This window comes from Pseudochaenichthys georgianus, chromosome 7 (genome assembly GCF_902827115.2).
Source record: "Pseudochaenichthys georgianus chromosome 7, fPseGeo1.2, whole genome shotgun sequence".
Lineage (NCBI taxonomy): Eukaryota > Metazoa > Chordata > Actinopteri > Perciformes > Channichthyidae > Pseudochaenichthys > Pseudochaenichthys georgianus.
Genome location: NC_047509.1, coordinates 7,808,187 through 8,043,186, shown reverse-complemented (window position 1 = coordinate 8,043,186; position 235,000 = coordinate 7,808,187). Strand labels below are relative to the sequence as shown.

The 235,000-nt window shown below is 41.1% G+C and overlaps 3 protein-coding genes and 1 long non-coding RNA gene across 7 annotated transcripts; all 4 read left to right on the top strand.

The window, feature by feature from the left end:
• Positions 1-54,421: 54,421 nt before the first annotated feature.
• LOC117449729 (uncharacterized) lies at positions 54,422-78,808 on the top strand. Its single transcript, XM_034087583.2, has 14 exons — positions 54,422-54,519; positions 54,928-54,992; positions 55,098-55,162; positions 56,020-56,128; positions 56,492-56,638; positions 57,288-57,427; positions 58,256-58,392; positions 58,575-58,668; positions 59,567-59,902; positions 60,069-60,255; positions 60,532-60,659; positions 60,829-60,958; positions 76,702-76,775; positions 78,740-78,808. Exons 4-14 carry the CDS (start codon positions 56,047-56,049, stop codon positions 78,806-78,808), a joined length of 1,524 nt encoding a protein of 507 aa, XP_033943474.2. The 5' UTR covers positions 54,422-54,519; positions 54,928-54,992; positions 55,098-55,162; positions 56,020-56,046.
• Positions 78,552-173,673, top strand: oprl1 (opiate receptor-like 1). The gene is made up of 6 exons (XM_034087727.2): positions 78,552-79,004; positions 85,956-86,181; positions 143,497-143,584; positions 145,714-145,896; positions 147,492-147,582; positions 168,087-173,673. Exons 2-6 carry the CDS (start codon positions 85,982-85,984, stop codon positions 168,629-168,631), a joined length of 1,107 nt encoding a protein of 368 aa, XP_033943618.1. The 5' UTR covers positions 78,552-79,004; positions 85,956-85,981; the 3' UTR covers positions 168,632-173,673.
• A 32,479-nt stretch (positions 173,674-206,152) lies between these two features.
• Positions 206,153-211,252, top strand: LOC117449930 (Ig-like V-type domain-containing protein FAM187A). The gene is made up of 5 exons (XM_034087867.1): positions 206,153-206,441; positions 207,598-207,875; positions 208,313-208,672; positions 209,421-209,659; positions 211,026-211,252. The coding sequence occupies exons 1-5, from the start codon at positions 206,244-206,246 to the stop codon at positions 211,250-211,252; spliced, it is 1,302 nt and encodes a 433-aa protein (XP_033943758.1). The 5' UTR covers positions 206,153-206,243.
• Positions 211,253-220,930: 9,678 nt separating this feature from the next.
• Positions 220,931-222,707, top strand: LOC139434083 (uncharacterized). Of its 4 annotated transcripts, none has more exons than XR_011643500.1 (4): positions 220,931-221,293; positions 221,953-222,031; positions 222,129-222,237; positions 222,522-222,707. It is a non-coding gene; the product is annotated as an uncharacterized lncRNA (long non-coding RNA). The 4 variants fall into 4 exon arrangements; XR_011643499.1 differs by having other exon boundaries at positions 222,126-222,237; XR_011643498.1 differs by lacking the exon at positions 220,931-221,293 and having other exon boundaries at positions 221,487-222,031.
• Positions 222,708-235,000: the final 12,293 nt, after the last annotated feature.

Genomic DNA, 235,000 nt, shown 5'->3' with positions numbered 1-235,000 from the left:
GTGTTTTGCATTAAATCCACATTTTGTTATTGTGTTTGTTGCGTGGTAAAGAAAATCTTCATGGGATGAGTTTGTGTGAAATGGTAATGTGTGTCATGAGAGACAGGTGGTCGCTCACAACGGGTCAAAAATGGAAAGGGTCAATCATCTGGGGAGTATTCACATGATGATTGAAATATACAGAGGTCGACCCATTATTTTCCAAGCATTTACATAAAACAGGCAATGGACCCACCCTAAAACTGAATGTCAAACAATGACCAATGTGGTGTAATTTGAAACCATTAGTTAGATGGCTTACTGTAAAGCTTACTGTAATTTCAATTTGTATGTTGTTTGTTTTAAAGTAACTCTACTATAACAATAAAGATAACAGGGTAAACTGTAAGAATGTCACTAAAACTATCAACATAGTTTACACCCAAACACCCTGATTTAATCTTGAACATTAGAAGATGAATAAAACCAATTCAAAATCAGAATTGAACATATTTATTATGGTATATCTGTGAATCCTGGAGCTAAATGTTGAAGTGCACTTACCCTTAAAACAAAACAGAGGAAGATGTAGGGGTCTAGGTAATTCAGTGTCGAATCCTCTCGAGAATTGAGAAGAATCACGTGTCTTACGGTTGAGTAATGGTGCGTTCCTCTCCAAAGTTGCTTGGAAACTATTCAACCCGCGTATGTCCTTCAGCCTATTTTGGAAATCTCTCAGTCAACATGTGGAACCAAAGTGTGTTTACTCTTATTAATGGAAGAGAGGGACGGAGAGAGCAGGGATGTGTACGACCTTGAGCTGACAAGGCTGGACACACACACACACACACACACACACACACACACACACACACACACACACACACACACACACACACACACACACACACACACACACACACACACACACACACACACACACACACACACACACACACACACACACACACACACACACACACACACATACACACACAGCCCACCATGTCAACAAGGTGTGACAGATCAAAACGGATCTTGTTTTTCTTTCTGCACGCCATCCCATCCTCTCTTTCTCCCCCCTTTTCCTTTCCTAACTCTCTCTTACACCAGTGCTTTGACCCTCCTCTCCTTGTACTGCCTACCCATCTCTTCTATACATTTGTCCTTTCCCCCCTTCCTCCGGATCAGTTTACATGCACAGAATGTAAAAATGCATTTAAAGTGCCAATCTTGTTCTACTCAAGGTTGTCTGAGGTTGTTTGATTTGAACCTGACGTTTTTTTCTTCTTCCTCATTCCCTCTTTCTGTTTCTCCTTCCATCTATGTACCTATTTTCTTACCCCCATCCTTGTATATCTTACCAGGCAGTATCTGGTGTGCCCACCATTTGCCTCATGCAGTGCAACACATCTCCTTCGCATAGAGTTGATCAGGTTGTTGATTGTGGCCTGTGGAATGTGGGTCCACTCCTCTTCAATGGCTGTGCCAAGTTGCTGGATATTGGCAGGAACTGGAACACGCTGTCGCATACGCCGATCCAGAGCATCCCAAACATGCTCAATGGGTGACATGTCCGGTGAGTATGCTGGCCATGCAAGAACTGGGATGTTTTCAGCCTCCAGGAATTGTGTACAGATCCTTGCAACATGGGGCCGTGCACGATCATGCTGCAACATGAGGTGATGGTCGTGGATGAATGGCACAACAATGGGCCTCCGGATCTCGTCACGGTATCTCTGTGCATTCACAATGCCATCAATAAAATGCACCTGTGTTCGTCGTCCATAACATACGCCTGCCCATACCATAACCCCACCACCACCATGGGCCACTCGATTCACAACATTGACATCAGAAAACCGCTCACCCACACGACGCCACACACGCTGTCTGCCATCTGCCCTGAACAGTGAAAACCGGGATTCATCCGTGAAGAGAACACCTCTCCAACGTGCCAGACGCCATCGAATGTGAGCATTTGCCCACTCAAGTCGGTTACGACGACGAACCGGAGTCAGGTCGAGACCCCGATGAGGACGACGAGCATGCAGATGAGCTTCCCTGAGACGGTTTCTGACAGTTTGTGCAGAAATTCTTTGGTTATGCAAACCGATTGTTGCAGCAGCTGTCCGAGTGGCTGGTCTCAGACGATCTTGGAGGTGAACATGCTGGATGTGGAGGTCCTGGGCTGGTGTGGTTACACGTGGTCTGCGGTTGTGAGGCCGGTTGGATGTACTGCCAAATCCTCTGAAACGCCTTTGGAGACGGCTTATGGTAGAGAAATGAACATTCAATTCACGGGCAACAGCTCTGGTGGACATTCCTGCTGTCAGCATGCCAATTGCACGCTCCCTCAAAACTTGCGACATCTGTGGCATTGTGCTGTGTGACAAAACTGCACGCTTCAGAGTGGCCTTTTATTGTGGCCAGCCTAAGGCACACCTGTGCAATAATCATGCTGTCTAATCAGCATCTTGATATGCCACACCTGTGAGGTGGGATGGATCATCTCGGCAAAGGAGAAGTTCTCACTATCACAGATTTTTTCAGATTTGTGAACAATATTTGAGAGAAATGGTTATTTTGTGTATATAGAAAATGTTTTAGATCTTTGAGTTCATCTCATGAAAAATGGGAGCAAAAACAAAAGTGTTGCGTTTATATTTGTGTTCAGTGTATATTTTTACCATTGCACCAAAAGCCGATTGGTCTGATGCGTTTGTCTTATTGTTGATTAGACCCACCAATTTGGGCACTTCTACCATTTTGAAAATATGGACAGTGTTTTTCTTCCCAATGATAAGATTGTTGTTGGAGAAAAATATGGAGAGACACCATGCCACACTCGTCCTGACTCCCCCCCTTTCTATCCTCTATCTTATCTCTCCCACCCTGATCTTTGTCACCAGTTGTTGCCATAGTGACACACGAATCCTACGAGACGGTGCCAGTTAGCAGTAAATCGACTCTCCACACAAGCACACGCACACACACACACACACACACACACACACACACACACACACACACACACACACACACACACACACACACACACACACACACACACACACACACACACACACACACACACACACACACACACACACACTGTTTCACACACAGACACTTCAGAGCCTCCACACAGTGAAGCACCAGCTTACTCATATGACCACAAAAACACATCTGTTGCGGGTTTGGATCCCGGAAAGTCAAACATTTGTTCTAAAATATTTGTTTCCATCTTGGATACAGAGTGCTTGTTTAGCAGTACTTTTGAAGTGCATCACAGCTGTCTTCTTCATATTTACTTAGCGGATATTATAGTGGTGTTGATCTTACAATTTAATTTTTGGACGAAAAGCCTCTGAGCATATTCTCCAAATGGGTAAGCCATTATCTAAACTAGTATCTAAACTAAATTAATCTGTGGCGTTTGGGGAACAGTATGCTAACATGTATACTTCTCTAGACCTAGAAATAATTTGTCTGTATCCGCTTCCACATGAATCAGAGGTACATTTAGAATTTCCTAACCTAGCAAAAACTGATCTGGCAAAATGTACTCAAAGTTGTGCATATCTTTTACAAATGTTTACTGTCAACCATTACACAGCTTAGTTAAACACGTTATTCTGATGGGTCAATTTGGACATTTCAGAGGTTGTTTATTCTCACCGCTGCTAAAGAGAACAGACCATTTCTAAGGAGGATTAAGGGACTATGTGGTGCAATCATATCATTTCTTCCAGAAAACAAAGTGGAATACTTTCTGAATATTCACTTGACATTTTTGTGGAGAGCATGAAACGTTGGATCCATGGTGGCTAAACTGTCTCTAGTAAAGAAAAAGAACGAGTGCAAGAGATGGAAAGAGGTTAAAAGACAGAGCACTGGATGTCAGAGAAATGAACAGAAGAAGACAGACAGGAAGAAAAGGAACACGGTATGGGTTTAGGCATTGTTTAAAGACCGGTTAGAGACCAGCAATCTTACATGTGCATTTCGAAGACTCTTATACAGGTAGACATATTGCATGGATTTATTTGTTTGCAAGTTCTACATCTCCAACATGCACATAGGCGATCATATCCGATTTGGGGTCTTAATCCAGGTATTAATCTGCTATGCACAACAATCACACAAGAACGGATGTGAGGGGTCTAATGGTAACTGGACAGGTCTTCTCCTCTGTTCCCTGTTTCCTGGCAACACACTATTCCTGAGTGAGTGTGTGTCTTCAGACAAACTGACCTGCTTTGAGACTGAAACATATGTTATGTCACGGTTCTTGGGTACGTGTTTTTAAGTCACAGCTACAAGGAGTGTTTTAATGTACATCTACGATAGCAGATCTAAAATCGCAACAATAGCAATCCCTTTTGATTCTTTGTTTATTACTTTTACTTGATAAGAGCATTGCTGGCTGACCATGAAACATTGTTAAAGGTATTGTATCTTTACAGTGTATCTATATAGGAAGGTATGAGAAGTGAGGATATTAATCTGTATGTGTGTGTGTGTGTGTGTGTGTGTGTGTGTGTGTGTGTGTGTGTGTGTGTGTGTGTGTGTGTGTGTGTGTGTGTGTGTGTGTGTGTGTGTGTGTGTGTGTGTGTGTGTGTGTGTGTGTGTGTGTGTTTAAATTAAATGTGACCCTTTGTGCAGTTTGATTATATTTTGTGTGGGTGTGTTTGCATTTTAATTAGCTCTGTGTCTTACAGTGATTATCAAAGGTGGCGGTGGTTCCTGAGGTATTAAGACTATGCTAACAGACTGCTTGGCTTTGTATCCCACCAGAGGGACACAAGCTCATTGGCTTGGACCAGAAAGCTTTCACTTATGTTACCTTTACATACTGTATGTGACTCCAATAACAGAACACTCCTTGTTTGTGTGTTTTGTGAAATCTCCGGGGGCTGCTTTGCACAGTTGCAGTGATCAGGGAATCATCTTCTTCTCTGTGATATGTAGGTGTGGGCTGAGACGACAGTGAGTGGCTGCCTGTGGTGAGCAGGAAATCATTTCAGTTTAATGAGATCCGTGATCTGAAATGAGCTGAGCAATCTGATTTAGAAACATAGGATGTGTTTATGTAAGTAATTAAAGTGTGTGTGTGTGTGTGTGTGTGTGTGTGTGTGTGTGTGTGTGTGTGTGTGTGTGTGTGTGTGTGTGTGTGTGTGTGTTTGTTTACTCTGCATTCTTGAATCTTCCCCTCCCCCGGATCTTTACAATAACTTCCGACCAGGCCCAGACTGGCCATCGGGAGGACCGGGAGGTTTCCCGATGGCCTGGCCTGTTAAGTGGCCTGCTGGCCTGAGGATTCTTTTTTTTTTTATGTATGTATTGTGCACGCAACGCTGCGCAAATGTGGGTCTGACTTGTTGCGAGGTAGGGGTGTTTACAACCCAACTCCTCACCGCGTGTTGTTTTGACGAGTCCTGCTTGAAATCATAACAGGGAAGGAATTAGAAGACACCAGGATACCAGTTAAACAATAATCCGTTTTAATTAAACAAAGTAGTAATAATAATGCAATACGATATAATATAATACATTACTTATACAATTCAAAGAGTCATATAAGCAATGTGTGGAGTACTCCCGCCCTTATTCACGCCCTGCGGACATCCTATCGTCTTGTGCATGAAGAGAGGGCCAACCACCATAAAAACATTTCCCTAATACAAAAGAAGGGGTGGCGTTTCATTGGGGAGATACCAAAACGCTATCTCACAGGGAAATCAGTGCCTGGCAGCTTTGAAAGCCACAGGTGTTGGGAAGGCACCTCATTAAAACTCAAGGAAAATGTCCCTCCCATTTGTAAAACATATCGATGGTTTAACCCAGAAAACATTATCAGGGATAATCTTTACACTCCAAACAGAAATCACCCTTAATTCTGCATCTTCCTTCTTCACAAATAGCTTAAAACACTCTTTTGATAAACAGGTAAACAGTCAAAGAAAAAACTATTGTGCTCATCTATTTCTAACAAAAAAGGGAACATTGTTTCAGAAATCTATAAAAAACCTCTCTATATTGGAGAGGAAAAATGTACCTTTTGTTCCTTCAACTATTAACACACAGGAATGTATAAACTCACACATATACTTATTCAAGATACATAGATTTCCTTAAAACCTGGCCTGCCAGAGATCTCAAACAGAATTTCCTCTCCCCTGGCCCACTCACCCTGTGCTGCATACCTCGACCTCCCCCACTGCAATAAAACTTATTTTTTACAGCCCTTTGTCTCTCGCCATTTTAGTCCTCACATTTATGAAAGGATCAAAACAGAGAAATCACTATAAAACACAAACACAGGTATTGCTTGAACAGTATTCACTTAACTGCTACTATTTGATAATTACCAGGGAAACTCAACAGACCTCTTTTAGTGTCTGGAAATTGCAACAAGACTTTCTGCCCTTTTACATGTTCTTTGGTACAATATCTCACATCAATTTCCACAGACTCTGCCTCACAGAGGGTGACTGGCTGTCTAGACTCTACAATGTACATGATGTGGCCTGCCGACATGGCCACTTTCATACAGATAATTCACGGCCCTGTCTGACAATCCGGTCCATCCAGCTGATGCTCCCGCTGCACTGACCCGTCCAGATGATCCGGTCCATCCAGCTGAAGCTCCCGCGGCACTGACCAGTCCAGATCTGCACCCTGCCGACACTGCAACTTCGGCGCCAGCAGCCAACAGTGTTTGTGCTTCTTCCCAGACCACTGTGAAATCAACTCGGCATCCCTCATCCCGTCCGGCGACCTCTTCACGTCGTAGACTCCTCAAAGAGGCCGTGCTGAGACATTCGGGAAGTTTTCCGGGCCCTGAGCCGGCGGGGAAATCCTCTCCCAGCCCAGCTGTTGCTGTCTCACCACAACACTCTCCTGCTCAGTCTCCACGTCCTCGATCGCCGGCACCACTTCGTCCCCTTTTCGCCCCAACAACATTGATAATCGGGGATTCCATAATTAGAAACATCAGATTCTTCAACGCGGCCACGCGCTGCTTCCCTGGAGCCTCAGTCCCGGATATCCTGGAGAAACTCCCGGGGCTGCTGCACTCACTCCCGTCCTCTGTCAATCGACTAATTGTCCACGTTGGGTCTAATGACACAGCCCGCCAGCAGTCGGAGCTGACAAAAAAAGATTTTAAGAATCTTTTTATTCTTTTACGGGGCTGTGAAAAGTCAGTTTTTATCTCAGGTCCGATCCCAACACTGGCCCGCGGAGCAGGGCGGATCAGTAAGATCCTCAGCCTCCACACTTGGTTCCAATCCGCCTGCAGAGCTCACAATTTAGGTTTTATTGACCATTTTAATCTATTCTGGGACCGACCCGCACTCTTCGGCACTGATGGAATCCACCCCAGCAGGCTGGGTGGCCGCATGCTAGGGGCTAACATGCAGCACGCTGTTTAGACGTCTCCCTGACTTTTCGCGCTCCACGTTCACACACCCCCCTTTCCGGCGGTGTCATCTCAAGCCCCTGTTTCCCCTACAAATCACACTAGCTCCCCCTTGTGGCTTGGTGGGTCCCCTACAACTATACCCCAACCTGTGCGTATTTCAGCTCCCACTTTAATGCCGAGCGACATCCCAGTCAGAATCACTGACCGGTGGTCATGCCCTTGCTCTAATAACAACTGTCGTGGTGCGAGAGTGATCAGTCCATTTGTACAAATAGTCAAAGCACCGTGTGCTGATGGTGATACAGTGGCTTCCTCAGCTAAAAATAGAGAGAATACAATTAATTTGGCCTTACTTAATGTTATTCATTTTTAAATCAATGATCTTATAATAGAACAGCAAGTTATGTTTCTTACTGAAACTTGGCTAGATACAAACAATAGTGCTGCAGTTCTTATTGAAACAGCACCACCTAATTACAGCTTTATGAGTGAGGTCAGAGCTGATAAGAAAGGTGGTGGAGTGGCTTCCTTGTACAAGGATGTTCTAAATTGCAAGCAAATATCATTTGGAACATTCACCACTTTCGAATATCTTGCAATAATACTGAAATCTTCATCACGTGTTTTATTAATAACCATATATAGGCCCCCCCGATACTCAGCAAACTTTCTAGATGAGTTCACACAGCTGCTTTCTGTCATATGTATTGATTTTAACTCATTAATTATTGCTGGAGATTTTAACATGCATGTGGATAACACCAATGATACAAATGCTAGAGAATTGCTCCATACTGTGGAGAATTTTGATCTGACTCATCATGTCTCAGGGCCCACTCATTCTAAAGGCCATACACTGGATTTACTTACGTCCAAAGGTCTCGATATCTGTAAAGTGTTTGTTTCTGATGTCGCTCTCTCTGACCATTACTGTATCTCCTTTGAGATGTCTGTCACTGATGTGATCCACACTAGGTCAGATGTAACTTTAGGAAGGTATATAAATGAAAATACCTGTACATCTAGGGTGACCAGATCCCAACAAACCAAATGTGGGACAAGGAGTATGGTTGTGTGGCACAATGTGGGACACCCTCTCAACAGCAACCCCCGGAAAATATATATATAATATATAACAACAGAGCAGAAAGTGAAGTCAAAATGCAGTTTTTTAATAAAGAAAAGTAAACTAAGGCTAACCAAGGCAGCAGGCATTATTCACTTCAAGTGTTTAGAAATGCATCTTCTTAATTCAACTAGTGTATTACCTGTACAAGTAGGCACAACATAAATTAATAGATAAAATAAAACCAACACTGGCCAGGAGGGAACAGAAACATAATAATACATCAAATAAAATAGCTTTCAGTTTTGTCCATCACAGCAACAGAAGGTGGGCCCCCACACACAGTGTGTGGGCTATTTTGTCACCTAGAACCACTGGTGTCTTTGACTCTGTCAAACAACTCTCCACAGAGGCAGGGGCAAGCACATCTGTTCTTATGGACGCTGCTTTTGTACGACCACATGACATTTTCTTTACTATCTCACAGTCTGGAAAAATGGTCGGCGCTAGCTTGTTACCAGTCATTTGACCGGTATGAATGGGAGTGTTGCACTGTATGGTAAACACTGGTTATTTCTGCTGCTGTTACCTTGTCTGAGTGACCATCATTTTTTGGTTTGAGTAGGAATGTCTCCATAGAGTGGGATGTCTCTTTTTAAGCGACACGTTTCTTGTGAGAATCGCATTCTCTGTGTCTTTTGACGTCGTATTCACCGCCATGTGAAATTTAAAAATTACTCTTGCAAAGATTGCAAAAAACTCTCTGAGAGTCGCCCTGCACTGGCTTCACCCACGGGTAAGTGTCTCCCCAGTCTTTGTTGTATGTGCATCTTCTTTTCTTCTTAGCTGTAGTTTCAGTTTCCTCCATTTTCCATAACCTGCTGCGTCGCCTGCGTTCGTTGTTGTTGTTTGGCGGGTGGGGGGGGGGGTGTGAGTGAGTTACTCTCATTGGTTAACACTTGACCAGCACCCGCCGTGTGTTACAGTTTGATTGACAGCAAACACAGCCCCCTGATGATAGCCTTCCCTGCTTTCTCAACAGCCATTGGATGAATCTTGATTTTAAAGAAAAGCGTTTTAGCCAATCAAAATGAAATATGCGGGACATCGTCTCAATTTGCGGGACGCACCAAAAGTCGTGAAAATGCTGTGCAGTCCCACGCAAAGCGGGACATCTGGTCACCCTATGTACATCATTTATCCAAGCCTTTTTAGCCGCGCCGGCTCTCACACCAAACCCTGTTAGTAATCTGGTGGATACATTTAACGCAAAACTGACGAATATCATTGACGCCATTGCGCCCGTGAAAGTTAAACAAATCTTTGGAAAAGAGAAAGCACCATGGAGAAATTCACCATCAGTGAAACGCAAATGGAGGAAAACAAAACTCAAGATACAACATGATATTTACAAAGAAGAACTATTCACCTACGGTCTTGAACTGAAGAATGCTAGACAATCATTTTTCTCTGATCTTATCAACAAAAATATTAATAACTCGTTTATTATTATTTTCCACTATTGATAGGTTAACTAACCCCAGAATGGAAATAGCCCCTGAACTAATCTCCACTCAGAAATGCAATGAGTTTGCTTTATTCTTCACAGAAAAGATCTTAAAGATCAGGCAAGATATCAATTCCTCAATTCCGAGTCTTGACCCGTTCCCATTGCAAGGACAAATAATTAATAAAGCAACATGTCAGAATTTGTTCCAGTCAGCCATAAAACACTTGAAGACGTTATATTCCATCAAAAACAACTACATGTAGTCTTGATAGTGTAACATCCCGTCATGTCTGCTAAATTGTTCATGTCATGTTAATCAGGTTCATGTTATTGTTTCACGTTTAGTTCATAGCCCAGGTTAGATTTATGTTTAGTCAAGTCTTTTTGTTCACCTGTCTAGTCCTGTCATTGCACTTCCTGTTTTATTTTGTACTTACCTCTGGTCTCATTTCAGGTCCCTTTACTTCCTCCCTTTGTGTGTTTTCCCGCCATCGTCAGTGTCTGCCCCGCCCCTGATTGTTTCCACCTGTTCCCCCTTACCTCATGTATAAATAGTCCTGTCTCCCTTTGTCCTGTGCCAGTTCGTCTTGTGCCTTGTGCCATTTAGAGAGCCAGCTTGTCTCGCCCAGAGATTATTGTATTTTGTGACCATAGTCAAGTTTATTTAGTTTGTAATTTGCTTTGCTATGTTTTGCCTCTTAGGAGTGATGTTTTGTTTGAACTTTATACTTTTACAAAGTAAAGACTATTTTTGAACAAACTTTCTTTTGAGTCGTGCGTTTGAGTCCAAGTGTCTGTAAGGTCCTTAACAGAACGAACTGGCCATAAATGGACTCAGCCGACTCCGGTTCCTTCAAGGCCGATGTGTTAGTGCAGGATGCTAAGCTAACCCTCCATGCTGAACAGCTGTCTTCCATCAACCAAGGAATGATTGGTCTCACGGCTCGTCAGGATGAATTCCAATCAGCTGTAACCAACCAAGTAAATCACCTGGCACTTCATATGCAGCAAGTTCTCTCACTCCTCAAAGACGGTTCCTCTGCACCTACTCCAGCAATGCCAGGTCCACCGTCTGTTGCTTCGGATCACACCACCCCACCTGGATCGACGCTTCGCCTGGCTCCTCCGGAGAGGTTTTCCGGGGACTCTGGTAACTGTCGATCCTTTCTGGTACAGTGTGAACTACAATTTGCTCATAACCCTGCTGCTTTTGTTTCGGACCAAGCTAAGGTAGCTTTTATGTTGTCCCACATGTCTGGTAGAGCCGCTGCTTGGGCTACAGCCGAGTGGTCAAGAAACTCGCCCATATGTCAGTCACTGAACATGTTTACCCAGACCCTAAGCCGTGTGTTTGATCACTCATCACCTTCCAGAGAAGCCTCACGAGTCATTATGCAGATCAAACAGGGACAACAGAGAGTGACAGACTATGCAATAGATTTCCGTACTCTAGCAGCAGACAGTGGGTGGAACACCCCTGCTTTAATTGATGCCTTCATGAATGGTCTACAAGACTCTATAAAGGACCAGTTGGCACCCCATGAACTACCCACAGATCTTGATTCCATCATTGCCATGTCAATTCGCATTGATAACAGGCTTCATGAAAGGCAGAAGGAGAGAATTAGAACCAGTGCACGACCTCCGAGCCACATGGGGTACTCACCTGCCTTTCGACACCCATGGAGCTCCAGTCCACCTTCCTCAGCCTCGCCCAAGGAACCAGCGCCCTCGGCTGCACCGGAGGAACCCATGCAGCTGGTGAGCCAATTCTCTGCAACTGATTTCCCTCCACGTTCATTGACCATGGTACATATTCAAGTCCGTGACCAAGACATTACTGTGGGGACATTAGTCGATTCAGGTGCCGACGAAAGTCTGATGGACTGGAGTTTGGCAAAGAGACTATGCATCAAGACTGTTCTGTTGACTTCTCCTGTTACTGCCAGTGCCTTAGATGGCAAGTTATTATTTAAAATAACCCATGTATCTGAACCTGTCCAAATAACCATTGACAATACACACATAGAGGAAATGAAATTCCAGTTATTTGACTCTGCACTACACCCCTTGATTTTGGGTTATCCATGGCTGATCAAACATAATCCGATCATTGACTGGCGATCAGGGAGGGTTAAGGAATGCGGCCCAGGCTGTAGGCTGACCTGTTCAGACCTTCCTAGGTTCTCCACAGAACCTGAAAAGGAACAAGACAAACACACGCATAAGCCTGACTCCATTTCGGATTATCCCGACCTGACTAAAGTGCCCTTGTGTTACCAGGACTTAAAGGAAGCATTTAACAAAACTAGGGCCATGTCCCTACCTCCCCACCGACATTATGACTGTCCCATTAACCTGTTGGCTGGTTCTCAGATCCCTAAAAGGAGACTTTACTCTCTCTCTGCACCGGAAAGGGAGGCTATGAAGTCCTATATTGACTCCTCTCTAAAAACTGGACTCATCAGACCATCCTCCTCCCCAGCGGCCGCTGGGTTTTTCTTCATCGATAAGAAAGATGGTACCCTCCGTCCATGCATTGACTATAGTCCCCTTAATGAAATAACAGTTAAAAATAGATAGCCACTCCCTCTCATGTCTTCGGCCTTTGAACTTTTGCAGGATGCAAAACTATTCACCAAACTGGACTTGAGAAACGCTTACCATCTCATTAGGATACGAGAGGGGGATGAGTGGAAGACCGGTTTTAACACTCCCAGTGGTCACTACGAGTACCTAGTCATGCCATTTGGATTATGCAATGCTCCGGCAGTTTTTCAGTCATTTGTCAACGATGTGCTGAGGGATTATCTCAACAAGTTTGTATTCGTTTATCTCGATGACATCTTAATCTTCTCACCCGATGAGGAGACCCACACCCATCATGTCCGCCAGGTACTGCAAAGCCTGATGGAGAATCAACTCTACTGCAAGGCTGAAAAGTGTGAGTTTCACGTCAAGACCATCTCCTTCCTGGGGTACATCATCTCGGCCAATCAAATCCAGATGGATCCAGAGAAGGTCAGTGCAGTGGCCAATTGGCCATCTCCCACCAACAGGAAAAAGGTGCAACAATGTTTAGGCTTTGCAAACTTCTACAGGAGGTTTATAAGAAACTTTAGTGGCATTGCAGCACCTTTACATGCTTTAACCTCTCCCCATGTCATGTTCAAGTGGAATATACAGGCGGATGAAGCTTTCCAGAAGCTCAAGAAACTGTTCACGACTGCCCCAATCCTCACAGTGGCCGACCCACGGAGACAATTTATCGTGGAGGTGGATGCCTCCAACGATGGCATTGGGGCGGTGCTGTCCCAAAGATCTGTCCAGGACAACAAGCTACACCCATGTGCGTTCCTTTCACGTAAGTTGACAACTGCAGAAAGGAACTATGATGTGGGGAATAAGGAGCTTTTAGCAGTTAAAACAGCTTTGGAGGAATGGCGTCATTGGTTGGAGGGGGCTGAGCAACCATTTCTAGTTTGGACTGACTATAAAAACCTGGAATACATTAAGAACTCCAAAAGACTGAACTCACGCCAGGCTAGATGGTCATTGTGTTTTAATCGGTTTCATTTTGTATTGTCATACAGACCAGGCACACAGAATGTTAAACCTGATGTATTGTCACGTTTGTACGATCCTGAACCTGTTGCCAAAGAGCCCGAGAGCATCCTTCCACCTAACCGTGTGGTTGGAGCAGTTTCATGGCCAATAGAATCGGTGGTGAAGCAAGCACATGGTGAGACCCCGGCACCTAGGGGTTGCCCACGAAATAGGTTGTTTGTCCCTGTTTCCGTTCGATCACAGGTAATACACTGGGCTCACACGTCTATGCTCACCTGTCATCCTGGAGTGAAACGCACAACCTTCATGATCAAGCAACGTTTCTGGTGGCAGGCTATGAGGAAGCAGGTGGCAGAATATGTTGCGGCCTGCACTGTCTGTGCCAGGAACAAGACCTCCACTGAAGCACAGATGGGGTTGCTGCAGCCACTTCCTGTTCCGCATCGGCCATGGTCCCACATCTCGATGGACTTTGTCACCGGACTACCGATATCAGAAGGTAACACCACCGTCTTGACGGTGGTGGACAGATTTAGTAAAATGGCACATTTTATTGCACTATCCAAGCTTCCCTCTGCCAAGGAAACGGCAGAGGTCATGTTACGTCATGTCTTTCGCATTCATGGTTTTCCCAGGGACATTGTGTCAGACCGGGGCCCACAGTTCATTTCCCGTTTCTGGAAGGAGTTCTGCCATCTCCTTGGAGCCACCGTGAGTCTTTCCTCAGGATATCACCCCCAGTCGAATGGCCAGTCAGAGCGCATTAACCAGGAGCTAGAGACCTGTTTGCGCTGCCTGGTCTCCCAGAACCAGGCATCCTGGAGCAAGCACCTGATGTGGGTGGAGTACGCCCACAACACGCTGCCCACTTCCGCAACAGGACTCACACGTTTCAGTGTGTGCACGGCTACCAACCACCTCTGTTCCCTGCCAATGAGGCCGAGGTCACGGTCCCATCAGCTCACGTTATGGTCCGTCGGTTCCGCCGGATCTGGGCCGGTGCTCGTCGGGCTCTCTTGCGCAGTGCCAGCCGGATAAAGGAGGTGGTGGATCGACGCCGGAGACCTGCTCCACCGTATCGGCCTGGACAAAGAGTTTGGTTAGGTACCAAGAACTTACCCCTCCACGTCATGTCGAGAAAGCTAGCGCCAAGGTTTGTTGGTCCATTCCCGATATCGAAGATCATAAACCCGGTGTCTGTGCAGTTACGTCTACCCAGGTCATTAAAGGTCCATCCAACGTTTCATGTCGGCAAGATCAAGCCGGTCAGGGAGAGCTCATTGGTACCCGCCTCTAAACCCCCTCCACTCCCCCAGATGGTAGAAGGAGGTCCCGTCTACGCTGTAAAGAGACTGCTGGCAGTTCATAAGCGAGGGCGAGGAAGACAGTTCCTTGTGGACTGGGATGGGTACGGTCTAGAAGAGAGAACATGGATCCCAGCGAGTTTCATTGTTGATCCGGCCATGATTAAAGATTTTGATCGGGATCACCCAGAAGTTCCTGGGACGTCAGGAGCCGTCCCTAGAGGGGGGGGGGGGGTACTGTAACATCCCGTCATGTCTGCTAAATTGTTCATGTCATGTTAATCAGGTTCATGTTATTGTTTCACGTTTAGTTCATAGCCCAGGTTAGATTTATGTTTAGTCAAGTCTTTTTGTTCACCTGTCTAGTCCTGTCATTGCACTTCCTGTTTTATGTTGTACTTACCTCTGGTCTCATTTCAGGTCCCTTTACTTCCTCCCTTTGTGTGTTTTCCCGCCATCGTCAGTGTCTGCCCCGCCCCTGATTGTTTCCACCTGTTCCCCCTTACCTCATGTATAAATAGTCCTGTCTCCCTTTGTCCTGTGCCAGTTCGCCTTGTGCCATTTAGAGAGCCAGCTTGTCTCGCCCAGAGATTATTGTATTTTGTGACCATAGTCAAGTTTATTTAGTTTGTAATTTGCTTTGCTATGTTTTGCCTCTTAGGAGTGATGTTTTGTTTGAACTTTATACTTTTACAAAGTAAAGACTATTTTTGAACAAACTTTCTTTTGAGTCGTGCGTTTGAGTCCAAGTGTCTGTAAGGTCCTTAACAGATAGTCTTCCGACAAACTTCTTTAAAAATGTCTATTGCTATATTGCCTCAGATGTACTGCAGATTGTGAACATGTCGCTCCATTCAGGTGACTTCCCTAAGGGCTTGAAAACTGCAGTTATTAAGCCACTGCTAAAAAAGAACACCCTCGATACACTGACAATCAGTAATTACAGGCCAATTTCAAATTTACCATTTTTAAGCAATAATTGAAATGGTTGTCTACCTTCAACTTAACAGTTTTTTTTACCTCCAATAACATTTTAGACACTTTCCAATCTGGTTGTAGGTCTCGTCATAGCACAGAGACGGTTTTATTAAAGATTTTAAATGACATTCTTTGTAATACCGATGGTGGGAAATCCACAGTTTTAGTTCTTTTAGACCTCAGTGCGGCGTTTGACACCGTAGATCACAACATTTTAATAGAAAGACTAGAGAAATGGGTGGGTCTGTCTGGCACTGTCCTAAAATGGTTTACATCCTATGTTGAAAACCGAGAGTATTTTGTTTCAATTGGTAGCTGTACATCGGACAGAACCAAAATGACATGTGGAGTTCCCCAGGGGTCGATCCTCGGGCCCCTTCTATTCAATTTGTACATGCTGCCACTTGCTCAAATAATTAGAAATAACATTTCCTATCATAATTACGCGGATGACACCCAAATCTACATATCACTTTCCATAGATGAATACAGTCCTACTGATTTATTGATCACATGTCTAAAACAAATACATGACTGGATGTGCCGTAATTTCCAACCTGATCTCACCAGAATGCGTGACTCCACCACGACTCCTTAACACCACAATGCGTGGTGGAGTCACGAACTTTGTTACATTTGCGTGTCGGCACCACGCAAACAACCCCAATGTAAAGTGAATGAGGCTCCTTTGTCGTGGTGCACACACGCATTTCTACAACGTGCATTGTGGGTAATGCAACTGTTAATTTTATTAAATTAGTTTGTTTTTAAGGAAGGCCAGAGCTTCAGCTGTGTCAAATAGATTGTTCCCTTTAGTTAACGTTATTTAAAAGATAATGATCATGTCTTGTATTACGAGCGTCCATTCCCATTGGATAACGGAGAATTTTACACCCGGAAGTAAGTAGCCTATTCTCCTTACTGTCGATTGATTTTACAGTGATATCTGCACTACTCATCGACTAAAAAACACCAAATTGTCCTTTTTAATTACACAACATTGATTGGTTTGAATTGTGTGCAATGCTTTTGTATTTTCCCCCTTCGATTCGGAGAAACAAATATTTTTTCGGAGTTTTTGGACGGCAGAAGACACTACACTACCCAGAATCCTCAGCTATCGTTTGGGACTACACCATGAACCCCGTGATCAGTCCTCAAGTTCTTTGATTGGTTGACCTCCAACTGCATTCCATATGAAAAAAAACGTTTCGTAAAAGAGAAAATCATACTTTATTCAGCAGTGCTTGCTTTACTCTTTGATAGTCATCACATGAATGCATTGTAATAAATGGTTTGGCTGCATTAAATATTACACATCTGTCTTAGTTCTTTATTTATCTACAGAGATCGGGCATCAGAATACACCGGAAACTATTCTTTTACCGTTCTGTTTTAATTTCACAATAAAGTTAGTAGTAATATTTTGTTTTGATATTATTGTTTTTTATTAACTACTAGACGACTGGGTCATGTTAAGACCATATTTTTTTGGTTGCTATGGGTTTTTTCCATCGCTTTTGTGTTACAAATATCAAAACAATAACAAAATAATATTCGTCGTAAACTAAACCGGAAACAGCAGTATATTTTATTTTGTTAACACTGTAAACTTGACAGCCTTTTAACCCAAACCACCTACTGGTTAAAGCACGTTATTACACGTTTAGAGTAATTGCAATGCAGGAAGATTGTGTTGCTTTTTAATGACTGTTTAAAATGCCTTTTTCTTAATGTCTTTCATTTTTGTAACGCACTTTTGAATGTGTTATATTTTATGAAAACATTCAAATATTAAGAGTACATACAAAATAGTGGGAAAGTAGAAGGTCAATTATATAAATATAGAATAGAAAATATCAAGAAGATACTCAAATGATATCTAGAGTAAAACAGTTTAGTGCCTGATAGGAGGATGTGCTAACTAATAAGGCTTTAATTAAGAAATGTGCAGAATACGACAGTGTAATGGTGGAAGTATACACACATTGATAGATGTCTTGTAATGCACTGTTGATGAACCTGTGACCCAAGTTGTTCATTCATTGCATAACTACACTGTTGTGTATATGATATGTCAATAAACCTTAGAAAATCTTGAAATCTTGAAAGGGATGTGCAAAATAGCAATTATATACAGTCTTTAATGAACTATTAGAGAATAACGAGTAATGAATATGCTTTAAACGGATCTGCAGATAAATATTTAGTCTTCTCAAGCAACCAACTATCAAATATCTCGCCTGATTGTTGGCACTTGACAATCACCTTCACTGAATTTCATTCAGGTGTAACTAAAGTCTGATTTAAGGGTTGTTTATATTTCACATCATTAATCCAAATCTGTAAAGTAACTAAAATAAATGTAGTGGATTAAAAATACCAGGTTAACCTTAAAGAAAGCCCTCAGGATTATAAAAGACCACCATCACCCCAGCCACAAACGGTTCTGTCTGCTGCAGTCTGGCAGGCGGTACCACAGCATTCGGACTAAAACCACCAGACACAGAGACAGCTTCATCCCACAGGCCAGAAGACTATTAAACACCTGAATTTAGAAATAACATTCATCTGGCTGCTACTTAGAAATTATTTATCTAATATATCATATTCCAATCACTTGTAGACTCTTATTGCATTATTTCACTATTTTTTCTGTGCATCTGTTTTATTGCGTAGCACTGTTGGAGGAGCCTGTGACCTAAGGGGGGGAGGGGGGTAGGACACGTTCGATTCCTGTTTTGAATAGTGTGCCGTAGATGGGTTTCATTCCATTTCAAAGTCCTTTTGGACGCTCTGTGTAAACGTCGCGCATCCAATCACAGAGGTTGAGGACTGATCACGGGGTTTGTCAAGCTAAGCACATGGTGTAGTCCCAAACGATAGCTGAGGATTCTGGGTAGTGTAGTGTCTTCTGCCGTCCAAAAACTCCGAAAATATATTTGTTTCTCCGAATCGAAGGGGGAAAATACAAAAGCATTGTACACAATTCAAACCAATCAATGTTGTGTAATTAACAAGGACAATTTGGTGTTTTTTAGTCGATGAGTAGTGCAGATATCACTGTAAAATCAATCGACAGTAAGGGGAATAGGCTACTTACTTCCGGGTGTAAAATTCTCCGTTATCCAATGGGAATGGACGCTCGTAATACAATACAGGGGACATGATCATTATCTTTTAAATAACGTTAACTGAAGGGAACAATCTATTTGACACAGCTGAAGCTCTGGCCTTCCTTAAAAACTAACTAATTTAATAAAAATAACAGTTGCATTACACACAATGCACGTTGTAGAAATGCGTGTGTGCACCACGACAAAGGAGCCTCATTCACTTTACATTGGGGTTGTTTGCGTGGTGCCGACACGCAAATGTAACAAAGTTCGTGACTCCACCACGCATTGTGGTGTTAAGGAGTCGTGGTGGAGTCACGCATTCTGGTGAGATCAGGTTGGTAATTTCTTACAGCTCAACACAAAAAAAAACGAAGTCATTGTTTTTGGAACCAAAGAAGAAAGAATTAAAGTCTCTGCACACCTGGAATCACTATTACTCGAACCGAAAAGTCAAGCAAGAAACTTAGGTATAATTTTAGACTCACCTCAATTTTAACAGCCTCATCAGGGCAATCAACAGATCAGCCTACTACCATCTAAAAAATATCTCACGTATTAAAGACTTTATGTTGAAGCAAGACCTTGAAAAACTTGTCCATGCATTTGTTTTTAGCAAGCTTGACTACTGCAAGAGCATCTTCACAGGCCTCACAAAAAAATCCCTCCGTAAACTCCAACTAATTCAAAATGCTGCTGCCAGAATCTTAACCCGGACAAAGAAAACAGACCACATCACTCCAGTGCTGAGATCACTGCATTGGCTTCCAGTTAGTGAGAGAATTGACTTTAAAGGAATGGTATGCTCATGACACTCATTTTTAAATAATTATCATCCGATAAAACAGACCAGTCTCTGCCAGTCTTTCTTTTTTTTTTTTAATCCGATGACATTATCAGTGATTTTAAACTGATTATATACCGAAATAACATCAACACTGTGGGCGCCGCCATTTTCCGGACGTGACGTAAACCATGCGTTTGGTTTTCGAGGACACGTTGATCTCCATGTTATTTACTGTAGTTTCTCTCTTCAAATATGCCTCACTGTATCGCGAAATATTGCCACAATTCTGATAGGAACAATCCACGGAATGCTTAGTTCCATCTGTTGCCAAAAGGTAAGCGTAAGAAGTACATTCAGAGGCAGTGGCTAGCGAAATGTGGCCGGCCCGAACCGAAAGATTCACAGGCTCATGTATGCAGCGAACATTTCAAATTTCCGGACGACTACTCTGAGAGTATGATAAAACATAACATGGGATTTATGGAACAACCATTACTTAATGGAGATGCAGTACCATCGGTCTTTCTGGTGTCATCACCGACCAGGACACCAGTTCGGCCAGTTGAGAAATCGCCCTCTGCAAGTGTGAAGGGACAGAGGAGCAGAAGTAGTGCTCGGAGTAAGAATAAGGTATGTTATAGCGCATTTCCATTGCAGCGGCTAGTCCCGTTTTAACGTCCTTTAGCGTCCAGGCCAGGACAGTTTTTGGTGGCCTTTCCATATAGCGTAGTACCGACTAGTGTGTATTTTCCCCCAGTTTTTTCCGGCCCCATAAAATCGTGATTCTATGGCCAGGGACAACGAAGCTGAGTATGCTAAACTAGAGAGGGAATCGCTAGCAAGGGTGGTACTACATGCATACATATAGTATCTTATATCATCTTCCCATTATACACACATGCATTTCCAAACATCTGGACTACCTATGTTGCAAATGTATTATCTCTTCAATTTACACACGGCATCTATTGCACGTCTGTCCGTCCTGGGAGAGGGATCCCTCCTCTGTTGCTCTCCCTGAGGTTTCTCCCAAGTTCCCTTTAAACTGGGGGTTTTCTTCGGAAGTTTTTCCTTGTACGATGTGAGGGTCTACGGACAGAGGGTGTCGTATTGTCATACTGATAAAACATCAAAACTTCTTCCTCTGCTGACGAGTCCGAACTCAAATATTCAGCCATGTTTCCGTGTGTTGACAAAGTGAACGCATGGATGACGTCACGACCATCACGTGACTAATGAAAATGGCAAAAATGGCGGCGGCCAGACGGAATATAAAGGTTTTGATAAAAAAGAGCTATAAAATCATTATTTACCGGGGAATATCGCTGATTTCTTCAGGGTATGGTTTAAACATAATGTTTCACTAAATACTGAAGTTTTGATTAATTATCTAATGAGTGGACCATTCCTTTAAGATTTTAATGCACACATATAAAGCACTAAACGGGCTAGGACCCAAATATATCGAGGACCTCCTTCAGTGGTACGAACCCAGCAGACCCCTTACTGTAGGTCTTCAGGCGCAGGCCAGCTCACTGTTCCATTTGTGAGATCAAAGCGTGGGAAAGCAGCCTTCTGCGTCTATGCTCCTGATGCATGGAACAAACTCCTAGAACATCTGAGAATGTAGCCATTCTCAGATGTTCTGGGAGTTTGTTCCATGCATCAGGAGCACTTTAGAAACATTTAAATCAGGTCTAAAAACATTTCTTTTTTATATGGCTTTTCGAATTTACATGTTAATTATTTTGTGTGTTTTGTATTTCTTCTCAATGGATTGTGTTTTCTCTGTTTGATCCTGTAAAGCACTTTGAATTGCATTACTGTATGAATTGTGCTATACAAATAAATTGCCTTGCCTTGCCTTGCCTAAAGCCCTCGATTGGTCTCTCATTCAAGCTCGGGAGGGTGTGTGTATGTGTGGCGGGCGCGAGCGTGCGAGAGAGAAAGCGTGCACCGGTTACGTGTATTGTTGTTGTTAGTATCTGGTGCTAGCTAGCGGCGCTAATGGATATAATGAGCTGTCAACAAGGTGGAGGAGAGTCCTCTCCTGTCAGACTGAGAGACTGATAACTACAGCTCAGGTGAGGTAAAGGACTCTCTGAGTGTTTAGATAGTTAACTTAGTCTAAGTTATCTCTGTGGGTCTCAAACGGTTTGGTCACCATTTATGTAAACACATATTTGCCATTTGATGGGGGAGTGATTAGTAAAACATGCATGAATAATAATTAAAAAAAATTAACTAGGTGAAAAAAGGTAAAATAAACTTTAAAAACTTGTTTAGAGTCCACCGCCACTTAAAATATGTTCACATGGATAGGTTCCTAAATAGATTTTTTTAAATAGTAACCCATGTCCATATGTTTATTCTGGGGTAGTAGATTTAAAGTTGAAGGCTATCACTATGGGCAGCAACAATAATTCCCGGCCTGACTTATTGTCCCAGTCCGGCCCTGCTTCCGACCCACCGAATATCACTGTTTTGTTATCTATCATGTGTTTCTGTGTCAATACGAGCCTCCCGCCCATTGTTCCTTGTTGTCCTCTTCGATGAAACTGATTTGACTACCCTGATTTCCTTAAATGTCAGCTGTATTCTGAAATGTAAGAACGCCTGCTGCTTCTCGACTTGACTGACATTTATTGTACAAAGAATGTTTTGATTCTGAACATTTCCTGCTGGGGATGTAATTTAAGGAGTTGTGATGTGATTTCAGATCAAAGCATCATGTTACGGTTTGTGACAAATTCAGATAACCCAAATCTAGAGCTGCCTCTGTGGGATGTTGATGACTGGAATCGAAGGAATGATTTCTAACATCTTTTTGAGAGTCAATCATATTCTTTATAGTTGGGTCATTGCACACACAGCAACGCAAGATAACAGCAAGGTAATTAATAATAATAATTCCTTATATTTATTATAGCGCTTTTCCAGATGCTCAAAGCGCTTTACAGATACACATTACACATATTTTGTATACATGCAATGGTCACTGTGGACAATACCCACAGGAGCAAGTTCAGGTGAAGTGTCTTGCCCAAGGACACACCGGCTTTACAGACGCAGCAGCGGCGGGTTTCACCCCTTGATCTGATGATCATTGCACAGCGCACTGCGCCACACCATCCATCTTCACGCCTCGAGGTCATCGAGGCGCTTTTACAAGTATACATTAGTATTATACATGTACTGTGGACAATACCCACAGGAGCAAATCCGGGTGAAGTGTCTTGCCCAAGGACACAACGGCCTGACGCAGTGGCGGCAGGAGCGGGTTTCGAACTGGAGTTCCCCAGCACTCCCCCTTGATCTGATGATCGGATGCACAGACCACTGCGCCACCCGTCCCTATAAGGACGGGTGACCCTATAAGGTAGGCTTACTAACCTTCAAATAGAGATGTTCCTTCCTTTGACTTGGAAACAGTGCATACATTATCTTAAACCACATGCTGTGTTTTCTTAGTTCATATAGAAGGGGATAATAAACACTTGTTTTACATTGATCTCAGATGGTTAGATGATGCACTTCTAATTTCTCTGAATTTAACCTTGTTCTGTAGACTTTAATGTGATGGCATTTGACACTTGAGTGGTGTTGGAAATACAACTAGGTCTAACCCAGCCAGATTGCTTCTGCAATTTTAATGGATATTAACTCTTGGGACTTATTCAAACATGCAACCAACATTAAAAAATACGTCACATTTATGTATGTCTGCGTCTGACTTGTCTTTATTTTCAACACAGCGTTAACGCTCGCAGGGCTACAAATAAAATATGAAGGATTTCATCCATAACTGACACAGAAGTAGTTTGTTATTCTAACATTGTGGTGTGTGTTCATGAACGGAGCCTCTGGATATTCTGAACATGGAACATTACTCGTAACATACATTAGGGATAAGGATGAAATGGTCATGCTTCTGGCCATAGTGTAAGTTATTAAATACATCGAGGTGGTGGAATTATATAGTGTACTCTTTCAGAGAGAGAGAGAGAGAGGCTGTTGGAAAGATGTAATTGCATGATAAAAATAAATAATCTAGATTAATTTAAAGTTAGCTACTCAATATTTTAACAAAGTAATAATGCTGCAGGGCTGTTGCCATCATACATTGTATTTGTATTTTATAAAATATTGAAAGCCATAATTATACCATCAAATATTTAATATATAATATAAAATATTTTATCACATTTCAAAGACTATCACTCCACAGGGCTTGACAGGCTCAATACGGTTGATGAAGCTTTGTTCAGTTATTATAAATAGTGTATTCAAGGGGTAAGAGGACAGGGTATGAATATACACCTCACAGTACGTGTAATTTAGTTCATATGCAGGAGTGCGGATGGAGGTCTCATTATCATAGTCAATGGGACCAGCAGGCCTGTGACAAACTGACTATTATAATAATCATGTTCCATTATCCTGCTGAATCACTGCATTAATCATTATACTTTTAATAGTTATACAACATTAGTTGATGAAATTAATCTATGTATGGAACAGTACAGATTTTTCAGGAGCAGCTTGAACGTGAGTCAGTGTAACAAACTTCCTTACTTACCAATATTACAGCAAATCCATTACAAAAAGAAAGGCCATCCATTAAAATGTCTTGCTATGACCAATGATGGCCAAGGAGTGTATTCACATTATAACCTTGATATTCCACTGAAATATCCAATCCCCAAAAATGTCCTGGTGCTTTCTGGATTGTGATTGTCTGATTGGATTAAGATCCAAAAATAGATGTAGTTCTACCTAGAGCTAATGTAAGGCCAAAAGTCACGTTTGTAATTCTTAAGGAAATTATTTGAATCCAAAAAATTGTCTTTTCCAAAACCCAACCAAGATATTTTGCAACTTTACCAAGTACAGTAGTAAAGCATGTAACATACAAGTGTGTAACATGCTATTGACCGTTTCTATCAGAAAACCCTGCCTGTTGAAAAATGAAGCTAAAGTGGTACCAATAGTTTGAATTAAAAAGTGAGGCCAAGTGGACCTAGCTTCGGGATGTGACCATTTGGGAATGAGAAAGTGTTGTCCAAGAAGACTAAAAGATGACATGATGTTTGATTTTAACACATGGATAGCCTGTCACAATCTGCAAAGCCTTTTGTTGGATATTGACTGGCATGTTTATGGTATGTGGTTTAATACATGGAACCTTTGCCTAATTATTCCTCCAGGCGGACTCTTCCACTTTGTCTTTCATTTGTTTTAATATAACCCATTATTGTTCATCATATTTCAATTATGGTCTCAAAAGGGCCTATACTAGAATAACAGCAGATCATGTTGACTGGGCCCTTAATTGAATCTATCCGAGCTGTAATAGTGGACTGAATCTGATTAAGCTAATACGTTCTGTTTTCAAATAAAAAAGCCTCAGGGTTAATTAGAGAGACTCACTCCAGATCAGTTTTCTCTAAAACTGTTTTGTTTGTTTTCTTATCATCATATTTGTTGCCCAGCTAGCTAGCTACCTAGCTGTTTCATCACTTATATTTAGAAGCAATCAATATACAGGAGCTTCTTTTGTGTCGTCATTGAATCAAGATGCAAGTTGTAGCCTTTTCTCAGAGCTTTACAATTTTATGGAGCAGCGCGCCAAGCTTTAGTTGACATTGTCAGAGTTTTAAGAAAGTTGCTTTGATGAGGGGCCCCCTGCGGTCTTTTCTCTCAGATAAAAACTCCATGTGTGGACACCTGCCTCCTCGAATTGTAACCTCTATGTTGCTTGGGCCATGACGGCAACATTTCCACAATCCATCAAAACATTGCTTTGAAGGGACAACCTGTTCCTGGTGTGAATATAAGAAGCATAAACAGATGGTGTTTTGCTTTGTTTAATCCCTTGGTTTATTCAATCTTTTATTTATGCTACCATAAACAATCTAAAGACCTTTACAACGTCTTTCAGTCAAACACTGCACATGTCATGCCTAAAAATAACTGTTCATTTGGCGCTTGGTTGCAGTTCAAGTTTCTGCTTTTTTTTGGTGGTTATTGTTTTAAAAGCAGATTTGTATATATCCAAATAAAGAAGAGGTTGTATTGAGACAACAATGTGACCCTAAATATAGCCAGTCTCCTGCAGTAAATTAATTTGCTGTCATCAGTTCTCACCTTAGAGCAACATCAGCCAACTTTGTGACCAAGTGCTGTGAAGTTTAATAAACACCAGAACCATCCACTTCCAGAAACATCCACAAGCTCTGTCATGTGCTACCAAAAGCTCAGATACACATGCACTTAGTGACTTACACAATAAATAAATCAATCCACTGAAAAGTTAGCAATGCCTAAAATGCTGCATATCTGTATTACAATGAGCTTATTTCCCCATATAGTTTATCATGCAAATGTTTCATGAGGAAATGATCAGGCAGTATTGTTTGTATCCCAATGTAAGATTCTATGTGTGCATACTCAGCAAGCTACGATGATGAACATCATATAGTTTACTCTTCGTGCAAACCTGACATTTTGACCTTAGAGTAGGGGAACAATTGTCCACATTTAAAAAGTTTCCTGGTCAGACACTACAATATGTAATGTAGTTTATAATCTTTGTATCTTGGGTAAAGGGACGTGTTATCTGATTGAGACTCTGCTTCAGTCTCTTCTCTAGTATTCCCTTATCTTCAAGCCCGCCTTACCCTGGGGCTGATAGGTTTTGTAGGCCCCCTATTTAAACAACAAATCAAAGTCATGTATACAGTAGCCTCGGCAGGCTCTGTGATCGCACTTCTCCACTCTGCTCTACGCGCGCCTGGTCCTCTCCTCCAAATGAGTGACGTATCGGGCCTCCCTCATGTATTTGTCCGGTTGCCGTTAGCTCCCCTCCACGCAGCAAGTCCTCGTCGTCCTCTCCATCTCCTCCAACAGATAACGTCCCTCCTGTCTGTTTTTCCTCTCCCGCTACTCGATCGCTATCAGAACCAGACGGCCTACTTGGCTCCGAGGCCCCGCGGCCGCCACCGCTACCGCTCGGTACAGAACTCATCTGTCCTTCCTCCTCATCCTGGCCTACAGGTTTAAAATAACTTGTAAGCTTCTGCATTTTTTGTAATAGCTGCTTGTCTCGAAACTCCTTTTCCCTCAACAATTTCCTTTTCCGAGCGCAACTCTCAAACTTTTTCTTCTCCGACATTTTCTCCTAAACAACCTTCATCTGTCACTCAATCACTTGCAATTTGAATAAGTCACATGTGAAACATATTCTCATTCTGATGTTAAGTGGTGCCCACTGACTGTTTCGGAGTCGTCATGTTTGAGAAAAATCTCTGGAATCCATCGATCTGATTGATTAGCGGAGCAAATGATCAAAATACTACGGAGGGAAGATATTTTTGTTTTTTGTTTGGATTACTGGTCTGGGGGAAGCTCGTGTGTGTGTGTGTGTGTGTGTGTGTGTGTGTGTGTGTGTGTGTGTGTGTGTGTGTGTGTGTGTGTGTGTGTGTGTGTGTGTGTGTGTGTGTGCGTGCGTGTGCGTGTGCGTGTTTGTGTACGTGTGTGTGTTTGTGTATTTTTGCGTTTGTGTGTATTGTGTTTGTTTCCCGGGGAAAACAGTCACGAGAAACACCGGCTGTTGTTATGCTGTGACGTCAAGTTACTCCGTTCTCCGCTTGTAATTATGCCGAAGCTTCAAAGTTATATTTATCATCTGAATTTGCCGAAACAAGTTTAATATCCTGAAAGCCAAGACTTTGTTTATTTGAAACCAGATGAAAACAAACTGTAACGGACCCTGCCGTGTTATCTATGATTACTATACGCCTTACATTCATAATGTCAGCGGAGGGAGGGGAACAGCAGAACAGCAGAGTGGCAAGGGAGAGCTGTCTTCTTCCCTTTACAAGCTTCAAAAATGTATTTATCATGTGATTTTGGAAATAAAAGTTTCATATTCTGAAAGCCAAGACTTTGTTTATTTAAAAAAAATGTAAAACATCCGGAAAAAAAAAAAATTGTATTTGATTTTTTTGTTGTTGTATTGGCTCATGATAGGCCCCCGATCTCCGTAGGCCCCTGGGCTTCAGAAAATATTAAGAACTTAAACTTTAAACATCCATGACTTAAACACTTTATCCAGGATCAAAGCCACATAGCTGCAGCTGCAAGGTGAATAGAGCTGGCAAAAGAAAAAGTGTTTGAATGCGTACATTAACAGGTTTATGATATCACTGCCCCGTCTAAAACACGATCTGACTTTAATTACATTTGTCTTGAGTGTTTCGTCAACTTAATGTGTTGCTTAAAATAATACTTCTGCATACAGTATGTGACACTGTAAGTGTTGCACGGCCAGATACGGCTCAGCTGACTCAGATAAGGAGATATTATGATGTGATATGAATGATAATGGGACACATCGACGTCTGCACTCAGTGTACTTATGTTGTGGCAGATATTTAAGTAAGCTTTCCTAACGCTAATGTTATAATAGTCAGATTGCTCTGAAGATGGGAGGTGATATTCTATTAATTTTCACGTTCACACAGTCGGTGATTTTTGCCGGCCGTCTTTTCGAGCAACCCAGTCTCACGGCATTTCGTGTTCACCAACACGATTTTTAATCTATTGATTCGTGTTCACCATCACGATTTGCCCCTTTTTTTCGTGTTGCACAGCACGATTTTAAAAGCAATGTATTTCTACTGGTAACGTGTTTCGTGCCTGCAGCACGTCTTTTTCTCCGGTCGGGTCATGGAAGACCGGAAGCTGTGTGGTTCATGAAAACATGTTCTTACTCAATATCAAGCCACAATTATTGCTTTTATTTTAAATCGTATAATTTCTGACTTTTATTGCCGTCTGTGAGGAAAATAAATGGGGCTCAGAGCCTCAGGATACTGAAATCTGTATTTTTAAATATTTTTTTGTTATTCTTTGTTATTCTTTTCAAAATAACACACTGTTATTTACTCACCAATAACACACAATTATCCTTGCTTTTATTTATTGGTTTAATTCCATAATCTCGGGCTTTTTTGGTGTCCGTCAGGAACTGAATTTCAAAATAAAAATAACCGGAAACAGACGTAGGCCTATAAGGGACATTTCGAGCATCATTGCGATTGTCAACATTTCTGAGTTTAGGATGGCCGAAGACACTACACTACCCATAATCCCCAGCTATCGTTTAGGACTACAGTTCCCGTAAGGTTACGCAGAGCGTCAAACAGCTGTGTGAAATGGAACGAAACCACGCCAGACTATCCAAAACTGGAATCGAACACCCCTCCAGAACTACACATGCTGGCTATTGTGTTTCGCAAAATGTTCTATGGGACGTCTCTACTGAACGTTTTCGTTTTTCCCACCATTAGAAGTTGCCATTATTAAACACATTGGTGTTATCAAATGTAATTAATAAATGGGTGAAAATCACTTGTGTCCATAATGCGCAGCATTATATTAATGCCGTATACCCACATGACAGCTCATTGCTACTTTGTAATTCTACTCCACTACAATTCAGAGGTTAACCTGGTATTTTTACTCCACTGCATTTATTTTAGTTACTTTGCAGATTCTGATTAATTATGTGAAATATAAACAACCCTTAAATCAGACTTTAGTTACACCTGAGTACAATTCAGGTAAGGTGATTGTCAAGTGCCAACAATCAGGAGAGATATTTGATAGTTGGTGCTTGAGAAGACTAAACATGTATCTGCAATTGACATGAATGGAAACAAGTAATAAAGTATATTCATTACTCGTTATTCTCTACTAATAGTTAATTAAAGACTGTATATTATGGCTATTTTGCACATCCCTTTCAAGATTTTCAAAGGTGTATTGATATATCATACACAACTACGGTGTAGTTATGCAATGAATGAAAAACTTGGGTCAGAGGTTCCTCAACAGTGCATTACAAGACATCTATCAATATGTGTGTACCTCCACCATTAACACTAGAACCGCCAACGGGTAAATTTTACCCACAGCTGTTTTTTTATTGTATGTAACTTTTTTTCAATAAAATATTAACGTCTCCCAGTCCGTGACTTTTCCTGAAAGTGTGTTATGTAACACCCTGTGTTGTTAAAAATGGTCAATATGAAGTCAGATTGAAAAAATCGCCAAAAAAATTGATATTTATACCTATTTCCGCCAGCGGGTAATATTTACCTCATAGAAATGCAGCGCTCCTCGCGCTATTGATTTTGCGATCAAAATGATCAAAATACTACGGAGGGAAGATATTTTCATTTGGAGGGGAAGCTCGCGAGTGTGTGTGTGTGTATACGTGTGTGTATTTGTGTATTTTTGCGTTTGTGTGTATTGTGTGTGTTTCCCAGAGAAAACCCTCACGAGAAACACCAGCTGTTGTTGTGCCTGCTGCTGCCTGCTGTCAAGTTACTCCGTTCTCCGCTTGTAATTATGCCGAAGCTTCAAAGTTATATTTATCATCTGAATTTGCCGAAACAAGTTTAATATTCTGAAAGCCAAGACTTTGTTTAATTTAAATCAGATGAAAACAAACTGTAACGGACCCTGCCGTGTTATCTATGATTACTTTACTCTTACGTTCATAATTTCAGCCGGAGGGAGGGGGGGCGGCGCTGCTGGAAGAGCATATTGCGAGTGAGAGGTGCCTGTCTTCGTCCCTTTACAAGCTTCAAAAATGTATTTATCGTGTGATTTGGGAAATAAAAGTTTCATATTCTGAAAGCCAAGACTTTGTTTGTTTAAAATCAAACAAAACACCCGAACCCTGAAAAAAATAGTTGTTTACGTAAATCCACGTTTACTCTGAAATGAGCCGTTGCGACTTCCGACTGATTTTGATAGAGCGGGTCACATAATATGAAAAGCCGAGAGTCCACAGATTATATTGGTATACATGTCATCACTGTGCGATCAAAACTCACCGTTCTGTATGGTACATTGTACCTTGGAAATCAATAGCGGGTAAACTTTACCCGTTGGCGGATATAGGTATACAGCGACCTCTGGCGGTTCTAGTGTTAAACTGTCATATTCTGCACATTTCTTATTCTATCTACATACATAAGAGTATAATTAATGTGTATAATATCAGTTAAAATAAGTGCTTCAACATAGTTAACATTGCAGGAAAGCAATATAGTAGACGTTAATTACGTTGTCAGGCTTAATATTTCATATTTAATGTTTAAATAAAGGTTAATCCGTTTTTATGTTTTGCACCTCCTCCTATTAATATCTGTGTACATCCTGCACTACACTGTTTTATTGTAGAGATCACTTATAGTATCTTCTTGATTTTTTACATTCTATATTTCTATATTTATACTTTCCCCCTATGAAAGTATGTACTCTTAATATTTTTTTAATCAAATATAACACATAAAAACAATAATTCAATAACGTGCTTTAACCACTAGGAGGTGCACACAAGGTGCACACAGCCATAATAACTTTGTATTATTAGTGTGTATGTACAACATCTGAAGATGTATAGTTGTATGCATGCTTTCACATCATTTTACAGCATATTGCTATACTATTTCAGACTCAGTATTTACATTCTTACATTCAAAGAAAATCAGTAATATCTTTAAAAACTACAGTCCTTTTCTATCAGCTGTGCACCGTTATGGTGTAAATATAACCTATCTATGAATTAGATCAAATGTAAAAGTCAGCCGAATTAGTGTTGATACTGCAAGGAGACGTATTGTGTGAAGAGAAATTGAAGATGTTGATATATTTATGATCCACGTCAAGTATTCAGTTTCGGCGCCATTTCTTCCAGTTTTTCCAAAGGTCTTCTCATCAGGGCTCTCTAAATAAAGAACTACGGCAGATCTGTAATATGTAATGCAGCCGAACCGTGTATTACAATGCTGTTATGTGATGACTTTCAAAGAGAAAAGCAAGAGCACTCGGAATTAAGTATTATTTTATACTTTTAAAATGTTTTCCGGATTTCATATAATATAAACACCAAATCCCAGCATGCATTGCGGCTAACACATCCAATCAGCGAGCTTAAAACCATAGCTGAGGATCTTGGGTAATGCCTACGTCTGTTTCCGGTTATATTTATTTTGAAATTCAGTTCCTGACGGACACCGAAAAAGCCCGAGATTATGGAATTAAACCAATAAATAAAAGCAAGGATAATTGTGTGTTATTGGTGAGTAAATAACAGTGTGTTATTTTGAAAAGAATAACAAATTAGAAGGAAAAAAAGATTTAAAAAATACAGATTTCAGTATGCTGAGGCTCTGAGCCCCATTTATTTTCCTCACAGACGACAACAAAAGTCCGAAATTATACGATTTAAAATAAAAGCAATAACTGTGGCTTGATATTGAGTAAGAACATGTTTTTATGAACCACACAGCTTCCGGTCTTCCACGACCCGACCGGAGAAAAAGACGTGCTGCAGCCTGCAGGCACGTAACACATTACCAGTAGAAATACATTGCTTTTAAAATCGTGCTGTGCAACACGAAAAAAAGGGGCAAATCGTGTTGGTGAACACGAATCAATAGATTAAAAATCGTGTTGGTGAACACGAAATGCCGTAAGACTGGGTTGTTTCGAGAGGGGTCTGCCTGCAGACCTCCGCTCTCAGGACAGTTCCGGTGCAGACCTCCACTCTCAGGACACCTCCACTGTCAGTACAGGAAGTGCACGCTAAGAATTCCAAAATAAAATCACCACTATCAGTACAGTGCCACTTTCCAAACAGGAAATGCGCGCAAATACAAAATAAAATCGGATCGTGACACTTATTATATACATATGTACAGTGGCGGCTGGTGGAACATATTTTTGGTGGGGCTATTGATAGAGTGAGTAAAAAAAATGTTTGGGGAGAAATGAGCCCTTAAATTAGGACTTCTGGTGATGTAATGGCGCGTTTCCAGTGCAGCGCGGAGCTCGCTTTAATGCTGCGTTCACACCGGACGCGATGCGAATATTCGCTCCGCTCTCAACGCTCCTATCTAGTCGCTCGAGTTTCACCGCAGCTGTCAGCTGTGTTTACTCGCATTATTCAATGAAGACGCGCTGGCTCGGGAGCTACAGCTACAACAACATGAACATATTTTACCGTGATTAAATTGTAATACACGTTTCTAAATGATGCCGACGTAACAACATACTGATACCGGTTAGTAAGAACCATGAATTAATGCTTTGACAAGTCTGCAAACAGACGGCAGAGAAACACCTTTTAGAATGCTTGTTCCCTGAATGGAGCTTGGCTAAGCTAACGCTATATATGCTCCGACCGTCCACACTCACAACAATGGCCTACAGACATAAATAAACCAGCGACTGTATTCTCCATGACACAGACAGTCTGTGGTTTGTACTTGTTTAACTTTTGTCTAGTTTCTGAACAGATCGTATCTGTCCCCGGCTGTTTGAAGAGCAAGCATGTGAAACAAAAGATAGCATTTACCTGTTTGCATCCAGCTAGCCATGTGAGAAGCCTTGTTGATACGTTTTGTCTTTTTCACGAGCTTGCTGTATATACAAATCGGGTTGGTCCGGTCCAAGGTCTTTAAGTATCAATTTATCTCCCAAACTTCTCTTTTCAAAAGGATTGGAGAGTAGCTCTTGGGCGGACCGAGGTTCCGGCGACTCCACCTGCACACCATTCTCATCCAAATACTGCGTCACCTTGGTCACTCACGAGTCTAAAAAACAACTCCTCACGTCAACGCACGTAAGCAACATGGGCGCCAACGTGAGCGCCCACGTGACCAAAATATTTGACGGCGCTGATTGGCTGAAATTATGTTTTGGCGGCACAGTTTACTATTGAGACTTTTGCAACGTGCTGGTTGCTGCTGTTTGGCTCGGGGGCTCTGCCCCGTAATGATAAACTAATGCCATGGGCAAGGCCAGGCAGGAAACAGGTGACTTATCAGTAACTTTAGACATCGTAACACAATTTTAAACAAGATTGTATTGTAGATTATACATTTTTGTGATACTAATTGTATGATATTTACCTTGTTCATTAAACATTAAAATATATATTTTTTTTAAATATATATTTTTTAAATATAGGCTATATTTTTTTATTTAATATTTTTTATTTTTTTTTATTTTGTATCTGGCAAGAGGTGGGGCTGCGCCCCTAGCGCCCCTATGGGCCGGCCGCCACTGCATATGTATATATATATATATATATAGATATATACGGACACCTTGTATTGTAGTTACTATCAGTACAGCCGCACCGCCACTTTCCGAACAGGAAATGCACTCTAATACAACATAAAATAGCACTGACACTTATTATCTATATATTATATATCTATATAGATAGATATATTTATTTATATAAATACGACATCCTGTATTTTAGTTACACCCGCTAGACAACAGTGGAAGGTTCGAGAAACAACCGTGTTTGCCGGGTGCACCGCGGCGGAGGTGGGGAGGTTCCAGCTGGGAACCTCCACCCCGCTGCGGGACCCGTGGGACCCCTGGACGGTGCGTCTAAGTCACGCTTCATATCGGCCGGCGCGGAGGCCCTCCGACAGTGGGTCGCGTTTGCCATTCGATCAGTGAGAGGAGAGGAGAAAAATGCAACAAAAATGGTCAAAATCCGTTAATATATGGATGAGTGTGTGGGGGGGGGGCTGGACACAGGCCGTGGGGGGACACCCGAGACCGGGCAATGTCCCCGGTAGAAACCGGGTGAAATAGCCAAAAAAATAATAAAACCGGGGAAAAGTGAAAAAAAGTGTCCGAAAATAGGCACTCGTGAGGCGGGCAGAGTCCCCTGTCAACTCCCGTTACATTCCTCCATGGTGTCATTTGAGCGAAACACTTTTACGAGAACCAGGTTGGGGGGGTCAAAAGGGCTTGGCCCTGCTTATCTTGTGATGACTTTTCTAACCCTGCGCTAATCATTTATAGTTTTGTCTATGTCTATCCTATTGTGGCAGAGTAAATACAGTCCAGTGGCTCGTCTTTATATATGTAGTTGTCAAGGTGTTGAGGGACTTGTTAGCCTTCCTGGTTAACAAGGAGGAGTGGATACTGTCTTTGTTTACATAACAAAGCTGCCGCACTTGGCTAGCTTGTTAGCTACGCTGAGAGAGGTTCCTGTGTCAGGTTGGCCCAGGAAACCTCAGGAGTCTGACTCTGGAGGAAGGAAATATAATATTTAACAACACAATGCACACGTTTATTCGATAGTTAGGTCTGTATGACCAATAAAGGCATCCTTAGGGTTTACTTTTACCACAAATAGTTTGACAACAATACACCTAGGCATTACTTTCACGACATGACTCCGGCACTTATAGTTGGACTGGCCATTTGGAGCAAGTTTTCCCTATGGGCTGCTTGACTAATCGGGCAATTGCATTTCAAGATATACCTTTTTTTAAATATGCGTAGCCTCTAGCTTGGATTAAGATTAAAATGTCATAAAATAATAATTGAATGCCATATTCCTAAGGCAACAAACATGTTATCATGTTAATGATGCATGTTTTAAATACCTTTAATACTCATGCCTATTTCTTGACAAATTTAAATTTTTTATATTTTATACATTTTTGTAGGGTGTCTAAGTATTACCCGTGGGATTGTAAATGTTTCCTTCAACAAGTACTTTCCATTTCACTTTGCTGTGTTAGTGCTTACTTTATGAGAAATTATGGCCAGCTGAACATTATCAATTTAGTCACGTACATAATGTATTAACGGTATGATACAACCTTTCATCCATATAATAAAAGATGTTACAGGAATGCGATGATATGACAAACACAAAAGGAAAAAATATTCCTTGGTACACATTAACACTGGTAATATAAAACAAATGGAACACCATATAAGAGTACAAGGACACGGTACATAAAGAAAAACGATAGTACACAATGCCACAATGCCATTTTTGTCCTGCCTCTGATTGAGTTGCCTCCAGTGTCTGCATGAACACCATCATTTACACCAACTATTCAATATTAAGATGCTCAAATAATTGAAGTTACTTTTAAGACCTTATTTGTTTAGTTTCATATTTTTAGGTTGGTTGAAAATGTGTAATAATGGAAACATATCAGTGTGTGCTGTGTAAATGGGATTTTCCAGACGAAGCAGAAGCAGATTACACAGTAATAATAATGCAGTCTTGACTGAAATCACATTGTTTGCTTATTAGTTTTATTATGGTTTAGGTCCTATCTATCTGAACGCTCTCAGTTTGGACGTGTCAACGATGAATCTTCCCCGCAAACCAAAGTTAGCCATGGAGTGCCACAGGGCTCAGTGCTTGAATTTATTTTGTTCACACTATATATGCTTCCGCTAGGCAATATTATAAGGAATCATTCTGTAAATGTCCACTGTTATGCGGATGATACTCAACTATATTTATCCATCAAGCCTGATGAAACCAATCTCCTAAATAAAATTCAAGACTGCCTCAAGGACTTAAAAACGTGGATGACCTTAAACTTTTTGATGTTAAACACGACCAAAACTGAAGTTATTGTACTCGGCCCAAATAATCTACGAAACAAACTATCTAAAGATATACTAGTTATGGATGGCATTACTTTGGCCTCCAGTGAGTCCTGATTGTGAAGAGGCACAACTATCTACGTCAATGCACTTTAGTTCTTACACTTTCACTTAAATCCTAAAAACTTAGATCTTATATTTAAAACTTTATCCAAAACCATTCCCCTCTCTGACCTCTCGAGGTTCTAATATAGGGTAACAGGTTGCAGAGAAGGCCTAGCCCGGCCTGGGAGTGTGGAACGTAGCCACAGACCTACTCCTTACCTCTAACCAATTCAGGTTCCAGTGGGGACCTCTCTCCCTGCGTGTGCCTCTCCACCTCTGTTTCCTACTTCTTACTTGCTACCCTTTTCCCTCAACCTATCCTAAGGGAGTGCATGTATGTAGACACGTTAGTTTAGCTGCTATAGGCTTGGACTGTTGGGGGGGGGGGCACCTTACTGCGTCTTTCTGGCTGTTTATACCTGTTATACCCAGCTTTCCCCAAATCTCTTTTTTGTGTCCATATATACGCCCGGATCCTGAGTCGAGGCTAATCCTGTTGCTGTGGTCGTGTGTCCTGGATCCTCTATCCTGAGTTCTGGATCTGAGTCCTGGACTTCGAGTCGTGGCTGAACCTGTCTCTGCGGTCCTGCCAGACTCTCACCATACTACTTCCCTGATGGCTCCCACAAGATTGCTGACATCCTCGTGGATTCATCTTCTTATTATAGACACATGCATTTCCAAACATTTGGACCTATGTTGTAAATGTATTATCTTTTCAATTTACACACGGCATCTATTGCACGTCTGTCCGTCCTGGGAGAGGGATCCCTCCTCTGTTGCTCTCCCTGAGGTTTCTCCCATTTTTCCCTTTAAACTGTGGGTTTTTTCTGGAAGTATTTCCTTGTACGATGTGAGGGTCTAAGGACAGAGGGTGTCGTATTGTCATACTGATATTCTGTACAAACTGTGAAGACCACTGAGACAAATATAACATTTGTGATATTGGGCTATATAAATAAACATTGATTGATTGATTGATTGATTGATTGATTGATTGATTGATTGATTGATTGATTGATTGATTGATTGATTATGTGATTGTTGGTTAAAGCCAATCATCCTTACTGGGAAGAGACATATAGACACAATGTAACACATTGGGACTGTGTGTGTACTTTGTCAAACCGGTTCAATTGATTTCCTTTTCACCACGCAGGAACAAAGCTGATTGCCAAAGTGTTCAGGAAAACAGGAAACAGAGCACTCCACAAATCAATATGTAGAGATGCTCCTTAAAATCCAAGGGGTCTGTCTGGATAGGACTTCAATTATTGGAGCGGCAGCAAGTGTGTAGTTCACACGATGAATGAAATCACATTACCTCCCTGATGGGGGGAAAGAGATCGCTTCAGTCAAATCTTCTTTGGAACAGTGCTATGGTGATCACTGGAGGTCATTAATTTAACTAATGTGTTCACATCAATATTTATTGAATTATGAATGGACACATTTTGTTTTTTAATAATTGTCATACATGAAATCAAAGCTTTCAGTTTCTATTGTTGCTTGGAGGTAAGCAATGGCTGTTATCCTTATTCACCCTTTCCTAATTCATCTTGCTTTTCTCTCCCTTCATTAATTCTGTATCTGCCTCATTATCTCTTTCAATTTCACTTTACTGGCTCACTATGAAACCAGATCAACCTTTGAGGGCTCAGGAGAGCTCAGTGATCTTATCATGTGACTGCTAAGTGAGTTTGGCACAGTAGTGTGTCTCCTGTCACAGTGACGAGGAATGTAAGAGCACAGTTTCCTGGAAACAAAGCAGGCTTGAAATGTTCTCTGCGATGTTCGAATGTTTTTTATTTCAAAGGCATTTGAAATAGATAGACAGAACATTGAAGGAGCTTAAAGAGGCCCAGTTATGCTTTTGTGGGTTTTCCTTTTCCTGCAGTGTGTTCTATAGGTTATTGTGCACGTAAATGATCTGCAAAGGCTAAAATCCCTATGTTCCCTCCAGAGGGATCAGTAAATCCCCAAGAAGTGGATCTGTAAATGGAGAATTGCAAAGTAAATCCAAATGTGCATCAAGTTTTTCTTTGGTAACCATTTGCAAACCTCAACATCTGACCTTTAAATAAATGATGAGCTGAGGATTCAAAAACACACACACACATCACACAAGCTTTGTCAGTCCATCCTGTGTTATATAACCCAATGACAGAAAACTTGCTTTGAATTGTTGACGAATTGTGGTGTCTCCAAGGATATAGGAACCAAGTTCATGTGACGTTCTAAGCGTTAGAAATATTAAAACATATGTTCACATTTGGTGTATTGGAAGCTTTGAGATATGTTATTCCTAATGGGCGAATGAAACATGTTACACATATTTTGTCCAAATCACAAATTCAGTGGCAGGTGCTTCTCTCTGCGATATGCTGTATTCCCCCCTTCAAGGTCTCATTTGTCACGGCCTGGCTATTTTTGATTAAAAAAACCTTCTTGTATCTTGTCTGGTCTTACTTCCTGTGTCTGCCCTCCTGTGTCTGATTGTCTCATTGTGTTCACCTGTTGTGTTTCTGCCTCCCCTCCCCAGCTGTGTCTTGTCCTGTGATTACCCTGCTGTGTATTTAATCTTGTCTTCCCTTTTGCTCCATGTTCGGTCATCGTCTTTCTCGTCCATGTTACCTGCCTGTTCCTGTCTTTAAGTTTGTTCCTGTTTCTCGTGCTCCCCAGTTTGCTGATGTGAAGTTGTTTTTTCTTTGTCATCGGCTTTTTTTTATTAAAGCTCACTTTTTGTTACTAGACCTTTTGTTATGATTCTGTTTAGTTGTATTTTTGTTGTGTGCTTTTGTGTGCTATTTCCTGTCTCACCCCTCTCTTCTCTGTTTTCCTCTGCAGGGCTGGTGTGTGACAGGGAGTTGGCTGGCTCCTCCCAGTAGCAGACGAGGCACACCTGTTTCCACTCACCTCTTCACCTGTAGAGATAAAAGCCCGGTCCTCATGCCACTTCCCTGCCAGATAATTCCTCTGTGTTTCGACCCTCCGGTGTGTCTCGCTGCTCTCCTCGTTGTTTGGATTATTGTTTTGATTTTTGCCAGCCAACTTCCTGACTCCACTGCCGTATTTTTTGTTCTCTGCTTGAATAAAGCTTTTTGTTTATCGACCATCTCTCTCGTCTTTTGCTTTGGGGTCCAAAATCCTATAGGCCGTAACACCTTTGATCTATTTTAATGCATTTGGATCCCATTTCCCCCAATCCTGACATCATTTTATGGCAATCGCAGAATTCTTCAACTTAAAAACACAGGACTCTTTTTAATTATTTAATAAAATAGTCAGTTTTAATAATGTATTGTTACAACCATAGTAAATCATATTTCTGTCCGTTTTTTATGATGGAGGGCTATTTAACATTGTGACATCACCAATGGTACCATGGCAACAACACCAGAGTACTCTTAGAAGGATTTAATGTTCACCTACGTGCCTAAAGATCTTTTAAAATAGCAAAATACAGCTAATTGATGTTTCTAAATATAGTCATCGAGGTAAAAGCTTGTTTCCCTCTGGTGGGATACAAAGCCAAGCAGTCTGTTAGCATAGTCTTAATACCACAGGAACCACCGCCACCTTTGATAATCACCGTAAGACACAAAGCTAATTAAAATGCAAACACACCCGCATAAAATATAATCAAACTGCACAAAGGTTCACATTTAATTAAGGTTCACATGCAGGAAAGCCAACACACAACGCACGCACACGCACGCACGCACACACACACACACACACACACACACACACACACACACACACACACACACACACACACACACTCTCAGTTAAATACTTCCTGCAGGAAATCAGCCTGAATGACCACCACCTACACCTACAGATTAAACATTCATGAAAAGCCACTGCATTTTTGTGTGTCTCCTCTATGCTTCAAAACCTTCACATACCTTTGTTATACAAATGGTGTCATCTGTTCTGCTTTCATATATTCTTGAATTTATCTTATTGTTCTTCTTCTCATCTTACCTCTCACCTCTCTTCTTGTATTCCTCGACTCATTTCAAAATGTCTTCCTTTATTCTCCTCTCTTCCTCTTTCACCCTCCAATTTTCTCTCCACCTCCTCATTTGGAAAAACTGTGACCGTATAGACAAATTAGTGTTGGTGTGTTTACATCTCCCCCACCATACATGATGTGTGTGTGGCTGTCGTTATGCAAATGAAAAGTGTGTGCGTGTGTGCGTGCGTGCGTGTGTGTGTGTGTGTGCAGGGGCTTTCTTGCGTTGGCAGGCATGCGTATTTAATTGCAGCATGTTTTGGTCTCAAGGGATTCATGCTGCTTCCGCTGGCATCCATCGATACAATAACAACAACAAGGGCTCCTTGAACTTTAGCATAATGTTCTCACGCCAGGCAGCTTTCTAGTAAGCTATGTGTGTGTAGTCAACTCAGAAATCACACATTGTCAACAGTGACCTGGCAGTTAGTCAATCTAACTGCCAAAAGACTGACACTCATATTAGATTATGTATTTAGGTGCTGCTGCAGCCTTGTAACATGCCGTTGCGTACTGTAGGTTGTGAGTCTCTGTGAACACATTACGCTCAGATTGTTCACATTTGGTGTATTGGAAGCTTTGAGATATGTTATTCCTAATGGGCGAATGAAACATGTTACACATATTTTGTCCAAATCACAAATTCTCTCTGCAATATGCTGTATTTCCCTCCATCCAAATTCCACTTTCAAGGTCTCATTTCTCACAGATTGCTCATGTGCTTTCGAGAGAATACCTTAGAGCCTTCACACCCTCTTAGCACATTTAAAAAATGTGGCAGAGAAGAGTACATCAACAACTGTAGGAGGTGGTGCCTCTTTGCTTCTAAGTAAGTGCCACCGCTCTACTGGTAGTCAGAGCTAACCGGCCATGAGGAGTTACTGTGGGAGACAGGGAGTCTCCTGGAGGGTTGACAGTCCCCAGAAGTTTGGTCCCTTTCAGGATATCAATGTGTGTGTACCTATGTTGCAGCGGAGCAAGGCTCTAAGTGAGGGTGTTGGGTGCATCCATGCCATTTATCCTGGATAATTTGACCGTTAGTGCTAAACACCTTGTTACAGCATATCTGCGGTCCCTTGTGTTGCAATTACCGTGACTGAAGAAGAATGAATGTCCTATCCATGTGCATTAACTCGTTGCCATTGTTAAGACAAACTAGTTAGCAGAAAAGGCAGCTTGTTAAACACAGCTACAAAACCAAACATAATTGTACTCTTTGATTTACAAAAGAAACTTGAAGAAACAGTTGTTCTATTTCCAACCCAGTCTCACGGCATTTCGTGTTCACCAACACAATTTTTAATCTATTGATTCGTGTTCACCAACACGATTTGCCCCTTTTTTTCGTGTTGCACAGCACGATTTTAAAAGCAATGTATTTCTACTGCCTGCAGCACGTCTTTTTCTCCGGTCGGGTCGAGGAAGACCGGAAGCTGTGTGGTTCATAAAAACATGTTCTTACTCAATATCAAGCCACAATTATTGCTTTTATTTTAAATCGTATAATTTCTGACTTTTGCTGCCGTCTGTGAGGAAAATAAATGGGGCTCAGAGCCTCAGGATACTGAAATCTGTATTTTTAAATATTTGTTCCTTCTAATTTGTTATTCTTTTCAAAATAACACACTGTTATTTACTCACCAATAACACACAATTATCCTTGCTTTTATTTATTGGTTTAATTCCATAATCTCGGGCTTTTTTGGCGTCCGTCAGGAACTGAATTTCAAAATAAAAATAACCGGAAACAGACGTAGGCCTATAAGGAACATTTCAAGCATCATTGCGATTGTCAACATTTCTGAGTTTAGGATGGCCGAAGACACTACACTACCCATAATCCTCAGCTATCGTTTAGGACTACAGTCCCCGTAAGGTTACGCAGAGCGTCAAACAGCTGTGTGAAATGGAACGAAACCACGCCAGACTATCCAAAACTGGAATCGAACACCCCCCCCAGAACTACACATGCTGGCTATTGTGTTTCGCAAAATGTTCTATGGGACGTCTCTACTGAACGTTTTAGTTTTTCCCACAATTAGAAGTTGCCAGTATTAAACACATTGGTGTTATCAAATGTAAAACATATAATTAATAAATGGGTGAAAATCGCTTGTGTCCATAATGCGCAGAATTAATATATACCCACATGACAGCTCATTGCTACTTTGTAATTCTACTCCACTACAATTCAGAGGTTAACCTGGTATTTTTACTCCACTGCATTTATTTGAGTTACTTTGCAGATTCTGATTAATTATGTGAAATATAAACAACCCTTAAATCAGACTTTAGTTACCCCAAAGACCTTAATCTGTTATTTAATGTTTAAATAAAGGTTAATCCGTTTTTCTGTTTTACACCTCCTCCTATTAATATCTTTGTACATCCTGCACTAAACTGTTTTATTGTAGAGATCACTTATAGTATCTTCTTGATTTTTATATTCTATATTTCTATATTTATACTTTCCCCCTATGAAAGTATGTACTCTTAATATTTTTTTAATCAAATATAACACATAAAAACAATAATTCAATAACGTGCTTTAACCACTAGGAGGTGCACACAAGATACACACAGCCATAATAACTTTGTATTATTAGTGTGTATGTACAACATCTGAAGATGTATAGTTTTATGCATGCTTTCACATCATTTTACAGCATATTGCTATACTATTTCAGACTCAGTATTTACATTCTTACATTCAAAGAAAATCAGTAATATCTTTAAAAACGACAGTCCTTTTCTATCAGCTGTGCACCGTTGTGGTGTAAATATAACCTATCTATGAATTAGATCAAATGTAAAAGTTAGCCGAATTAGTGTTGATACTGCAAGGAGACGTATTGTGTGAAGAGAAATTGAAGATGTTGTTTAATTGTTGATACATTTATGATCCACGTCAAGTATTCAGTTTCGGCGGCATTTCTTCCAGTTTTTCCAAAGGTCTTCTCATCAGGGCTCTCTAAATAAAGAACTACGGCAGATCTGTAATGCAGCCGAACCGTGTATTACAATGCCGTTATGTGATGACTTTCAAAGAGAAAAGCAAGAGCACTCGGAATTAAGTATTATTTTATTCTTTTAAAATGTTTTCCGGATTTCATATAATATAAACACCAAATCCCAGCATGCATTGCGGCTAAAACATCCAATCAGCGAGCTTAATACCATAGCTGAGGATCTTGGGTAATCGCTCGAAATGCCTACGTCTGTTTCCGGTTATATTTATTTTGAAATTCAGTTCCTGACGGACGCCAAAAAAGCCCGAGATTATGGAATTAAACCAATAAATAAAAGCAAGGATAAGTGTGTGTTATTGGTGAGTAAATAACAGTGTGTTATTTTGAAAAGAATAACAAATTAGAAGGAAAAAAAGATTTAAAAAAAATACAGATTTCAGTATCCTGAGGCTCTGAGCCCCATTTATTTTCCTCACAGACGGAAACAAAAGGCCGAAATTATACGATTTAAAATAAAAGCAATAACTGTGGCTTGATATTGAGTAAGAACATGTTTTTATGAATCACACAGCTTCCGGTCTTCCTCGACCCGACCGGAGAAAAAGACGTGCTGCAGCCTGCAGGCACGAAACACATTACCAGTAGAAATACATTGCTTTTAAAATCGTGCTGTGCAACACGGAAAAAAGGGGCAAATCGTGTTGGTGAACACGAATCAATAGATTAAAAATCGTGTTGGTGAACACGAATCAATAGATTAAAAATCGTGTTGGTGAATACGAAATGCCGTGAGACTGGGTTGTCTATTTCATCCCTACTGACCGCCAGAGGCGGTGCTTTTAGCACTGGATATGTCCATCGCACGCATGCGCAGTTCGAGTACCTAATAACAACAAAGTCACCTGTGACCCACGTGACTACGGCTACATAGGCCGGCGTCACTAGTGGATCGGTTCCTTTTCATCTTCTCGATTCGCGAGAGCACCGCGGCTACATTCTTGTAGCCTACAGCGTTCAGGTTTGAACGTTTGATCTGAGGGATTTCTCTGCAAGCAGCTGGCCGCGTGCAGCTTCACGACTGACAGTCGGAGCTACGGGTTGTTAACGCGTCCTCCAGGAGCTGTGACCGGCTGTGCGCTGTGCAGAGCCTCGACGGACAGGTTTGTGTCAACTTGTTGCTGGCGATGGCTGTGTACCCGCACCCTCTCCCAGCTAATTTGTCCTGATTGCTATCTTATTCATTGTTTGGCTTAGACATTTTTTGGTGACAACAGTGTTCCCGCTTCCTCTCCCATAAAGTTGGCCTTATTATGCTCTTTTGAAAGTTCTGCTTGTGGCGTTGTGCCCGAGCTATCATTAGCATTTGAGTCCCAGCTTTAGCTGCGTCTCTCATTTAATTTAGTATGGAAAGCCCAGTGTGCCATATTTTGCCCGTTTTTGGTTTAGATGCAGAGAGTAAGGTAAGTACTGGCCATAGTTACTACTTTAACCACGGTTCTAGGCCATGTAGGCACTGGCCAGGGTTAATACTGTGACCATGGCCTATGGTTTTATGCGGGCTGTTCTATTGTATGGTTTTGATTGCAGTAGCGCTATATCGTGGTATTTACTGCTCCTAGTACTAGACTCTAGTCTACTACTACTGTACTAGGATGATATGTAGAGAACAATCTTCACTGTGTGTGCTGTCTGCATGTGTGGCCATTAAAGAGGATTTCATCCTCCCAATATTATATTATCTAGGGTGCAGCCGTTGGCTGACACTTTTAGGCACTGGCCACAGTTACTACTGTAACTACGGTTCTATGCCGTGTAAGCACTGGCCATGGTTACTGCTGTAACTACGGCTCTGTGCTGTTCTCTTCTTTAGAAGCTAGTTATCTGGTCTTAAACATTTGTGTTTGACTTGATCTCGCTTGATTGTTAGCAGCAGCCGCTTGGCTAACGTCTTGCGTGTACTGTTAAGCTTAATTATTAACTCAGCTGGTGAAGGCAGTGCTCTCGCTCCTGCTCCCGGTAAACGTATTGTTTTGATTGTTAGCACCAGCCGCTTGGCTAACGTCTTGCGTGTACTGTTAAGCTTCATTATTAACTCAGCTGGTGAAGGCAGTGCTCTCGCTCCTGCTCCCGGTAAACGTATTGTTTTGATTGTTAGCACCAGCCGCTTGGCTAACATATTGCATGTTTTGTTACAGCTTCTTTATTTAAACTCAACTGGTGAAGGCAGTGCTCTCGCTCCCGCTCCCTGTAACGTATTGCTCTGATTGTTAGCAGTGGCCGCTTGGCTAACATCTGGCGTATTCTGTTGAGTTCGTTGTTTAAATCATCCAGTGAAGGCAGTGTTTTTCGCCCCGCTCCTGGTAGACGTGCTGCTTGATTCTTAGCAGCAGCCGCCTGGCTAAGCTGCCCCGTTAAGCTTCTTTATTTAATCCAGCTAGGTGAAGGCAGTGCTCTCGCTCCCGCTCCCTCTGCCGGTAACTTGGGTGTAGTTACATCCCTCTCTGTGTTCGGCGAGTAGGAGCATCGCTCTACTCTTTCCGTTCAGCAGGTAGCCGGTGAAGGCTTTGTTCTCGCACCCGCTCCCGGGTACGCTGCACCTGGCATTCGTTATGAACTCAACCAGTGAAGGCAGTGTTCTCGCCCCTGCTCCTGGTAGACGTGTTGCTTGATTCTAGCAGCAGCCGCCCGGCTAAGCTGTCCTGTTAAACGTCTTTATTTAATCCAGCTAGGTGAAGGCAGTGCTCTCGCTCCCGCTCCCTCTCCCTCTGCCACATCCCTCTTTGTTTTCGGCGAGTAGGAGCATTGCTCTACTCTTTCCGTTCAGCAGGTAGCTGGGGAAGGCTGTGTTCTCGCGCCCACTCCCGGCTACGCTGCATCTGGCTACCTATAGACTGACTTATTCATGTAGCGCCTGTATGGCTTCTCTTGAGCCCGAGGACGGCCATGACCGCTGCCCCCCTCTGCCTTGGCCTCGAGCATTTGAGGGAGGGTCTCACGCAGAGCGCCTGCATGAGCTGTAGATTCATGCCTCGGGCGCTCAGAGTGGCTAGAGTCGCAGAGGTGGCACCTCTCCTCGTCACAACTTCCTCGAGCTCAGTCCGACCGTTCCCGGTGACTTGATGGAGGGATGGCTATGGGTTCACCCCCCAGGTAGAGGGCTAGAAACAGGCTGTCCTCTAAGATGGGTCGGTTAGCTGCCGTCATGGAGCAGACGAAGTCGCTCCTGTTGGCCCTTCAGCCAGGGGCCGGTGCGGGGGCTACTAGCTTGCCGCCTGGCCCTCCTTCGGTTGCCACACCTCTACTTGAGGATGCCATGTCGCTAGCGGCTCCGGACAAACCTCTTCTATGAAGGGGGGGCGGAGCCCCGCTCACCCCAGAGGAGGCTTCCCACTCCTCTGCTCAGAGCTCTCTGCAGGGCACGGAGGACGCCTTCATGGCGGCCATTATTCGTGCGGCCCTGGTACGCTTGCAGCTTCAGGTTCCGCAGGCCGACTCGGCTCAGACTAGCGCCTTTTTCAGGCATAACTCTGCCCCTTTTCACTCCCACTGTTCCTCCTTCAAATGAGTACCTGAGGGAGCACCATGCAGGCTGGAGAGACACCAGGGCCCTCTCCCACTCTGCTGCCAGGCAGGATCCGGCGAGGGTGGGGCTGGGTCGCTTGCCATCCATTGAGCCTGCCATCGCCTCCCCGATTCGGGCTCCTGATGCCAGGTCACAAACGAGCTGTTCTGTAGGGCCTACGACACAGCGGCACGGGAACTCCCTCTCCCATCTGATACTGGCTTTCTCTACCTCTCGGCAGCAGGCTCCGGCTGAGCCTTCTTTGCTGGGCCTCAGTGATGCATCACTGTAAGCCTTTGCCCTAATGTCTAGGGAATGGGGACGAGTTATGTCCTTATTGGTGCAGACTCGTCGCCAGGTTTGGCCTACTCAGTCACCACTGTCGGAGACATGTCCTCCGTAGTGAGCCAGTCGAGCCAGGGGAGCTGTTTGGGGCAGCTGCCCTGTAGGCACTGGAGCGTGCTGCCTAAGCTAGGCAGACCAGGCAGCAGCTCTCAGGTCTTTATAGGCCTGTGCCCGCTCCCAGCAGGCCCAGGGGCCCCTCTAGCAGCCGCTCTCAGCCACCAGCTTACAGTGGTGGTCCGCGCAGGTCCCATCCACCTCCCAGGGGCTTTCGTTCTGCCGGCCTTCTAGGTGGCCTCGTGCCTCAGAACCTTACCGGCGCCCCGCAGGGGACTCCGGAGGCTGGGGGGTTAGGCCCAAGACTCTCGGGGACGGTCGTCGGCTGCTTTCCCAGCAGCAGCTCAGTTACTGGGCTGTCTGTACTTCCGGCCCTTGGGTGGTTTTCACCTCAACCCAGGGGTACGAACCGCAGTTCCGGCCCCTAGCCTTCGGCCGGGCGAAAATGACAGTCGTCAGCGATCCGGCAGAGGCCCTAGCTTCTGGCCCAAGAGTTGTCCATTCTTCTGTCCAAGGACGCAATCGAGCCAGTAGACCCTCTGCTTAGCCCAGGGGGTTCTACTCGGCGTACTTTCTCGTGAGCAAGAAAGTCGGCGGATTTCGCCTGATCTTGGACCTCAGAGGAATCAACAGATTCCTGAAGGTGCTGCCACTCTATATGCTGACCACAGCACATGCACAGCCGTGGACTTGAGGGATGCCTACTTCCACGTGGGCCGGGCAACATGGTGCCTTATATTCAGTTCCTTCGGCCCTTGGGCAGGCTGCCTCGGCCATTTGGCCCGCTGGCGTTGCGCCCCATGCAGATGTGGCTGAACAGCCTTCACTTGGATGCCAAGTGGCACAGGCGCTGGGAAGTCAGGGTGTCGCAGCGTTGCCTCCACTCTCGGTCACACTGGAGGGGCCTATCTCCTGATGGGCGTGCCCATGGGCGCCATCCCATCCCGCCAGGAGGCCGTCACCATAGGTGCAGGTCTCTCAGGGTGGGGTGCAGTACGGCAGGGCAGGACCGTTCAGGGTCAGTGGTCTGCCCAGGAGGTTGCACGCCATGCCAACGTGCTAGAGCTTCGGGCTGTGCAACTTGCTGTTCCTTGGGACAGCATGTACGCTGTTGCCCAGACAGCAGTCCCTTCTAAGACAGTGGGCGTTCTCACTCCACTCTGAATTTATGTGGCTGCTATTTGTGTCCAACATATTCGGGTCGACGGCGCCACGGCAGGGTGCCACAGGTCGGTGTCCCTCTTCCTGAGAGGGGCTTTACGGCAGCATCCCCCTAGCACCCAGAGGACTCCGGCTTGGGACCTGCCCCTGCTGCCGGATGCCCTATCATCTCCTCCCTTCGAGCCGCTGGCCCAGGTGGAGCTTAAGTGGCTGTCCTTAAAGGCAGAATTTCTGCTTTCCATGACCTCAGGGAAACGAGTTGGAGAGCTACATGCCCTCTCCGTGAGCGATACATGCCTGAGGTGGAACTCCGATGGCTCGGGTGTTGCCCTCTGGCCGAACGTGGCGTTCCTGCCCAAGGTGCTTCCACTAGCCCACTCCAATCGGCCTATCCAGCTGGCGCGCTTTAACATCCCACAGGAGAACGGCACGCCTGAGTTGCTGTGCCCTGTGCGTGCCCTAGAGGCGTATATTGGTGCTACGGCCCATATACGAGCGTCAGAGCAGCTCTTCATTTGCCATGGCGGCACGAGAAGGGGCTGTGCTCTCTCCAAGCAGCGGCTGTCCCACTGGGTTGTGGATACAATCTCACATGAGTATGGTGCCAATGGCCGCCCCCCGCCATCAGGGGTGAGATGTCACTCTACAAGGAGCATCTCAACATCTTGGGCTGCCCTGAGAGGGGTGTCCCTGGAGACCATCTGCGCTGCGGCGTCGTGGGCATCGTCTGGCACATTCTACCGGGTCAATGTCACCACTCCCCATCCTTTGGGCGTGGTCCTGTTGCCGAGCTCCGCTGCTTCCAGCTAGGTAAGCAAGTGTTCGAATCCTTCTTGACATGGTTGGTATAGTCATCCAGTGCTAAAAGCACCGCCTCTGGCAGTCAGTAGGGACGAAATAGAACGATAGTTACAGCCGTAACTATCGTTTTTATTACAGGCAGTTCTCCTGAATCTGAAATGTTTCTCGATGCTCAGAGCTTTGTAGTTTGATGGATGGCACCATGCAGTGAGCATACTCACATGGTAGCCTTGTGTGAAAGCAATTTTCATTATCACAGTTTTGGAACTTGTTTCAAATAATATCTGATGCCTATGATTGATGTTATTTAATCTTTCATTTATGCTCTTTATTTGGTCTTTAATCTAGTTTTCAAAGCATCAACATGTTTGCTCTGTAAAGTTGCACTTATCCAAAAGAAATGAAGATTCCACTTATATCATCACACCAGAACAAACTAAATGACGTGCTCTGACACATTTGTTTTTGCAAAAAGTTCAACAACTTTTTTTATTAGGGCCCCAGCATTATTCGTGCATTTTTTTATCCTCAGTGCATCACCATCCTTTTGGACAACTCAATTCCATGTTTTAGGTTAGAGATGGTTCAAACTAAAGTGCATTAAATGGTTGGCCCACACATCATAATGAGGCCTGCTGAACACATGTATACTGAGACCTCGCTGACAATTGACAGAGTGAAAATTAGATAAAAGAGAACCCACAGAGTAATCAGATGAAAACACACTTGTGTTTTAAAAAGTAACATGTCATTAAAGACCTTGTCCTTGCCTTTTGAATGAATTGTGTTGAGGTGGCTTACAGTGTGTCGGGTTGACTATTCATGAAGCTGTTGAGAGTGCTTACAATGCTGGAAATGATAGATGAGTGCTTCACACAACTAAAATACCCGCCGTTTCATCATTTGTTAATAGATAAACAATTGTGTGTAAATGTGAAGCACATTTCACAGAGCTTTAAAGTGACAGTAAAATGTCACATAGTCATTTACTTTAGGTCTGATATAGTGAAAAGAACACCACTATCTGAAAACGCTGTCTCATGGAAAGCTGTTTCTGGGCCGATGTTATACTGCAGCTTTAATGAAATGTTCAAACATATCATGGTTATCATTTTGACATAAAGAAGCAGGAAACGCTGTATGTCTGTTAAATATTACAATTAGATGTCCCACAAAAATGCCTTTTTACTTTCACATATAAACAGTTTTCCCTCTTTCTTCATATTTCTACAAAGACAACTAAAACACGGATGTGGGTGGTGATCTGTTGACCTGTATCTGTATGGATGCCATAGAAGAATGACGTTCTGAATGATGCTGAGCGTCTTTGTCATTTTCCGTCTGTTGTCCTATTTTCTACCATGACTCTTTTATCCCCATTATTACCGCACATGGTCCTTCTCTCTCAGTTTTGATTCTGTGAAAGTCGCTTTTCATTTATTGTTGAGTGCTTTTGTGTGTGTTCTTCATGTCTGCTCTCTTATCCTCAACACAATTGGAATCAGTTTCTTTGGAGGTAAAACTTTGACATTGACAACATTGAGATTGGAGTCGAGAACGCCATTTTCTTTCACACTCAATTCTCTTTGTATCATCATATAGTCGCTGTGCCTCCTCATCTTCATTGCCTCACTTCTCCCGTCATAAATGCCTTAATCCTGATAATTCAACAGTCACACATGCTATTAACCCCAGACCCTAACTCCAACCCTAATTCTAACCCAAACCCAGGGAGAACAGAAAATAAAATCATTTTAAAGGATCCTTTCTTTGTCTTGTCCTCACTTGACTCTTTTCTTTAGTATCTTCTGCAACGTAACCCCGCCCACAACACAAACAGATGAACAGCCGTTGGTGTTTATTGTCAGGAGGGTTATGGACAATCGGGAAACGTTGGGGTTTGGTTTTAATAACCCTGCTTGTCATCATCAATCCAAATCTCATCAGGCAGAATGAAAAGGGACGGGGAGACATGAAGAGCCAGGAGATTGTTTACAGCCGTCTGAGAGCTGTCCAAAACAATTCACTAAATTGTCTCCTTCTCTCTTTATGTCTCATACTGCTCATTGTCATATATTCCAATTTGGTTGTGGCACTTTTTTCAGCTTTTCTTCCCAGATCTGCTGGAGGCAACAGAAAATTGAGCGAGTACGACCGTAGACGACAGTGATACTGCTCTGTGGAAAACAGTAAACAACTGTAAGCTGTTATATTCTTGTTTCACTGTTTTACCTATACTACCCAGCTATGGAAAGCACAAAGGGTCAAACTTAAAACGCAAATAGATCAAGGTATATTGAAGGCCATGCATGAGCACTTGAGCAGCACAAGAATTCCTGGTTGATGAAGGCGCTGGTGAACAATGGATAACAATGGATAACAAGATGGGTTCAAATATAGGGAAATTAGGCTATGTTTGGACATGGTACAGTCCTTTTTTTCAGTCGGTCTAGTTTGCTTTGATTCCTCCAGGCCTGTCCACAGTGCATTTCAGCCACAACATATCCTAATTAGAGAGAAAGTGTGAAACATAGCAAATCTTTGAAGTTGAATCACTCCACCAAGGTATCCACACAGGCTCCCTATGTCAATTCGCCAAATATATGTGAGTGCCTTTACTGTCTGCTAATCAGTTTGGATATTGAGGCATCCCAGTCAAATGTAGCACCAACGCAGAAGTAACAAGCTGCAACTCCAGGCTTTAGGCCTTCTGACAATTACTGTGTCTTCTCTCCACCCTGCTCTCTTCTTTCTCTCTTCTTGTCTCCACCAGCCTCATCTTTTGCTCCTATTTCATCTATTTCAGTTATTTTTCCTGGAGGCGTGTTTACAACCAGCAGACATTATAATCTTTATTCTCTTTCTCTTTTTGTCTGTCTTAATGCCTGGTTTTATGACAGTCACCACAATCAAAGCAAACACAATCATTGTTCAAACCAGCAGCATTTCACAATATGACCTGCCAGTTGGATTTGTTATGGTTTATATGAGTAAATAGAAGTGCAATTAACTCAAATACATATTGTTATGTGATGGGATGGGATCTTCACATCATATACTGTCACTCAAGGAATAAATGCCTTTTAAATGTATAAAAGGCTGATTTCTTTGCCATTTGGCTCAGTAGTAGTCATCATGGACATGGTTTTAAGAATTACATTTTACTTTGTTTCTTTCCATTTATTAACTAAACTTTTTCCAGAGTTCAGTGTCAGCTATATTGTATACGCCATTATGTGATTGTCAATGATCTCCTAGTGCTTGTATACAGTAGCTGCCCTTAATTTCACCCTTTAGTAATACAGACAGCATGAAGAAATACATACAAAAGTCTGTTTAACACAAAGCTGTTGATAGCCTTGGTGGGCAATGTGTATCTTATGACTAATTGAAGATTTAACCTATAACTCTGAAGAGGTAGGGGGAGGTCTACAGACAGGGTAGATTATGTAAGAAAATGCAAGGCTAGTTGATTCATGTAGCACCTTTCATCTACAAGGTATTCAAATACAATGACTATCAGATAGCCATTCAGGTAAAGTTTCTGATACTAGTGACACTAGTAACGCAGTTAAGCTAATTGTTTTCCTCTGCATTAGATGAAAGTGTAAGAAAGCAGGTTTAAAACCAGCATTATATTTCTTTAATTGTTATGAAACCATTCACCCACACATCTCTCAACCTCTTGCTCCTTGGTTTGTGTTCTTCTTTGTTTTCTCTGCCCACCATAAATCATTTGCACATCGAAGCAAACTGCAAAACTGCGGTACAATACATTACAAATTAAGTCTTGACTACAGTGCTTAGTGTACTGGAAGCTTAAGGGCTAATATATTATTACCTTTGCTATCGAGGTTGATTGATATTAATCTGATCAGCAATTGCCAGTAAAATCAATCCATGCCTCACACTGCCTGCAGCTTACATTGTTTTGATGTTTGTAATGTACGTGTACCCTTGTTTTGTAAATGTGCTGCCAATTTAAGCTTTTCCATTTTGCAGGGGTAACAATAATTCATGAAACCCACTCCTGGTGTAATGCTTATGAAATGCAGGATTCGTGAAGTGCATCATCTTCACAATTTGCCTCTTGTCAACCTGTGGCAGAACATGTATTCTCTTCTGCTTTTGTCCCCTCGGTCCAGTTTCATTCCCAACACTTGTCACTCATGTTGATGAGCTGTCAGCCAGTCTAGCGCTGAGGTAAATTCCATCTTAAAAGCATCTACAGACGTTAAGGGAGCAGCCGATCTGTGAGATATGTCTGAATCAAAACAGATTTAATATGGCATCGGGCTGTGTTGTTGGGAGCTCGTACAGTAGGTATATTGTACGAGCAAGATGTGAAGGCTGCCATTTTCCCAAAGGGCTCAAGTCCGTTGGAGTGTGACCTCTGAGTATCAATAACTAGATCAGTTTTTCTTCAGGTTAGCATGAAATTGCTACAGTAGTTGAATTTCATTGCACTCTTCCCATTATACATATTTATTGTGTACAATTGGATACTTTTGCCTGATGGTGTAAGAGAAAAGTTCAACACATCTATCAGAGATTAGAATCCAAAAATTATACATGTCAGCGACAAATCTAAAGTACAGAAAATATTTTTTAGCTACATTCTCATGATCGAAAGCGTTGGAAGATCTGTCCTTACAAGAAAGGCCAGTCGGAAAGCTACATAATCCTCTGGGTAGTGCACAGCAAATTCGCCAGTGTGAAAATCCTGGTGTTAGAGCTTTTCGGGGTAAAGTGTTGTGGTTTTGGTGTTACATTTAACATGATTAACACCGCCTGTTGTTAACACACTATATAGTACAGGGTTGGATCATGGTGTTAAACATATTTAACGACGGATAGTGTGTTCTCTCAATCCGGGTACTTTTACGTGATGTGCGTGAAATTATTTAGATCTCCGCCATCATTTTGATGCAACCTTCAGTCTCGAGAGACCGCAGTCCGTGACGGTAAGTTATCGCTACGTTTCATAATTTGTTCCCCAGATAGCTTACATTAATTTAGCTTGAAAATACAGTTGTGTGTGGTAGGTAGCGTAATTGTAAATGTATTGTTTTCATTACTAGCTTGCTAACTATTACTATTTGACTGTCATGACCAGGTGCAGGTGCACAGACCATACAGTCAATGCTTGCTTGCTAAACTAACTGTCGAATTAGCAAGCTCTAGTGTCCGTAAAAATGTTGTTCGATAATTGCCGCCTTTTACTTTTCTAGCATCAGTCCGTCTTGCAGCAAGTGTGATCGCTTGGCCTCGCCCTCGACAGACTGCAGTCAGTGAGTGACGGTAAGTTATCTAGATAAATAACGTTACATTTAATTTGTTCCCCAGTTATCCAACATTACTTAATTTAAAAATAATGTTACAGTTGTGTGTGTGGTAGCTAATAATGTTTACTAGCTTGCTAAGAATATTTGTCTGTACTGGCCGTGCACCTGCTTGCTAAATGCTACCCAGTTAGCTAGCCAGTTAGCTAGCTGGCTAGCTGTCGAATTACACACAGATGTCAACTTAGATAACATTAGCTATGTTACATACTATTATGTCATTACAAACACCAACGTATTGCACATGTCTAACGTTAGTTCGACAGCTAGCTAGCTAAGAGGTTCTGGTGTTGGTCCTTATCGGTATAGTTAGCCGACTTCGCTAACAACTTTTATTTTTCCAATTTCCTTTCTATCACTATCTCAGTGTCACCTAAGCAGCCATCAGTCGCCGCGGGTTTCGACCGTGTGGTCTCGACAGACCGTGTGACTGTAAGTTATCTACGTTTCATTGAATTTGTTCCCCAAGTGAAATTATTTAAGTGTATGTAGTACAGTAATACAGTTGTTGGCTAATTGGCTCCTTTTCCTTTCTAGCACGTGTTCTTCTGCTCCGTGCGGAAGCAGCCATCTTGTGTGGCCTCGACAACAGACTGCATGCAGTGAGTTATCTAGATAACGTTACATTTAATTGAATTTGTTCCCCAGTTAGCTAACATTAGTTAATTTCCCTTGAAAATAATTGTAGTTGTTTGTGGTAGCTAATAATGTTAACTATATTTCTAAGAATATTTGCAACCCAGTCTCACGGCATACATTTAATCTATTGATTTGTGTTCACAAACACGATTTTCGCATTTGTTTTGTGGCACACAGAACGATTTTTCTTTTCTTGGAAAACCAGAAGCTGTGTGGTTCATAAAAACATGTTCTTACTCAATATCTTACCCTTAGCCTAACCCTTTTATTTTAAATGGTATAATGTCGGAGGAAAAGAAATGGCTCAGAATACTGAAATCTGTATTTGTTGTCATCTTTTTTTCCTTGTAATTTGGCGCAGGCACGAAACATATTACCAATACAAATGCATTGCTTCTAAATATTGTTCTGTGTCAGAATACTGAAATCTATATTTGTTTTTAAAATCTCTTTTTCCTTCTAATTTGTTATTATTTACATTGCTTTTAAAGTCGTTCTGTGTGACACGAAAAAAATGGGGAAATCGTGTCTTTTTTTACTATAACACGAAATGCCGTGAGACTGGGTTGCAACACACCAACACTGTGCTTAATTTGGTCCCGAAACGTTTGTCATGCACAGATAGAAGCCTCAGCTTAAAGATACAAAAATAAAAGAACGGAGCATAAAGTAGAATTTCTTTATCTAAAGACAGTTCCAATTTATATTATGCCACCCTTACACAATTGGAGTATTTTCTTGCTTAAGAAGGGGAAGTTGTGATACATCATAATAACTTGTGGAATAACAAATGTTGTGTTTCTCCATTTTACCCATATAGGGCTCTTGCTCTTCTCTTCAGCTGAAGATGATAGTCAAAGTGCAATACCAAAACCAAAAGAAGTACATCAAAATTCCAGAAGCTTGTTTTGACATCTTCATCACTGAAGGCAAGTAAACCACTTCAGAATCGGAATACCTTTATTAGTCCCACAGAGGGGAATTTTGCGATCCACCCTCATTAACCTACTGTTACATTAGATGGACATGATGCACTGTTGAGGCAGTCCCCCCCCCCTTGTGTGTGTGTGTGTGTGTGTGTGTGTGTGTGTGTGTGTGTGTGTGTGTGTGTGTGTGTGTGTGTGTGTGTGTGTGTGTGTGTGTGTGTGTGTGTGTGTATGTGTGTGTGTGTGTGTGTGTGTGTGTGTGTGTGTGTGTGTGTGTGTGTGTGTGTGTGTGTGTGTGTGTGTGTGTGTGTGTGTGTGTGTGTGTGTGTGTAGCTTCTGCTTATATTTGGTCTTCAATCCTTTTAGTGAAAGAGAGGTTTTCCATCCATGTGGACAGCATCTTATCAGTGGAGGATGAGACTGGCACAGAAGTGGACGACTACGCATTTCCAGATCTACTCACTACCAGTGGAATATGCTTTGTCATCAAAGATGAACTGAATGACAGTGGTGGTGAGTGACGACAATAAACCCTTTTCTCAGCAGCTATGTTGACGTCATAGCAGGGTAAACACAGGTGTAATAGATCAAATTAATTTTGGCCCGATCTATTTAGTGTGTCACAGCCATTCCAGTGAGACGGCATATTAGCAGGGCCCTGGCCTGCCTACATCCTAAATTACATCTCTGTTTACGCTGCATGTCAACATGGCTGCTGAGAAAAGGGTCGATTTTACATTTCTCAATTGTATTGTATGCTAATTATCCCCATGCAAGTGTCAAGCACACCACACATTTCATTGCTATAAACAATACTATCTTCAAAGGTAAAGTATTGTTTATAGGAATCAAATGTGCGTACTCCACTGATTTGGTGAAAATACATAATTTTGTACTTACTTGGGGTTCTTGTTGAAAGCCTTGTTCTTAAGCTTTTGCTAGACTAAAAAACACCATTGCTGTCTTAAGTATTGGTCCCAAGTAGAGTGCGCTCTTGTGGACAAGGACTTTGGGACTCATACTTGCAATGGAGGGTTTCAGTGGGTCTGTTGTATTTTTGAGAACACTTCACCAGTAGATTACATAAAGACATGACAAAGGAAGACCATATAATTTCAATATTCATATTTAATATCTCTTGTGTGATGACATTATTTTCCAGAGCCATCCTCATCCCCCGCTTCAGGCACAGATACTATTTCAGTCACTTCGAAAAGCAGCAGTGAAATCGATTTCTACAGTGGCACTCTGAAACGCTTCAGAAAAGAGGAGGAGGCTTTGCAGGGTCCACAAGCCAAAGATGTGAGTGCATATTCAATATGTCATGTACACCATTGTTTTACATTTTAGTGACGTCTGTCCATCCGTGTGTCTGTACCAGTAGATTGCTCATAAACCTATACTGCTTACTAGGGATGCTCCCATCGATCGGTCACCGATCGATATCGGCCGATACTCACTCTCTACCGATCGATCGGTGCTCTCTAAACATGCCGATCGTGAGAGCCGATCGCATGACGTAAAATACATGACACTTTTCTCTGTGTGCGGCAAAACAAGCTCGCCAAAATGGCTTCAACGGTCTGGCATTATTTTAAGGTGTCTGAAAAAGACAGGAAAATAGCGGAATGCAACGTGAAGCAGAAATCCTGCAGCTCCGAACACACTTAGCTATTTTATCTACTTCTGGAACAAGCTAAACTAGTTATTATAAATATATTTATTCTTCACTGTCGGGTCACTCATTACTAGATCAGTGAGCTGCATGAGATACTGACAGGCTGTCAGGAGGGAGAGAGAGAGAGAGGGAGAGAGAGAGGGAGAGAGAGGGAGAGAGAGAGAGAGAGGGAGAGAGAGAGAGAGAGGGAGAGAGAGAGAGAGGGAGAGTTTGAATGTAATAATTAAGTTTATTGTTGTTTGTGGAAGCTCCAGTGAATGAGCCCATTAACTGAGTTTTAAACATCACTTTAAATGGAAGATTTAAAGTGATGTTTAAATCTTCCATTTAGGCCCCGCCCACGCGATCGGTATCGGCCGATACTGATTCCGGCGATCGGCCCCGAAATTGGCGATCGGAGCATCCCTACTGCTTACTTAACGGGTGTCATTTTTGTTGCGTTTTGTTTTAAGCTGATAAAACAGGTTCTGCTGACCAAACCAGGAGGAAGTGATGTGATGAAGGAGTATGAGGAAAAAGGAACAATTAGTCCTGCCACAAGAAAAGTGATGGTGAACATTCTAGTTGCAGACATGGTGAAGAGTGAGGGGTAAGATTCTAATTTGTTATAGCTTTGCATGAAAGTGTCATGTATGTATAGGCTAAGTGTGGATGAAGTTGGTGCAATTGTATTTCTACATAAATTGAGTTCATTAGGTTTATATGTTCTTAAACTGAGTCTCTTAGACTTAAATGAATTAAATGTTGAAAATCACTGTTTTTTCTCTACAGGAGAATCCCTCAGCGACTGACCAAAGAGAAGTATGCACTGGGGATTGTTACCCTGTTTCCCTCGCTCCAAGATCCACATGGGAAGACAGGCTATGTGAGTTATTCTTGATTATGATCAAAGTAGACTGTTTTAGATGGCTTACATCAGGGGTATCAAACTCAAGGCTCGGGTGGCCAAATCCGGCCCGTGACTTCATTTTCTGTGGCCCCAGCAAAGAGCTTGCAAAGAATGATATGTTTATTATATGGTTACATGATGATTTACAGAAGCACGTTGCCCATAAACTACATGTCCCATAATGCATCTCAAATTTGACTTTTTTTTTCAGAGTTTGACTTTTTTTTTAAATGTTTCTTTTTTTATTTCACCTCCCTTTTTTTTAAATGTCACTTCTTTTTTTGATTTTGACTTTTTTTCCAGAATTTGGTTTTTCTTTTAAAATTATTTTGTGACATTCTCATTGAAGAGATTTGCAATTATTTGCCTTAACTTCTACATTCAGACGTAGTTAATTCTGAAGTTATTACCCTATCTGATAATAATCCAATGCAGAGGCAATAATGTAATATATAATACATCATTTTATATAGTCTTAAAGTTACAACCTGCCCTTTGAGTGCAACCATAATGCTGATGTGGCCCGCGATGAAATTGAGATTGACACCCCTGGCTTACATGGTTCCTTGAATGCTGTGGGATTTCTATAACATGCTACTGCATTTAAGAATTCCTGTAGTTGTATACATACTGTAGGGTAGTTTAATTCATTTGGGCGGCTGTGGCTCAGGAGGTAGCGCATAGTCCAATGACTGCAGGGTTGGTGGTTCAAATCCCGTCTCCTCCTGTCCACATGTCAAAGTGTCCTTAGGCAAGACACTGAACCCCAAATTGCTCCCATTGAGCAGGCCTGCACCTTGCATGGCAGCTGCCGCCATTGGTTATGTGAATGTTTGTCAATGGGTGAATTGTCAATTTTGTTTTTTTCGGTCAGGAGCATTTTTATGACGGGCAGAAAGGCGGTGGGTTTCTAGCGTGGCGACTGAAGTCCGTTCAGAGAGCAACGCGACTTCCTGTGAGGTCCAAGGATTCCAGAATAGAAGAGAATGGAGGCCCCATGCTAAGGAGAGAGATAGGCCACTGTGATGATCATCCAGATGAGCAGAGATTTCAAGAACTCATATCTGTGATGAATCATACAAACAACAGAGAAGTCATCATGAAGAAGATGAGAGACACACTGGAATATAGACGGCGCCTTGTCCACGATCCTGAGAGATCCTCCACTGTCCTTTCAGTATTCCCGCGCCTGCTGGACACTAAAGGATTGGTAATATTTTATTACTCCTACTTTTGCTTATTATGAATGTTATTTTGATAGATGTTTTAAGCAACCTTCAGTTAAATGGAGATGATCTAAATCTGTGAAATTGGCATTGGTAGTAAATTGAAAACCTGATGGTGGTTCTTGCGTTTGTGCTGTATATGTGTTTTAGATTCTCCAAGACTTCAGTCTCCTCTTTGGGTCAGAAACTCCATCCAAACTACTGGAAAAGTGGCCAACCTCCTTCAAAGCAAAGGTCATCCAACAGGCAGAAATGCTGACTTCCACACCCTTGCTGAAGCGCTTGTTGTTGTCTGCCAAGAACCAAAGGGCTGATGAACCATCACTGGAATCACCAGGTATGGTTTTAGGAACTGCATTGTCATATCATGTCATATTGCCTATTGTAAATGGTCTATGTGAGGCTGGAGGGAGTGTATGACCACACAGTTGGAGAATGCCAGGGTACAGTGGGTTTGGAAAGTATTCAGGCCACTTCACTTTTTCCATACTTTATTGTGTTGTGAGACTTCATGTCTTGTATTTTGCTTGTACATGCACTATGAACTGTTGGACATTATACAGATTGGTAAAAAAAAAAAAAAGAAGTTGATCATTGTTCTCTTTTCTTACAGAGTGGGACAGTGATATGGCATCCATCCTCCTCCTTCTGCACCTCCTGTCACCCCAGCCTGCGGGAAGGAAGAAAACCCAGAAGATCAGTGTAGCTCAGGCCATTGACCATCTGGTCGTATTTCACAAGGTATGTGGCAGGTTTAAGAATGTTAGATCTAGCCACCAGAACTACTACAGAGAGCTGTCACTATGATAAAGTAGGACTAGGCTAGTGCAAATATAAACTATTCCTAAAAACACACACATGCGCATAATTAGCCATGTAAAATTAAAATGTTGCTTGCCTTGTCCTTCAGTCCTGTAGGAGTCTGGATGAGCACCTTCAGAGCCATATGGACACGAGCCAGCCATATCTTCTTGCTTCAGGGACCAGCAAGGAGGCTGTCGGCAACTTCTTCATTCTGATTGACAAGAAGCTCATACCCTGTGAGGCTACCACTTCCTTAGCAGCAATTGATGAACTTTTTAAGCTTCACTTTGTCTTAGGCACTAGCTATGATCCAGCACTCAAAAGCATGTACACATTTCTGCAAACAACTGTCTATAACATAGACGTTGACACCACCAGTGAGAGCCCCAAGGTCAAGGAACTGAGAACTAAGTTTGTGAGTAATGTATAAGTGTTACATATGCAGATTATTGCTTGATACGCCTGGATGCTTAAGTCGGCACATTAAGCTTGTTCATGGCTTGTATCCAGGAAAACATTTTTATTTGATATGCGCTCAGGATGGCTGCTCATTGCAGTTCAAAAGTTTTTTAGGTTTTAAAAAACACTTGAAGAAATACCATGATAAGGATGGGGTCGTTTCAAGCAATAATCCTTAATCACCAGTCCAACAAGCTGTTATTCTCAGGGAAGACATTTTACATGTTGGTGATTCTGACATGGATCAAAAAGGTCATTTGTTGCCTGGCACGGCAGGCAACAAATGACCTTTTCGGACCTCCACGGACCTCCACTGCCATAGAGGGTTATTTTTTATTTTTGTACATATACATTTTTGCTGTTGAACAATATTGAATGTTGGTTGAATTGCATATTGTGAGAATTTGTCAGTCTTAAGAGACATGGAAAGTTTATTTGTTGAGCGTTTTCATGCCTTTAATGTTGTTAAGCAGGATAGTCTTTCAGTCATCAAACCTGATGCACTGCAATTTCATAAGCCTTTTTATCTGCAAATGTCTGCAAGTACCAATGACACCCTTTTTTATATTGTCTTAGACAGCTATGTGCTGTAATTTGTATTTATCCCCCCACCCCATGGGTGTGTGAGGTCCAAAAAGGTTGTTTGTTGCCTGGCACGGCAGGCAACAAACAACCTTTTCGGACATCCCCTGTCAAAGAGGGTTATTTTTTTATTTGTTGAATTGCATATTGTGAGAATTTGTGCATTGTGAACATTTGTCAGTCTTAAGAGACATGCCACCATTCAAATAAAGCACTTGGCATATATGTTATCTGGAATGATTTATTGGTCATTGTAACTTTTAACACCAGTTTGTTGTACATCATAATACCAATACCCAACATTGACACTAGATTAGTGTTCATTTTGAACTCCCAGAGGTGTTGAGGCTAATGCAAAATGCAACACCAGTATAATGTGCATTCAACACTAGCTCAGTGTACATGTTTAACTCTTAAAGGTGTTAAATGGGAGAAGATGTATCACTACTGTAGTGTTACTCTACACCAGGACAGTGTTGAATTGCAACACTATTAGTGTACATGTTTAACTCTTAAAGGTGTTAGATGGAAGAAGATGTATCACTACTGTAGTGTTACTCTACACCAAAACAGTGTTGAATTGAAGATGCAGCCAACACTGTTAATGTTGTTATTGGCGTTGGTGTTCAGTGTTGGTGTTCACATCTTACACTCTTAGTGTTGGTATAGTAACACTGTGATAGTGTTATATTGTCAACACTTTGGAAAGTGTTAATTTAACACTTTGCTGGTGGTTTCAATATAAACTCTTTCATAGTGTTAAAATTAACTACATGGGTGTTGAATTTTAGATTTCAAATTTGCTGTGTGTTTGCAGCACATTTAATCGCACACTGGCCAGTAGTTTGGTCTATATCCGACATCTGGATGTTATGGTGCCACAGCTACAAATGATTAAAAGATGTTCCAACACTTATAAATAATAAAGACCTTGACACGAGTAACATTTAATTCAATAGTCAAGATATTTTCACGCAGTAGTCCTCTTTAATAATAATAATAATAATAATGCATTTTATTTATATAGCGCTTTTCACAACTCAAAGACGCTTAATTCTTTAGCAATGTCAGAATCAGAATACCTGTATTAGTCCCACGGAGGGGGCATTTACATTGTTACAGCAGAAAAGAGCCAAAGACAGCTGTTACCTAAAGCATGCACACAAAAAATATATTACTGTGACGAAGGTAACTTCGTCACTGTGGACTGACGGCTTCGGGCCTTGTAATATTGCACATGTGGTTTAGTTTGAAAGTGTTCCCCCTCCTGTTTTGTCTGTGGCTGCTGATTGTGTTCACCTGGTGCCCTGTGTTGTCTCCCCCCCCCACCTGTGTCTTATTGGCCTGATTAGTGTGTGTGTATTTAGGCTCTGTTTTCCCTGGACAGGTAGTGTGTGTGAGATCCTCCTTGTGGCTGGTGACTGTGTTCACGGGTAACAGTCATATTGAGGCTGTGAATCATGTGCCCATGATTTAATAAATGCCCACACCAGGTTATATTTGAACTCTCTGCCTCTGCCTCCTTGCTTGGTCGGGCCGCTCAACGGTCAGCTTCACAATTACAGATACAACAAAATATTATAAAAAAAAAAAGTTACACAATTTACAAAATACACATCCTGTAACAGTTCTGAGGATTTAGCAGGTATATTTCACATATTAACGGCATATATATATATATATATATATATATATATATTGCACATATTGCACATAGTTGGTTGGTATTTAACAACAAGGGTTGTTATAGTCCAGACCAGAAGCAGTCAGAAAAAGCCTTTCCTTGGTCTTGTTGGGTGTCACGACAGCTTGTTGAGTCCAGAGGCTGACAGACTGACTGATTAAGTCCCTCTCCTGTGGCGGACGCTGCCAAACACTTACTGAGGCAAGGTAATGGAGTGAAAACAGATCAGACAGGCTGTGTTGTTCTGCCAACCATGATCCATTTAACACACAACATTCAGCCTTAGGACGATTTCCTTCTTAATAGGTCTTCTTAGTGGCCGAAACAATCCCTGTTCAATGAATGTATCGTTATTTTTGGATAAACTGGAATGCAATAAAAAGGCCTGTAGATCTTTGAATTGTATTTCAATTATTTCTCCTTGCACTGTGGGACTGCAATTACGCTATCTGCTTAGTGTTTTTTTGTCAACCTTTTACAATTTAAGTATTTACAATCACTTTTCAAACCATTTAATTTCAACCCAAAATATATTTTTGTCAATACTTATAATAACAAACAACGTGCAAGTTCCTTGGTGTGAATTCTAAAACCGTTAACACACGTATGACACATACACTATAACCAATGTATTTTTTTTTTTTTACTTTTATAGTGAGAGGTCAGAGCTGGAACTAATTTCGTTTTTACCAGGTCAAACCCTGGCGTTAACATAGTTGTTGCCCTTTGTGTTCCAGTTGCAGATCAGGTTTTGTTGTATTAAGTTTGTTTTCTGCTGTTTAAAAAAATGGAAAGCACCTTCCTAATCATCAGTAGATCATTTGTTTATACATAACTTAGAATCAGTAATATTGTTGTATATCAATTTGACACTGATTCATTTTGTATTGTATAATAATTGTCATGTAAAAAATGGGTATTATTGTTTTACACATTCGAAATAAATCAAATCAAACAATCTAATTTAAAAGTACATAGACACCTTTGTGATCAAAAACAGCAAATGGAAGTGGATTCTGAAGAAGTTGGAAACGTGTTGAACTATGAACAGGCTGCACTGATCAAACACTCATCTCCTGGTGAGAGTGGAAAACTAATGAACGGAAGGATGTTTAAAACAAATACAAATATTTATTAATTTCTCATGTATGCTGAAGGAAGGGCTGTTTACGCAGCTACAGCTGAATTATAAATGGTTTCTATGGCAACCACCATCATAAAGTGTGGGTTTATTGTCTGGTTGTTAAACTTTGGGAAAATGTCAAGACAATTATGGGTAATTTCTTTGTTTACCAGTTGTTGTTTAAATAAGGAGCAGGAAGATATTGAAGCTTTTACATTTACCAAATCTCTGCTCCTCTCTTTCCTCAACAAGAAAAGCATGAACTCTTTACTGCAGCTCAAGGCCTACCTGAATACTGGCAAGAAAAAGAGCTCATATGTCCTTGTCTTTTTAGACGTTTGCTTGTAAGGTATTCAAGATGTGCATTGGCTTGTAGATAAAGGAAAACATGCTTTGCACAAATAGCAGAGATGGGGACTCGAGTCTGCGACTCGGACTCGAGTCGCACTTAAGTCGCGCACACAGAGACTTGAGACTTGACTTGGACTCGTGACCAAAAGACTTCAGACTCGACTTGGACTCGTGTGTTGGGACTCGTGAACAATCATTGTGTTTTCTATTTTTGGCGTATTAAAGGTGGGGTAGGTACATTTGAGAGAAACCGGCTCGAGATCGCTAGAATTTGAAAATACACAACCGGAGATAATCTGCTAGAGGCTGCTACTTCCTTATAGAGCCCGCCTCCTCCAACACACACGAACGCGCACATGACCAATGAGGGCACGAGATCAGTTTGTGCCCAGATGGAAGGCTGACAGGCAGGTAGGCCATCCAGTTACTTTAGCCGGGCTCATTACACAGACGTGCGCGCCTCTGTTACTACCTCGTAGTAACACAATAGCGACCGGCGGCACACCTGCGGCTGTACCGCTTGTAATAATTAGGTTCAACTACAAAAACTTCGAACAAAACGCCGGCGGCACCAACAAAAGGAGCGCACACTGCAAAGTCTGCAATATCAAAATCAAGGATGCTGGCGCAACAACGTCGGATTTCATCAGGCACTTGAAAAGTCACCCGGAGAGGTCAGTCACATTAACGCATGGACGGTTAGCGAACATGTTTAGCTCAGCATCAGCTATGTAATGTTAACTTAGCTTGCTGCTAGCTTTGTAACTGAATATTTGAAAAGATGAGTGAATGTTTGCTTGTCACACTTGTTTGAGTTGAGTGGCGTTGACATCCAACTCTTGACATGACATAAAAAAGGTCGGTAACGTTAATCATTACGTTCCGCTGCGTTAAACGTAGAAAAATACATAGTTACATACATAAATACATCTGTGGATTTATAGGCAGGTTACAGGTTTATTGTTGACCACGTAACGTTAATGTTACAGGTTTATCAGGTTACCATGACACTGGCTTTGAGTGAGAGGATAGAGGAATATGTTTATTAATAGTAGACTTAAAAGATGTCATTAGAGGCCCAGTGTATAATAACACAGTAAATGCTTTGAATTGCTTAGATATAGCTGTGCAGTATTCTTAACAGACTGGATAGCAGCAGACAATAGAAGGCTTATTACAACCAGAAGAGACATGAGACTTTTATTTTTTTAGAGACTTGAGACTTGACTTGGACTCGTGACCAAAGACTTGAGACTTGATCAAGTCTCACCCCACAAAGACTTGAGACTTGACTTGGACTCGTGACCAAAGACTTGAGACTTGACTTGGACTTGCAAAAAAAGACTTGTGAACATCTCTGACAAATAGCTTTTATATAGTAAATGGTTATGTTATTATAATATTATATTTAGATAAATTATGCCAAATATAATTGTAATATTGTTTAACAGAGACTGATACGTTATTTATTTATTTGGCAGAGACATTGCACATTAATGAACACTTAAAATATGCCAAGTGTATATGCCGGATTTAGCTTTGAGCTACTTTCAATCCGCAGTCCCACAAATGAAGAAAATGAAAATTACAAACATAGCAGTACAAAAACATAAAATGCAAGAAAAGTGCAAGAGTAAGAGTAGAATACCCAAGTATTTAGGACAAATCTTAATAAGTTGCCTTCAGCATTTAACTGAGTTCATTTGCATTACGACCGATACTCTCTTGATTTCCAGACAAAGTTTAAGAACTATTTGGATTTAAATTGTCATGTATCTCAAGGGCACATAGGAGAAGGCGCTCTCTGTTAAAATCCATGAGGAAGAGTGGAGAGATATCTGAAGACATGATAAATCAATTCAGCCTGCAATTGAACCAAAATGATTTAAACATGTACATTACCATTTGGTTATTACAGTACATCAACATGAAAGCAGAAGCTCAATGCTGTGTATTTTATTTACGTTACATTGTGCTGGGTATTTTATTCATTAGTTGTTTCTTGTGTTAAATCTGCGACGTTCATGTTAACCGTGAATATATGATCCAGTAGAGCGCAGCCGAGAGAGCACCTCTTCACCTTTCCATGTACCAACCTGGAAAAGCTTAAGGCATGAAAAGCAGAAGCAAGAGGCCCTCATACTGTTGCTACAGAACAGATCAGGCATCAATTACATGATTGATTGCAGACGAGGATAAGTAGTATGAAGGCTAAAGCAGCCCTTTATGAAATGTACCATGATGCATAGAGGGAATCAGCTTTTCTATCGGCTGATGGAGCTGACCTTGACTCCTTGACCAACCTGAACTCATGCCTGAGTTTGGTTACTACAGCTTTTCAGAGAAGTAGGCACTAGGGCTGAACGATATACCGTGTCATGGCGATAACCGCGATATGCGCATGCGCGATATTCACACCGCAGGGACGTGCGGTTTTATTCATTTTTAAAAAAAAATGCTAACGCACTTTAGCACAGAATTCAAAATAAAGATACCCTTATTACTTATCGAAACTGCACATACAATATATCCGATTAAAGCTGAGACTCCACAGATTATTTAAGTATAGTATCGAAGCGATCCGATCTCGCAACAGGGGAAGCAAACACAGACATCACAACACGTACCTTTTACGGAGCTTTTACGGGAGATCGTCTCACCGTAGCTGTCAATCTGATCAAAAGACGTGTTCAATGGCATTAAAACGAGAAAAAACGCGGCTGAATCGGTTGATCCATAGGTTGATAATGTATCTGTGGCTTTGAAGCAATTTTTTATAATCCATAATTCCATTTTTATGTAAAATTCGGAGCACAACAATTAGCTGCTAATGGTAGCCACCAGAGTGTATGCAGCTTCCGGTTTTGGCTACGTGTCACTCTCACTCCTTATTTGGTAATGTGTGTGTGAGACTTCCGCATAGCCAAGACATTAGCAGCTAACTTTTGCTCTGCGATTTTTACATAAAAATGGAATTATGGATTATAAATGACATTTTTTATACAGAGACGTTAAAAACCTATGGATTAACCGATTCAGCCGCGTTTTTTATCGTTTTAATGCCATTGAACAAGTCTTTTGATCAGATTGACAGCTACGGTGATACATCTCCTCTAGAAGCTACGTAAAGGTACGTGTTGTGATGTCTGTGTTTGCTTCCCCTGTCCGCGTTCGGATCACTCAGTGATGATACTATATACCTAAATAATCTGTGGAACCTCAGCTTTAATCGGATATCTTGTATGTGCAGCTACGATAAGTAATAAGGGTATCTTTTATCTTGAGTTCTGTGCCAAAGCGCGTTAGCATTTTTCGCTCAGGGGTCATTTAGATGCTTCTTATGAGACTTGTGTTTTGTTTTGGTAAAAATGGTTTGTATCGTCAGTTAGCTGAGATTATTTCCGTTAATCTGGTATAACACATTAATAGGTTCTTAAATATTAAGATCCCCTGAGACACAGTGTCGTGAAAGAAAAGTAAAGTACCCGCCGAGACTTTGGGGTTTAACAGGTTAAAAAACCCGCAATATATACCGCAGAGGGGGGGAAAAAAATCGCGATGTCAGTTTTTTTCAATATCGTGCAGCCCTAGTAGGCACCTTTCTAATCAAGGTTAAAAACCTTTCTTTTTAATGCAGCCTATCCTGAGATCCTTTAACCGTGCCTTATCATTGCACTTTTAGTTGCAGCCAGTATTTTATCGCTTTTATGAATTGTCTTGTTTTGTGTGTGTTTGTTTTGTTTTTTGATTATTATGTGTTAAATGCCTGTGAAGCACTTTAAATTGTCTCTGTGTCTTAAAATGTGCTGTACAAATAAACTAACCTTGAACCTAAAGCAGGGCAGAGCTGTGCAACATTTGGGAGCAGAAGACAATCACACCTAAAATTGGTTTCCATTAAAGCAAAGAAAATCACAGCTCATGCCACCGCTGCAAGTCCCCTGAACCTGTTGTTAGCACGCTGGAGCCTGTAGAGTCCAGCCGAGTGACCTGAAGCGATGATGAGTTTCTCCTCTGAGAAGCCCTGGGGCGCACCCAGACAAACAGCTCTCTACCAGCGTAATGAAGCCGAAGCAGGAGGGACAGGAGCCTGCTTTTTGACCCACTGGGCCCCCTGTTGTCCTTCTGTCATGTTGTTCGTGTCAGAAGGCAAACTTTTCATATTTACCGGCCAAAAACCCATATAATGCTGTGTGTGTGGCAAAGAATGACATAGTGCAGTCAGTGTAATCTGGAGGAGAAGTTAAGCTGTAACAGAGGGGTGTCATATGCATTTTTGTATTATCTCAGTTGGATATGTCGAGTCCCATTTTATGTGCATTCTTTGTCACGGTTTAATCTCCTGTGGAGGTTACAGACAGGCATGTTATACCTTTGTGAAACATGCTGTCTCGAGCTGCTTCCTCTCACCTACTACCACAACCCAATCGTTAGTGATGAAGTTTTAATACAATCAATTCTACCTTAATGAATGTAAAACTTGATTTTGTAGCTTTACGTACAGATTTGGGGACGACCAGAAATACATTTGAAGGGTTGTTGTATATTAATAGCACCTGTTAGCAAATCTGTAACAAGTTAATTGGATAAGCCACGATGACTTATACAAATATTAACTTGCTCTGTTGGACACTCCACAAAAACTGTACTCACCTTTTTATTTATAATTTTTCGACCAAGCTCACTGTTTCTCTTTTTACTGACATGAATGCTTAATATCACAGGTAGCAAGAGAATACAAACTGAAAATGAACGGTTGCAATAATGTTTTTTCCACGATGGATCACTTTCTGCTTTTTAATTATGTCCACATAATATCCGTTCAAAATAGTCTTATAAAAGTAGCCTCATTAGCATTACTTACCACATTTAATATCAGCCATCAAAATGTAAAAGCAGCAGGTCGGGTTTACGTCTCTCTTCTCCTCACTTTGTTAGTTACCTTCATTTGAATTCTAAATCTTCTGCGTGTCCCTGCGGGCGTCACTTCATGCTGCCTTAACACAAGAGTACTAAGAAGCGAGAATTCATTCATACCCACTGCAATTAGTTTACTTAATTTGCCCGTGAAATTATGCAGCGTCCTTGTTCTTTGTGTTTAGCACTAAAGAGTGACATTTAGTTGCAATATGCTCTTTGTGAATAAAAAGCCTAGTTGCGCATTCTATGGTATGTGTGGATTACTACGTCTGAAAATGCATTGCATAGATACATTATAAATTAGCAATGTGCATCCTACCTGGAAAAAAGAGAACAAGCTTTACAAAATGCACTACGTCTGTGACAAACTAATTACACTTGTGTTTATTTAATGTGAATACTTGTGTCAGGAGAAATATAATATAACAGTCTATCCTGGCTTGAGAACATGTAAAGTATACCTATTATTATAGAACCACATGAGAAAATAGATTGCTAACGGTTGAACAGAAGTGAGCTCAGAAGAAGAGCATAATTCAACTCTCATAAATGATGTTGCCAGAAGCTAGTGGCCATTAGAGGAATTGCATCTTCAGGCTTCTGCCATGCAGCGTCATGTATGTTTTTTACCATTGTCTCAGACACTAATTTAATAATTTGAGAGGCGGGCCTTGTGTTGTGGCTGTTGCAGATTCCTTCTTAGAGATACATGATTCTAGGTAAGTAGTTTTTACTCGTTTAAATGTTGGTATCAACTTTACCACAGGTATCAGTTCATGGTTTATGTTAAGCTAAAGTTCAGTTCTCTTTTGTTAGTTGCCTAGCAACATAGACAAAAGCAAAGTGCATCAAGTCTGATGGGGGCGTTTTCAAAGGTCTGCTCTTTTCAATCTCCACTGTTCTCTGTTTCTGATCAGAGCCTTAGAAAGACCACCGTAGTAGCTTTTTGAACTGCACACATTTATGAATCTCATTTTTCATTATTAGTCTTTCATTTGGGCAGAAAATACGTTACGAAAATCATTGTATAAAGTATTCGTATCCTGACAGTTTCTGTAATTATCTCACATGACTGACAAACACTTAAAAACATAAGCAGCAGGGTCCAGCTCTTTCTCACTGCGTCTCTGACTTTGAAAACTTATTTTCATGTCTTGCTGTTAAGCCATCTGCCATTCAGCCTGTGAGGCATCTAAGGTTAGTTAGGCATACCTCAACCCCATCTCTTTTTGTGAGTTTTTCATCTTCCTTTTCCTATCCCTACCTCTCTGCTCTATTACTCTAAATAATACATCAAGGACACACAACACTTGTAAACATCAAACCACCCTACCTGCCCCACACATTCTTTACCTCACACTAGGGCTGAACGTTAGTGCCCCCTATGGCCGGTACAGAAACACACCAGCAAGCTCTGTGCACATCCTTCACCTCCTCTCTCTGTTCTTTTACTCATGAGTGCCTGTCAGAGTGTTCTTGCAGAAGACAGAAGCTCTGAGCTTCAGCCAGAAAGTCATTGCATGAATACCACATCAGCCATATAGGGGAAAAGTCCCTTTTTAAGCTGCACTAAATCACTTCCTGTCATCTTAAAACCCTGGCATTACTTGAGTTATCTCAAACACTTAATTTTCTCTGCAAATAAAGATCATCCTTATATTCTCAAATAATATCAGATATTTCATTGTATTAACATGCGTTTGCTAAATCAATTTTTTTTGAGTGTGTCTCTCAGAATACTTGCAAAAATGTCTGCACCCATAATGAAATTGTAGACTGCTAGATGCCTGATACATTACAACCTGTTCTGTAATAAGAAAAAAACAAAACAGATTGGGAATAAAAGGCTGAGTAAGACTGGAGCGAAACATTTTGAATGTTTTCTGTGTCCTTCACAACTAAAAAGGAAATTGTTCTATTCTGGCTTATTAAATGATTAGCTCCCACAAACATATAAAATGACGACAAATTCAAAGATATTGGCAACATTTTTCAGCATTATTTAAACGTATGTGTGTAACCATGGAGGCTGCATGCAACTTTAATGCAATCACATTCAACATAAACAACGGAAGCATTGACCAATGACATTATATTGAATTCCCTGCTACACCTTTGCTAGTTCCAAATACAAGTTATAGGTATAAAGGGATTCATTTTATTCATGGTTATTAAAAGTCCTCGGAGACCTCGGGGGTTCACAGTACTCTGAGGGCGAACACTGAAGTGTCAAGGAGAGTTTGTTTAGATATCATTCATGCGTTCCCACTAGAGGTATAAAGTATGTTTCCAGACACAATATTTTTAGAGATACCTATAAGCTTCCACCCAGATTCCCTTGGGTCCACCAAAAAACACAGACAATGTAAACAGACAAATCTAAATATGAAGGAAATGTGAAATGACTACAATAAAGTAATTGGTCTCATTTACTGATAATGAGTTGTCTGTCTTTGCCCTTTGTCCAAGGCCGGTTCTACACATGCTCATGTCACATGTACACCCTCCACAAACAGTATAGATTCATATAAATACATTATTCATATAGGTGGGGTGACAATATGAGAGAATCTCCAGGGAAAAGTTGAGACGAGATTTGAGCTCAGGTCAGCAGGGGACTTCAGAAGAAGTTTATTTAATGAGTCCTCTGTGGTTCCTTTGGAGCCTTTAGACAGCCCCAATAAATAAACAACACCTTAGCCGCACATAACCAATTCCCACTGCAACTCCGTTATTTATTTTGTCATCTCTATCTTGGGATTGTTCACTGAGTATATGTGCTCTTTTCCAGACAGTTACGCATGCTGTAGTCTTGTGTGTTTTACTAATAAGTTCAAATCTGTGCTTGGCAGTGTTGCCCATTCAGCTCCATGCCGCTCGAACCACACACAGCTCAGAGGAGTTAAATGAGTATTTTCTGCTCTTCATTTAATATGCCTTTTAAACAAATCAAAAGCGTTTAATATTGATCACATTTCAATGGATGTCTCTTTCTAATTCAGTATTTTCGAACAAGACGATTTATCTGGTGTGTTAATAGGAGACACACACACTAAGTGTTTGTGTCCACGTCTAGTGGTTCAATAATCTGAGGCCAATTACCTGTAATTAAGTATACTTACATTACACCTGTTGACACGTGTCCTGAGGAACTGAATGTGTTGTAATGTTACTTTTGAACACATTTTCACTGAACTTCTCTGCTATAATGGGTTTGATAAATACAATTTCATACTAAGCGCCATGGATTTTTTAAAATGCTTTTTGTTTGTTGCATTTTCAGTAATATCAATTTCAAGTTCAATTTGAAGCTTTTTCACCATCCTAAACAACTGAACACTGCAAAAGGACACTGTGTTGCAGAACATTATTCTCAGTTTGAACCAGATGAGCAGAAGGACTCAAATGACTTAATCTGATGCAAGAAAGTGAACCCAGCACATACTCTTGAAGAGTCCTTAGATTACTGCTTGACTAGGCATCACACAGACACAATACAGCCATAATGAACCTTGTGTAAGACTTTGACACACACACACACACACACACACACACACACACACACACACACACACACACACACACACACACACACACACACACACACACACACACACACACACACACACACACACACACACACACACACACACACCAAATAGTTCATTATCCGGGATTTAGCTCACTGTGTCCACTCAGTCTTTTTGGGGTTTTCCCTTTTCTGTAGTGAGTGATGGGTTTTAGCACGTAAATGGACTTCACTTTTTGAACATAAAAGCAGGTAAATATGTCACACTAGAGGCACAAAATACCGATATGAAATAGAAAATGAGCATTATATATTGTCTTTAAACTACTGGCCAATTGACACAAGCATTTCTCAAATGGTATCATCTTTGTATTCAATAAAAGGATTGCTGATCCACGGTGGCCGGCAGGTGCAAACGCGGAACAACGGCCCAAAAAGCATACATTAGCAGGAAACAGCTGCAAATCCTGAAATGAAAAACAAACAAATCCTGAGAACAAATCCAACAGAAAAACGTTGCATTTACAGAAATGATGCAAACTAAATACAACACATAAACCCCGAAAACAAACGCAACAAAAAAACGCTGCACGATATGCAAAGTCCAAAGCAGGTACAAATCCCAAAATACATACAAAAAAAAAACATTCCGGAAGTGCTCCAGGCCTCTAGGGGGCGCGCTACGTGGAACAGATTGATGTCTGACCAGACATAGAGAGAACGAACAAGAGTGCTGCAAATTCAAGCCGGAGGAAACAAAGTTGATCGAAGTGGAAAAAGTCGATATATAAGAAGGTACGTTTTGTTTTGATAGTTTTGTTTTGATACAAAGAGCGTCATATTTACCCATCTAGCGTTAGCTTGTTTGGTAAAAGAGTTTGCAAGTCAAGAGACAGCACTGTGCACCTAAGTCAAGAGTTACATTTAGGCTAAATGTAACTCTTGACATCATATAGATATATTATAGGTGCAGAGAGGAGTTGGTTGCCCCAATGTAAATCCTAATGTGAGAGTTAAAGGACGGTCAACAATATAATGTACCTTGGTCAGTTTGGATTTATCGTGGCATTTATTCTTAATTAAAGTGAATTAATTGTATTTCAGTCACTCATGTGTGTGTATGCAGGTGTGGGACATTCCAAATGTTCCAAAAGTGAGCACTCCACGAATGGACAACAGTTTGCCAGGGTAAAATAAAACATTGTCAACATATTATTTTGTGCCACAAGAAGCAGAATGTTTTAACAGCACAGTAGTTTGAATATATTTGTTGTTTACCTTTATCAGACTTCTCAGGCACCCACAACCAGCGTCTGATCGGGTAAGACTAATTAAAAATGTAATTATACCATGTAGGTTTGGATTTGTGAACATGAAATCAATAAATACCTTTGTGTGCTAATGACACTGTCATTAGATCAACTGCACTTATTTCCTGGATAAAATAGGATGGAGCACCAACCTCATTCCAGGAAGAGGTCCAGTCTGCCCCGGGTCAGAACAACTTCTATAGGTAAACGATGTTGACGGTTGCATCGTGACACAGTTGTGTGGTGTGTATCTTTATTTTTACATTTGTTTGTTTGTATAGCCTCCGCAGTGGGTAACATTGCCAGGAAGAAGAACAATTATACTTTCATACATTTCCAAATGACACCCACAACATCTTAGTGAAGACGATACAAAAAACACCCACACATATTTTTCAAAGATCAAATATTGTTTCTTGCATCCATTTAAAATGTTTACAAGGATTGTGCAGGAGTATGACAAAAGTACTGTTGTCAGTTTAGAACCCAATGTATTGAAAAAAAAACAGGAAGAGGATCGACATCCTTTTGTAAATATGACTGTCATGCATATATTATGTATTTGAAAATAAGTATTCAACTGTCTTCTCACAGCAACTACACAATGTGTATGCACTTATCATTATTGATAGCCAGTCTGAGCCAGAAGACAAAATGGAGCAAATGTATTAATTGTTACTATTACCACTTAATTTCTCTATTCTATACTGTAAATCTTATTACTAGCTTCCTCATTTAATATTACAATACATCACTTTGTCTTTCCCAGCACAGAATACCTAACCGCAGCAACAGACTCTCTCTCTCTCTCTCTCTCTCTCTCTCTCTCTCTCTCTCTCTCTCTCTCTCTCTCTCTCTCTCTCTCTCTCTCTCTCTCTCTCTCTCTCTCTCTTCACGTGAAGCTCTCCTCAGCTGGTGTAGTAGTTAGGCACGCTAACGCTACCTAAATATGACGCTCTATGTATAAAAACAAAACTTACCTTCCTATATCTATCTCCACTTAAATGAACTTTAGTTCCTCCCGATTTCCATCACTCTTGTTCGTTCTCTCTATGTCTGGTCGGACATCAATCTGTTCCATGTAGCGCGCCCCCTAGAGGCCTGGAGCACTTCCGGAATGTTTTTTTTGTACGTGCTTTGGACTTTGCATATCGTGCAGCGTTTTTGTTACGTTTGTTTTCGGGGTTTGTGTGTTGTATTTAGTTTGCATCATTTCTGTAAATTCAGTGTTTTTCTGTTGTATTTGTTTTCAGGGTTTGTTTGTTTTTCATTTCATTATTTGCAGGTGTTTCCTGCTAATGTATGCGTTTTGGGCCGTTGTTCCACGTTTGCACCTGCCGGCCACCATACTGATCACCTGTAGATATGTTTTTAAGTCTTACAGGGCCTTGGCATATGAGCGCATAGGTTACAAGCATTTGATTGAAGTTATAAAACATGTCAAAACAAATGTGGGAGGACATAATGCAGCACGTGAAAAGGTAACCTGACGCGCCAGATGCTTTGATTTCAAAGAACCATCTGTCATGGCGCCGTTTGAAAATGTTTGGACTTGGTAGGTGATTGGATGAACCATCTGTAAATCTTATCTTGTCTTCACGAAGCCAGTTGGGAAAAGAAGAAAAACCCTGGCGCATTTCCACTACAGCGCGGAGCTCGCTTTAAGCGTGCCGAGCCGTGCGAGGCCCGTTTTTGGTTGCGTTTCCACTTAGCGTAGTACCGGCTAGCGGGTACTATTTCACAGTTTTTCTGGGGTTCTCATTGAAGATGACGTCACGGCTCCGCCTACACTGCGTTACTATAGATACTACCCTACTACCCCAGTTCCTAAACTGTAATGTAAATGCGCCATAAAGTGAGCCAGTCCTAACAAGGCCTAACAAGGCCTAGCCATACCGAGCGAGGCCGTGTAGTGGAAATGCGCCAATCGAGAGCCGAGGTCCCTCCCTTTCCGGTGGAAATCCATTGGACCTTATTTCGGAAAAATAGCTAACAAGGTACACTCCTGTGTTTTGTTTTAGCAACTAGTTTTCTCGTTAAGAACTGTGTGATCGCTGTGTATGCTGTGGATAACGTTCGTGTTGGCAAGGACAAGGTACACAGAAAACTAGTTGCTAAAACAAAACACGGGAGTGTACCTTGTTAGCTAATGTTAGCTAGCTGACATTAACGTTACACATTACGCTTGTTTAACACTCACTGAAACATTGTACAGCCGGTCCCGCATGCTGGCTCTTACGGAACCGACTAACTCCCCTTCTGTGTAATAGCAGCTCTCAACATACCCAGACATACAATGATTTTCACCTCCTTTAATACTTTTCACCTCATTCTGGTGTTGGTGACATGTATTGTGCGAGACCAGAGATGTAGTTCATTGAGCGGTTTCACACACAAATAAGTGTTACTTCACAGTTTTACGACAAACTGACTTTTTTTAAAAGGATTTTTTAAGATTGACAAACATGTAATTCACGGCACAACTCAAACGGGATCAAAAGATAACTTTTCTCTCGCCATTGACTTCAATACATAATTTTTCAGAAATAAGGTCCCATGGAGTTCCACCGGAAAGGGAGGGACTTCGGCTCTCTATAGAGATGCAAACTACAACTTTAAGCCTAGACAAGACCAAACATACTTTCAACTGATTCTTTCACACACAGTGACGTCACGAGCTACCCACAATGTAACACGCGCCATATATATAAATATATAAATACATAAATACGCCATTTTCCTGGAGGTGCAAATATCCTGGAAGTGCAAATATAAACAGCTAGCTAACGTAGCCAGGCAGAGCGCACTAGTTTTTTTTTCTGAATTAACGACCGAAGAAATCGCTGCATGTCTTCGGATTACATCTCTGGACTTGAGGGGTGTGCTCTAGGTCGTTACCAGCGTAAACTAGAGCTGTGTGGGTTGTCGGATTGCCCTTACAGACTGCCTGCAGATGTATGGAAAAACGACCCTCGAAAGTGGCCTTCGTCGATTTTGGCTGCATCTACGTCTAATTTCTGGAAACACCAGGTGAATACCCCACTTGTCTCAATAATATTATCATGCCATTGCATATATGTGGTATTTTAGAGTTGACTAGATATTGATTAAGGCAATAGACTATGATATTCAGTACAGGAAGCTTAGCAACACCTAGACGGTGTACGGCTGTATGCTTGCACCTCGCGTAAAACGGCGGATACCGGAAGTACGGTGTCGCCCTCGGCCCAATACCCGTATGTGTGTGTGAAAGAATATGTGATCCTGCGCTTCATGCCTGAACGAAAGAAAACAGCTGCAAAAATTCTGTCCCTTAGACTAATTATTTTAGATTGAAAGTCCTTTCTTTATTTATTTGATCTTAAAAACCCACAAAAAAATTAAAACCTCCTGTTTTGTACCACATCATTGCATTGCATACTATATCATTGCATTGCATACTATATCATGCAAATATACATTCTGTCAGACATTTTCAAGCATGTGTCTCATGTTTGTGTCGCCAGCAAAAGATCTGAAGTTTTTTAATCAAGCAGTAGATCACAGGATCAGACTGCAAACCCTAACCCCCTCCCCATTGGAAGCATAACATCGTCTTTTTCTTTGGATATTAAGATAATGTAATATGGGAATACAGTAACATGTCGTAGCCGACTACTCCTCTAATCATGATGGCTTCCTCTTAAGGTGTTTAACAGCAGGCTATGCTCGTCCAGAAACACATTTCAAACGCACACGAGCACACATTTTAAAATGCCTGTCGGTGGTGTAAAATAATTTCGGGAGCGATGCACGTTTACAGAAAGAGCAGATCCAAATGTTCATACAAGAAGATGGGTTACAAGTGCGGAGATTGAGAAGCGAGAGACAGAAGGGGTAGTTGTTGAGCAAGCCCTCATCGATCTGTCGCGAGAGAGAGAGAGGTGGAGAAAGAGAGAGAGAGAGAGGAATGGAAGAAAGCGCAGCGCCAGGCTGCATCTTCATCCCAGCCGACCCCTCCTCTTCTCACCTCCTCCCCCCCCTCTCTTTCCCCCCTCTGTTTCTCTGTCTGCCTGCCAGCTGATGCTGACTGGAGCTAAAGGTTGTTTCTCCCCCCTCGTCATCTTGGGGAAAACCTGGAAGGACTGACGGAGATTTTGGAATTTTGACACCGGCTACTTCTTGGTGTTGATAGCAGGAAGAAACTACGAATTTAAAGAAAGCAAACCAACACCGAGAGAGGACGCGGACAGCAAGCAAGACGCAGGACGAAGCACAACAACTTCCAGCGGTTGTGTCCCCGGGGTGGTCTGCGGGAAGCTCTCGAGCTGTTGCTACCCGAAAGGTAGGAAATAGCACATGCTGCAACAACGCTGCAATTTGTACGTGCATGTATGTAGACAGACTTGTCTGTCCTGGACCACCAGTGTTGGCGCTGCGTGTGAAAACGCGACTCTGTCCGCCTGCAGTCCGTCACTGTGTTTATGTTGGGCTGCTTCAGCTGAAAGGTTGCCATAACACACTGTATAGATACTGATGGCGCGTGGCGCAGCGCGTGCATGACGTGCTTGTATTTCAAAGTGCTGTATCTGCGCATTCATGGTGCATATGTGTGTTTGTACTTGCTTCATGTTGTGGTACGTGTGCGTGACAGGTTGCATGGCCAAGATATGTGGAAGAAGTTCGGTGCTAAGTGTGCTTAGTTCAAACACCTGAACTGATCAGTGATTAGTGTGTGCGTGCACGTGTGGTGCATTTTGGGGTCTTATATGTTGTGTCAGGCTTGAAGAGGAGGCTTTGGTTAAGCACTTTTTTGTAACACTTTCAAATGTGTGTCTCTTCTACTGTAAGTGTCTGAGTAGGGAATTCTCGTGTTACTACTGACTTTGCAGCAGCTTTGTATTACTGTGTTTTATGACAACTGCAGAAAAAAAACTTGAGAACATAAGTAGCCTACAACAAATTCAATTGATTTGAGCAGGTGTTCAATTACACTTGCCTATGTCTAGGTTTTCATCAGTTTTGACATTATTTCACAGTAGCCTATACATGCACTCACTTTGTATGTTCAGAACTGACATAATTGAGAAGGTGGAGTCTTACGGAATGATTCATATCCAGGTCAAACCCAGTGGGGTTTTGGTTTCAGGTGAACTTTGAATGTGAGAAACCGAAGTTCTTCTAAAGCCTACTCGTGACTCTGTGTCAGGGCTTTATAAAGGGCATTTTAAACGTATTCCAAGTCCAATACCAGGATCAGTCGAGTCCAGACCAAGTCCAAAGGCAACCAAGACCAAGAAACTAACACTAACTAATCCCACAGAAAACAATATGTAACGAGTAAGCTGACGAAGATCTTAACAAAAGTGAAATGAACTGAGTAGCTAAGAGAGAGCAGCAAAGATACAAGTTGTTTACTGATCTGGTTTTAGCCACCTTGACAACAAGTTATCCCACTGCTACATGTGCAGACGCCAGAAAAACAGAATAACGACAATTTAAAACAGAGATTAGCAATGCTACAGAAGCCAGTAAAGCCATAAAATCCTAAATCAACTGTACAATAATTTAAGCAAAAGATGCCTATCTGAGAGGCTAGCTAGAAGACCTTAGCTATCTATCTAACTAGCTAGCTATCAGCATATGATGGCTTTCCTAATTTAAAATATACATATGATTCAATACGGTCAAACAAAAAATGCAGACCTGTGTCTACTCTTCTACCAATAAGTAGAAATATTAGAAAAACATTTTCAACATGCTTTTTGTTCTCTGACTGGTCACACTCACACAGCCAGCAGCTCTTCACAGCTCTGAAATTCCCAAATGTTATTTTGGATAAAACAATCACATATTGAGATTCTAAACAGTTGCTTTGCCTGAAAAAGTATAAAAACACGTAACAGTTTGTTGAAAAGTTTTATATATATATATATATATATATATATAAGGCCAACAATGCTGTGCAAACAAATAGCACTTCCACTATTTGTACATAGTGGAAGTTTGTACATGACATACTTGCCACAATACAAACAGAAGCAGTGCCATTTGTTATCAGTGAAGTCAAACAATTTGCTGCAACATAGACAAAAGAAGAGACAAAGATTGGCTCTTTTTATGTAACTATGAAGAAGCTGGAAGGTTGAAAATAAGCAGATACTATATCTTCCTCCATAGTTTACCTGAACTGTATGGGCTTATTAACAGCTGTTTGTGTTTCCTCTGAGGGGCTGGTTTGTGAGCTGCATGTATTCAACTCTAATAATTGTTCTTTTGGATGTATGGTGAATATATACTTATACGTTTATACTTAACAAGGATTCCATATACTCATGGCCCGTCTCTGTGAATTTTCACAAGATAATTAATACATTGGGAACACCCTCATTATGGATAGTCTTCCATACTGAGCCTTATATTTGGCTATATTCAGATCATTGGTTTAAAAAAAATGCAGCCTCTTAATTAACTTGAATCAATACATCTATCAGCTTTTGCCAATAACTCAAATAATCATAAAGATCCGTTTTCTCCAAAACATTTAGCACATTTTTTTTTTTTATGGTTTCCCAGAAAGAAAATATGTGTTCTACTGTATGGTGTGAGAAGTTATATACTTTTGACATAATCGACCTCCAGACCATACCAAAACCTGAAAACACAAACACATTGGCATCATCAACAACGTTTTAGAAAATGATCTGTGTCACTGCAGCCTTTCCGTATTGCCCAAAAACTGACATTGGTTTTAAATATTGATTTTCACGCTTTTCTGTGTCAACGTCATCAATTACTTTAACTAATTAGGGCCGGTCATTGTATCTTCCTCAAAATGTGCGGTGTGTGGCTCTTCAAATATGTGTTAAAGGATCATAGTCAATTGTTTAACTGAATAGACTTGGTTGTCGATGGTGTATTACTGTCTAAATTATCGGACCCAGACCCTTCCCCCCTGCTGTAGGGCTGTATCACTCCTTTTATTTTAATGCTCATGTATGTGACACTGAAATATACTCTGTAATGTCTCTTGTAGAAGTTGTAATTTATCACTAATATATACGGCTACTTCTCATGTACAGTAGGCTACGCTTTCCTTCTGTGTCACATGACTCCAGACTGAATAACAAGACCACAGACCTAAAATAGCCACAGTTTGAGTTCAGCCGATGACACTTGTTGCAGGTCATCCCATTTTCCATCACAAAATGAAAACACCACAAGGTATGCATCAGAGGGACTGATTCATTGATTAGGATAACACAAATGCCATTTGAGGTTGGAAAAAGTGATGAAATACCCCGGTGAATCAGAGTTATTTCTGCTTCATACTGTTGCATCCTCATGCATGAAATCACCTTTCCGTACCAGTTGCCATGACCTTACTTTATTTTCATATGCTATGCATGCTGTATCTGTAATAAAAACATCAGTCTCATTAGTGATATGTTGTCCTCTCACTGGTACAGAGGCCCACCCACAGTGCCGCTGCAGCCGTACATGGACACACACTTCACGTTCTAAATTTAACTGCTTATTCATCAAACCCTTAAGCAGCCAAATCACACACACTGCTGCTTCATCAGAGATTTAACTCATATACACTGAGTCTTAAATGTAGACAATTGATTAAAGAGTGGAAGTAGGAGTGGAAACAAGATCTCAACAGAGAGTAATGGAGAGAAGAAAGGGTTAAATTGATGAGCTAGGAACATTCTATTTTAGTGCACATACAGTGTAACCCACATATTCCCTGCTAGGGATATTCAGAAGCACAGCAGAGTTACTTTGCTGTTTTGATTTGATGAATATTCATGATCAGGCAGAGAGAGGGAGGGAGCCTTGTTCATGTCAGCATTTTGACGTGTTGCTGCTGCGGCTCGCATGAAGAGGTGTTGCTGAGAAAGAGAGTATTGCTTTTGTAGCCAATGGCTGATGCTAGATTATGTCTGATCCCAGTCTCCGTGCAAATAAAACCCATATCAGCTACTTGTATGCTTGAGCTTATTCTTCAGAGTCCATCCAAAGCTCATAATCGTGAATGCAGTTGAGTCAGTAGACTGAAGGGTACATCGAGAGATTCACCTTCAGGCTTAGCATCCTCTTCACCAAGGCAAAGTACAGCCTTTGTGTTTCATCTGACACCACGGCAATCCACTTGTTAATCTTACATATACTCGAGTATAAGAACTCAAAATACTCTTACTCCTTTATATCAGGGATCAACACACTATGAACCCATGCAGTGAAAACTGACTTGCATACTAATGTTCCAGACCTTGGAAATGCGGCCAACATCATAGATTTGTTTAGCAATTCAAATAGGTCTCGTTTTTTGTCCATCAGAGTCTGAAATTAATGAGGTTTCTCATCACTGTTGCAGCTCAATGAACATTAGTTCCCGTCCACTGTGTCTGCCTTTTCTGAAATCTATGTTAAACACTTTCAAATGGTGTCAGTGGTACCAGACAATAAGGAATATATCATGTAACCTCCAGTGTGCGAAAAAGTACACGTCCCACCGTCCGGGACGTGTTATTTACAATATCGGACAAGTAGATCTTTCAATTGACTTGTCCGGCGGACAAGTGACGCTTTTCGGCCTGATTTATTGACAAATTATTGATACATTCAGTTTACAAAAGGCAGAACTCATTCGCAAATTGTACGTGCCCGCCATTGTTCGTTTAGAAATGTTAGTTTCGGTTCTGCTTGTCGATTCCTAAGGAAATGCATCTCGCCGCTTTCTGTACAGTTAGACGGGGGTGGGGCGGAGCGGGGTGGGAACAAATAACAATTGTCCGGTACCGGGATTAATAAGAGTTGTGAGGACAGGAGGCGAGTCCGAGCCCGGCGGACCGCAGCTCTCTCTCTCTATGCTCCGTATCAGCTGATCGCTGCAGCTCAGCGTCTTTCTCTCTCTTTCTACACACACTCTTTCTGCCCGTTTAACAGCCTAATCTTTGTCAAACTTTCTTATGTTCTTTCTCTAACACATAATGAAGGTTATTAAGCGTTTTAACTCCTATGTTGTTAATATTGCCCGCCATTTCCTTTATGAAGTAGCCTCCCTGTCTGTGTCCTCGCCCTGTCCTCACATTCCCGGACCCCCAGACTCGGAGGAGCACAGGGATGTCAGTATTGTTTATGAAGCAGGGTATAGAAAATACATTATTGAAATGAAAATACTATTTATTTACTTTTACAAACAGTGAGCAGCTGCAGCATGTGTATTGCAGGCAGGGCCGCCCCTGGCCAACTTGGGGCCCCAAGTGACATTGTTATTGTATTCAATAACCGAAAGAAATTAAACAGTATGAAGTGATTTGTAAATAGGAATACAGATTTTACTTAATGTTTTCATAAATATATTTTTCTCCCAGTTTGTCATGGGACTTATTTTTACCCTCTCAAAGAACCGGAATCGAGAAACAAAAATAACCGGAATCGAAAAGCAGAACCGGAATCGTTAAAATCCAAACGATACCCAACCCTATGTGTGATGCATTAAAAGCTTACCGCTCACTTACGTTAGCGATGTCGTAAAAACCGTGGGAAAATGTAAAATACGATGGCGAAGAAGAAGATTCCAGTGGCCCCACATTTTTGTCCATTCTGGACAAGTGAAAAATGTATTCGGACAAGTAAATTGCCAAACTCACTTGTCCATGGACAAGTACTCTGTAAAAACTTTTTCTCACACTGACCTCAAATCCAGACTATTTAATCTACCTTTTTCTAAGCCAACATTAACCCTAACCGTAATAGTACCCCCTGCTTCCCATTGATGGATGTTCACTTGGTCAGAGAAGCACTCTGACAAGTGTAATGAGGTGGAATATCTTATTAAATCATATTTACAGTATGTGTATAATATGCGTCGGAGGCGGCAGGAAAAATGTACTTTTAGCCAAAAATGCAGAAACTCTTTTTGTTGGTGGTTAAAAATGTTTATATTTTTCTCGGCTTTAAAAGGATTGTTGATTGAAAGTAAAAGGCCACTGCATTTGCTCTCTTTTTCTTCTCACTGCATTAACTCACATAAATATTCATGTATTCTCTCTCCCTCTTATTCTTCCCCTTAGCCCCACACATCTTGGCATTAATATATCCCTCACGTGGCAGTGCATTAATAGTACATTTGATGTCAAATCCTTCCCTCTTTTATTCCTATAACACTAGTTTTTTTTTTCAGTTTCCTTCATCCCTCAAACCTTTTCTACCTTCCCTTCCTCAACATCTACTCGCCCTTTCTTTTTGCTTTGCCCATATTGCATTCCCTTTCAAGCTTCTTCATTCTTACTTTATTGTCCTTTGAACCTCCCCTCTCTGGGCTTTTCTTCATCTTCTATTTATGTCTTGTTCATATTTTTTCCTCTCCCTCTCTTCTTTTATTTGTCACCCTACCTCTTTATCTCACTTTTTCTCCGCCTAAAGCAATCTTTGTTTAAATTTGAAAAAGCAGGAAGCACTGTGACATGGTTTGTTTGGTGCAGGGTCGTGAAGCTTGAATTGCGCGTACAGAAAGGGACTCTCACATCAAAAATCAGGATAAGAACCATGTGTCCGACAGATATTGTTTGGTTTCTCTTAACCATGGAAATTGTCTGACCTCCACCAATTAGAATTAACCTTATTTTTCAAGAAAAACCTTGTTGTTGTGGTAACTCGCAGGGCTTCTGCATTTTACAAAGTGGCCACAAAATGTAGTTTCACCTTGATCAAAATATATTGCTTTACAACGAGAAAATGTTTTTATTATTGGCTCGACAAATGCTGCTTTGGTGTTTTAATGATGTGTTCAGCAATGCTCATTAGTTCCCTTTATTCTATATAATCAAAGAGACTAGTACCAATAACCTGGTGTATATACCAGTGATGATAGTGTTCAGGACAATAATCTTTACTTGAAATAAACACTATTAAACGTTTCACTTAGTACTAAGAGTATTCATTTTGCACGCATATTAAAAAAAGTGAAGTATAAATACAAGTTTCCCAAGTTCTTATGAATTCCCATCCTTAAGACGTTTTCCTTCGTGGTCAAGGAAAAAAGGTTTGGCAAAGTAAACAAAGATTATTCTTATGACTATGGGCCTTTTCAAAGCTGCGCAAGGTGGGACGTTGAACCACTTGAGATTACCCAAAACAACATTTGATGGCATGTTAAGTGGTTCTTTGAATTAAACTTACCTTCAAATGTTTGTTCAAATAAGTTACAGTGAGTATGGCATTATCGTTCACAGTAGCTTGATCATGACATTATGTGTGACACCCCACTTCTTCTTTCCGTCAGGTGAAGTAAAGCCCCTCGCTCTGGAGATGGAGTACCCGGACGACTACACCCTGTTGTCCCAGCTGGTTCACTTGCAATTCAACTACTCGGTCAACTTCAACGGTACCTACAACGAGACCGACACACTACTGCCAACCGGGTTCAGAGTTACCATCGTGGTGGTCTACATGATTGTCTGTCTCATCGGCCTTGTGGGAAACTTCCTGGTCATGTATGTCATCATCAGGTAAGAAAAACTCATGTTTCTTCAGGTAAATAATACACTAAGTGGAACCTTTTCTAAAATAAATAATTATTGTATTAGACTTAGACCAAGGCAGACTTCAAAACTGACACTAGCTTCTAGAGAGCTCTTGAAACAAGTTGACTTTATATTGTTACACAGAAGACTTATTACAATAGATTTTGCAATAAGCTTTGACTACAATTATATTCTGCTCTTGTATTACGTTACCATTGACTGTTAGCAGGCTCAATGTCGAGTCAAGGCAACATAATAAAGGAGACGGTAGCCGAAGTAGTCAAAAGAAGAATTTAATTAATAATTACCACCATGGTTGGACAAAGAAAATATAAAGTAATGACAGACAAGAACACGTACTGCACAGACAGGATCAGCCACAGACAAAGGGGAAAGCAGAATCCTTATACATGAGGTAATGACGAGACAAGACACACCTGGGTTAATTACAAATGGGTACACCTGGAGGAGAAACGATAAGGACTACAAAACCATAACAGGAAACTACAGCTAGACATGACACTAGGAGCGCCTGATCAGGGCACAAACACATAACATCTTGTAAAGTATTTATGTTTGATCCTTATGGTCTCAACAAACAGGTCTCTACGGCAAGGATGGGCAAATGGCGGCCCGGGGGCACGCTCTGACGTTAAGTTATCGCTTGTAATTATGCCGTTAGAAGCTTAAAAGTTGCATTATCATCTGAATTTGGCGAAACAAGTTTAATATTCTAAAAGCCAAGACTTTGTTTATTTGAAATCAGATGAAAACAAACTGTCACGGACCCTGCCGTGTTATCTATGATTACTATACGCTTTTCATTCATAATTTCAGCGGGAGGGAGGGGGAGCAGCTCTGAGGAACAGCAGAGTGCGGGTTGACAGGTGTCTGTGTTGACATTCCCCGTATTGTGCCTCAGCAGAGACGGGCTACAAGTGTCTTAGGTTCAAGTTAGACAACTAATGTCTGGGTTGGTGATCATGACTTCATGTTTATTTCATCTTAATGTTTAATCTTAATGGCTGCACACACATTTTCCGTGCTTTCCAATAGTTTAAAATAGTTGTATTCCACTGTTAAAGGTGGGTTAGGTAATTCACTTCAGATACACTTTTTGTTATATTCCATGGAATGCTCTTAACATCCCGATAGCAATGAATATATTAAATGCTTTGACAATAAATACATAAAAAAACGTCACCTGTGGAAGCCGTGGCGCTGTAAAAAGCACGACCAATCATCTGAGCCGGCCCGGCTAAAATAACTGGATGGCCTACCTGCCTGTCAGCCTTCCATCTGTGCACAAACTTATCTCGTGCCCTCATTGGTCATGTGCGTGCGTTCGTGTGTGTTGGAGGAGGGGCTCTGTAAGGAAGTCTGAAGGAAGAGGCAGATTTTTTCCAGTTGTGTACTTTCAAATTCTAGCGCACTCGAGCTGGTTTCTCCATTCTTACCTACCTGTTCAATACAAACATGCCACTTGTAAAAATTAAATAACATTTCTGTGAACTGATATTTGTTTAGTGAGCTTTGAGGTGGTTCGGGCACCTAGTTAGGATGCCACCTGGGCACCTCCCTATAGGGAGGTGTTCCAGGCACGTCCAGCTGGGAAGACACCAAGGGGTAGACCTAGGATCAGGTGGAGGGATTATATCTCTTCGCTGGCCTGGGAGCGCCTTGGGACCCCCCAGTCAGAGCTGCTTGATGTCGCCAGGGAAAGGAAAGTTTGGGGCTCTCTGCTGGAACTGCTACCCCTGTGACCCGACCACGGATAAGCGGGAGAAGATGGATGGATGGATGGAGCTTATTAGAGGATGTTCCTTGAAAGATTGAAACATGTCAATGAAGATGTCAGACTTAGTATATTTGTTAATAATTACATACAATACATGGAATTTGTGTGTGTTACAATTGAATCTGCGGCCCCCTGGTGGCCAGTACATACATTATGTGGCCCCCACCACCATCCAAGTTGCCCATCCCTGCTCTACGGTGTAGCGACTTCATATTTTCAGAGTCAGGAATGATGATATGACCGCTGTTGCTATAGCAATCCACACAGAAAGGACAACATTCCCAAAATAAAAGTCTGTCAGATTGATTCAGTTGTTTTAAGATGTTGTGAGAATGTTATTAAAGTAACAGCTGGATGTTGAAGCAGCTGCTCTGCCTCACTTCATCAGTCTGAGGTTCAGTCACTGTCACTGTGGCTACTTCTGAATTATTACCCCTCACCTGAGATGTGTTTAAGGGATCAAAGCAAAACACATTGATTCATACTGTCAATGTGTTTTCTTATATTGTCCAGTTCAAAGCATTACCTTCAAATAAGTTTGTGACAAATCAAGGTGATATTTCAGGGCACAACAGAAACCATCAGCGAGCGTCTACCTTTCTTTACAATACATACATTTTTGTTCTATCTTTGCTCTGTGTGGTGTGTTTGCATGTGTGGATGAGCACTTGGGTGTTGTGAGAGTTAGTGAGTGCGTGTGTGCAGTCATCGTTGGCTCAGTGGGCAGCTGCTGTCTGCTTTTTTTTTTTCACATGGTAAGTTGACCACATTTATATGCCGCTTTTCCATATATGAGTCACCTTTCACACACATTCACACTGCCATACGATACGTAACACTCACACATATCCAACCAAACGTTGGCCATGCCGTTGGGATCACCTTGCCCAAGAACACATCGGCATGTTGACTGGGGAACGTAATCACCTTGCAATTGGTCCAATCTACATCCAGCGTAACAGCAGCCCCACCTACTGTATGTATTTGTGTTTCCATGTTATTGTTGGTATACTTTTGCTCTTAATTTAGTTCGTATATTTTGTTTAGACAGACAGCTAAAGTAGCAGTGTTACACATGACTGACAGCTCTCTCCTTGCTTGTGGTTTACAATCTGGAGAATAGTGGCGGTCTAATGGAAATGTTGTCAAACTTCTCAATAAAAAGTTGATGGACGGATGTGCACATGTACGCACACACACTAAACACACTCACTGATGATTCACCGCCATAGGCAACTCATTTTCCTGCTTAACACTATCAGCTCTCAGCCATTGCCTCTCAGTACAGATGGCTGCTCTCGACACCACAACATTTACGGTGTCAGAAGGCAGCATGCTCCATTATTTAACTGTGACATGTTGGATGAAAGGGCTGATTACACAAGATGGCCAACCTTGACACTTGCCATTACCAAATGATGCAGACCAAAGAACAGGTCACAGCCCTCCTTAGCCTTTAATCCCCAGCAAATATCAGTCAATTCATGTCACTGTATCTGATGCCTTTGCTAACACAGCTCCAGACATTTTTAAGGTGAACAGCAAGTAAGTAGAAAACCCAAAGAGAACAAGGACACGTCTAGCTTTCTGAACAGCCACATTTAAATTGATATAGGGAGATTAATGGTTCAGGCAAAAACGACATCTCAAATATTCGCAAATGCTTGTCATACAAATAATTGAGGTGTGTGAGACGTGCATCAGTGGCGTCCTGGCGTCACTAGAGCGCTATTGAATCAACTGTGAGTAGATTAAGAACATCTTGGCGGTCAAGTTTATGAATGGGAAACACTGAAGTAGCTGTCAAGGAGCTTTGAAGCATTAAAGAATAATATCAGACTTGGTGAAGCTCAGGGCAAGATCTGAATGCTCTGAGTTTAAAGATATACAATCGTCACAAAAACATAAAGAACGGGACTCAATGTGGATCTGCAATACTCCGTTTAAGGTGATGGATTGTGGGTTATAACCTGAGATGGATTTGCATCTTATCCAGGAGGGATTTAGCAGGTTCATAACAGTGGGATACCTGTACAACTCTCCTATTCATGGCGAGAGACTGCAGAGAGAAAATGTTTTCATGTAAATGGAGTCGGTTTTCATCTAGATGCAGTACCTTTTAGAAATAATCACAGCTCTGAAAAGGCTGAGTCATTTTATTATAGCAGATGGGTAGAGGTAACATTTTACCTACACAAAAGCATGCCCACACACAGACACACTAATTTTACTACTAATGTGTTCAAATTAAGGGTTTTTCTTATAAAAATACCAAAGAAAAACTGTAAAAACTCCCACAGTTACTGCCTAACATTGAAAAATATAGCTGTATTATCTTTTTACATCATTGAAGGGTGACATTCATTTTTTTGGTATCATTGGTTGTTTTTCAATACAATCTGGGGGTGTGGATTTAAAAAGGATTTGGCTTCCTGGACCTTAGGCTGGAGCCACACGAGGACGATAACGCAAACGGACCGAAATCGATATCAAAAAAGTATTCCGTCCACACGCAATAGGCACCAGAAACGTGTCCGTTCACACGAGACCGCTCGAAAGCGCTGGATATGTAGTACATATAAGCCTGTAAGTGGCGTTTAAAATATTTTAATACTTAGCGTTATTCACTAAGGCCACGTTGACAGGTTGGATCCATCACAGGTAGCTGTCTGCTCTGCTGGTAGATTTGGAATAGCTTTCAGTGCCAAAAGACATATAAAAAGTGATCTCATGGAGAACATCCATATTTCAAACAGTCTATAGATGGACAATCAATGATATCACTGAGCCCACCACACTATAACTGGGGGCATCTTACCATTGGGGGTTATTAGGCACTGGAAATAATTTGCATTGATCAGAATGGTCAATTTCGTATTTAAATAACTTAGGTACTAAGGTTAGTCACATGTTGGTTTCTTACTGGAACACAGCACCAGCAGTAAACCTATCCAGGTACATTTATAAAGAATCATTAGCAGCTATTTTAGGTTTCTTTTCAAGTGTTTTGAGCTGTCCCTTGAAATCAGATGATCTTGTTTACTGTTTAATGAGTAGAACGTCATCTTCTGATGGCAACTTCTTGATGCTTTAGAACACAACATATTTGAAAACACAGTTAAAACCAGGTCTAAATAGAAGAAAAAAGTTGTTTTTACATTCAAGCTTTGATCTGTTCTGTAGGACATTCATGCTCACTTGCATATTAACACTTACACACACTAAATACAGAGCTATGATGTGGTAAACAAACTGCAGATATACAGTGGGGCAAAAAAGTATTTAGTCAGCCACCAATTGTGCAAGTTCTCCCACTTAAAAAGATGAGAGAGGCCTGTAATTTTCATCCTAGGTATACCTCAACTATGAGAGACAAAATGAGAAAAGAAATCCAGAAAATCACATTGTCTGATTTTTAAAGAATTTATTTGCAAATTATGGTGGAAAATAAGTATTTGGTCAATAACAAAAGTTCATCTCAATACTTTGTTATATACCCTTTGTTGGCAATGACAGAGGTCAAACGTTTTCTGTAAGTCTTCACATGGTTTTCACACACTGTTGCTGGTATTTTGGCCCATTCCTCCATGCAGATCTCCTCTAGAGCAGTGATGTTTTGGGGCTGTCGCTGGGCAACACGGACTTTCAACTCCCTCCAAAGATTTTCTATAGGGGTTGAGATCTGGAAACTGGCTAGGCCACTCCAGGACCTTGAAATGCTTCTTACGAAGCCACTCCTTCGTTGCCCGGGCGGTGTGTTTGGGATCATTGTCATGCTGAAAGACCCAGCCACGTTTCATCTTCAATGCCCTTGCTGATGGAAGGAGGTTGTCACTCAAAATCTCACGATACATGGCCCCATTCATTCTTTCCTTTACACGGATCAGTCGTCCTGGTCCCTTTGCAGAAAAACAGCCCCAAAGCATGATGTTTCCACCCCCATGTTTCACAGTAGGTATGGTGTTCTTTGGATGCAACTCAGCATTCTTTCTCCTCCAAACACGTCTAGTTGAGTTTTTACCAAAAAGTTCTATTTTGGTTTGATCTGACCATATGACATTCTCCCAATCCTCTTCTGGATCATCTAAATGCTCTCTAGCCAACTTCAGACGGGCCTGGACATGTACTGGCTTAAGCAGGGGGACACGTCTGGTACTGCAGGATTTGAGTCCCTGGCGGCGTAGTGTGTTACTGATGGTAGCCTTTGTTACTTTGGTCCCAGCTCTCTGCAGGTCATTGACTAGGTCCCCCCGTGTGGTTCTGGGACTTTTGCTCACCGTTCTTGTGATCATTTTGACCCCACGGGGTGAGATCTTGCGTGGAGCCCCAGATCGAGGGAGATTATCAGTGGTCTTGCATGTCTTCCATTTTCTAATAATTGCTCCCACAGTTGATTTCTTCACACCAAGCTGCTTACCTATTGCAGATTCAGTCTTCCCAGCCTGGTGCAGGTCTACAATTTTGTTTCTGGTGTCCTTTGACAGCTCTTTGGTCTTGGCCATAGTGGAGTTTGGAGTGTGACTGTTTGAGGTCGTGGACAGGTGTCTTTTATATTGATAACGAGTTCAAACAAGTGCCATTAATACAGTTAACAAGTGGAGGACAGAGGAGGCTCTTAAAGAAGAAGTTACAGGTCTGTGAGAGCCTGAAATCTTGTTTGTTTGTAGGTGACCAAATACTTATTTTACCGAGGAATTTACCAATTAAATCATTAAAAATCCTACAATGTGATTTCCTGGATTCTTTCCCACATTCTGTCTCTCATATTTGAAGTGTACCTAGGATGAAAATTACAGGCCTCTCTCATCTTTTTAAGTGGGAGAACTTGCACAATTGGTGGCTGACTAAATACTTTTTTGCCCCACTGTATGCAGGGTATTCCTCACCACAATACTCAAAGTTTAGTTTACTTTCTTTTTGTGAAGGAAATGCCCGCAAATATAACTTTTTGTACTACAACGCAGCTAATGTTCAAATTGCTGTTAATAACAGATGGAAGGCAAAAGCAGCCCGCAGCGGCTGTGCAATCCACCTATTCCATGTAAACAAAAACAAACAATAAAAGCCACAGAGGAAACAAGCCGCTTTAATTGGGGTTGCATGTCTGTCAGCAAACTCTTATTTCGTTATTATTTTATTTTTGCTTCAGCACTTTATCCTGAGAGTGCTGCGAGCTTGGCATTTTTTCTTTCTGATATCAAAGACAAAGAGCTTCAACAGCAGAGCTCTGCAGTGCAGGCGTTTTTTTGGCTCATAGCAACAACTTGAGCCAGGGATTTTTCTATGAGCATCTGTTGCGTGCTACAAGGTTGAAACAAAGAGAAGGTTATTCAGCATAAAGCATTCCCGTAACACAGGGAATAGAGTATGACCGGCTGAAACTTTTCTTGGGGGATGTTTTTGGAGGAACAAAGTGCTGACTGGATGGATCATTTTGTAAAGGAAAAGGGGTTCAGTTACCAGAATAACAGACCAATCCATGTTCTCAATTTAGGGACGTTGTTACGTGCCAGGCAGGCTGTACATGTGTGGTTTTCCTTCCCTCCTGTGTTTCTCTCTTCTCCCTGTCGTCTGCACAGCTAATCAGCAGCTGATCGGTATCTGCCTGTGCACCTGAGTCTGATGGCTGATTGGATCCTCTCACCCTCAGCTGGCCTATCAGCAACCAGGGCCGACCATAAAGGAGGCACCCAGGAAGTCTTCTCTCTCTCACTCTGGGCCTGTTGCTGAGGAAGGAACACGGCTGTGTTTAGCAACTAAAGCTATTTGAATAATCTGAACTTTGTTAATGTGTGTGTGTTGAGAGGTGGAGGAGTTAGGTAAGTCTGGGGTACCCTGTACATTTCTCACCACCGAGCTAACTATTGTTTAGACACACTAGGTAAGCGGATTGTTGCCACCCCTGTATATTGTTTTGTCAAATTCTTTGTAGTTAGTTAGTGAGGGTTTTTTGTTTGAGTTTGGTTTCAAAGGGTAGATGTAGAGATAGGCCTGGTTTTGTTATGCTTGTTTCTTTTGTTTGGCACAATCCTTTGACTCCTCCTCCTCCTCACAAACAGAGTGTTTCTGTTTAATTGTATTATATGATAGGTTACAAGGAATAAACCTTTTGTCAACCTTTACTCTGACTCTCTCATAATTATTGGTTGTACGTTATTGTCTCCAGGTCCCCTAGACCTTAGTGGGGACGTAACAAATGGGGGCTCGTCCGAGATATCTATTTTCCTGAAATAAAAACAACCAATAATTGAGAAGTCATTGTAGGTGTTGTACATTGGCTGAAAAATGGGTTTTGACTTACAGGACTTTATTGAAAGTCCAAGTGTTGATACGTTGTATTCCTGTCGCAAAGATGACATGTTATGTATCGCAGCTCACTTTAACATTTCAGTAGACAAGTATAAAGTAAAAAAAGAGATAAGCGAGAAAATCCTGCAAAAACTAGAGGAGTTAAAGATTCTTGTAATCCCAAGCATGTCAACTCAGCCTAGGGCTGAGGTGTCTATTGAAGATGATAGGGAAAGAGTATTAGCTACACCTAGAGTTGACAAGTTTAGTCCTCAAGCTCCTCCTGCAACGCTTCCTAGGTTTGAGGCTTTCTCTCCGGGTAGCTTAGGTGCAAGTAGTAATGCCAAACTAAAAGTTCGTCTTGTCCGTCTTCAGATGGAGGGCCAGGAAAAGGAGCGTAGAGCGGACTATGAACACAGGCTGCAGATTCGCAAGTTAGAGATAGAAGCTGAGAAAGAAATCACGTTAAAGCGGCTTGAAGTTGATGCCCTGAGAATCTCTTCAGAGCAGACATTTGAGAGGTCAAGACCTTCACATACAGTCTCTCATACAAAGAGTTTTGATGTTAGTAAAAATATTGCTTTAGTGCCAACTTTTAGAGAGTCAGAGGTTGACTCATATTTTTGTGCTTTTGAGAGAATTGCTACCGCACTGGTCTGGCCTAAAGACATGTGGCCAATCCTACTTCAGTGCAAATTAGTAGGTAAGGCTCAGGAAGTGGTATCTTCACCTTCTTTGGAAGAAAGCTTGCAGTACGAAGTGCTTAAAGAGTCGATATTGCGTGCTTATGAGCTTGTGCCGGAGGCCTACAGACAAAAGTTCAGAAACCATAAAAAGTCTGCTACGCAGACATTTGTTGAGTTTGCGCGAGAGAAGGGCATTCTCTTTGATAAATGGTGTGCGGCTAATGAAGTGAAGGATCATTTTGAGAGTCTTCGTCAGTTACTTCTCTTGGAAGATTTTAAGAATTCTTTGCCTGAAAGGATGGTGATATTCTTAAATGAACAGAAGGTTACTTCACTGGCTAAGGCAGCTGTTTTAGCAGATGAATTTATGCTCACTCATAAGACTGTTTTCTTCACCCTTGCGCCCAGATAGTGCTTCAATATCACTAACCGGAAGACCTGATCTTGGCCCAACAACTTTTGAAAGGTCTAGAGGACCACCATCACCTCCACGGGGGCCCGTGAGTGTAACTACTGCCATAAAACAGGACACCTTATTTCAGGGTGTCATTTCTTAAAGCGTAAACAACAATTTTCGCAACGCTTTCAAACGCCAAAAGGCATGGGACTCATTAAAGGAGTTTCCCTATCAAACATAGAAATGTCCCAGGAAGATGATGTACCTGATCCCTGTTTCAAACCCTTTATTTCCAAGGGCTTTGTTTCTTTAACAGGGGATCCTAAAGACCAGCTGCCAGTACAGGTACTTAGGGACACAGGAGGTTCTCAGTCCATTATTAGGGAAGGCATCTTACCTTTAACCTCCAGATCATCATGTGGATCAAGTGCTGTTGTTCAAGGGGTAGGCATGACACTAGTTGCGGCTCCTTTGCACAATGTTTATATTCACTCATCTCTTGTCAAAGGATTCTTTAAAGTAGCTGTCCTCCCTGCCTTGCCCATCAAAGGTGTTGATTTCATCCTCAGTAATGACTTGGCTGGGGGCAAAGTTAAGCCAGTACCTGAGGTCATTGATTCTCCTGATCTAAGTTTAGATGCAGAGAAATCAGCTGAAGTACCTCCCGAAATCTTTCCTGCTTGTGTTGTTACAAGGGCACAGTCAAAGAAATACGGAGAGGACTTGTCTGATTCTTTTCTTGCTACAGGGCAGTTTCTTGAAGACATGACAGTGTCGGACCGACTGCCAGAGGAGGCCCGGTCTGCTGGTGCTGGATCACCCAGTAACAGCTCAGAGCTTGTACAACTGCCTGCCACTCGGGAAGAATTCATGGCAGCCCAGTTAAGTGATGAAACACTTTCTAAATGTCTCTCTTCTGTTATCAGTCAGGAAGAGGCCAAGTCAAAGAAGATGGCCTACATTATGGAAGATCACCTATTAATGCGTCGCTGGATTAGTGATGCCTGTGAGGAGTCAGACTCCTTAGCAATTTATCAAGTTGTCGTGCCAACAGCCTATCGTTCTCAGGTGATGTCCTTGGCTCATGATCATCCATGGTCAGGTCACATGGGGGTAACAAAAACATATCAAAGAGTTTTAAAACACTTCTTTTGGCCAGGACTTAAGTCTGATGTAGTTCTTTATTGTCGAACATGTCATGTGTGCCAAGTTGTTGGTAAACCGAATCAGGTGATTCACCCTGCTCCTCTCATTCCTATTCCGGTAATGGGAGAGCCATTTGAAAGGGTGATTGTGGATTGTGTGGGACCCTTACCTAAAACTAAAACTGGAAACCAGTTTCTCTTAACTGTCATGTGTGCTTCCACTAGGTTCCCAGAAGCCATCCCACTACGGAAAATTACTGCCCCGGTCATCACCAAGGCACTTCTGAAGTTTTTCTCCATGTTTGGTCTACCGAAGGTAGTTCAAACAGACCAAGGTACCAACTTCATGTCTAAAGTGTTTGCCCGGGTACTTGACACCTTAGGTATCAAGCATGTGACATCCAGCCCATATCATCCTGAAAGTCAGGGGGCATTAGAGAGGTTTCACCAGACTATGAAATGCATGTTAAGAAAATATTGCCATGAGTCTCATAAAGATTGGGATGACGGTGTTCCTTTAGTGTTATTTGCTGCCCGTGAAGCTGTTCAGGAGTCTCTAGGTTTTAGTCCTGCTGAGCTAGTGTTTGGACATGAGGTCAGAGGCACTTTAAGGGTTCTTAAAGAGCATTTGATCATGCCTAGGAGGAGGAGGAGTGTTACACATGGTTTTCACACACTGTTGCTGGTATTTTGGCCCATTCCTCCATGCAGATCTCCTCTAGAGCAGTGATGTTTTGGGGCTGTCACTGGGCAACACGGACTTTCAACTCCCTCCAAAGATTTTCTATAGGGGTTGAGATCTGGAAACTGGCTAGGCCACTCCAGGACCTTGAAATGCTTCTTACGAAGCCACTCCTTCGTTGCCCGGGCGGTGTGTTTGGGATCATTGTCATGCTGAAAGACCCAGCCACGTTTCATCTTCAATGCCCTTGCTGATGGAAGGAGGTTGTCACTCAAAATCTCACGATACATGGCCCCATTCTTTCCTTTACACGGATCAGTCGTCCTGGTCCCTTTGCAGAAAAACAGCCCCAAAGCATGATGTTTCCACCCCCATGTTTCACAGTAGGTATGGTGTTCTTTGGATGCAACTCAGCATTCTTTCTCCTCCAAACACGTCTAGTTGAGTTTTTACCAAAAAGTTCTATTTTGGTTTGATCTGACCATATGACATTCTCCCAATCCTCTTCTGGATCATCTAAATGCTCTCTAGCCAACTTCAGACGGGCCTGGACATGTACTGGCTTAAGCAGGGGGACACGTCTGGTACTGCAGGATTTGAGTCCCTGGCGGCGTAGTGTGTTACTGATGGTAGCCTTTGTTACTTTGGTCCCAGCTCTCTGCAGGTCATTGACTAGGTCCCCCCGTGTGGTTCTGGGACTTTTGCTCACCGTTCTTGTGATCATTTTGACCCCACGGGGTGAGATCTTGCGTGGAGTCCCAGATCGAGGGAGATTATCAGTGGTCTTGCATGTCTTCCATTTTCTAATAATTGCTCCCACAGTTGATTTCTTCACACCAAGCTGCTTACCTATTGCAGATTCAGTCTTCCCAGCCTGGTGCAGGTCTACAATTTTGTTTCTGGTGTCCTTTGACAGCTCTTTGGTCTTGGCCATAGTGGAGTTTGGAGTGTGACTGTTTGAGGTCGTGGACAGGTGTCTTTTATATTGATATCGAGTTCAAACAAGTGCCATTAATACAGTTAACAAGTGGAGGACAGAGGAGGCTCTTAAAGAAGAAGTTACAGGTCTGTGAGAGCCTGAAATCTTGTTTGTTTGTAGGTGACCAAATACTTATTTTACCGAGGAATTTACCAATTAAATCATTAAAAATCCTACAATGTGATTTCCTGGATTCTTTCCCACATTCTGTCTCTCATATTTGAAGTGTACCTAGGATGAAAATTACAGGCCTCTCTCATCTTTTTAAGTGGGAGAACTTGCACAATTGGTGGCTGACTAAATACTTTTTTGCCCCACTGTATGCAGGGTATTCCTCACCACAATACTCAAAGTTTAGTTTACTTTCTTTTTGTGAAGGAAATGCCCGCAAATATAACTTTTTGTACTACAACGCAGCTAATGTTCAAATTGCTGTTAATAACAGATGGAAGGCAAAAGCAGCCCGCAGCGGCTGTGCAATCCACCTATTCCATGTAAACAAAAACAAACAATAAAAGCCACAGAGGAAACAAGCCGCTTTAATTGGTGTTGCATGTCTGTCAGCAAACTCTTATTTCGTTATTATTTTATTTTTATTTTTGCTTAAGCACTTTATCCTGAGAGTGCTGCGAGCTTGGCATTTTTTCTTTCTGATATCAAAGACAAAGAGCTTCAACAGCAGAGCTCTGCAGTGCAGGCGTTTTTTTGGCTCATAGCAACAACTTGAGCCAGGGATTTTTCTATGAGCATCTGTTGCGTGCTACAAGGTTGAAACAAAGAGAAGGTTATTCAGCATAAAGCATTCCCGTAACACAGGGAATAGAGTATGACCGGCTGAAACTTTTCTTGGGGGATGTTTTTGGAGGAACAAAGTGCTGACTGGATGGATCATTTTGTAAAGGAAAAGGGGTTCAGTTACCAGAATAACAGACCAATCCATGTTCTCAATTTAGGGACGTCATAATGCTTCAGCATCAGTTCTGAGATCTCAATATGTGATGATTCCTTGGAGCAACACTATATCTAAGGTGTCAGACGACTGCATCACCTTTGAACAATCTGACTCCGGTACTTCTCATTGTGTTTGTTAAGTGAAGGATAGTTGGAGAACTTTCAAGGGCTTGGATCAAAAACACTCCCTGTTGAATAGTCAGTTTAATCCATTAACAGCTGTGTTTGCAAATATCTGGTTCTTTAATTATAATTCAACTAAAACTCCCAAAGTCCATATAACTTATAGAACAAATATCTAGTTGTGCAATTCTAGTGTGTTTGTTGATTGTAGCATAGTTTTAACTGTATTTTATTTTGTTGCCACTAACAATAAGTGGATCAACAGGAAAGGACGTTCCTTGCCACAACTTTAATACATTAAATAAATATGAATTAATCATTTCAGTTAAGTTCAAGCTAAACCTGAGTTCCAGCTCAAATATAGGACTTATTTATGTACTATTGCATTGTAAAGAAAACATTTATTTAGGTGTTGGACTTTGAGTCAAACGAAACAAAGACATACTGTAAGACATCACCTTGAGCTGTGGAAATATTTGGTGTGTATATCTACTTTGCGCCGTTTCGTGGACTTTTGAAATGAATGATCAGTTACAGCCCTACTCGACCAACATGAATTCAGCAACCAATTAGCATTGTATTTATTACAGCTGTGATCTTCTGGCATGCTTCTTCTCCATAGAAACGGAAGAGATTAGAAACGTTAACCCCTTTTTATACCTATTGCCTTCTAGACATTATAAAGAGCCAACTATAATGATGTCCACATTTGATGATTTGAACCCTAACCCTAATGATATAAATCCTATGCCGATGTAAAGTGCTAGAGCAGGAGGTAGCATGGCAAGCAGTAAGGGTGGGTGAAAGTCAGTGTGGTGGATAGGGGTCACATGACCACAGTCTTACCTCAACCGTATATGGAATATATTTTAGAAAGCACCAATTTTCTATATATATATATATAGTTCATATTTAAATACCAAAAATGCACAATTGTTGAAACTCGTTTTTAAATTGCGTGATATTTAAAGCCTGCGGTATTTTACTTTTCAATCATGTCACTTTGTGATTTTGTGCCAGTCTTAAAGCATTGCCCTTTAAAGACCAGCTCTGGAGGAGTGTTTTGACATGAATCTTGTGATTATACACTTAAAAATGACAAGCAAAGTGTCTAGCTATGACATTCCCTTGAATGGCTGAGTTCTGTGAGTAGTCTTCTTCTGAGAGCTTACATTTTGTGGGTGTTACGACAAAATACACATTAATGTAACAGTAGTTGTCAAAATTGAGCTATTTCACATATTTTTTAAATGCCATTATTGATTAATGTAAAAGTATAAACCCAGCTGTTAGACATTTGATCGAGGCCTAAGATCCCAAAAACACGACCAGACTTTCAGTGACAAAGCGCGAGGTGAGTTTGTGTCAGTTATGACCATCTGCCGTAGAGCATATCTGGCATTTGAACTGAGCTTTTGGTACCAGAGGGTGTCATTAGGTTGTGTGTGTGTGCTCCGAGCTGCTCTGACTGGCCCAATTATCTGGCTCTCCGATGGTCAATCAATCAATGTTTATTTATATAGCGCAATATCACAAATGTTAACATTTTTAAAACAAATAATTAAAACCAAATTATTCAGGGTCATACTAGCTAACAGCTAATCCTTTGTGGTTAGCATTCATACTGTACATGTAAATGCAATGTATTTTGAGCGGATGTGACTGCTCCAATGCTTGTGTTTGTGCAATTGGCAACCACCATGTCTGAGAAGTGAAGCAATGCGTAAAGTCTCTTTACTCCACTGGTTGCAAAAATAAGTCTGATTGCACAGAAGTCTAAATGAGAAAATGACCCTACTTCTCAAATTATTTATTGAGTCATTAAAGCTACAACTTTAACCCATTAAAACATTACACGTTTAAACATTTTGCTTGGCTAACATTGTCATCTTAAGCAGTTAGGCTGTAATTGCTTCTCTTTGTTGTGTAGTATCTGATGGCAAAAAAACAAGATGGAAATGAAGATAACAAAAGCCAAGATGCTAAAAATGAGGCTTCAAAAGCCTCACTTACAAACCCAGTGTGCGGCGTCCAATTATTGGCACTCAAACCATTAATGCCGTGTTGACATGATAACATTCTCTCATTCCTTTCTGTTGTTTTTGTGGTGACATCGGCCTCTTCTGGCACGCCACAATTGTTTCTCTTTATAGATAGAAACACCACACATGTATACTTTGGCTCAGAGAATTGAAGCCGACTGAATAGCCAATGATGCACAGATGGTCTAAGTTTGTGTGTGTGTGTGTGTGTGTGTGTGTGTGTGTGTGTGTGTGTGTGTGTGTGTGTGTGTGTGTGTGTGTGGTGTGTGTGTGTGTGTGTGTGTGTGTGTGTGTGTGTGTGTGTGTGTGTGTGTGTGTGTGTGTGTGTGTTTGTGTGTGTGTGTGTGTGTGTGTGTGTGTGTGTGTGTGTGTGTGTGTGTGTGTGGTGTGTGTGTGTGTGTGTAAAAAAAAAAAAAAAACACTGAGGACAACCACAGTGTCGATGTTGCCCCTCATTACTCAGCTCTCCAGAGGACCTTACAAAGAAATTGCATTTATTTTATGTGAGTGTCCTTGCAGCAGTTCAAAAGTGTTTTCTCTGGACAAAATCTCCTTTCAGTGTGTGTGGAGGTCGAGCTTGAGGGTGTTATTCTGAGTTTTGGGGGTAAAATAGATTGAAGCAGATGGGAAAAGAAGCACAAATAGAGAGGGATAACTAAACAGAGGGAAGGAGAGACAAATAAAGGGCACGAGAAATAGATATGAAATGAAAAAGGGAGAGAGTATCCAATGTCGTATTATCCTCTACTTTTTGTATCTACTCTAGTTCCCTTTAATAATCAATAATCAGAGTGTGTGTGTGTCCGTTTGTGTGTATGTTATCTGCATTCACTGAGAGCCATTATAATGCTCCTTCTGATGAAATCTGTTCATTCATTCATTTGCTTCTTCTGCCTTCACACACCTATTCATGATTCTGACAACTATTTTTAAATCATAAATATCAGGGGTAGACAGTAAGGGTAAAATTGTATTATCACTGGCCCCACCACTGGCCCGGAGCATTCGTCCAAACAAAATCGACTTATAATGAAGAAAATTAACACATTTGTTGCAATAGTAATTTAAACACTAACTACATTACTACTTGTACTACAACATTTGAATCATCAGTTCTTCCTCATTTTCCTCAATTGTTCATATTTGGTTTATTAAAATAATGATATTGTCAAATCAAACTCCGCTTCTTCTATGCAACGGTAGAGTCTGTTCTCCTCTATGGCAGTGAATGCTGGACCCTGAAGCCAACCCTGCAAAAGTCTCTTGACGGATGCTACACCAGAATGTTGCGAGCAGTATTTAACATCAGCAAGAGTGTACATGTAACCAACAAGATCCTGTACGAGGGAATACCAAGGGTGAGCGAGAACATTGCAGCCAGGAGAATGAGACTAGCAGGACATTGCCAAAGGCATCAAGAGCTGCCAGCTGGCAAATTGGTGCTGTGGGAACCAACATACGGGCATCGGTCACGAGGACGTCCCGCACAAACATACGTGGACGTACTCAAGAACGACGTAGGAGCACAAAGTACCAATGAACTGGCGAGATGTATGGAGAACCGGGATGACTGGAAGCAACGATGGAGGGCTCGTCTGAGGACGACCTAGAGATATTGTGGTCATTGTTAAAAAATGTCTGCTATTATGAGTATTATTATTTGTATAATGCGCTTTCTGCCTTACTGTCATTATCAGGAGTTAGAAATGTAATGGCTATATGTAATAGATTAGATTAGAACCTTCATTATCCTAAACTGCTGGGACATTTCCCCAATACCTTTATATTGTCTACTCTTCACTTACTTGTCAGCATAGGTCGGCATTGATGTACAGAGCCGCCAGAAGACCTTGTTTATATTGGCATGATATTGAGAGGTGCAGCCAGTGACGCGTCCTAAAACCAGGAAGTACGCTGCTGGTTCCCTCGACAAAAAGCAATGGGATTTCTCCACAGACATTTTTTTTTATTTGCAATGTAATTACATACACGCTATATCGCCCCCCTTGACAGTAAAACGCCAAGCGTGAGGTTTAGATCATTTTCCTGTCTCAATCCAAATTGAACTGTATGAAATAAAAAGGCACATTTGTCTTGTAGTAAATAAAAAAGGCGACCTGGAGCCAATCCTGCAATTTCTCCACAGGTGAAAGAGTTGACATGCTGAAAACCCAACCCGTGCAGGGGGGTCTGGGGGGAGTCTCCCCCAGGAGATTTTTTTAAATACTAACATAAATTACACATTCTCTACTACACGACATATTTAAAACAATGAATGCCATTTTAGTTTTTTGTTACTTTGTTCTGAAAGCTGAACCTGCTCCTCCTCACTGAAGAGGGAAGAGGCTGTGTGAATTACACACACCTATCAATCATCAAACCGTGGGGTCTTATTTCATTACGTGTTGATTTCTATCAACACGTAATGTTGTATCGATGTACTGTATATAGAGATTTACTACAGCAAAAGTATTCTCCGTCGGGACTTCCTGCATCAACACCACGCCGTTATCTTGATTCTGATTGGCCAGAATACATTATCAAAGATGTTCTATTGAGAAGACGATCACTACGTGACAAAAGTTTTCAAAACCGTTTCTGGTCTTCGGTATTTCCAGACAAGTGGCTACTGAAATCAATCTGACTAACTGCCGTCTGTGCAATTTACTCCGCGAGTTGGTGGACTTTATTTTGCTTACTTTCACATCATTTTTCATGGTGGGGCTAAGCCATTTCTTGGTATGGCTGTAGCCTACCCCAGCCATACCCTGGCGCCGCCACTGCCAGAGACCCAGAACAAGATCTGATTGGTTGCTTTCTTTTCTAACACAAAACGACTGAAATGCGTAGTGCATGGTCCGAGAAGGACAAACAAATCAACGTAACACTGTAATATTACAGATCAACAACACAGATATCATTCTCATGTATTCATTTTATTTATATAATTAAATCTATTTTTTGTTTGTTTTATCTCAGTGTTCCAGGGTATTCTCTGAATACCTTGAAGGCCCTGACGGTTCGCCACTGCCAAAAACCCACCTTCACATTTAATCCCAGTAGCTACTTCAATGTATCTCATTTGTTAAAACAAAGCACAAAACAGAAATGTAAAAATGTTGACTAGTGCAGTGCTGGTATTGCTAATTGCAGCCTTCTTGACAAGTGCTCACACAAAGAAATTCCTCTTCGACAACTGTGTATCCTTGTGGTCCTGATCAACCAACGGGAGCAAAGTTCCTCAGGCAACTATGACATCATATGCCATGTGATATAAACCACTTGCTGTGATGCAACACTTTTAGTTTAAAGTACAGCATGAAAAGTATTCTGTCGGTGGTATAGTTATACGTATAAAGGCCCTGACACACCAGGCCGATTTCGGCCGTTTTCGTAAGTCGGAAGACGAAGCGTGTCCTGTCGCCCAAACTCAATTTGGTGTGTCCCGCACCGGCATTGGGTCAGGCAGTCGGACCAAACAATCACTCTGATTGGCTGTTCAGCTAGCGAATCAGTGCATGAGAAGCGAAACGGAAGTGAGGGACGTAAACAAACGATTTAAGATGGCACACACAGACTGATATTCATTTTCATCTCATCATGGCGATCTGGAATGACCCAAACGAAGACCTGCTCATCACCTTGATCTCTGTACGACATCACAGAGAAAAGGTTTAGCTCCAGTGCCGCACGAAAACATGTTTTAGATGGACGAGAGGGAAAATGGAACACATACGCTATTTGTTGTTGTTTATATCACACAGTCTGTTCTTCTTCTCTGTCTTCCGGTTGTTGCCTCTTTTGAATGACTAATACACACTACTGCCGCCTGCTGGTAAGGAGAGTTATTGCCACTCACGCACTGAAGTCTTTGCGGTGTGTTCCCGTGCGACACATGGCCAAGACGCAGGAGAACACGGCGACGCAACAGCCGGCGTTGGCGTCGGCGAGTCCTCTGGTGACTGCTTGGTGTGTCAGGGCCTTTATGAGCATCGCAAAAACCTTCACATTTTGAGTTCCGATTACAGAAACATTTTGGTTCTAACTTCAGTATATCTGGTCAATGAGCCTCGACTCACCTGATAAAGTCCACACTGCACTTCCTTTGGTCCCTAATGAATCAAACGGCTGACGGAGAGAGAGAGATGGCTGTCATTATCTGCTAGACCTTGACCACGTGACCTGACTCTTCTGCAGCTCAATTGATGATGTGTGTGTGTGTGTGTGTGTGTGTGTGTGTGTGTGTGTGTGTGTGTGTGTGTGTGTGTGTGTGTGTGTGTGTTGTGTGTGTGTGGTGTGTGTGTGGGGGGGGGGGGGGGGGGTGTGGGGGGTGTGTGTGTGTGTGTCCATCTGTCGTAAATCTGAAGTAATTTATTGCCATAATAAATATTCATCAAAGTGCCAACAGTCAATATAATGATCTGATCATCCGATCAAAACCAAAACAGTTAGATTACTCTTTCATACTATAATCATCAAATGTTTCTACTTGATATGTGCTTTTAGATTGTGTGTATGTCTGCACAAGCTAATGACTGTGCCTTCCTCCTTCCTAATGACCATGGTGAATTATGAGGCCATTTACTCTGCACTGCTAATGAATCCCTCGTACGAGAACAGAGGGTTTGTGTGTGTGTGTGTGTGTGTGTGTGTGTGTGTGTGTGTGTGTGTGTGTGTGTGTGTGTGTGTGTGTGTGTGTGTGTGTGTGTGTGTGTGTGTGTGTGTGTGTGTGTGTGTGTGTGTGTGTGTGTGTGTGTGTGTGTGTGTGTGTGTGTGTGTGTGTGTGTGGGTGTGTGTGGGGGTGGGTGGGGTGAATATAGCTGCTTGTCACATGACTTCTGTCTTTATGACACAGACTCTCATTTCCATATTTTCAGGACACGAACACTCTCTACAGTATGTCCTACCTCCAGATTCTGTTTATGTCTCCTTTCTCCTACAGCTTTATTTATTATTTGAATTTCAATTCACTCTTTATGGAGTTCACGTTAAAACCACACACGATAAATGGCACACACACGATAAATGGCTAATACATGCATACATCACACTGAACATCTTTGACTTGTTTATGACATCGCCTTGACACAGCTCATGTATTGGTAGATTAGCTTTACTTTTTAAAGAAAGACTAGAAAATGAAAAGGCCACTCCAATGATTTAATATAATATGTCACTTCCATAAACGTAAAAGTCGCAGAAGAATGTGTTTTTTAAAAGAAAAAGCAAAACATCAGAATCCAATTACAGGTTTTGTAGGTTGACCTTTAGAAATATCTAACTTTTCCAACTTTTATTTTTTCCTGAAAAACCCTACGTTCGAGACTAATGAAATATAAGTAAAATAGCTTCCCTTTTCTATCCAAAAATATGTATTAAATTAAAACATAATGGGGACTCCGACTGATTATGACTATTTAAAACTGAGATTCTCTCCTTTTTCTTTGTTCTCCTAAGTATTTCTTTAGAAAGCACACTAACTTTGACACACTTGACAGTTGTACTATGAACTTACTGAATGTGGCATAGAAAACTTTTGAGTGACCTTACAGCCTTCAGGTTTTAAAAAATGGCCTTCACACTGTCCAAGTACTCCTGAAAGTCCAAAGAACAACAACGGCAGCTCTTACTGCTGCAAGGTTGTGTCAGAGTCTGAAGTAAAAGCTCCCGTCAGAACAGCGGCGAGACCCTCACATTGTCAAAGAGACTGGATGTGTTGGTTTGTGCTTAAAGGAGTAAAAACACGGTGTTGTGAGTAATCTGTCGTCTCTTGTTGTCTCGGGGCCTGTTTTGTTGTGTTTTGCTGCAGCATGACTAAGCACCTGGGGAGCGTACTGCACTCTGTATCTAAGTGTGTGTAGCACATAGATACTGTTTTATAAATCAATGTGTTTGGCTGTATTTATAGGTTCATTGATCAGTCTATTATTTTCATTGTGTACTTTTTCACTCTGTATAACTTTTTTTTTTTGATGACAATGCAGTTGATTCACTGGAGGCTTTTTGAAGTTGGCAAACTACTATTCCAATCTTCATCAACATTGTATTGATTGACAGCTTGTTTGGATATGAATTGACTATTTTTGGCAGATGTTTTAGTATTCGAAAGTATGCACTCATCCAAGAGTGTAACTTTCCTATCAAAAACGTAAATCATGTTAAATTCTTCTTCTCTTTCTTGGTAATGCATTACATTGGATTCTGTGAACTATAGAACTTTTCTGGAGGAACAGGACACATTATTCCTGTATCACATGTCATAAAAGCCTCACTTGAATAAGACATCTGCTCATCCTCTGGTGTTATGATATTCAACTAGAACTATGATACTAATGAGGAGTCAGATGAGATGAGAAGTACAGTCATTGATAATATTCATCTCATCTTTCCAATGTTATCTCCGTCTCTTTTTCCATCATTAAAATAATGGAGATATGGTCTACAATTAAGGCATTTTATCAGAATCAAAGTGATGACATTTGCTTAAAGAGTTCTATCATTTATTCTAATTATATTACTTGTATAAGTGGCTTTGCTTTGTATCCTTCTTACCACTTTCTCTTCAACATGTCTTTAGTGAATAGAGGACTAATTTGCCATGATTGGCTAAATCTCTCTAACCTTTTTTATCTCCTTTATCTTTGGGGTCTATTCCTGAGCCGCTTTGACCCTCTCCACTCTCACCAAACGTTTATTTCTGGCTCGTTTAACAGTGTAATATAATAAAAGTGGGTCAATTATCTAAAGCTTTTTTGTAGTGGATTTCAACTGTGGATTTCATGCTGTGTAAGAGGTTGACATTTATACAAGGAATTAATATAGCGCAGAAAAAAAACATGGCTTGTTTTAATTTAGTTGGAAAGTCTGCTGAGTCCAGTCCTGTTCAAGTTAAAATATGTTATGTTTAAACATTTAAGTAACTGAAACAAAACATCCTAAAGTAATTTCTACAGCAATCAAAAGATTATTTAGACTTCCTGTATCCAATTCCTCAGTTGTCGAGCCTTATTAAGAGGCCACTTTTCAGTTCACCAATTGTTATATTTTCTATAATAATATCAGGATGAAAACGTTCTTGTGATGTGACTTGCTCGTTGTAGTGGTGGAGTGTAAGTATTAAGTAGTGAGGCGGTGCATTACTGTCGGAGAGAGGAAAAGTCGCACTTAATTTGCAACCCCATCTCCTCAATTTATTATCTGTATTTTGTCATAACTCGGCTCAAAGCTGGAAACAAGAGGGTAGCCAGCACATGACTTATAACTAAAAAAACATTCATTCTACATACCCAGCGAGAGAGGGACGGGCTGCCACCAGCGGATTTAGTTTTGCAGGCGTTCAAACTCCCTAACGACCCGAAGATGCCCACAGGCCTCCTGGAAGTATTGCCATCCTCAGAGCATTTACACCTAACAAGTTCTTGGAGGATATATATAATGAGCAGTATTGTTTTGAGTGTTTTTCATTCATATTCAACCAGAATATACTGAATACACTGAACAAAAATATAAACGCAACACTTTTGTTTTTGCTCCCATTTTTCATGAGATAAACTCAAAGATGTAAAACATTTTTTATATACACAAAATAACCATTTCTCTCAGATATTGTTCACAAATCTGAAAAAATCTGTGATAGTGAGTACTTCTCCTTTGCCGAGATAATCCATCCCACCTCACAGGTGTGGCATATCAAGATGCTGATTAGACAGCATGATTATTGCACAGGTGTGCCTTAGGCTGGCCACAATAAAAGGCTACTCTGAAACGTGCAGTTTTGCTTTATTGGGGGGGTCTGGGGGGGGTCCGAAAACCAGTCAGTATCTGGTGTGAGGGGTAGGGGTAGGGTAATGTTGTGAATCGAGTGGCCCATGGTAGTGGTGAGGTTATGGTATGGGCAGGCGTATGGTATGGACGACGAACACAGGCCACTCGATTCACAACATTACCCTAACCCTAACCCTACCCCTACCCCTCACACCAGATACAGGCTGGTTTTCGGACCCCCCCCCCCAATAAAGCAAAAATGCACGTTTCAGAGTGGCCTTTTATTGTGGCCAGCCTAAGGCACACCTGTGCAATAATCATGCTGTCTAATCAGCATCTTGATATGCCACACCTGTGAGGTGGGATGGATTATCTCGGCAAAGGAGAAGTGCTCACGATCACAGATTGTTTCAGATTTGTGAACAATATTTGAGAGAAATGGTTATTTTGTGTATATAGAAAATGTTTTAGATCTGTGAGTTCATCTCATGAAAAATGGGAGCAAAAACAAAAGTGTTGCGTTTATATTTTTGTTCAGTGTATATTAGTTGCAGATATTGTCAGAAAAGCATTAAAACATCACACATTTTCCAACGTTTTTCGAAGACAAACCCTTGAGGAACTTTATCGACTAGAGTGTTTACCTGTTGATTACATGTTATTAGCATCAGAAAATACTGTCAGTGTAGAAAATGAAATCCCCATTGAAACATTTGTAGGAATTCAACAGTGAGTGATCTGCCATCCCATTTAATCTGCTATGTACACAGTTAAAAACATAAACATTACATTACATGTCATTTGTTAGACGCTTTTATCCAAAGCAATTTACATACATTCAGTACTGTGGACAATCTCCACAGGAGCAATTTGGGGTGAAGTGTCTTGTCTAGGGACACAACGACATGCTGACTGCAGTGGTACTCAAACTTGGTACCCCTTGATTCGAAATCCAGCACTCTATTCCCTTAGCCACTGCCGCCCCAAAGCGGATTATATTAAAATGTAAGACTCTACTTGTCTGGGTAAATCTAACATTATTTAAAGAGAATCCAGGCTAAGTTATCATTATATAGAACTTCCTTGGTGGAGTCGTTCTCAGAGTAAATTGGCATTCATATTTCACAATTGGAATGTGAAATTGTAGTAAAAGTATTGGATTTTAGGAACACATTGCCACATAGCACAATGTTGTAGCTGTATTGAGATGAATGATTTTAAATGAGGCTATAGATGTGAACACGTTTGATTCCTGCACAGATATTTACAAAGAGTTGCATGGCAGGGATCTGGCAAAGAAATGGGAGAAATTGTAAAGAACTAGATGTATTCTCCTGACTGGAGAACATTCTTGCCAACCTTGACGGCCCGTCTACACTACAGCGTCGACAGCGTCGACAGCGTCGAAAGCTCCAATCTGCCCATTCACTTTCAATGGGGTGACGTCACGTAGCCGCGCTTTTTCGCCGAACTGAATTGTGGGTAGCAGAGCGGTCCGTCTCAGGCGTCTCAGGCAGAGACGCCTGAGACGCCGGAGTAGCCAGCGCCAGCCAATCAAATCCCGTTTCCCCAAATCTGACAGCTGAAGCCGTAGCCAATCAAATCGCGTCTAAGCTGGGAGAGATATCCCGCCGTTCATTTCTATATTTCAAAAAAAGTCGGAGGAGAAACTAACTATCGCCGTAGCAAATCACCCGGTTTTGTATGACCAGACCCTCTTCACCTACCGGGATACAAACCGGAGGAACCAGACATGGAGGGAGGTGGCAGAGACAGTGGGGGAAACTGGTAGGTTTTCGCCTGTTTGGGGAGTTTATATATATATTGCTCCCATACAATCCCCGGGGGTTTTTGCTTTGTATGTCGGGGGCGGGAGATTCATGTGATTGGTTGTTGGTCTAGTTGCTTGAATAAAATCCCCAAGCTCCAGACACGCCCAGCTCCAAGCTATTTTTGAAGCTGTAGTGTGGACACTCCGTGAGACCTCAGAAACCGGGAGGATTTGAAAACCACCGCGGGGGGGGGGGTGCTAGTGGTTCGCCGGAGCTGTATTAGATTAACATGCTTATCGTAGTTCTAAGTGCACTGCCTTGCATATGTGTGGGCTGGACCTGTATTTTACAGGAAAGGAGTGAGCAGAGGGTCGAGTTGTCGATTCTTGTTCTGTTTTCTGTGACTATCTTCCTTACCCTATCAGACTGTCAGTTGCGCGTGCTACCATGGAAACCAAACAATGGTGTAGCTGTATCAAAGTCCGAGTGGAAACAGTCCTGAGTAAATGTAAATCTGATTTTGTCAGAAATTGGGAGAAATGTGGGAGAAATGTGACCCCGGGAGGAAACCGGGAGAGGGCAATGAAATCGGGATTCGCCCGCGGAAATCGGGAGGGTTGGCAATATGCTGGAGAACAGTTTACATTTATACAATTTAATAGACTAACATAACAACACAGAGAAGTCAGATTTCACATTAAGTGGAAAGAACAACATTTGACAGTTTACAAACTGAGAAATAGTAAGAGCACCTATGTTTAGCAATGGATACAAACCCGATGATGATAATAAGGAATCTGGTTAATTAATGAGGCATCTGTAAACGTTTGGTATGAAAGTGTGCAGAGATTTGACGTACTTTCAGGTTGAAGTAAGCGCTCCACAGACAGGATTCATCATTGACACATCTATTTTATGCAGGATGTCGGGTGTAGTCAGTAACTAGGGGGTTATCAGATGTTTATGTACCGAAAATGTCCAAACCTGGCATCTCTGCTCAACATTTGGCGAGAAACAAATGTTTCACCAGCAGCAGTTAAGTACAGAGCAGAGACATATCAGTTGTTCACCCGGGACGAAAAACTGGCCTTGGCTGGGAGGCAAATGTGTCACAATCACACACACACACACACACACACACACACACACACACACACACACACACACACACACACACACACACACACACACACACACACACACACACACACACACACATGCACACACACACACAAAGACACGCACACACACACACACACACACACACACACACACACACACACACACACACACACACACACACACACACACGCACAGGACGAAGCCGTGATGGTGTAACTGGCGTGTGTTCCCATCCTGACTCTGGGCCTCTGCGAGCCATTTCCCTTAATGAGAGACTCACATGGTGAAACAGAGGCAGACCATTTACCATCATCACGCTATATCTGCCAGGCCAGGCCACTTCCAACCCCGATCTCGCCTTTTACCGGCAGGCTCCTGGACCTGGACTTGATTTTTAACAATAGACATGCTGATTTGTGACAACGGAGTGCTGCATTTGCATTACAGTGAGATGTAGTTTGGAGCTTGATGGCAAATGAATGGAATAAAATGGTGATTTATGCAATCAATATGTGCACATTCAAAATGCACGGATGTCATCCTTTTTTATTTATTTAATACAAACATAAAATACACACATAAAGAGTGAAACATGTGATCTATGTGATTGAGTTGTGTGTCTTTTATACGAGCCAAAAAAATGGAAACTGCAACCCTTATCGTTCCTCCAGCAAGCGTCCTCTCTGTCCTTGAGATCCATTGTAGGAATAGAGACATCCTTCAAGATGGCATCCTGAGATTGATTACCGGGATACAGCCAGGAGGAGAAGAGCTGAGCAGAAACAAAAAAGAGAAATGAAAAGATGCCCTGTGTGAGGCTTTCAGTGACATTGACGCACGCCTTAAGTGAATCTAATTTAAAAAATATTGAAATTAATTAAAATCCCATCAGCGGTGTTTGTGTGGTGTCATTAAAAGGAGGATAATACATTGAGGAAACAAAGAAGCATGAGGTTACAAAAAGAAAAGCCTGAAGGGAACACACATACGAGGTTCATAAAGGAACAATGTCTTGGAGCAACGAGCTGAAATGAGAGGGGGAGGAGAAAGAGACAGATAAGTGGATTTTTGGCCTTCGCCTTAATTGGTACTTGTTGGTGTAAGCGGGCGAGCTCAAGACGGAAACAGGTCTGCAAAGTGGCCTGGCATGCAACAACATGTTCTTTAATGTTACAGAACATGGTTTATAATAGAGGCAAGACACAGAATGAGACAGGAGATCATTAACACGACAGAAAGGGTGTGAATGTAAATGTAACAAGAAGGTTTATGAGATGGAGTGTGCTTTGACAAGAGAGTAATGACGGCAAAGGTACAGACACGTATATGTAAATATGGTGGAAGAGGAATGTTTCCCTTTGAAGGAGCACAGATTCACTTGAACCTTGTTTGCATTTCGTATCTGGAGTTGTTAATCCAAGCAGCAAAACAACATAGGACTTTGAAAAACAACCCGCGATAGCTTTCCTGCTACTTTCTCTTTATTTAAAGTGGACCTATCATGCTATATTTGAAACATATATTGTAGGGCCATACCTATATAAAACAGGTCGGTGAAGTTTTTTTTTCAAAATACCAAACAGATCATGCATTTTAGCCATGCCTCATTTCGCTCTATTTGCTCTTTTCCAGCCCTGTTTTTGCAAGAGCTGATTCTGCTTTTGTGACAGACTACAGCGCCACTTACAGGCCTGGCATATGTACTACAGCGTCTCCAGCGCTTTCGAGCGGTCTCTCATTCCCCTGATAGGTGGAGAGTTGCCCATATAGGCGGAGCACCCATTTGCTGACATCGGAAAAATTGAAATAATAATCAGCTCCGTTGCAGCCCCGTTGGGTATGGAAGAAAAGAGAGAGGGTTGTGTTTTCTGACACTTGGTGAGTTCCCTGACACACATATTCATGTATAAAGACGTACAAAAGTGCATTTTGCATGATAGGTCCCCTTTAATTTACTCAAATGAATACACTTGCCCTCAGTTTGAGAAACAACGAACATTGTAAAAACGGCAATGCGGTGGTCAGGCTGCAGGCTGGATAGCTAGTTAACTGATCATGTATTAGCCTTTTTTATTTAACAGCAAAAACCCTGGAAAGTACAGAGAGTCTCTTCGGTTACTGCTTACATCAGAGGTTGCGCTAGACTTTTTCGCTGGACAGGATCGTAAAACTTCCGTCAAAATCCAGAATTACCCGTCGGCCTTTACACAACTCTGACGAGGGGGGGGGGGGGAAGCATGCTCATGAACTGTCAACGGGGGGGGAGGACGGTTCACATGTGCCGTGTTATGTATGGCTGCTGCACCTCGCGGGAGCGTGCACAGCGTAAAGCCAACACTCAGACATGTCAATGATTTGTTCGGCACAGTTAGGTTTGGAAACGGTATAATTTCCTTTTTGGAGGGCATGCATAATACGGCATAACACCGGAGCCTCGCTGCGGGGAAACTTTGGCGCTGTTCCGAGTTTGTTCTAATCTGTCAAAATGACGGACTGCTTTCAGATTTGTCATAGACGGAAAATATTCGGTTAACGCGACCTCTGGCTTACATAAACACTTATTTCATTTTTAGAGATTTTCATTGGCCTTTAGGGATATGTTAGAGAACCAGTTGTATTAACCATTGTCCTTCAAATATTATAATGAGTCAGTTAATGAGTATGCAACACATCTTTACTGCATTGAAATTGTTCAGTACAAGTAATATAAATAATTCTTGGAAATAAACAGTTTCATCCAGCATTATTTGCTAAGAACAAAGAAAGCCTGAGGAAAGATGTCCTGCCCCAGTGAGATGATAGTGAACTGTTCATGAACTTGTCATGAAAAGTTCATGAAATATTAGTGAACCATATTCATGAACAGCTCATAAACAGCTCATAACAAAGTTGATGAACTGTTCATGAAAGTGACATGAACATTAAATGGCACTAGGGCAGTTCATGAACTACTCATGAAACTCCTGTGCTGGAATGGTTCATGAACAATTCATGAAATGGAGTTTTCAGTGAGTGTAGGGATATTCAGTATTCAACCGAACATTTCAAGAATTGTTCATGAACATATCAAGAACTGTTCATAACAACTTCATGAACCGTTCATGAACAGTTCATACCCAGTCACTGAATATAATTCAATGGCTGGCTATGAACTGTTCATGAACTGTTCGTGAACCATTGACTGTGGGTCAATTGGCAACCATAGAAAACAACAATTATGTCAATCACAATGGAACTTTACTCAAATTACCAAACAAACAAACAAACAAACAAACATACATGTATACAGGTGGAGCACTAAAATTAATCCTATCACTATTTGAAGCAGTTCTTGACACTCAGCTGCACAACATTTTTTGTTACGGGTCCCAAAAGCTTGGGTACCACAGCAACAATAAATGATTTCTGTAGAAAACAGAAAAGTGGAGCAGCAATAATTATACACAGGATCCGGTTGATCGTCTGGAATGCTTCTTATTCAAAATTCAAAGTACACAGTTACATTCAAATAGCTGAACTTTACAAACATCACATTTCTCCATTTAAGTTATCTGTCTGTCACAGTCAATTACTGTATCTCAAGGAGAAATTCAACATAGTCAATATAAATTATTACATTAAATTGCATTTAGCTGACGCTTTTATCCAAAGCGACTTACAATAAGTGCGTTCGACCAACAAAATACAAACTTGAAGAAAACAGAATCATATAAGTACATCAGGCTTCATAGAGCAAAAACATTTCAAGTGCTCCTCAACTGGCTTTAGATAAGCCAGTCCATAAGTGCTTTGTTAATAGTTCTATCCTCGAGGTGGAGTCTAAAGAGATGAGAGTTTCAGTCTGGAAGGTGTGTGAGCTTTCTGCTGTCCTGATGTCAATGGGAGCTCATTCCACCATTTTGGAGCCAGGATAGCAAACCCACGTGTTTTTGCTGATGGGAACTTGGGTCCCCTTCGCAGTGAGGGTGCAGCGAGCCGTTTGGTTGATGCAGAGCGGAGTGCACGTGCTGGGGTGTACGATTAACCATGTCCTGGATGTAGCAAGGGCCAGATCCATTCGCAGCATGGTACGCAAGTACCATTGTCTTGAAGTGGATTCTAGCAGTTACCGGAAGCCAGTGGAGGGAGCGGAGGAGCGGCGTGGTGTGGGAGAATTTAGGAAGGTTGAAGACCAGACGAGCCGCTGCATTCTGGATGAGCTGCAGGTCGGATGGCACATGCAGGTAGACCAGCCAGGAGGGAGTTGCAGTAGTTTAGGCGTGAGATGATGAGAGCCTGGACCAGAACCTGCGTCGCTTTCTGGGTCAGCTGGGGACGCATCCTCCTGATGTTGTAAAGCGTGTATCTGCAGCAGCGGGTTGGAGCAGCTATGTTTGCAGTGAAGGACAGGTTGTTATCTATAAACACATAACGCTATCAAATAATACTTTCTATCAATATATCTATCTTTACCAAATATAACATATTATGGAGATCACAAAAATACACTGTCAATGTTAATAAACAAAAAACAAGGCAATGTGCCTGCAAGACTGCACTCAGGTAAACAAAACATATTACCCGTGCGCAGCAGCTAACCTGCCTGCGAGCCTTCGCTCAGGTCACATTTACCCAGGTGCGGCTGAAGCCCGTGAAAATGGCATCTATTGTTGCCGACAGTTTAGTATTTTTAAAATACCGTTACTATGTCAAACATGCTCAAAACCTTCTGACACACTCTCCTAAACATCTCCAACATCATATCTAATTCACACAAGTTAACATCGATCATTTTCATTATGTACTGACCTGTAGAAAACAGAAAAGTGGAGCAGCAATAATTATACACAGGATCCGGTTGATCGTCTGGATTGCTTCTGAGGAGGGGGCGGAAGTGTCCCCCCTAAGGTAACCCAGATGTCACCGCTCACCTCCCAAAGGTTCCACCTTGGCGCTACTTACTCGTACTGCTTCTCAAACAGTACAGATAAACCATAAAATGATATGAATGTCACCAAAATAAATACAGATAATGTTCAGTTTCAAATTCACTATTGTTTTGTTTTAAGATTAAAAGTTTTAAAAAAGAAAGAAATGTTCAAATAGTAGATGAATATTCAAGAGGTCTTTAAAAACATCACACTGATCATCAAAAGTTCATAACATGCTCATGAATATTCACAAATATTCTGAACTTGCCACAATCATCCAAAATTCATGAAATGCTCATAGTCCTGAAAAGTTCATGAAATACTCATGCACACTTTTTGGGGTTTTAATTATAATGTTGTGATTGGCTGGATCATGAAAAGTTCATAAATTGCTCATAAAAGTCTGTCATGAGCAAAACAGGAACTTTATATGAATGAACAATGTTCATAAACATTTCATGAACTGCTCTTTAAAATGGTTCATGAGCATTTTAAGAATTTTGGTTCATGAACATGACAAGTGAACATATAATGAGTTGTTCATGAATGTTTCATGAGTGCTCATGAACAGCTCATAAAGTCATGAACTCCATCTCGCAGGGGTGGTCACGGATTGAATTTAAGTTGATGTCTTAGCAATTAAGGTGGAAACTACCCACATGACATTTTTTTTTTTTGCTCACATTGGGTTCAACGCGTCATAGAGCGACCAAGTAATTTCATTGGACGAGAGGCATACTATGAGAGCTGCTCACAGGGATGTGTTCAAATTTAGTCAGTAATTTGAGGAACTGTCGAAATGGCGAACGCAGATAAAGTTGAGCTCCAAAATCCTCCAGCATCATTGAAGTCTCCGGTTTGGGAACAGTTTGGTTTCGCAGTTACGTACAAGGATGACGGACAAAGACGGGCGGACCGAACCAAAGCTGTTTGTCAGCATTGTTCAACTAAAATTGGTTACGCGGCTGGCAATACATCAAACTTGCACACTCATTTGAAAAGGCATCACCCGAACGTGAATATCACCGGTACTAAAAGAAAAAAGACTGAAGTGCAAACCCAACTCCCGCTAGCATTTAAGCCTCCACCACTCGCAAAAACTTCAGACCGAGCCAAAGCTATTACAAATGCCAAATATCCTTATGTTGCCATGGTAGCAAAGCGCTACCTGGCTGTATCTGCTACCTCTGTCCCTGGCGAGAGGGTGTTCGCCACAGCAGGAGACATTGTTAGTGCCAGCAGATCTGCCCTTTCGGCAAGCAATGAGGACAAGTTCATCTTTCTTTAGAACAACATGAAAATGACAAGCAAGCAAGTCCTAATGTCAAATTAGTACAGTACAGTTAAAGTACAGATTATTTCAGTTCATCGAAATGCTGCACTTTATTGTTTATTTTATTATATTTTGTATTTATTTGAGTGAATATTCATAGTTTAATAATAATTAAAAACCCAAAACAAATATTTTATATTTTGTGAGTACTAGTACAGTAAAGTTCAAATACAGATTATTTCAGTTCATCTAAATGCTGCACCTTAATGTTTATTTTATTATATTTTGTATTTATTTGAGTGAATATTCACAGTTTAATAATAATTAAAAAACCCCAAAAAATATTTGATGTTTTGAGATCATTTTTCCTGCTGTACCGAAAACGTACCAAACTGTGACCTAAAAACCGAGATACGTACCGAACCGAAATGTTTGTGAACCGTTACACCCCTAGTAATGAGTCCTTAAACCCTGAAAAGACATAGTATTGTGCCACTTCCAGTTCTCTTGTCCCAGAGAAAATGTTTTCTTGGAAGGTGTTGGTAGTTAGAAGCATGAAATAAGCTCTGCGGATAACAACAACAAAAGTGCAAGAGATTTCCACATTTTGTTCTACGAAATAAAATACCTCACTCTTGAATGTCCGAAGCTTCTATGTGTCATCAAAATGGCAGCTGCTAACGAGTGAATAAATGAACCATTAAACTTCATCCCACAGACACTAGTCCGCCTTTAGCTTAGCAGTAGTTATATGCAGCCATGTGAATATTATATAGTTTGTTTATAGTAATGCTGTCAAAATTATTGCGTTAACGGCGGTAATTCATTTTTTTAATTAATTGCGTTAAAATATTTAACGCATTTAACGCATGTGCAGAATGGCCCGCCCCATACATCCCATCAGTGGCAGCGCCAGGGTATGGCTGGGGTAGGCCACCCCCATACCAAGAAATGGCTTAGCCCCACCATGAAAGATGATGTTAAACTAAGCAAAATAAAGTCCGCCAACTCGCGCCGAGAATTGCACAGACAGCAGTTAGTAAGATTGATTTCAGTAGCCACTTGTCTGGAAATACCGAAGACCAGAAACGGTTTTGAAAACTTTTGTCACGTAGTGATCGTCTTCTCAATAGAACATCTTTGATAATGTCTTCTGGCCAATCAGAATCAAGATAACGGCGTGGTGTTGTTGCAGGAAGTCCCGACGGAAAATACTTTTGCTGTAGTACAGGGGTGCACATACATTATAACTGGTACGCAGGTTATGTGCGTAATCTGAAATGCGTACCGTCACTTGTGTCACAAAGCGCATTTGCGTACCGACGTACTTGTGAAGCTTTTCCAGAAGGCGGTTAGATCACCGGACGACAGAGTCGGTCTCCGTGTGCACAGACAGGGCTGCTGTTAACGTCGGTCTGTACAACGGAATTGTGCCAAAATTACGCCAACCGGCTGCGGGGGGAGACTCCCCCCCTTCACTGGAGAACTGCGCTAAAACATCTGGGGCCTCATTTATAACGCTGTGCGTAGGATTCACGTGGGAAGGTTGCTTACGTAGTTGAAATCCAAAAAAATTGGTACAGACATTTTCCGAAATTTGCCGATTCACCAAACATTGCGTACCGGCGAGGAAAGTGCGTACAGCACTTCCTACGCCGGTTTCCCTTTATAAATCACAATCGACTCGAAATGCGGTGCAGGTAACGCCCATATTTGCCTAGAAATAGTCAAAGAAACGCCCATTCATTCATTCTGACTGACTTTATGAAGAAGATCGCAGGAAATGACGACAGAACAGCTAAAAAAGACATCTCACACCGTGTCAGATTTTGGTTAGTTTGGGGAGGTCGAGATAAATCATATTGTTTGGTGGATGCCGTTTGAACAAAACCGCATCATTTATGAGAAAACATTTCATAACATTAACACAACATATTCAAGGTGGTTTTAAATAACATATCCATATTTATTTATTTCTCCAAGTTATGTTTTTGTGTGCACTGAGTCTCAAACAGGCGTTTGTTTAATCATTATAAGATTGGCTTTAATCAATATTTGAAAATGAATTATTCATATATGATAAATGAGAGGTAACATTTTGTTTATGGTATTATTTCCACATATTTCTCTCCATTCTTCCTTCTGCCAACGGTGTCGCAGTTTCTCGTCTCTCCCGTTTTTGTGCTGCGTACGCATGGGTTAGAGTTTGCGTGGAGGACCGCACGTTTTCCCGTCAAGTTAGTATTTTATAAATTGCAAACATTGCGTAGAAACTGGTGTACGCCATTTTTTGAGCGTATATCCCTTTATAAATGAGGCCCCTGATCACAACGTTCACACTCTGTGGTCACGAAGTACTCCACTAGCCCCCCCCCCCCCCATCGACTTTCCTGAAGTACTCCCCCGTTGATAGAAATCAACACGTAATGAAATAAGACCCCACGGTTTGATGATTGATAGGTGTGTGGGCTGTCTTTCATTTTGACACGCAGAACAATGTTATAATAAACATACTGTATGTTAAATGGATATATCCGCCTTCTTTCATTTATCTTTCCATTCCCACAACAATATACATAAAGAAATGTCATATTTTGGACATAGTTCGAATGGTGATTAATCATGATTAATTAATTTTTAAGCTGTGATTAATCTGATTAAAAAGTGTAATCGTTTGACAGCCGTAGTTTATAGCATTACAATAGCTTTTTATTTCTGCCGATTGCATTTACGCTTACAAAAATAACAAAGTGGTGTTAATAAATCGAGATTATCCTGCTGGACAAAATGTGTTAAGTATCATACCTGTGTGTTGGCAACTAAGTTTATTTCCATAATAGACCAAAATCCAATGGGGATTTTTGTTGAGGGATTGCAATGCTAATTTCTGTGTACCTCCAGCCATTCCAGGCTGCAAGACTGCGTAATAAAGCCTCCAGAGCTTACAATCATCTCTATTGGCCTTCCCACTGGGTTTCATCTTAATGCAGTCCTAGGAGAGACAAGTAAGTGGGAGACAAATATGGGTGAAGTAGAACTCAAGAGGAATTGAAGGGTAACAGGGAACTAATATATGAGATTGAGAGAGAGCATGCGAGGACTAATGGGAAGGTTGGTGCTCCCTAATTGGGTACTTGTTGGTCGAATATTGGTGGGGTCATGCTCCCTAATTGAGTACTTGTTGGTTGAGTGTTAAACAGATGGGATTGAGGTGGTGGGAAGACTGAGAAAAAGGGAGGGCACATAATGGTGGAAAAGGAAAGGTACAAGTCCTTTTCAGATGTTTTCCAATCCTGCAATCAGTGAATGGACAAAGACTAAAGAATGAAACACAATTATAAGTGATGGAAAGGTAAAAGATGTAGAAACAGTGACGGGAGATGATTGAGAATCAGAATACCTTTATCAGTCCCACAGAGGGGACATTTGCATCGTTACAGAAGGAAAGAGCCACAGACTTAATGTTACATTAAAAAGTACTAAATTATGATATAATAAAAAATATAATAAAAAAATAAAAGTAAAAGAAATACTTTTCAAAATACAAATCCTGTAACAGTTCTTAGGATTTAGCAGCCATGTATATATTACACAGTTATTAATGGCATATGTATATAATGTATATATTGCACATATAGCACATATTGCATATAGTTTGATGGTATTTAACAGCAGCAAGTTACACAATTTACAAAATGCAAAATGCAAAAAAGGACATAAGAAACATGGCAAAAAGCAGAGAGAGGGATAGAGATTACATCTGAGGTGACAAGAGGCAGAGGGGAGACATCAAGGGGAAGAGGGAGGAGGTAAAGACAAAACAAGGAAGATAAAGATGTGAGAGGACAGTGTCAAAAGGAAAAGTGTGGGGCGGTGTGGATCCCCTCAGGAGGGTGAAGCGATGATTCACAGTGTCTGCAGCAGGAGTGTGTAGGAGTTGGTTAAGTTAAATACAAAGGCAGACTTTCTTAAGGATTTTTACAGCATAGGCCAGACTGAGACAAACAACAACCTTGGACGTCTGTTTAAATTAACATACAATCACGGTGCAACTGTTACTCTGCTAATCCTTCTGATCAATTTATCACATACATAATGTGGTGTGTGTGTTCGTGGTGATGGTCTGATAGTCCCAATGTATTGCTCTTTGAAACTGAGCCAAATGATCTTTTTGGTAATTTCTTGGAGGCCACTGCTTTTTCTGTGATAAAAAGAAGAACTGTTCAATTACAACTTGGATCTCAGTCTTACAATGTGGCCATCATTTGACCAGTAAGGGTAACACAGTTTTAACCCAGTACAGTTGCTAAGATCTTCCAAACACGAGATCAAGATAAGATAAGAAGTACTTTATTGATCCCAAGTTGGGAAATGTTTGTGTTAAAGCAGCATACAAAGATATGACATTGTACGATAACTATTAAAAGACTAGAAATAAACATTTAAACATGTCAACATCTCAATAGCAATACAAAAGCATGTTGAATTACAAATGTACGTTCTCTAAGTTCTTGATCTAAGTTCCTGTTCAGCATGGGTTCATGGGAAATACAGATTTAATTGAGATAAACCCACTTTACAAATGATCTCTCCTGTATTTTCTTATCAGTTTACTTAGTTGTACAACATTTAAAAATCAAACTGATTGATGGAAAAAATGGTACCTTTGCATGTGCAACCCTGAATTGTTACACAACTTACAACACAATTAATTGGTACCCAAACTCGCTGCTGATCGTCATTAGCAGCAGATAAGCTGGCCACAGGTCATTGGTCTCCTGCTCTCCTGCTCCAGTATGTAATTAGATGGGCTTTGAAATGTATCCATGGAGATACAGAGCACCATCAAATCTTATCTAAACTAATTTCACACATGATTACACCAATGCCCTCAGAACAATAGAGTGATGATAGGTAGGGTGATGGCTTGGTGGGAATGTTGACTAAGACAGGAGATAGTCGAGGATATTACAGTTTAGACTGAACGGGAGACTGACTTCTTTAAATATGTTCACAAAGACGGAGAGTCCGTGACGCCCAAAAGACAAAAAAGTCCTGTTGAATCAACTGCTTTTTGTTTGTTTTCCTACTGTATGTGCTTTGTTCAGCCATCCTCTCTGTTTTGATGTTTACAACACAGGGGATGTATGAGCTAATGGTCATGATAAAATAAAAATAAAAATGACTGTCATGTAACGTGTATAGAGTTATGATGTAAATAGGAACACCTGCATCATTTAAATGTACTGCTGGTAATTGTGATCTGTTGCTTTAAAGCGACAGTTTTAATGTCTGAAAAAGACGAAAAATGAAAGGCAAGTTTATTTATATAGCACCTTTCAACACAAGGCAATTCAAAGTGCTTTGCAAAAATGAAAGACATTAAGAAAATGGCATTTAAAAACCGTCATTAAAAAGCAAAGATAATAAAATAAACATTAAAAGAAAAAATACATGAATAAAAGTTACAGTGCAGTTTAAGATGTGAATAGCTCAATTAAAACCAGTCTTCAGCCTGGATCTAAAAGTAGTATAGAAGTTTAAGTGTTGTCCTAATGGATTAACTTTACTAAGTGCAATGTTGCATTTGTTATAAAGCCCATAGAAAAGTGCCTCGACTTTATTCTTGTAGTTTGTCTTTATTGTCAAAAGTTCTCTACATCACTGACAATACAATTTGCAATGCAGCTGCCATGCTGACACAAGTGCTGCATGTTCTCAATGCAATGTTTTCACCTGCTGTGGTTCTCAGTCGGGGACGACAATCAGTTTCAGGTCTCATTTGTATAAATTTACATTTCCCTCTTCTATATTTAAGTATGCCCTAAAAAACATTAACCCAAATGACATGCCAGGTTTAAACTTGAAGGAGGCAAATTATCACAAATGCTTTCTGACCTGCTTATCTGATCTGTCTGAGTAAATCAACCCCGACCGCGTCTAAAAGTCCTTACACACCAAACTGACACCAAAGAACTCGTCCCGACCTCACGTCGCCTCACGTCTCCTGCGTCTTGGCTAACAGTCGCACTGGAACACACCGCAAAGACTTCAGCCAACGGCCAAGTTGCACGTACGAGCTGCGCATGCGTGAGTGCCAATAACTTTCTTTACTTGCAGGCGGCGGTAGTGTGTATTCGTCATTCAAAAAAGGCAACAACCGGAAGACAGACTGCGCGATACACCGAGAGAAGAAGAACAGACTGCGTGATATAGACCTTCTTAATAGTTTGTTTGGGTCCCTCACTTCCGTTTCACTTCTCATGCACTAATTCGCTAAGCTGAACAGCCAATCAGAGTGATTTCCTTGGCCGACGGCCTTTAGCCGACAGCCTCCCGATTCAACATGTCAAATCGGCGGCGGAAGGTGTTGGCACGGCCGAAAAGACAAGACGGTGCGGGACACACCAATCTGAGTAGGGCGACACGACGCTCATTGACAGCCAGACATCTATCGACGGCCGAAATCGGCTTGGTGTGTAAGGACCTTTAGTAGGGTCATCAAGCCAATCATGGAAGCTATCACATCCACTAGGCTCACATTAACCTGGTGAAATCATCAATTTAGAAAAATATAGAAAATGACCTTCAAACTCTGGGGAAAGTTTCTTAAGAAAACTTAAAGACCTTTGCTGAATATTTCATTACTCAGACATCACTGACAAGAACACTTTCAAAGACTGCAGCTACCTTCCTCCACCCTCCTACGCTCTCTCTTAGATTAAAGGTACCGCCTTCTAGGTTCTGATATTGCATGAACTGTTCACCTGCAGATCTGTTGTGCATTTCAAAACAACCATTTATTTGCTTTTTCGTTAGTTGTTTTCTAGAAATAGATTTTGGCCTAAGAATAAGTGACACTCATAGATTGTGTTCGATTAACTAATCTTTATTTATAGGTTTAGAAACACTTGATAGAGAAAGCATGAGAACAATGAATATAGCGAATCATTTGCAACAGTCATTTCATAATTGTATTTTGTTCTCTTGTCACGGAAACATCATGGCAAACCACTCAAATGCTGCTCCCCTTCCCATGTCATTCTCAGGTCTCGACCCAGGGTTTGAGAACTTGATTTGTAAATATATTTATTATTTACAAATCAAGATATTTTTCTTGAAAACCAATCAGGACGGACTAGGCTTAAAGAGAAACACAGATAAAGCTGAGCATTTCAGAAAGTGTACATTAGAGAGCCAGTTAGAGAAAAGTAGTGTTGTTTGTTGTTCTTTTACATTAAAGCATTTAAACATGTTCGAGGTGAAGCCCAAAAGAATCAACCTGAAAATTAGCACAGTATGTCCTCTGTAAATGGAGGAGAGAGTTTATTTTATTCCCTGTTTACCTTTGGTCTTTGGAAGTGTACATATGAAAGATGAAAGATTAGTAAAGCAGAATAAAAAAGAGAGTTATGGCAATTAAATTCAACTGACACATGTTTGAAAGAAACCGACAGAAAAACACATTTAATGGGATCAATTAAATGAGCAGCCTTACTCAGATGAACTATGGTAACATCTAAAGTCAGCAGCAAGAGCTTAGTGACGAGATGGAGAGAAAGTGTGGTTGAAAGTGAAAAGGTGAAGTGAGAGGGTGCTTTAATGGCGCTTCATACTCTCCGTCAACATAAAGTTTACGGGTCTACTCCCCTGCAGCCACAGGTCTTTATCAACATCCTTGATGAGGTCTTTCACCCGGGCCTGGCTGACTAAAAGCATTGGGTGTTATGTCCAGTGGAGGTTTTGTGACAATGTACAATATATTCCAGGAGACAGCAGTCAGCAATCATGAAGCTGGCATTCTAATGCTTTTGGCAGGGCTTTGAGCAAGGCTGGCCTGCTGGCAGCTGCAATGAAAAGGCTGTCAAATAAGTAAATGCCGGCTGACCAAGCACTTGGATATATAAAATAATCATTAATTATTTACAAACTGCCATGGCTGTACCAAGGCCGCACCGCTGTGTGGGCGGGAGGTGTTGCGTGACTCGTGTGTGTGTGCGTGTGTGTGTGTGTATGTCCACGTTCACACATGTGCAGATGCTGACTATGGCAGACTGGCAGGTGAAGCTCTAATGAACGTCACATCCCAGGGCACAGTCTTCTCTCTGTAATGTCCTCAGATCTCAGTTCGTGCCTGCCTTTTTAAAATAATGAGGCGAGCGCTTTACTTTCTCATGACCCGATGTGTGAACCAGATGGAAATGAAGTCTTCTTTATCCCTTCAAGGGCCCTTTCAGTTACGTGTAAGGGATTTAATCAAGTGTGATCACATTTTAATCAGGCCTCTGTGTGTCAAGGTGTCTAAGTTGCAAAAGACGTAAAGTAAAACTCAATATTAATATGTCAGGGCTTCAGACTAATGCAAATAATATCATCTGTATACCTGTTATATTTCAGAGATATTCACACAGCACAGCTTTATTAAGCAAGTTATGTAAATGTTGGCCTGATGAAAATACTGTATTAAGCTTATTTGTGTGATAGAACGGCTCACACAGTTACATTATGGGGACTCCATTCCCATCAACCCACATCTGGTCCGAATAAACCTTACATTAAGGTTTGGTTTACATGTAAGGATCAGGCCTATGCCATGTGGATGTTATATGATTAGGGTTAGGGTTCAGGATGCTAGTGGTCCAGGTTAAAAGATTAGTTAACTCAAATGACCTTGCAGAAAATCTTGGGTTGGTATTGTCGATTTCATTCACACTCAAGGCCATGTTATTATCGCTACCATTGTTAAATGTAGCTGGGTAGAAAGAAGAATGGTGACCCCATACCTAATCCATCCAAGGAACCTATGAATGGTCTTGGATTGATTGGAAGGACTTGTGTTGTCTGGTAATTCAAACACAATCACAGTATGACATAGTAACACATTGATGCTGACAGGCAGTGGATCAATCACTATGCAAACTAACACCACATGGTTAACTAAACACATTCAGCTAATAGGTGATGTTCCCCGTAAAGAAACCTTGAAAGCATTGAATCCCATTTAAAAAATGTTTTACTGTAATTTACTGTAAAGGAAACACTTATCAATTGCCTTTTTGCCTACTTTAGATTGTAAGCCTCTAAATGAATGCTTAATCATAATATTGTCATTCGGCAGAGTCATAAATTAGCAGCAGGCCTCATTAGAAAGCAGTGAGGTATGGTCTGCTGAGAATAAATCAAGGCTGCTGGAGTAATGCCAATATATTCACCGTGAAATGTTAGACATTTTTCAGAATGGATTGTTCTTTAGACAAGAGATTTCTCACAAAGGGTTCCACAGCCTGTTTAAAATATTTATGTTTAAATGTTTTGACTAAATTGTGCTCATATTCCATATTTTTTTTCTGGTAAGAGTTACTGTATTTTATGAGCTAACCTGCCCATACATTGAAGTCATTCTGAAATAGTTTGGGCCTTTTGTCGAAGCTAGAACTAAGTAATGAAGATGTTTGACAGGGAACCCTCACATTTTGAAGTACACAGTCATATCTGCTGAAAGTGACACAGAAAAAACTTCAATGCATGTTTCTGCCTCTCACTGTTTCCTGAATAGCTCTGTGTTGTCCTCATGTCTTGCAGACTTAACGACAAATAAGATGATTCCCTGGCAAACAAAGATAAGAATAGACAAGGCAGAGTGTTTGTGTCATTGTTTGGAGCAGAGGTTGCGCTAGACTTTTTCGCTGCCCGTCATTTTGACGGACAGGATCGTAAAACTTCCGTCAAAATCCAGAATTACCCGTCGGCCTTTACACAACTCTGACGAGGGGGGGGGGGGAGAGAAGCATGCTTGTGAACTGTCAACGGGGGGGGGAGGGACAGTTCACATGTGCCGTGTTATGCATGGCTGCTGCACCTCGCGGGAGCGTGCACAGCGTAAAGCCAACACTCACAGACAGTTCAATGATTTGTACGGCACAGTTAGGTTTGGAAACGGTATAATTTCCTTTTTGGAGGGCATGCATAACACGGCATAACACCGGAGCCTCGCTGCGGGGAAACGTTGGCGCTGTTCCGAGTTTGGTCTAATCTGTCAAAATGACTGCTTTCAGATTTGTCCGTCATTGTTCAAAAAAATCCGTCATAGACGGAAAATATGTGGTTAACGCGACCTCTGGTTTGGAGACAGAAAGAGAACAAAAAAAGAAAGAATCTAGCAAAAGTGACAAACGCCTGAAAGAAGACGTTGAAATGTAGAGAGAGAGACGAGCGGCAGAGTCACAGCTTTGTTCATTTTTAAATTAGCATGAGTCTGATTTGTACATTGAAATCAAATGTCAATTTACAAATCAAATTGTATCTTCTTGAAGTTTGACAAAAGCAATTATTTTGTAAGAATTTTTTCAAGTCAACTCTAACCTTGTTTTTGTCAATTCAGTTTGAGCTTCCTACGGTTGCCCTTCTGGCACTTCAAAGGCTTTAGTTTGGAAGTCAATAGTTTTTCCATATGGATTAATATGATAGCTAAATGTATATTCCTTTGGATGAGTTGCTGCTTAAACCGAATTTTCTCCAGCCTGTTGCCACATTGAATTATTCCTTTGAATTGCAGTGTTGACGGGTGTTAAATAAGGTCTAGTGCCTCGCAGTATGGCAACCATTTATTTTCAGTTGTGTATACCCAGCATCTGGCCGCTCAGAGCTCTCTTCGGTTGTTTCTGATAGCAACGTTCTGATAGTGCCGTGGGTCCACATTTCGGATATTACGTCATATCGGACGCAAATATGGATCAGCCCCGTTTTTAGAGATTTGGGTACGGAGGAAAAGAGAGAGGGTTTTATTTTCTGACGCTGCGTGAGTTCCCTGACACACCGGGGACACATGTTTATGTATAAAAGACATCAGAAAGTGCATTTTGCATGATAGGTCCCCTTTAAGCCATGTCTTAGAAAACATTCTGGGGTAATTTCCATCACCAACAAAAAAAAAAGTCCAACAATAGAACATTCTGTTTTGTGACAGTTGTTTTTTGCAGTTACATGTTTTGGTTTCACCAAGGCTTTGAGCTTAGAAGTGGTTTCCATCCGTCATTAAACTGCAAAAGAGTTGTGTCACTGTCATACAAGGCTGTGCCGAGCAATGATACATTGATGTGAACTATCCTTTCCACACGGACCATCAAGTGAAGCTACCTTAACTGAAAGGCTCTTATTGAAGCTAAACTGCAATTTCAGATACAATGAAACGTGAAATAGGAACACTGCAGGGTGGTCTGAATGGTGATTCTGTTTGTGATTGGTTTCTTATTCTGTTGACATGAGGAGAAATAAAGTGTGAGATGAAGCTGCGCTGTTGTCCGTAACACTGAAATGGAGCTGGGGAGATTGATAGACAGACAAACAGCAATCGTCTCAGTTTCTGCTTTTCATAGTTGTAAATATAACTAATGGCCTTCATGCCGTTCCCCTTCATGCCGAGTGATTCCAAGCCTGTTAAATAAGCTTTTAACTTACAATATAACTGTGCATTTGTATTTGCAGAGAAATATACTATAAATATATATTACCCTTTATACATTGGCAAGGCTGTATGTCATTATGGTCATGCCAATAAAGCTATTTGAATGGAATTGAAATCAATGTAGCAGGCAGGCTAGTTAGTCCTGTTTCAGAATGAGAATACTGGGACATTAACAACACACAAAGGGACCAAGGATTCAAATGGTCAGTACACGTCATGCCTTTCGTGCTTCATAATAGCAATATTTGTCTTGTAGGACAAGTGTTATTAACATTACAGTGTTAGCATGTGCTATATTTTCACAACAAGGAGACAAACAATACATGGACCTTAAAGGTGGGGTAGGTAAGTTTGAGAAACCGGCTCGAGATCGCTAGAATTTGAAAATACACAACCGGAGAAAATCTGCCACTTCCTCACAGAGCCCCTCCTCCAACACACACGGACACGCACATGACCAATGAGGGCACGAGATAAGTTTGTGCCCCGATGGAAGGCTGACAGGCAGGTAGGCCACGGTTGTACTTTTTACAGTACTACGGCTTCTACAGATGACATTTTTTAATGGATTTTTTGTCAAAGCACTTCAGATATTCATTGCTATCGGGATGTTAAGAGCATTCCATGGAATATAACAAAAAGTGTATCTCGAGCCGGTTTCTGAAATGTACCTACCCCACCTTTAAAAGATATTAATGGTGTACACACCCCTGGAGCTTCCTTTGGAGGAAGACTGTTATTGCAGCGGTGGTTGACTATAAAAAGGAAGAACTTGCGAGGCGTGCGTGCGATTGATTTTTTATGTTGTTGACATGAGGAACATATAAGGTTCAATAGTGTCTTCAGATGATGATTCCCATGGTCACGAGGAACATACTAATCAGCAACACATCACTTGCAAGTGGGACATTTGTGATACAACATCACTATGGATTTTAATTTATGATGGGGATTTTGGCTTAGGTTTTAAGATACTGTAAGTAAGATTTGGTACACGTTATAAATGATTAATTCATACTTTATGAATATATTTAAATGTGATTAAAACAACATTTCCCTTGGGATTTGTTGCCTACTCATATTGCCTGCAGTCATTAAGAACTGTCACTAATTGTAACTATAATTAATTAATAGCCATTTACTAATTAGGCTCAATGGGATTACAACTGGAATTGAAATGGACATTTTTAAATGTTATTGGGAAAATACGGTGTAGGGTTGAGATTGTTCTGTTTTTAAATACATCTAACTCTTAGGGATACTGACTGGTAGAGCTGAGTTAGCTTCAGATGAATGGATTCAGATAGACGAGTTCTAATTGCGGATATTATTAGGGCCAACATGAATGAGTAGCCTAATTTCACAAGGGTGCCTTTAAAGGATCAATGGTATCACATCGGTTTGATCCTAAACCTTGCATCTGAATAGAATGCTTTCACCCGTTTTGAGTTTTGATGATGGAGTCACCAAGGTACGAGGGTCTTCTTAAACAATTGGCATTGGTGTTGGCAAGCAGATTAAATAGGTTGGGTGGTCGCAGGATGCAAATTGTGCTCCATTGCGGTCCTCTTAGCAACCTGTTGTCAAGGGGCAGTGGTCTCCATCAGGTAGGGCACTGACCCCTGACTGAGTGAGAGCATGTCTTACAAGAAGATGCTATTACTTACTTAGATATGTTGGCTTTTTACATCCAGGACAACCAACTGTATGGGAGTACAACACTCTGGCTGCCAAATAAATCATACATGACTTAAAGTGTGTATGTTTGAACACTGATCATAGTAATCCTCAGGAAATGTGGTTACACTTTATATTTACATGAGCAGGATATATAAATCCTCTTGCTAGACAATTGAATCCCCTTTCAGCTCGGCAGAGATAATCGTACATCCTTTGGATTGCTTTCAGACACTCTTAAAGACCTTGAAGAATAGGGCTGAGGATGTCACCAGAGGAGAACTGTGATAATAACCTGCAGCGGTAGCTCTTCAGCTGGCGACCGTGAACTGGATACTGTGATTGTCATCAAGTAAGGCTATTCTTCAGGAGCTCTTTCCTCTGAAGGCACACGGGGCTTTAGATTGGAGCAGGATACAGATAATAGCTCCTTATGAATCTGTCACTGATGCACAGAGGGAGGGATTGGACGAGACTCAAAGAGACAAAGCAGAAATAAAATGATTTATTGTAAATTGAATGTTTGTTCAGCAACAAATCGGGAGAAAGTTTGAGTTGTGCTCTCTAATGAGGCTTTCTGGGGACTGTTACCTGCTTCTTGAATTACCCTTTAAAGTATGCAAACTTGACATCTCTATCAGCATAGTCAGGCTTGTAGACCATGTTTGGTGGAATGAACTATTGTAAGCTACAAATAAAATGCTGTACTCACAAGAGAAACACAAGTAGAAGTTTCCGGGTATTAAATTCTCCAAACTTTTAGAAATAAATGGTCAAACTGACCTTGATTTATGCTACTCTGTACTAGCCTTCACCATTGTAGCGATTCAGACACTCATAACAAATATAAGAGCATGACATTCACACGACCATATTCATCTGCAGTACTACAAAACACGTATTAATATCCTATACATTGTGACTATTCAAACCAAGGGATATGTATCAAAAACATATCCTATAAGGCTTTCAGGGGTTACGATGTGTTGCTTTCTATATGTGTTATGGGGCATGGTAGATGGATCCGTCAAAGAAGTGTGTTACTTTGTATTAACGGCTGTTCATTTGTAAATGTTCCACTTTCTGGCTTGTCTCAGAGCTTTTGGTTGTAAGAATAGATGCAATGTATTTAGTTGAATGCACCTGACATCTCACTTGGTATTCAATCATTAAACAAACGTAAGTGTTCTGAGTTAAAACACAACATGTTCAACATTTACAGCCTGTTTTATGCCAGATACTAAACGTGTCTGCATCTTTCAAAGCTGTAAAGACGAGTTGGCAAACTGTTACTTATCCCTCAGATCACCTTCAACTCATCTTTGTGTGTTGGGTCGGTTCAGTTCATCAATGCGTGAGGTTACTGTTGTATTTTAAAAATGAAGTTTATTTTATTTCACAGCAGAAGTAATGGTGTTTTTTGTGTTATAAAAAGGCTTTCATCTGCAGCAAAAAGGTTTAACCCTTACAAATCACATGAGCGCGCCCCCACGAGGGTAGATGTATTGCGTTCATGACGTAGCGCTTCATGTACGCATTTTGCGCAGTCCGGAGCTGACAGGTCCATGGAGCCTGCCTGCAGGCGCTAATCTCAGGACACCTCCACTCTCAGAACAGCGCCACTTTCCGAACAGGAAATGCACGCAAATACAAGCCTTTATATTATGAAGGTACAGCGCCACTTTCCGAACCATTGATGAATGCTTGTGTACACAAAAACGGCAGGCAAAACCGTTTTAAATGTGTGTTTCCTGTGTGGCGAATACAGCTGCTTTATTTATGTCTGTATGAAGTTGTTGTGAGTGTGGAGGGAGCAGCTACAGGTTAGCTTAGCCTAATCGATCAGTGCACTACGAAGCCAGTGCTAGACAGTGAACTGTCAACGGAGGGAGCCCCGCCGGCCATTATCGGCCGATATTCACTCTTAATAGTTTTATCGGTGCTCTCTATAAAGGCCCATCAGGAGAGCTGGATCTGATCGATATGGACATGAACGCGAGTGAAGTGTAACCGGACGCGAGAGAGAGATCAGATCAGCTGCTGAGTCTGACGGAGACACGCAGCTCTGCATGATCACCTGATGCTCCGCCCTCTGTTTAGCGAGCTGACCGGACAGTGCAAAATGCGTACATGAAGCGCAATAAATCATACCCTCGTGGGGGCGCGCTCATGTGATTGGCTTAGAATGGAGGAGACATCTGATTGGCTATAGATAGAAACAATTACGAATACAAATCGGGTGAGCGTCAGGGGTGTCTCAAAAAACCCGCACATGAAGCGGTTTGTGTTTGCAGGTGCAGAGGTTTTAAACGCAAAAAACAAATATGTGAGGATCAAAAATACATCTGTAAGACTTTTTTCACACATTTGTGTGTGCATTGAAAAACACAAGTGTGAATCCTTCTGTGTGCATGTGTGTATTATGAGACTGTTCTGAGCCCATAGATATTTGGCTTTAGTCAAAAACACAGCCTGTTGGAGAAAACAAACTTCATGTGCTTCTAATTCTAATTCAACGGATCTTAAGCAGAAATGGGTTTTTTTCAAGAGTCGGTATCATCGTTTAGCAGTGTTTTTTTTCCAGGAGTCTCAATGGAAGACGAGATTGATAAACGTTGACCATCTCCATTTTGAAGATATTTCAAATGAGAAGAATTTATCTTCTCAACCTTAGTTGTTTGTCCTTGAGAGGCTTGCAGGTTTCTTTGTTGCAAAAAACGAGCCAAGCAACTGCTGCTTATTCCTGAATGAACATATGAACAGAGCTACATATTCCATTGTTCAAGACTTTTCTGTTGATGCAACTCGTGGTGAGTATTGACATGCTGCTCAACAAAGACTCAATGATATGGCATCTACAAAGACTATGAGTAGTGCTTGAAGTATCATTCTTTACTTGCTTTTCTGTTTAATCTAGTTAGGTATATTTTTTCCCCCTTCTATATATTTTGAGTTTAGACTTTCAGATAATGTTTCCATTTTCATTGTGTATGTTGTATACATGCAGAAGCACCTATTTGTTTCAAAATGTCATTGATTATTACTTAGATATTGTACTTTGTAGTAGTTTATCTATATGTTCTGTCCTATTAAGCGATCCACATTAAGTTGAGTATGTCATGTTATACACACACACACACACACACCTGTGCCAGTGTGTGACAGCTCTTTCAAGCCGACACTGTGCAGACCGGCAGTTTGTGAATAATTCAAAGTGATTATTAATATTTGAAACGGAACAGCACGGCAGATGAAAGACTCATCTGATCGACTCCTTTCATCCTTCATCCTCCTCCCCTCTTAAATGGAGAGAAGAAGCAGGATGAGCAATGGAGAAAAAGAAAAGTCTGTAAGAGTCTGAGATAAAGAGAGGAAGAAAGGAAAGAAGAGACAGAAAATGAGACTCTGATGGTACTGGATTCAGTAAGTCAAACATCATCTGCAAAGAAAGAATCACAAAAGTTATATGTAGCATGTCTGCATGAAAGACAGACATGGTTTCAATGTGTGAAAGAAACACCGTGATAAAATAAAGGGTTCCACGTGCTTTAATCAAAAAGTCATCTTTTGTTAACAATACATAACGATCACAATGCCAAACCTTGACTGAACATTTCATTCTCAATGAAAACCATCTTGCCCCCCGATCCTGTATTTTGTTTACATTAAAAGTGGGGTAGGTAAGTTTGAGAAACCGGCTCGAGATACACTTTTTGTTATATTCCATGGAATGCTCTTAACATCCCGATAGCAATGAACATCTTAAGTGCTTTGACAAAAAATCTGTGGAAGCCGTAGCGCTGTAAAAAGCACGACCAATCATCTGAGCCGGCCCGGCTAAAGTAACTGGATGGCCTACCTGCCTGTCAGCCTTCCATCTGGGCACAAACTGATCTCGTGCCCTCATTGGTCATGTGCGCGTTCGTGTGTGTTGGGGGAGGGGCTCTGTAAGGAAGTGGCAGATTTGTTCCGGTTGTGTATTTTCAAATTCTAGCGCACTCGAGCTGGTTTCTCCGAAATGACCTACCCCACCTTTAAGTTATTTAATTTTCTTTGAATGATATAACTGTAAAGATACGTTTGTGCCTAGAAAATGAAAAATAAGGATCAAAAACACATTCTTCATCTATATAATAAACCCACACTGTTAAGTGTCTTAAAGTAATCTTAAAAAGTACTAGTTTTTGAAATTCAACTTCTTCTTGTATTTGCAATATTAATGAATTGCTAAATCTTGTGCATATACAATTATACAACATGCAGCAGCGGATTAAGCATCACTCATTATCTGTTATCAATATGTTCATAGGCGGTATTCATCAATGCAGTTATTACAATTTATAAATTAATAGTTTCATGAAGGTGAAAGATGATGAAAAAAAGGGAATGTAGCAGTCAATAGGGGGGAGAGTGAGGGATATTAAATGATTTTGTCTAATTAATTTGATATCACATGAGATATAAATACGGTGATCTGAACAGAAATCTGGCTGCTAAAAATCCAGCAATATGAAGTCCAGATTAACGTCATATTGAGCTTTTTCTTTGGATTCTTGACAATATTAAGAATTAGATAAAGTTAATGACACTGGGAAAATATAATTACTGTCCAGCTGGAAATAACAGGATTGCATGTCGGTGTGTTAGTCGCAGGCTGACAGGTCACAAGAACTGGCCAATTATCAAAAGCTCAGCTTGGCACTTTTGCTCACTGATTTTCATGTAATTAAGTTAGCTTACACCACATCCATTTCAAAATTGGTTTTCGTCTTAACTTTCGCCAAGGTTTATTATTTTTGCTGAATTTCACCGGTCTCAGGCAAAAGGGCCGGCAGCTTCAGCCATGCTGGTATTAGCCTGCAGATTGCATTTTGTTCAGAGGATAATACCGGTCTTTGTGTAAATATGAGGACAAGTCAAATGCGAATTAGGGAGAGATCTTCGGAATTAGCCGGCAAAGAGAGAGTAAGAGAGGCATGAGGCAGTAAACCCTTTTTAATGGATGGCTCAATATGTCATGCTTTTCTTTAGAGAGAATGTGGAATTACTGAAATACAGACGGCCTCTGAATGATATCAGGTCTGAGTCTATCAGTCAGTGGAACATAGGACTGGGAATACTGCCTCCAGTTTATCAACAGATTGCGGTAAAAATGCAACCTGACAGAAACAAACCGCAGAAACAAGACAACATCAGGCTGCTGTTGAGCTTGAACCTGACTGAGATCACCTTAACTCTGGGGAGGAACTAAAGACAAAAACTCCCAGGGAAAGGAAATATAGTCAAGTCAAATCTATCTTATTTATGATGCCCCATACCACAGATCACACAATTTGCCTCAGGGGTGCTTTTTGAGAATATACAGCATAAAACATATCTCGCCTACACATCTCATAATCTTTTATACCTTGATCTTTTCTGACAACATTCCTGCTCCCCAGAGGATGTGGTTTCATGACTGTTCCTTGAGGGAAAACCTTTTAAATAAGTAGAGTTGTTATAACTTTTCTTGCCTTAAAAAGGGCTTTTTAATTTGGGTTTTGTTCATATAGGACCAATAGTGGTGTAGATAATGTGTATTTTTGTGTATTGCATCCCTCTACAACAGTGCTTCTCAAAGTGTGGTCCGCGGACCACTGGTGGTCCGTGAGCGCCCCCTAGTGGTCCGTGAGTATATTGGTAACATTTCACATTTGAAAGAAATACATTTATTTAAGTTGTTCGCACTCTCGCGAGAATATCTCCGCAATGGAACGAGCTTAAGTTTCACTTTCAATTGCATGATATAGCCCAGATAAACACCTTCATCACACATGTTGCCACTTGTTTGTACCATTTTCAGGCGATTTGTAAAAAACGATGTGTTTTTGGAAATGTGTGGAGTTAGGTAGTCCGCGAGTGTTTTTTTATTGGTTAGGTGGTCCTTGATATGAAAAAGTTTGAGAAACACTGCTCTACAAAAAGCAATACAATGTTTCTGTTGTTTGATGGAATATGGCAAGAAAATGTTTATGATACTCACACATTTTGTTCAGCAGGAGAAATTCCACATAGTAACGCCCGTTTATAATTGTTGATGGGCACTGCAATCATCGAAAGTAAAAGGCCAAGGAAACGCTACAAACAAACTACAAAATAGTCGCATGGATCCCCGTCACCACTCCTAAGCTAAAGGCGGCAAATATCGGTGTGATGACGTTTAGTATTCTCATTTATTTTGATACATAGAAAACAGGTTGTTTACTGACCGATTTAATACCAAACGTCTCTTGAGTGTCTAAATTGTGTTAACGACAGACCTAATTCCAGTCATCTAACCAGAAACCCTCAACAGGGAACCAATCGGTAGTTATTGTTGCTTTAATTAAAGGGGAGTTTACTTTAGTTGACTATTTTCCGTCCTATTTATAGTTTTCATTTGATCAACTTAAAGGTGGGGTAGGTCATTTCGGAGAAACCAGCTCGAGTGGGCTAGAATTTGAAAATACACAACCGGAGAAAATCTGCCACTTCCTTACAGAGCCCCTCCTCCAACACACACGAACGCGCACATGACCAATGAGGGCACGAGGGAAGTTTGTGCCCCGATGGAAGGCTGACAGGCAGGTCGGCCAAAGCACAGTGTGTGTGTATCTGTCATGCAGATGTGACTTGTCTGTTGACACTTAATTACGATGTTGGGTGTGCATGTGACCTGCAGTCAAATAGGCAGCCTGTCTCATGCTCTCTCATTTGGACTGAGAACAAAACAGAATTAGAGTGACCGTCTGTAATGGATGTCTCAATATTTCATGCTTGTTTTGGAGATTGTGGGATTTGTTAAGTGCAAGCAGACAGAGAATGCTAACAAGACTGAGCCTAACAGATTAGTGTGTTACCGCTGCGTTTTAGGAATGTAAGTAATAAGCACAGAGGGAGAGAGACCCGGGCTGACGGCTGCGCTCACACAGATGGAGCCGTTTGATCCCATGTCAGATTCTCTGTTTAATCCTAAATTCTTCATAAGTGCAACATAAGTTCTTCTGTTGAACATAAGCTCTTCTGAAGGCTGAGTTTTTGATTAAAGCTAATCATGTGTCAGTTACACATTTGTTACGTCACCTTTGTGCTGTTATTATGTTGTGACACCTTATACGCATGATCTCCACACAAGTCAATTTCAAGATATCAGTATGTCTCTGCAAGCTGCTCAACATACTGGTGTATTAACTCTCCCTGTATCTGTAAAAGGAGCCTAAAACAGCTGTGAATGCTGGTTAAATCAATCTGTGGCTGTGTTTGTGAGTGAGTGTGTCGTGATATTTTTCATAACCAGTCCTTCATTATTCCTTAATTAGTCGCACATATTTAATTTTCCAGAGTAAAACATCAGATCCAGCTACAGTATATTAAGCTAGAGAAACAAAACATGTTTGATTGGTTTCCGGCTTTCCGCTATTTTCCATATCGTGGAACGGTTTTTAAAAAAGTAAGCTCATCCGTGAGTGAATTTACAAACACTTCCTGGCTAAGTACAACTAATTGAGCTGCAGAAAAAATATCCTTTTTTTTGGCAAGGCTAACACATTTAGAAAACGTATTGTTGATCTGTTTCTTTATTCTTTGCTTGTGTATTTCTCTGCTTTTTAAGCTGTGTCTTCAAAGAAAAGTGCCGTGCATCAATACTTATTTTATATTCAGTTGTATTCTCTATATTTGAACGATTGTCCAGTGTACAAGAAATAAACAACACATTTCTTTATCACCAAAAAAACACGTCGATGCCCTGCATGCTGTTACGACTGTAAAGCTGCCTGAAAGTTGCCCTCTTGAAGCTCAGTTAGAAGGACATACACTTCATACACATCGTTGTTAGAGTACACAATGGTCCTTTATAGACTGTATCTTAAAGGGGACCTATCATGCAAAATGCACTTTGTGATGTCTTTTATACATAAATATGTATAAAACCCTCTCTCTTTTCCTCCGTACCCAAGTCTGTTAAAAACGGGTGTACAACGAGCGGATACAGATTTCCATCTGAACTGACGTGTCCAACCAAACTGACCTCGGTGGACCCACAGGAAGTTGCTATCAGTGTCACTACCCGATCCGTCCCCCTGCCCGATCGGTACTGCGCATGTGCGAGATGGTCCGCCATATTGGACAACTCCGGACCGCAACCCAAGATGGACACTTGACACAGTGGCTTTTAGCAAAGCTCAAAAAGAAAACTCGAGAGGGATGAGTTATTGTTATTACAACGTGACTTCACTATTATTTAACAACTATTTTTATTGGGTTCTTTTATTTGGGGTTAAGTACATTGTCAGAATAAGTGAGAAATGGATTTAACTTCTGTTAGACAGCTATCATACTGAATACATATTTACTGTGAATGTATGCAAACATGTATGGCATATGGCTGTCTAACAGAAGTTAAATCCATTTCTCACTTATTCTGACAATGTACTTAACCCCAAATAAAAGAACCCAATAAAAAGAGTTGTTAAATAATAGTGAACGTTGTAATAACAATAACTCATCTCTCTCGAGTTTTCTTTTTGAGCTTTGCTAAAAGCCACTGTGTCAAGTGTCCATCTTGGGTTGCCGTCCGGAGTTGTCCAATATGGCGGACCATCTCGCACATGCGCAGTACCGATCGGGCAGGGGGAAAGATCGGGTAGTGACAATCAGAAACAATGCCTGACGTGTTTTGGACGTCTTTGTTTACATTAGCAAGCTTCGCTAACACTCAGAGCTAACCTGTACTGAAGAGCACATTTAAAAAGCAGGAAATAAAAAAAGGAACTCACCTTGTGATAAACCTGCAAGAGAAAAAGCATTTGAGCTCCATACTGTTTCAGACATAATCTTTGATGTGGTTTAGAACAGGATGGCGTTTTATCACAGCAGAATTGAACTGTATCTCCGGTAGAATTCTGATCAGGCATTAGCTCCGCCTCCTCTTTTTTTTTTTTCAAGCTAAGGACCCAAGATCTGCGTTTCTCTAGCAGGGCTTCAAAAGAGGGGTTTGAGCAATATGAGGCATGGCTACAATGGGTGATTGGTATTTTGTAAAAAAAAGACATTCACAGACATGTTTTGTATAGGTACAATATATGTTTCAAATATAGCATGATAGGTCCACTTTAACTTTTCTCGGGGCTTGCCTTTCTGTCCTTTCTACTTCTAGTATTGCCTATGTATTGTTCTCTTTCTCTTCTTTCCTGCCGGGAGCTTTGAACTCATCATTGTAATGCAATGAATCTTCACTGCATGACAAAGAGGGAGAAAGAAAGGAAAGGAGTAAGAGGAAATGAGATGGTGTAGGGAACAGGACTGAATACCAGGAGGTAGTGAATGCCAATAGACATAGAGAGCAAATAGCTTTTGAGCCGATGAGACAGAAGGGCAGAAGACTAGATAGACCTCACGACATATGAATAGAGATGACAAGATCTCTATGAAGATGAAGCCGAAAAGAAAAAAGGATTTAGAGGGTTGGGCTGGATTTGGTTTGGTCCCTCGTGTAAAGAGGAAGACAAACAGATATGACATATTCTCTCTGAAGAATCTCCTGCCAGCAAGTCTTCAGTATGCAGAGAGAAAGAGGGGACATATGTTGAGAGAGGTCGAGCTGGAAGAGGAGAAGGACAAGAAGCCATAAAGAGAAGAATCAGAGGAGATGAGGAAAGATATACTCAGGATAAAGAAGAGAATAAAGAAGAGATTTAGTTGGATAAGGGAAGGAGGTGGGAAGGGATGTACACGATGAAGAGAAAGAGATGCAAGAAGGAATTGATAAGGGCAGGAATATGTTCAAACAGTGATGGGAGGTTAGGAAGAAGGAAAGAGGAAGGTTTAGCAGGATGGGAAGATGCAAAGAGGAAGAAAGGTATGAGAGAAGTGGGAACATGAAGACATAAAGAAAACAAATATGAAGAGAAGATTCAGATTTGACTATATGAAAACAATTATACCTGTTTTCTATGCAAGTCGAGGCAAATTGAAAGCAACTGGTGCCGATACAAACGAACACCTACAGTCCATTACATTAGTTTAAGTTTAAGTGCGTGACTTGCCTTGTGAACATGCTTCACATTTGAACATGAGATGCTTAATAGACTGATTTCCCTTTTGTCCTTGTGATGCTGCAAATTCCCCACAGGTGTTCAATTTGCATATTATTCAGTCTCTCTTCATTTTGATCTTTGAGTCTTAGATATTTTACGCATCAAGTTGCATACAAGTATTGAAGATATCTTAAAATGATCCTCCTTAAATGTGCAGATGCAATGCAGACAAAGGCAGGAAGGATGAGAGCAATCACAACGATAACAAGTGAAGAGCAGGAAAGATACAGAACACTAAAAGTTAGGGGATGAAAGGATGAAAGACTGAAAGAGACAGATGTTGAGATGCAAGGGAACAGATGAGTGAAGGACCTGAAAAAAGGGAAGGAGGTGTTGAGTACAGTCGTCTTCTGGAATTGGAAGTTGATGGGGGGCGAGTATGAAAAATGGAGTCAAAGGGGAAGATGGATAAAACAGGGTGAAATAAATAAGTGGAGGAAAAAAGGCAAAGTGCTAAAGAGCCCGAGGCCAAACTGAAGTATACGGGGGAGGAGTAGAGGGGTGAGGCGGAAATATTTGACTGCATTGCGTTTTTGTGAAGTTTTTATTCAGGGCAGCTGAAGCAGAAAGTGGCAGCAGACACACTCTACACACACTCATAACATGAATGCCTCATTTATTATCCATCTCAAGTGTGTGTGTGTGTGTGTGTGTGTGTGTGTGTGTGTGTGTGTGTGTGTGTGTGTGTGTGTGTGTGTGTGTGTGTGTGTGTGTGTGTGTGTGTGTGTGTGTGTGTGTGTGTGTGTGTGTGTGTGTGTGTGTGTGTGTGTGTGTGTGTGTGTGTGTGTGTGTGTGTGTGTGTAAATAAAAATCACGGGATCCCTCAGGGCAGCGCAGACTATGGACCATCAGACCCCTGAACACATAAAAGAGACAACCAAACAAAGTGGAAACACAAACCGCAGGCTTACATCACACTGCTGCTGAGCCACTACCCAACCACGACCAACTCACTTCAGGAGAAAGGACACTTCAAGACAAAAGTCTGTCCAAAAAATCAACATAGATCACGGGCTATCTTTTAGAAATGTATTGTCAACACTCCTGGTCGCCACAGGATGAACCATGTTGACATAAGCAATGATCACACAACCGTTCCTCTTGTTTAGTGCCACCCTCAAAAAACAAAATGTTGAAGCCATTATAGATCACTGGAAATCCTCTTTCTCGTTACACCTTGAGTTACAATAGATGCCTTAAAAGGTCTTTTAATGTTGACTCTTGGTAATGTTTGACCAAATGCATGTTACTTTAGTTGGCTAGATTTGCGAAATACTCGTGATCATTTGTTTAGTCATTTTTACAACTTGGGCAATAATGTTTAAAAGTATCATTGCATTACTTCCTGGAGAGTTACGGTCTTGTGTGAACTTGTGCCACTGAAGTCACTTCAGGCAGTATCCTTTACGTATCTTATTTGAATATTATAAAATACAATTCAGAACTGAAAATAAAAGCTCAGTCACAATGTCTAATGAGATGCACTGATCGATCCACATCAGTAGTCATCGTTCATGGTAACAATGTCCTCACTCTCCTTCAAGGTGATCTAGATAAAAAACATCAATTTGATCAGCATCACCTCACAACGACACTCTGTGCATTATAATGGGACCCAGCACAGACCCACAGGGCCTCTGTTATGCAGACTGCAGACTGCACGTGGCTGCAGACGCTTTAATAAGGTGTTACATCAAATGTGGGAATGTGTGGAGGTGTGTGGCGCAGTGGATATATATATATATATATATATATATTTAGGGGCGGTGGTGGCGAAGTCGATAGGGATTTGGCTTGGCAACTGGAAAGTCACCAGTTCAAGTCCCGGCAAGACCAAGTGCTACCGAGGTGTCCCTGAGCAAGGCACCGTTCCCTACACTGCTCCCCGGGCGTTGTTCAAAATGGCAGCCCACTGCTCCTAACACTGGGATGGGTTAAATGCAGAGAAACAATTTCCCCACGGGGATTAATAAAGTATATACAATCAAAATAAGTCGCTTCGGATGAAAGCGTCTAACAAGTAACATGTGTTTGTGACCTTCAGTAAGCTGCCTGACACAAGCTTTCTCATTTGACTGAACTTTTGTGTGTCTGTGCTTTTTCTCTCCGCAGATACACAAAGATGAAGACAGCTACCAACATCTACATCTTCAACCTGGCTCTGGCTGACTCTTTGTTCCTGGCGACTTTACCTTTCCAGGTACTACCTATTCCACCTTTTCCTTAAACTACTCTTTTTGCCCACTCTTAAGATTAACTTAAATTAAAACAAACCTATAAATGAATGTTTAGTTGGTAACAGATACTATACAGTTTAAGATTGTAGGCGGCAGTAATAGGCACTTGGCTTGGGTACCGAAGTATTGCCGGTTCAAGCCCTGATTGGACCAAAACTAGTGTTGACTGGTCGCTGTAGAGGTGCCAGTTTGCCTCCTGGAAATTGCCGGTTGTCCCTTTTGCTCTGCCGCCTCTTCTTTTGTGCATGTTTATAGGTCTAAGTTGTGCATGTGTGTAATTATAAAATGACACCATAGTGAAAAGTGGAATTTCCCCTAGGGTATTAATAAAGGTGATCTTTGAAATGTGTAAACTTCCAGATGTGGTACACTCATTTGTTTACGGATCATATCAGGCATTACTCTGCCTTAAAACCCAAAGGGGCTGTTGTGTTTAAAGATAGAAAGTTCAAACGAATGTCAACAAACACCATCACAGCCTAACCATTAATTAAGTTGTACAATTAGCATTCTGCTCATGTGTTATGCTGCTGCTGGTTCAATTAGTTTTACAAGATTACAAGTGACATCAATATTTGTCGCTTTGGTAATGGCATCTTTTTCAAAGCCAGGGCTGCAGTCGAATAGTCCATTTAGCTTAGGAACCTTCCTAACCGAGTGAAGTCATGATAAGTGCCGTTCCAATTCTCTACATGAAATGAAAGGAGGTTTCAAACTTCCTTTATAACCTCCTTTAGCTTAGGAACCACTGGACCTCCCTCACCGAAAGGAGAGGAGAAAATGCTGCCCCACAATGCATTGCAGCCGCAGCATTTGCGTCACACAACAGTCGGCCGTTCACGGAAACAAACGATTATGACCGAGAAATGATATCATGAACGTTACAGTGCTTATTAAGCATTTTAAAACGTAGGTGGTAAGTTGCCAAAGTGCTTTGTTCTGAACGTTCACCAGTATTATAATCAGAGAGAGAAATATGAACGTTAGTTTTTACTGAAATGATCAAATAAAGTCAACATTTCACAGTCTTTACTGAGCTGTGTGGGGTTTGTTCAACTTCTAAAAGATGCTTGAATGGTGACACAGTGATAGATGTTAAGGACTAACGTTTATAAATACATCTGTATTGATTTTAAGATATTTTCATAGTTCATACAATCATACGTATTGGGATCATTTGTATTAATGTGGACCGGAGGGAGAGGGGGACGAGCATAAGTTTCACTTTCCTTTTTTATTTCAATTCCAACTTTGGTCCTGAAGAATATGTTTCTCTGTTGTCCACGTTCATAAAGCAAAGCAGCAGCTTCAGAGCACGGTGCAGAGTCTCAAGATGAGTTTACAGTAGTCCCTCGTTCTTATTAAACATCCATGTTGTAGTCCGCTGTATAGAAAACTGTAGTTTCCATAGTTTCCCCACAGCAGCAGACGCACACAATGACGGCCGCTGGCGCATCATAAACACCTCGGATAGTGAAAGTGCATTCGGATTCTCTAAAGTACCGCAGTCTCTTCTCCTAAGTCCTTTTGAATTCTCCTATGCACTATCCCTTAACCCCGTGACGTTTCACTCAGAGGTCAAGGAATAGACAATAGGGTTAGAACTTAGGAGCTGATTTGTAAACTATCCGACCGCAACCCTTGTGTCTTTTTCCTTCAGCATGGCTTCCTAGTAACTCTATGTGATATCACTAAAAAGTACCCTTGTTCTGGTACCACAATGGGGTCAAGATTTATTGATGATTGATGAATTAGGGAACAAGATTATAAACAATGCCGATAAGCATTAAAACATGATTGAATTCTTAAAAAGGCAGCATTACATTAACTAGTGAGTGATTGTACTGGATTTTACAAAAAAATGCAGCTTATATTGTGTCCGCCCCTGGTTATACTCAGACATGAACTCTGACTGATATATTACCTAAAATACAATTTCGATTCTGCTGTTTCACCAGCAGGGTTTTTATATGTGTATTCCACTTCATGGATAATTAAGTGTCAACAGTTATATAACAGAGGAGATTGTATTCTCTGTTCTGCTTGCAGCTGTATTTATGCTCAAACTTTGATTTCTGGATGTTTGTTTTAGGGCACAGACGTGTTCCTGGGCTTCTGGCCGTTTGGGAACGCTCTGTGCAAAGTGGTGGTGTCTATCGACTACTACAACATGTTCACCAGCACCTTCACCCTGACGGTGATGAGTATGGACAGATATGTGGCTGTCTGCCACCCTGTCAAGGCGCTGGACATGAGGACTCCTCACAAGGCCAAGGTAAAACTGTTTCATTTCAAAGTGAGATATTTACCTCTTTAAATCCTTCACACCTTCTGTATTGCCCCTGCAATGGCCGACATCAGATCAGACACTTCAGCCCATGGATCCTTAAAAAAGGCTTTGTGTGTGCTCATGTTGGGAAACTCAAAAGAAATAAAGATAAACTGATACAGGCATCATTTTCAAATGTGATATAATATTGCAGATTTGAATACTAAACAAGTGGATGTGGCCGCAGAGGTTTGAAAACTAGAAATCATTTTAAAATTGCGATGGAATGATAATTGAAATGAAAACTCAGATGTGTAATGTCATAGCCAAGCTGCCTGTTTAAAAAAAAAAAAATGTATGTGCTTTTGCAGTCTTTACATTTAGACCTTACCAAAAAGCCGAGAGTAAATAAAGCAAGAGGTTTAATAATCATATAACTCAGATTATCTAATGCAATTACTGCACAGCTGTTGATGTGTCTGCAGCTGTGCAGTAACTGTGGTAAATAAGAAATGCAGAACTCGTATTGCAGTGTGTTACATAATGTTTGTGGCTTGTTTATATATTTACTGGCATGAGCTTTAATTCCTGTGGTAACCTCTAGATATACGGGTGTAAGAAAAGAAAAAAGTGTAATCCATTCGACCAATTTCTCCAACCGACGTTGACGAGTAAACCTTTTGTCCTGTAACGACACCCTGAGAAACAGACCTTTTCAAGTGCTGATAAGAAATGTCAAAATGAAGAAACACTGATTCAAACAGCTCGTCTGCACAATCCTTCTCATCAGAGTCATTGATGATGTGCAAAACATAACGAGATAACACCACTTAACTTCGAACCAAATTGATTTTACACATCAAAGTCTGTTGGGGATTACAACTGCACATTTGAACAAGGTTTAAAGTCATTTTGTGACTTCAAACTTAGTGCAATGCTAACTAATTGCTTCAAGTCATGTCACTTGCTACGATATAATCATTGCACACCCGACAGTAATGGATTCAAGGACTCCAGGCTGTTATTGTAACGTGTACATCGCTGCAGTGTAGTTATGTTGATGAAAATCTTAGGTCACATGCTCCTCCAACAGTGCAACACAATACAACTGATAAAATAGTGCAAGTAAATACAATAACATAGTTGCAGTTGGTGTGAATGGTGGGTAATGTGTGGCCCGTTTTTGTTAAGTCCAACAATGCTATAGATGCTTGATTGATTTAGTGATAGAGTATTGTAGTGTTCCTTTTGAGCAAAGGTATAAATTGTTCAAGTTCTAGATTGTTCTGCTAGTCCTGATATGCATTTGAACAGTGATGTCATTGCTCAACAAGGTAAGACAATTGAAACTACTACTTGTCAAATGGTAATGCCTCAGGTAAACACAGGTATTGTAAGTAGTAGTGACTTTTACTGTGGAATACTGGGCATACAATGGGACAGACTCGCTGCCCTCAGAGTGCTTGTTATTAGCCCTTCTTATTCTTACACATTCAAATAGACGTTTTAAGCTTGAAGATTAAAGGGTTGAAAGATACTTTTTCTTTTCTGTCTGAGTAATTGGAAATCTATAATTGACCATCATGTTATCATGTCTTTAGGTGGTGAATATCTGTGTGTGGGTGTTGGCTTCAGCCTTCGGTGTTCCAGCCATGTTCCTGGGAAATGTTGAGATGGAACCAGAGCATGGCAGTAAGTAATTGACAAGCACACGCATGCACACACACACACACACACGCACACACACACACACGTTGCTTTTCGGCACCTGCTTTCTATGTCCCCAAAGAGTCAGAGGTCCCCATGACGTGATTGTGTAAACAGACTGATGTCCGCAAATAGTGATGAAAACAAGCTTAACCACACACACACACACACACACGTGCTTGTAATGACCTCTGCATGCACACATTCTTGCACCTTCACCACAAATACATATGCAACGAGCTGTCCCAGTTGTTATCGCTGCTCTCGCGCAGCGTCTGACTAATAGCTTCAGCACACATCATCGCGTGATGCCTCTTCTTCTCGCTGTTTCCTATCAAATAAATACAGAGCTTTGACAGCCGGCTGCCTGCGACATTATACAATACTCCACATGGTGCTCCGTGTTTTTAGAACTTTCACACAGCAGGTGCATATTTATATCTACCAAAATAGAAAGAACATTCAGCTCGTGGTCCATTTCTTTTGTTGCAGTTCAATCAGCAGAGGTGATAAAAAACCAACACTGTGTTGTGATTATCAATGACTTTCAGTAAGTACAAAGGCAGATGTGTTGCAGCCTGTCGCACTAACGCCACATGAATGAATGTGGCATAAACACATATATGAATTACGAGCGCCGGCATTTACATAAAATAAATATGCATGACTGAGATCAACTGAATCAGGAAAACACATGTAAATTCAATTAGCAGAAGCTCATAATTAAAGCATATTTACATTACATTATTTTACATTGTATAACTAACACTTGTCATTTGATTGAAAAATACTTAAAGGTGGGGTAGGTCATTTCGGAGAAACCGGCTCGAGATCGCTAGAATTTGAAAATACACAGCCGGAGAAAATCCACTTCCTTATAGAGCCCCTCCTCCAACACACACGAACGCGCACATGACCAATGAGGGCAGAGGTAAGTTTGTGCACAGATGGAAGGCTGACAGGCAGGTAGGCCATCCAGTTACTTTAGCAGGGCCGGCTCAGATGATTGGTTGTACTTTTTACAGCGCCACGGCTTCCACAGATGATATTTTTGTATGGATTTTTTGTCAAAGCACTTCAGATATTCATTGCTATCGGGATGTTAAGAGCATTCCATGGAATATAACAAAAAGTGTATCTCGAGCCGGTTTCTCAAACTTACCTACCCCACCTTTAACAAAACAAACATTTACTATGACCATAACAAATAATAAAATAAATGCTTACGTTTCTGTTCAGATGTCAAACTTACCAAACACAACCTCATTGCATTGGTTCTGCACTTAAAGAGAATGGGATCCAAAAAAAGTTAGAAGTACCGTACTTTTCGGACTATAAGCCGCGACTTTTTTCCCCATTTTTTTTTGTACAGCTAACGGCCACTAGGGGACCTCCTAAATCTATGGATTTTACAGGTAACATTAACCACCTTTAACTCTATGGGCTCTATGACCGGTCCGCGCCCGCCACCTCTAAGGGGCGGGCTCCAGCAGGAAAAGCTGGAGGCCGGAAAAGAGTGAGACGGGTCGCGCGCCAAAGTAAAAGTGGAACCGAGAGACAGAACGAGAGCAAGACAGACGGACAATTTAGCTGCTGCGGCTTATATGCAGGTGCGCTTTATAGTCCGAAAAGTACGGTAATATATATCATTAATTATTCCCTTCAAATAATTTCCTTTAATGTGCCTTTATTGTTGTTTTGGTTCTGTATATTGGCTTGTTGTTCAAAAAGGAGCTAGTGCCACCTCGATTTGGAAATCTAACGCACACTCACTTGAATCAACCGTCTCCAGAAGTTGCATAAATACATCTGGCGGTGCTCCCTTGTAAGATGCACAGCTGAATTCCATTTCCTGTAGAGACCTCAGTCCATCAGGTGCTCCCCCTCCCCCTGCAGGTTAACCTCTTGTGCGTTGCCCATCTCCTACTACATGCGTGATTTGATTAAACCAAGGTTCGTTTAATCTTCTGGTTCATCTCACTGTTGTATTAAAAGTGTGCGTGTGTGAGACAGTTTATCTTGTGTTTGGAATAACTGCTCTTGCAGCATATTGCAATGCCTGACTTCAGTTGTCATCATCATTCCTGGTAGCAATGTTCCATTAGTGTGTGAAGCCTGTATGAAAACTGCATCATTATATTTCTCTCTATGGCAGGCGGGTTCATCCTCTTGTCACTTAGGTTTGTTAAGGGGTGAGGAAAACAACCTCAAAGTGGAATAAGAGCACGAACATGTGGGAAGAATTCCAACTGAGTTTAAAGGAGGGGATTAGGGATAGGGTTATTACAAATATGTACTAAAAAGCTATTTACTACATGCATCTTCTTACCTTGTTCTTATGGTTTTGTAAGTTTCACTGTTACAGCAACAATGTTCTAAAAATTTTTTAAAGGCTTCTCAAAATGAGACATGTCTGAATGAATTGCTTTTAGATGAGCGTATAAGCTTCAACAGCACAAGGTCCATTTCAGTCAGACAACTCACGTGTTCTTAATATGTTTATTAGAGCAGCATATAGTTGAGTTTGGCATCTAGGCTCGGGCCTCATCACTCCACAGATCTACATAGAACATTGAGTGATGATTAGGTAACTATCCCCCGAGCCGACAGGTGGAAGTGTTACCTGTACATGTTGTCAGTATGTTATGTAGTATCTCTTGCACGTGAACGCATCAGCATTAGCGAGGCAGAGGCAGGCAGACCTGGCAGCTTAAATAGAGCGGCAAGTTAAGGAGATTGTGTTTGGTTGGTTGTAAGAGAGACGCGTTGCGTGTTAATGTATCATTAGTGCTCGAGTTGACTGCCTGAACTAGCTCGCAGGCTTCGCGCCATATAGGAAAATAAGTAAATGCACATCCTGTTTTCCTTCTAAAACAACAGAATACACATATATAAAAAAAAAAACTCAGCTGAGCAAACTGCTGAATTAAGTTGATTTAAGTTGTTGAAACTCTTCAGCATGGGTCATATGAGGAAGCCATTTTGCTTAATCACAGTAATAATCAGAAAGCACTCCCTCACCATATTTTCAGCTCTCTTTTATGTTCATCAAGCAATATGAGAAACCTTCATTTCTAGTCACTTTATGCATGAGCACTGTCAGGCATCATAAAAGAGGCAGCACATATCTAATAAATTATGAAATTGTTGAGGGGATATTTTAGGGGATTCACAGTTGAAGGAGAAGCTAAGTGTCCCTTGCATTTGTCAGATATAGATTAAGGCTTCAAAGGCAACATTTGTTTTAAAGGGGACCTATTCTGCTCACATTCAGGTTCATATCAGTATGTAGTGTCTCTACTGGGACATGTCTCCATGCTTTAATGTTCAAAAAGCACTTTAGTTTTCTCATACTGCCTCTTTTCACCCTCTGTCTGAAACTAGAGCCCTGTCCGCTCTGATTGGTTAGCTGGCCGGCTCTGTTGTGATTGGTCAACTGCTTAGAGATGTCGAGTCCAATGAGTCCAATGAAGGCGTTACACTTACGTTTGGATACATAGCCATTACTTTAACAAAGACACAAGACCAGCATTATTACATTTCAAATATGTGAAAAAGTCTACAATTATGTTTGAACTTCAGCAGAAAGGTTGCAACTTCCTGGAGGACTCGAACCAAATCTATAAAGAGGATGTAAATGTCGGGAGGTTTGAACCCTATTCACAGACACCCTTTGTTCATCTGAGTCTTTTCGATACCTGATAACACCGGATGGATAACGGCAGCTTCTTTCTCAGTTCGAAATAGACTCATTTAATTTCTGCTTATCAGTTTCTGCTGAGTGGATCAAATCAAATCAAGTTTTATTTATATAGCACATTTATAAGTGATTTTTGGTCGAGCCAAAGTGCTGCACATATAATAAAAATAGCCTACAGTAGAGACACTTTACAGCAAATACAACAGCACAGATTGTTCAGAATATTAGTATGAGAAAAAACGACACCCTCTGTCCTTAGACCCTCTGTCCTTAGACCCTCTGTCCTTAGACCCTCACATCGGACAAGGAAAAACTTCCAGAGAAAACCCCCAGTTTAAAGGGAACATGGGAGAAACCTCAGGGAGAGCAACAGAGGAGGGATCCCTCTCCCAGGACGGACAGACGTGCAATAGATGCCGTGTGTAAATCCAAGAGATAATACATTTTACAGCATATAGACAGAATGTTAGGAAATGCATGTGTCTGTAATGAGAAGATGAATCCACGAGGATGTCAGCTAGAATCCTGTGGAAGCCATCAGGGAAGCAGCATGACGAGACCCAAGGCAGGACCGCAGAGACAGGTTCAGCCACGACCCGAAGTCCACGACTTAATCCAGAACTCAGGATAGAGGATCCAAGACACAGGACTACAGCAAGAGGATCAGCCTCGACTCCGGATCCCGGCGTAGATATAGATACAAAACAAGAACAAAGATGTGGCTGGGTTAATCGGAACAAGAGAACAGACACAGACAGAGAGGGAAAAGGTCATTGTATGAAAGTTATTCTTGATAACCCTCTAGAAAGATCTCATGAACTTCCCCACTCAATCTATCAAGACCCGAGCAGTTCTATTAGATATAAGAAACAGAGAGAGGGAGCACAACAACCTATCTCTTCGTCAGATGCGACTCTGTACCCCGTTACCCTCTACAAGGCCATAGACCAGCAGAGGGGAAATGGGGGGTGGGTAAGGGTTTTTAAGAATAAACCGCAAGGGTCTAAAGGGAAAAAAGATGAAATATAAGGTACTATATTTTAAGTGATCCTATCTACTATTCCTATATTCGAATAATGTATAAAGTATTTTAAAAATACTTTATGAAATCCTATGTTATGTTATAAATATTAAAATAAAGAACTAAATGAATAAATGAATAACTAAATGAATAAATAGATAATTCATATTAAAATAAAGAACTAAATGAATAACTAAATGAATAAATAGATAATTAAACAAAAGCCAGAGATAAAAAGTGAGTTTTAAGTGTTGATTTAAAAACCATCAGGGTCTGGGCCGACCTCACATGGAGGGGCAAAGTATTCCAGAGCCTAGGGCCAGCTGGGTCCTTCGTCTTTACACACACTACAATGTGTGCGTGTCTGTGTGTGTGTTTCAAGGCAGTGCATTTGCCTTATAGGGTTGTGTGAGAGTGATGAAGAGCCTGTGTGTGTGTGTGTGTGTGTGTGTGTGTGTGTGTGTGTGTGTGTGTGTGTGTGTGTGTGTGTGTGTGTGTGTGTGTGTGTGTGTGTGTGTGTGTGTGTGTGTGTGTGTGTGTGTGTGTGTGTGTGTGTGTGTGTGCGCGCGCGCGTGTGTTCTAAACGTTCTAGCAGCCTTGGATAGATAGCATGACACACTTGCTGTTGGAGTTTACGGCTCGCAGATGGCAGCTATTTCCTGAAAAGGCCAAAACATTTAAAGAATTGTGTTCAGTTTCTACGGTAACGGTGCACAGAGACTTTCATATGATCTCACTGGGGAAGTATAAATATTTATACAAATGCAAAGCATAAAATGAGCATCAAATGTCATCAGTAGTCAAACAGGCATGTATACGAGTACATGTTTCTTCAGCAGCGTCTGGCTAATAAAACTACAGTTTCTGGCTTCTTTTCTGTTTTGGAACTAAATAAATCCCACACACTGCAGTTTTAACACACTGCCTGTTTAGCTCACTTACTCATTTGGGTTATGACTAAGTGATCTTACAATGTATGACTTGTTTAGCAAGTTGGAAAGAAGAGGAAAGTTTCCTGCTCTAATTTATAATACTGTTGTTGTGTTTTGCTTCGTAGTCCCTCCCATAGGGGATGCATGGAGAGACGCCAGAACACTAGGAACATTATTTTTAGATAAGTGAGAGGTCCTTTCTTCTGAGGCGGCACACGAGTAGTCAAAAACAGCTGTAGAGACAAATGTGAACCGTGCCAATACTAATAAAGGCACATGGTTATCTGAAAAGACAGGTTAGGGAAATGTGAATGCATCTAGGAGACTTACGATGCACCCCAGGGTTGCCAGCTGGCATGCAGTGCGGACATGAAGACACTACCTGGTGCCGGGTGCTGCCCTGGCTGCACTCCCTTGCATCGATGGAGAAAGAGCGAGGGCTTTGATTGGTTTGTTATGACAAACCCCCACCAACTAGTTAGGGTTGTAAAGGACTGCAATCGCTCATCAACAAACCATGACAGGATTGTTTGGCAGGAAGGGTGTTGCTGCAATCTCAAAACAAGATATTACTGAAGCACATAATGTCGTTACAGAAAAACATTCTGCATCAGTTATAAGGTTAATTGATTTAGTTTGTTCTCATGTTGCAGTATTATCCTGATCATGTATACTGCTCCGTTTTCTTGGGATCCCTCAAGGTTTAAATGTAGGGTCCCTTCATCTTTAAGGTTTAATAACAGAGATCTGTGTAATTTCTGACACCAGCACAAAGTACTTCAACTGCAATTTCTCATATGTTCAGTCGGGTTGCATGGAGACTATGTGACGTTAGAAACCAATCATTTTCGTACAAATCTTGACGCCTGTCATTTAATTTTCATTTGTCACATGTCCGCATAACATTTCATACTCAGACCTGGAGGTGGTCATTGATGCTTTAATTTCCTCACAGCCTAATTACTGCAACAAGCGTTCCTCTTCTCCCTTCAAGCCAAAATCATTTCTAATTGCAGCTTGCGCAGAACGCTGCTTCCAGACTGCCGACGCGCTCTCAGAGGCCTCTTGTTATTCCAATCCTGTCTGCCCTTCACCGCCTACCTGTCAATTCTAAAATGGATCTACTGCTTTGTAAAGGTTCGCATGGTCAGGCTCTTGCTTGTCAGTGAATGTATTCTCTCTCTGAGCCTGAACGAGGCCGGACAATCTCTCCTGTTGCTGTCAGCGACCACTTTGACTTCTTTCCTTAAAGAACCATTTTATCTTAAGACCAATACTTATTTAAACTAAATTGTGTAATGTCAATCCAATGGTGATTAATTGTTGGCGAATAACTGTACATATTATAGTTAATACAGTTACATTGAAAGATTGAATGGTAGGCCACAGAGAGAAGGACATCAAATAAATGTGCTTGCATATTCAGTAAGGGTTAAACCAAATTAAAATGACTGCAACAGCCAGTGATTGCCCGCACATAGAACAGGTATAATCAGGACTATGTTACGGTTAAATGGAGACATATGTTGTCCCTAGCAGGGGAATTGGAGGTCTAGTGGTTAGATATTGATCCAGTCTCTGCCTGCAGCTACAGCCTAATCCTATAATCATTTTTATTAGTCTACTCCACTATAGCTGAACTATGCTCTGCTCCGTGCTCTCTCTATATATCTCCTATTTGCTTATTCTCATGTCTGTATTTTCTTCATTTTTACCACAATTGTTTTACGTTTCCTTGTTCTCTTATTATTTATTTTCAGTCCATTTCCTTAACCTTATTTGAACATGTTTTTTGTAGTATAGTATTCACTCTAATTCTCATCTCAGTGTCTGTACTTGCGTTCGCTGTAACTACTTTCATGTTATCCTCTTCCGTGTTGCATGTGAAACTAAAACTTTACTTACTGTTTTTACAAACAATTAAGTCACGTAACAAAGGTCCTTATTTTGAGCCAAATCATGGTCTTTCCTAAAGGCCCTGTCACACTGTCCCGAAATTGACACCCGATGGACACACGATAAAGGAAATGTTCAAATTCGGCTGTGATCGTAGCAACATCGGGCCATTCGTGAGGGCATCTAATAGGGCTGTGCATCTTCACTGGTCTCACGATTCGATTCGATTACGATTATCCTGTCAACGATTCGATTCGGTTCGATATCCCGGTGCATCACGGTGCATCACGATTCATACCAATGCGTTGCATCCTCAATTTTCTATATTACTGCACATGGCTTATTTTTCATCAATGCATACATGCAGTAAATACATATGAACTCTCTTTTTATTATTTAGAAAGTGCTTCAGAAATCAATAACATAAATGTCTTGACATTAATTTATAAACCAAAATAAATGAATTGTATAGGTCTAGCCTCCGTGTGTGAAGATGTTCCATCCTCAAAAACAAAAAGCTAATGCTTCTGCAGTCTAGCTGCAGCTTCTAGCAACAGTCTTCTGTTAAGAAAGGACACTGAATGTCCTGAATGAGGCATCACACACATGACTTGAGTCTGAACACAGCAGACAACAGGAGTATTTACAACAGCATATACAAACAAAAATAGTGCATGTGGGTGCACATTTACATTCTCTGTCTTACTGTTACATAAATCCCATGAATGTATGAGATTAAATTAGCTTCATTATATCTCAGTGATTAAGTGAATAATAAAGTTTCTATCGGGTCACCATCAGCCTGTCACTCATTATTTTCAGGGAGGGGGCGGGGCTTGGAGGAACGGAGAGGAGACGGTGATCGAGCTTTTTTCCTCCTGCCTTCACAAACTTTACACACGTATATATCGTCTGAAAATTGCTAGAGGACATTCATACTTTGCAATCCAAGACTTAATTAAATCCACCAAAAACCTGACATGATTGTAACGCGATTATTTTTGAAAAACATAAATCCCTGTCACACTCCGTGTCGCTGTGGCTCAGAGACACAGGGACCCTGTGTCTCTGACACGGAGTGATTGAGAGCGGGTCCTTCTGCTGTCGGTTCTGGACTGGTGTTCTTGTGTTGGTGGATAAAGCAGACTGCTCCGTGTTGCTATGCCGCTGTCACGTCTGTTCCCTGATCTCTGCGTCACCGACCGATTTGATATTAAAGTGACAGAAAAAATGTTATAGTAAAGCCGCGGCCAGAAAATCAGGAAGCAACGTTACCACTCTATAACCGATTATCTTCCGTCACTGCATCGAGACCGAATCGTCCACGTCCGCATCGCAATGCATCGTAGAAACGATTATTTTCAACACCCCTAGCATCTAAGCCATCGTATGACCGCCGGTGGAGCGGCAACTTCGTAAGGCACTCGTGAGGACATCTTGTCAAATCGTGTCATCTTCGTGTTATCATCGGTGCATTCACATTCACTCTGATCAGGGCGAATGCCCGATGGCACCGAGGATAACAAGATGCCCTCACGATGGCCTTACGAAGGGCAAAATTGACACACGAATTCAACACGAAAATGAACCTTCGCAAGGTCCTTCGGCAATTTTTTGGCATGCCAAAGATTTTGCCTCCGCTCACGAAGTTGCTGCCGGAGCCTGAGAAACTCCGCCAGCGGTCATACGATGGCTTTAGATGCCCTCACGAACGGCCCGATGTTGCTACGATCACAGCCGAATTTGAACATTTCCTTTATCGTGTGTCCATCCGGTTGTTTTATTGCACAACAAAATCATGTAAATATATTATGTAAATAACCCAATTTGTGTTCTGTGAAACTAAAAAGGATATAATATATTATTTTGAACAGGAAATTGTCAGGAAATTGACAGGTTGACAGGAAATTGTTGTTGTTATGGAAACAACATTACGGAGAAAACGTAATATTTTCTACATATAAAGACGGAGAAAGTAAAGAACAAAGTCTGAAGATATCAGTACAGTATCATAGTACTTTAACATACTTGTTTGTGTTACTTTCATTGCAGTTGTATGTCTTAAATGTAATGTAAATGTTGCCTTCGTGTGTGGTTCGGGGCCATCTTCGTGCGAAATTCACAATTCCATATTCGTGTGTCCATCGGGTGTCAATTTCGGGACAGTGTGACAGGGGCTTAAACCTAACCAAGTTGTAAAAATGTTGTTTTGTTTGAAATGACAATGCTTACTACAGTATGTGCTAAAAACTTCAACCATAATGCTGACAGAATTATGTTTCCTTAAAACTTAATTGAGAATGCGGTTATTATATCAGAACAGTATATTATGGTTTTATATAACAGGTTATTTCACAATTTCTTATTTTAATCGTTATAATTCCATCAACTTTAATCATTCTTAGTAATATCATTATCTTTGCCACACACTGTCTTTGCTTTGTCTTTCCATTCTTGTAATTGTTCACACTTGTGTTGATATCCCCCGTTTGCCTCCTATGTGTTAACAATGTGTTGGTCTCTCATCACATGACTTCTAGCTGTACCACAAGATGACATTCAGGGGTAAATAAGGTTTACCGTACTTCACACCAATTCCTTTCTTCCTCCAATCACCTCGAAACAAACAGCTGGGCTTCATAACTCGACGGCTGCAGGGAGAGTCAGGACACGCCGCTCTCAGTAATTGGGGTCAAAAGCCTTGCCCAAGGACACATTGGCAGGAGAGAGGATATCATCAGCAGCCGTCACACTGTCATAAATAGACGCCCTGACGAATCACTCCAAAAGATTTGTATGGAATGTGTCGGAGTGTGTTTCCTGGCTGTCTCTCAGTGCTCATCTGTTGTTCCTGGTGTGAGTAAGACTATCGTAATGTTGTTTGAAATCCTTGCAAAGACCTCAAATGAACTTGAATTGGTCCTTAAGTTGACCTTTTGTAGCCAATTTGCAACAAAGATCGCTGCATTGTGTTTATTTAACAAGGACTGCGTTGTTTAAGCTGGTAGTTTTGGAGCTAACAAAACCGTAAAGGTTATATTGAGAGGAGAATGATGACCATTTACTTTGCCCTTCATGTCGCTTTAAACACCCGAACGTCCAAAACTAGGATCACACGAGTTAGGGAGTAGGATAACATACACTTAACATTGTTGTGCATAAAAAGAACCTAAATAATATAATCAATAACAAATATGCACCACCAGAAAACACGAAATATGACTAGTCACAATATAAACAAACATGTCATAAAGCAGACTCAGCAGTGTAATGGTTTAAAGGTCACTTCCTCTGCCGAACTGATTTAGAACAAACCGCCTTCTGCACGAATAAATGCACAAAGGCAGGTTGCGTGGGTGTCGGGATCGTATTTGATTTAACCCAGAGTTATTGAAAGGGAAATGAGCCGAGGGAAAACAAATAGGATTCACATTCATGAATAATGTCAGCCAATCAGAAAGAAGGACAACTCCAACCTCACGTAAAAACTGTGTATCACCGTGGTTTACAATGTAGATTTGTATAATATGGTAATAAACCTTAGTGTTACTTCCCTCGTCGTTATCCAATATTTAATGTTATTGTTGTGTTTTCTTTGCTTTTAGAAAACAAAATGGTGCAGGATGCAAATAATATGTAATGTTATTATTACACGATCAAATATATATGCTAATAGTATGTCATTCCTGCCACGCATCATCATGTATGATGTTGTGGTATATTTTGAATGAGTTAGTTGTAAAAGTCGTACTACATACAGTATGATAAGGTAATGTCACTCGTCTCCTCTGTTTATAAGCATAGGAATTAAACCTTTTATTTATTTGTTGATGAAGAGACTTACCAGAGACTGGAAACATGCAAATATATTCAGTTGTATGTGTGTCTTTATCAGTACTCTGTCTTTGCTGTAACCATGCAGTGCACATTTCCCCTCTGTGTGAAGAATTAAAGGATTCTGATTCTGTGCGCCGAGGCAATTATATGCCGACACTATTTCTCTGCAACACCCTTACTGCCTCTTCATTTCATCAACTGCATGCAGCCATTGGAAGGCAGAAGAACACACGTGCTGATGCATCTGACAGAGATGTGCCGCACCCAGGCTCCCGGTTATTTGTACACGGCTGAAGTGCGTGTTATTTGATTAAGTCATGTCTAAATGACACCAGGATGCTTTTGCGCTGCTGAACATACATGACCCTTAAATGGCGGTTGCTCTTGGAGACGCCAAAGTGCTACCCAACACCTACTGCTTTGCATTCATTGTTTTGCTTGCATCATGTGGCACGTGTTCTCCGAGCAAGGCAAGGCAAGTTTATTTATATAGCACTTTTCAACACAAGGCAATTCAAAGTGCTTTACAAAAAATGAAAGACATTAAGCATAAAAAAGAAAAGCTAATAAAATAAACATTAAAAGGAAAAATACATGGATAAAAGTTACAGTGCAGTTTAAGATATGTCAGCAGAATCTCTGTTGCTTCTAGAGTTCCTTGGGAGCCCTCTCAAATTAGCTTGAAATGGTCAATTCCTTAATATAAGTGTTTCTGACTGAACATATAATGGTTTATGAGAGAGTAATGGTGTGTGAAGCAATAATGAGAGAGACTATCGTATTCATCGGATCTGATCCTGCATTCTACAGGGTTTATAAAAAGGGAGTCTCATAGTTTTATGTTTGTATTATCCGCAGAGAAATGAGACATTGAAGAGAAACTGTCTCAATATAAATTCCATCGATAAAATGTGATGGAAAAAACCGTCGCAAAATTGCAACTGAGAAATATAAATTATAGAGTGTGTGTGTGTGTGTGTGTGTGTGTGTGTGTGTGTGTGTGTGTGTGTGTGTGTGTGTGTGTGTGTGTGTGTGTGTGTGTGTGTGTGTGTGTGTGTGTGTGTGTGTGTGTGTGTGTGTGTGTGTGTGTGTGAAAGAATGTTGTGCCCTCTCCCCTTCTGACATAACCTGATCAAACTTTTATGAAAAGTGCTGTATAGCCCAAAGGTAGACACACACACACACACACACACACACACACTCAGAATACATAAGAAAGAGACAGGTTCATACAGTCACACACATACAGTTACTACAGTCCATGTGTCCGCTAATAGGTGCAGTATGAAACCTGACATGTTATTCAATTAGTGGAACAAAACCCTAAGGCTCAATAAATGATTGAATTCACAAAAGACACTCGTCAACCATACAGTCTAAAAAATGGTGGCAGACAATCGAAGCAGTCATCAGCACACAATGATCCTTACCCTTAACAGGTAGAGAAGGCAGGATCACATCTCACCCTCATTAACTCTGGTCGGGGTAGCCCGCAAGGCTCTGGTTTTTAAAAATATTTGATGAAGTTTCTTGTCATTCATACTGCTGTCAAACGTTATAGAAGACAAGAAATGTTGTACACTCATGTAAGTCATTGAATAGTTTGTATTCAGTATCAACCAGGCGGCTTAAATCCTAGTGGTCTGTGAAATACACCGAAAGATAACAGAATTATTTGTGAGCTGTTGCTGTGAGGCATATTTAAGCCTGGGTAGTATGAACATGCCTTCAGTGAAACCTGTGGTTACCTATAAAGAAGTGAGCGTACTGAGAATCTGTGAGTCGGGAGAATAAGCTGGGCAGTGCCGGCAAAGACTCATCGAGAGCTGCAACGTGTTCATGCAACAGGAGGTGAGCAACTGCAGACACAGCTCATATGAGCCCAGCTAAGCGAGCAAGTTATCAGCCAGGAGCTAAAGGAGCTAACACACCTCAGAAATACACTTTATGGATATGCTTTATTACAAACAGCGTGATGCAGGCTTGTTGTGAACAAGTCTTGCGTCCATGAAAAAATCGTATGGAAATGTTCTTTCTTGTTTATCTTCCCCTCTGTCCTTTTTATTTGCCATTGAAAAAATGTCTTGTCGATGTTTGAGAAAAAACGTGAAATGATAAGTGTCCTTGTCCTCAGCAGGGAAGAAGACATCTTAGAAATGAAAAGAATAGAGAAAGAAAACAGTGCTATACAGACTAGAAATACTAGGTAACACTTACGGTTCATAAGTTCACAAATAATTGAAGGAATGAAAAGTCAAGATAGAAATATGAAGGAAAAAAGTGTTGAGAAGAGAAACAGTGGATAGGGACAAGCTCACATCAAAAGAAATATCTGGAGAATGCTTCCTGTTTTGAAACTAAGCTAAATTCACAAACTACCATACTGCTCTTTTAGTACTAGTACAATATATACAAATATTTAATATGTTGTTAAAAAACACAATAGTCACATGCCGTAAATAGTGGGGATTCCTACAGCACTCCATTGCATTTTACGGTATGCAAGTAAGCAAATGAACGTGCTTCACTGGCTATTCAATAGTTTGTGGGGAGGCTGTGGCTCAGTGGGTAGTGTGCTGGACTGCAAATCAGGGGGTAGCAAGTTCGAGTCCCACTGCAGTCAGCATGTCGTTGTGTCCCTGGGCAAAACACTTCACCCCAAATTGCTCCTGTGGGGATTGTCCACAGTACTGAATGTATGTAAGTCGCTTTGGATAAAGGGTTAGGGTTAGCACATGACATGTAATGTATGTGCTGTTAATATAAAGGCAGAAGCGTCTAGTAACTTACTAGACCCTTACTAGTAGTAAGGTATGTGGATTAGAATGCAACAATGTTTTTGGTTCACATACATATATTGTAAATCCCAATCCAAAGAGGGGTTTGCTACGTAGGGATGGTTGGGGGTTGTATTGCATACCAGAAATGCCATGTATTAATGTATGAATGTGGTCTATTTACAGTTTACTTGTTGGCTGGGTCACAGGCAAAAAGACCAACCTGGTGACGTCAAGAGTCTCAGAGGTAGAACCTGTCCAAAGTCCTCCACAGGAAAACACTAGAGAAAGCAGCAATAATGACTACAGTGCAAACAGAATTTGACTTTTTGATTTGGACAAATTAACTCGAACTATAAAGAAAGTAAAGGACGATGAATGCATTTAAGACCATAGCGGAGAGCACCTGAGCCAATCATTCATTATCGTAGAAACAGCTTCAATGCTTCTTCCAACATGATAAAGAGGCTTTGTGGCTAATAAACCTTGTCTAATGAAGGTTCACCTGGACTAATCGTGAATACTAATTCATTGCGTGCTTTAAAAAATAGGGCAACCCTAGTTTGCGTGAAAATGGAAGGAAAACGTCAGGCATTGACATTTCAAAAGGTGAGATATTTCAGAACAGCCATTGATTGACTGTCGCTAACAGCTATCCAGTGATTGCAGCCTGACCTTTTCGAGCGCTTCGTCCAGCGATGCAGGGAAGCTTTAATGGAACCGCAATAAATCCCATCCCTGAGATTTCTATCTATAAGCTCCTCAGAGCGATGAGAGCAGAGGTAATCAATGTCTCTTGTCAAATGACTGAAAAGTGTACGTCTATGGAAGTATTACCAGGAAATCCCATGTTTCTTTTTAGAATGTGTGTGCATTAATGCAGCAGGCCATCTGGGTAAACTAGAGAAAGCTCATTTAATTAGTGTTTTTCTTCATTTATTGACCATCTAAATGTCATCAGAAAACCCCCAGTAGGAAGCCTGTTTTAGTCCTGGACAAGTAAAGGTGAAGGGAGCAGTTTCGAGGTTAGGTGCCTTGCTCAAGGGCAGTGAACTGGCACCTCTCCAGCTTTTTGTTTTTGTTGGTCCGATCGGGACGTGAACCGGCGACCCTTCGGTTCCAAGACCAAGTCCTTACAGACTGAGCCACTGCCACTATGTTTTATGATCATCATGTAGCTATTAGAAGCTGGATCTGTAGTTATTTAGGTCTTTATGCTGTGGTTTGTATCAGTGTGCTGAAGAGCTGTCAGCCTTTCTCAAATAAATCAGTTGTCCGTAAGGCTGCCTGTCAAAAAATGTCAGCAGCTTGTGAAGAATAGAGGGAGAGTGACTGAGAGAGGGCAGTTTCCTCAAGATGAGCTCGGGTGAAAAGGGTAAAAATGAAGGTAGAAATGAGAAGATGATCGATAGCAGGGGTGTCCACACTACGGCCCGGGGGCCAAATGCGGCCCGCGGACCATTTTGAATCGGCCCTCAGCAAATTAAAAAAAGTATAATGAAATATGGCCCACAACTGTAACATCTGCTATTGTACTTCTTAAATAGATATGTTCAGATATAACACAGTGTTAATAAGCCCAATGTCAGTCAATTAAAGTTGAAAACATTTTCTAACAAATCTTAGTTGATAAGAAAAAAGCCCAATGACACATTTACGTAACAACATTGAAATATACCCTTCTGTTTCCTCTTATGAGCAATCTGAGCCTCCTGTTTTAAGGAATGAGCTGCCAACACAATACATGAAACCCTACGGAGAGCTGTGTGTATATTTCATCAATATCAACCATAATTGACCTACATGTGATAGATGTGTCTAACTTATAACTTATGAGGCAACACACCTCTTGTGAGTGGTGTTTGTTTGGACACCCCTGGTCTATAGTAATGTGAGAGGAACGTTTTTCATCACGCCGGAAAACAATTCTGTTGGATTGATTAATAACGGAGCGTACTAAAGTCACAAGCAGTAGGGCAAAGGTTAGGGCTAGGGTTATGCTTTACCAAAAACACAATAGCAGTCGATCGATTCGAATCGGAGCAGCAGCCATGCTTTTCTTAGTTTTTCTCATTGGATGTCAATACGCTGTGACGTACACAGCCCTGAATGGATTTTGCCCCTGAATTTGGAGATGGTTACCATGGTTGCTGGTCCACTTGACCCTCCCTGAGGAAGGCTTATTCACCTTCGGGGATCAATACCATTATTATATACGTCGGTGTTGTTGACATTAGATTTAAGACCTTCATTTCCGCCAGAGAGCCATTCTTATAAAACACGTACACTTCCCTGTCAGGCCGGTAAGAACGGTTCCTGTCCTTTCACCAGGGCTTTGACTGTGTTTTTAATCAACGGCTGGATCATGGCAGTAACGGAGCCACGGATACAGCTTCCATTTATACAGGGTACACACACACACGATAAATCACACACACTCATTGCCCTGCGAGGTGCACCCCCCAAATGGAATAATATCAACCGTTTGTTTTAACAGTTAGAATTTATATGTGTTTGATCTTGCTTTATCTCAGCTATTTATGCAGTGTCTGTGTGTGTGTGTGTGTGTGTGTGTGTGTGTGTGTGTGTGTGTGTGTGTGTGTGTGTGTGTGTGTGTGTGTGTGTGTGTGTGTTTATTTTGTTTGTACTTCTTGCCTTATCGTCCCATTGCAAACACAGTATAAGGATTTAATTCAAAGACACTCCATTTATGTTTCTTGTATAGCCACCTACACGACATCATAAGTATGATAAGCTTCTTGTGACTTAAGTGGAAGCAAAATAAGGCAAAACAAACCGCTTGATTTATAGACATAATGCTATAAACTATCACTGCTAAACATACTTTGCATACAGTAATGTTTTAGGTTGAACATATTTAAAGTTCTTGAGGGTTTTTAAAACTTCACTAATTAATAAAAAGCATAGTTGTTCACAATCAGTCACAAGAAGGCACACAGTTGAAAGGTTCTTCTGCCACACCTTTAAGCCTCAGGACCTGGCCGTACAAACAGCATCTGGCTTTGAAAGAAATACTTAAATCTCTGCTCACTACATACAACGTGCTAAACATGATATGCGTCTAATGGCAAACAAATCTAATGGCTTTTGACCTTTTGTTGATTCTCTGAGAAATGGATTGTCAAAAAATTATAATGTAGAGCATGTTTTTTCTTTCTTTTCATCCCTCTGTGCTTCACCAGGCGGTCTGCTTTTTAGCAAGAAAGTATCAACCCTCCTATTGTCTTCGTTTCCCCCCTTACTTTGGTGTTCACGGTCAAATTTGAACGGTCCTGTTTTAACTGCTATTACATTAACACAAAAACCATTAATCATCACCAAATTTCATTTAACACCCTTTCAAACTGTACATATTGTATCAGACTACTGGAATACATGAAGAACTGCAGTAAATATTCAAAGAATATACACTGAACATGTACTGCGTGTGCCAGGTGTGATCCATGCGGGGGGATTGGGCACATAAGGGGACACACACATCTAGAGAGTGTGTGTGCGTGTGTGTGTGTGTGTGTGTGTGTGTGTGTGTGTGTGTGTGTGTGTGTGTGTGTGTGTGTGTGTGTGTGTGTGTGTGTGTGTGTGTGTGTGTGTGTGTGTGTGTGTGTGTGTGTGTGTGTGTGTGTGTGTGTGTGTGTGTGCGTGTGTGTGTGTGTTTGTGTGTGTGTTTGATCTAATCTGGATGGTTACTAATTCCTTTTCTTTATGGCGGTCACCATGGTGTTACAAAGTTGACTAAATCCTCCAAAATGCAATGAAAGTGGTGATCAGCAATTGTATATGTTCAAATGTCTACTGTGGAGGATATCATGAAGCCTTAAAGCAATCGAATGTAAAACTAAAAAGTTATGCTTGATGAAAGTAGTAAATCGGTCCGATTTGACCCGAAGACAACAGGAGGGTTGCTGCTGAAGGCAGTTCAAAACTTTAAACAACTTAAGATCCAAATGTCAGATTTTCAGCAAGTGCAAAAATAGCTGTGTGTATAATTCTAAAATGGTTCTTTTATCAAAACATAAGAGAAGGTTTCACAGAATGTTCCCGAGGCGCACAAAAGGAAAAAGCAGGGCTCCTCAAACAAACTGCTCAAAGATGTATCCAGTGTAACTTTAATGCGAGAACACAACGGCAACAACACACACTCTACAGATAGCGTTGCCATAACAACAATGTCAATAATAGAGAATAACTCGACATTAAAACCACATTTATCCGATTACAGGATCGCTGTGAATGATCTCCACCCACACTGTATATTTAACATAACTAATAGTTTGTTAATCAATGGAAAACATATAAAGAGTACACATCATGACATGTTGTATTTGCACTACAAGGTATGATAGGTGTCCTCTCTGGTTTTGGACCTTCCTTGCAGCATGGCTCTTCGGTCTGTTTCAACGTCTGTCCACCTGTCCACCACTAAAGTTCCAATCTAAAATGTCTTAAGCGAAAGAATTGATGCGCTGGTAACAAATATGTTGTATTACTTATGGTCAAAACTTTAATAGTTTTCATCCAGAGCGCCCATCACAAGAACATCTCAAGTTATCCAATACTACAGTGACAGTGAGGATTTATGGATTGCACGTTTTCATCATTTTCCAGACGACTTATCAACCAATCTGTGAACAATCCTACCCTCTGATCAGCCGGTCAGCGTCCGGAAAGGAAGCCGTTCACAGTGTGTGCTTCCTCTTGCCGTGGCTCACTGCTCTTCAGGGGTCATTATTTAGTTTTCACTTCAATTTGTTTTTCATTGCTTACTGAATGATAAGGGCGACTGTGGCTGCGAGGGAGTGCGGTCGTCTTTCCACCAGAAGGTTGTGGGTTCGATCCCAGCACGTGCAGTCAACATGTCGATGTATCCTTGGGCAAGATATTTAACCCTGAGTTGAACGACATGTAAAGCGCTTTGAGGGGTCTTAAAGACTGGATAAAGCGCTATATAAGTACAGTCCATTTACCATTTACCATAAGAGGATTTTCCTCTGGTGTCAATCCCAATAGCTGCTTTTCATTTGGACAAACAAGGTGTTTTGATTCAGTTGATCAGCAGGACTAGGATAATGTTCTCCGTTGGGTTTTAAGCTGGAAACACAATGTGATTTAGTTCTCCTGTCAAACAGTTTTTAACTTCAAAGTCAAGTCAACTTTTTTGTCAATATACTGTTTGTGTGATACATCGAAATGCTGTTTCTCACAAGCCCGAGGAATACAATAAAAAAACTATACTGTACATACATTGATATATACATACATACATACATACCTGTACACCCACTCATATAAATATATACTGTACATACACATACATAATCAAACATATATACGTATGCTCCAATTAAGATGCATAAATAAAAGGCACAACTGTCAATATATCCAAAATAACAGTCACTTCGAAACGGGTGAGGTAACATTAAAACAGTAAAAATATGTACAGTAGTGCAAATGACTGTTCACATGTCAGTTTTACTCTAATATCTTTGTTACTTCTTTCACAATTACTTGTTTTAAAATGTTAAATGACTCCATCTTTTGCTGTTATGGCCTACTTATAACATATTGTTCAAAACATATTTATTTTACCTTTCACTGCATACTCTGAAAACTAAACTCTTATGAATCTTTATTTTATTTGATGTGCTTCTTGTTATCTCTCTACGGTACACATTTGTATTTATGTCTTCCTTCTCCCACCTTTTTATTTATTCTGCTTCACTTCTGTTTCCATGTTTCCTCTGTCACCACATCCTACTCTAGATGCAAACATGTTGTATTGTCCTCAATGATCTGTGCCTGCCTGCTATTATTAGTATCACTGCCAAATGTGCATGAGAAATTTGCATTATAAATGAACAATTGTTATTCAAATATTCATCCACATTGTTCTCCAGAACAATAAACAGAGGTTTAATTGCGTAATATGTAAACAAAGGTTTAGTTATTAAAATTCCGCTTTGGTAACATTAGAAGATTGATATCAATATCCGCTTTGTGCAATCAGACTGGTTTAGCCGAGCTTATCGCACAGACTGGAGGTAAGGAAGTGAAGTTAAAGCAAGAAATTAGACCATTCAGCTTCTAATAAACTAGATCCCAGTGCTTCCTGAGTCACCAGAGCTTCGAGGAAGGACTGTAGTTAATGAAAGCTTGTGTAACTGCTCATATGATTGACACATCATTGTCTCTGCTTCCACTCTTCATGCTGCCTTAGGCCAAATACATCCTAACCCTACCTTGTTGCGACTAGGCCTGACTTACCAATTATTATTGTTTCTTTTATCTCTTTTATCTCTTTTATCTAGCCATTGAGTGCATCGTGGTTTTGCCTGAACCAAAGAGTCACTGGGATCCTGTCTTCGGCACCTGCGTTTTCCTCTTCTCCTTCCTCATCCCCGTGGCTATCATCAGCATCTGCTACAGTCTGATGGTTAAGCGCCTGCGCAACGTCCGCATCCTGTCCGGCTCCAAGGAGAAGGATCGCAACCTGCGGCGCATCACCAGGATGGTGCTGGTGGTGGTGGCGGCATTTGTGGTCTGCTGGACCCCAGTCCAGATCATGGTCCTGGCTCAGACTCTGGGCTTCAACCTGAGCAGCCTGTTCACGCTGGTGCTGATGCACTTCTGCATCGCGCTGGGTTACGTCAACAGCAGCTTGAATCCTGTGCTCTATGCCTTCCTGGATGAGAACTTCAAACGCTGCTTCCGTGAGTTCTGCAACCCGTCGCCCTTCCGCCTGGACACCCAGCAGTCGGGCCGGATGAGGAGCATCGCCAGGGAGGTGGCGGCGGCCTACAGTTGCAAAGCTGATGGTAGTGGGCACGGTGGGGGGACATCTAATCCCGCATGACTAGGCGTGGAGCTTCCCTTGGTGGGGGTAGACCCCCAACAAAGGGGAGAGAACCACGGGACAGGGAACTCCAACACAGAATTGACCCAGATTACAGCTCTCTAGCGGCACGAGCCCCCCCGCCCCCCAACTAGAAGACTGGCCTGGGGTGGGGGGGAAGGAGATGAGGAGGAGGAAGGGGTCGAAAGGAAAAGGATTTAGAAATATGGATGGTGACGCCAATATAATACATATAGTATTAGGGAGAGGGAAATGGGCTACATTGAAAGCTTTCGTAGAATGGGTGATGGACGTCTGCGTAGGCGACGGTGCCTGATATGGGGTTAGGGTTAAATCGCCCATACCATTTTGATTCCTGGATTTTGGAGTGCATATGGCCCGAACTCCACTGAAGCGCTAAGTCACTTTGGAATGTAAGAATCAAACTATCTTTAGGTGGACTTAAACACAAAAGGGGTGTTTGAAAGTGATTGACTCTTTCAACTGAGGCTGGTACCCAGTTGCTGCATCTCTAGAAAGATATCTGACTCGGTACTTGTATTTGAGAAGGTAGGTGTTGGGGCTAGACATTTGGAGAGACAATGAAAGCAGCACAGGGTTAAAAGGAGTGCAGACACCAAGATCTCTGAATCCACCACAGACTGAATACCTGCCTCGGGAGAAGAAAGCTTTCATGAAATGTGATATATGTAATGCCCACTTCACTACAGTTTATTATATTTTCATCAGTTGATGATTCAGACAAAATAACTTTAAACGCCCTGTGTACGACGCTGATCCCATTATGGGGTCCCCATTGTGACGGTTCTCTAAAAAAGGGTCTGCATAATTTTAAAATGCTGCTGAGCCCTTTTAAGAAATGTGAAGGGCTTACGAAGTATAATGTGATCAAACAGCCAGTAGACAGAAGGTGTATTGTAATAGAAGTATATGCTACAAGCCACTGTTGAACAATGTTTCCTAAACTGTGTATATGGAACTCATGAATGTTATTTCTTGTTTGAGCAACGTTTCTCAGCGGTACTGAAGCTAAATAGCCTGCGAAACCCCGTCCAACAAGTAGAGTTGATTCTGGACTTTGTATGATAACCTTTGGGGTGTGGGATAATTAGGGTTAAGGGCACAGACTGGTGAAAGAGTTTCCTGGAAAAACAGCAAAAAAGGACAGAAATGTGGGGTATCCGGCGAGACGAAATGTGTTAGGACAAGCCTGACCTGGGTGTCCTTCTCCTTTTTCTTGCCTGTTTGTGGTGGGTCAACACATGAGAGGTCAACAAGCCTGTATCCTAGGGTATACAGGGTTCAAAATGAACCATTTCAATTTCACACAGTCACACTTTTTAGGACAACCTCTGAGCCGCCATACTGTAAGCACTGTATGTGAACATTGAAGCAGTCATCATTTGCGATGTTGACTGAAGTTTATTTGCATAAATAAACCAAAGTTTGCTTTCTAGCCAGTGAAATTGTAGGGCTCATTAGCTGGAAAAGTCTGGTTCTCAATGTATGTACATTTTTCAAAAACATTTCTGATACCGAAACCTAATGATCGATTTGGGAATAAATTGGTTACTTGCCAACAACTACATCTCTGAAACATGGCACATCTCACATAAGGCCATGTTAACGATCAATTGTTAGTGTGTGATCAGTGTCTAGTAAATGATACAGGCTTACACTTACAGGTTATATGGAAGCGACTTTTCAGTTTCACCCAAACCACTACATTTTAGACTTTGTGGTAACCGACAGTTCGGTTATAATATTGCTAATGGTTATGGAAAATTAAGTGTTTAAGATATATATAAAAAAGACACTTTGGGGTACGCTGATTTCCCCAGGTCTGTAGCTGCTGTCAGGATTGGATTGGATTTGTGGTTGTGTTTTGGATTGGTGGTGAACTTAAGCTATTTTGAGGATGTGACATTAACATTGGGCGGGTTTGGGTAGGGGTGCTATCGTTGAGTCATTTTGACTCCCAGCGCTACAGTGGCAAAGCAGGAGTCTGGTCACTGTGTTCTGACCCCCCTCCGAGGGACAAAGGGACTCTCTCTCTTCTCAGTGTCTTAAAATGGAAATCAACACTGATTTAGAAACCATATGGTATTCTTCTTTTCCTGGACAGCATTAGACTACATGCCAACATCTTATAGGACACTACATTGGGCTTAGTATAATTAAATGTAGTAAATATTATTTACTTGTGTTCTTCAATAGAAATGTCTCCCTCACACAAGTCAACAATTTCAGAAATGCTTGATCGCAGTTGTAGTTCTATTTGTCGTAGTTTTGTGTGCACTACAGTTTTCACTAAACACTTAACAGTTCTGTAATGTTTGCATAAAGCATGTAAGGACAAACTATTTCTCAAAACTATTCACACAATTTGCTGGCATTGGAAATATGCAGTAACAACAGAGTGTCACCTTTAATATCTTGTACATCCTGTATCTTCAGGATAGTGGCTCATTCAGTAATACTGTTTATCTTTGTTTCAAGGCTAAATATGTACTAAGAATAATTTAAGAAAACAACAATTACACCATTTCACACTTTGGATATTGCTACTGCTCTGACATGTTTGGCTGCCGTTTCAGTGAGGCACTTAGCAGTTCAACTGTCCAGGCTTTAAGAATAACTTGTGGATTCTGTTTTAGGGTTGGTTTCCCCTTTAGTTTTATATGTGTGTCTCTTTATAAAGACCTAATTTGGTCGTGTGGTTTGATAATGATGTACTGTAATTACTTTGAATTCAAACAATATGTGTGTGTTCATTTCTTTTCAGATGTATTTGTGAATAGCAAGTTGACACATTTTGCTGTCATGAAGGGTTGTGGTATGTATGTACAAACCAATTACTTGGTGCCGTTACACTTTGCAGCACATATAAATCTTTATTTTGTCTTCTTTTATCTGAGAGGAACAATTCTATGAACTTACATTGCCTTAACTATCAAGTGAAGTCTGTTAACTGAAGCTCGCTCTCCGGCTGGATGAAATGTGTTTTTACTGGTGCTTCGCTGTTAGTTTATACTAGTCCAGACCTGTATTCATAAAAGCTTTGAGGACAGAGCTTCTACACCTGAAAAATATCTATTTTGAGTTTGTATTTCTTGAAAAAGCGGTCTTAAGCCTGAATATAAGGGTTTAACTGCATTATTCATGACTACCGTACAGGTAGCTAAAATATCAGAGGTTGTGTTGGCACATTGGCATTTTAGAGAATTGGGCATGTATCTTCTTACTCATTGTTACTTACGGGATGCTGCCTGAAACAGTAACACAGACCTGCTAACATGCTAATTGAGATGATGGACATGTGAACCCCCTAAATTGCACATCATCAGCAGTGGGATGGGAATCAGTGGGTTATTTGAGTTTAAAGAATCAGGTATAGTAGAGAATCTTTAATTATTTAAAGGTCCCCTATTGTACTGTTTTTCATCATTATAGGTATCAGATATATACAGAACATGTCTCTGAAGTGTTTGGCTCCAAATAGATAATTGCAGCATTACCCATAATCCCCTCTGTTTCAGCCCTGTTTCAAAAGTGCTGATTCTCTGTCTGTTACTTCAGATGAAAATAAGGAGCCCCTCCTGGATCAGGACACAAAGTGAGCAAATCGTTGTTCCTGAAACTTTCAGAATCTCTTTACACCGAGGGACACATGTATGCTTATGTATAAAAGACAAGAACAAGTGGATTTTGCATAATAGGTGACCTTGAAAATGAAAAAATAGTCTCTCATAGGCACTTCTATAACACATACAGTGTCATACATTCTTGAAGCTATATGTTTTTTGCCACACCTCTGGTATCTTTGATGAATAAGTCTGGTTGTACTGTTTTGAGATAGCTTTATGAATACTGGTCATCTTTTGTTCAACATAGCAGACTCTGTGTAGGAAAAATATCCGGAGCACCAAGGACACTGTCTTCGACGTGATTAACCTTTATGAAGACGTGCTATAACGCAGCTGTGAGGCTCTTTGTTGTCGCTGTTAAAACTGAAGATGCTACCATATTTTGTATTACTGTTTGATGTTTTTTGTAGCACAAAACTACATAAAGAGGACTCCAAGAGGGCAACATATTTCTGTTTAACAATGCAAAGTGCATTATACCGTCTGTTAGCTCTGTATACAAATTATGTTTAATATTACACTTATGTGAAACTATAAAATATGGTTCTGATCCTCATTTAACGTCTGACCTCTTTCTCTTGTCATTCTTGGTGTATAAATGAAAACTTTTTCTCTCCAACCGTAATGGTACGTATTGTTACCTCTGTGCATCTGGTCGCAGGGAGATATTCCTTTCATTCGTTTACCTTTTACAGACCACATGAATGTCAAATTAAAAACCTGTTGAAAATCCAAATCTAGGAAGAAAAAACAAACAATGTTGATGTTGTTGTTATTAATATTATTGCTATCAAAAGAGAAAAACGCATTAGTGTTTTTTGCTGTGCGGAGACTGTCTGGTATGTATCTATGTATTACATGTGGACCGCATTTTGCTCGCTGCCTGAGTTATGAAATGAAACAGTTCTTAAGGCTTAAAATGAATTACATTTTTGCTTGTGTTGCTTAAAAGGCCCCACTTTTAAACTTCCCTTCACCTTCAACTATAAATCCACACACAATTGAGCTGTGATCAAAAACGTGAAGTAGTTTTTTTACACTTCTTATCTCACGCTGGGGCTGGGACTAGGTCAGAGTATCGGCTAAATGCTTAAAATGTGAAGAACTTATGTCATTGTCAAATGAACTGATGCTGTCTAGTCAAAATTCGCTGATAGTGGGATTTCAAAAATGATTGGGGATTTGTTGGGGGCCGGTGACAGAGCTGTTTGTATCACATGACTCTGGCTGAAGCTACACAAAATGACTTGTTCCGGTTTTGCAAATCGCAGACTGAACTACCATGCTAGCTGGCTTGTTGTCGATGCATAGAGACTTTTTGCTGAAGCTTGAATTTTAAATTGTATATTTTTCTCTGCATATGAAATGAAAATAAAATAAATGATGGCCATGTAGTTTATGACTCATTGATCTATTATCCTGACTGTTTGTCGTATGGACTCTATCGTTTTTCTAATAGATCTTGGTGTAAGTAACACACTTCATTTTATTAAATGTTTACATTATTATTCTTGCATGTATTACCATTGTCCTTATGTTTAGGTACAGGTACAATATGTCTGTATTCAATCATAGGGACACAAATGATCACATCTTTACAAATACGCTTTTACTATTAAATTGTTTGGTTATTCCATCAAGTATTCTTAGTTTTACTTTGAGTATACCTTGTAGGCAAGTTTGGCGTAGTGGTTTCTTTGTGTTGTTTGACAATTCCTTTGTAATTAATTGTCAAGACAATGAGCTGTCACACACATGTCCAAGGACAAAGAATGAACAGCTCACTGGAGGAGGAAGTGCACAAGTTTATGTGGGAGATGCAAATCAATCAAACCTGTTGCCAGTTATTGTCAGCATCTATTATATCAAAACAAAGACAAAGGTTTGACTCATTTTCCAAAAGGTATAGCTTAGACCCTGCTGTGTGTAACTAAGATTGATCGTTGATGTGTATCGACGATGGAGAATCGTTTGCTGACAGTGCACCAACACACAACAACAACAACAACAACAACAACTGTTTTTCACTCTGAAATAGTGCTGATCCAACATTGTTGTGTTGACACATAACTCACATTTGATCTATTCATTGTTCATCAATTTCAAATGAATTTGTATCTGTGTCATCTGCAAACCTTCTTATTTTTTAACAATATGTTGGAGACATAACAAAAGTGCTGCAGTAGCTCAGTGAGCATTTGGATCCACATGAATATTTTTAAAGCTGCCTACAGCCGTACAGTAATGCGTGTTAGTGAAGGGAAATCAGAAGATGTATTTATCTTGTTGATCCGTGCAGGCCCCACATTTACCATTGGAAACTGTCTAGCAACAAAATAAAGAAACTTGATTGATCTTAGCTTTTGTTTTTTAATAATGGAAGTTATGGAGAGAAGCTGGAGACATGCATTTACAGAGATTGGTTTTAATGCAATCACTGTACATCCTTACAGATTACCAGTTTGCTCTACACTTTAGGGCTTGGGTGTAGTAATAGATAAACTAAACAGATAATCCAAAACATTAAATGATCCTCCATATCTTTAAACTTGAGGGGTAAAGGGTAAATTGGTACGCAGATTTAACTTAAGCCTACCTTAATATAGCCAAAGACAGGTAGTGCACATCCTGCTGAGCAATACTGCAGGAAATCATGTTACAGGCTTTCATGTTTAAGTGCCATTTACCGTTCCCTGACCTAGCCTTTAAAGTATTGCCTCCTAGCAGGCAACATAATTACACCCATAAAAGAACATACGGACAAACACAGGGAGCAAATGTCCCTTCATTTCGTTCGTTCCATAATCGTTAAACGGGAGGTGAGTGGATTGATGAATACAATTAAGACACTAGTACATGGCTCGCAAACCAACCGGACACAACTTCTAAATTGAAGTCAACACATCAAGAGACAATATGTTTGGTCGACAAGGGAAAAGGGTTTCACAACGATGACCATGGTGACCGTGAGGAGTCGGGAAGCAGCAGGAGAATGGGAAAAATAATCAACTGAGAGTTTTTCATAAACAACCATTTGACCGTTGAAAATAGTTTTTCAGAGTTCTCGGTAACAGGTTCGAAATGTCTGTGGAAGTATAAAGGTTAAAGCAATTTCCCCAAGTCGCCCTTTCAGCGCTGAAGGTCATCTGATTCCAGTCAGATCCGTCCTGTGTTTGCTGCTCGGCGGCTATTGTAGTCGGCTTCTTGTGAAATGTGTGTAATTTAAGTTGGAGCACAGCAAGATATGTTAGTGAGCAGATAAACATAAGATTAGTAGAAAATAGTTGTGGTCCTAATTGTGATCATGACCCTTATTCTTTTACATAGCTGTATTCTGCAGACATTTTCACACATCCATATACTTACATGAGTGATTACTGACTTCCACTTATGTTTCTTTGTCGATACTTTGTGGATAATTGCCTATTTACTACTTTTTGTCATGTCACAGGAAGAGTCAGCCCCTTTTGTTAACACTTTAAACGGTTAGGCTGGTGTTACTGATCAGTATATTTTCCATAAGGTGAACAAAGCCACTTATCTTTGTACATCCTGGTTGCCCAGGCATCCCTTTTATAATATCTGCCAAGATGATCTTACTTATCTGTTGGTTAGTGTTGGAGATCCGCTCATGAGTGCACTACTTTTTGTTCAAAATGTGATTGTGGTTAACACCTCCACAAAATGACTCACAGCAGCAATGTTTTCATGCAAGCTCATCTCTTTTGTCCTACTGTTCTCCGTGATCTCTGTACCTCGTAATCTTTCATTTATATCCATCAATTCTGACTGCTGTCGTGATGAAAAATAAACACGCCTTCTCACTTCACAAGGAAAAGTCCTTGCACGTCTATTCTTCTGCTTCTCCCTTTGATCTTACTCATCTCCTATTCCGTCTCTTCTTTTCCATTTTCATTATAGAGCATCCCTGCTGTATCTATGTTAACCTTTCACACACATACACACTCCTCTGTTGCAGCTGTCACACTTACCATGTATACTTCATTTTCCTTTTATTGCTTTTACCTACTACTTCTTCTCCCTCCTCTAAGAGCTTTTGCATATTCTTTTGTACTCTTTAATTAAATGAAAAACCCTTTCCTCGGTTCTCTCTAACCCTCTTCTACCTCTCCCTTTATACCTGCACCTGTGCATTCAGCAGACACATTCATCCAAATGACTTTGCGCTTGTACTTTATGAATATTTTAACCTTAATAAAAACAGACTATATATACTCATATACTCTGCTAGCTTGCCATTTAAAGGAATGGTCCACTCATTAGATAATTATTCCAAACTTCAGTATTTAGTGAAACATTATGTTTAAACCATACCCTGAAGAAATCTGCGATATTCCCCGGTAAATAATGATTTTATAGCTCTTTTTTATCAAAACCTGTATATTCCGTCTGGCCGCCGCCATTTTTGCCATTTTCAGTAGTCACGTGATGTCATCGTGACGTCATCCATGCGTTCACTTTGTCAACACACGGAAACATGGCGGAGTATTTGAGTTCGGACTCGTCAGCAGAGGAAGAAGTTTTGACCAATGTGAAGAGATTGGATGGGGGAATTCAACCATACATATCAGTATGACAATACGACACCCTCTGTCCTTAGACCCTCACATCGTACAAGGAAAAACTTCCGGAGAAAACCCACAGTTTAAAGGGAACATGGGAGAAACCTCAGGGAGAGCAACAGAGGAGGGATCCCTCTCCCAGGACGGACAGACGTGCAATAGATGCCGTGTGTAAATTGAAAAGATAATACATTTGCAACATAGGTACTCCAAATGTTTGGAAATGCATGTGTGTATAATAGGAAGATGATATAAGATACTATATGTATGCATGTAGTACCACCCTTGCTAGCGATTCCCTCTCTAGTTTAGCATACTCAGCTTCGTTGTCCCTGGCCATAGAATCACGATTTTATGGGGCCGGAAAAAACTGGGGGAAAATACACACTAGCCGGTACTACGCTATATGGAAAGGCCACCAAAAACTGTCCTGGCCTGGACGCTAAAGGACGTTAAAACGGGGCTAGCCGCTGCAATGGAAATGCGCTATAACATACCTTATTCTTACTCCGAGCACTACTTCTGCTCCTCCGTCGCTTCACACTTGCATAGGGCGATTTCTCAACTGGTCGAACTGGTGTCCTGGTCGGTGATGACACCAGAAAGACCGATGGTACGGCATCTCCATTAAGTAATGGTTGTTCCATAAATCCCATGTTATGTTTTATCATACTCTCAGAGTAGTCGTCCGGAAATTTGAAATGTTCGCTGCATACATGAGCCTATGAATCTTTCGGTTCGGGCCGGCCACATTTCGCTAGCCACTGCCTCCGAATGTACTTCTTACGCTTACCTTTTGGCAACAGATGGAACCGAGCATTCCGTGGATTGTTCCTATCAGAATTGTGGCAATATTTCGCGATACAGTGAGGCATATTTGAAGAGAGAAACTACAGTAAATAACATGGAGATCAACGTGTCTTCGAAAACCAAACGCATGGTTTACGTCACGTCCGGAAAATGGCGGCGCCCACAGTGTTGATGTTATTTCGGTATATAATCAGTTTAAAATCACTGATAATGGCATCGGATTAAAAAAAAAAAAAAAAGACTGGCAGAGACTGGTCTGTTTTATCGGATGATAATTATTTAAAAATGAGTGTCATGAGCATACCATTCCTTTAAAGTGTGCGTTTAATCCTATCATCTTGCCACTCGTCCAGCACATTTTAGGACATTTGCATTTTCTTGACACACTTTCCGGAGAATTTTTTTTGACTAAGTGCTTTATAATGAATGATTTTATTCATAAGCTGAAGTGCTATAATGTTGAATAATAAAGTGAACAAGGAGTAGTTGGTTGAGTTGTCACTTTCTCTGTTCTCATTTCTACCATTATACGAAAAATCTGCATACGCACATCTTCTAAACAAAAGTCAACCCACATCTGGCGTTCATTCAAGTCGCCAGGATGAAATAACTTAGTGGGGAATGTAAACCTAAAGTTCACACCAATATATCATTTGGATACGCCTTGGCCATGTAAAAACAAGCCCTTATACATTTACAAGTCATCATTAACCCATTCATACACAGCAAGGGGCCTTTTTTCAAGGGAGCTCACATTCACACTCAATCATTGACCATGTCATCGGGAAAAACATGGGTTAGTATCTTGCCCGAGGATGCTGACATGTTGACACAACTTTACACGTCTGATGGCGTGGACTTTGAAAGCAAGGCCATGGCTACCCGGGGAGAACGAACCTATCCTATTGTTTTTCATTATGGAAGTGTACAATCCAGTGATTGGCGGTAAATGGAAAAACAGATTCTGCAAAGAAGGACCGCTTCAATGGGATGTTTAATTTTAGAGCAGATCGAAAGGCTGTGGTCTTTGGCCCAGTTCGTACAGTGGCAATACCCTATCCAGTCTGATTTAGTCATATCCCGGTCTGCATGAATGTAGTACCTCATTCATGAATAAGAAATGCACTGTTATATAACTGTGTTGCTAATTCAAAGAACTTGGAGCTATTGTGAATGTTCTCGGTAATTGGAGCTGTGCAGGAACATTCTGATAAATACAAGATCTTAAGATGAAAATAAAACTTGAACTCTTTTCAAAAGCTAAAAAGACATCGGAGCCTGTTTTAGATATTGTAACTACGCAAGGAATAAAACTTGAAGTGGTTACCTGTTACAAATACCTTGGTATCCGGCTTGATGATTGTCTCTCTTTTAAACTTCATGTCAATAACCTGCTTAAAAAACTGAGGGTTAGCCTAGGTTTCTTCTACAGGAACACGTCTTGTTTCTCGCTTGAGGCCAGGAAAAGGCTAGTCACTGTGACCTTTTTACCTGTGCTGGACTATGGTGATCTGATGTATATGAATGCACCTGCCGCCTGGTCAAGTTAGATGCTGCGTATCACAGTGCACTGAGATTTGTGACAAACTGTAAAGCATTAACCCATCGCTGTACCCTGTATGCAAGGGCTGGTTTGCCTTCGCTAACTGTACGGAGGCTCAGTCAGTCGTACATTTTTATATATTCAATTCAAAACCTTTATTTATCCAGGTAAAATCCCATTGAGATCAATGATCTCTTTTTCAAGGGAGACCTGCAGCAGTAGGTTCCACAAGAACACATAAAAACATAAACAGAACAACAAAAGGACATCATACAGCAAACTGTACAAAGATTACAATTTACATATCTAACCACATGTACTGGAACCAACAGCATCTGATTTTGTAGCATCCAACCGAGCTTTAAAAACATGTAGTGGTACTAGCTTGGTAATTTTCCATTCTTTTTGCAGACTGTTCCAAGACAAAGGAGCTGCACATCTAAAAGCTGTCTTCCCTAAGACAGTCCTAGCACTTGGCACATTTAATAAAACCACAGCATGCGATCTCAGGCAATAAGTATTTTAACAGATATAAGAAGGTAGTTTATCCAACATGGCTTTGTAAATGAAAAAGTACCAGTGACTGAGCCTCCGTACAGTAAGTGATGGCAAAACCGCCTTGGTATACAGGGTACAGTGATACGTAAGTGCTTTACAATTGGTCAAAAATCTCAGTGCACTGTGATATGCAGCATCTAACTTGCTCAGGTAATTGGCAGACATCATATACAACAAATCACCATAGTCCAGCACAGGTAAAAAGGTCACAGTGACTAGCCTTTTCCTGGCCTCAAGCGAGAAACAGGACTTGTTTCTGAAAAAGAACCCTAGCCTAACCCTCAGTTTTTTAAGCAGGTTATTGACATGAAGTTTAAAAGAGAGACAATCATCAAGCCAGATACCAAGGTATTTGTAACAGGCAACAACTTCAAGTGTTGTTCGTTGCGTAGTTACAATATCTAAAACAGGCTCTGGTGTCTTTTTTGCTTTTGAAAAGAGCATTACCTTGGTTTTATCCACATTTAAAAGAAGCTTTAATTCAGAGAGCTGAGTCTGAATAGTGTTAAAAACAGCCTGTAATTTAACAACAGCCTCTTTAATGGAGGGACCTGCACAATACATCACAGTATCATCCGCATACACATTTAAAGTAGCTTCATCCACATTATCACCTACGCTGTTAATATATATGGAGAATAAAAGTGGTCCTAAAACAGAACCTTGTGGTACACCATTAGAAATGTTTAACCACTCAGAAGATAGTCCATCAAAATGAACACATTGGGACCTTTCAGAGAGGTAGTTCACAAACCACCCCACTGCATGGCTATAAAGCCATGTTAGGGAAACTTCCATCTTATATCTGCTCCCTGATCTCACAGCGAATTTTAAGTGGCTACTGCCTGAGATCGAATGATGTGGTTTTATTAAATGTGCCAACTGCTAGGACTGTCTGGCAATTGAAATGGAAACTGAGCAATCTGGTGGCACTAAATGTTTTTAAAGCTCGGTTGGATGCTACTCAATCGGAAGCTGTTGGTACCTGCTCATGTGGATAGTTATTGTAAATTGTAAACCCTGTAATGATGCTGTAAGATGTCCTTTTTGTTGTTCTGTTTATATTTTTATGTTTCATGTGGAACCTACTTGAGCAGGTCTCCCTTGAAAAAGAGATCAATGATCTCAATGGGATACACCTGGATAAATAAAGGTTTGAAATTAAATTAAATGAAAACGCCATCCTGAGTGGAGAACAACAGGAAATATAATATAGTATGATAGTGTAAGAGGCATTTAATATTTCATTAGTCTTTGGTTCTATTGATTAAACTAATTTCAATCCATTTGTTACAGTTTTCAGTCTCATTTGTAAGACATCCAGCAATCTATACGTCATACCTATACATCAACCTACAATAAACTTAAACATAGTGACGTTGGCATGTTTGGAAGGAAAAAAGAACTGAAAACGCTTCCACAATGCTGTGTGCTTAAGGGAGTTTCAAGTTAAGCTATTTTATTTATATAGCCTGATGCGGGGGCCCACGTCTGCTCGAGAAATACAGAAGTGCTTGTGACCCGTTTCCGGTGACAGCTCTACCCTTGACCTCAGAAATGTTCATCTTTAGAAAAATGACAGATACTTCATCGTAATGAACAGATAGCCGGACTGTTCACAGGCAGCAGCAACTAATCTTTGTCCACTACTGCGATCTATTACATCAGGGTCCTCTTTCAACCACAGCAACAGAACGCTTACCCCGTGGGCAGCAGATCTGTTCACAGCTACAAGGAACAGTTTGCCATTGTGTCTTTAATAAAGGTCATGCTTGCTCCACTCTATCTGTTATTTCTCTTGAGCCACAGAGGCTAATACTTTTTCTTTCTCTGTCCTTGTGCATGTTGGCCTCCACGGAGCAAACAAAGATCGTCCATTTACCTCCGCCAACGTTACATGTCATGCTCCGCTTGAGAATGATAACGGTGATGCCAAGTTGTCGCCACGAGACAATTATCGCAATACTATTACACTGAAATAATTTCCAGGCAGCGTGGGAAGGGTGGTGGGGGAAGGTCTCTCATTCATGCAACCCCTGCACACACATGTACAAACATCATCATCATCATCATCATCATCATCATCATCATCATCATCATCATCATCATCATCATCATCATCATCATCATCATCATCATCATCATCATCATCACCATCACACAGAGACATTTACTTTGCATTGGAACCGAAAATCATAAACAGATATGAGCATGGATGCAAAAAGGTAATTTTGTAGTAACACATTATTACATCCTCATATGTATTTGTCTCAATTTGGTAACCATGCAATTAGCAGATCTATAAATAGAAGCAGTCATGACTAAGGGCAACAGCATTATAACAGAACAAGATGTTTTCTTTTCTGGGAGGAGACTTCAGGTTGTCTCGGAGTACAAGTACTTAGGAGTATATATTGACACAAACCTCAATTTAAAAACCCATATCAAAAAGGTCTGCAATAAAGTAAAGTTCAATCTGTCAAATTACAGATACATTAGAAACTTCCTATCATCTGCAGCAGCTAAGCTATACTTTCACTCAATGGTCCTCTCCCACATCAACTACTGTCTGATCAGCTGGTCTAATGCACACTCTACAGCTCTAAAACCACTGGAATCGCTGTATAAACAAGCACTCAAAACACTAGACAAAAAGCCATTCCGGTATCATCATTGTCACATAGTTAAAAAGTATATTCTGTTCAGCTGGGAAAATCTCATAGTTTACAAAAACATCTGCTTAGTTTATAAGATCACTCGTGGGTTGGCTCCTCCTCCTCTGGCTGGATTGATCAGCCTAAAGTCCACCTCAACCAGGGTTACTAGAGGTGCGGCTAGGGGAGACTGCACCATCCCATTTAGGAAAAGCGCATTCAGCCAGGCTGTCTTTTCATTCCACGCATCCCATCAATGGAATTCAATACCACAACCAATAAGAGAATCCTCATCCTACTACACATTCAAGCACAGTGTTAAAAAGTGGCTTATTAACAATCAACAGTGTCAGCACTGATGTGTGGGTGTAGGTGTGTGTATGAGTGTGTATTGTAAATGTTATCATAACTTGCTTCTATCTGTATTCAGTGATGTAATCTATTGTAAATGTGTACAATGGTATAACAATGTTGTGGTATTTTTATTATTGCTTTTAGGATGTCTATCACCATCTGGCAAAGGGACTATCGATGAAAACTAGCCTTTTGGCTAATTCGAGTACTTTTACATGTTTTTAATATGTTGATTAATGTACACTGTCCCTTGTTTTTAAATAAATCAATTCAATTCAACCAATGATGATTGGCAGGAGGGAAAATAGATTTAATGATGGAAGGAAAAATGGAGCGAGGCGAATAGAAAGACAGATGAAGACAGACAGTTTGCCAGTACTATACAGTCTATGCTTGACTCGCTTTGCCAAAGCTAGTGTCATACTTTGTCTGTGTGATTGCATGATATATTTTATTAATTCAATATAATTCTTCGAAAGGAAATAAGATGTTCTTCTAATACCATGCTAACACACTAGCCTAGAACTGCAGAGCAAGTACAAAATAAAGAGCCGTCGTTGTTGCATCAAGTAGTGGAGGTGAGAAATGTATGTTTTATGTTTACATTTATTTTTATTTTTTTAATATTTTAAAGTGAAACCAATAACATACTTAGTATAGCGCAGACTTCTACCAAGGAATATGATGCGTTCATGTTCTCCTCAATTGGTCCAATTTCCTCAGTCGGGTGTGTTCTTTAGATAATATATGATCATGAATGCACTATATGAATTATGTATTGTACAGTTTACGTTACCAACGAGCTAGCAAGCCAGCCAGGGACAAGGGAGGCTGGCTATCAATTATATTTTGAAGAGAAATTGACTCTCAAGCCGGCTCTCTCACAAACTGCTCTGTGCGCAAGCAGACCGCTGCACACGCTCTCTGCCTCGCTCAATCTCTCTCTCTTTCTCTCTCCCTTTCGGGTTTCTGGCGGATTTAGTTTTTTTTGTTACTTTATTTCGGTTTTAGGGTTAGGGTTATGTTATTTATTTATTTTGGGGGAGCCAGCCCCTAGTGGTTCGAAAATGTTTTTGGGGTCAAACCCCCCAAAACCCTCAAAATGCATAGAAAACTATGCATACCTATAACACAATACAAACACAATGGTCTTACACCTGCATTAGGCTACTACATCACATTGTACATCAGCATGTTCAAATCTGATAGGTGGGCACTAGGGACATCTGGGCACCTCGATGTACAATTGGCTATTTTGTCCAAAATGTTAAAAAATAAAATATTTGAAAATGGTATTAAGTAATGCAAAGTATACATGATGTGAACATGCACGGTACATCATTATTAGACTTAATGTTATCCTTCAACCAACCATTTTCCCAGAATTTTCCCATCAATCAGCTGACTGACACACACACACACGTGCGAGCATTGTGCCTGCCCTGTCAACTGAGCGGTCCTAGCGCCCTTCGAATACAGCACACAAACACACAGGCACGCAGCCAGACACACTGCATTGCGCGCAAACACATTTTTTTATTTTATTTTTCCCTTTACACGGGAGTCCGGGACAAACAAAATCCCGTACGGACACGCCCCTTTTGGCTCAAATACGGGGCGTCCCGGCTAATACGGGACGGTTGGCAACCCTATGTACACTACAGTATATTGAGGGGGAGTTCAACGGAAAAAAAGCTGTTGCAGATTTGGAAACAAAATCATCGAAGAGCCTTTTCTGACAAATCTTTTGTAAATCAACTTCCTATGAGTGATTAAGTTCCTCGACTAACCTGATCTCACCAGAACCACGACTCCTTAACACTGCAATGCGTGGTGGACTCACGAACTTTGTTACATTTACGTGTTTTTTACGTGTTACATTTGTGTTACGTGTCATTTACCACGCAAACAACCCCAATGTAAAGTGAATGAGGCTCTTTTGTCGTGGTGCACACACGCATTTCTACAACGTCCTGCAGTGAGCTTTTATTCTATAAAACGTTTTTAAAATCTACTTTATAGCTTGTAGTAACTCGCGGGAGGCTTATTTTATTTTATTTGTATTCATAATAATTTTTATTTTTCGTCAGAATGTATTATGGTCCATTATTTACGATTTTTTGTTCTCAAAAAACAGTGCATTGTGTGTAATACAACTGTGATTTTTATTAAATTAGTTAGTTTTAAGGAAGGCCAGAGCTTCGGCTGTGTCCAATAGATTGTTCCCTTTAGTTAACGTTTTTTAAAAGAACATTATATTCCTATTTGATCATGTCCCCTTTATTGTATTACGGAGAGCAATGTGAGCGTCCATTCCCATTGGATAACGGAGGATTTTACACCCGGAAGTAAGTATTCCCCTTACTGTCGATTGATTTTACAGTGATATCTGCACTACTCATCAACTCAAAAACACCAGATTATCCTTGTTGATTACACAACATTGATTGGTTTAAGTTGTGTACAATGCTTTTGTAATTTTCCCCTTCGATTCGGAGAAACAAATATGTGTTCAGTTTAGGATGGCCGAAGACACCACACTACCCAGAATCCTCAGCTATCGTTTGGGACTACACCATGTGCTTTGCTTGACAAACCCCGTGATTTGTCCTCAAGCTCTGTGATTGGATGTTGGAGTGGCAGTGCGCAAAGTTTACGCTGAGCGACAAACAGCATTTTGAAATGGAATGAAACCAAGCCCCCAGGAAGTGCGCCGGACTAGGATGAAAATATTCGTGGTGGCCAAACGGTGGTACTGCACATCCGTTTGGTTGCCAGGCCCGGAAACACTTTTTCCCATTGACTTACATGGGGAAAGAGTGGTCTGTAAATCGTTGGATAATTTTTTTAAACTAAATAAACAACCCAGTATGAACACTTGTATAGCACTTATTCAAAAAATTCGTTCCTCAAGTTGTAAAAATGTGCTAATAACGTTATTCTGAGAGTAATTTCCCTCTGCATTATGAACGCGCATCTAACCCACGGGACCGCGCTGCCCGGCACGTTCATGTTACGTGTTCAGCACTACATGCGTTTACCTTTACCCATGAATGCACAATAACAACGGACCCATATCGCCTTACTGCCATCCCACGGAGCTATAATAATGGATATATATATATATATTGCACATGTTTGCTGTAATTCATCATTTGTAAAATAGTATACTACATGGGCTGTATGATTAAATCTTGTACCGTAAATGTTGTATTGAATAAAGTTAATATTACCGACGTTAGATTAACGTCCCTGTAGCTTATTATTGCACTAAGAAGCTTATTGCACTGTGTGTGTATATCAACCCGGTGTCACGGCAAGACGTGAACATGTGACGCTTTACCATGCTGGGAGACGTGAAGATGTCAAGGTTTCGTCTTTTCAAAACGTGACAGCTATACGGTATTGTTAACCCATGTTAACCAGTGGAGAAATACCCGGAAGTGCCAAGCAAATGGTCTACTGCGCCTATTGGTCGGTTTTTATTGTCAAAATTAGATGTTTTTAATGTATTTTGTAATCCTCGCACTCGATTTCGCCGATTTTCTTGTGGCTCTAGCTGGTCGAGACCTCTTTCAGCAGAAACAAAGGCTACGATGTTAATCCATTTGTGTTGTTGTGGAAATACTGGACGTGACATTGTGTGATCTCTTAGCAACTGAACTCCGTGAAAAATAAACACCACTAAGGTTCAAGGGTCAAGGGTTTTTGTTATCAGATGCTAGCTACAGTGTAATTTTGGCATTTCAAATCTTAGATCCCGAGCTCCTCCAACAGTGCAACATAATATAAATAGGACATAATAAGAAAATAAATAAAGATAAATAAAAAATAGTGCAAAATGCACCACTTTTGGTTCAAATTATGAAACCAGTAGATTCATTCATTTATTTGTGTTACCCCAGCTAAATCAATGTTAATCCATTTATGTGGTTGTGGAATTACTGTACGTGACGGCCCGTCCACACAGCGGCGTGCGATGACACTTGCCGGCGGGCGTGTCTGAAACTCGACCAACAACCAATCACATGAATCTCCCGCCCCTGACACACAAGCAGCGGTTTGATTGGCTAGAGCTTGTACTGGCATATGATTTGATTGGCTGACGCCATGTTTATTGCAAGTAAATCAGTTGTAGTTACATATTTTTAAAGCACGAGCTAGCTAAACACATATTAGCTTTACTTGACCGGAGATATAGTGCAGTGATGGGTCCTATAACCCGGAAGTGAGTTCGCATTTTACAACTATTAGTTCCCTCGTCTCAGAGTCAATGGGATTTCTCCATAGGATTTTGGAAAATAGCTCGAAATAAGAAAACGAACCTACTTGATAAATGCACGTTTTGTTCAGCCGGATAATCTCCACATATCTACCCTACTTTTATACTTTTCGAATCATAAATCTAATGGCCAGAAGCAAAATGCTAACGTTATGCTATAAACGAACTACAGACCATGGATGTATAATAAGAACCTTTAGAATAATTACCTTTTAGAAGTACACCAAAACATAACTGCTAACAATGTAAATGCTGTGTTGGAAAAAAAGTGAATGTAAGAAAATGTTGAGTGAAATACTTTTGGCACTGTATATACAAATCTTGGAAAAATGCCTATTGTGGCTGTCATACTTGCATACAGTGGCAACTAATAGTATTGTGAAGAAATGTCATGACAACCATCTACAGACTGTTACTGCACGCTGATTGTTGTGGTCCTATTTAGGACAAAACGTTCAGAGCTGTCCTTGTTCCAGTCCGCCCCTGATTGATTAGTTCTTTAACTCGTAAATTACCCCCAATGTTAAAGCTTGTTGATGATATGTGAGATTGTAAATTGTCATGCATTCTAAAGTGTTCACTGTATTTTTTTCCTTCAACAGATACCAAACCAAAGAAATATCAAACAGCACTTTTAAGAGCCTTTTTCAATTTCTTCTCTTCTCCCTCCTCAGAGCTATATTCCCTACATTTCTTCCTGTCTTCTCCCCATTTTTACCATCTTCATCTCTGTCTCTTTACCACTTTCTCTTTTGTATTTATATGCACGCAAACACACACACACACACACAGACACACACACACACACACACACACACACACACACACACACACACACACACACACACACACACACACCTGTCCTGTGTGTGTTTTGATTTCTAGTTCCTGAAATGGCTGCTAAAGAAGGCGAGGAACAGCTAGAAGACGCCATTTTCCTTGCCGATTTACTTTGTAAACAACTGAAGGTACATTTTTTAATTTCAATTGTATTGGTTTTGTGCCCGATGTACTGATTAGGTTGATTGATTATGTGCTTGTAATTTTGTAATGCTTGTAAGTGAATAGGAATACACTGGGAATGAAAATCAGCTTGTTGTGGTAATGCATGACTACTTTATTGAAGGAGGAAGAAGACAGGGCCAGAGCAGCATCTAGCTGGAGCAGAATCCGCTGGGTAGGCAAAGATGTTCAGGGGCGTCCTCTAAAAAGGAGGGACAGAAGTGGGGCAACCTGCAGAGGTACTAAAGGTTTGTGCATGTATACAGGTATTCATGATTAACATATCATTTTTGTTTTGATTGTTCGCAACATGATTGGTACAGCATGTTTCAGCTTAGAGAGGTATTGAACAAATATCTGTTATTCCGTCGTACGTATAAAAATAGGCCATTGTAATAAATAGTTAGAGTTGGTTAGAACTGTTAGAACTATTTTAATGCATAACATTTGCCTGCGATTGCCTCCTGTTCTCTGTAATTATTATCTGTTATCAATATATCTATTATTATAATTATTATTTTTCAGCCAGAACTGTTGCCATTAACAGTCCAGTGACTGTGGAACCAGCTGGAGCAACCTCTACAGTACCCCCTCAGCTTTTTGGTAGGATGACATTTACTATCATTGAAAGTTAGGATATGTGTCAACATAACATCAAACGAATACGTGATGCAATATGAGTACGCTGTTGTGATGCTGAACATTTTCTTTTTGTTTGTTTCCAGAAGATGAGATTCAGCAATTGCAGGAGCTTTTAGTTGATCAACCATCAACCTCTTCCTCATGGTCATCGGATAGTAATCGGTAGCATGGTGTTCACTTACTACGCGACCGCACAACGTAACGTACAGTAATTCCACAACCACATAAATGGATTAACATCGATTTAGCTGGGGTAACACAAATAAATAAATAAATGAATGCATTTTGCAGTATTTTGTATTTATCTTTATTTATTTTCTTATTATGTCCTATTTATATTATGTTGCATTGTTGGAGGAGCTCGGGATCTAAGATTTGAAATGCCAAAATTACACTGTAGCTAGCATCTGATAACAAAAACCCTTGACCCTTGAACCTTAGTGGTGTTTATTTTTCACGGAGTTCAGTTGCTAAGAGATCACACAATGTCACGTCCGGTATTTCCACAACAACACAAATGGATTAACATCGTAGCCTTTGTTTCTGCTGAAAGAGGTCTCGACTAGCTAGAGCCACAAGAAAATCGGCGAAATCGAGTGCGAGGATTACAAAATAAATTAAAAACATCTCATTTTGACAATAAAAACCGACCAATAGGCGCGGTAGACCATTGGCTTGGCACTTCCGGGTATTTCTCCACTGGTTAACATGCTGTTACGTGTACGCAAATTGACGTGCTTGATATGAACGAGCATTTTGATTAAAGTTGCGCATGCGCTACATGCATGAGCGCACATACGGGTACTTCTCAGGCATGCCGGGTAATCTGTGACGTTTGACTATCTCAAAAGTTGGGCCATTTTATCATCATGCGCTAATGAGCAACTCTCATAGATGAGGCCCCGCCTCCCACGCTGTATCCAGTTCTTATTGAAACCCATCGACGGCACACTATTCAAAACAGGAATTGAACGTCTCCTACCCCCCCCCCCCCCCCCCCCCCCCTTAGGTCACAGGCTCCTCCAACACAGCGCCATATAAATGGCTCTGCTCCAACAGTGCAACACAATAAAACAGATACACAGAAAAAATAGTGCAAGTCAATACAAAAAGAAAAATAGTAAAATAGTAAAAAGTGAAATAGTGCAATAAGAGTCTATACAAGGGATTGGAATATGATATATTAGACAACCCATTTCTAAGTAGCATCCATAATGCTATGGATGTTATTTCAAAGTTCAGGTGTTTAATAGTCTTATGGCATGTGGGATGAAACTGTCCCTGAGTCTGGTGGTTTTAGTCCGGATGTAAGATAAGATAAGATGGTACTTTATTGATCCCAATTTGGGACATTGTTTTTGTTGCAGCAGCATAAAAGACAAGGCATTTTACAATAAAACAAAACTACAAATAAACAAGAATAGAAAAAAAAGAAAATAGAAAATATACGTGTTGAAATAGAAAATATACATGTAGATATTATATATGCAAATATACATATTCAAAAATATATGACAATGGAATATGGAATATCAAATATTGAACAGATTATATATGTGTAAAATGTACAGCAAGGTTGTATTAGAGAAACTATGGAGCAGAGAGTTCTCTTCCAGCCAGAGGTGATTTATTGGACAGAGTTATTGCAGTGGGCAGGAATGTGTTCCTGTATCGGTCCTTGTGACAGCGGAGCTGCAGCAGTCTGTTGGAGAAGGAGCTCCGTTGACTGTCCAGCTGCAGGTGGAGAGGATGGGTGGGTTATCCATCATGGACAACAGCCTGTTCAGTGTCCTCCTCTCCACCACAGCTTCAAAGGGGTCCAGCTTGATGCCGATAACAGACCCAGCTTTCCCGATCAGTTTATTGATCCTGCTGGTGTCACCGGCTCTGATGCTGCCCCCCCCAGCAGACCGCAGCAAAGAAGAGTGCACTGGCCACAACAGACTAGAAGATCTCCAGCATCTTGCTGCACACGTGGAAGGATCTCAGCTTCCTCAGAAAATAGAGTCTGCTCATCCCCTTCTTGTACACAGCGTCAGTGTTGATCCTCCAGTTCAGCCCATAAGTGCACTCCCAGGTACTTGTAGTCTTCCACAACAGCCACATCCTCTCCTAGAATGCGGCTGTTGTGCCAGATGGCAGCAGACAGAACAGTTTGTGGCTGGGGTGATGGGGGTCTTTTATAATCCTGAGGGCTTTCTTTAAGGTTAACCTGGTATTTTTACTCCACTACATTTTTGTTAGTTACTTTACAGATTCTGATTAATGATGTGAAATATAAACAACCCTTAAAGCAGACTTTAGTTACACCTGAGTAAAATACAGGGAAGGTGATTGTCAAGTGCCAACAATCAGGAGAGATATTTGATTGGAGGACTGGCTTATCTAAAGCCAGTTGAGTAGCACTTGAAATGTTTTGGCTCTATGAAACCTGATGTACTTATATGATTCTGTTTTCTTCAAGCTTGTATTGTGTTGGTCGAACGCACTTATTGTAAGTCGCTTTGGATAAAAGCGTCAGCGAAATGCAATGTAATGTAATGTAATGATTGTTGGTGCTTGAGAAGACTAAATATGTATCTGCAGATCCCTATAAAGTGTATATACATTACTCGTTATTCTCTACAAATAGTTAATTAAAAACTGTATATAATTGCTATTTTGGACATCCCTTTTCAAGATTTCAAAATTACTCTGAACGTGTAATAACGTGCTTTAACCAGTAGGAAGTATGGGTAAAAAAAACATAGGTTAAAAAGCTGTCAAGTTTACAGTGTTAACAAAATAAAATATACTGCTGTTTCTGGTTTAGTTTACGACGGATATATTCTGTTATTGTTTTGATATTTGTAACACAAAAGCGATGGAAAAACCCCACAGCAACACAGAAAAGATGGTCTTAACATGACCCAGCGGTCTAGTAGTTAATAAAAAACAATAATTTCAAAACAAATTATTACTACTAACTTTATTGTGAAATTAAAACAGAACGATAAAAGAATAGTTTCCGGTCTATTCTGAGGCCAGATCTCTGTAGATAAATAAAGAACTACGACAGATGTGTAATATGTACAATGCATTCGTGTGATGACTTTCAAAGAGTAAAGCAAGCACTGCTGAATAAAGTATGATTTATCTTTTACGAAACGTTTTTTTCATATGGAATGCAGTTGGAGGTCAACCAATCACAGAGCTTGAGGCAACGCGGAACAATAGCTGAGGATTCTGGGTAGTGTAGTGTCTTCTGCCATCCTAAACTGAACAAATATTTGTTTCTCCGAATCGAAGGGGGAAATTACAAAAGCATTGTACACAACTTAAACCAATCAATGTTGTGTAATCAACAAGGATAATCTGGTGTTTTTGAGTTGATGAGTAGTGCAGATATCACTGTAAAATCAATCGACAGTAAGGAGAATACTTACCTCCGCGGTAAAATCCTCCGTTATCCAATGGGAATGGACGCTCACATTGCTCTCCGTAATACAATAAAGGGGACATGATCAAATCGGAATATAATGTTCTTTTAAAAAACGTTAACTAAAGGGAACAATCTATTTGACACAGCTGAAGCTCTGGCCTTCCTTAAAAACTAACTAATGTAATACAAATCACAGTTGTATTACACACAATGCACTGTTTTTTTAGAACAACAATTCGTAACTAATGCACCATAATACATTCTGACGAAAAATAAAAATTATTATGAATACAAATAAAATAAAAGAAGCCTCCAGTGAGTTACTACAAGCTATAAAGTAGATTTTAAAAATGTTTTATAGAATAAAAGCTCACTGCAGGACGTTGTAGAAATGCGTGTGTGCACCACGACAAAAGAGCCTCACTCACTTTACATTGGGGTTGTTTGCATGGTGCCGACACGTAAATGTAGCAGAATGCGTGACTCCACCATGCAATGCGGTGTTAAGGAGTCGTGGTGGAGTCACGCATTCTGGTGAGATCAGGTTGTCCTCGACAGGTCTTTTTAAAAAACGGTATTGAGAATAATGCTATGCTAACAACCATCTTGGCATGCTGGTTCTAGCAACCAAACCTGGCCATATTACAATGTCTCATTTTAATGAGGCTGTAACTGACTAATAAGAGCATTCTTTGTTAAGCGTTACTCGGCTACTGAGGGAAAGTGAGTGGCAGATACACTAGTTAAGCAAAAAGAGAGATGGATGTCGGGTGCAGAGGTATTTCTAACAGCCTCTGAGACCTCCGTCTGCCCTGAAGCAGCAACATCACCTAATGATGACCCTGCTTTGTTCTCTCCTCAGTGAGAGCTGCAGAGGACAAAAATGCCCACTGACCTTTCTGAAAAAGCCATTTATATTACCTGGTGATTATATATATTGTGTGTGTGTGTGTGTGTGTGTGTGTGTGTGTGTGTGTGTGTGTGTGTGTGTGTGTGTGTGTGTGTGTGTGTGTGTGTGTGTGTGTGTGTGTGTGTGTGTGTGTGTGTGTGTGTGTGTGTGTGTGTGTGTGTGTGTGTGTGTGTGTGTGTGTGTGTGTGTGTGTGTGTGTGTGTGTGTGTGTGAGAATCTAACAATGCAATTGCTCTGCCTCCCACTTGGATGTCTTCCAGTTAGCTGGTGGAGTTTCTCTTGGCTCCAAAATCTCCTTTATATGTTTGGTAGGAGGGTGAATCTCGTGTTCCCTATATGGGAGAACTGCATCCATGTAGGACCTGTACATTCAAGAAGTGTACCATTAATAACAGACCCAGTCACCAAAATCAATCCCTGCTAAAAGTGGCTAACAGGTCCTAAAAATATAAATAGAGCAAAGTTTAGTAAACCGTAATGTATTTAACCCAACAGGCTAACATCCTGCCTGCATGTTTTCATCTGGGGGAGTTTTAATGAAATGACCAGAACAATGGATCAAAATCAATACATATTTCTGTCTTTTGGCCACTTTTAATAAACTGGCTAGTGTGTGAGGGGGGAGAAAAAATACACAGGATTTGTTTTCTTATGGTTTGTTTTGCATTTCTGTCATCTTTTATGTATACATGCATTTTCAACTCTCTGATGTGGTTTCAGGCTGTGCAACATTATCCACCTCTTCTAATGCTTATCACGTTTCTCCACTCTCTGTGACTGCTGGCTTTTCCCCCCGACTTCATAGCTGGAAGAGAGAAACATTGTGTCGAAAGGAACCATTTTAGTTGGTTCTGTGGAAGAATTCCAGACATTTCAACCGGGAAGGAGACACTCGGGAAACCTAGGACATGCCTTAGGAGTTTCGGCTGCCTTTAGAAACCTTGCTAGGACCAAAGTTCAGGCCGAGTTAAGCAATATTAAATGATTGAGGATGAATCTCTGCACACCTCACAACCTTTTATCCTCACACAAACCCAGTAAACATCCCTTCAGTCTTTGCACAGGGTATTTTTCCATTGGGAGAGTTTCATATGCGTCCCCTTTCTCAAAGTACAAAAAAAGTCTTTATAATTCTGCTTATGTTGGTTCGAGCAACATCGAGTTGGACAAATTAACATTTTGCCAAAGTAGGATTCAGACTGAAAGTGTAAAGCTGTCCGGTTCCACTATTATAATTAAATAAAGCATAAAGGTGAATATTCCTGCCTTGTTGAACCATACAGATAATATTGATTCTAAATGATCTTATTTGACCCTGTTATGTCATGTTAATAGTTAATAGTAGAAGTGTAGTTAAAAGCTGTTCTCTGTTTTTTAATCACTGGCTGCTGGGAGTAAAGTCCCTCTTTTTATTTTTAAGTATTGCATTAGCGCACACAGCCCTTCTATCTCCAGCAGCATCTGTTTGCTTACATTTTTAAAAAAAAACATTAATAAAAGCATGGCCTTTTCATAGGAATAACAAGCAATTTGGCTTTTAGAGGAACATTAAACACAAGTACCAGCCAGAAATGAATGTGTGTTTTCCATTTTCCATAATGTATTAGTTGTTATTGTGTTTTCAGGAGTGGGTTGTCCATCCATCCATCCATCTTCTCCCGCTTATCCGTGGTCGGGTCGCGGGGGTAGCAGTTCCAGCAGAGAGCCCCAAACTTTCTTTTCCCTGGCGACATCAACCAGCTCTGACTGGGGGATCCCAAGGCGCTCCCAGGCCAGCGAAGAGATATAATCCCTCCACCCCTTGGTCTCTTCCCAGCTGGACGTGCCTGGAACACCTCCCTAGGGAGGCGCCCAGGTGGCATCCTAACTAGGTGCCCGAACCACCTCAACTGGCTTCTTTCGACGCGAAGGAGGAGCGGCTCAACTCCGAGTCCCTCCCTGATGACCGAACTTCTCACCTTATCTCTAAGGGAGACACCAGCCACCCGGCGGAGGAAACCCATCTCGGCCGCTTGTATCCGCGATCTCGTTCTTTCGGTCATGACCCATCCTTCATGACCATAGGTGAGGGTAGGAACGAAAATGGCCCGGTAGACAGAGAGCTTTACCTTCCGGCTCAGCTCCCTTTTCGTCACAACGGTGCGGTAAAGCGACTGCAATACCGCTCCCGCTGCTCCGATTCTCCGGCCCATCTCACGCTCCATTGATCCCTCACTCGAGAACAGGACCCCGAGATACTTGAACTCCTTCACTTGGGGTAAGGACTCATTCCCTACTTGGAGTGGACAGTCCATCGGTTTCCTGCTGAGAACCATGGCCTCAGATTTGGAGGTGCTGATCCTCATCCCAGCCGCTTCACACTCGGTTGCGAACCGATCCAGTGAGTGCTGAAGGTCGCAGACCGATGAAGCCATCAGAACCACATCATCTGCAAAAAGCAGTGTTGCAATCCTTAGTCCACCGAACTGCAGACCCCCCCCCCCACGACTACGCCTCGAAATCCGATCCATGTATATTACAAACAGGATTGGTGACAAAGCGCAGCCCTGGCGGAGGCCAACCCTCACCGGAAATGGGTCCGACTTACTGCCGAGGACCCGGACACAGCTCTCGCTTTGGGAGTACAGAGATTGGATGGCCCTGAGTAGAGACCCCCTCACCCCATACTCCCGCAGCACCTCCCACAGTAACTCCCTGGGAACCCGGTCATACGCCTTCTCCAAGTCTACAAAACACATGTAGACCGGATAAGCGTACTCCCAGGCCCCCTCCAGGATCCTTGCGAGAGTAAAAAGCTGATCCGTCGTTCCACGACCAGGACGGAATCCGCATTGTTCCTCCTCAATCTGAGGTTCGACAATCGGCCTGACCCTCCTTTCGAGTACCTTGGAGTAAACTTTCCCGGGGAGGCTGAGTAGTGTGATGCCTCTGTAATTGGCACACACCCTCTGATCCCCCTTTTTGAAAAGGGGAACCACCACCCCGGTCTGCCACTCCTTCGGTACTGTTTCCGACTTCCACGCAACGTTGATGAGACGTGTCAACCATGACAGTCCCTCAACACCCAGAGCCTTCAGCATTTCCGGGCGGATCTCATCCACCCCCGGGGCTTTGCCACTGTGGAGTTGTTTGACGACCTCAGTGACCTCCCCCCGGGAGATTGGCGTTGATCCCCCGTCATACTCCAGCTCTGCCTCTAACATAGAGGGCGGAGTTGTCGGGTTCAGGAGTTCCTCAAAGTGTTCCTTCCAACGTCCCAACACTCCATCAGTTGAGGTCAACAACGTCCCATCCTTACTGTACACAGCTTGGATGGTTCCCTGCTTCCCCCTCCTGAGGTGTCGGACAGTTTTCCAGAACAACTTTGGTGCCGCCCGAAAGTCCTTCTCCATGTCTTCTCCGAACTTCTCCCACACCCGCTGCTTTGCCTCGGCCACGGATGAGGCTGCTGCCCTTCGGGCCTGTCGGTACCTTGCAACTGCCTCGGGAGTCCCCCGGGATAACAAATCCCTGAAGGCCTCCTTCTTCAGTCGGACGGCTTCCCTGACCACCGGTGTCCACCAGGAGGTTCGAGGGTTACCGCCCCTTGAGGCACCTAGGACCTTGAGACCACAGCTCCCCGCCGCGGCTTCGGCAATAGAGGCTTTGAACACCGACCACTCTGGTTCAATGTCCCCAACCTCCACAGGAATGCCCGAAAAGCTCCGCCGGAGGTGTGAGTTGAAGGCCTCCTGAACTTGGGCCTCCTCCAGACGTTCCCAGTTCACCCGAACTACACGTTTGGGCTTACCAGGTCTATCCAGAGGCTTCCCCCGCCACTCGACCCAACTCACCACCAGATGGTGATCAGTTGACAACTCCGCCCCTCTCTTTACCCGAGTGTCCAAAAAGGAGTGGGTTGTGAGCCAGCAAAATATGGTCTGATCCAGCAATAAATAGAAGGCATCATCATTTATTTCAACAAACATTTAAAAGCAGTATTCTTTCAAAAACACTGGATCGTACTCTTCCATAAAAAACAATAGGATATGTTTGTTCTCCCCGGGTAGCCATGGCCTTGCTTTCAACGTCCACGCCTCCAGGTTAATAGGAATAGCTTTTGAGTTTACAAATAAGCCTGATTTATTCAACACATATTCCAATTTCCTATTCATTTGTTTGCTGTACAGTCTAACCGGAGCCACATAAGATATTAAGTGATCGTTATCCAGGTTGAGAAGATAAGATAAGATGGTACTTTATTGATCCCAATTTGGGGAAAAAATGTGTTACAGCAGCATAAAAGACAAGGCATTTTACAATAAAACAAAACAAAAGAATAGAAAGAAAAAGAAAATAGAATAGAAAATATACATGCAGATATTATATATACAAATATATATATATATATATATATATATTCAAAATATATGACATGGAATATGGAATATTGAACAGATTATGTATGAGTAAAATGTACAACGTGGTTGTATTCCAAGAGAAACTATGGAGCAGAGAGTTCTCTTCCAGCCAGAGGTGATTTATTGTAGAGTTATTGCAGTGGGCAGGAATGTGTTCCTGTATCGGTCCTTGTGACAGCGGAGCTGCAGCAGTCTGTTGGAGAAGGAGCTCCGTTGACTGTCCAGCTGCAGGTGGAGAGGATGGGTGGGTTATCCATGATGGCTGTGGCGTGCTTACACTGTAGGTGCGCCGCAGTCTGCGTGATCTGCCTGTAGGGAGGGGTGGGCCGGCCCTGCGAGTAAAGTAACGAGTAAAGTAGTAACGAGTTACTTTATGTAGAGAGTAACGAAGTAGTGTAATATATTACTTTTTTTTAAAGTAATATGTAATATATTACTTTTTTTAGTAACGACCCCATCTCTGCTTGTCAAAGAACATTAACTGTTTAAGTTTATCAAAAGCCACTTACAGTACTCCCCATGACATGTGTAGAAAGTTGATTGCCAGTGTTATAGAGATATTGTCATTGCAGATTACAAAGAATATACAGTCATATATATTCAAAATATATGACATGGAATATGGAATATTGAACAGATTATGTATGAGTAAAATGTACAACGTGGTTGTATTCCAAGAGAAACTATGGAGCAGAGAGTTCTCTTCCAGCCAGAGGTGATTTATTGTAGAGTTATTGCAGTGGGCAGGAATGTGTTCCTGTATCGGTCCTTGTGACAGCGGAGCTGCAGCAGTCTGTTGGAGAAGGAGCTCCGTTGACTGTCCAGCTGCAGGTGGAGAGGATGGGTGGGTTATCCATGATGGCTGTGGCGTGCTTACACTGTAGGTGCGCCGCAGTCTGCGTGATCTGCCTGTAGGGAGGGGTGGGCCGGCCCTGCGAGTAAAGTAACGAGTAAAGTAGTAACGAGTTACTTTATGTAGAGAGTAACGAAGTAGTGTAATATATTACTTTTTTTTAAAGTAATATGTAATATATTACTTTTTTTAGTAACGACCCCATCTCTGCTTGTCAAAGAACATTAACTGTTTAAGTTTATCAAAAGCCACTTACAGTACTCCCCATGACATGTGTAGAAAGTTGATTGCCAGTGTTATAGAGATATTGTCATTGCAGATTACAAAGAATATACAGTCATATTGATTCAAAGTGTGCAACATAAAGAAAGAAACAATCTGGAGGTTGAGTAAGATGAGGTAATTTATACAGTGGAGTTTAATAGATATATGATGCCGCAAAACTTCTAGGAGACGAAGCACTTGGTTTAAACAACACATACAGACATTTAAAACCACACACATTATGGATGTTTCTCTTTTTGTGAAGGGAAAAACATTGGATTTATGAAACATATCCACAAACCCAAAATAAGCATTTTTGAGATAAAGACAACGAGACATTATTCCCATTACTGTTTTTCTATTAGGTTTTACCATCCCAGACTCCTGGAACCTAACTGTGCAGAATCTAGCATTAACTTAATATCGAGGCTTTCATCCTTTGCAAAGCTACAGCCAGCACATGATATTCCACAACATGCATCCATCCTCTATTAACAGTGTAGCAGCCACAGTGGAATTTGTATTAGAGTTTTATGATTAAACCATAAAAGCTTGCTCTGGTCTGCAGGTAGAATACAGATAAGCAGTCCTGAATTTTTGTATTTAGCTGAGAAATGTTCTTGTCCCCTGCTGCTCACTCGGTCGGGGAGCTTCCCACTATAACCAGTGTTCTATCATTTGTAATCAGGGCCCATTCCATTAGTGCTCTTCAAATACAGAATGCCTTTAAACGCAGTTTACGGGGTGAATTCAGAGGGAGAAAGAAAAATCTATTCATCGATTGAAGAATCTGTAGTCATCAAACAAACTGGTGAGTGTGTGTGTGTCATTTATTTGCTTGGCTCCCAAATGTCTCATTTATGTTTGGTTGGATTGAGAACTGGTGGCAGTAAAGGAACGTAAGATATGCATTTGTTACGTTTTTCATTTATTTATAAAATGTTGTGAATCTGAACTAAATGAAGACTTAATGAATATGTACATTTACATTGTTTCCCAATAATGCCCCAATATTGTCTTAGGTGTAATGATCAGTGCAAACTAATTGTATTCTTTGCCACTAGATTGGAAACAAATATGGTTTAGAAAGTCACATTACACATTAAACAGTTATTTTGTTCTAAATACAAAAGTGTCCCCTCTTGAAATCAAACAGTTCTTATTCCATTTGGATATGTCTTGTGTACAAGCAGAAGCATTCGTCTGATGGTTGCACTGAAAAAAAAACATTAGGATATTGGATCAGGGGTATCATTCCTTCAGCAGTCCATCTAAAGTGTCACGATCACCTGAACATGAATCCTCACTGTCCTGAGGAAGTGCCGGCTGTGAAAATGAAAGGAAATGTTAAGTGCGGAGAATGAGTAACACCTCCTCCTCCTCGTCCTCCAACAGCTCCTCTTCGTCGGCCTTTGATCGAAGCAGCTCGGCTGCCAACAGCTCAAGTGGAGGGCTGTGTGCACGAAGTCGAGCAATTGGGAAAGTGAATGACATGTTGAAATAAGTGAAGGTCTTCAGTTGCCATTCTGGTGACTGAGGGAGGATGTATCAAATTGACTTGACTGACTTTGATCACAAGGAAGTAAACTCTTCATAATTGGTGTTCGACCTCAATGTGTTGGACTACTCAATACTAACAAAACATTGATGCATCATTGTGTTTGTAGGAATAAGGTTTACAATGTGGTAATAGTTGTATTTTTTCAGACTTACAGAAGAAAAACTGGCAACAGAACATTAGACCAAGTGATAGTGTAGGCCTGACTGTGGAAAACATGTATTGCTCAGTCTGGGTATCTCTGGACACACCCTGCTAGAAGGACGGTGTATTGATCTTTACAATTCTAGTTTGTTGCAGACAGATCAGATGCCCTTCCATAAACAACAGCAGAATTTAAATGTAGCAAACAAAGTTCTCCATTATAGAGGCCGGAGATTAACTATAAGGTTAATGCAAATGTACTGATTTCGTCTAATTCCTACTGTTTGAGCTCCGGCTTTGTCTCCAGGCTCTGTTCATCGAATGTTAAAGAATGGCTGAAAATAAATAAACAGCAGAGAGAGGACGGATCGATAAATAGTGTCTGCCAGACCGCTCCAAAATCGTATCAAGCCCTGCACAAACAGCACACTCAGACTCTCTCATGAATACAATGTACACAAAGAAACAAGTCTGATGCAAGGCCACATAAGATGATTGTTATTGGTTTGCACTCAGGAGAGCTCAGAAGATTCAAATAACCAGGGACACGAAATGACAGATGGGTGATTTTCAATTCTTGTTCTTCTCCCTACATAAGCCCACCTGTGGCAGCTTTCAAACATGTGTTCTATCCCTCACGTGGTTTATGTATGAAGAGAAGCGAGGGATTGGGAAATCTGAGCTTCCAATCCCCTACACAAAGACTTTTCAAGTAATTGGTCCATACAGCCATGATTTGAATGGAAGCAAAGACAAGAATGTAAGGTGTTAGGTCTGTCTGTTTGCATACAGCAAAATAACTAATTACAAGACTCTGGTGATGATCTGTTTATTTATAAGCATTAAAATGAATGATATGAAAAATAAAAACAATACCAGAACATTGACACCAAACTAAAACAGCTCCTCTGACAAATGCCAAAACACATTTTTTGTATAATTAAGATATTGCAGATGCTATTCGCCCCCGGGTGTCTGTAGCTAACAATGCTATTTACACCCGGGTGTCCGTAGCTAACAATACTATTTACACCCGGGTGTCCGTAGCTAACAATACTATTTACACCCGGGTGTCCGTAGCTAACAATACTATTTACACCCGGGTGTCCGTAGCTAACAATGCTATTTACACCAGGACTACACTTTAGATACTGTTTTGGATGTATAGGTATTTATGGAAATGTTTCTTTGATAACTTATTTCCCTTGTGGTGCTGCGTCAAATTGTAATTCCCCTATGGTGGATGTATAAAGGCACTTCTTATCCAAAGCACTGTAGCTATACACCCGGGTTTTGTACTGAATGCATCTCTTCTTGCTCTTTTTATGATTGCTTGGTAAGGTTACCTGAACATCAGGGACAAAAAACACCTGTGTTATATTGTGAACATGGCTGTAAGGTATGAAATGTCCCACAGACCCCCCTGAAGAAAGGGGGTTAATTAATCTGCCACAACAGTTGGAAATAAGTTATAAAACGTGATGAATTTTAGTATGTGTATTTAAAAAATACCACAACAGTAAACAGTGACTACAAAAATCAATTATGTAACTGTGCCCCAATCAGTCTATTTAATATCACAACCTGTCACAACCATGTTTAGATGACCCAAAGCATTATAATGAATCCTCTGGGAACCATGAAAATATACACTGAATTGAATGTCAATGTCGGCCTTTGGTTCTTGAACTTTCTCTCTTTGGACCAAAGTGTTGGACAGACATGTAGATGCCCTACTTGATGTAGGGCATCTACACCCCAGCACGTGCACTTCGCTCTGCATCGGCCAAACAGCTCGCTGCACCCGCACTGCGACGGGGACCCAAGTTCCCATCAGCAAAAACACGTGGGTTTGCTATCCTGGCTCCAAAATGGTGGAATGAGCTCCCCATTGAAATCAGGACAGCAGATAGCTTACACACCTTCCGGCGCAGACTGAAAACTCATCTCTTTCGACTCCACTTTGAGCGATAGAATTACTAACAGAGCACTTATATACTAATAAAGGACTGCTTATCTAAAGCCAGTTGAGTAGCACTTGAAATGTTTTAGCTCTATGAAACCTGATGTACTTATATGATTCTGTTTTCTTCAAGGTTGTATTTTCTTGGTCGAATGCATTTATTGTAAGCTCCCTTTGGATAAAAGCGTCAGCTAAATGCAATGTAATGTAATGTAATGACGAACAATTGCACATTTTAAAATGGCTAGTTATTACATAAAATAATAGTTTCCCATTATTTGCGGAAGAGGCTGAAATATTTGGCATATTGACATGTTTTGGTGTTCCCAGGCATTTAATGGACCTTTGTGAGAGGAGGAGGAGGGGTGATAATAACAGTGGTCAGTGGGACAAACATTAGAGCAGTAGGCGGTATTCAACATCCAGCCGCAGAATGGATGCTATTAGATGGAATCGATAAGTTGAAGTGGTGGAGGAGGGGAAGAAGAATGTAAGGACAGATGATGAAAACGATGAAGAAAAGGTTGTTTGGAAAAAACCCAAAGCTAAATTGAGGGATTGGAAGTGCTGTTAAGGATCAAATATAGATGAATGTTCAAGGGAAAAGGCAGAAGGGCTGAGTTCTGGGATTGGGTTGTGGCTACTGAGATTGGACAAGAGGAGTAAAAGGATAAAATGGAGACTGATGAGATACAGATGGTGTTATGGCGCAGCAGAATGGATTAGTAAATGATGTTTGGATTAAGATTACAGCTCATGGACCAGAAGAATAAATCAAATGGACTGAAGCGAAAATGAAGGTAGAGAAGGAGAGCTGAAAATAAATAACCTCTTATTTATATTCCACAACAGGTGTGTTATTGCACAAGTGTATGAGTGCTCGTCCTGTCTTTGAGAGGGCTATTTTAGTTTGAGGTTTCTTTTTAAAGTAGGAACATTTTGTTCCATCCTAACTTGGTGGTTTTAGGGGTTGCATTACAGCAATTTTTCCTCACAAGACTGTCCTATCAAGATGAACAACAGCATTTGTCTTTGCAAGCAAGCCCCCTAAAACAGTGACGTTTTGAGGTGGGATAAAGGCAGTAATATGTCTTGATTGAGCAAGGACCATGCATAAAAATACATTAATCCCAAAGAAAAAAATATGCTATATGCCAGATCATAGCTAAAAGCAAGTGTCCGTCTGCAGTACATTGGCAGCACATAACAATCAACACTTATTTGTTTTTATTTTTGATTTACCAACTCAATAACATGAATATTAATGTAATCCAATCAAAGAAAATTGTTTTCCTGAATCCTTCAAAGCAGGTTTGTGATTGCAAACGGGAACATGTCTCAGACTTAAATCCTTTGCTTTAATCATTCACAAAGTAAAGCAACAAGAAGAAGCTTTTCTGATCAATCTGTTGCAGATCAGAAGAAACAAATGTCACCAATTGCTTATTTCCTTTTCATCAGAAAAACAGTTGAACATTTGGAATAAATGTGTTTATTTCCTGGCATTTAGAATATAAAAAAAATCAGAGGAGTTTTAAGGATAGAGCAGTTTTTCCAAAATATGACATTACATAAATATGATGTGTTTAATTTTCTCAGTTGTGGACATTTTATTTAATCATGTTACTCAAAGACTTCTGTACGTACGTATCAACCAGTGGCGAGCCGTCAGGGCCCTCTAGGCCCTCTCTGAGGGCCTAAGATGTTCAACAAAATAATATAAAAAAAAAATAAAATTAAATATATTTTTTTTAAATAAAAGTTATAGTATATTAGTTTGATTTTTCATTAGTTTTAACAAAATAACTTGATTTAATTGTAATTAAAATAACATTTCCAAAGAAATAAATCCTTCAAATCTGCCTATTCAGTTTCTGTTGGAATGTGAAGGGTTAAATTAAAGAAGCTCGTCTCTGCGAGTTACTGTGAAGATACTAGGAGCTGATTGGTGGTCCAGCTATGAATTCACAGAGGGCCCACTATAGTAACTCAATGACAGAGTAATGTCAAATGACAGTACAATTGACCCATCATATCTTCCCTCTAAATGGGTGGGCTTCATTATCGCGGACTTTATGACAAGTTCCGCCCGCTGGGAAGTTTATGCATGTGTTATAACAACGGGTCAAGATTTCCATAGCAACAACAACTTCCTGTCAACAGCGTAAACTCTCCTTCAAAATAAAAGCATGTCCATACAAAATAGGAAACCAAGCCAAATTACACTTAAGACATATATACAAAGTAACAAACACAATGCAATATTCTTTTCAATTTCAAAGAACACAAATTGGGTTATTTACAGGTGTTGTTTTGTGTGGTAGAGGGTCGCTGTCATTGATGTGTTTTGCACCCCGGGCCGTTGTTTTGATATTCCGTTGAAGTATACGCTGTGACGTAATAACTCTTCTTTTGTTTTTTCGAGGGAAGGGGGGGGTCAGACGGCCTAGGTATAAAAGTCACAGCTCGCAACTGGTATCAACCTTACATTCCTTAAACGTGTCAATGAAATTGAAAATGAGTATGTTTTACCTAAATGTTCATCTTTATTTATTTGTAAGGAATAGTTTTAAAATTACCTGCTTTGAAGGATATCTTTTTGCCTCTTTTTATAATTACTATAATCCAATGTCTGAACGACCGAGTCTCATTTTAAGGACCAGTGGCGGTGCTAGGGGGTGGCTACTTGGGCTCAAGCCCCGGATGTTTTCTGAAAATCCCCGGATGTTTCACTTAAAGCAATTATTTGTTTTAAAACGTCTCATGAGTAATGTGCAGTACCGGAGTCCAACAAAGAGGCAGCCGCTGCGGGACAGTAGCCTGCGTACTGCGTAGCCTTCACTGCCCTGAAGAAGAAGTGATCGTTCGTTAGCGTGAAGAGTCAGCTTTATGCGCTCCGCAGTAGCCCCTGCTGCGAGGCTCCGGCAAGTTCACAGTTCATGAGCTTCACTAGCACCTCCCGCTCAACAACTTCAAAATTCTGGACTTAGCCCCGCATTTCCTACAATCCTAAATCCGCCCCTGTTAAGGACTATTGTTGTATTGGTTACAAAATGAAACATACATGTCTCTGAAAAAAAAAAAAAATTAACATCCAGGGTCCAACTCCGTCTTCATAATACCCTTGGAACTATACCAAATTGTATTTCGTTAATGTAAAACTGTAAGGGGCCATCTGAAGTGTTTACCCCTCTGAGCACACGGTTAGTCATCCTGCAGCCCTGTCACACTCGGTTTCCTGAAACTAATGTTCCCAACATTTAACCGCACCCGCACCCACACACCGTGAAATCCTCTTTCAATGCATGCCTTTAGCCGAGACTGCCAGCTTAGAGACCAGTAGTTATTTGTGTCTCCAGGCGGTGAAGTTTTACAGAAGTATGTTCAGTCATTATGCTGGAGGCCCACTGATACACGGACCTGCAGCTCAGCAGGGAGCCGCTTCATTGCACTCATTGTTTCCTACCTTATAATATCACAGTAACAACCTCCTGCAGCTTTCATCCTGCAGCAATGTTAAGGTGTGCAGGACGTCTAAGGCTCACCTCATATCAACTCTTATCTTTGAGCTGTTCGCTTGAGCGGAGAATGAGTAACACCTCCTCCTCCTCCTCCTCCTCCTTTTTCAAGGCAAAGAATGTTATTGACAAACAGACCATCCATAGGGCCTTAAAACCACATACTTCTGTACGGCAGGTCGTAAAAAAGTAGGACGTTTAATTATTCTAGTTATAACTTACTAGAATGATGTGACAAAAGACAAAAGTGTTGGCAATTGGCAAACTGGGGCTGTATTTGTGAAATAAGACTGCTCTCAACTGTAAGATGTTTGCGTTGACAACAGGGGACGGGTCCTTGGTGATCTGATTAGATTCCATCAAAGCTGTTTTGTTTTGAAAACAACTTATTTCTACTTATGTGAAATAGGACAGAACAAAAACTCTGGAGGTTTCTCAGGGTTTGTGCATCAGTATTTAATATAGGTTGCAACTTGTCAGAACATTTTCATCCTCAGAGAAGCCAAATGCCTCCTCCATCCCCCTCTCCCATCCTCCTCCCCCTCCTCCTCATCTTGTGTCCTGAGGTGTTGAGCTATGAGGCTCCGGAGGATAAGCAGGATGTGTTTGCTGGAAAAGCCTGTCCTGCTTTCCTGTCCTTCACCAACGCAGCCTACCTGGAAGGAGTCACTGTGGAGCTTCCCTGCCACTGCAAACCAGAACAGGTAACAACCATAACTTCAAGGTTTGGGTTTCTTACAACATGATTACATGCTTTAATAACGTCTCAAATAATTGTATTCACCCTCTGTCTGATGTGCTCGGTTTTAACTTGTTTTAATCGAATTGCATTGTTAGGTAAGAGCATGGGTTAATGTCTACTTCCTGTCAGCTAATGTCATTCACATACGCTGCAACTTGGACTGTAAAGAATAGTAGGTTGATGTATATGTTGTGACATATGGACGGGTGGCGCAGTGGTCTGTGCGTTTGATCATCAGATAAAGGGGGCCTTGGGGAACTCCAGTTCGAAACCCGCTCCACTGTGTCAGGCCGTTGTGTCCTTGGGCAAGACACTTCACCCAAATGTTCTCCTGTGGGTATTGTCCACAGTAGCTGACCATTACATGTATGTGTAATGTGTATTTGTAAAGCGCTTTGAGAGTCATTGATAAAGCGCTATAATAAATATAAGGATTATTATTATATATTATTATCACAGATTTCCCGGCGGACGGCTCGTTTGAAGGCCCATACAATTCATTGTTGAAAGTGTGGACATGGGTTCAACAAGGCTCAGGATGTTAGGCCAAAAAACATGGTATTTGATGGTAGTTTGTAGAATTATTACTCTGCGGAAAAAGGATCTGAGCAATAATTGGTTTTGTAAATTGCAGGTCAAAAGGTGTGTACCACAGGATATTAATGAATGTATTATAATATTGTATATTTAAATGTATTCTCTGAATGCCAGAGTTACATGTACAATTGTACAGGACCTATAATCCCAAAATCAGAAACAAGAATGTGTATGATGTATTAGCATAATCACACAGTTATATATAACATGATAAGATAACACATCCTATCATCTTTTCTTTGTGCAATACAGCCGTGTAAATGGCTGGACTTGTTATCTAGCTGCTCTGCTGCTAAAATCCACAGCCTTTGCAAGCTGTATAGATCAGTAGGATTTGCAGAAAACAAAACAAATATTTAGAAGAAGAAATCGGTTAAATGGAGCGAGGAAAAAGAGGAAAAAATAGGGAATAAGAGGACATCTGGGTAATTTGATTTCAAAACATAAAAAAGAGTGATATTGATATAATGTTAATGGATAATCTATCAGCATATATACCTTTGGTTCCCTGTGTTTTTCAGATCCAATCGGTTGTGTGGTTCTTTAGGAAACATCTGGGCGGCTCAAAGGAGACCAGAGCCTTGACTGATCACCATGGCAACAGTCTGCTGGACCTTCTTAGCGTCCCACACAGCGGCGATCTGAGGAGTCGATTTTCTATCCGTCTCTTCAGCCTATTGATCTTCAGAGCGGGGCCCGACGACTCAGGCATTTATATCTGTGGCTCCGCCCACAAAGACTTCTTCTACGGTTATGACCTGGACATCCAGGAGGCCCGCACGCTAAGCTTTACTCCGAGGTGATGAGAAAGACTCAATGACGGGGACTTTATTTGAAATCAGACATTGTGGTAAAATGCTGACACTGACGATGGTTTTGTTTTTTCTAACTTCTGTCCAGTGAACATGTACTGACATCTAAAGTCGATTATCAATACTTTGCATTTTCCTGCAAACAATATTGAGACATCAGATCATCAATTGACATTTTACCCCTTACATGCTGATGGGTAAAAGACAAAGATAAAAGAGGAATATGTGATTAACATGGCATACATTTTAAAGCATACTGAACAACCAAGTATTGCAAAAATGTTCAGTGTTATAGTGAATGTCTCCATTGAAGTGCATAACCCTAACCCTAATCCTAATGGAATTAATTTGAATTTGGGTAAAGGACAAATCCATGATGAAACACTGATTAAGGTGAGTCTAATTCAAAGTGTTATGTTTGTAGACTCACTCATGAAAGTAGGAGCAAGAAAAAGAAAGAAAGTCAAGGACTCGGCTCCTCTCAGCCTCTTTACCAGGTCTTCACCAGTTTCCGGCCCTGGACAGTCTGCGATCGCTGTGGCGTACCTGGAGAGCAGGTTCGCGTGGGACTCTGCTACGTCCACTCCCTCTACCTGCATGTCCGTTACAGACGAGCCAATCAGACGGTCGCCTCATGCGGCTCGGGGGCAGTGCCCAAGGCGTTTGGACAACTGAAACAAAGCAGAGCTGGAGCCGAGCTGGAGGTCAAAAGCTGTCAAGTTGCCTGCCAAATTCAAGCTACTAGCTCCAAAATCCGTTCTCTGATGGCATTCTTTGGGTACAAGTAAGTACATAGATAAGTATATAGATGTAGATAGACAGGATGTGGAGTGGGTAGCCAACACATTGAAGTGGAGAAATTGCTCCCGACGATCAGACCACCTGCTATCATTGTGAATTGGTAAATGAGAGGCAAATTGTAAAGCTCTTTCAATCCAGCATTATATACTAAATGCAGCCATTTAACTCTTCAAAAGGGCTGCAGGAAATAAATAATAAGCTGACTGCTTCGTGGAGCCTTACCAATATGCTGTTATGTAAAAGTGTCAGGAAATCATCAGTAATTTTCTTGGCAATCAGCCCATTATATTTTAGCAGATTGGGCATGAGGAATTGTCATGTTTTTAACTAGAGAGCAATCATGTGTGTAGTAAATGTCAGAAAATAGCTGCATTAGATTTGTACAAATTTAGCCTGATGATAGTGCCAGAGAAAATAATCGATTGCTCAAAGAAAACTTTAGGGGTCATCTTCTGAGGACCATGAATACCTACAGCAAAATTCTTTCTGCTATTTCCATTTTACTTATCATAAATATAAACGTTTTTTAGATATACCTTTGACCTGATACAAGGCATCATATCAACATCCTCTTGTGAACATGAATCTGGCCAGAACCAAAAGACAGTTTGTTTGAGTTACAAAATGTTGCTGCTGACGATGTCAGAGTGTATTATTGCTATCAGGTTCAAAATGGGATCATGTTTAATGTCCACGTACACAAAACATCATGTTATTTATCTGTATTATAGTTCTGCCTCCTCATCAGTGGAGGTACCAGTGTTCTACCTGAGCCACCCTGCAGACCGTGTGCTGACCCTCGGCTGTCCCGGGGCACATCCCAACATGGCCGTGGCCTGGGACCAAGGAACTAAACCCATCTACAGAGATGAACACTTGGCAGGTCGTAAACTCAGCACCACACCCCCCAGGCTGATGATAGACACCGGACACCACCTGGTGTTTACACCTGCAAAAACTCAGGACTCAGGTAGACTGCATACTGTTCACTTTAATGGAACTACACCTGAGTGCGTCAGCCAATGTTTTGTTTACTTTACGGACAAGCTGCAAATTCAGGTCAACTTAGTGATGCATTTAAGTGCATTGATTCCACGCTCCAGCACAACATGGCGCGCTCCTCTTCCAGTGTTTGTTCTAAAATGTTATCGTCAACATATATAAATACGCAGATGACACAACAATAACAGGACTCATCTCAAATAATAATGAAACACAATACCTCACTCAGATCCATCAAGCAGTCACCTGGTGCTCAGAAAACAACCTCCTACTTAACACAGCAAAAACCCAAGAAATAATCATCGACTTCAGGCGAAAGCCACAGCCCAAATCACCTCTATCTATCTCAAACTCATTTCCACCACAGAATCACTCAAATGTCTTGGCACTCACATAAGCAATATCCTCAAATGGAAGACCAACACAGACCACATCTACAAAAAAGCCAACCAAAGGCTATTCTTTCTGCGGCAGCTCAAGAAATACAGAGTGAGGAAACATCTCCTAATCCAGTTCTACACAGCCATCATCCAAAGCATCCTCACTTCATCCATCACCGTCTGGTACAGCAGTTCAGACAACCTCTCCCGGAATAAACTTCAACGTATCATCAATAAAGCATCAAAAATCACCGGCAGTCCCCTTCCATCACTCGAATCACTTCACCACCAACGAACTGTCACAAGGGCAAAGAAAATCATTTCTGACCCCTCCCACCCAGGTCACCATGTCTTCCAACTTCTGCCCTCAGGGAGGCGCTACAGGTCACTGTCCGCCAAAACCGCTCGCTTCAAAAACAGCTTCTTCCCCTTTGCAATACGGACACTAATTGGACTCTAAATAACCCCAATGAACAATAACAATCCACCACACCTTGAACTTTATGTTATGATATGTCTTTGCCCTGTGCTGTGTGTTGTACTTTTTATTGTCTGTTTATTGTATGGAACAAGCTGTAATACTCTGCACTGAACACGAATTCCACCAGCCTGGCTGTGTGGTCATTAAAGATTCTAATCTAATCTAATCTTTTGTTCCCCACCTGCCCACCAGCCATCACTGTTGCGTTTCCCACCTCAGTGACTCAATCAGCTGCCTACACAGCTGTCTCTCATTACCACATTATTCCAGTGTACTGTATCGCCCCTTTGCACTCATGCTGTGATAGATCATCCATGTATTTGTGTTATATAGTGTGTACCTCCAATCCATTTTCTGTTTGGATTGCCTGTTTCTCAGCTCAACCTGGTGTGATACAGTAGCTCATACTTAAATATGTTATTGAATATTTTATTTCATTCGAAGTTGTTTAAAATGTCACTTTTGTTTAATAGGTAACTATTACTGCTGGCTGCAGGGTCAACAGGCTGCTGAGATACATCTGCTGGTCTACGCTCATTTGGGGCGGGGACAGTCAGTGACATCACATCCTGACTTCCCGACAGCCATGAAGACTGTTTTGAAATCATATGCCGCCATGACAGCTGTGTTTTGTCTGCTGTTGTTGGGCAGAGCTGTTTTCAGACACCTTAGAAACACTGCTGAAACCCACTCAGATTAAACTCTTTTATAAATAATAAATCATTTTTGTGTAAATGAGTACTTTAAAATCATTTTTTATGATTAATTAATCTTTGTTTAAGGTGAAATAAGTAGGTTACTTGGCAAATATAATTCCTGTTTATTATTATTATCAACACAGTTACTTTTTTATGCAGTGAAGTAAATGGTTGTGCGTGTATGTCGTTCAGTATGCGTTTACAGGTGAATACGTCTGCATACTCAATACTCAATACTCAATACTCAAACAGATTACAATATAATTAATGCAAATATACAACTTCTACTAATAATAATAATCATAATCAATTCAATAACATAAATACTATATTATTTTATTATAATATAGTTGTAATATAGTCAAGACAAAACATGTTTATGACATGCTCAAAAACTGATATCTCTTAAATCTGTGTTCAAACGTAGTTCCCTCTGTCAGCAATGTATCAACAACTACACACACATTTCTATCAGTATTTCTCTGTGTTGTGGTTGACATGATGATGACTGTTAGGAGTTAATGGGAGAGGCTGACATAATGACATAAAAATGAATAAAAGGGGAAACAATGCTCCATGTTTTTTAGGCTGTAAACTTTAACTGTTATGTAAGCCAACTAGACAGACAGTGTGTGTATCACTCTTCCTCCTGTACATTAGCAGATAAAAGGCATCACATACTTGAATGAATGAAGAATGCTGATAACTGCATCTCCATTAGCCTATGCTATGCAGAGACTGCCTTCTACATGTCGTGAATTGCAGCTGACGTTTTAATATGGCAATTGGCAATTTGACTTATACAACATTCGCAAGTTGTACATTTGACTCATACAATAACCCACCTTCGAGTGATGCTCTAGTTTCTTCATGTTTTTTTTTTTCCCTCTCTTGCTTGCGCCGGACTGAAACTGTCTTTTCACCGACATCTCTTCACCTGCACTAGTGGCTATCAAAGCCTTATCACCTCTCACTCTCACTCTCGCGTGTCAGCCGGGGGTGTGGAGAACTGCGCACAGCAGAGGCGGGGCCCCCTGCAGCCGGCGTGATTGGCCTGTAGGGAGGGGCGGCCCTGCGTGCAGACTGCAAAATGGCTGTACGTATAGCTAGCTGGCTTAGCTTCCACCTGGGCTCACTTCACTTGGTGTTCCCTTCTGATTTGTTGAAGTTGAAATCGATGCAAAACATCATACAAACACGTGTGACATACCAAAGGCAGCACTCAAACCCACATCTCTACATTGCAAGTTGGTGTCATTAATCATGAATCAACACCAGAGAGAGTAGCGTCCACACGGCGGCGTGCGTTGAAGCTTGCCGGTGAGCTTGTCTGAAACTCGACCAACAACCAATCACATGAATCTCCCGCCCCGGACACACAAGCACACGGTTTGATTGGCTAGAGCTTGTACTGGCGTATGATTTGATTGGCTGAACATTGCTCAACTTTTGAAGCGAGCAACGCGAGCAATGCTCCCACAATGCAGTTCAGCAAAGCGTGACGTCACCCCATTCAAAGTGAATGGGCAGAAGCGTTGAAGCTTCAACGCACGCCGCCGTGTGGACGGGGAGAGCAGATTGAAGCTGCAGAATCTTCATCCTCATCCAGCTTCAGACTAAAATAGTTTAAAGACTTTAGACTGTAACTAGTCCACATTGAGACACTTTCTCACTGAAGGAAATACACACTGAAACATGATAACTGAGAAACTGAATTTCTTTTCGTGAGACTAGTTTAATTTCCAAGAATCCTGAAACGGGAATAAAAACATTGTAGGACAAAGAATGTTAGAGTTAGTACAAATTGAGGTGTGTATCTGTATCAGTTGTGTAATTGGGCTGTACTTCAGAGGTTCTCTTCTCTTTAACATGTTTGTTGTTTTTTTTTTCACTAGACATCCTTGAGTGCTGATTATGTTTGCGTCCCCTGTGTTCAGGGTGTTAAGTGCTCTCAGGTGCGCAGCTGCTCCTGATAAAATCCTGGAGAGTGAGCTTGATATGATGACACAAAGAAGCCCACTCAGAGAAAACAAAGTGAGATAATGACAATTGGATAAGAGGAAAATATTGGGAGAGAAGAAACACAAAACGTTAAGCTTGAATTGCATGAAAGATGACTCCATTGATGAGAACAAACGACCAGCATTTCCAGAGAACTACTGTATTTTTATACAAATAATATTGACCTCAAATTGACGGACATACAAATGTTTTTCCTGCAATATTCCAAAGTTTGTGTTCTTTCGTTTTTTTTTATATTCTAAACATAATGTCATATGTGTTTTAATTTAATAATTTTACATATATTATAAAGGAGGCAAAATGTAGGACCATAAAAAAGTATTTCTTGTTGCATTTTTTGATTAAGGAAGAATAGATAAAAACCTTTTTTCACATGTTGATAAATCAATGCATCTTAAAAGCACTCAATCTGTTTATAATGAGTTGAGTTAAGAGTGTGGCACCTGCCGGTGGTGTTGAAGTGGCTCTTGAAAGCCTTGGCACTGCGATAAAGAGCAGCAGAGAGATGAACAGAATCAGAGGAGAGATATCTGGTTGGCTGCCAGATGCCAGAGGATGAACACAGAGACACTTGTTACTTCACAGCTGTGGCCTCGTCTCCAGTCCCTTGTATCCCTCTTTTTCCATCCCTAATTCCACTATCCATCTCTCTGCCTTCCGCATCTCTGTACCGACTTAGTTTTCAGCCTACAGCAAACACACTGAATATTTTCTGACACGCCAGAATTTAACATTGCTCTACATGAAATTCAGAGCGATTGTCTGCACACGGTTCTCAATAAAGGAAGTTTGGCCCGCTGGCTTGAAGATAACTGGTCTAGATGGAAATGTAGGGTATGCTTTAAGCTTCCATGACTACACACCATATTCATTTAAAAAGGGCCCTATATGCTTATTTTCAGGTTGATATTTGTATTTTGTGCCTCTACTGTGACTGTTTACATGCTTTGATGTTTCAAAAAGCTATTTTTTCATACTGCCTGTGCTGCAGCACCTCTTTTCACCCTCTGTCTGAAACCAGAGCCCAGTCTGGTCTGATTGGTTATCTGGCCGGCTCTGTCGTGATTGGTCACCCACTATGGTGCACCTGTAGAAGTTGCAGAGTATCCTGGAGGTTCAACATGGACTCCAGGATACTCTACAGGTGCACCATAGAGAGTATCCAGACTGGCTGCATCACGGCCTGGTACGGCAGCTGCACCGCCCTAAATCGTAAGGCTTTACAGAGGATGGTGAAAACTGCACAGAACATCACCGGGACCATACTTGCCAACCCTCCCGATTTTCGCGGGAGACTCCCGATTTCATTGCCCTCTCCCGGTTTCCTCCCGGGGTCATATTTCTCCCGCATTTCTCCCGATTTCTGACAGAATCAGATTTACTCAGGACCAGTGGCGAGCCGTGAGGGCCCTCTAGGCCCTCTGTGAGGGCCTAAGATATTCTAAAAAATAATATTTGAAAACATAAAAAAACCGTTTTTTTTAATAATTTGTTGTTGTTACATTTTTCATTAGTTTTACTAAAATAACTTGATTTAATTGTATTTAAAATAATATTTCCAAAGAAATAAATCCTTCGAATCTGCCTCTTCAGTTTCTGTTGGAATGTGAAGGGTTAAATGCCGTCTCTGCGAGTTATGTGAAGACGGGAGAGCTTGTTGGTCCCTCTCTACATTCACAGAGGGCCCGCTATAGTAACTCAACGAGAGAGTAATGTCAAATGACAGTACAATTGACCAATCATATCTTCCCTCTAAATGGGCGGGCTTTATTTTCGCGGACTTTATGACAAGTTCCGCCCGCTGTGAGGTCTATGCAAGAGGTGCAGTGACGCGTCCTAAAACCCGGAAGTAAGCTGCGCTCGGATTCCCTCGACAGAAAGCAACGGGATTTCTCCAGAGGATTTTGGAAAATAGCTTGAAATAAGGTCTGTGGAAAACGAACCTGTTAGATAAATGCACGTTTTGTTCAGCCGGATAATCTCCACATGTCTACCCTACTTTTATCATTTTCGAATCATAAATCTAATCGATAGATTATAAAAGGGCATAAATTCGTTCATGATGGCTCACTTGGATGACATCGTTGCGAAATTATTAACCGAGTCATTTTCAAGATTGAGTTACAATGATAAACTGGAGTGGCAAAGCATCAGCTGCATGACCCGCCATCAAGTGCTTCATCCAAAAGGACAGGAGGATGGACTTCTTCTTTTTTTTCTGGAGGGGAGGGGGGTCAGAGGGCCTAGAGGTATAACAGTCACGGCTCGCCTCTGCTCAGGACTGGTTCCACTCAGACTTTAATACAGCTGCACCATTGTTTGGTTTCCATGGTAGCGCGTCTCTTTAGTAGCGCACGCAACTGACAGTCTGAGAGGGTGAGGAAGAGAGTCACAGTAAACTGAACAAGAATCGACAACTCTACCCTCTGCTCACTCCTTTCCATGCTACAGGCCGCAAGACAGTGCACTAACAACTACAATAAGCATGTTAATGTTAAGCTAATACAGCTCCGGCGATCCACTAGAAGATTAGAAGGAAAAATTGACTCACCATTACTGGAAGCTCGGCCATGCACCTGCCCTGGTTTGATCGCGGGCGCCGGTCTCCACCACCTCTGCTTAGAGTGTTTGGGGGACCAGGATATGGCCGAGGCGGTGCCATTCACGTCGCCATTCACGTCGCCATTCACGTCGCCATTCCAGCGGGGCGGATGGCTCCGTTTGCCGTTGTCGGGCACTTCCGGGTCCGGTCCATGGAGGTCCACCGCCCTAGGTGATGACCATGGCGGCGGAGCGCAGCTGCTCCCAGCGGGCAGCAGGCTGGGCAGGGAGCTGAAAACAGCTCTGCCACGCTACCGCATGACAAGGCGACTGCAAATAAACACGGGTGTGTTGGACATCTCGCTCATTGCTGGAGATGCCCCCACCTCACCATATCAGAGCGATTATTTTAGCTTGATCGTGGCCGCCGCCGTTGTCTGCCGTGTGATATCCCAACCCAGTCTCACAAAAAAAAACGTGTAATAACTACGTTGGTCTACAACGTAGGACGTAGTATTTCTACGAAAACGCCTCTGAAATTGTAAAATGCCTACGTTTTTTTTCACCATTCATTCCAATGGCTGGCGTCTATGTCACGTGATCTTCACATTTCTCCCTGCAGAAAAAAAAAAAACATGGCCGAAGTGTAAAATGCCTATTTAAAGTTACTTTGGCCATTAAAATGCGTTTGGATGTCATTTGATGCGAGAAATATGAGTTGTTATTTCAGATTATGTGTGCAGTGGATGTACATGATCTTTAGTTTGCTAGTTATTACGAGGATTACTTCAGGAAATGGTGTCTATACAACGTTTTCATTGTTACCAAGGTGGTTGCTAGGGACTCTGCTATCGATATTATTTCTGTTATGTTGTGTAACTGTTTAATGGTGTTATCTTTATTACTACCCCCTTCCCCGTCAAAGTATAGTGTTGGTCCACAGCACAAACGTATTAGTTTAACAAAATCCGCATCTAAAATGGTGCAGATACGTTATTTTCCCCTGTGCAATTCCAGTCTCACATCTCACAGCACATCGTCATTAACAAATACTGGAAACAGACCGAAAACACTTTATTCCGAGTGTGCTTGCTTTTCTCTTTGAAAGTCATCACATACCGGCATTGTAATACACGGTTCGGCTGCATTAAATATTACATATCTGCCGTAGTTCGGTATTTATAGAGCCCTGATGAGAAGACTTCTAGACAAACATGAGGAACTGAAAACGTGACGTGGATCATAAATATATCAGCCATTAAACAACATCTTACATTTATTTTCACACAATACGTCTCCTTGCAGTATCAACACTAATTCGGCTGACTTTTATATTTGATCCAATTGAGTAGATAGGCTGTATTTACACCATAAATGTGCACAGCTGATATAAAGGGACACCTAGTGGTTAAAGCATGTTATTGAATTTCATTATTAGATATTAATAGAATCCCTATAGTATGTTCATTACTCATTATTCTCTACTAATAGTTAAGTAAAGACTGTATATAATGACTATTTTGCACATCCCTTTCAAGATTTCAAGATTTTCTAAGGTTTATTGACATATCATATAGGCCTACACAACTATGGTGTAGTTATGCAATGAATGAAAGACTTGGGTCGCAGGTTCCTCAATAGTGCATTACAAGACATCTATCAATATTTGTGCATACATCCAGCACTTATTTTAACTGATATTATACATAATGTATTATACTCTTATAAGATGTATGTAGATAGTATAAGAAATGTGCAGAATATGACAATTTAATGGTGGAGGTACACATATTGAAAGATGTCTTGTGATGCACTGTTGAGGAACCTGTGACCAAAGTTTTTCATCTCCGACCTTGTCAGGTATTGAACAATCAATAAATAAAGAACTCAGAATTATTAAATATAAAACACAGAATTTGTGTGATTATACTAAATGATTTACAAATAAACACCACTGCATATTTACAACTATACACATGCTGATGTAACGCAAATGTTTCCAACTTGGGATCAATAAAGTATATCTTATCTTAAGATGATCGATGGCTACTGCCATATTTGCACAATGTGCCTCTGAACCTTGACAAGTGCATGTTTCAGGCTTATCAATGAACAACAGGAGGGGTCACAGACATAAGACCAGCTGTTAAATAAAGCTCTTCTGACCTTAGCTGTCGTGTGGGTATATATTAATGCTGCCCATTATGGGCACAAGCAATTTTCACCCATTTATTAATTATATGTTTTAAATTTGAGTGTTTCCTGTCCCCTAAACCTCCAGGGATGTACAGTTAATACTGGCAACTTCTTATTATGGGAAATATGAAAACGTCTTTTAAAACTACAACTCCCAGTAGAGACGTGCCATAGATAGAGAACATGTTGCGAAACACACAATAGCCAGCATGTGTAGTTCTGGGGATGGGGTGGGGGAGGGGGGACGCGGTGGACCCGTTCAAATCCAGTTTTGGACAGTCTGCCGTGGTTCCATCCCATTTCAAGTGCTGTTCGACACTCTGCACACTCTCCAATCACAGAGGTTGAGGACTATCACGGGGTTTATCAAGCGAAGCGGAGAGAATACTTACTTCCGGGTGTAATATTCTGTAAAGCAAAAGAGCTGCTCCGACCCTCGGTCCTGACGGACTCCAACTTGTGTTTATTAATCAAACAAATAAATAAACACAAGGATAATTATGTGTTATTGTTGAGTACATGGAGAATTGCACAGGGGAAAATAATGTATCTATTGTGGTGATTGACATTATTCACCCACGGATCTATGGGTTAGGGTATTGTTCTGCACGGACATTTTAGTGAGCCCGACTTCCTGTCTCCGCCGGTCTTCGCTTCCCGGGCATGAAGCTGTTTACATGTGTTTTGAGATGCTAAATAAAAGTCTAGCTTGTACCTTTGATACCCCGCCTCCGACTCCCATCTCTCGGGACCACACTATGCCACAATTTTAGATGCGGATTTTGTTAAACTAATAGGGTTTGCACTGTGGACCAACACTATACATTGACGGGGAAGGGGGTAGCAATAAAGATAACACCATTTTACCCAACATAACAGAAATAATATCGATAGCAGCGTCCCTAGCAACCACCTTGGTAACAATGAAAACGTTGTATAGACACAATTTCTTGAAGTAATCTTCGTAATAACTAGCAAACTAAATATCATGTACATCCACTGCACACATAATCTGAAATAACAACTCATATTTCTCGCATCAAATGACATCAAAACGCATTTTAATGGCCAAACTAACTTTAAAATAGGCATTTTCTACCGAGAATAAAACGAATTTCGGCCATGTTTTCTTTTTCTGCAGGGAGAAATGTGAAGATCATGTGACATAGACGCCAGCCATCGGAATGAATGGTGAAAAAAACGGGGTTTGTCAAACAGAGCACATGGTGTAGTCCAAACGATAGCTGGGGATTCTGGGTAGTGTAGTGTCTTCTGCCATCCTTTACTCAGAAAACATATTTGTTTCTCCGAATCGAAGGGGAAAAATACAAAAGCATTGCACACAATTTAAACCAATCAATGTTGTGTAATTAACAAGGATAATCTGGTGTTTTTTAGTCGATGAGTAGTGCAGATATCACTGTAAAATCAATCGACAGTAAGAGGAATACTTACTTCCGGGTGTACAATTCTCCGTTATCCAATGGGAATGGACGCTCACATTGCCTTTAAGGGCAGCCGGCATAAACGAATGCCGTGCTTCCATGAGCGTCAAATCCCGACGCAGATGGGAATACATTGCAATCAGTTGAAAGCTATTTGCGTCCCTTTATGACGCTGAAGGAGCCTAGGAGCGTCACAATTGGACGCCACGGACACTGACCAAACGTCGCTATTGGACGCTTAGGGAGTGAGAGTGTGTTGGTCAGTGACACCCCACAGCGAGCAAGCATGCCGCCCGCCGATTTTGCGGCAGCTCTTTTCCTCAAGAACGCTAACGAAAGAGCTCTATAATGGCAGGCAAACATTTTTTATGGACGGAGGAGATGTGGCGGAGGAAACAAGAGCAATACCCGTGGATAGACTGCAAAGCTCGGAAACGGCTGCAAAGTTTGTTCATCCAATTCGGATTTATTTTTAATTTCAGGACAACTTTGGTTTGTTTGCTATGAGTTTTAAATAGAGAGAGAGAGAGCGAGAGAGAGAGAGAGAGAGAGAGAGAGAGAGAGAGAGAGAGAGAGAGAGAGAGAGAGAGAGAGAGAGAGAGATCTGCAATACTGTAGCCAGAGGCGGATTTAGGATTGTAGGAGATCCGGGGCTTAGCCCAGGAGTTGTTGGGTTGGGGGGGGGGGGCAGGGTTACAGTGCTATTTTTTTATAAGTAGGGGGTGGACCGAACATCCTTTAGGGGGGTCGTCGCCTCCTCTTGGAGGGTCCGGGGGCATGCTCCCCCGGGAAGATTTTTTTTTCAAATATTGAATTTGAAAGCATCAATCTGGTGCACTTTGAGAGCAACATTAACCCTCCCTTAATAACACCTTAAAGCGGACGAAAGGCACTGGAGAACACTCATTAACACCCTTTAATGAAGCAAACTAATGCCTTAACTCACTCAAATAGTCAATTACTTATTAAGGTGAAACGAATGTGCGTAGAGTTTTAAAGGATGCGGATAGTCTCACCTTGATTCTGGCGCATTGCTTATCATTTTATAGATCTATTCTCATCCACCATCTTTGTTTGTGACATAAAGAATGTAAGAGTCACGTTTCTGAATCGGACACTCTGAGTGGATGCAGTCACAGCCAATCGGATTCAGAGGGTTGCCTGTCAGTTCTGTTGTCATGTGTACTGAAACGAGAGCCGGTATAATTCCACGCGCGAAAACAAAATACAAATTTGAATACGTTATTTTAGTGTCTTAAAAGTAGACTGAGGTATGAAGAGTTAAAGAGCTTACGAAATGCTTTTAGCACCTGTTAGTGGGCTTAGTATATGATAGAGGTTGCATTTGTATTGTGGAATGTGCCATATGATTGTTTTATTATTGATCTATTTTTAATAAATCACGATTATAACAGCATACAAAAGTTGTCAGTTAGTAACAATCGTTCGTTGCGCCGGAAACATCAACTTCGGCCATTTCCGGCGGTGACGTCATGAGTGGAACACAGCTGAGCTCAGTCCCGTTTGAATGCATTGAAGGGCCAAATATTACGACAAAGGATGCACAGCAATAAGACGCCAAGAATAATTGGCAAGCGATATGTTGTATGGGGATGTGGGGCCGTCTCAACATCTGGTTATGGGATGTTTTTGTGGCCAAAAAAATGATCAAATGTTGCGTATATGGACAAAACAAGTGCGTCGTACGAGGCGGACGTTTGCTAGACCAGGTAACCCGGGGTCGATGAAACCGACGATGTGTGGGCAGCACATCGAGAGATCGTGTTTCGAACAATCAACAATGCCCGCTAAGGAGAGAGAGTAAACGCTTTCTCGAAGGTTCGTTTTGCTTTCTTACAATGTTACGTTAACTCAACCTTACGTTTGCCATGAGGCTATGTTACTTCCCTTAAGAGCTAGCTGTCTTAGCTAACAACAGTTAGCAGCTAACGTTTTCTGCAGTTTGTGTTTCCACTGAAAAACATGATGTAGTTATTTAAGGGTAAGTTAAATAAACGTTATCTTACAAGTAGAGAAAGTTAAGTTGTGTTTAAAATCGTCAATGTAATGCACGTTAAAGGTTTTGTGTTGAGCATGAAGTTAGCTTTACTGTAGCTCACCAAAGGTTAGCATGTTAAGCTGCACTTTCTGTGGCAGCTCGCTTAATACAAAGAGGGATTTTGTGCTTCATTGTAAACTTTTCTTACAAATGTGTGTTAATCTACCTGAAATTGTAGGGACAGTTTTTTTCTACTCAACTATACAGACCATTGTTGAGGAGATGCAAAACATACTGTAAATGAGTTGGGTCTGACATACATGTTACTTTGCTGCTAAAAAATGAAACATTATCAGATGAGGACATCACCAAAGTGTGTGAGTCTGTCAGGGGATTTGATCTGTTCTTTGCATGTCGTACAGGGCCTGTACACACTGCTCTGGTATGAATTAAAAATATAATTGTAAAATGTATGTCTCTCGCTCTTGTCATCATTCAGGCTTTGCATTTGAACTCCTATGACTGGTTGCGGACTTGAAGGGAACGACTCCATGGCCTTCCTGACATCCAGGAAAAAGGTGAGATTCTAATCCATTTCAATGCCAACAGCCAGTCATTGTTTTTAACTTTTTTAATATGATTTTTTTGGGGAATTTCTGTTTTATTGGATAGTAGAGATCTACTGGAACCTAACACCAGAGAGAGAGAGATAGAGGGAGGAGATGATATGCAGCAAAAGGCCGAGCCGGATGGTTGCTGCTCCGTGTGGAGCGTGTTCTATCAGGTAAAGCACTTTGGTACCCAGTTATTTATGGTATTGAGTTTGAATTTAGCCTTTGGAAGGTCATTTCCGTGCATTGTAAAGACTGAAAAAACATTTATTTGTCTCAACATTCCTGTAATAATTTGTTTTTTTATTGTTGATATTGTTTTGTTCTTTATTTTTGTTGTGAGAATCACTTTGCAATTGTGTAAGTGCTATATACATAATTATACTAATATTATTGTTGTTACCATCATTACCATTATTAAAAAAAAAATCTTTGTTTTCTTTATTTATCGCTGCAGAAAGGATCATGCCAGCCCACATCAAACACCTGATCAAGAACTTGTGAATCTTCAGGCAGAAAAGATGAAAACACCTGTTCAAAGTTCCAGTTTCCTGTACATGGAACCATGCCTGTCCTCTGTTCCACATGTCTTCAGTCAGTCCTGAGGCCTGTACTACGAAGCAGGATGTTCTCTTCGCGGCTAACTTCAGGGAAAACTTCGGCTTTCCGGTCCTACGAAGCTGGTTCTCTTTTTAGCGGGCTAGATCTCCATGGTAACTTATGCTGAACGGCTAAACTGCCCCGGAGCAGGTTAGGTTGCAGGCTAAGAGCTCAACTCAGTGAAAGCACTGCCTGCTGACCAATCAGAGCTCAGTGTGCGGAGTTTAAAGCGATCAAGTCACAGGAGAAAGGAAACACAGAAAAGCTGCCGTTGCAGGAAAGACGGCCGGCAAAAATCACTGACTGTGTGAACATTAATAGAATATCACCTCCATCTTCAGAGCAATCTGACTATTATAACGTTAGCGTTAAGAAAGCTGACTTAAATATCGGCCACAACATCAGTAACCGGATCAGAGTAACATTAAGTACAGTCCGCGGCATATCATTTCATAATGTATCACATATCTCCTGATCTGAGTCAGCTGAGCCGTATCTGGCCGTGCAACACTCACAGCGTCACATACTGTATGCAGAAGTATTATTTTAAGCAACACATTAAGTTGACGAAACACTCGAGACAAATGTAATTGAAGTCAGATCGTGTTTTAGACGGGCAGTGATATCATAAACCTGTTAATGTATGCATTCAAACACGTGTTCTGTTCCCAGCTGTATTCACCTTGCAGCTGCAGCTCTGTGGCTTTGATCCTGGATCAAGTGTTTAAGTCATGGATGTTTAAAGTTTAACTTCTTCATATTTGACTAGTATTAAAGTTCACTTTTCATTCAGGAAGTATGACGCTGCGCTGTCGGTACGCTTCTCCATGTCTGTGATTGGTCGAATGCTCCAGATACCACCCCTCTCATGTGAACGCGCACCTAACTAGATGGGACACGGCTGGCTTGAGCGATCCACTTGATAACCCACGTCGTAGGACCGTTTAGCGAGAGCGCGTATGTTTTGGATTAGGCCAACCGGCTAACTCCAACATATCCAGGTTAGGTTGAACCAGCTTCGTAGTACAGGCCTCTGGACCCTATGACTCGGACACTAGTTCTACCAAGGCTTATTAGAGGTAAGAGTGGTAGGAGAGGAGTGGAGTTATCTTTGTATTTAGGCTGCAAGTCGACAAAGGTGATCAGATGCTAATAATGATCCGATTCATTTGATATTGATTGTCTGCCAATACCGAATCCTGATCCGATTCTTCTATTTCCCAGATAATACAGCTGCACCGTGTACACTAGCTCTATTTGTTTTTGCCATTGTAATTCACCATAAGCAATTGTTGACTGTAACGTCTAGACTCTATGCCAACCAACTGTAATTTGTAATGTATTATACTTTAACGGTTCTGGCAACCACAGCAGCCCAAATGTTAACGTAAATATTACGTTTTCTTTTTACAGTGTACTTATATCTGTACATTTCTTTTCAGTTTGCTTCAAGAAGTGGCTTCAACAGACAGAAGTGCAGGTCAGATTGGGAAAGGCTGGACGCTACACAACGGGAAACATTATAGACATGAACAAGGAAAAACAACAAACACTTTCTTTGTTGCCTTGTTCTTATCATACATAGTGTTACGGTTTTTGTTACCATTTAAATATTGAATTCTATGTATTACTTTTATTTTAAATCTAATGCACCGGTTTTAGATAATATATTTATTTTGATGTGTAGGTTGATTTGCAGGTTGGTTGTTATTTGTATAATTATTGTATTGTTACTGTGTATTTTATTATATTAAATTAAAATACTATTATGAACACTATACAATGTCTTTATTTTGTAGATACCAGAATACATGACACAATGAATCTTTGTAATATATTTATGTTCTCTTGTTTAAATAATCATACCAGTATTTAATGTATGCTGGTCACCTGGAATCCTGGTAAGCTCCCAGCAGGGTATATTTAATACTATTATTAAACATAAGCTGGTGATAGATGGATAAACCAGCCATCCTGGCCAGCTGAAGTGTCCAAAACCCCTCTCCAGCCAACCATTCCAGCCTAATATATACTGGCTGGTCAATTTACAACAGCCTGACCAGCTACATGTATCTAAACTGGTTATTTCAGCAGTCATTATTATTTATTTACTATTTTTTGAGAATCTCTGAATTTTAGTCAAATGTATATACCAGTCTCTGTTCTGTTGCCTGAGCCAAGTTTGCCTGCTACATTACGATGTATTATTATTGATTTACTATTTATTGAGAATCTCTATGAATTAAAGTCAAATGTATACCAGTCTGTGTTCTGTTGTCGCATCGGATCTCCGCCAAATGAGTCTTGTCTGTCACTCGATTCTGTCTCCAGAGTCCGACATCAGCCACAGAGGTAGTGTATTATTTAACAGGTGTTCTACTCGTGACGTGCGTGACGTCACTAACCGGCGAAAGCTGTTTTGTTCGGAGCGGTCGTGTAACATCGGAAGTGAGCATGGAAAGTTGTAATAAACCACGATTTATAAATACTGCGGGCATATTGTCATGAATGACATGATTTCCCATTAATAATAGTATATATATTATCGTAATAAGAACAGTATTGTCCTTCATTTCGTAAGCTCTTTAACGTTACATCTTAGGATCATTTTTAGTCATGTTCTGTATACATACTAACATATAAGGGTATACTTAGTGTGGTTACTCCATGTTTACTAGCTATAACATTAACGTTACATCACTCTTTTTCACTTCTTACTCAGTCAGCCAGAGTGCAGATATCACCATTAGATTCACAAACCTGAAACATCATCCATTTCTTCACTGCTGGTGATGACATTGTTGTCAGCTGCTGATACTGCTGCTGCTGCTGCTGCAGCTTGTGGCGCCTGCTTCGATGAAAATAACTTTCTAATATCCATAACTGTAGAGGCTATTAACTTAAAACTCGTCAGGCACTAGGACGGATCACTTCTACTTCAGGGCAGGCTACGCAGTACGCAGGCTAATGTCCCACAGTGGCTGCCTCTCTGGTGTACTCCGGTACTGCACATTACTCCCGAGACATTTAAAAAAAAAAAAAAAAAAATGTATTTAAAAAAATAAAAATGTTTAAGTGAAACATCCCGGGCCGGGAGCCCCCGTGTTTACAGAAGGGCTCTTTGGATCGATCTCCTTGGTTACGTGGGTGAGGAGTAGTCGCAGCGCAGCTGCTTCTTGCTCATCCCCAGAGGACATAACACTGTCCCACACTCCCCGCCCCCTCTGTAAACTCCAGTATAGGAGCCAGCAGGTGGGCGCGTGCACGTGAGTGGAATAAACCGAAGTGCTGTCAAAACACTGTGCGGGTTCAAGAGAGAGTGATGTGTGTGTGAGAAACGCATTCAGTGAAAACGATTGCATTTATCTCAAGAGTAAGAGTCATCTCTCTCCACATTTCCACTTTTCACCATAATGTCCGTTTCAAAGAGACGGCATTAGGACAGAGCCGCGGCCCCACGGGAGCGTGCCGCGGTGCGTTCAAGGACCTCAGTAGAACATCGGTAATTTTCTGTGTCAGCCCCTGGTCAGCCCCCATGCCAAAACTCCCTTCTTATGGAAAGGTTTGGCAGTGGAGTAGGCCACCAGAGAATACTACAGCTTCTTAGCTTTGGCTCCACAGCTGCTGGCATGTCCCCTGAACACAGTTTTGTGGGGAATGGAAGCCCCACAAAAGCTGTGTACTGACAGAGTAGAGGGGCAGGACACTGAGACTGGGTTACTCACTCAAGCTTTGCAGCGTCCCTCCTCCATTCAGGGGCAATAGAGAGTCAAATCTATCATCCTGGGAGGAGATAGGTTTCCTTTCAACAGGAAGTCGAAAAGAGGCCCTGTTGCATGAACGGTGGGTTACGTATTGTAACCCTAGTACTAGAGTGATGTGTGTGTGTGAAAAATGCATTTAGTAAAAACTATGGCATTTATCCCAGAGTAAGAGTCATCTCTCTCCACAATTCCACATTTCCCCATAATGTCTCGTTGAGATCGGCAAGGCCGTTTTCATACGATGTTAATTGGACACCCATTATGAGGCGCGGCCCCCGTGAGAGTGGCCGCGGTGCGTTCAGGGACCTCCGCAGAAGAACAGTGGGTTACGTAGTGTAACTCTAGTACTAGAGCAGTGCTTCTCAAAGTGTGGTCCGCGGACCACTGGTGGTCCGTGAGCGCCCCCTAGTGGTCCGTGAGTATATTGGTAAAATTTCACATTTGAAATACATTTATTTATTTAAGTTTTCCGCACTCTCGCAGGAATATCTCCGCAATGGAGCGAGCTTAAGTTTCATCACACATGTGGTCACTTGTTTGTACCATTTTCAGGCTATTTGTAAAAAACGATGTGTTTTTGGATATTTGTGGAGTTAGGTGGTCCGCGAGTGTTTTTTTATTGGTTAAGTGGTCCTTGGTATGAAAAAGTTTTGAGAAACACTGTTCTAGAGTGATATGTGTGTGTGTAAAATGCATTCAGTAAAAACGAGTGCATATATCCCAGAGTAAGAGTCATCTCTCTCCACATTCCACATTTCCCCATAATGTCCGTTTCAAAGAGACGGCATTATGACGACCCCCACCGTCCCCCCGAGAGCGGGCCGCGGTGCGTTCATGGACAAAAGAAGCTCAGATCAATGCCTCTTTCTCTCTGAGAGAAAACAGCATTATGGCGGAGTGTGCGCTCTCCCGGTGCGTGCCGTGGTGTAATCAGGGACCTCAGTGAAAAATCGGCCGTTTTGTTCTCTGAGTGGAAACTGGCCCTTTCTGTGTCAGCCCCCCATGGGTCAAACTTCCTTTTATGGAGGGTTTGACGGCGTAGCGGGCCACCAGAGAGTACCACAGCCTCATAGTTGCGGCTCTGCAGCTGATTGCACATCCCCTAACACAATGTTATGGGGAATGGAAAATCAGTGGTGTATTAACAGGGTGGACGGACAGGACACTGAGACTGGGTTATTCACTCCAGTTTTGCAGCATCCCTCCTCCGTTTATAGGCATGAGAGAGGCAAATCTGTCATCCCAGGAGGAGATAGGTTTCCTCTCGGCATGTGCACTCTCAAGTCAGAGAGAAGGGGCACTATTCCCTGTACTTCCTGGTTCCCAAGAAGACAGGATAATTCAGGCCCATTCTGGATCTTCAAATGCCTGCACCAGCACATTGTATGCAAGAAGTTCCAAATGTTAACTATGAAACAGTTACTGGGACTGGTGCAGCCAGGCGATTGGTTCACAACCATCGACCTGAAGAACGCTTACTTTCATGGCGAAACTGCTCCAAAACACAGAAAGTATTTGCGTTTTGCCTTCCACGGGGTAGCCTACGAGTACAACAGACTGACGTTCGGATACTCCCTATCCCCACGCACGCTACGGCGCTGCAACCGCTGCGGGACCATGACATGAGGGTGTTCTTTTATCTGGGCGACCTCATAGTCATGGCCAGGTCCAGGGAATGGGCAATGTTTCACACAGCCCAATTGATCCTATACCTAACCAAGTTGGGTTGAAAAAGAGTTGCGGTCAATTGGAAGAAGAGCTCCCCCATACCTCACCAGCAGGTAGAATATCTGGGGGTGATGCAGGCAGACTACGTGCCACCCTGACAGAAAGCAGACAGGCACCCCTGCTGCGGGCAGTCTGCAGGCTGTGTCAGGGGGTGACGGTGACAGCTTTGATCATCATGCAGACTTTGGGTCTCATGACGGCTGCTCACTCCATAGTGCCACTCGGACTTCTGCATGCACGTCGCATACAGAGGTGGCTTACCGGCCTTCGTTTAGATCTCAAGACACAAACGACGTCTGGTGATCATCCCCCCCTCAGTCGAGAGCAACCTCCGATTCTGGGGGTCCCCAGAGAATCTGCGGAGGGGAGCTCCACTGGGGCAAGTGACCTCCTATATTACAGTCTTTACAGACGCTTCAGTGACAGGATGGGGGGGGGGACGTGCCTAGAGAGAGCTGTAGGTGGTTGCTGGCCTCTGACAGAGGCTCGGCACAGCAACCTCCTGGAGCTGCAAGCAGTGATGGGACCTGCCGTTGGTGCTCGAGGCTCTGGTCACAGAACCATTTGAGCCCCTGGAGCTCTCCTCCCTGAAAGCACTGTCATGGAAGACAGCGTTGCTACTTGCCTTGACTTCGTTAGCCAAAAGCCGGTCAGGGACAGTGTGGTGGGTCGATGTTGTTGGATGACAGGGCGTGTATACATCGGCCTGTGTTAAATATAACAGGGGTTTACGTATTGTAACCCTAGTCATATAAGCACAGGCGGAGCCCTCTACCTGGGGGCCCTGTCTTTCCTAGTCCGCTCGCTGAAGAGTGTATAGGATAGTGGGCGGCGGGTGTAGCCACCTTTGTATACTGTGGGCCTGCGCGCGCATTCAGATAGGCTCGCCCCGATTGGCCGGCTACGTTTACGTAAACTTAGTAGGTGAAAGTACGCACAGCATGATAGAGAGTAGTACCCATAGAGTCCAGTAGAGAGCTCCGCCTGTGCTTATGTGACTAGGGTTACAATACGTAACCCCCTGTTTCATCCCACAGGCAATAAGACTGTAAATACCTGAACTGTTGTAACAACATCCATAACATTCATCTGCAACTTAGGAATTATTTATCTATTTATCTAATATATCTTTCCAATAGCTTAAACTATTTTTCTTTTTGTATTTACTTTTTAATATTTACTTGCACTATATTTGTCTGTTTTTCTGTATTATTGTGTTGCACTGTTGGAGGAGCCTGTGACCTAAGATTTTCATCGACATAACTACTCTGTAGCTATGTTCTTATGACAAATAAAGAACCTTGAACCTTGATTTACAGGACCACAGATGGAAATTAGCTATTAGCTATAATCTGGCATATTGCATCTCTTCCCTTTGCTGAGATTAATGTTTTTGTATGCATGGTCCTTCTATAAATAAATAAATACAAACAAACTTAGAGATGTCCCGTCCCTGAGACTATCATGTACAATATATAGCAGCGCTAGCCAATAGAAGTGCGTGCTCCATAGTGATGTCACAAAAAACTCCCTATGGAGGAAACTTTGGGATTTTAGCCTTTGCAGACCATTTACATGCACAACAAACCTAAATAACACACTACAGGAAAGTGAAAACCTCAATCCATCTTGACCTCTAAACCTTTAGAAACAGCAAATTGATAGCTCTGTCAGATGATAGTAACGGTACAATATGAACTGAAGAGAGCATTTAAACGGTCTCCTCCCCTGCTGTCTCTTATTGTTAATTCTTTACAGATCACTCATTATCTACTCATGTCTGATTCTGTCCCCACCCTGGCTTTTTATTTGTCATTTATCCTACTCTCTTTAATGTGAACATCAATGGTTTCACTGAAGCCTTACAAACATTCAGGGACTTATTTACAACTGAGATGAAAGGCGAACAGCATTTGACAAACTGTGAGGGAGAGAAAGCCGGCACATCTCTGGCATCAAGGAGCAGGTGTGAGAAAGAACTGCATTAAGGGACACACGAAAAAAGGTCTCTACAAAGTGTTCTTCATAAGGGTCATAAGGTTGTTTAGGACCCTAAACAAGCACTCAAAATATTGGATTGATATTTTCATTTCACTGTTACACAAAATCTAAACTCTGCAAATAGACAAAGTAGATTTTCCTTTTATCAGCAAGTTAATATTTAAATATGAATCAACTGCACACATTTTAACATGTTTAACTGTTTTTTAACAACAAGTCCTCCAACTCACACGACCAAATAGGTCGATTGTTCAAGCGCTTATTACGACCTATAATCACGTTTAAAGTTTTCGACCTCTAGTGCTCCTGTTGACTGAAAAAGCTCCGGAGGATCGTATATTCACAAATAACCCTCTCTGGAAAATCCTAAATTGTAGGATAGTTTGGCCATTCAAATGCTCTTTGATTAGATTTCTAGCCAGAAGTGTTTATTGTACTTTTAGTAGGATCTATAGTTTGATAGATATTACGAAGATGATTTGAGGCCAGGAGAACGTGTAACGGCAGCGTCCATGTAAAGTTAACGTCAACCCTCACGGGGTGAAAACAGTATTTCGGGTCTCGACGTTTTCATAATAAAACCATATTCCCCTCACTGTCAAATTATTTTAAAGATATATCTGCAGTACTCATCCACTAAAAAACTGTTTCAGTTTATCCTTGTTAATTACACAACATGAATTGGTTTAAATTGTGTACTCTGCCTTTCCATTCTGAGAGACACATTTATTTTTTCAGAGGTTTTGATAGGCTAAAACATCAAACTACCCATAATCCTCAGCTATCATCGAAGCTCGGTGATTGGATGTTTTAGCCTCAATGCACATCGGGATATGGTGTTTATGCGATGTAAAATCCGATAACATTTAAAAAAAAGAATAATACTTTATTCCGATTATTTATTACTTGCTTTTCTCTTTGAAAGTCATCACATAACGGCATTGTAATACACGGTTCGACTGAATTAAATATTACACATCTGCCGTAGTTCTCTATTTATAGAGTCCTGATGAGAAGACCTTTGGACAAACTGGAAGAACTGCCACCGAAACTGAATACTTGACGTGGATCATAAATATATCAGCAATTAAACAACATCTTCAATTTCTCTTCACACAATGCGTCTCCTTGCAGTATCAACACTAATTCGGCTGACTTTTACATTTGATCCAATTGGTAGATAGGCTGTATTTACACCATAACGGTGCACAGCTGATAGAAAAGGACTTGTAGTTTTTAAAGATATTACTGATTTTCTTTGCATTAAAGAATGTAAATACTGAGTTGAGAGCACAGTCAGGGGTTTTGGGTGATGGGAGACACATCTATGGAATCAGAATGTCAGAGACTACCTTTCCAACTCCTCATGCAGTTCACTGTTACAGCCCAGCTAGAAATGTTTGGTTCTAAAAACATTCTGAGAATGCTACCATTCACTGTTCTAGGAATGTTTTCAGGGGGAAGTTTTCTTTTGGTTCCCAGAATGTTCTTCTGAAAGGTAGGATAACATTCTCTAAAAACATTCTTAAAATGTTTGGTGATAATTTTCTTAAGATGTTTTTGATAACATTGTTCGAACAGTATGCCCTACTATTCTTAAAACGTTTTCAGCTGGACGTTTTATTTTGGTTCCCAGAATGTTCTTCTGAAAGGTAGGATAACTTTCTCTAAAAACATTCTTAAAATGCTTGGTACAGTAATAACCTTTTTTAAATGTTTTTTATGGAAATGGAGACTGGATTTCTAACACAGACGTGACATTGATGACGATAACTTCAGTGCTATAGAGAGAACAAATGCAACAGAACACCTTATCACTAGATTTTTCATCATATTTACTGCACTTCAATAATTAACAATGTGACAATCTGTTTGTACCTCATGTGTTTGTGTGCACAGATGGTATAAAGGAATATTGGAGGATGCTGCGATTTCTGTCTGGATGCAGAGACATTTAGCTCGAGACTGGCTTCATTAGCCGGTTCATTAGCCAGGACAAACTGTGTCTGCTCTTGCCTAGTGTCCTTGAGCAAAGAGGAGAGAGTGAACATCTTTCATTTAATCCTGCAGAAAGAAATATTACTGTGTTGGAGGTCTCATTAGACGCCACCCTCACCACATTTGCCTCCGTTAGCTAACATCCTTCATACTGAGCCGATTAGCAGTAGTTGGCAGAAGGAGAATGGAGAAAAAGGTTAGGGAGAGAAATTTGGACCCCACACCACAACCATTAATCAACTTGTTAGTACATACTGTCCAGCAGTGTAGAAATCCGGCTGTCAGCTGGAAGATAAATGGAGACTAGTTTCTTAACCTTGTTTCGCCTCTGCAATAGAGACACCATTTTTAAACCTTCCTATGAATTATTTCACTCGATCAATAGGAATAACCTTCAGTTACTTTGCATATGTTGCCACCATGTTGATTGAAGTAATTGTCAAACATGTTGACGGCCTAATTTCAGCACTCTCAACCTCTTAGTTAGCTGAGAGAGTTTCCAATTTGGCCTCAGGAAACGATTACAGAACACTCCCTGTGGAGAGTGTGGGTGAAATTAGGGAGGCTGTAGAGCACATGTGTGAAACTCAAGGCCCGGAGGCCAAATCAGGCCCTTGGTGGATTTAATTTCGGCCTGCAGGATAATTTCTAATTACTATTAGACCTGGCCCGCCGGTATATTGCACGCACACCTTCCTCAGCTCAGAGCATGACCCCAAACATTGATGAACTTGCACCCAAGATGAGATGCCAAGTATCTGGCTTGAACTAGCTTCACAGAGCAGCACACTGAGTTTAAATGGATGTTTCCTTCTGCACTTTTGTTCTTGCGACAACAGGGCATGTTCGTTTTTTTCTTTGAGGGTAATAGTTTTGTTGAAGCTGTTGTTGGCCTGTGGAAAAATGTAATCATAAGAAATGACTCCGGAAAAGCTGCAGATAGAGCCATAAGAAATTAATGCAACTGATTATTTAATGTTTAATATTGTTTTTATAGGCAATAATGTAAGCTTTGTTAGTTCCAGGTTTAATATGTGCAATAAGTTCATTTCAATAAGTTGTGCAATAAACATTGAACCAGTCCGGCCCTCGACTAGTACCCATTTTTTTATTTTGGCCCACTGTGTGTTTGAGTTTGAAACCCCTGCTGTAGAGTATATTTATCCCCCCCACCCTTTCATCTCAGACTAGGTGTGCTTTTTTAATTTGTCCTCATAAGATAGGATGTGATACCCCTTAATGAAAGGACCACTTTCAATTTCCATTTCCATTTGTTACAGCAGAAAAGAGCCAAAGACAGCTTAATGTTTAACAAAGAAGTATGCATAAAATAAAATAATTGCACAATTTTGATAATTACAGACCCATTGCTTTAGCTAGCATTCTCTCCAAAGTGTTGGAGAAAATTCTGTTGGATAGGCTGGAAAGGTATATTACCACAGCTGACAACCAGTTCGGTTTTAAAAGGAAACACGGCACAGATATGTGTATTTTTGCTTTAAAAGACATTATAGCAAAATATAGAAGCCATAATTCCACCATGTTTCTGTGTTTTATTGATGCTTCCAAGGCATTTGATCGACTGAATCATTACAAATTATTTGACAAAATGTGCCAGAGAGGGGTACCCAAGTACATAATAAGGATCTTAGCCTTTTGGTATGCACATCAGACTATGCAGGTGAAGTGGGGCAATACTGTGTCTGAACATTTTTATGTTGGTAATGGAATCAAGCAAGGTGGGATTTTATCTCCTTTGTTGTTTAATCTGTACCTGGATGATCTGTCTGGGAAACTGAACTTGTGTAAAACTGGCTGTGTCATCGGAGCTACTGTTGTCAACCACCTTATGTACGCAGATGATTGAATCATCTTCTCCCCATGTAGTGCTGGCTTACAACAGCTTCTGAGGACTTGTTCCCAGTATGGCATTGATTTTAATATTAAGTATAACGCCAAGAAGAGTAGCTTCATGATTGTGAGAAGTAAAGAGGATAAAAAGGCTGTATTTTCTCATTTTATTCTCAGTAGCAACATTCTACTTGTGTGCAGTGAGATCAAGTACCTTGGTCATTATATCTCTGATGATCTCACAGATGACAAAGACATCCATAGACAACGCTGCAAACTGTATGCCCAGGCAAACATATTAATGCGGAAGTTTCACAAGTGCTCTGTAGATGTCAAGGTATCACTTTTTAAAGCTTTCTGTACACCATTGTACACGGCTCACCTGTGGAGTAACTACAAGGCTAGAAGCATGCACAAATTAAAAGTTGCATACAACGATGCTTTACGGTTGCTGCTGAGGGTACCGAGATGGCACAGTGCCAGCCAGCTGTTTGTTAACTTGGGGGTACCTACTTGTCAAGCACTTTTAAGAAAGTTAATGTACAGATTAATGTGTCGCCTGGAAGACTCGGACAATAATGTTATCTCGATTTTAATTAACCCTCTGAAGAGTTCTACCCGGTTCTCTTCCATGATTTGGAGACATTGGCGCAATAGCCTATACAGACAGTGAGCATGTGTTTGCTCGCTGTGATTGGACTGATTTTATGTTTTTATCTGTTTGTTTTTATCTGTTTTGTGTTTAGCTTTTTATCTTATTTATTGATGAGTGTTTTGTCTTTTTGTGATATGGACCTTGAGTCTGAAATAATAAAGATTGGAAAAAAGTACCCTTTAGATACCTCAACAGTTGTTTTGCTGCAGCCCAATGTTGTTGTTTTGGTTCTGCTAAGTGTTGTGATAGTTTACTCACAATCCAGCTCAGATCAGGTCTAGTACATGTCATGATAATATCAAGCTACCTACTATCTCTCTGTATCCTGTTGAATTGATA

Excerpts from the sequence above, each read along its gene's own strand:
- LOC117449930 (XM_034087867.1), top strand. The coding sequence starts at position 206,244 with ATGCCTCCTCCATCCCCCTCTCCCATCCTCCTCCCCCTCCTCCTCATC. Across the intron at positions 207,876-208,312 it reads ACGCTAAGCTTTACTCCGAG|ACTCACTCATGAAAGTAGGA; the intron begins GTGATGAGAAAG and ends TTATGTTTGTAG. Across the intron at positions 208,673-209,420 it reads ATGGCATTCTTTGGGTACAA|TTCTGCCTCCTCATCAGTGG; the intron begins GTAAGTACATAG and ends TCTGTATTATAG.
- oprl1 (XM_034087727.2), top strand. The coding sequence starts at position 85,982 with ATGGAGTACCCGGACGACTACACCCTGTTGTCCCAGCTGGTTCACTTG. Across the intron at positions 143,585-145,713 it reads TGGCGACTTTACCTTTCCAG|GGCACAGACGTGTTCCTGGG; the intron begins GTACTACCTATT and ends TGTTTGTTTTAG. Across the intron at positions 147,583-168,086 it reads GATGGAACCAGAGCATGGCA|CCATTGAGTGCATCGTGGTT; the intron begins GTAAGTAATTGA and ends TCTTTTATCTAG.
- LOC117449729 (XM_034087583.2), top strand. The coding sequence starts at position 56,047 with ATGATAGTCAAAGTGCAATACCAAAACCAAAAGAAGTACATCAAAATT. Across the intron at positions 58,393-58,574 it reads GACATGGTGAAGAGTGAGGG|GAGAATCCCTCAGCGACTGA; the intron begins GTAAGATTCTAA and ends TTTTCTCTACAG. Across the intron at positions 76,776-78,739 it reads TTCGTGTTGGCAAGGACAAG|CTGATGCTGACTGGAGCTAA; the intron begins GTACACAGAAAA and ends TCTGCCTGCCAG.